At 47.9% G+C, this 288,358-nt stretch overlaps 1 protein-coding gene and 2 pseudogenes across 2 annotated transcripts; 1 reads left to right on the top strand and 2 right to left on the bottom strand.

Moving 5' to 3' along the window:
- Positions 1 to 111,133: 111,133 nt before the first annotated feature.
- LOC100193023 (uncharacterized) lies at positions 111,134 to 158,830 on the bottom strand. Of its 2 annotated transcripts, none has more exons than XM_008673885.3 (9): positions 158,236 to 158,830; positions 154,013 to 154,060; positions 133,726 to 133,902; positions 133,496 to 133,646; positions 133,319 to 133,405; positions 120,774 to 120,898; positions 113,166 to 113,284; positions 111,517 to 111,628; positions 111,134 to 111,438 (listed from the first exon to the last, which is right to left on the bottom strand). In XM_008673885.3, exons 1-9 carry the CDS (start codon positions 158,569 to 158,571, stop codon positions 111,403 to 111,405), a joined length of 1,191 nt encoding a protein of 396 aa, XP_008672107.1. In that variant the 5' UTR covers positions 158,572 to 158,830; the 3' UTR covers positions 111,134 to 111,402. The 2 variants fall into 2 exon arrangements, with proteins under 2 accessions (XP_008672107.1, NP_001131663.1); NM_001138191.1 differs by having other exon boundaries at positions 111,148 to 111,438; positions 111,517 to 111,616; positions 158,236 to 158,687.
- Positions 118,871 to 119,302, top strand: LOC118476673 (MFP1 attachment factor 1-like; annotated as a pseudogene).
- A 1,109-nt stretch (positions 158,831 to 159,939) lies between the features above and the next one.
- On the bottom strand, positions 159,940 to 234,971 carry LOC109945032 (F-box protein PP2-A13-like; annotated as a pseudogene).
- Between the last annotated feature and the right edge of the window lie 53,387 nt (positions 234,972 to 288,358).

The raw sequence follows: 288,358 nt of genomic DNA, 5'->3' as shown, positions 1-288,358 counted from the left end.
AGCTTCAAATCATGGTACATCTTGGTGCTTCCCGGATGCATAGAGAATTTGGAGAGATGAGCCTCATCCAAAATTTTCCTCTTGAGATCCCGGTCCTTAGGAATCACCAATCTGCTTTTGAACCATAACACACCTTTCTCATCCTGGCGGAAACAATTATACTTCTCAACCTTCTGATGGAGATTCTTCTTAATAATCTGCACTCCCTTGTCACTGAGCTGGGCCATGATAATCTGGTCTTGCAAAGCTGGCTCAACAGCCATTTGAGACAAAGAACCAGAAGAAATCACTTCAATTTGCATCTTGCTCAACTCATCACACAAGGTGTTAATGCGAGAATCCATCAGAATACAATTGCATTGCAACTTCCGACTCAAGGCATCTGCTACCACATTAGCTTTCCCTGGGTGATAATGTACCTCCAGGTCATAATCCTTGATCAGCTCTAGCCATCTTCTCTGCCTCATGTTGAGATCAGCCTGAGTAAAAATGTACTTAAGGCTCTTATGATCAGTGAAGATGTTGCAGTGGGTTCCCATTAGATAGTGCCTCCACATCTTCAATGCATGAACCACTGCTGCTAACTCAAGGTCATGAGTGGGATAATTTTGCTCATGAGGCCAGAGTGCTCTTGAGGCATAAGCAATGACTCGGTTCTCTTGCATCAAGACACAACCTAGCCCGGTGCCAGAGGCATCACAATATACATCAAAAGGCTTGCTGATGTCGGGTTGCGCTAATACTGGTGCTGTGGTCAGATGCTGCCTTAATGCATGGAAGGCTTCTTCGCACTTCTGACTCCACACAAATTTGACTTCTTTCTTCAGCAACTCAGTAATAGGCTTCGCAATTCGAGAGAAGTCCGGAATAAATCTTCGGTAATAACCAGCCAATCCCAGAAAACTCCGAATCTGGCGAACAGTCGTTGGTGGCCTCCAGTTCATCACCTCTTGCACTTTGTCAGGATCAACAGCTATTCCAGCCTGAGAGATAGTGTGACCCAAGAATTTGATTTCCTTTAGCCAAAAATCACACTTGGATAGCTTGGCATAAAGGTGGTGCTCTCGCAGACGTTGAAGCACTACATGCAAATGCCCGGCATGTTCTTCTTCGTTCTTTGAGTACACCAGGATATCATCGATGAAAACCACCACGAACTTGTCCAATTCCAGCATAAAAACAGAATTCATCAGATACATGAAATATGCTGGTGCATTTGTCAGCCCGAATGACATCACCAAGAATTCATATAGCCCATATCTGGTTGAGAATGCCGTCTTCGGAATATCACTTGCTCGTATTTTGATCTGATGGTAGCCAGAGCGAAGGTCTATCTTGGAAAACACCTTGGCTCCGACCAACTGGTCAAAGAGAACATCAATACGAGGCAAAGGATACTTGTTCTTGATAGTTACCGCATTAAGAGGGCGGTAGTCTATACACAGCCTCAAGCTTTCATCCTTCTTCTTCACAAACAGTGCTGGACATCCCCAAGGCGAAGTGCTTGGGCGAATGAATCCCTTATCCAGCAACTCTTGCAACTGCTTCTTCAACTCTGCCAACTCAGCGGGTGACATTCGGTAGGGCCTCTTGGAAATTGGGGCCGTTCCCGGTTGCAACTCGATGGCGAATTCAATATCCCGGTCCGGTGGCATTCCCGGCAATTCATCAGGAAAGACATCTGCATACTCACAGACCATTGGGATCTTCTTCAGGGGTAACTCCGTCATAGAGAAAGCACATGACTGAGAAGAACCCTGACTAGGCAGAATCAAAGTGAAATTCCCGCAGAAAGGAGAATTAACTTCCACGGTACGACTGGCTACATCAAGCACAACTTGGTGCAAGGTCATCCAATTTGCTCCTAGAATAATGTCCACATTTTCCAATCCCAATACAAGAAGAGTGGTTTTGATAATGTGGCTTCCCATTTGAATAGGCACACTTTGGTTTAATTGATTAGTTGCAATTTTACCCCCAGGTGTGACTATCACGAATGACCCTTTTGAGTGAGAGAATGGCAGTTTGCAATTAGCACTGAACTTTTGGCTAATGAAACTATGAGATGCACCAGAATCAAACAGAATTAAAGCAGGTTGATTATAAACTGAAAAGGTACCGGTCATGATAGGAGCTCCTTCTGGCACTTCCTCTAGAGCAGTGAAGTTGAGCTTCCCTTGCCTGACTTGCACCTTCTGCTTTCTTCCCTTGTCTTGATTTGGTGCTGGCATCTGCCTCTGCTGGTTCCTGGGACAATTCTTGGCATAGTGGCCCACATTGCCACAAGTGAAACACTTGTTCCCATTGCCCTGGCGGAACTGCTGCTGCTGCGGAGGCTGATTGTTCCTTGGGGCGGGAGCTGGATAGCGGTTGGGTGCCGGCTGCTGCTGCTGCTGAGGTGGCCTGATCACCCATCTGCCTGCCTGCTGCTGAAAACCCCTGCTCTGATTGTGAGAAACAATCCAGAACCTCTGAGCCTGAGCGGATGGTGCTGCCATTGGTGCCTTTCTCTTCTTCTCTGCCCGGTGAGCAACAATGCAATCCTCCTGAGAGATGGCCATGTTGACCAACTCATTGAAGCTATCAGTCCCGACAGTGTTGAGTCGTTCCCGCAGCTTGGTATTGAGACCCCTGCGGAAGCGATCCCTCTTCTTTTCATCAGAATCAGCATGATACCCTGCATACTGGCATAAGTCGTTGAAGGCTTGCGCATACTGCAGTACCGTGCGGGTTCCTTGATTAAGGGCCAGAAATTCATTCAACTTCCGATCAAGAATGCCAGCTGGAATGTGGTGTCCTCTGAAGGCAGTCTTGAATTCCTCCCAAGATACTTCACGATCAGCGGGGAGCATAGCACGGAAGTGGTCCCACCAAGTCCGAGCAGGGCCGCGAAGCTGCTGTGCGGCGAAGCGAGCCTTGGCCTCATCAGGGCAGTCTCCTGTGAGGAGGGGAAACTTGGACTCGACGACGCGAAGCCATACGTCGGCGTCCAACGGATCCTCTGCCTTGGTGAACAAGGGCGGCTGCGTGCTCAGAAACTCCTGGTATGTTGCCATAGCCGGAGGTCGCTGATGCTGGCCTCCACCATGATGCTGAGGGTGGGGCTGGCGCTGCAAGAGCTGTCGCAGAATCTCATTCTGCTGGGCCATCAGCTCCTGCACTGTGGGAGCTGGGGGAGGTGGCGGGGGAGCTTGCTCATTCTGCCCGCGACGCTGCCTAGCTGCCATCTGAAAACAGAGATTGTCGCCATTGTTATCCCAACTCACATTTCCGAACGACAAGATATCATCTCATATGGAAGGAAAATGCCATAATCATAATATTAGGTTCGAAATGAAGATAACACGGTGACAAGGATCCCACAGATATCAAAAGTTTACAGGGTTACATTAATCAGGGGAAGGTACCCACAAGCCTAGTCCAAAATGTGATACTACTAAGCTCGCATAGGTTTCTATCCGCCTAAAAACGTCGAAGCGACTGCTTAACCCTGAGCGGTGGAAGCGACACTGGATACGGGTGAAGGAGGCATCGCGGAGGTAGTCCCATTGGCACCAGGGGCTGGTCCTAGCTCCTCGGGAGCCTCTTCTCCCTCGCTTCCTGCTTCATTGGCCTCCATCTCCAGGTGGTGCATGTCCAAGTGGTCATTGGCTTCCTCGAGTTCCCTCTGCACATCGTGAAGCTGGTTCTCCAAGACATCAATAGTGTTGTCTCGGATCTCCACTTGCTGCTCCAGGGTAGCGATACGCTGGCTCAGCCTTTCCACTTGCAGATCCTTCTCCACCAACTCTGTGGATAGGTCGACCACAAAATCTTCCCGACTGTCGAGAGTGAGCTTGGCAGTCTGAGCGGTGTTAGCAAGAAGTGTCATAGCATCGCTCTGAAGGGCCTGAAGGCTGTACAGCGCACTCATGCACTGAACAGTGACCCTCCCAACCAAGTCAGGATACATTGCCCACACATTCTTCACATGGCTCACGCGGTTACACCACATGGGATCATCCTTCTTCTCAGCAGGGAAGAGTCCCAAGGGGTGCATCACCATCTCCAGGGGATGGTAGCCACAGAAAGTCGTCAGAGTCTTCATGGCTGCTGCCTCAACGGTATCGTCCGTCCTGAGTCCAATCGTCTCAGAGTCAAGAGAACGCCAACCCGGCTGAAGGGGATGAGCCTCCAAAGTTAGCCAGACCCGACAACGAGGTACCCGATGCTCCTCATACAACTGCACTGTGTACAAAGGGGGCGTAGGGTAACAGGCGGAGTTAAGCACTTCCCACAAGATGGAGGGAAAGCCATCGCGAGAAAGGAAGTCAGAAATGAAACGAGAGTCTCCTCCACTGGTGGGGGTGGGTGAATTCATCTGCGGAAGGGAATCAAAGATAAAGATTATGGTGGAAGGAAAAAGAAAAAGAGAGCTCGGATGATTTTAAAGAAAAGGGGTTAGCTCAGATTTTAATTCCTCTTTGTGTTTTATAATGCATGCATGCTGTAAGAAACGTTGCCTCTCAAAAGAAAATAGGGTGCCTTTTTAGGGCATCCTTAAAAATATAAGTATTGGCCCACAGGGCCTACTTAATTAGCCACCTATTTCTCCCTCTATGCCTAAGGCCTTTCGTCCTAGGTCTAGCGATCTAGTCCTGACGATCCGTAGTAGTTTCTAGGCAAGTTTTAGATTTTGAAAATCGGTATTCATGGTTTATTGTCCTTCTCTGTGGTGGAATTTGCTCCGATACCAGATGTGGCAGAACCGCCCGAATTATTCCAGCTTAAGTGCCTAAGTCACGCCTCAGGGGCCGTAACACACTTAAATCGGAATAACCCGTCAGTCCCTCAGATCTAGTCTGATGAAGCCACTTAACCAGGATCAAATCCCACAATCTCACTCGAAGGTGAGTCACAGAAGAAATACAATAAAACAGGAAACCTCAAATTAAGTACGGAGTTATTACATAAATCGGAGTTTTTGAGTAGCAAATAAAGTTCATAAATTAAAGTGCAGCGGATAATCGATGTCGTCGGTACTGAGGAAATGGGCAAGGCCTAGCCCACTACTCCTCATGCTCCTCTCCTGCCGGAGCAACATCCCACTCGACCGTCCAACCCGGTGGCAGGGTGGTAGGCCAAGTCACACCATCAACCAATTCCTGCATGGTACCTGCAAAAATTGTGCCACAAGCAAGGCTGAGTATACTAATACTCAGCTAGACATAACCGGTGTGAGGAGTCTACTCCTCTACCTCTAGACTATGCAGCTGTTTGGCTGAGGGGTTTGGTTTGTCAAAAGCACTAGCTGTTTCTAAAGTCAATTTTAGCTTTTCAAATTCTGCCATCATTAACTTAGCTAGATTTGCTCCTTCTAAGCATACATGGTAACAATCAATTAGTTCAATCAACAAGTTATCTCATATAACCACATTTCACTTCTTACTCGATGCAGTACAAGGAATCAAGCAGTCTCATTAGCTGCGAGAAGCAGACGATTCGAATCGAGTTTTTAAAACCTTGCAAGGTAAACCTAAACACACGGCATGTCAGGGTACTCCGACCCCACACATGACAACCGTCCCCATCGATTCCCCGTTCGCGTCCAGGCCTCACCGCCTTGGCATACAATGCTCCACTGACCCCGGCTGCCGCCGTGCAGTGACTGCACTTGTACCCACCATAGCTAGCATGGGAGACCCAGTCTCAGGTCGCATGAGGGATAAAGTCCGTGCCCGGCTTCACTCAGGTACTAGGTTTACCGGTTACCATTTTTCCCGGCATGTGCTTAGTACGTTCAAAAGCTTGACTCAGGTATCCACACATTAATCCTTAATTCATTTTTCCCGTCTCATGGACAAGGCATCCTCCCTAGATCCAAGTCCATAGACCAACATAAATCCCATTATCAAGATGAATACAATCAATTCCTGACCTCGCGCGAGTGCTAGAAAAATCACTCGACTTCTACCGAGATCCTGATTAGCAAGCAGCTACTCGACCTAGCATACTAGTATTCATCTCAAAAAGGAATCCTAAGTTCATGCAACTAGAGGTTTCAAGCAACTCCTACACTTAAGTGCACACTGCAATCCTACAAGCATTAAGTGTAGTAAAGTAGCATATAATAACATGGTTATGCATAAGACCGGGGCTTGCCTTCAATTGCTGGGGCTGCGGGGAGATCCTCAATAGCAGCCTCTGAAGCCTGCTCCTGGTCCTCCTCTTGGACAGGTCCTTGCTCGGGGATGAGCACGTACTCTCCGTCGGCAAGATTACAATCTAATGAATGCAATGCGTAAGATATATGCATGATATGATATGTGCTTTTAGAAATTACAACTTTAAAGGGGTATGATCTTTTGAGTTTAAACAAGTTAACTTTACTTATGTAAAACCCTTGGGTGGTATACTTGGTAAATTGGGTTAAACTTAGCTAAGGTAAGTGGTAGTTTTATTTTTTTTGGGGTTCCACTGAATTATTTTTAAGTCTTAGGGAGAATTGGTAAGTTCTCAAGTTAGACTCATTGGGATGAGGTTCATTCCTTCCTTTTATTCTTTTAATGTTTTGGAGTAGGTTTGAACTACAAGTTGCTTTTATAAAATTCCAAAAATTCTGCAAAAATTACAGTGGCTTGTTACTGGTGTATGATTCTCTGTCACAAAATTTGGGGGTCAGAAGGTGAATGGTTTTCTCTGGACAAAATTACCAAATTTTAGGGCAGAAGGGGGTGCTTTGAACTACAACTATTATTTAACAGTGGGTAATTCTTTAAAACTCATTTTTGCTGACTTTTAGGTGTCATAACATTACTTGATACAAATTTTTAGCCATTAATACCTTTTAATTATTTTCTTATGGTTTTCTCAAGTTTCTAGCCAAATAGGTGCTTTCTACTACCACTATATTTGAAAAACATCAAACAACAGAGTTCTTATTTTTCTTGGTTATTATTTTGTGCAAGAGCAATCATTCTGAAGTTTGGCTTCTTTTTGCTTAAGGGAAGGGGTGGTTTGCATTATTTGAATTAAGTGGTCTTTCTCTTTAATCACTAGCAAAAGGTATGAGTTTACTACTTCTTCATGGGTTTGCATTTTTCTCTGGTGGATTGTCTCCTCAGGGACTTAGCTAATTTTTGGTTGCCCATTATCACATCAATAGGGGTTGTTCATGATTTATTTGGAAAATGCCTTATTATCACTTTGCATTTAATTTCCTTCTTTAAAGAGTTGGGCTGGGGTGCTCTGTATTTTTGTAGTGGGGCTCTGGTGGTTATAAGTTCACTGGATTTTTATTAATCACTTTGGTTATAGTTTTGCAATTCTAATAATTGATTTTCAGTCTATATAAGGCTAATTAAAGCATCTTAATTAAAAACTGGTCCAAATTAATGGTCTCTGCATTTTTCCTAGGTTCTCTGTTGCATAAGTAAACTAGGAAAAATATTATTAATCACTGTTCATTAATTTCTAAGGCCTTTCTGATTTTCTCTAAGTTTTGGACAAAATAGCTTTAAATGAATAACTACATCATATTTTCCAATGCTGGGGTTCCCACTATTTTTAAACAGTGTCTAAACAAGGTATAAACATCTACAAATTTTCTTAAGCTCAGCACAAAAGAAAAACTAATTTTCCTTAATTAAACAAGGTTTAGGGGGTTTCTGTTTTTAATTTTAAACTCTATAATTTAGAACAGAAAGCATAGGGTTCACTATTTTTAAATGACAGATTACAATATTCCAGAGCTAGCAAAATTGGTTTGACAACTTTTTATTAAGATTTCATCAAGTTATGGATTTTCTAAGTTCTCTGGTCATTTTAAAAAGAATAACAGAATTGATTAATGGAAATCCACTTTGCACTGGGGTCCCTGGCGGTTTTCTAAGTTTTCCTCGCGAATCAGTCCTTAGGTTACTATTCACATGAGTCGCTGACATTACAGAAAACCCCTCGGGTTCTACAGAACCTAACCCGAGGTCCTTCTTCTACCTTAAACAGTAGCCGCGGCGAAGAAAAGGGCGGAGGGGCTTACCGGCGGCGAGACTGTTCTGGTGAAGTGGTCGAGGATGAAGGGGAGGTCGCGGGGATCACAACGGTGTGCGGAACGCCGTCGGAGATGGCCGGAGTCGGTCGGTCCACGCGCGCAGGCGGGGATGCTCGTCGGCGGTGAGGAGACCGGCCTGGTCACGGCGAGGTAGTTCAATTAAATAGGTCAGGGAGGTCCACGGGATGCCAGAGAAGACATGAGCGAAAGGAATTGGGCAGAAACTCACTGGATAGCTCGGTCCACGCGCGGCGGTGTAAGACCGAAGTCCGGTGAGGTTGATCTCGGGCCTCCGGTGAAGTCCGGTCGGGTCCGAGGGCTTGGCAAGCTTCACGGGCTACTGGCGGAGCTAGCCGAAGCACTGGCTTGCCCGGAAGATGGCTGGGGTGGGCTGGCCACGGTGGCCGAAGCTCTGGCGGCAATGGCGGGCGGAATTAAGCTCGCCGGAGCTAAGGGGAAGTGGCTGGCCGGTGAGGGTGAGTGCGGGGCGAAGTGGGGCGCGCTTGGGAAGGCTTTATAGGCGCGGCGCGGTGCACGGGCGGTCGTGGACCGGCGAGTGCGCGCGGGCGTGCACGGGGAAGGCACGGTGCGCGAACGGGCGTGAACCAGGGGTGTCAGCCGCGGTCGAACACGTGTTCCCGTTGCCTCTGCCCCTGTTCAAGCGCCGATTGGGAGCAAATCTTCGCGAATTTGGGCAAGATCACTGCAAGGGATTTGTTCACCAGACCAAGCTTTGTCTTTTGTGTATGGACGACGTGCGGTTTTAGGCTAGGGACAGGGAGTTGTAGCGTCACCAAGGTGCCAGTGTCAGAATGCCTGGTCCCGAGGTTGAGCTGCGCCAAAACCGTGTCAAATGGATTTGGTTTGAGTTCAAACTTTCCCAGAATGTGTTCAAGGTAATTTGGCACGACTTTGATATTTGGATCTTCTGGCTTCGAGTTTGGAAAAGCAGAGAACACAGATGATCTTTGAGAAGAGGTCTGAAATTCAGAAATTCAGAAATCTGAATTTCTCTAAGGGTTCATTGATTAAGGGCTGATTTGGGGATTTATTTGAGTTATTTGGGCTAAGCCTTCTTAATCTTTCTTGTTGCTTAACAAATATACTTTAACTTATATAATTGGCTCAACTCAAAATTTTAAACTTTTCATTCCCTTTTCACATCTTCTTGAATTTTGTTCATGGGGTTTACTTAGGGTTTTGAATTAGGGTTGCACATTCTTATCTTTCAAAAGTCTCAATGGTTTTGATCATGACACTTTTAAGTATATACTTGGTGAATTCTTTCTCACTTAATTTGTTTTGTTGTTCATGCTTACTTTGGTTCACATAAAATGATGGTTCTTGGTTTGGCATTTGAGAAAAACCCTGAGTGACACTGGGGTGTCACAGGCTCAGAGTAGTTCTTAGGCTCCAGATCACTAAGGGGAGCTCGGTGAGCCACCATTTGCTGAACTTGTTCAGATCATTGAAGATCCTCGGCTTCAGGCCCTGCAGGATCATGACGTTGGCATGTTCCACCTGCCCGTTGGACCTCGGATGAGCCACTACCGACCAATCTACATGGATGTAATGGTCACTACAGAGGCTGAAGAACTTTTTCCCTGTGAACTGGATGCCGTTGTCAGTGATGATTGAATTGGGGACCCCGAAGCGATGAATGATATCCGTGAAGAATGCGACCACCTGCTTGGATTTAATATTGGCGAGGGGCCAGACCTCGATTCACTTAGAGAATTTGTCGATGGTGACCATCAGGTGCGTAAATGTGCCTTTTGCAGAGAACCAACGAGGTCTAACCCCCACACCGCGAACGACCACATTATTGGGATCATCTTTAGGGCTTGAGCTGGCATGTGTGTTTGCTTCGCATAGAACTGGCACCTTCAGTAGGACCGCACGATCTTGATAGCGTCTGCTACCGCGGATGGCCAGTAAAACCCTTGCCTGAAGGCATTGCTAACGAGGGTCCGGGGCACCGCGTGGTGCCCGCAAGCCCCTGAGTGAATTTCTCCTAGCAACTCCTACCCTTGGCTAATAGGTATACATAGTTGGAGTATTCCCGAAGGGTTGTGTTGGTACATCTCTTTCTCATCTCCTATCAGCACAAAGGTTTTCGCTCAGCGGGTGAGGCATTGGGCCTCGGCCTTCCCTAGAGGGAGCTCTCCTCGGAGGAGGTACTCTAGGTAAGGCGTCCTCCAGTCCGAGGCTGGGGTGGCCCTGTCACTATCTCCGTCGATCTGCATAGCCTCGGGCCATCGGTCGAGGACGTTTCGTCGTGCGGGGCAAGCTCGGACGCCTCCGTACGCATCACCGAGGGCTTGTAGATGCCCCTGGAAAAAACGTTCAGGGGGGTCATGGTCCACCCCGAGGCGATCTTCACCAGTTCGTCTGCTACCTCATTGTAGCGGCGTGCGACGTGGTTGAGCTCTAGGCCAAAGAATTCATCTTCGAGGCGTCGAACTTCCTCGTAGTAGGCTTCCATCCTTGTGTCATGGCAGCTCGAATTCTTCATCACCTGGTCAATGACGAGCTGGGAGTCCCCTCGGACGTCGAGGCGCCTCACTCCTAGATCGATGGTGATGCACAGACATTGACCAGGACTTCATACTCAGTGACGTTGTTGGACATGGCGAAGTGGTGCCGCACGACATACCGCAGATGTAAGCTGAGGGGCGAGATGAAGAGCTATCCAGTGCCCGACCCGGTTTTCAATAATGACCCATCAAAGTACATGGTCCATAGCTTGGCCTGGATTGGAGTTGTTGGTAACTGGGTAACGGTCCATTCGGCCAGAAAGTCAGCCAGGGCCTGGGATTTAATGGCCTTCTTGGGGGCGAACGAGAGAGTTTCTCCCATGAGCTTGACCGCCCACTTGGCTACCCTGTCCGAGGCTTCCCTACTCTGTACGATTTCCCCCAGAGGGAAGGATGACACCACCGTCACAGGATGAGACTTGAAATAGTGACACAACTTTCTTCGAGCTAGTACCACCGCGTACAACAGCTTCTGGACTTGTGGGTAGCATATTTTTGTCTAGGACACTATCTAGCTGATGAAGTACACAGGCCTCTGAACTAGCAAGGCATGTCGTTCCTCCTTTCTCTCTACTACGATAGCGGCGCTGACCACCTGGGTGGTTGCGGCTATGCAGAGTAAGAGGGGCTCCCTTCGGCATGGGCACCAGGATGGGCACGTTGGAGAGGAGCTTCTTGAGGTTGTCAAGGGCTTCTTCAGCCTCGAGCGTCCAATTGAAGCGCTCAATCTTCCTCAAGAGACGATATAGGGGCAGACCCTTCTCGACGAGGCGTGAGATGAAGCGGCTCAGGGCCGCAAGACATCCCATGACCTGCTGAGCTCCCTTGATATCTTTTATGGGCCCCATGCTTGTGACCACCGGGACCTTCTCGGGGTTGGCCTTGATTCCTCGCTCTGAGACGATGAATCCTAAAAGCATGCCTCAGGGGACTCTAAAGACACTTCTCGGGGTTAAGCCTGACATTTTTAGCTCAGAGACACGCAAAGGCAGTTTCCAGGTCGATGACGAGGTTGTCGGCCTTCCTGGTTTTAACCACTATATCATCAACATAGGCCTCAACCATTGAGCCTATGTGGTCGTCGAACACGTGGTTCATGCAACGTTGATATGTGGCCCCTGCATTGCGCAACCCAAAGGACATGGTTGTGTAGTAGTACATGCTCTACAGGGTGATGAAAGAAGTCGCGAGCTGGTCGCACTCTTTCATCCGGATATGATGGTAGCCTGAATACGCATCAAGGAAGGAAAGGGTTTCACATCCTGCAGTGGATTCTACAATTTGATCTATTCAAGGAAGAGGGTAAGGAACTTTCGGACATGATTTATTTAAACCAATGTAGTCTACACACATCCTCCATTTCCCTCCCTTTTTCCTAACTAGTACAGGGTTAGCTAACCATTAAGAATGGAACACCTCCTTGATGAATTCGGCCACCAAGAGCTTGTGGATCTCCTCCTCGATGACCCTGCGCTTTTCCTCGTCGAATCGGCGTAGGTGCTGCCTCACTGGCCTGGAGTTGGCTCGGATGTCCAAGAAATGCTCGACGACTTCCCTCGGTATGCCTGGCATGTCTGAGGGACTCCACGCAAATACCTCGGTGTTCGCGTGGAGGAAGTTGACGAGCACTGCTTCTTATTTGGGCTCGAGCTGAGAGCCAATCCGCAACACCTTCTCGCTGTAGTCATTAGGGTCGAGGGGGATGGTCTTCGTAGCCTCGGCCGGCTCGAAGTTGCCAGCGTGCTTCTTGGGGTCGGGTACCTCTATAGCGAGGTTCTCCAAATCGGCGATGAGTGCCTCAGAGTTGACGACCGCCTCGGCATATTCCACACACTCGATGTCGCACTCATATGCATGACGGTACGTGGGGCCAATGGTGATGGCGCCCGCTAGCCCTGACATTTTCAGCTTCATGTACATATAGTTTGGAATGACCATGAAGTTGGCGTAACATGGCCGCTTGAGCACAGCGTGGTATGTGCCCCGGAAATCCACCACTTCGAACGTGAGGGTTTCCTTTCAAAAATTGGCGATGGTCCCGAAGCAGACATGAAGGTCGATTTGCCCGAGGGGATGCACACTTTTGTCGGGGGTGATCCCATGGAATGGTGCGACCCTAGACAAGATCTGGGACCGCCTGACTCCTAGAAGATCCAAAGTGTCTGCATAGATGATATTGAGGCTGCTGCCTCCATCCATGAGCACCTTCGTGAGGCACATTTGCCGATGATGGGATCAACAACAAGTGGATATCTCCTTGGGTTTGGGATATGGTCCGGGTGGTCATCTCGGTCGAAGGTGATGGTGCGGTCCGACCAGTCTTGGTAGACTGAGGTCGCTACCTCAACCGAGAAAACCTCCTGATGTTCTTGATTGTGCTGCCTCGAAGAGAGGTTGATGGTGTCCCCCCGAAGATCATGTAACAATTATGCACATCGGGGAAGCCATTGCTCTATCGTCTTCTCCGCTATCAGGAGCCTTCTTATTTTCCCCTCCTGCCGATGGACCGGGCTTGTTGTAGAAGCGACGTAGCATGTCGCACTAGCCGAGGGAGTGTTTGTCTGGGCCCTTGTGGTAAGGGCACGACTCCTTCAGCATCTTGTCGAAGACTGTAACACCCCAGGTGTTACTAGGGTTTCTGCTTGGCACCTTCACTAGCTTTACCCTCACAAGTAGGGTGAGACAACAATAAGTGAAGCCATACTCAGGAACTAGGACCTTAAGTAAATGCTAAGTTTTCATGAGTTGTCACCAAAAATCTTCCTATGATCATCAGCAAGGTAAGGTGAACCAAAAACCCTAAAATGTCATACCTTGAGCAAAAGAAAATCAAATGAGGAAAACTAAATGAGCCCTACTATCATGACATGGACCAGTGACTTGATAAGGCAACACACCAAATTGTTTCCTGCAAGATAGACTATAAATCATCACCAAAAATAATGGTTGAAGTTTCCCTAAACAAACCACAAAAGGGGAGAAACAAAGAACAAGTTCAACACACTATTTTTCTGAAATTTCAGACCCGAGTTAGAGCTTCCCCGTGTTCATCACGAAATCAACCTCAAATCCAATCACTCCAATTGACAATGTTGTGTCAAATTAACTAGCCTAATCCCTGTCAAAAGATGGCATTGGGACTCCACGCCTCGATAAAACAAAACATGAGTTTGCCTCGGTTCGACCTTCTTTGACAAACCCGATTTGGACCAAAGATAACTTAGAGTCCCTGACATGGAACCCTTTGGATTCTGCACCTTTCATCAGAGGGAAGTGATGGGAGAAGATCACACAAAGAGATTTTGCCCAAATTCGGTCGGATTCACGACCTATAGGCGTTTGAAAGTGACAAAACGCCACCAGCCAACCCGTTCGACCCATGGTCTGAGCGGCAGAGCTTGTCATCGGCCGCTCCATGTGCGCCAACCAGAGTCGAGCTACAACCGCGCACTAGGGCCGGGAACCGCAGCATCGTGCGTTGAAGCGTCCCCAATCCTCTGGGACTCAAATGTGATACAATTACTAGTCCTAGGAGGCTAGTAAACACATTTATACATCAGATGATTTCAGATCTGCTTAAACGAGACAAACCTATAAAGGTGGCGATCAACTTTAAGAGTTGGTCCACAACTCGGGACATATCATCAGAGTGGGGCTGAAGCAGCCCGATATACGCAGCGAAGCAAATCAACGGTCCAACAGCCACATGCAAGGTTGGGAACAGTCGTAACTCTTACCCGATCTCCTTTTTCTGAAAAACAACAAATAAGCAAGGGTGAGTACAAACGTACTCAGTAGCCCACCTTCACCCGCGGAATGGGGAAATCAGATATAATGCATGGAATATGTGGAGCTCAGGATATTTTGCAGAAACAACAATATTTTATGCAGAGTTGTTTTGAAAAACATTTTGTATTTTTGCAAAGCGCATCCTCTCCAAAAGGAGCAAGAAGTTTTTCAGTATTATAACAAAATCCCCTGGACTAAACCATCCAGGTATCTCAGCAGTTCCCACTGGTTTTCATTTTCAAAAACAGCTACTGGACTTCCCGTCCACCATAGCTCACGGCTCAACCGCCGAACCTTTTAAAAACCACTTTTCTCAAACCATCTCTTTTTTTGGAAAACAAAACATTAATTGCCATACCATACCAGACTCGTCCATTCCTGTGGACACAGACTATTCGAATAGGTTTGAACTCTGCGCAGAGGGGTACACTTTACCCACTAGTTCGGCTCTGCGATCCCATGGCCAATGAGACCCGAATCCGACTCTCTTTCTTTCCTCGCACGTCCTAACCTTAACGGTTATCCGGAAGGAGTCAGGCCACCACCATGTCCAAACCGGACAAAACTTTCCCCCTCCTTATCCTCCCGGTGCTCCCCAGCCTTCATAACCCTGGGGTTGGACCGTACGAATTCAGATTGAGTGACTGCCCACACAGTCTCGAGTGGTTGTACTATTAAAGAGTACAGGTAGTGAAGATGACAAACCGGTCCTTATATGAGGGGACAATCCTTCTGCTCACGCCTAAACCAGCTGAGCCATCACCTTAAGCCCTCCCCTAAACCAGGGAGTCCCTGATTATCCCACTCACAAGGTGATAAGGGTGAAAACCCTTCATCACACACATTTTGAAAAGCATTTTCTTTTGAAAACTCACACCTGTTCTCAAATCATTTGGAACATATATATCAGGGATTGATTGCGGCAAGCGGCTGGGTGGCCATAATAACTTGTCTCAAAATCATATCATGCATAAAATAACAGGCTGAGGGTTGTGGTTGAAAAATCATAGGTAATTTATGCATCAAAGGGATCCAGTGAGCTTGCCGTGCTTATTCGGCGAAGGGGGAAGGGGAGCTCGCGGAACTGGCTTCTGGCTCCACCGCCTGGTGTAGACTTGCAGATCTGGCCTCCACGAGACGGTCACGAACGCTCCGATAACTATGCAACATGAACAAGCAAACATACAAACCAGCAAGTATACCAACAAATATTTAGTATAGTGGTCAAAATAGCGATACATGGATGGGTAGAGTCTTGAGTAGAATATGTGTCATGTGGTGTTGAGATACTACTAGTGGTGGAGCAGAGGTGCTTACCAGGAGGGTGGACTGGAGGCGAAGCGACACTATGCGTGTAGCCGGCAGAGCAGAGTAACTGAGTGGGTGGGGTGTTTGCCTTGGCTGAGGGTGTTGAGTGTGTGTGGAGAGGGAGAGGGTAGCTAGGTGTATTTATAGCTGAGTGTATGTGGTGTAGCACAGTGAAGTTCACTGCTGGTGAGAATAGTGACGAATGAATCGTCTGACTTAGTATGAACAGGAGAGTTATAGGCAGAATATGGGACAAGAGTATTTTGGGAGTTTTCTGGAATATGGACCAGGAATAAGGGATGACATGGTTGGATAGGGAATAATTCGATAAGAATCTAGAAACAAGAATTATTGGAATCGGAGTTTGGAAGCCTGGTTCAAAGGAATCTCAAACTTAAGCGTGTTCAACTTGGAGAAACCTGGGATGGGTGACCAGATGGGAAGTTCCCACTGGAAGGAAAATCACAGTCACCGGAGTTCGTATGACTGGAATATGGGTCTGGCTGGTCTTAGGTGGACTGGATAGCATGATGTATGAGTAGTTGAAATTTGGGGTGATCGGCTAATCGATGAATAGTAACGATGAATAGTGACGACGAAAAAGTTACTAGATATCATCGATGAGTAGTAACGATGATGAATAGTAACGATGATGAATAGTAACACTGAATAGTAACGATGGTGAATAGTGTCAGTGAATAGTAACGGTGCATATTGATGGTGAATCGTCGTATGAACGAACGATGAACGATGAATAGGAACTATGAACGAACGATGAACGATGAATAGGAACTATGAACGAACGGACGAACGATCGAATGATCGGACGAACGATCGGAATTTCGGCAGCATAACGGCAGGACAAAGATTATCTGGAAGAACGATGAATAGGGACCATGAACGAACGATGAACGATGAATAGGAACTATGAACGAACGATGAACGATCGAATGATCGAACGAACGAACGATCGGAATTTCGGCAGCATAACGGCAGGACAAAGATTATTTGGATGAACGAACGGACGAACGATCAAACGATCGGACGAACGGACGAATGAACCATGAACGATCGGACGAACGATCGAACGATCGGACGAACGAACAAACAAACTAAGAACAGGGGACGAACGATCGAAGAACGATCGAACGATCCTTGTGCTAGTGTGTGTTTGTGTGGAACATGGAGTGGGTGTGTGTGGGGGGGGGGGGAATAGTTTCCATGAAATGGCTTGGGGTGGGATGAGAGGAGGCCCTTGCCCCTCTATTTATAGCCATGGTGGGGGGATTAGGGGGAGGGATGAGAGGATTAGTGGGAGGATGAGATGATTAGTGGGAGATTAGCATGTATTTGTCTTGTATAACTGAGATTAGCTTGTAGAGCTCACCGTATGACACTGGAGGCATACGTATACGTATGAGCATGAGGAAAGTTATGAAGAAAATATTTATAGGGACTTGAAAAATGATTCTGAAGGTATTTCTCAAGAGGAAAATACTTGGAGATATATCGGTGGAATATTTGGACAGTATTTCTGGAAAGAACTTGAAGGGGATCACTAGCGAAATATCTGGGCAGTATTTCTGGAAAGAATTTGAAGGGTATTGCTGGGAAAATATTTGTAGGATATTTTGAGGAGGATTTTAGAGAGAATATAGACCACTATATTTTATTTGCTGATGTCAACTTGCAAACAAACATTTTGAAATGAAATTTGAAATTCATTTTGAATTTAGAGCGAGTTTGAGAAAATTTCAGGATTTGAATTTTTGGGATGCTACAAATCTACCCCACTTAAAAGGAATCTCGTCCTCGAGATTCGGCTTAGAAGGGTTATGGGTATAGCTTTACTTCAGCTACATATCTTCACTTTGCAACTCTTCGAGGAGATGGAACTTCAACAAAATCCGGCCTTTTAGGAGCATCTGGTTGCTGACTGCAAACGCTGATTTTGGCTACTCAAGGATCATCTTCAGGCTTCTAGCTTTTGCTTGGCAGCTAGCTTATTGAAGAAGCATTGATGCCGACACGCAAACCTTTCTCTTGCGAACTCCCACATGGATTCCTTCCTTGATTGGTCTTCTGGTGCTTCATCAACAAAACTTGGGTGACCACTTCTCATCTAGAAACTTATATGCTTTGATGATCTGGTCCTCCACAAGCTTGCTACATGCCTTCTTCTTTTTCTCCACAGCAGGAACCTTACTGGAACACTACCCCACTTAAAAAGAATGAGGGTAGAACTCTTGAATCTTGGGGATTTGAACTCCTTGAAGTACCACATAACAAGGGTGTTACGGGTCCTTCTGCTGCTGTTCCTGCTTGAGCAGGCTGCGGAGGGATGACTGGCACAGGGTTGATTCTGGGAGAACCTTCTTCTTATCTTCTCTTCACTTATCTTCTTTTCTCTTCTCACTTTTCACTGCCTCTATCTTTCTCTTTGCTCTTCCCACTGGAGGATTCTATCGATGAGTATTACCATCATACAGAGGAGGAAACCAAAGGCTATGAACCATGTGCAACAGTCTTCAACCCAAGAATCACCAAGCATTGTGATCTTAGGGGCGAGGGAGTGGAAAATGGAGTTGCTTGCGATTTGGCAGAGGGGATTTATCTGGAGCATGCTTTGAGCGAGTTGGGAGTTGAGGGAGCTGGTGGGGGGATTTATAGGCGAGCGGTATGTGAGGTGGTGCTCGAGTGCGGAGTGGTGGTGATGGAGCAGGTGCCACGTGGCAGCGGATGCGACGGAGGGGAAAGGGGGGCCTGGTGTTGCCGGCGATGATGGTGGCGGTGGGTGCGCTGCAAAGGTGGCGTGGGCGGCGGTAGTGCGCTGCAAAGGGGGGCGTGGGGCGGTGGTAGTGCGCATGGAGGCAGGCACGCGTGCAAGGGGCACGAGTGAGTGGTGGGGTCGATGACCCTGATGTTTGTGGTCTCTGGTTCCAAGAATCTTTTCCTCTCTGTATGGTAATAACTCCTTTTGTCCTCTTTTCCTGTTTACTTTGACTCGGGGTAGTGCTTTGATTCTCACGGTCGGTCCTTTTGACTGAGCGGTTGGACTAGTTCCTTCTGTAGCTTATTCCATGCTTCAAGGGTAAGCTTCCCGGTATCTTCTTGGGTAAGGCACTTTTCTCTTGAGATGGGTTAAGATGAGAATGGAAGCATAAGGTGAGGATTAGATCTAATTTGTGATCTATGTTTTTAGAGAAAACCTTTCTTAAAAAAAATAAAACACACAAGCTCAGCAATGATAAGCACAAACAAATCGAATGTTTTGAATAAGGGAAGAATAGAGTTTTTCCAAAGCACGGACTACTCAGATTCGAGGCTAAACATAACTACTATTGCTTGGCTCCTGAATTGAGAACTATGCTAAATGCAACTTATGAGCACTAACGTTAAAGCATCACATATGCACTCAAAAGAGGAGAAAACATCAAGCGAAATTCATTTTGAAATGCCCTAGGGGGCCACACAATTAGAGTTTTTGAAAACACGAGGCTACACGATTACCTCTCATACATGCAGGGCTCTAGCCAAAGTGAAGAAAAACTTCACTACCCAATGCATGCAGAGGACTGGGCATAACTAACTCAGATCTGGCAGCTTCTCTTCTGGCAAGGCTGACGCACAACTTCAATCTGAGATATCTCCTGGATGGGTCAAGAGGGAGCTGATGTTGATGACTTCTTCTGGCGGCGACTGAGATGGCAAGACGCGGTCGAACTCTTCTTCAAGCTGGACTGGCTCTTGTAGCTCCTCAGAGGCGGTGGTGCTGGCGGGGTGCTTGCAGCTTCTTCCTTGACCTCAAGGGACGGTGCTAGAATCTTCTTCATGGTGAGGGGCTCAAACAACTCTGGCGGGGGATCTTGGGAGGATTCAAGGTGCTCTTGCTTATCCATAGCCTTAGGGGAGACTGGAATTCCTTCCAAGACTATGGCTCCTTCCGGGAGTTCCCAAGCCTTCTTTTCTCCTCTGGTAGAGACCGGCTGACCTTCAAGAATCTGGGGGTCTTCTACTCTCCTGGGTTGAACTGGGTTGGATGAAGCGGGCTCTTGGATCCGCAGGGCTCTACGTTGGTTATGGGTTACCAAGTAGGCCTCCATCAACTTCTAGACGTGCTCATCCTTGGCTTGCTTCAGGGCTTCAACAGCAATGACTTCACGACTCTCCAAGGCAGTTGCACGGGCTTGAGTTGTGGTGAGGTCCACATGCAGCTGACGGTTGCGCTTCTCTGCATCTTCTGCTCGGGCAATCATCTGACGGTGGTGCCGAGCCAAGAAATCATACTGTGTATCAAGGGTGAGCAGGTATGCAGTGAGGTACACGACTGTGGGGTCGTCCTCAAGCAGCTGCTGCTCCTCCGATGCACGCATCCTAGCCATCCAAGCGGGACGGTCTCTCTGAAAGGGCGGAAAGAATCTGAGCGGGGTGTCGGCCACTTCTTCTTCATAGATCTGACACAGGGCCCTCAATGCCTTGCGAGCGACGACTTGGCAGGTGTCTTTGAATCTGTGTCCAGCAGCAGTGACACTCCATTCCACATGGTGCGGACTGGATCCAATGTATACAGTCACGACACACTTCTCTGTGCCATGCTCGACGAATTCACGACCATCATACTCTGGCTGACTCCTGATTCTGAGGCGAACTGTGCATGCTCTCAGCAACTTGGGGAAACCATCTTCCTTCTAGCAAAAGCTGGTTTGGCAGCAAACCTCCATCTGACTTCTGAGAGAAGGAAAGGGGAAAAGCATTTTTGAAATGAAGGGATGAGAGCAAGAATTTTTTTAAGAAAATAGTTTTGACTCAAAAACTTTTGATCAGGCTAAGGGTTACGTCCTGCGGCCAACCTAACAGCTCTGATACCACCTGAAGCGTCCCCAATCCTCTGGGACTCAAATGTGATACAATTACTAGTCCCAGGAGGCTAGTAAACACATTTATACATCAGATGATTTCAGATCTGCTTAAACAAGACAAACCTATAAAGGTGGCGATCAACTTTAAGAGTTGGTCCACAACTCGGGACATATCATCAGAGTGGGGCTGAAGCAGCCCGATATATGCAGCGAAGCAAATCAGCGGTCCAACAGCCACAGGCAAGGTTGGGAACAGTCGTAACTCTTACCCGATCTCCTTTTTCTGAAAAACAACAAATAAGCAAGGGTGAGTACAAACGTACTCAGCAGCCCACCTTCACCCGCGGAATGGGGAAATCAGATATAATGCATGGAATATGTGGAGCTCAGGATAATTTGCAGAAACAGCAATATTTTATGCAGAGTTGTTTTGAAAAACATTTTGTATTTTTGCAAAGCGCATCCTCTCCAAAAGGAGCAGGAAGTTTTTCAGTATTATAACAAAATCCCCTGGACTAAACCATCCAGGTATCTCAGCATTTCCCACTGGTTTTCATTTTCAAAAACAGCTAATGGACTTCCCGTCCACCATAGCTCACGGCTCAACCGCCGAACCTTTTAAAAACCACTTTTCTCAAACCATCTCTTTTTTTGGAAAACAAAACATTAATTGTCATACCATACCAGACTCGTCCATTCCTATGGACACAGACTATTTGAATAGGTTTGAACTCTGCGCAGAGGGGTACACTTTACCCACTAGTTCGGCTCTGCGATCCCATGGCCAATGAGACCCGAATCCGACTCTCTTTCTTTCCCCGCACGTCCTAACCTTAACGGTTATCCGGAAGGAGTCAGGCCACCACCATGTCCAAACCGGACAAAACATTCCCCCTCCTTATCCTCCCGGTGCTCCCCAGCCTTCATAACCCTGGGGTTGGACTGTACGAGTTCAGATTGAGTGACTGCCCACACAGTCTCGAGTGGTTGTACTATTAAAGAGTACAGGTAGTGAAGATGACAAACCGGTCCTTATATGAGGGGACAATCCTTCTGCTCACGCCTAAACCAGCTGAGCCATCACCTTAGGCCCTCCCCTAAACCAGGGAGTCCCTGATTATCCCACTCACAAGGTGATAAGGGTGAAAACCCTTCATCACACACATTTTGAAAAGCATTTTCTTTTGAAAACTCACACCTGTTCTCAAATCATTTGGAACATATATATCAGGGATTGATTGCGGCAAGCGGCTGGGTGGCCATAATAACTTGTCTCAAAATCATATCATGCATAAAATAACAGGCTGAGGGTTGTGGTTGAAAAATCATAGGTAATTTATGCATCAAAGGGATCCAGTGAGCTTGCCGTGCTTATTCGGCGAAGGGGGAAGGGGAGCTCGCGGAACTGGCTTCTGGCTCCACCGCCTGGTGTAGACTTGCAGATCTGGCCTCCACGAGACGGTCACGAACGCTCCGATAACTATGCAACATGAACAAGCAAACATACAAACCAGCAAGTATACCAACAAATATTTAGTATAGTGGTCAAAATAGCGATACATGGATGGGTAGAGTCTTGAGTAGAATATGTGTCATGTGGTGTTGAGATACTACTAGTGGTGGAGCAGAGGTGCTTACCAGGAGGGTGGACTGGAGGCGAAGCGACACTATGCGTGTAGCCGGCAGAGCAGAGTAACTGAGTGGGTGGGGTGTTTGCCTTGGCTGAGGGTGTTGAGTGTGTGTGGAGAGGGAGAGGGTAGCTAGGTGTATTTATAGCTGAGTGTATGTGGTGTAGCACAGTGAAGTTCACTGCTGGTGAGAATAGTGACGAATGAATCGTCTGACTTAGTATGAACAGGAGAGTTATAGGCAGAATATGGGACAAGAGTATTTTGGGAGTTTTCTGGAATATGGACCAGGATTAAGGGATGACATGGTTGGATAGGGAATAATTCGATAAGAATCTAGAAACAAGAATTATTGGAATCAGAGTTTGGAAGCCTGGTTCAAAGGAATCTCAAAGTTAAGCGTGCTCAACTTGGAGAAACCTGGGATGGGTGACCAGATGGGAAGTTCCCACTGGAAGGAAAATCACAGTCACCGGAGTTCGTATGACTGGAATATGGGTCTGGCTGGTCTTAGGTGGACTGGACAGCATGATGTATGAGTAGTTGAAATTTGTGGTGATCGGCTAATCGATGAATAGTAACGATGAATAGTGACGACGAAAAAGTTACTAGATATCATCGATGAGTAGTAACGATAATGAATAGTAACGATGATGAATAGTAACACTGAATAGTAACGATGGTGAATAGTGTCAGTGAATAGTAATGATGAATAGTAACGGTGCATATTGATGGTGAATAGTCGTATGAACGAACGATGACCGATGAATAGGAACTATGAACGAACGATGAACGATGAATAGGAACTATGAACGAACGGACGAACGATCGAATGATCGGACGAACGAACGATCGGAATTTCAGCAGCATAACGGCAGGACAAAGATTATCTGGAAGAACGATGAATAGGTACCATGAACGAACGATGAACGATGAATAGGAACTATGAACGAACGATGAACGATCGAATGATCGAACGAACGAACGATCGGAATTTCGGCAGCATAAAGGCAGGACAAAGATTATTTGGATGAACGAACGGACGAACGATCGAACGATCGGACGAACGGACGAACGAACCATGAACGATCGGACGAACGATCGGACGAACGAACGAACAAACTAAGAAAAGGGGACGAACGATCGAAGAATGATCGAACGATCCTTGTGCTAGTGTGTGCTTGTGTGGAACATGGAGTGGGTGTGTGTGGGGGGGGGGAGAGAGTTGCCATGAAATGGCTTGGGGTGGGATGAGAGGAGGCCCTTGCCCCTCTATTTATAGCCATGGTGGGGGGATTAGGGGGAGGGATGAGAGGATTAGTGGGAGGATGAAATGATTAGTGGGAGATTAGCATGTATTTGTCTTGTATAAGTGAGATTAGCTTGTAGAGCTCACCGTATGACACTGGAGGCATACGTATACGTATGAGCATGAGGAAAGTTATGAAGAAAATATTTATAGGGACTTGAAAAATGATTCTGAAGGTATTTCTCAAGAGGAAAATACTTGGAGATATATCGGTGGAATATTTGGACAGTATTTCTGGAAAGAACTTGAAGGGGATCACTAGGGAAATATCTGGGCAGTATTTCTGAAAAGAATTTGAAGGGGATTACTGGGAAAATATTTGTAGGATATTTTGAGGAGGATTTTAGAGAGAATATAGACCACTATATTTTATTTGCTGATGTCAACTCGCAAACAAACATTTTGAAATGAAATTTGAAATTCATTTTGAATTTAGAGCGAGTTTGAGAAAATTTCAGGATTTGAATTTTTGGGATGCTACACGCGTGCGCTCGCGCCTATAAAGAACGCCCCATTCCCCGCCCTTCCTTCACCTCGTTGCTCGGTTGGTTCCTCACTGGAGACTCACTGAGAGCACGAGCACCGTCGGTGCCATTGCTACCAAGGTTCGGTCACGGTGAACCACCGTACCCAGACACACTTCCCGTCGAGTATTGTTCTGTTGAAGAAAGGATCTCGGGTTTAGATTCCAGAAAGCCAGGGGGTTTTCTGTTAAGCCTAAGACTCAGAGGAATAGAGTCTAGAGGACCTTCCGGTAATTACAAAAAGGAGGAAAACCAGGGACACCAACGCTAAATGGTCATTTCCGAAATCCTTTAGAAAATTTAATTCAAATCTGCAGAGAACTTGTAAAATTCATAGTTGGAGAAATATTTGGGCAAATTCAACCAAACAAATTTTATTGGGTTCTGCCTGAGTTGAACTTTAGAGGAAAAATAGGAAAACCCCTAGTCCAGTACTGTTTCTGGAATTTATTATTTAATTTAGATCTTAAGTATTTAAGTGAAGATAATGGTAAAAATAGTAGGACTTATGCACTAAGGTGAAGAAAATTTTGGTAACTACTTGACCATTGATAAACCACTACAAAAATACTAACTACCTCAGAACACCAAGGTAAGTGGGATAAACAAATGAATCTAGGCTTTTGCAATTATCTTTAGAAAATAAAAAGATATGCTAAAGGTGGGAAACATTGAACAACCTTATTTTTCCCTGAACATCTAAGTTATACACTATGGGAGAAAAATACAAAAATGATATAGTTGCATAGAAAATCATGCCCCACCCCTGCCCCATGAGAAATTATGTAAAATTTTGAGAAATCATACAACCCATACCCTATGAGTAAAAATGACCAAATTTAGGAATGATTGCTCTTGCGCAAAGAAGAAACTAGAAAAATTGGGAAATCTGTTGTTTGACATTTTTCAAAAGGAGTGTCAGTTGTAAGCACCTACTAACCCCCAAATTTAGAAAATCACCATTTAATAACTACTAGGTTTCCTTGAGTAAAATTTGGCACAGAGGCATATTATTACACATAAACATCAGGAAAAATGAGCCTTAGGGCAGAAACCACTTCTACACAAGGGTTGTAGTACAAAGTGCCCTCTCTGCTCTAGACCTTGTCATTTTTGTACAAGATAAACCCCTTCTACTCTACTTCCCAAATTTTTAGAGAAACTTAATCAAGTCAGTAGAAAGCCACTGTAATTTTCTTAGAATTTTTGGGAACTTCTAGAGCAGAGGCATAGTTCAACCTGCCCTTAAAAGCCTTTTAATTTAAGGGAAGAAAGGATTAAGTAGCCCTCGGTTAAGGAAAGGAGATCCATACCCATCTAACACCCTCCAGTTCCATTCCTAACTCAACATAGTTAAGAACCTCCCCAAGCTAACCAAGAAAGGAACTTTACAAACCATCTATCTAAAAAGAAGCTTTAATTCCTAGCATGCACAAAGGTACATATATTGCATACATTCTTATGCATTTGCATTCATTAGATTGCAATCTCGTGGATGGAGAGTACGTGTTGATTCAAGAGCAAGATGCTCAGCAGGAACAAGCCCGATAACCAGCTCCCGAGCCCGTCGCCGAGGAACCTTCCACCGCACTCGCATTTGAAGGCAAGCCCGGTTTTATTCATAACTGTTATATATATGCTATTCTACTACACTTAATGTTTGTAGGTTTGTACCATTAACTTAAGTGTAGGAATTGCTTGAAACCCTAGTTGCATGAACTCAGGATTCCTTTTGAGATGGATACTAGTATGCTAGGTCGAGTAGCTCCTATTTACTAATTCAGGATCTCAGTAGAAGTCGAGTGATTTTTTCAGCACTCGCGGGAGGTCAAGAATTGGTTGTATCCACTTTGATACTATAACTATGATTTATGTGGACACAGATCCATGGGGATGCCCTATCTACGAGACAGAAATTCGAATAAGGATTAACGTGTGGTACCGTGTGTCAAGCGTTTGAACATACTAAACACATGTCGAGAAATATGGTAACCGATAAGCTTAGTACCTGATTGAACCTGCCCGCATACTTTACTCGTCATTGGACCTGAGACAGAGTCTCCCATGCTAGCTATGTTGGGTACAAGTGCGGTCATTGCACAACGACAGCCAGAGTCAGTGAAGCATTGTATGCCAAGGTTGTGAGCCCTGTTCTGTTGCCAGGGAATCAATGGGGACGGTTGACGTGTGTGGGGATGAAGTGCTCCTACATGTCGTGTGTTTAGGTTTCCCTTGCAAGGTTAAAACTCGATTCAAATCGTCTGCTTCTCGCAGCTAATGAGACTGCTTGATCCATGCTGCTGCATCGAGTAAGAAGTGAAATGAAGTTTTGTGAGATATTATGTTGTTTGCACTAAATGATTGTAACCATGTATGCTTAGACAGGAGCAAACCTAGTGTTAAAGAATATTATAGAACTTGAGAAGCTAAAACTTGTTTTAGACTCAGTTAGTCCTTTTGGCAAACCAAACTCGCTCAGCCAAACAACTTCATTGTCTAGAGGTAGAGGAGTAGACTCCTCACACCGGATAAGTCTGGCTGAGTATTAGTATACTCAGCCTTGCTTGTGGCACTATTTTTACAGGTTTACTTCAAGACATGGTTGATGGTGTGACTTGGCCATCCATCCTGCCACCAGGTTGGACGGTCGATTGGGATGCTGCCTCGGCAAGAGAGGAACAGGAGGAATAGTGGGCCAGGCCTTGCCTTATTCCTCATTATCGACGTTATTTATCATCCGCTGCAACGTTAATAACAATGTTATCTTTTATCAAAACTCTGATTTATGTAATAACTCAAGTACTTTAATTTGTGGTTTCATGTTTATTGCATTCTCTCTGAGTCTCACCATCGTGTGAGCTAATGGTACTCGATCCTTGGTAAGTGGCTTATTTGGACTAGATCTGAGGAATTGACAGGTTATTCTGATTTAAGTGTGTTGCTGCCTTCAAGGCTTGACTCGGGCACTTAAGCTGGGATAATCTGGGTGGTTCCGCCATAAAGACCCCCAACCCGCTTTGAGGAGCTGGGGGTTGAGCTTCTCGGCTGCGGCGATGAGCTCAGCAGCGAGGGCCTTGGCAGACTCTGGTACGTCTTGTTCTTCTTGCCCTTCTTCAGATTGTGTTGGGTGGATGCCTCGGGGGCGCCCTCCTTCCGCTTCCCGTCACCCTTGTCCTTGTGGAAGAGGGCCACGACCGCCTCCTGCCCCAAAGCAAACTTTGTGGTGATGTCTGTAACACCCCTGGTGTTACTATCACTAAAACTTGAGCATAACTTCATGAGCAATGGCATATCATGTGTTTGATAGACCTAGAGTGCATTCACTAGGCAAAAATTTCAAACAAGTTGTGATGTTATGATTTGATGTGTGGTTACCCTAGGATAGGGTACTTAACCCTAAGTTAGGGCTCATGAAGGAAAGTGAAGCCTAAATGAGTAAAATCTCAAACGTCATTAGAAATGTTCATAAGATATCAAAGTTAATGGACTTTAGTGGCACAAAATCCATAAAGCACTCAAAACCCTAAAAACAAACCCTAGAAACCCTAATTGAAACCCTAGGGGGGTAGATGTAAATTTGGTGCCCTTTTGGACCAAAGTGCAAATACCAAAGAAATAGAACACCACATATCATGTGTTTTCACATTTGTGAATTTGCAAGCTAAATAGTGGAATTTGGACTTATTTGCAAAAAGCACCCCATGAACTCAATGAGTCTGAATTAAGTTAAATGGGTCAACTTTAGAGCTCTATATCTTAGAATTCTTGAGGATTTTGCTCCTCATCAATATAGCAAACTTGAAGAGCTATGTTAGGAGTACAAGTTTTATTAAGTGACTAAGCATTGGTGTTGTATAGAAATTGGAGTAAAATGGACCAAAAGATTAGCTATCAGTCAAGACAGAAGGCTGAATTGTGACTGACAGTGAACACTGAAAAACTTTGGAGAGGATTTGTGTTTAACCCAGTAAGCAAATGGCCAGGGTTTCTATAGTCGAATTGCAGCTGGATTATAGGATAAGAACTTTGTTACAGAGGGATTAACGAGTTGCCACATAGAAATTAGAGATTAATGCCCTGCAAATTGCTCTGTCAGGCAGACTGAATAAGATACTGATGGTACAGTGAACAAAAAATCTTCAGATGCAAAGGATGTGCCACCGGTGAGCTTCGCGCCGTGATCGTCGTGGACGCCGTGATTCGTGCCCGGCGGAGTGCAGATAACCATCGGGGTACAAAATATCACGTCGGGGATGAGCTCGGGACATTGTTTCGCCCTGGCCACCGTACCCCCTTTGCCTTACGGCCTGTGGCGGAACTGCCCGAATTATTCCAAGTTAAGTGCCTGAGCCCTGCCTTAGAGGCTAGACCACACTTAAATGGGAATAATCCGTCAATCCCTCGGATCTAGTCCGACACGGCCATTGACAGGATCAAGTACCACAATCTCACTCGAAGGTGAGTCACAGAGCAAATACAATAAAGCATAAAACCATACATGTAGGAGTATTAAATTATTACATCATCATCGGAGTTTTGCAAAAGTAGTCATCATTGTTCGAAGTGCAGCGGAATAAAACTAACGATAATTAAACAGAGAGATGGGGAAGCCTGTCCCATCACTCCTCATGCTCCTCCTCAGCCGAGGCAGGGTCCCACTCGACAGTCCAACCCGGTGGCAAGATGGACGGCCAAGTCACTCCAGCAACCATTTCCTCCAGAGAACCTGTAAAAATTATGCCACAAGCAAGGCTGAGTATACTAATACTCAGCTAGACTTACCCGGTGTGAGGAGTCTACTCCTCTACCTCTAGACATGCAGTTATTTAGCTGTGGGGTTTGGTTGCCAAAAGCACTAGCTGAGTTCCTAAATCAAGTTTTTAACTTTGTCAAAATTAAGTGTGACTCTCTTAAGGCTAAAGATGTACTATCTATTCATACATAGTAGCAAACATTTTTAGCAATCAACATCTTGTATCATCTCAACACAATTCCACTTGTTACTCATTGTAGCAGCATGGATCAAGCAGTCTCATTAGCTGCGAGAAGCAGACGATCCGAATCGAGTTTTTAAACCTTGCAAGGTAAACCTAAACACACGACATGTAGGGGCACTCCGTCCCCACACTTATCAACCGTCCCCAACGATTCCCTGGCAACAGAAAGGGGCTCACCGCCTTGGCGTACAATGCCTCACTGACCCCGACTGCCGTCGTGCAGTGACCGCACTTGTACCCACCATAACCGGAATGGGAGACCACGTCTCAGGTCGCGTGAGGAGGGCAATCTGCGGGTAGGTTCACTCAGGTACTAGGCTTACCGATTTACCATATTTCTCGGTATGTGTTTAGTACGTTCAAACGCTTGACACAAGGTACCACACCTTAATCCTTATTCCAATTTTTATCTCGTGGACAACCAATCCCCATGGATTGTTGTCCACAAACCAGCACCATTATGATAGAAAGTGGATACAACCAATTTCGTGACCTCGCGCGAGTGCTAGAAAAATCACTCGACTTCTACCGAGATCCTACTTAAGAAAGCAGCTACTCGACCTAGTATACTAGTATTCATCTCAACAGGATTCCTGAGATCATGCAACTAGGGTTTCAAACAACTCCTACACTTAAGTGCACATTCAATCCTACAATCAATAAGTGCAGTAAAATAGCATAAATAACAGGTTATGCATAAAACCGGGGCTTGCCTTCCAAAGTAGTGGCAGGCAGGTCCTCTGGTGCAGACTCTGGTGCTCGATCCGGGGCTACCTCCTGAGCAGCTCCTTGCTCCGGCACGAGGACGTACTCTCCGTCAGCAAGGTTACAGTCTATCGAATGCAATGAACATGTATGTCATGATTATGCAGGATTTAATAACATCATGCTAAGAAGAAAACTAAGTCAAGGAGTGACTTAGGGTTTCTTAATCATGCGGGGCTTCCAGTGGGTTATGCTTACTACCTTTCAGGCTTAGGTTTTTATTGAGGATAAACATAGTGGATTTGTATTGTCTTTATACATTTCAGTGGGTAATTTACAAGGGTTTTAGGATGACACTAATTACCATTATTCATTTTCCTTTTCTTAATTTCTACTTATGGTTTCTAGTGTAGATTTGAACTATGACAGTGGTTTAATATTTTCCAAAAATTCTGTAAAAATTACAGTGGGTTGCCCTTTGCTATTCTAGCCTGTTTTAAGAATTTGAGGCTCCACAAATAAAGGCTAAGCTTAGGACAAAAAGAATAAAAATTTGGGTAAATGGGCCACTTTGTACTACAACTCTTAATTAGAGGTGGGGTCTGTCCTAAGGGTTATTTTTGTTGGCATCTAACAGTAATAATAGGCTGCTGTGTCAAAAATCACAGAAAGCTAAGGGGTGGTTATTTAGTTATGATTTTCTAAAGTTTAAATGGCAAGAAGGCACTTCCTACTACATTATTATTTGAAAAATGTCAAACAGCAGATTTCATATTTTTCCTAAGTTCTTATTAATAAAACATTAGTTATCCCAAGGGTTGGAGTGTTTTCACCTTGGGGTTATTTTTGTAGAGTTTTTCTAAGTTTCCCTTGTTTTATTAAAATAAATGGTATCCTACTTATTTTATACTAAAACAGGGTGTGATATATTTTTCCAGTGAACTACCTTAAATAAGTATCCTAACAAAAATAGGGGTGCCCTCTGGTTCATTATTTAAATCACATTTTCTATTTTTCTTAACCTTGAGCATATTGTAAAATAAGGGGCAAAAACTAACTTAATGGGGTGGAAAGAGAGGTTTAGCATTTTTAATTGGGTCAGTAGGTAGATATAAACTTCTCCAAATTTTGCTAACCCTAGTCAAACAATATTTCTATTTTTCCTTCTAATATTAAGTTTTGAGCAGTTTTCTTATTTAATTTGAAACTTCAGAAAAGAATACAGAAACTATGGGTTTTACTATTTTTATCTGATAGTTCATAATTCCCAGAGTCTAGCAAAATTGGTTTGAACATTTTTGGATGATTATTCTTCAAGTTATGCATTTATTAAGTTATCTGCCATAACAAAAGAAAATAAATTCGAAAATGGAAAAGAAAACAGGTTTGCGCTGAGGCCCCTGGGTTTTATCTCCTTCTTTTCTCTCAAAACAGTCCTCGGTCTACTATTGGCATGGGTCACTGACATTGCACAAAACCCCCTGGACCTAACCGAAATCTAACCCGCGCTCCCTGACTGACTTAAACAGTACTCGCGGCATAGATTACGGCGGCGAGGCTTACCGGCGGCAGTAGAGCTCCGGCGGGGTGGTCAGTGACGTTCGGGAGGTCACGACAGTCACGTCGATGTGCGGGTCGGCGTCGGAGGTGGTCGGAGCTACCCTGGCCACAAGCACAGGCGGCGGGGGTCGTCGACGGCTCCTGTTCCGGCCAAACCACGGTGGTATAGTTCAATTAAGGTGCACGAGGAGCTCCACAGGGTGATGTAGAGGCCATGCGCGCAACGAATTGGAAAATGGTGCAGAGGCTTACCCGGTCCACGTGCGCCGGCGGGTTCTTGAACTCCGGTGAGCACGATTGAGCTATTCCGGTGACGCGGGTCCCCGGTTCAAGCTTGAGCAAGCCTCACGGCCTCACCAGGAAGCTATCTGAGGGCTTGGATCGAACGGAGGAGGACGGGAAAGGGGCTGGCCACGGTGGTTGCTCTCGGGCGGCACTGGCGGGTCGCGGGGAGGTCGCCGGAGCTAATGGCTGGCTCGGGTAAGTCAGGCGAGGTACGGAGGAGGCAACGGGGAAGGCAGCCGAGCACTGGGGCGTGCTTTATAGCCGTGGCGCGGGCGTGGTCACGGGCGGCCGCGGGCGCGCGGGGGTTCGCGCACGGGCGTGCTCTGAGCGCGCCCCCGGATGTCAGCTCGCGTCGAACACGTGGAAGCTTGCTTCTGCCATGGTTCAACGGCGGATTAGAGCACCATAGCGTGCGTATATTGGCAAAGTCACTGTGTACGGTCGCTTCTCTGCTCCATATCCTACCTTTTTGCTGTGAGTTCCAAGCCAAGATATGGTCGGGGTAGGGAGATAGAGGGGGGAGAAGTTGGCTGTGTCAGCTGGGTCCAAGCCGAGACAAAAATGGTGTCAAGTCGTGTCTAGCGCCCTAGGGTAGGCGTCATCTCTTTCCAGGGTGTTCTAGGGTTAATTTGGCGCCACTTTTTCAATTGGGTCGAAGGGTTTTGAAATTTGGATTAAGGTGAACATGTGGAATCTTTGTTCAAGGGTTAGTTTTTATACTTAGGCAAGAACTGAATTCTCCCTTGTGCTGAACCTTAGGTGAACTTTTTAGGACTTTTCTGAAAACTTTTTGGGGGTACTTCCTTACTATTAATTGTAGGTTATGAAGTATATTACAACTTTTATATTTGGCCCAAACCATGATCATAAGGTTTACATGATCTTTTGATCATAGCTTCAATTAGGGTTCCTATTGCCCATGAGGGGGTTTGCTTTAGGGTTTTGGGAAATTCCCACTTAGATGTGCATGACAAGCTAGGGCATGATATCCAAGATAGCTTGCACTTGATTAGGGCCTTGAATTCCAAGTTTGAGGTACCTTGCCCATATAAATCTTCATGTGATAATGGGTTAAAAGGGGTAGCCCTGGGGTGGACACCCTGAGTAACACCTGGGGTGTTACACGGCCGGTCCAGATAACCTCGCCGGAGTTGGCCGCCTGCCGCTCGGGCACCACGTGCCTAGATGCTCTCTTGCATCGCAGTAACTCGCCTTAGCATGTCCGGTCATCACCGGTGGTTAGGCCACGGTGAAAGCCACGAATCACTTGCGTCAGTGACCTCCCTTCTTTACGGTCGCCGTGCTTCTTCTCAAAATTAGCCACCACCGTCGATGGAACCTATAAATTGCCGCCCCAGTGAGCTCCGCTAAGTAATTGTGCGCCCAGTGAACCAGCCCTTACCTCCAATCGTCCCCCACAGCTCCCTAATTTGGGATTTCCCCCAAATCAGTCAAGAACACCGCCGTGTGTGAGCTCACCGTGGCTAGCTCTCTATAGGTCCATTCACGGCCTCCTCGTTCTCGTTTCAACATCCCTGTGTGCTATAGATGCTTATCAGCACGACCAATTGACCTAGACCACCTTAGATCGTCGGGACACCTCGGTTCATCCACAGTTCACGCCATCACCGTGGACAGAGTGATTACGGGCTAGAACTTCGTAATTGAGTAAGGGATTAGTGTCACCGAGGGTAGAATTAGGCGTTGAGCAACGGAGAGGCATAGTCATTGTGTTTTCCGGCCGGTCTTGGCTCGCCGGAGCTACTGCTCCACCGCCGTGGTCGGGGATCTCGACTTGTGAAGAAATAGAAAAGGGAAGGGCCTCGACGCAAATGTCAGTGACACATAGGAATAGTGCACAAGAGTCTTTACGAGTTATTTAAAAGAGCAGGGTCCTCTGCGCAAAGTGAACACCGCGGGCGCACGCGGACGCGCGTTTCCCTGGACTCGGGCCGACTTGGGTCAGTTTCAGCCCATTACTATTCACCTTTTTCCTTTTTTCTTTTTCTACAAGACTTAGGAAATTCATTGGAAATTATAGAAAAATGCTAAAAATGTAAGACCAAATTTTCTAGGTTCCTAAATTCCTCTAGAGTTTAATAAAAATGGTTTCAAGATTTTTAGCCCAAACCAGGAATTGTTTAGTATTTAAGAAGGCCAAAACCTAGTCTATTGGAATTTTAGAAATTATTTAATAACTCCAAAAATCACCAAACTTTTTGGATAAGCCTAATATGATATTTCGATCACATGAGTGAAGTTTGACTTGCTTTGGACATTGTTTAATTCCTAAACCCAAAACCCTAGCTCCTTAGGGTAAAATTGTCTAACCCTACTAGGGTATTGACCTAGAAGACCATAGTTTCCCTCATGCACCATAAAGGAAAGTTGTATTCAAGATACAACTTGATGTATCTCTTCTATAATTGCATTTTCATAAGCATTACATGGGCATTCATGGTTATATATGGTTATGTATAGAGAACGAGGAAGAAAAAACTGTTGAAGAAGAGGAGGCTGCTCCATCAACAGAAAATCCACCTGTCGGGAACAGTTTTTATTTTGATATTTGTGGAGCAGAGCCCGACTCCCCTACAACACAAGGCAAGCCCCGACAAACTGAATCTTTTCTTGGTTTGTGTTGAACCTCATGCACCTGAGAAAAATGATATCTAGATAAACTAGTTAGTCCACGTGGTTTGTGTTGTACGTCAGCCACCAAAATCGATTATAGGAAATGGTTAACCCTATTTCCCTTTCAATACCCCCTTTTGGTGATTGATGCCAACACAAACCAAAGCATATATGAAGTGTAGAAATGTAACTAGTTTGCAATTGAGATAGATGTGCATAGGTTACTTAGAATTAAACAAATGAAAGACTTTATGTATATGTCTAAGAATTAATGGATTGCTTTTCTTTTATTAACATTTTGGACCACATTTACACCACATGTTTATTTTTGCAAATCTTTTGGAAAAATCTTTTCAAAATCTTTTGCAAATCGTCAAAGGTATAGGAATAAGATTGCAAGAAGCATTTTTAAGATTTGAAATTCCTCCCCCTGTTTCAAATGCTTTTCCTTTGATTAAATGTAAGCTCTCCTTGAATGAATTCTCCCCTTAGCTTTCAAGAGGGTTTTTGAAATGATTTTCCCTTTTGAAATGGATACCAAAAACTAATTGAAATTTTTGCATACTATTGAGAGGTTTTAAAGATACCAATTTGAAAGATAATTTTGGAACTCCAAATGAGATATCAATTGAAAATTAACTCATGGATACCAATTGAAAATTCATTTGAGGCTAACTCAAATACCAATTGAAATAAACATTTTTGAAAATTTTGAAATCGTGGTGCGGTCCTTTTGCTTTGGGCTTAATACTTTCTCCCCCTTTGGCATTAATCGCCAGAAATGAAGAACTTGTGATCCCTTTTGTATCTTATCCCCCTTTGGAGCCTAATATTTTCTCCCAAATGGTTAAGTAAATATGAGTGAAGGGTCATACCATTGAGAGTTACATGAGTAACGACAAAGGATAAATTATACCGTCAGAGTTGGAGTGGAAGCCTTGTCTTTGCCGAATACTCAAATTCCCTTTCAATCTAAGACTAAGGATAGAAATACACTTGAAAGCTCATTAGTCTTAGCCTTGGCACAAGAAGAATAAGAAATATGCATTTGTACCAAATGAAAGAGACATGATCAAAGGTATATGAAATAGCTATGTGTGCAATGTTTCAATCAAAATTCCGAGAATCAAGTATATTTAGCTCATTCCTAAGTTTGCTAAAAGTTTTCTCATCTAGTGGCTTGGTAAAGATATCGGCTAATTGGTTGTGGGTATTGACATAAGCAATTTCGATATCCCCCTTTTGTTGGTGATCTCTTAGAAAGTGATACCGAATATTTATGTGCTTAGTGCGGCTGTGCTCAACGGGATTATCCGCCATGCGGGTTGCACTCTCATTATAACATAGGAGAGGAACTTTGCTCAATTTGTAGCCATAGTCCCTAAGGTTTTGCCTCATCTAAAATAATTGCGCACAACAATGACCTGCGGCAATGTACTCGGCTTCGGCGGTAGAGAGAGCTACAGAGTTTTGTTTCTTTGAAGCCCAAGACACCAGGGATCTCCCTAGAAACTGACAAGTCCCTAATGTGCTCTTTCTATCTATTTTACACCCTGCATAATCGGCATCGGAATATCCAATTAAATCAAATGTAGATCCCTTGGGGTACCAAAGCCCAAACTTAGGAGTGTAAACTAAATATCTCATGATTCTTTTCACGGCCCTAAGGTGAACTTCCTTAGGATTTGCCTGGAACCTTGCACACATGCATACAGAAAGCAAAATGTCTAGTCGAGATGCACATAAGTAGAGTAAAGATCCTATCATCGACCAATATACCTTTTGATCTACAGATTTACCTTATGTGTCGAGGTTGAGATGCCCATTTATTCCCATGGGTGTTTTGATGGGTTTGCCATTCTTCATTACAAACTTCTTAACTATGTCTTGAATGTACATAGTTTGGCTGATGAAGGTGCCCTCTTGGAGATGCTTGATTTGAAATCCAAGAAAATGCTTCAAATCCCCCATCATAGACATCTTGATTTTCTGTATCATAATCCTACTAAACTCTTCACAAGAGGACTTGTTAGTAGACCCAAATATAATATCATCAACATAAATTTGGCATATAAACAAGTCTTTTGCAATTGTTTTAGTGAAGAGAGTAGGATCGGCCTTTCCGACTTTGAATCCATTAGTGATAAGGAAGTCTCTTAGGCATTCATACCATGCTCTTGGAGCTTGCTTGAGCCCATAGAGCGCCTTTGAGAGCTTATAAACATGGTTAGGATACTCACTATCTTCAAAGCTAATAGGTTGCTCAACATAGACCTCTTCCTTGATAGGTCCATTGAGGAAGGCACTTTTCACGTCCATTTGATAAAGCTTAAAGCCATGGTAAGTAGCATAGGCAAGTAGTATCCGAATTGACTCAAGCCTAGCTACGGGTGCATAGGTTTCATCGAAATCCAAACCTTTGACTTGTGAATAACCTTTGGCCACAAGTCGGGCTTTGTTCCTTGTCACCACACCATGCTCATCTTGCTTGTTGTGGAATACCCACTTGGTACCTACAAAATTTTGGTTAGGATGTTGAACTAAATGACATACCTCATTCCTCGTGAAGTTGTTGAGCTCCTCTTGCATTGCCACCACCCAATCCGGATCTCTTAGTGCATCCTCTATCCTGTATGGATCAATAGAAGACACAAAAGAGTAATGTTCACAAAAATGTGCAACTCGAGATCTAGTGGTTACCCCTTGTGAATGTCACCAAGATGGAGTTGACGGGGTGATCGCTTTGAATTGCTTGGTGGACTCTTGGGTGTGGTGGTCTTTGATCCTGAATCTCTTGTTCATCTTCCTTGTTTTCATTATCATCATCTCCCCGTTGATCAACGTCCTCCTCTTGAGGTGGCTCATTGTCTTGATCTTTGTCTTCATCTTCTTGAGCCTGGTCCTCATCTTGGGTGGGTGGAGATGCTTGCATGGAAGATGATGGTTGATCTTGTGCTTGTGGAGGCTCTTCGGATTCCTTAGGACACACATCCCCAATGGACATGTTCCTTAGCGCGATGCACGGAGCCTCTTCATCATCTAGTTCATCAAGATCAACTTTCTCCCCTTGGGAGCCATTAGTCTCATCAAACACAATGTCACAAGAAACTTCAACTAATCCAGTGGACTTGTTGAAGACTCTATATGCCCTTGTGTTTCAGTCATAACCTAGTAAAAAGCCTTCTACTGCTTTTGGAGCAAATTTAGAACTTCTACCTCTTTTAATAAGAATAAAGCATTTGCTCCCAAAAACTCTAAAGTATGAAACATTGGGATTTTTACCAGTGAGGAGTTCATAAGATGTCTTATTGAGGATTCAGTGAAGATATAACCGGTTGTTGGAGTAGCAGGCGGTGTTAATCGCCTCGGTTCAAAACCGGTCTGATGTCTTGTACTCATCAAGCATGGTTCTTGCCTTGTACAATAGAGTTATATTCTTCCTTTCCACTACACCATTTTGTTGAGGTGTGTAGGGAGAAGATAACTCATGCTTGATGCCCTCCTCCTCAAGAAATCCTTCGATTTGTTAGTTCTTGAACTCCGTTCCATTATCGCTTCTAATCTTCTTGATTCTCAATCCGAACTCATTTTGAGCCCGTCTCAAGAATCTCTTTAGGGTCTCTTGGGTTTGAGATTTTTCCTGCAAAAAGAATACCCAAGTGAAGCGAGAATAGTCATCCACAATAACTAGACAGTACTTACTCCCGCTGATGCTTATGTAAGCTATCGGGCCGAATAGATCCATTTGAAGTAGCTCGAGCAACCTGTCAGTCGTCATGATGTTCTTATGTGGATGATGGATTCCAACTTGCTTTTCTGCTTGGCATGCGCTACAAATCCTATCTTTCTCAAAATGAACATTTGTTAGTCCTAAAATGTGTTCTCCCTTTAGAAGCTTATGAAGATTCTTCATCCCAACATGGGCAAGTCGGCGATGCCAGAGCCAATCCATATTAGTCTTAGCATTAAGCAAATGTCTAGTTCAGCTTTGTTATCATTAAAATCAACTAAATATAGTTGACCATCTAACACTCCCTTAAATGCTATTGAATCATCACTTCTTCTAAAGACAGTAACACTTATATCAGTAAAAAGACAGTTGTAGCCCATTTTGCATAATTGAGAGTCAGAAAGCAAATTGTAATCTAAGGAATCTATGAGAAAAACATTAGAAATGGAATGGTTAGGAGATATAACAATTTTACCCAAACCTTTGACCAAACCTTGATTTCCATCCCCGAATGTAATAACTCTTTGGGGATCTTCATTTTTCTCATATGAGGAGAACATCATTTTCTCCCCTGTCATGTGGTTTGTGCACCCGCTATCGATTATCCAACTTGATCCACCGGATGCATAAACCTACAAAACAATTTTAGGCCTTGTTCTTAGGTACCCAAACGGTCTTGGATCCTTTTACATTAGAAACAAGCACCTTGGGTACCCAAACATAAGTCTTTAGACTCTTGTGTTGGCCCCCAACATATTTGGCAACTACTTTGCCTGATTTGTTAGTAAGCACATCAGAAGCATCAAAAGTTTCAAATGAAATGTTATGCTCATTTGATGCATTTGGAATTTTATTCTTAGGCATTTTAACATTAGTGGTATGCCTAGAACTAGAAGCTTCATTTTTATACATAAATGCATGATGAGAGACAGTGTGAGGTTTCCTAGCATGAATTTTCCTAATTTATGCTCAGGATAGTTTGCAGGATATAAAATATAACCCTCTCTATCCTGAACCATGGGAGCCTTACCCTTAACAAAATTAGACAATTTCTTGGGGGCATTAAGCTTGACATTGTTTTGGTTCCCTTGTTGGAACCCAATGCCATCCTTAATGCTAGGGCATCTCCCATTATAGAGCATGCTTCTAGCAAATTTAAAATTTTCATTTTCTAGCTCATGCTCGGCAATTTTAGCATTTAATGTAGCTATGTGATCATTTTGTTGTTTAATCATGGCAAGGTGATCATCAATAGCTTCAACATTAACATCTCTACATCTAGTGCAAATAGTGACATGCTCAATAGTAGATGTAGAGGGCATGCAAACATTCAGTTCATTAATCTTAACATTTAGACTAGCAATCTCATCTCTAAGACATGAAATTCGATCATTGCATATGCTAAGCTCCTTAGACAAATTTTCGCATTTTTCTACTTCTAAAGCATAAGCATTCTTGAACTTAACAAATTTTTTATTTTCTTTAACGGGCAAGTCCTCTTGGCATTCCAAGAGATCATCCTTCTCGTTAATAGTTTCAATTAATTAATTCAATTTTTCTTTAGGTCCATGTTATGGTTGGCAAAGAGAGAAATTAAATCATCTTCATTATCACTAGAGCTACCCTCATCATCGGATGTAGTATATTTAGGGGTGGCTCTAGAGTATACCTTCTTCTTCTTGTCGTCCTTAGCCATGAGACACTTATGGCCGACATTGGGGAAGAGAAGTACCTTATTGACGGCGATGTTGGTGGCGTCCTCGTCGGAGGAGGATTCGGTGGAGCTCTCGTCGGACTCCCATTCCCGCCCCATGTGCGCCTCGCCGCTCTTCTTCTTGTAGTACTTCTTCTCCTTCTTCTTCCCCTTTTTGTCTTCGTCCCTGTCACTTTCACTAGAGTATGGACGTTTAGCAATAAAGTGACTGGACTAACCACATCGGTAGCAAACCCTTTTGGAATGGGGCTTGTAGTCTTTCGCCCTCCTTCGCTTGAGGATCTTGCGAAAGCTCTTGATGTGAGAGCCATCTCCTCGTTGTCGAGCTTGGAGGCATCAATTGGAAGCCTACTTGGTGTAGACTCCTCCTTCTTTTCTTCCGTTGCTTTGAATGCAATGGGTTGCACCTCGGGTGTTGAGGTGGCGCCTTGCTCCAAGTTGACAATGTGTTTGGAGTCTTCGATCGTAAGTTCAAAGCTCACAAACTTGCCAACAACCTCCTCGGGAGACATCTGTTTATATCTAGGGTCTCCACGAATTAGTTGCACTTGAGTGGGATTACAAAAAACAAGTGATCTAAGAATAACCTTGACCATTTCATGGTCATCGCACTTTGTGCTCTCGAGGTTGTGCACTTGATTTACCATTGTTTTAAGCCGGTTGTACATGGCTTGCGGCTCTTCTCCTTTGTTGAGGATGAACCAATTGAGTTCTCCCTCGACTGTTTTGTGTTTGGTGATCTTGGTCATCTCGTCCCCTTCGTGCGCCATTTTGAGGACGTCCCAAATTTCTTTGGCATTCTTCAACCCTTGCACCTTATTATACTCCTCACGACACAAGGAGGCGAGGAGTATAGAAGTTGCTTGGGAGTTGAAGTGCCTAATTTGGGTGGCCTCGTCCAAGTCGTAGTCCTCGTCCCCCACTTGAGGTGCCTGCGCTCCAAACTCAACAATATCTCAAATACTTTCGTGGAGTGAGGTTAGATGGTGCCTCATTTTATCACTCCACATGCAATAATCTTCACCATCAAAATATGGTGGCTTGCCTAAGGGAACGGAAAGTAGAGGAGCACGCTTGGAAATGCGGGGATAGCGTAGGGCATCTTACTATACTTCTTGCGCTCATGGTGCTTAGAAGTAGTGGACGACTCGATGTCGGACGTGGAGGGTGATGAAGAGTCGGTCTCGTAGTAGACCACCTTCTTCATTTTCTTCTTCTTCTTGTCACCCCTCCGATGTGACTTGATGGAGGAAGAGGATTCCTCCTTGTACTTGTTGTCGGACTCTCTTGAGAGAGTCTTCCCCGAGCCCGTGGGCTTTCGCCGGTCATGATCTTCCTCTTGGCGTGATCTACAGACATCACTTTGAGTTGGTTAGACTCTTAATGAAGCACTAGCTCTAATACCAATTGAAAGTCACCTAGAGGGGGGTGAATAGGCAAAACCTGAAATTTATAAACTCAAACAAGCACTAAGGCCGGGGTTAGTGTTAGAATTAAATTCAAGTCCGAAAGATTGTTTCTCTTGCTAAGAGTTGCTCAAAGGATGCAGATGACGTATGGGAGCAAACTGAAATCAATACTAGCAAGGAAACGTTAGAGAGAGGAAAGAGGGCAAACAAATCAAGCAAGAATCAAAGTGAGTAGACACGGTGATTTGTTTTACCGAGGTTCGGTTCCAAAGAACCTAGTCCCCGTTGAGGAGGCCACAAAGGCCGGGTCCATTTCAACATTTCCCTCTCTCTCAAACGATCACTTAGACTGAGTGAGCCTTCTCTTAATCACACGGGTCACTAAGACCCCGCAAGGACCACCACACACTTGGTGTCTCTTGCTTAGCTTTACAAAGCACTTAAGAATTGGAATGAGAAATGAAGAAGGCAATCTAAGCAACAAGAGCGCAAATGAACACAAAAACTCTCTCTCAAGTCACTAAGTGCTGGAGTTGATTTTGGGAGTTGGAGAGGATTTTGATCTATTGAATGTGTCTTGGATTGGAGTCTTTTGCTCTTGTATTGAATATTGAATTCAAAACACTTGGATGACTTTGAATGAGGTGGTTGGGGGTATTTATAGCCCCCAACCACTTCCTAGCCGATGGCAAAATCTGCTGGCGATGGGCGCACCGGAAAGTCACTGTTCACTGTCCGATGCGCGCCACGTCAGTGCATCCGTTAGGGTTTGGAGCTGTTGACCGTTGGAGCCGTTTGTCTTTTTCCTGCACCGGACAGTCTGGTGCCACACCGGACAGTCCAATGACCTCTGACTTCTGCGCTCTGACTTTTGTCGCGGCACTGTTCATCATTGTTCATCTGAGCAGTCGACCATTGGCGCGCAGGGAGCCGTTGCTCCGCTAGCTCACCGGACAGTCCGGTAGCACACCGGACAGTCCGGTGAATTATAGTGGAGCGCGTCTGGAAGAAACCCGAGAGTGGCGAGTTTGCTGCTAACTAGCCTGGTGCACCGGACTGTCCGGTGCACACCGGACACGGTCTGGTGTGCCAAATATCAGCACACTCTAAGTCCTTTGCTCCAAATTTGATTGTGTCCCCAACTGAATTTCTTTCTTGGTTTGCGTTGAACCTCATGCACCTCAGAAATATAATATCTAAACAAACTAGTTAGTCCATGTGTTTGTGTTGTACGTCAACCACCAAAATCGATTATAGGAAATGGTTAACCCTATTTCCTTCGGCTTGCTCGAAGGCGAGGATGCAAGAGAGTAATAGTACAATCTAGCCTGAACAGTATGGTGTTACTGATCATCTATTTATAGGCACAGGACGCAGCCCGAGCAAAAGTACATTTATGTCCTTAATGTTTACACATGATCATAATTCATATTATAAGGGACTAAGTAGTCTTTTCCTCCTTCGGCCATTATCAACATTTCTCTGCTTCGTTGCGAGCTGAAGCTTTTGACTGGTGATAGCTTCAGCGTTTACTCTTATCATCTTTGGATCTATCTTCATCCTGTTTGTCCTTCATCATAAAAAAGAGGCTTATCTCCAAGAGACGAAGCTTCCTGTAATAGCTTATGCTAAAAACAAATGGTTAATTATGTTTTTGAGGACCAACGAAAGGAGAAGGCCCCCAACAGCAGCCCCTCGCAGTGTTAATTTGTTTCTTTGTAACAAATTTAGACTACGACGTGAACGAAGGCCTTTAGCCGAAGGTCTAAAAAACACATTCCCTTCGCTAGAATAGCGAATGACACTGACATGCAGGACCCACCAAACCGTGGGGTGCTAGGCATATAAATAGGAGTCCGCATTGAAAACATTTTTTGTGCCATTCCAGTTGCTTACACTAGCTTGTTATTTTAAACTTTCTTGCTTTGTCGGGTTTAATTGGATTTTAAGCTTCGGCATTTCAACGTCCTTCGGTTTGATGGCTGACGGGAAGAAGATTATCGACCCAGCGTTGTCCTGGTTTTACGAAGCTATGGAGAGAACCAACGCACAGAAGATTGCTCATGAGACGTTAGCTAGGATATCTGAGTGTTCTAGTGATAGTGAAGGTTTTGATGTAGAAAGCGAGAATGAAGATGTCGAAGATCGGCCCTCGAGACCAAGCCATGTTGTCTTCGGGTAGTCAACCATCAAGCAAGGGCAAATTGATGCTATGAGGGGAAGTTACTTCCGCGATATCTCTATTGTGAGGGCTGGAGGGGAAAATAATGTTCCTCTGCTTGAAGCTGACGAGGTGGTAGTTTATAGAAGCTTCATGAAGGCAGGGCATCAGTTCCCTTTAGATAAATTACTAGTCAAAGTTTTAAAGACTTTCGAAATTTACCTTCATCAGCTTACCCCCGAGGCTATTATCAAGATGGGGATCTTTATTTGGGCCATGAGGAGCCAGGGGCTAGAACCAAATGCAAAATGCTTCTGCAACATGCACGAACTGTCCTATGAGACGAAGGCTACCGGAAAGGAGCAATATCACAACAACTTCGGTTGCTATAGCTTCATGCCTCGCTCTGAGGTGATCTACCCAGTTCTGACATTTCGGAAGAGATGGCTTGGGGCCTGGATGCAGGAATGGTTTTATGTGAAGAACGACCTGGCTGAAAGGGAAGATATTAAGGGGATTATTCAATGCCCTATCTGGTCTCGTTTTGGCATTAGGAGACCATCCACTGCCCTTGGGAACGACATACAAGCATACCAAATGGCCTTTAATATAGTATGTACTTACATAGGCACAAGGGGCTTAGTGCAGGAGCATATCGCTTATAGGGTGTGGCCACTTGCAAGTGGATGGGAAATGACGAAGGAAGCTGCTGCTGAATCTAGCCAAGGCGGTCTAGTTTACATGAAGTACACCTTCAGGTACAGGAATCAATTTGATGAACTGAATGATGACTGGCTAGATGCCATCGAAGCAACCAGTGATGAATTGCTTGGTGCCTACTCGAAGGCTAAAGATGATGCTATGACAACGGCCTTCGGGGGTCGAGGCAAAAAGAGATTGAATAGAGTTTTTGATGTCATTGGGTTTGTATACCATTATTGTTATCCATCGTGAAAGCAAGGAAAGAAAAGAAAGACTGCTGCTTCGGTGATTTCTAGCACACCGAAGCCGAAAAATGTTAAGGTTTTAACACAGCGCCCCAAGCGCGTTGAAACAGCCAAGGTGTCGAGGCTATTGAGGGGTCTTCTTCCATATCTGAGCCAAGTCGCTCTCCTCCTGCCGAAGTTGGGACAGAATCGGCCAAAGAGCCAAACCTGAAGATGGCATCAGAGCAACCGAAGGCTTTGAGTCTGTTGCGAGAGACAGAGCTACCAAGGGCATCAAAGATTCCTGCAGCAACTCCAAGGAGGAGGAGAATGGCCAGCGTACTAGACGCTGTCATGGAACCTGTGAAGGCACAAACTCCTGCTTCTGCACCTGACACAGAGGGCGAAGCCTTAAAGAAATCTAACGAAGTTTGTATGGTGCAGGCTACTTCTGAAGCTGGACCCTCAGCTCCCGCCGAAGTACATCTTCGGGGGCCGCTCCTCTAATCGAGGAAAGAGAAAATGCCCCTGAGAAACTTATATCTCCTGCTCCCGAAGCACCTACCGAAGAGCTGGATTTTATCGTGCGACATGCTTCAGGGAAGCAATTGTCGGAAGAACGGATTGCCAAAGCTAGACAATATGCCAGGGATCTGAAGTATCCACAGGGATCCTTGGTATACAACGACACTGATGAAGATGATTTTTTGTATTGCCTTCTGGACAATAAGAAGATATATGTTTGCTGGGAGATGATGAGGAACATGGGATTCCCAAAGCTTGAGCTCGGTCTATCTGCAATGGCAAAGGATGATCTTGCAGATAGTCTTGCTTATAATAGCTTGAAGGTATATATACTTTTGCTGTGAAATAAACTATGTTTGTAGGTTTTCTTGTTATCGTTATGTTCTTACATATATATTTTTTATCTTTAGGGATTAATTCTAAGTAAAGCTTTAAGGGCTCAAAAGGAAGAAGATGACGAGAGCTACCAGATAGCTCTTGGAAATCTTCGATCTGAGGTCATCATGCTAAGGAACGAAGCTCTTGAAAAAGATAAGATAATGTTTTCCTTAGTGGACAAGCTAAAAACTTGTGAAGCCAAGCTTAGTGCTCAAAACGAAGCCCATAAAGCTGAAGTCAAAGATTTGAAGAAAAAACTTGCATAATTGAATGAAAATTTTGAAGTTGCAAAGGCTAAGTAAGAAATAAGTGAAATGTAAAGATCCAGGGTGCAAAGAATGTTGAAGAGCTTCGGGATTCCAAGGAGAGATGCTATGAAACATCCATAGAATGCACGAAGAAACTAAAAGATAGTTTTGCAAAGGTGGCAGCATACTCTTCGAAACAAAAATTTATTCGCGGTGATCCCAAATGGGTTGTCCAGTGGATCAGCGAAGAGACTGAAGCCTTTGATGAAATACTCAGCGATTGTGGTGATTTCTGCGCTTTCGCCGGTGCACGAGGGGTGGCGGCCATTTTGGAGAAAACCGGGTGTGAACATGTTAAGGCTGCAGCCCAGGCAGAAGCTATCTTTTCAGCTGACGACACCAAGGACCCTTCGGCCGAAGCTTCTTTGCTGGGCAGGAAGTTCTACTCTAATGTTTGGATGAAGGGCAGCCGTGAGATGGCCGATGAAGCCATTAAAAAGAATGAAAAAGAATCTCACGACGCCCAAGAAGAGGCAAAACAAGCTGAAGAAGCTGTTGAACATGCTATGATTATATGTTCTTTTATTTAAAGTTTTGCTTCAATGTTTGTTTCTAGGTTCGAAGTTCACCAACATATTATTTATTGCAGCTGGGCTTTCACTACCACTGGAGCCGTACAACTCTGAAGTCGACCTGGTTATGAAAGAAGCCTTGGATATAATGAAGATTGCTAACGAAGTCATTGACGAAGTCGTCGACAAACTATAACATGAAGCTGCTGAAAAAATACTAAAGGACGATTAAATTGTTGTATGCTCGGAAATGAAATGCTTGTGTATGGTTGCCGCTTTGTGTAAGAAACAAACATCAAACATTTGTTTGTACATTAATGTAATATATCTCTTTGTGATGCATGAAATCTTCGTATATACCGTTTTTGAGCATAGCGAAAAAACACCTTCCCTTCTTTTCATGCTTTGCAAAGAAAAGAATTTCTCTTATGTCATTGTTGATGAAGGTTAGCTTCGTGTAATACAATATATCCGCCGAAGGTATGTGTTGTGCTATAGCACGTTCTTTCATGATCCGTCAAGTATTTCCGAAGGAGCAATTTCCCTTCTTCTCCATAGCTTTTCTGCTGATGCAAAATGATGTATGATGCGATGCTATGTGATATGATATGATGATATGATGCAAAATGATGTTTATGCCAAAGGTAAAAATCCACGTGGACGTACACCCAGACTCTGCATCCCCTTAGGAACGACTTTGGAGTCTTTTCACCTTTTACTTAGGTGGTATTATAGCTCTGCATCCCCTTAGGAATGACTTTGGAGCTAAGCTCTGCATCCCCTTAGGAACGACTTTGGAGCTTCTTCACCTTTGACTTAGGTAGGTGGCATCTTAGCTCTGCATTCCCTTAGGAACGACTTTTGAGCTTCAGAACTTACTCTGCGCTCCCTTAGGAACGTCTTTGTAGCTTCGAAGCTTGGTTTTGTCACACTCGATGGTGTAACCAAAAGTTTATTACATCGAGTTGAAGGTTAAACCTTCCTGTATTGTCTTTTGTAACAGAAATATAAAAGTAGAAAATAGTAGAAATGGAACAAATTGGAGCTTTCTTTTGGCCAAAACATTGTGTCATCTTCAGTAGATATGCCTGGACTCGGGCATAGTGCTATTAACTGTGCGAGCTTCAGACTGCTCCCGAAGGTCACGTTGTTGTTGAGGCCGAAGGTCCCTTCTGGATGCTGATCATGATTCAGGGCAGGCACCATTGGTGGGGGCGGTGCTAATTGAGCCCAAGAAGCTTGTGAGTGACTTGCTGAGGCTACAGAAGCCGTAGGTTGTTGATTGCCTACATATTCTGGGATGTATGGAGAGTAGCACGAAGCAGTATGAAGGACCTGCTTCGGCTGATTCTGTCGTGCCTCAGCTTCAGCAATTTCCTTTTGTTTCTGGATCGTGACCTAGCACGTCCTTGTTGTGTGACCCTTGTCCTCACCACAAAAAAGGCAGAACAACTTCCTGGGTTGATTACCGAACCTTCCTCCACTGAAGCTTCTTCCTCCCCTGCCTCTCGGAGCTGGTGGTCTATAAGAAGTCTGTTGCATGCCCGAAGACTGTGAGCTATGATGGTTGTTCTGAGCATTGTTAGCCCTATCATCGTTGGCATTGGAGTTATGGATTGACTTGACATGATTGGGATGAAGTCTTCCTCCGAAGCCCCTGGCCATTTCAGAAAACATGTATGCTTTTTCCCTTCTTTGGCGGAAATCATTATCTGCCTGGATGTACTCATCTATCTTCTGAAGGAGCTTCTCCAGGGTTTGTGGGGGCTTCCTGGCAAAATATTGGGTTGTAGGTCCTGGCCGAAGCCCTTTGATCATGGCCTCAATAACAATTTCATTGGGCACTGTAGGCGCTTGTGCTCTCAAACGCAGGAACCTTCGGACGTACTGAAAGTCGCCTAGAGGGGGTGGATAGGCGGAAACTGAAATTTACAACTTTAAACACACTACAAGCCGGGGTTAGCGTTAAAATAAAATCCGAGTCCGAGAGTGTCAGTGTTTGGGACCCGACCGCGCACCCGGGGTTACCCCTCGAGGTGCTTTTGGGTAGGACGGTGTTGTTGATTGTAGCTTGATGGTTCGTGCAAGTCGCACGAGAGACGATAGACAATTTTCTGTAGGTTTGGGCCGCTTGGAGAGGCGTAATACCCTACTTCCTGGTGTGGATCTTTATGTGGTGGGTTACAGGGGAATTCTCTAGTATGAAGAATGCTAGAGAACTGAGTAGATGGCTCATGAATGACCTGCCTTCGATGAGGTGCCCCCTAGGCCTTATATATCCGACCGTAGGGCACTTACATGCATGTACGATAACTATGTATGCCTAAGTAATAGTAAACCGACCAAACTTATCTTCCTACAATCTTGCCGACTTATTCTCACTTAGTTCCGATGTCCGAGGTGGTCGCGCGGGAGAATCGGATCAAAGCTGTGGATAATGCTCAAAACCCCACGAGCCACCTTGGCCCGCGTTTGCTCATTCCCTATGTCGGCCTATTCTGCCAGTAGTTCTCCCCTAGCCCATGAAGGGACGGCCTTGCGAGACAATAGGCCCAAAGCCGTTCACGAGGCCTTCTAGCCTTCTAGTGGACCCGGGGGATATCTGTCCCCCACAAGCCCCCAATCTTTGAGTTGATTTTGAAATAATCTGCCCAAAGATTCTAGGTCCAGCTTGCAGTTTTGATTTCCATTTTGGTGATGGGTGCTTGGAGGGTGCACCTATTGAACGTTGCTTCTGAACTCTGAGTGACTTCAGTAAAAAAACAATCTTATGTTATCCTCCTTTGGTACATTCAATGATCTTCGTCTTATGCTTCAGAAATCGGCACTCTGTCATCAGCTTATGCTTTAAAGATCAGCATTCTGTCCTTTGGGGTTAAGGATTCATTGGGTGCACCAGAGGTGCACCCAATGGGTGTAGCCCCCGAGCTTTGAGTGGATTATTGAAAATAATCCGCTCAAAGATCTTCATCTCATGCTTTAGAAATCAACATGTTGTCTTCATCTCATGCTTTAGAAACCAGCATTTTATCTTCAGCTTATGCTTTAGAGATCAGCATTTTGTCCTTTGGGGTTAAGAATTCATTGGGTGCATCAGGGTGTAGCCCCGAGCTTTGAGTGGATTATTGAAAATAATCCACTCAAAGATCTTCATCTCATGCTCTAGAAATCAGCATGTTGTCTTCATCTCATGCTTTAGAAACCAGCATTTTATCTTCGTCTCATGCTTTAGAAATTAGCATTTTATCATCAGCTTATGCTTTAGAGATCAGCATATTGTCTTCATCTCCTGCTTTAGAAACCAGCAACATGGTCTGCCCATGTCCTGTTAGGTTTGAAATTTATTTTATCGGCGACATATTTGGCTTTCCTTTGATCTCTATCGATATCTTCCTTTTGTCTTAATACATTCATTGTGTATACTGTATGGATGTGACTGCATCAGAAAATCTATTGAAAATTTCTGGTCGTCCCCCACCCAATGGGTGTTCTCTAATGGGTGTGACCAAGGGACATTTTTGGTATGCAGAGCGTTTAGCACATTGTCCTGGAGTAGTAACTTGACGTGACTACGGGGCGTAATCATATTGCCCAAGCGGTTGACCTTAGTCCAAATGGTGTCGTGTTATGTGAAGCGGCGTCTGCTGCCTGACTTGCCTTCAGGTGATTTGAATTTCTTATTGGATACTTGCGACTGTTCGGTGAGCGTGGTAGGAGATGAACAGTTGCTACCGGCCTCTATAAATAGCCTGCTTGCCCCGTTGTTGTTTTCACACATCCTCTGATCATCTGTTGTTTCTTTCTCAACCCCCTCTTCTCTTCCATCTAGCCATGGGCAAGGACAAGAAGGGTCAGGGCTCGCCGCGTCGCTCCGGCGACAAACGGAAGCGTGAATCAAGTCCTTCGTCGGAGGCTTCGGTGACTCCGAGTACTCGGAGGAGGAGTTCTCCTTCGAGTTTGAGGGGTCTCCGGTCTACGCTTCTCCCCCGGCGTCGTCTGACGACTCGGACGATTCCTAGGAGATAGCCGTCGAGGTGTGGACGTACATTCGGTCCGTCGAGTGCGCCGGGCTCGAGGGTTCGGATTAGTCGGAGGTCTCCTTGGACGAGGAGAACTCTTCCGATTCGTCCAAGGAAGGGAGCAGCGGCGATGGTGACGACGAGGGCGACGGCGGCGATGGCGGTGACGGTGGTGATGACGGCGATGACGACGGCAAGGGTGGCGGAGGCGACGGCAGCGGCAAGGGCGGTGACGACGGCAAGGGCGGCAGCAGTAGCAGCAGCAAGGCCAGTGGTAAAGCGCCACTGGCTTAAATATTAGTATAGATAATTAGTAGTAGCAGTAGTAGTAGTGAAATAATGTAGTAGTGGTTAGTAGTATAGTGTAATGTGAGTAATGTAGTAATGTAATGTAGTAAAAAAGGGAAAAAAGGCTGATTCATAATGGGTCAGTCTTTGAGTTTGCGAAGGACCCTTCCACTATGTAATGAAGAAGTTTCAGTTATTCCGAGCAAACTTTTGTTTTTCGCCGCTTCTCCTTTATAATCATTTGATAGTTCATCTTTGTGCCTCCACTGCCGGTGTTTTTAGAAATAATCACCGAGCGATAACTGATGATACTGGCATTTTAGAGGTAACAGCCTAGTGGTGCTTGACACTATCGGTGTTTAGAGGTAACGACCGAGTTACGCTTGACACTATCGGCATTTTAGAGGTAACGGTCGTGTTATGTCTGAAGTCTCATTTTCTCGAGTGTTGACATGGCACTTTTTAGAAATGGCGCCCAACCCGGGAAAACCCCATTTATACTCATGTCGACGTGTGCTTTTGATTTCTAAGCCCTAACCTCACATTTCCGCCTCGAACCACTCCCCTGTTTTCCTTAGATTTCGCTATTGTTCGTTCCGCCGGCGAAATTGCGATGTCTCCGAAACGGAAGAAACAGAGCTCTGCTGTGGTCATCATCCCTCCAATTGACCCCAACAGTCAGTTGCCATTCGTGGGTAACCATATGTCTGTAATTTCAGAGTTTGATCTTCTGTGCCTTGTGGATGTCGGGGTTTTACCTCCAAAAGAACTCTGTTCTTGGCGGATTTGCCGCGGAGTTACTGTTCCGACGGAAGACACTCATGAGTTCGTCGTCTATGTTCCCTTTCTTATCTGTGGTCTCGCTCTTTCCGTTTCTCCTTTCTTCCGCGGTCTCCTTGACTTTTACAATCTGAACTTGACCCACTTGAACCCTAATTCTATCTTGCAAGTTTCCATTTTTATTCATCTGTGTGAGGCCTATCTCGGGATTCTTCCCCATTTCGGCCTTTGGAAGTATTTGTATCATTGTCGGCCCGGGATGGCTCGGGGACAGTACCAAATTGTTGGCGGCGCCAGTCTGGAACTACGTCGCAGGAGGAAGTCAGAGTACCTTGATATCTCTCTGAAGGATAGCATCAAGGGGTGGTGCCTCGAGTGGTTCATCATGGAGAATCACTGCAAGTCCCTCCCCCCTCAGTCGGGGAGACAGCTAGATGTCCGTACTCCAAACTGGGTAGAATCTCTGACCCCTTCGGAGGTAACAGAGGTGAAAGTGTTGCTTGCTGAGATCTGCTTATTGAAAGCTAGAGGTTTGACTACTGAAGTTGTGGTCGCTGACTCCGTCTTCAAGAATATTCAACCTTTGAAAGACAGGGCATACCCGGCTTATTTGTACAGTGGTATCAATGACTCTACCCGGGTCACCAACAAGAGAATTCCTACTGAGGATCTGGTGAGCCGACTGGACATGATTCTGAGGGGCAGAGAGTCAAATGTTGGTGCTCCTGTTGCTTATTCTGCCTGGAATATGCCACCTCATAGGTCATTTTCTGAATTTGTGTCCAACCCTCCTACTAGTGATGGTGGTCTGGGTCTTAGAGTGCGACCCTCTCTCGAGGACATTGAGGCTCTGATTGCCCCTCTTCGGAGTCTTCCCAATGATGAGAAGCAAATTCATTTTGAGATGCCAGCTAGCCCAGACGATGTAGAGATAGATGTTGTGCTTAGTATGTTGGCTGGGGAATCTTCCGACTCAATCCATGCTGAGCCGATGGCTATCACGGCTGGACAAGAGATTGACAAAATAGTAGAGACTCGGAAGCCTGAGGGTGCTCGCCCAAAGCGTCCTCGCCAAGTTAGCCGCCCGACTGCACCTATTGAGGAAAAGAAGAAGAAGAAGAAGAAGAAGAAGAGGCGGCTTCGGCGACTGTCATGCTTGGACCAGGATGCAGGTCCTTCTACTCCGGTTCATGATGAAGTGCTAGCAAAGGTACTTCCTGAGGTTGATCCCAATGGGTGTGACCGTCCTGAAGTTGATCCCAATGGGTGTGACCGTCCTAAAGTTGATCCCAATGGGTGTGACCTTCCTGAAGTTGATCCCAATGGGTGTGACCGTCCTAAAGTTGATCCCAATGGGTGTGACCGTCCTGAAGTTGATCCCAATGGTTGTGACCGTGCACCGGCTGTTGTCTGTATATTTGATGAAGATGATGAAGAAGAAGAAGTCATGTTGGTTCATAAGAACAGCCGACATTACAGAGGTAGTGAGGGGGGAGTGATATTCATTCTCCAGCTCTGTCAGCTCTTATCAGCCTTTAGGAACTGTCAATATCGGATTTTGATCAGGCCCTTGAGGAGGTCGTCCCTAAGGATATGCTATTAGAGCCAGCTGCTGATGACGTGATGGCTGTTTGTTCAGGAATTCCAGACGTGGGATCGGAGGTATCCCGAGCAGTGTCTCATGCTTCGTCGACTCTGGAAGGCAGTCTTCAAAGCCGAGACGTTGGTCCGAGTTGCCTGACTCCCATGGAGGTGACAGGGGAGCCTTCAGCCTTAGAGGTGGCTGCTGTAGAAAACCCAGCCCCCCAGGGTGGTGTTGCCAGTTACCCAGCCCCCGAGGATGTCACCAGTAGTGATCCGGCTCTGGTAGGTAGCGCAAGCTGCAACCCAGCCCCCGAGGGTGTCGCCGGTAGTGATTCAGCTCTGGTGGGTAGCGCAAGCTGCAACCTAGCCCCCGAGGGTGTCCAGGTGAGCTCTCCTTCCCACACCTACATGGATGTCCATGTTGGGTCATCTCCACCTCGATTCGATGAGGCGACGATGATGCATGCTTCTACGGCTTCAAACAAGCAAGTCGCCTTGGATGTCGGTGAGCTAGTTGCGAGAAGTCTGGTATCCGCTAGTGGGGCTGAGCTCACCCCTGACAACGTTCTTCAAATTGTTCTGATTAATCTTCCTCCGTCAAGCCATGATATAGCTCCCCCTGACTTGGGTTTACCATCATTCCTCTCCAATCTTCAGGTGAGTCAGCTACTTGCCTTTTATCGTTCTTCTTGGTAAATTATCTTTCCCATACTCATTTGTCTTCGACCACAGGCTTTGGTTGACGGAATGTCTGCTCAGCTGAGGTCGCATGGTGCCACTGTCCCGGAAGGAGCTCTGTCTCTAATGCAGTGGAACTCATTGCTGCTTCAGAAACATATTGCTGACTTGTTCTCAAATGCTCTGAATCAAGAACAAGGCAACATAAAATGTTAAATGTTAGTGCCCTTCGTCCAACGAAGCATTATTCCCTTGAGGATTAATGAACTTTGGACGAAGGTTAAAGATAATATGATTACGAAGGTTAAATCTTCGTAATTGAATTCTAATAGATTGAATAAAGTAATATAAAATATGAAACGTCAAAGGTGAATAAATTATAAACGAACAACATTACTTTCATATTATATCTATTTAATATATTTAAGCATTGGATACAGTAATACCTCTGCCTTGGCAAAAGGTTGATTCCCGAATGGTGCGATCACTATTACCGGAATGCGTGAACAGTAAAGGAATATTGTTCACTATTTATAGACACGGGACACAGCCTGTGAGGAATTACAATTATGCCCCTCATAAGGGATTACAATAGCGACTCAAACATTTATGGACTAAAAGGTCATTCTACATTTATGTCGGTTTGTAATTCCGAAGCTTCATGAAGAGGAACCTTCGGTCATCACATGCAGACAGCTTCAGCCGTAGCTGTTTCTTCCTACAAGACCTTCGGCGACGAAGCATAGTCCCAATAGGCGTCGAACACTGGTTAGTGACCTCGTTTCTTCCTTAGTTGTTTCGATTGATCATCCTGGTTTTAATCATGTACCCCCTTTCAGCTGCATTGTCAGATATGGCTGGGCGGTGCTCTGAGCTTGAGGAAAAATACCTTCGAAGTCAGACTGACTTAGCCCGGCGAGACTCTAATCTTGAGGAGAAGTATTCTCAAGGTCAAGCTGACCTAGCCCAATTTTCTGCTTCTCTAGATTATGCGCGCTCTTTGAACTCTTCTCTCAATGCTTAGCTTGACTTAGAAAGGACGGCATATGAGGTAAACTCCCTTAGTTGATTTTGCCATGCTTATTGTTGACTGGGTGCTGAATGTTGATTCTTGTTTGTAGGAGGAAGGACGAGCTCTTGTGGCTTCCCATGATAATCTGGACAGGTTATACCATGATGCTAGCACTTCCTTGACTATTTTGGAAAGGAGCCACCGCTTCACTATGTTGGACCTGGATCATCATCGTCATGAGCTGCAAGTATCTCAGGATGAAGTTCAGCGGCTTGGACAGTAGTTATCGGCCAAGGATTTGACCATTAAAGATCTTCATGCTTCGAAGAAACTCGCCGCACAGGAGCTAGAGACTGCTCGACTGGCTATTGAAGCTTCAGAGGATAACTGCACCGTTCTGAAGGCTCAGCGTGACAAGGCTATGGACAAAGCCATTCGTGTGGAGCGGATCTTGATGAGGAGGCCTGGCGTAGTGGTTCCTGATGACATTGTCGCTGACGTCAAGGCTGCACCTGATGCCTCAAGTCGACTTTCTTCCTCGATTGCTCCTATGAAAAACATTGCCAACAGAGAGATTTCGATGCAGTGACATCCTGCGAAACACTGAATGTACTATGAATTCTATGTGCTTGTGATGGTTGAGAATATTTTGTGGATAGGGCATTAGAAAGTGTCCTTGGTGTTGACGAGTATAACATTCTGTTGTCCTGGAGTACTGATTGTTTTTGTTGTTAGGGTATAACAGTCATCCTGAACAATTATGAAAGTACATGTGGCGTGCTGGTTTTTGGAACTTTTTATAATCTTAGGCCAATTGCTTGGGTGGTAAGGCCTAGTGGTCGCCTTAAGATAGGTAGGTGTGATCGTATCGTGCTGACTTGAGTCGATTGCCCCGCTAGTAGGGTATAGTGGTTCCCCTAAGCTGACTCAGTGTGAACATGTAGCATCGTCTTAGGTCTTCGCCAACTACTCCGTTAGTAGCGTATAGTGATCACCCAAAGCCAAGTAAGGGCGAGCATGTTGCACCGTCTTAAGTCGTCGCCGACTTAAGTCGATTGCTCCGTTAGTAGGGTATAGTGGTCACCCTAAGTCGAGTAAGCACGAGCATGTTGCACCGTCTTAAGTCGTCGCCGACTTAAACCGATTGCTTCATTAGTAGGGTATAGTGGTCACCCTAAGTCAAGTAAGCGCGAGCATGTTGCACCGTCTTAATTCATCGCCGACTTAAGTCGATTGCTCCGTTAGTAGGGTATAGTGGTCATACTAAGTTTAGTAAGCGCGAGCATGTTGCACCGTCTTAAGTCGTTGCTGACTTAAGCCGATTGCTCCGTTAGTAGGGTATAGTGGTCACCCTAAGTCGAGTAAGTGTGTTGATTCCAAGTCCAATCGAATCAAAGTTAGTTGATAGTTAACAGTTTGAATGCCTTTGAAAATGAAAACTTTATTGATGACGTATTCTCCAATTATAGAGTACAATGTTGCTCTGATAGCTTTTGAGGCCTTGCAAAGGGTAAAACTTTCTAAGATGCTCTATGTTGCATGAATTCCCTACTTCCGCACCATCCATTTGAGTAAGCCGGTATGATCCTGGCCGGGTGACCTCTGACACAATGAATAGCCCTTCCCATAGTGGTGACAACTTGTGTCATCCTTCCCCCGTTAGAATTCGGCAAAGGACCAGGTCTCCCACTACAAAGGACTGGTGTCGTATGGCTTTATCATGATAGCGCCTCAAGGTCTGTTGGTATCTGGACGACTGAATTATTGTGTTCAATCGCTCTTCCTCTAGCACATCAATATCCTCTAGCCTGGTAGCTTCAGCTTCAGCTATGCTTTCGAATACCAGCCTTGGTGCCCCAAGCCTGAGGTCGGCAGGTAGCATTGCCTCCGAACCATAGACCATGAAGAACGGGGTATTTCCATGCAGAGCTCGACTAGGTTGAGTTCTCAAGCTCCAAACCACATACGGCAGCTCCCTGATCCACTTTCCTGTAAATTTTTCATTTTTGTCGAACACCTTCTTCCTAAGTGCTTCCAATATCATTCCATTGACCCTTTCCACCTGACCATTAGCTCTTGGATGTGCTACTAATGCGTACTTGATCTGGATACTCCGTTGTTGGGGTCCTTCATCTTTTGAAGGTCCTCAAAAACATGATTAACAATGTTTCCCAAGTGTAATATAAGTACAGGAACCTTCGGACTCGGGATGAAGCTGTACACAATATGGAAAGCCGGGTCGGAACGAAGGTTGAACCAGCGCCAAAGCTGCGCGCAAGGGAGCTTCGGCTCAGTAGCAGAAAAAGGAACCGACTTAAGAATGAAAAGGCTATCTAGTCCTCGATAGATTGTTATTAAGTCAATAGTGAACATGAAGGGCATGAATGTAATTTCACAAAGGCTGCGCCCTGTGCCTATAAATAGATGAACAGTACCCCCGTACTGTTCACGCTGACTTGTACTCGCTCGTGCATCACGCTTGTACTTTTGCCTTCTATTAAGCCGAAGGTACAAATGTAATTCAATATTATTCTTATTCATCCATGATTATATAATAAGGACATATAAATAATGTTATATGATTATTCATGTTATTTCTAATGTTTCATATGCTTCTTCTTTCATCAATGTAAACTGTGATGATGAAGGTATGTCCTTCATGACCTTCGTCCGAAGATCATTATATCCTAAGGGAAATAATGCTTCGAAGGACGAAGGATATTAACCATTAACTTCTTTCTCTGTTGCCTTGTTCTTAATTCATAGCATTTGAGAACAAGTCCCCAACATTGGCACCCACCTCTGGTGTACTCACTTCCACAATCTTCGGCAAAGCATCAACCTTCGTCATGCCGCCAAAGAAGATAATAGCGCCAGGGGCTGCACTGCAGCCACTAGACACAAACCAGGAGACTCTCTCTCTCTCCGAGAGGCTAGAAGCCAAAAGAGAAAGGCCACCAGTCCAACACTTCAGGAGGAAGAGTTGGACCAGGAGATTAGGAACATGGAGATCATCCACCAGCAGGTGCAAAGGAAAAAAGAGAAGATGGCTCGGCTGGCCGACCTTCAGAGGAAGATCGATGAAGCTACTGAGGAAGTGTGTCATCTTACTCAAGATGATCATGACCGAAGGCCTCAACACAGGGAGCTTCGTCAAGAGGGCTCATTCAACAAAGACGAATGGTACAATGATTTTAATAATGGTACCTTTACTTTTGATGATGCGTCTCCTCTGGCAGCAGAATTGTAGGCTATTCCATGGCCACAATCCAACAAGCCACCCCAGCTACACATGTACGATGGGCACTCAGACCCAAAGAAATTCTTGATGAGCTATGAGGCAACAATATCCTCATATGGAGGCAATGCAGCTGTCATGGCAAAGTCCTTCGTCATGGCAGTCCGAAATGTGGCCCAGACATGGTATTCTTCTCTTTGGCCAGGGACAATCACGTCACGGCAGAAGCTCAAAGACATGCTGGTTACCAGTTTTCAGGGCTTTCAGACGAAGTCAGTCATAGCTTAGTCCTTGTTCCAGTGCACACAAGACCATGAGGAATACCTTCAGGCGTATGTCCGAAGGTTCTTGCGACTGAGAGCACAAGTGCCCACAATGCCCAATGAAATTGTTATTGAGGCCATGATCAAGGGTCTTCGGCCAGGACCTACGGCCCAGTACGTTGCTAGGAAACCTCCTCAAACTCTGGAGAAGCTGCTTCAGAAAATGGATGAATACATCCGGGCTGACAGTGACTTCTGACAAAGAAGGAAGGAAGCCTACAGATTTTCTAAGATAACTAGGGGCTTCGGAGGGGGAATCCACCCTAGGCATGTCAGATCAATCCACAGCTCCAGTCAGAATGATGACAAAGGAAGCCAGCTTCAGAGACCACAGCACACCTCACAATCATCGGGACAGCAGCAAAGCTCCTTCAGGCCGCCAGCTCCAAGGGGCAGATGAGGCAGGGGCTTCAGAGGAAGATATGGGGATCAGCCTAGGAAAATTTATTGCTTGTTCTGTGGTGAGGACAAAGTCCACACTACAAGAACCTGCCAGATCACTATTCTGAAGCAAAAGGAGATTGCTGAAGCAGAAGCTCGGCACAATCAGCCGAAGCAAGTCCTACATACTGCTTCGTGCCACTCTCACTACATACCCGAATATGTGGGCAACCAACCTGTAGTTTCTGTTGCTTCGGCAAGCCATTCACAGGCTTCCTGGCCTCAGCTCCCACCGCCACCACCACTGTAGCCTACATATTCCCGAAGCCAGCAGCCAGAAGGGTGCCAGCACTCCCAACAACAACGTGACTTCAGGGAAGAGTCCGAAGCTCGTACAGTCAATAGTACTGTACCAGAATCAAAGCATATATACTGAGCAATATCCTAAATGTTTTTATATTCTAGGTTATTTTGTTTTTTAATAAGGAACAAGAAATGAAAACTTAGTTTTATTTTTCTTGTAATGATTTTGCTTTTATCAGAATGAAATATATCTTCTTCACAGACTAACAAAGCTCAAAAGTTACGAAGCTCAAAAGCCGCTCCTAAGGGAATGCAGAGCTTAAATTCCGAAGCTACAAAAATCGTTCCTAAGGGAGCGCAGCGTAAGTTTTGTGCTCAAAAGATGTTCCTAAGGGAATGCAGAGATAAAATTGCCGAAGCTACAAAAAGTCGTTCCTAAGGGAGCGCAGCGTAAGTTTTCTGCTCAAAAGTCGTTCCAAAGGGAATGCAGAGCCAAATACCGCTGAAATATAAGGCGAAGAAGTTCAAAAGTTGTTCCTAAGGAGATGCAGAACTTATACCGCCGAAATAGAAGGCGAAGAAGTTCAAAATATGTTCCTAAGGGGATGCAGAACTTATATCACCGAAATAAAAGGTGAAGAAGCTCAAAAGACATTCCTAAGGGGATGCAGAGCTTGTGTGTTCCGGTGTGGGCATGTGGGTGTGTGTCTTCGGCATCCTCATCATTTTGCATCATATCATTACATCATTTCGCATAACATTACATCATACATCATATTGCATCAGTGACATAAGAATTGAATACGAAGTTGATCTTCGGCAAATGCTTCGTCAAAATAAAAAGGTGCCAAGGCACAAACTAAGTTTCGGGAAATAAAGTTTTATCAACCTTGGCACAAAGAAGAGATCTCTCTTTATGAAATATGGATATCTTTCTCAACGAAGCATTGATCTTTTTCTTTACGAAGCATGAAAAGAAGGGAAGGTGTTTTTTCGCCGAAGGCTCAAAAACGGTATGTGTGTAAATTTCATACATCGCAAAGAAATAAACTGCAATAATTTACATATTCAATTCAACATTACATACTCCAAATATTACATAGTTTTTGTCACAATATACATCAAGCTTTTTAAGATGTTTATTACAATTCGACTTTAAGGACCTTCTCTGCAACTTCGTTCAGCAATTTGTTCACGACTTCGTCGACAATGGATTCAACCATGTTTATAATGTCCAGCGCTTCCTTCATTTCTGGATCGGCTAGGGGATCGAATGGTTCCAGCAGCGGAGATAATTCAGCTGAAGTAGGAAAAGTTAATCAGTCTGAAGCCACAAAAACAAATGTCGAAGCTAAAAGCCAAAAAAACAATACCTATACGCTTTTCGCGCTCTGCAGCTTCTTTAGCTCGCGTTGCTTCTGCTCGGGCGTCATGGGTATCCTTTTCACTTTTCTTTATAATTTCATGGGCCATCTCTCGGCCACCATTCACCCAAACATCATTGTAAAATTTTCCGCCCATCAAGGTCGCTTCAGCTGAAGGATCCTTCGTATCATCTACGGAGAAGGCAGCTTCAGCCTAGGCCACGGCTTTAATGTGATCACATCCCGCCTTCTCCAAGATGGCTGAAATTCCCCGTGCACCGGAAAACGCGCAAACATCCCCGCAATCACTTAAAATTTCTTCGAAGGTCTCGGCCTCTCCACTTATCCATTCAACAACGCCTTCGGGGTCGCCTCTTATGAAATTTTCTTCAGTAGAACAGGCACCCACTTTGGCAAAGCTTGCATTTATTTTCTTTACGCAATCCAAAGACTTCTCAAAGCACCTTTCCTTGGATGTGCGAAGTTCTTCAACATTTTTCTCTAGATAATTCTTCCAATATTCGCTGATTTCTTGATTAGTTTGAGCGACTGCGCATTTTTCCTTAGCTTCGGCCAGTTGCCTCCGAAGATCTTCAATTTCCGTTTTCTGGGCTTCGGCCTGAGCTTTATAGTTAGCTTCGTCTTCCTTTATTTTATTTACCAATGAGATTAAGATTTTGTCTTTTTCTAGACCTTCGTTTCTCAATTCAATAACTTCAGAATGAAGGTTATTCAGAACCATTGTATAGCTTTCGTCTTCAATATTCTTCTGTGCCCTCAGGGCATTACTAAAAATCAAGCCCTGTAAAAAAAGAAAGAATTAAGTATGACAATGAAATATGCTAGTTTCTAACTTAAAAGTAAACTTTTATACCTTTATACTATTGTATGCTAGGCTGTCAACAAGTTCATCCTTCGATAAAATCGAAAGGCCGTCTTCCAGCTTCGGGAATCCTATGCTCTTACCTATCTCCCGGCAAACGGATATTTCTTTGTTATCCGGGAGACAGTACAGAAAATCTTCTACATTACTACCATTGAACACTAACGCCCCTTTTGGATATTTCAATTTTTGGGCGTAGTGTCGTGCTTCTAGCATTTCCTCTTGGGATAGTTCTTTTCCTGAAGCATGACGAATGATGTAGTCAGTGCTTTTGTTTGAAGCTTCGAGAGCAGGTGCTTCGATCTTTTCAGATGCAATCCGCTCTGTCATTTTTTCCATGGGCTCAGCAGGCTCCATCTCGGTGGGCACTGAAGGCCCAGCTTCGGCTTCAATTTGAGCTTGCGTAGTTTCGGTTTCTGCTTGCCTAGTTTTGGCTTCGGCCTACGTTTTTGTAGATTCAGCAACTTTCTTTGTAGCAGCAGGGCTTAAGACCTTCATAGTTTCCAGCATAGCATCCAGCACGTTGGCCATTCTCCTCCTCTTGGGAGTTGCAGCAGAAGCCTTTTGCACCTTCGATAGTTTTGTCTCTGTCGGAGGGCTCAGAATTTTTGGCACTTTTATTATTTCTTCAATCTTTGACTCTTCAGCCTTACCAACCTTAGCCTCGACTGACTCGGCTATGGGTACCTTCGGCATTACGGTCGCCTCTTCAGTGCTCTGTGCAATCGGAGCAGTTTCTATTGCTTCGGCTGTTGAGGAGGACCTTGCGCCGAATTTAGGCACAACGGCCGATTCAATATAATGCGGTCGGTGGGTCAGAACCTTCACCCTTTTGCTCTTCGACACAGGCTCAGCTGGGATGACCGAAGCAGCAATCTTCCTCTTTTTCTCTTGCCCTCGCAGCGGGTAGCGATAATCGGGGTATATGAAGTCGATCGCATCAAAAACTCTGTTCAGTCTTTTCTTCCCCGACCTCCGAAGGCTGCGGACAAAGCGTTATCTTCGGCCTTGGAGTAAGCTCCAAGCAGCTCATCGCTGGTAGCTTCAATACACTTCAGCCAATCGTCGTTTGGCTCATCAAACTTCTCCCTAAATCTAAAGGTATATTTCAGTCGGACCAGACCACTATCACTAGAATCAGTGGTGGTCTCCTTCGACATTTCCCAGCTTTCCACAAGTGGCCATACCCTGAAGGCTATATGCTCTTGAATCAAATCCCTTGTGCCAATGAAGGCACACACGGTGATAAAAACCCTTTGGCATGCCTCGACATTGCTATCAATTTCCACCTTCGGCCTTTGGAGGCCGAAGCGAGACCAGATAGGGCGCTGGATGATCTCTTTAATGTCTTCCCTTGCCTTTAAATCATTCTTCACATAAAACCATTCTTCCATCCAGGCTCTGGGCCATCTCTTCCGGAATGTTGGCACCGAGTGGTTAGCGTTGGGGCGAGCGATAAATCCGTAGCAACCGAAGTTGTTGTGATACTGTTCTTTGCCAGTGGCTTTCGTCTCATATAAAAGCTCGCGCTTGGCTCCAGCCCCTGGTTTCTTACAGCCCAGACAAAAATCCCCATCCTAATAATAGCTTCAAGGGTAATCTAATGAATGAAGATTTGGTATATCTTCAGCACTTCAACCACAAACTTGCTTAGAGGGAACCGAAGACCAGCCTTAAAGAAGCTTCGGTAGATAACAACTTCGTTTTCCTCAGGAGCAGGAACGTTGTTGTCTCTGCTAGCCCTCACGAAAGACATGTCCCGAAAGTACCTTCCTCTCATGTTATCAAGATGACTCTGTTTAATGGACAATTTTCCGAAGACAGCATGGCTTGGTCGCCAGGACCGATCTTCAGAATCTTCATCCCCACTTTCCACATCATAGCTATTGCTGTCACCAGTATCTTCAGATAAACCTTCCAGTATCTCTTTAGTAATCTTCTCTGTGTTTGTTTTTGCCATGGACTCATTAAATCCAGCAATATAAGGATCTGCAACCTTCTTCTTCTCAAACAGCTTCATCTCTTCAGTCAACTTCACCTTCTCAGTCATTTTTCCCCAGACATGGTGAAAACGCGTCTTTTAACCGAAGCTCAAAAAGCTTCAAAATCTAGCGAGCACTAGTGAGCAAGAGCTAAAAGTTTGAAAAAATAATGCAAATGGCAGAAACAGCGTATCAAATGATGCCGGTGTGAGTTCATATTTATACGCCTAGCACGCTGCAACTTGGAGGGCCCCGACTGTCATTGATTGTTGCTATTCTAGCAAAGGAAAGGTGTTTTTTGGACCTTCGGCTTAAGGCCTTCGTTCACGTCGCAGTCTGAATTCGTTGTTATAACAAATTCATACTATGAGGGGCTACTGTTGGGGGCATTCGCCTTTCGAAGGTCCTCAAAAACATGATTAACAATGTTTCCCAAGTGTAATATAAGTACAGGAACCTTCAGACTCGGGATGAAGTTGTACACAATATGGAAAGCAGGGTCGGAACGAAGGTTGAACTAGCGCCGAAACTGCGCGCAAGGGAGCTTCGGCTCAGTAGCAGAAAAAGGAACCGACTTAAGGAGGAAAAGGCTATCTAGTCCTCGATAGATTGTTATTAAGTAAATAGTGAACATGAAGGGCATGAATGTAATTTCACACAGGCTGCGCCCTATGACTATAAATAGATGAACAGTACCCTCGTACTGTTCACGCTGACTTGTACTCGCTCGTGCATCACGCTTGTACTTTTGCCTTCTGTTAAGCCGAAGGTACAAATGTAATTCAATTATATTCTTATGCATCCATGATTATATAATAAGGACATATAAATAATGTTATATGATTATTCATCTTATTTCTCATGTTTCATATGCTTCTTCTTTCATCAATGTAAACTGTGATGATGAAGGTATGTCCTTCATGACCTTCGTCCGAAGATCATTATATCTGTTGGGGGCCTTCGTTTTCCGAAGGTCCTCAAAAACATGATTTAACAATGTTTTCCATGTGTAACATATGAACAGGTACCTTCGGACTCGGATTAAAACTATATACGATGGGAAAAGCATGGTCGTGACGAAGGCTGATGTTGCTTCGAAGCTACGCGCAAGGCAGCTTCGGCTCAATGGCGGAAAAAGGAACCAACTTAAAGGGGAAAAGGCTATCTAGTCCTTGTTGGATTGTCCATAAGTCAATAGTAAATATGAAGGGCATGAATGTAAATTTACACATGCTGCGCCCTGTGCCTATAAATAGATGAACAGTACCCCCGTACTATTCACGCTGACTTGTACTTGCTCGTGCGTCACGCTTGTACTTTCACCTTCTGTCAGGCCGAAAGTACAAATGTAATCATATGTTGTTCTTATTCATTCATGATTATATAATAAAAGATATATTATGATGTCATATGATTGTCCATGTTATTTCTCATGTTTTATATACTTCGTCTTCCATTGACATATGCTGTGATTATGAAGGTATGTCCTTCATAACCTTCGTCCAAAGATCGTTATATCCTTAGGGAAATAATGCTTCGAAGGACGAAGGGCATTAACCATTAACCTATTCTTGTGTTTCCTTGTTCTTAACTCATAGCATTTGAGAACAAGTCCCCAACATTGGCGCCCACCTCCGGTGAACTCATTCGACCACCTTCGGCAAGCTCTGACCTTCGTCATGCCGCCGAAGAAAGCTTTAGGGCTAGGGGTGCTGCACTACAGCCACTGGACACAAACCAGGAGACTCTCTCTCTCCGAGAGGCTCGAAGCTAGAAGAGAAAGGCCACTAGTCCAACACTCCAGGAGGAGGAGTTGGACCAAGAGATCAGGGACATGGAAATCATCCATCAACAAGTGCAAAGGAAAAAGGAGAAGATGGCTCGGCTGGCCGATCTTCAAAGGAAGATCGACGAAGCTACTGAATAAGTGTGTCATCTTGCTCAAGATGAACAAGACCGAAGGCCCCAACACAGGGAGCTTCGTTAGGAAGGCTTATTCAATGAAGATGGATGGTATGATGATTTTATTCATGATACCTTTACTTTTGATGATGCTTCTCCCTTGGCAGCAGAATTGCAGGCTATCCCATGCCATAATCTTACAAGTCACCCCAGCTACCCATGTATGATGGGCACTCAGACCCAAAACAATTTCTGATGAGCTATGAGGCATCAATATCCTCATACGGAGGCAATGCAGCTGTCATGGCTAAGTCCTTTGTCATGGCAGTCCGGAACGTGGCCCAGACATGGTATTCTTCCCTTCGGCCAGGGATAATCACGTCGTGGTAGAAGCTCAAGGACATGCTGGTGACCAGTTTCCAAGGCTTCCAGACGAAGCCAGTCACGGCTCAGGCCTTGTTCCAGTGCACGCAAGATCATGATGAATACCTTCAGGCGTATGTCCAAAGGTTCTTGCGACTGAGGGCACAAGCCCCCACATTGCCCAATGAAATTGTCATTGAGGCCATGATTAAGGGTCTTCGGCCAGGACCTACGGCTCAGTACTTCGCTGGGAAGCCCCCACAAACTCTAGAGAAGCTGCTTCAGAAGATGGATGAGTACATCCGGGCTGACAACAACTTCCGCCAAAGAAGGGAGGAAGCTTACAGATTCTCAGAAATGACCAGGGGCTTCGAAGGAAGAATCCACCTGAGGCATTTCAGGTCAATCCACAACTCCAGTCAGAATGACGACAAAGGAAGCCAGCTTCAGAGGCCATAGTACACCTCACAATCTTCGGGGCAACAGCAAAGCTCTTTCAGGCCGCCAGCTCCAAGGGGCAGAGGCGCCAGGGGCTTCGGAGGAAGATATGGGGATCAGCCCACGAAGATCTATTGCTTATTTTGTGGTGAGGACAAGGGCCATACTACAAGAATGTGTCAAATCACCATTCTAAAGCAAAAGGAGATCGCAGAAGCCGAAGCTCGGCAGAATCAGTCGAAGCAGGTCTTGCACACTGCTTTGTGCCATTCTCCCTACATACCAGAATATGTGGGCAATCATCCTGCAGCTTCTGTTGCTTCGGCTAGCCATTCACAGGCTTCCTGGCCACAACTCCCACCCCCACCACCACTTCAACCTACCTATTCCCGAAGCCAGCAGCCAGAAGGGCGCCAACACTCCCAACAACAACATGAATTCAGGGAGGAATCCAAAGCTCGCACAGTCAATAGTACTGTGCCAGAATCAAAGCACATCTATTGAGCGATATCCTACCTCTAAAATACTTTTATGTTCTATGTCATTTTGTTTTTCAATAAGGAACAAGCAATGTAAATCTAGTTTTAATTCCTTGTAATAATTCTGCTTCTATCAGAATCAAATATATCTTCTTCACAGACTTACGAAGCTCAAAAATTGCCGAAGCTCAAAAGTCGTTAATGCAGAGCTAAAAATTGTCGAAACTACAAAAAAGTCGTTCCTAAGGGAGCGCAGCGTAAGTTTTGCCGAAGCTACAAAAAAGTCGTTCCTACGGGAGCACAGTGTAAGTTTTCTGCTCAAAAGTCGTTCCAAAGGGAATGCAAAGCCAAATACCGCTGAAATATAAGGCGAAGGAGTTCAAAAGTCGTTCCTAACGGGATGCAGAACTTATACCGCCGAAATAGAAGGCGAAGAAGTTCAAAAGACGTTCCTAAGGGGATGCAGAACTTACACCGAAAAATAAGCGGTGAAGCCGAAAAATAAACGTCAAAGAGATTTCAGTCGTTCCTAAGGGAATGCACATATTGTGTTCCAGTGTGGGAGTGTGAGTGTGTGCCTTCGGCATCAGCATCATTTTGCATCATGACATCACATCATCCCGCATAACATCACATCATACATCATATCGCACCAATGGCACGAATCGAATACGAAGTCGATCTTCGGAGAATGCTTCATAAATATGAAAATGTGCTAAGGCACAAAATAAGCTTTGAGAAATACAGCTTCATCAGCCCTGTTACAAAAGAAGGGATCCCTTGTTTACAAAGCTTGGATATTTTTACGAAGCTAGGATCTTTTTCTTCACGACGCATGAAAAGAAGGGAGGGTGTTTTTTTTGCCGAAGGCTCAAAAACGGTATGTAAGTAAGTTTCATGCATCGTAAAGAAACAAATTATAATAATTTACATATTCGATCCAAAGTTATACACATCAAATGTTACACCTTCGTTACAATAAAAAAGCACAATGTCCACTCTAGTGTCTCTTACATCGACCATTTAAAAATGTTTTTACAATAAGTGCTAGTCTTCTTTCAAGATTTTCTCCGCAAGTTCATTTAGCAATTTATTGACAACTTCATCAACAATAGATTTAGCCATATTAATGATCTCCATTGCTTCCTTCGTTTTTGGATCGGCCAGGGGGTCAAACGGTTCCGGTGGCGGAGATAATTCAGCTGAAGTGGAAAAAATAATCAGTCTGAAGCCACAGAAACAAATGCCGAAGCTGAACATCAACAGATATTACCTATATGTTTTTCGCGCTTCGCGGCTTCTTCAGCTTGCCTTGCTTTTACTTGGGCGTCATGGATGTCTTTTTCACTTTTCTTCATAATTTCATGAGCCATCTCTCGGCCACCATTCACCCAGACATCATTATAGAATTTTCCGCCCATCAAGGTTGCTTCAGCTGAAGGATCCTTCGTGACATCTGCGGAGAAGGCAGCTTCAGTCTGGGCCATGGTCTTGATATGGTCGCATCCCGCCTTCTCCAAGATGGCTGAAATTCCCCGCGCACCGGAAAACGCGCAGACATCCCCGCGGTCACTTAAAATCTCTTCGAAGGCTTCGACCTCTCCACTTATCCATTCAATAACGCCTTCGAGGTCGCCTCGTATGAAGTTTTCTTCAGAAGAGTAGGCGCCCACATTGGTGAAACTAGTTTTTATTTTCTTCACACAGTCCAAGGATTTTTCAAAGCATCTTTCCTTGGATGTGCGAAGTTCTTCAACGTTTTTCTCTAAATGATTTTTCCAATATTCGCTGATTTCTCGGTTAGCCTCTATGAGTGTGCATTTTTCTTTAGCTTCGGCCAGTTGCCTCCGAAGGTCTTCCATTTCAATTTTTTAGGCTTCGGCCTAGGCTTTGAAGCTAGCTTCATCTTCTTTGACCTTGTTAACCAGAGGGAATAAGATTTTATCTATTTCAAGACCTTCATTTCTCAATTCAATTACCTCTGAACGAAGGTTGTTCAGGGCCATTGTATAGCCTTCGTCCTCTATATTTTTCTGTGCCCTAAGGGCATTACTAAGAATCAAGCCCTGCAAGTGGAGGAAAGAATAAGTATGACAAATAAAATACCTCATTTTCAAATTTAGAGTTAGTTTTTATACCTTTATGCTATTATATGACAGGCTGTCAGCAAGTTCATCCTTCGATAAAATCGAAAGAGCATCTTCCAGCTTCGGGAATCCGATGCTTTTACCTATCTCCTGGCAAACGGATATTTCTTTGTTATCCGGGAGACAGTACAAAAAATCTTCTTTGCCACTTCCATTGAACACTAACGCCCCCTTCGGATATTTCAATTTTTGGGCATAGTGTTGCGCTTCTAACATTTCTTCTTGGGACAGTACCTTTCTCGAAGCATGACGAATAATGTAGTCAATACTTTTGTTCGACGCTTCTGGACCAGGAGCTTCGATTTTTTCAGTTGCAATCTTCTCTGTTGATTTCTCCTCAGGGTCAGCATGTTCCATCTCGGTGGGCATTGAAGGCCTAGCTTCGCTCTCAGCCTGAATTGTTGCAGCTTCGACGTCCACCTGCCTAGTATCAGCTTCGAGTTGCGCCTTGGAAGCTTCGGCAACTTTCCTTGTAAGAGCAGGACTCAAGGTTTTTGTTGTTTCTAACACAACATCCAGCACATTTGCCATCCTTCTCCTCTTAGGAGTTTCAGCAGAACCCATTTGTACCTTCGATACTGTTGCCTCTGTTGGAGGGTTCAAAATCTCTGGCATCTTCATTATTTCTTCAATTTTTGGCTCTTCGGCCTTATCAACCTTCGTTTCAACCAGCTTGACTGTAGGCACCTTCGGCATTACAGCCGGCTCTTCAGTGCTCTGCGTAGTCGGGACAGTTTCTTTTATTTCGATAGCAGAAGAGGTCCCTGCGCTAAACTCAGGCACCACGACCGGTTCAATGTAACACGGCCGGTGGGTAAGAACCTTCACCTTTTTGCCCTTCGGCACAGGCTCAACTGGGGTGGCCGGAGCAGCAGTTTTCCTCTTTTTCCCCTGTCCCGCAGCGGGAAGCGGTAATCGGGGTAGACGAAGCCGATGGCGTCAAAAACTCTGTTCAGTCTCTTTTTTCCCCGACCTCCGAAGGCTGCGTACAGTGCATTATCTTCCGCCTTGGAATATGCTCCAAGCAGTTCATCACTTGTAGCTTCGATACATTTCAGCCAGTCGTCGTTCGGCTCATCAAACTTCTCCCTGAATCTGAAGGTATACTTCAGCCGGACCAGACCACCTTCGCTAGAATCGGTGGTGGTCTCCTTTGGCATTTCCCAGCTGTCTATAAGTGGCCATATCCTGAAGGCTATATGTTCTTGAATTAAATCTCTTGTCCCAATAAAAGAGCAAACAGTGTTGAAGGCCCTCTGACACGCTTCAATTGTCTCGTCAATTTCTATCTTCAGCCTTCGAAGGCCGAAGTGGGACCAAATGGGGCGCATGATGACTTCCTTAATGTCTTCCCTCGCTTTCAAATCATTCTTCACATAAAACCATTCTTCCATCCAAGCTCTGGGTCATCTCTTCCGAAATGTTGGCACCGGGTGGCTTGCGTTGGGGCGAGTGATAAATCCATAACAACCGAAGTTGTTGTGGTACTGTTCTTTACCCATGGCCTTCGTCTCATATAGAAGTTCATGCATACTGCAGAAGCACTTCGCGCTTGGCTCTAGCCCTTGACTCCTTACTACCCATACAAAAATCCCCATCCTTATTATAGCTTCGGGGGTAATCTGATGGAGGAAGATCTGGTAGGTTTTCAACACTTCAACTACAAACTTGCTCAAAGGAAACCGAAGCCCAGCCTTGAAGAAGCTTCGGTAAATTACAACTTCGTTTTCCTCAGGGGCAGGGACGTTGTTGTATCCACCAGCCCTCACAATAGACATGTCCCGAAAGTACCTTCCTCTCATGTTCTCAAGATGACTCTATTTGATGGTTGATTTTCCGAAGATTGAATGACTTGGCCGCCAAGGCCGATCCTCAGAATCCTCATCCCCACTTTCCACATCATAGCTATCGTTGTCACCAGTATCTTCAGATAAACCTTCCAGTATCTCTTTAGTAATTTTCTCTGTGTTTGTTTTTGCCATCGACTAACCAAATCCAGCAATATAAGGATCCACAACCTTCTTCTCCTCAAACAGCTTTGCCTCTTCAGTCAGCTTCGTCTCCGCAACAACCTTCTTTTCATGAGACATTTTTTCTCCAGATATGGTGAAAACACGTCTTTTAAACCGAAGCTCAGAGAGCTTGAAAATCCAGCAAGCGCTAGTGTGCAAGAGCTATAAGATTGAGAAAATAATGCAAATGGCAGAAACAACGTATCAAATGCAACTGGTGTGAGTTCCTATTTATACGCCCAGTGCGCTGCAAAATGGAGGGCCCCATCTGTCATTGTTTATTGCTATTCTAGCAAAGGGAAGGTGTTTTTTCGGACCTTCGGCTTAAGGCCTTCGTCCATGTCACAATCTGAATTCGTTATCTTAACAAATTAATAATGCGAGGGGCTACTATTGGGGGCCTTCGTCTTTCGAAGTTCCTCAAAAACATGATTTAACAATGTTTTCCAAGTGTAACATATGAACAGGTACCTTTGGACTCGGATTAAAACCATATACGATGGGAAAAGCATGGTTGTGACGAAGGCTGATGTTGCTCCGAAGCTACGTGCAAGGGAGCTTCGGCTCAATGGCGGAAAAAGGAACCGACTTAAAGGGGAAAAGGCTATCTAGTCCCCGTTGGATTGTCCATAAGTCAATAGTAAATATGAAGGGCATGAATGTAAATTTACACAGGCTACGCCCTGTGCCTATAAATAGATGAACAGTACCCCCGTACTGTTCACGCTGACTTGTACTTGCTCGTGTGTCACGCTTGTACTTTCACCTTCTGTCAGGCCGAAGGTACAAATGTAATCCTATGTTGTTCTTATTCATTCATAATTATATAATAAAAGATATATTATGATGTCATATGATTGTCCATGTTATTTATCATGTTTTATATACTTCGTCTTCCATTGACATATGCTATGATTATGAAGGTATGTCCTTCATAACCTTCGTCCGAAGATCATTATATCCTTAGGGAAATAATGCTTCGAAGGACAAAAGGCATTAACCATTAACCTATTCTTGTGTTGCCTTGTTCTTAACTCATAGCATTTGAGAACAAGTCCCCAACAATATCCTAAGGGAAATAATGCTTCGAAGGACGAAGGATATTAACCATTAACTTCTTTCTGTGTTGCCTTGTTCTTAATTCATAGCATTTGAGAACAAGTCCCCAACATCCGTTGTTCGCAGAAATCAAAAATTTTAGAGCTAGTGAAGTTGGATCCCAGGTTATGATGCTATTCGGTATCCCAAACCTGAATATTATGTCTTGTATGAACTCCACTGTCTTGGTTGAGGTTAAAGAAGCAATAGGCTTGTACTCTATCCATTTGGTGAACTTGTCAATGGCAACCAGCACGTGAGTATAGCCTCCCTGAGCTTTCTTGAAGGGTCCAATCATGTCCAATCCCAAGCATGCAAATGGCCATGTTACAGGTATGGTCTATAGCTGCTGTGCCGGTAATGTTGTTGTTTTGACAAGAATTGGCAAGCTTCACATCTCTGGACTAACTCGGCTGCATCACTCTTTGTTGTTGGCCAATAGAAACTAGACCTAAAAACTTTCCCAACCAGAGTTCTGGATTCTGCATGTATTCCACACTGTCCGGCGTGGATCTCATCTAATAGTTGCTTCCCATTAGTCGAGGAAATGCACTTCATGAGGACTCTTGTCGCACCCCTTCTGTATAGTATGCCCCCTATGAGGGTGTACTGGGCAACTGTCTCGCTATGCGTTCTGCCGCAGTTTTATCATCTAATTCTTCTTCATTCTTTATGTACCTGATGATAGGCTCTCTCTAGTCATTAGGGTCCGATTCTGGTTGGCTCAAGGTGTTGCATTCTTCCGCCTGATCTGAGGGAATACTTGGACGTGATACTTCCTAGAAGAAAACTCCGGATGGGACATGGGCCCGACTGGATCCTAGCTTCAACAACCCGTCTGTTGGGGACTTGTTCTCAAATGCTCTGCCTTGGCAAAAGTTGAATTCCAAGTTATGTGATTGCAATTACTAGAATCCGTGAACAGCAACGGAATACTATTCACTATTTATAGGCACAGGACGCAGCCTGTGAGGAATTACAAGTATGCCCCTTATAAAAACTTACAACATTGACTCAGACCTTTATGGACTAAAAAGTCATTCTATCTTTAAGTCGGTTTATACTGTCGAAGCTTCATGGAGAGGAACCTTCGGCCATCTCAAACAGCTTCAGCCGAAAGCCGCTTTTCCCTTGAAGACCTTCGGCGACGAAGCATAGACCCAACAGTAGCCCCTTTCGCGGTGCTAGATCGTTTTTCGTAACGAGCTTGATCCGTGAAAAAAGTCTCTTAAGCTTCGGGGAGCCGAAGGTCCAAAAAACACCTTCCCTGAGCTCGTTGCCGAGAAACGATTAAATTTCCCAGCACGTAGCGGTCCCACGTTGCAGAGTTTACTGTTTGTCCCTGCGGTCCACCGCGCAGCGAGCGCAAGCGGGTGTCCGCCTGGTGTAAAAATTCTGGCGCTTCGCCTTCTTACCTGCAGCACTATATAAACAGACGAGTAGGTGTGAAGTTACCACAGCATTCATTGCTATTTGCACTGTTTTCCTGCCAAAATTTTCAACCATCGCCGAAGCTTGTCTGTCGGAATCGAACGAAGCTCCAGTTTGAAACCTGCTTCGGAGGAAGAAAATATTAAAGTTTCACAAGTTCATATTTAAATGGCCAGAGTCCGCTCTACCACCAGGGTTGAGCGCGAGGGGGAGGAAACTGAAGCTTCGGAGACTCTCCCTATCTCCGAAGCCATGCAACGATCGGGGCTAGTGATTTCGGAAAAGATCCCTCATGATGATGCAGAACAAGCAGAACAAGCAATCGCTGAAGCAGAGGAAGAAGATATTGAGGAAACTAATTCCGAAGATGATTATCGCATTGCCATGCCAAGCAAGCCGAGCCACTTGGACTTCGGGAAATCTACTGTTTCGAAGGCTGATCTGTCCAAGATGGTAAAATCGGGCTTTTTCACTGAAAATCAGAAGAAGCTTTTGCGCTTCGGGGGAGAAGAAACTACCCCAAAACCGGAGAAAGATGAAATTGTTATTTTCAAGAGCTTTTTAAAGGCTGGATTAAGATTCCCCCTACATGGGATCATTGCAGAGGTGCTGAATAGGTTCGGTATCTATTTTCATCAGCTGACCCCTAACGCTATCGTTAGGCTTATTGTTTATATCTGGGCACTCCGAAGCCAAGCAGTGGAACCATTTGCGGACAGCTTCTGCCGGGTTCACGAGTTGCATTATCAAACAAAGGCTAGAAAAGATGGATTGCACGATAATTTTGGTTGCTATAACTTCGCCTATCGGAAAACTACAAAGTTTCCTGTAATTAGCTACCGAAGCAAGTGGGCAGCAGGCTGGAAATCAGAGTGGTTCTATGTCAAGGTTGATGACGACAAGGAAAAGCTTGTACAAAGCCCGCTGGAATTAATCTTCGGAGAAACCCGACCTCGCTGCAACATGACACCCGAAGGTCCAACACAACAAGCAATGAGTGAATTCAGAATTATTGCAGAGCATATCAGCACAAGGGACCTGGTTCAAGAGTTTTTAGCATTCAAAGTTTTTCCCAGTTTGAAAGAATGGGAAATGCCGAAGCTACAGGGGGAAAAGAAAGAAGGTGAACTCGTACGTTTACCTTACTATTTCAAGTTTAAGAAGTACTTTAAAGCACCTTGCCAAGAGTGGCTAGATACGATTGAAGCAATGTGTAATGAAATACTTGGCAATTATTCCAAAAAAGAAGATCAATTGATGACCGCAGCCTTCGGCACCCGTCCGAAGCGAAGGCTAAATCGAGTGTTGGTCGCCTTGGGCTTTGATTACCCTGATTATGAAAATCTGAACAAGGGTGCTGGGGGCCAAAAAAGAAAAAGGATAACTGAGGCCATGAATGAAGAAAAAGAACCATTAAAAAAGAAAATTCCGAAGAAGAAGAAAGCTTCTTCTCCGAAGCAACAAATGTCCGAAGCAGAAGAAACCCCCGCATCACCTTCTGCTGCTGTCGTTGAGGAAATTCTGAAGGTAATGACCGAATCCTTACCTGCGAAGCTAAGTCCACTGGGCCCTCAACTGACAAAGTTTTTTCAGAAGGACAAGGAGCCCGAAAAATCGAAGAAAACAATCAAGGCGAAGAAACAAAGAATTATTACCGTGACAGAGGTGATCGACAAGACGCCGCCAAGAGCTTCAGCCCAGAAAATACCATCGGCTGCAGAGGGGACAGATATTGAAATTGCACCTTCGGAGGCAGCAGCTGCTGAAGCTGCCTCAGCTGAAGATCTGAACCTGGAGAGCACAATTAAACACATTGACCAAATACTGCTAGACATGGCTGCAGAAGAGGCTACGACCGCCGCCGAAGAGACCGTGACCGCAGCGTCGGGGAAAGGAAAAGAAATCGCTGATGAAGCTTCAGAAAACGAAGCCTTCATATTCCAGAATTTAGTTGGAGAACAACTATCAAAAGCTGAAATAGAAGAGCTTAGAGAGTATGCTAAATCCTGTGGATACAAACCTGGGGCACTCCTCTTCGGAGGCGTTGATGATGAAAATTTGGATTGTATTCGAGATCAAATAGGAGCCAAAGTTATCAGTACTCTGTCCAAGAGTATCGGCTTTCCGAAGCTAGAAACAGACATCAGCCGCTACCGACGACAACATATCGTCGGTAGTTTATTTTACTCCAACTTCAAGGTGAACTACTTTTACCTTAACTCTTATTGTTTCTAATAATGGAAACATGTCTGACGAAGGTTGTTCTTGTACAGAGTATGTTGTTGAGCAAAGCCTTGCAAATGCAGCAAGATTTTGAAGATAAGAAGCACGAAGTTATAATTGAAAATCTGGAAAACAGAATAAAGGAGCAATCGGATGTTATTGAGAAGAAGAACTTTGAGCTCCAGGCAGCCGAAGGTTCGTTGGCGGAAGCTGAAGCAAAAATAACAGAACTGAACACGAAGCTTCTCCGCCAGTCTGAACAGTTCGAGCGAGAAAAGCTAGAGCTTACTGCAAAACTTGAAGCCGAAGCTCAACAAAATTCAGATTTGAGAAAACTACTGACAAGTCTTCAAGAAAAATGCTTGGAATTTAGCAATAAATGCATTCAACGATTAAGAAAGATTTTTTACTCAGTTGGAGCCAGCAGTGAAAAATTCACCCCCTCAGCTGAAGATCTACCGAAAACCTTCGAACATATTGAGGGGGAGATTGACGAGCTCGACGAAGTCATAGCTGGGCATGGTGACTTCTGTGCCTGGGTGGCTTCTCGAGGCACTGCTGCAGCTTTCCTGAAGGCTGGCTGCGATCATGCAAAGATTGTCAATAGGCCAAATTTCACCTTATCACCATCAATCCTGGATGATATTCCTGATCTCGCCCGGAGTATCTCGAATAGATTTGTAAAAATGATATGGACAAAAGGTGGGCGAGAAAAGGCTGGAGACGAAGCTCGTAGCCATCTTGAACCAGTAAGAAACCATACCTTGTGCTTACCTCTTCCTGTAAACTTGATTTTGACTTAGAACGACCTTAATTTTATAGGATGACGAAGCCGAAGCCGAATCTCAAAAATGACGCCGAAGCCGAAGCTCCTTGGAGATTAGATAGTAGACTGTAGACAGTACTTGAGGAACTTTTGAGATAACTTTTGTAACTAAAACTTTTGAGATAACTCCTGTTCATACCTTGTTATATATCCTTATCCTTCCATTGATGTATGAGAAATGCTTTGATGTGGACGAAATTTTCTTTTGAGCCGAAGGCGAAAAAACACCTTCCCTTCTTTTCGTACGCCGCAAAGCATAAAAAACAATTTTTTTCCTTTTTTCCGAAGCTTTCCTTTTTGTACACGAAGCTCTTTCTTCCTCTTCCTTTTCTTCTTTTTGCCGAAACAACCATTTATGCCATGAAGATGATTATCCTACAGATGCCTAGATGAATGTTTATGAATGCAAATGCTATGATGTAATGTGATGTGCAAATGAATGGCCAAACACGTATCCGAAGCCATATTCATAGCCACTATTTTCTTAAAAACAATCACACCTCAGCTCTGCATTCCCTTAGGAACGACTTTGGAGCTTCTTCGCCTTTACTTTTGGCGGAATCAGCGTTGACTTTTCGCTGTAAGCTCTGCATTCCCTTAGGAACGACTTTGGAGCTTCTTCGCCTTTACTTTTGGCGGAATCAGCGTTGACTTTTCGCTGTAAGCTCTGCATTCCCTTAGGAACGACTTTGGAGCTTCTTCGCCTTTACTTTTGGCGGAATCAGCGTTGACTTTTCGCTGTAAGCTCTGCATTCCCTTAGGAACGACTTTGGAGCTTCTTCGCCTTTACTTTTGGCACTCGATGGTGCGTTCTCAGCTTTTACATTTACATTCCTTGGGGGATTTTGCTCTTATAGAACTAAAAAAGGAAATTACATATGCTGGCCCCATTAAAAACCTTTCTCCCCCTTTGGAAAGGAAAAGGGTGCCATGAAAGAAAAAATAAAAAATATGAAAAATTACATCAAGTTATACATAATATCGCCGAAGCTCATCCGCATTCCAAGACCTAGGAATGTTATTGCCGTCCATATCCTTCAATCTGTACGAACCGGGTCTTGACGAAGATGCTACTAAGAAAGGTCCGTCCCATTTCAACTGCAATTTGCCCACTGTTTCTGGATTGGCCACTCTCCGAAGCACCAAGTGCCCTGGCTCAATATTTTTTAGCCGAACCTTTCTGTCCCGCCATTTGACTGTTTCGGCTTGATATTTATTGATATTCTCCACAGCTTGCAGTCTGATCCCTTCTAAAGCATCTTTTTCTATAGAATAAATAGCTTCGGAATCTGATTCTACCGAAGCTAATATCCTTATTGATCCGGCTTTAGCTTCCTCCGGAGTTATTGCTTCGTCACCGAATAACAACTTAAATGGAGTAAAACCTGTAGACCTTGATGTTGTTGTGTTGTGGCCCCACACCACTTTGGTTAACTGATCTGGCCATTTTCCCCTGGGTTGGTTGAAGATTAACTTCATTATTCCTGTCATTATAATGCCGTTGGCTCTTTCAACGAGTCCATTTGACTCCGGGTGCCTAACTGATGCAAAATGGATCTTCGTACCAATTTGGTCACAGAAATCCCTGAAAGCTTCGGAGTCAAACTGTGTCCCATTATCCACAGTTATAGCCTTTGGCACCCCGAAACGACAAACAATATTCTGCCAGAAAAACTTTTGGACGGTGGCCGAAGTTACTGTGGCCAAAGGCTTCGCCTCAATCCATTTAGAAAAATATTCCACAGCTACTATAACATATCTCAGGTTTCCTTGGGCCGGTGGTAACGGACCTAACAAGTCAAGGCCCCACCTTTGCAATGGCCAAGTGGGTTGTATGAGCTGTGTTAAAGACGAAGGTTGTTTTTGATCTTTTGCACATTTCTGACAACCTTCGCACTTTTGAACCAATTCTGCTGCATCCGAAGCTGCCTTCGGCCAATAAAATCCTTGGCGGAAAATTTTTCCAAGTAACGGCCTAGATCCGATGTGAGATCCACACAGGCCTGCATGTATTTCTTTCATTAACTCTATACCTTCGGCTCTGGATAAACATTTGAGTAGCGGAGCACAAACTCCATGCTTGTACAACTCCCCTTCTATTATGACATATGGACGAGCTCTTGCCTCTATCCTCTTGTTATAAGCTTCGTCATCTGAAAGGAATTTACCCTGAAGGTAAGAGATGATCTCAGTTCTCCAATCTTCGCTAAAAGCAGGAGATATATTAAGGACTGCTCTTTCAAGAAGTTCCACCGAAGGTGCTTTTATTGTTTCGAAGAACACATCCGAAGGTAAAGGCAGCCCCTGTGCTGCTGACTTAGCTAGCAAATCAGCATGCTCATTCTGTCCTCGAGGGATATTTTTGACAGAAAACCCTTCGAAGGAGGCTTCAATTCTTCGAACCATATCCAGATATTTTTCAAGCTTCGGATCCTTAGCCTTGCAACTCTTGTCAATATGACCCGAAACAACCTGGGAATCAGTTTTAAGTATGGCCCTTCTGATTCCCATTGCTTTTAACTTCCGAAGGCCTAGAACCAATGCTTCGTACTCAGCAATGTTATTTGTGCAACTAAAATCAAGCTTAGCCGCATAACAAGTTTTGATTTTGGAAGGTGAAACTAACACAGCAGCCGCTCCTGCTCCGAAGGTTCCCCAAGATCCATCACAAAACACTGTCCAGGCTTCGTTGTCTTTATTCGTTTCCTCCTCCTGAGCCCCTGGCGTCCAGTCAGCAATGAAGTCTGCCAACGCCTGGGACTGAATCGAAGATCTATGAACATATTCAATACAAAATTCATTGAGCTCTGCAGCCCATTTTCCAATCCTTCCAGTAGCTTCTCGGTTCCTCATAATATCCTTCAGAGGTTGTGAAGAAGGAACAATTATGTTGTAAGCTTGGAAATAGTGCCGAAGCTTCCTGGAGGCCATCAAGACAGCATACAGTACCTTCTCCAACTCTGTATAATTTTTCTTTGATAAACTAAGAACCTCGGAAACAAAATATATTGGGGCCTGCCTCTTGAGTTGACCATCAATCTTCTCCTGGACAAGCGCCGCACTTACCGCTGAGTGCGAAGCTGCCATATATAATAATAAAGGAGCCCCTGGCATTGGTGGAGTCAATGTTGTTAGATCTATCAAATACTGTTTCAGTTCTTCGAAAGCCTTCTGCTGGATTGGTCCCCATTGAAAGACTTCGGCTGACTTCAGCACTTCGAAGAATGGTAAGTTTCTCTCTGCTGATCTAGATATGAATCTATTGAGAGATGCCAATCTTCCTGTCAATCTTTGAGCCCCCTTCTTTGTAGTTGGTGGCTCCATCCGAAGTATAGCTTCAATTTTACTTGGATTAGCTTCAATTCCCTTTGTTGAAACCAAGCATCCAAGAAATTTCCCCTTCTTCACTCCGAAGACGCATTTTTCTGGATTTAACTTTAAGCCAGCTTGCCTGAAACTGGCGAAGGTCTCCTGCAGATCAGCAATATGATTCTCCTGCTTCGTGCTTTTTACAATGATGTCATCAACATAAGTTAGCACATTTCTACCTATTTGAGATTGGAGAACCTTCGCAGTCATTCGGCTGAAACTTCCTCCAGCGTTTTTGAGCCCTTCAGGCATCCGAAGATAGCAATATGTGCCACTTGGAGTTATGAAGCTAGTCTTTGGCTCATCTTCCTTCTTCATCCAAATTTGGTGGTAGCCTGAATAACAGTCTAACAGACTCATGAGCTCTGAAGAAGCTGCTGCATCAACTAAAGAGTCTATCCTTGGTAATGGGAATTCATCCTTCGGACAAGCCTTGTTAAGATCTGTAAAATCGATGCACATTCGCCACTTGCCATTGGCCTTTTTTACCATAACAGTGTTAGCTAGCCATTCTGGGTACTTCACTTCTCTGATAACTCCTGCACTGAGGAGTCTTTTGACTTCGTTGCGAGCACCTTCGGCCTTATCATCTGACATTTTCCGAAGCCTTTGCTTTCTGGGTCTAAAGGATGGATCGACATTGAGCGAGTGCTCAATAACATCTCTATTAACTCCACAGAGATCATTGGCTGACCATGCAAAAACATCTTTGTTATTGAACAAAAACCTTATCAAGGTTTTCTCCTGCTCTTCGGATAATTGAGAGCCTAACAGCACCTTCTGCTCTGCTATGTCCTCACATAAGAGCATAGGCTTCGGCTGATCTGCTGAAGCTGCTTTCTCCCTTCTGAATTTGTACTGTTCACAAGCTTCAGCTCCATCTATGTTATGGATTGCTTTTGAGTCAGTCCAATTGCCTTCGGCCCTTCTTGCAGCTTCCTGACTTCCATGGATAGCAATGGGTCCCTGATCCGAAGGTATCTTCATGCAAAGATAGGCAGGATGAAGGATTGCTTCGAAGGCATTGAGGGTACCACGACCAATAATTGCATTGTAAGGGTATTCCATGTCAACAATGTCAAACACAACTTGCTCAGTTCTAGTGTTGTTGATGAACCCGAAGGTCACTGACATGGTGATCTTGCCCAATGCTACAATCTGCCTTCCTCCGAAGCCACAGAGAGGATGTGTAGCATCATGAATCTTATCTTCTGGCTCTTGCATTTGTCTGAAGGCCTTAGCAAATATGATGTCAGCTGCACTGCCTGTGTCAACCAAGACATTGTGGACCAGAAATCCTTTGATAACACAAGAGATAACCATGGCATCGTTGTGCGGGTAATCTTTGAGCTGAAGGTCCTCTTGGGAGAAGGTAATAGGAATGTGAGACCATCTTGACTTGATGAAGGGTCCTTGCACCCCAACATGTTGTACCCTTCTCTGTGCTTCCTTCTTTTGTTTCTTGTTAGCTGGCTCTGAGGACGAGCCACCTGTGATCGGGAGCACCAGCTTCGGGTCCGAAGCAGCGCCAGCTTGGTCGTTGAACGAAGCCATCAGCTCAAAAAGTGGAAGTGAGTTCACCGGAGGTGGGCGCCAATGTTGGGGACTTGTTCTCAAATGCTCTGCCTTGGCAAAAGTTGAATTCCAAGTTATGCGATTGCAATTACTAGAATCCGTGAACAGCAACGGAATACTGTTCACTATTTATAGGCACAGGACGCGGCCTGTGAGGAATTACAAGTATGCCCCTTATAAAAACTTACAACATTGACTCAGACCTTTATGGACTAAAAAGTCATTCTATCTTTAAGTCGGTTTATACTGTCGAAGCTTCATGGAGAGGAACCTTCGGCCATCTCAAACAGCTTCAGCCGAAAGCCGCTTTTCCCTTGAAGACCTTCGGCGACGAAGCATAGACCCAACACCGTCTGCTGCTGCGTTGCGGTCTCTTTCCACGTGATGGAATTCCAACCCTTCAAACTTGTCTTCTAATTTCCGGACGACTATACAGTACTTGCCCATAGAATCAGTCGAGCAATCCCAATCTTTATTTATTTGGCTTATGACCACTAGTGAATCTCTGTATACCATCAACCTCTTAACGCCCAGTGATATGGCGATGTTCAACCCATGGATCAGTGCCTCGTATTTGTTGCAATATTTGATGCTGGGAATAATAGCTGAAGAGCGTACTTGAGTTGTTCACCTCCAGGGGCAATGAAGAGGATCCCGGTGTCTGCTCCCTACAGCTTCAGCGAGCCATCGAAATACATTCGTCGTACTTCAGTAGCCTTCGGGTTGTCGGGGACTTGTTGTTCAGTCCACTCGGATACGAAGTCAACTAGTGCTTGGGTCTTTACTGCTGTGCGAGGCCAGAACTCTATGTCATGAGCTCCCAGCTCGTAGGCCCACTTGGCTATTCTTCCGATGGCTTCTTTGTTGTGAAGGATATCCCCTATTGGAAACCTAGTGACTACTATGACTTTGTGGTCATCAAAGTAGTGACGGAGTTTGCGAGCGGTTAGAAGTACCGCATACAGTAGTTTTTGAACTTGAGGATACTTCTTTTTAGAGGGTCCCAGAACTTCGCCGATGAAGTAGATCGGATGTTGTACTGGATATGTGTGTCCTTCTTCTGCCCGCTCGACTACTAACACGGTGCTCACCACGTGAGTCGTGCAGGAGATGTATAACAATAGATCTTCTGCCGACTGATTTGGTGTGGCTCGGCGTGGTGGCTTCAGTACTAGTGGCGTGGTCAAGAACTTTTTCAATGCTTCAAGAGCTTCCTGTGCTTCTGCGGTCCACTGAAACTTGTCCACCTTCTTGAGCAATTTGTAAAATTGTAGGCCCTTTTCGCCTAGCCTCGATATAAACCTGCTCAAGGCTACCATGCATCCAGTAAGTCTTTGCACTTTCTTCTGTCATCGCGGCGCTTCCATTCTCATGATGGCCTCGACTTTTTTTGGGTTTGCTTCGATTCCTTGGTGGCTGACAATGAATCCGAGTAACTTCCCTATTGATACTCCGAAAACACAGTTTTCTGGGTTGAGCTTCCACTGGTAATGCCTCAGGCTGTTGAAGACCAGCTGCAAATCTTCGATGAAGTTTTCTGAGTTTTCTGTTTTGATCACCACATCATCAACATAAGCTTCTACCCGCTTGCCCCAGTGATCGACTAAGCATGTTTGAATAGCTCTCTGATAAGTCGCTCTTGCGTTCTAGAGGCCGAACGGCATGGAGGTATAGCAGAAAGCTCTAAACGGGGTAATGAATGCAGTCTTTTCCTCATCTTCTTTTGCTAAGCTGATCTGATGGTATCCAGAATAGCAGTCCAGGAAGGACAACATAGAACATCCAGCGGTCGAACCAACCACCTGATCTATCCTAGGGAGTCCGAAGGGATCCTTCGGACAGTGTTTGTTGAGATCTATATAGTCGACGCACATGCGCCAATCCACTTTATTCTTTTTTAGTACAAGAACAGGATTTGTTAGCCACTCAGGGTGAAGTACTTCTCTAATGAACCCTGCCGTGACTAAGCGAGCTAACTCGGCGCGAATAGCCTCTCTTTTGTCAGGCGTGAAACGATGCAGCTTTTGTCGGATTGGCCTTGCTTGGGGATAAACCTTCAGTTTGTGCTCGGCCAGTTCTCTTGGGACTCCCGACATATCTGCAGGCTGCCATGCGAATATGTCTCGGTTATCTTGCAGGAACTGGACGAGCGTGCTTTCCTATTTGTCGTCCAGGTTAGTGGTTCAGTAGTGAGGGCTGCCTGGATGGCTACTCGGAAACATTCCGCTGCGCGTTGGAAGTTAGCGCACAAGGTGATGATTCCTTGTGGCCCTGGTATCTTCAATATCATGTACGAATAGTGCGTAATGGCCACGAATTTTGCCAATCCCGGCCTGCCGATGATGGCATTGTATCCGTAGTCAAAGCTTGCCACCTCGAACCTCAGGAACTCGGTTCTGTAGTTTTCTGGAGTTCCAAAGGTAACGGGCATGTAGATGTGTCCGAGCGGGTATTCTCCTTCGGTCGGCACAATGCCGAAGAAAGGAGTGTCCGACTTGTGGAGCTCTTTGAGTGCAACCCCCAAGCCTATGAGCGTTCGGGGGAAGGTGACGTTGATGCTGCTTCCCCTGTCCACTAATACTTTCTTTACCCTACTCTCTTGGATCACCGGATCGACGAGGAGCGGGTACTTGCCCGGATGATCGAAGTTGAGCCATTGATCCGCTCGGGTAAAGGTGATCGGGCATTCTGACCACCGATACGGGGCGGGTGCACTGGTGGTTGCCACTAGTATCTGCCGGTCGTTGAGCTTCAGTTGCCTTTTGTCCTCCTGTGACCCGTGTCCTCTGATGATGATGTTGACCTCCCCGTCGACGCGTGGGAATGCTCCACCTCCTCCCCCTTCCTGTTGTTGAGGTCGCCGTGGCTCGCCGGGTCCCCCTCGCGGTGGGGGAGGTGGTAGAGGTTGGAACGGTCAGCCATTCCCGATGGAATGCTTGAAGTCTCTATAGTTCCACAATGTGTGGCGCATATCCTTGTGATACGGGCACTAGGCATCAAGGATGTCATCCAGTGTCCGCTCGCCCCCGTGGGGTGCCCCTCGAGCACGAGAGACAGGTGGTCCAGCAGCATGAACCTCTTCACGAGGCCTCTTCTCCCAACGCTTGTCGTGTTGCTGGTTCACGTCACGCCGCAGTGCAGACGGAGCAGGCTTCACTCCCCCGATGAGGTACTGAGCCCGTTCACCGGCGGTGATGTAGAGGTCCACTTCCCGGAACAGCTGCTCGGAGGTGGTCAGCGCTTTTTGCAGTATGGCTCGGACGAAGGCCGAGTCATTAGACCCTCGGTAGAAGTCCTCAATCACTGCTGCTTCGGCGACCCCAAGGATGCGATTTCTCATGGTCTGAAACCTCTTGAGGTACGACCAAAGCGTTTCATCCTCCCGGCGCCTGATGGATTTGAGGTCCCACAGCTGCGCTGGCTTGTTGGAGAGGGATTGGAAGTTGGCGATAAAGCACCGACTGAAGTCGCTCGAATCATCGATGCAGTGTCGCGGTAGGTGTCGTAGCCATAGCAATGCATCTTGCCCGAGGACGATGGGCAAGTACGCAGTCATTACGTCTTCAGTTGCACCAGTGGCCCGGGCAGCGGTTGTATAGACGGCCAACCAGCCTCTAGGGTCCTGCTTGGGTTCGTATTTGTCGACGTTGGAGACTTTGAAGTTTGGGGCCACTAGATGGCCCTAAGACATGGAGTAAGCGCAGATACTCCGCACGTGTCCTCCTGTCGACGATTGTGATGTCGATCCCGAGGAGGGGAGTCGCTGATGTGCTGTCTCGACCGTCCTCGGGTTGTGCCACCAGTTGAAGCTGTTGCCGACTCAACTCTTGTGGCATGACTTCGTGCCGGGACGCTGTGGTCTTGATCATACTCCTCTCGGCGCCGTATCTCATTCTCATGTCGTCGTTCGCGCGAAGCGTTGATGGAACTCTGTGCATCTCGGTGACTGTTGATGGCGTGCCACAGATCGCTCGGGGGATGAGCGAGGGGTAGAAGATGATTAGCCGCCCGAGTGAGCAGTCGTCGATAGCCTTCAGCGTCTGGAGTCCAGGGGAGGCCATCAGGTATCCGAGCCAATACTCCCCCGACCTCACTCGGTGTGTTCATTGCACGGGCGAAGTCAGGGTTCAGGTTTCACGCAAAAAGAGGGTTCTCTCGGCGTAACCTCGCATCCTGCTCAGCTTGCTCTTGAGCTTGCCGATGATCACATCGGCGAGAGTTCCTCCTTTCTCTGAAGAATCGCTCGTCAGGAGTTTCTCCTACCTCTGAGACTTCATCTCGGGACACAGGTTGCGTCGGGTCCCATTCCCCAGCTTCATGATGTCGCCGTATATTTCGGTGACGGTTTCTCCGTCGGCGAGCTTCTTGCTGAGGAGGTTCTTCCCCAGGCATGGTTGGCTCGTCGTCGGAGATGGGAGACGATTCCACTCTCCCCCCCCCGATGAAGAGGACGTCGGGTAGAAAGGAGTTGTTGTGGTGACGATCTTCTTTATGTCCTTCTTTGAGGGCGAAGGTGTCGGAAGAGCAGCTTGACGGGCCTCTATCCCGCTTGCTTTGTTTTTCCTTGTAATCCGTGTCCACTCTTCTGTGGACGAGGTGGACAACGGGTTCCTTTAGGTAAATGAATTCCTGGCTCCTGACTTGCAGGAGGCAGTCTTAGCTCGGGGCGCTGGAGGTTGCGCTATCTACTGCCTTGTTCCGGCTTTCTCAGAGATTTTTGGGGAAGGCTTCTTCTCCGGTGGATCCGCTATGCGATGTAGAATTCCATCTTCATCTGCCACAGACAAGATAGTCCCGAAGCAGAACACGGATCCAGGGCGGGGAGCGATCATGTACTAGAAAATGATGGCCATTGAGCTAGCTTGGATCAACGACACACCCCCTACCTGGCGCGCCAGCTATCGGTGTTTGAGACCCGACCATGCACCCAGGGTTACCCCTCGAGGTGCTTTTGGGTAGGTCGGTGTTGTTGATAGTAGCTCGATGGTTCGTGCAAGTCACACGAGAGACGATAGACAATTTTCTGCAAGTTCGGCCCGCTTGGAGAGGCGTAATACCCTACAAGGGAATTCTCTATGTGGTGGGTTAGAGGGGAATTCTCTAGTATGAAGAATGCTAGAGAACCGAGTAGATGGTTGATGAATGACCTGCCTTTGATGGGGTGCCCCCTAGGCCTTATATATCCGACCGTGGGGCACTTACATGCGTGTACGATAACTATGTATGCCTATGTAATAGTGAACCGACCGAACTTATCTTCCTACAATCTTGCCGACTTATTCTCACTTAGTTCCGATGTCCGAGGTGGTCGCGCGGGAGAATCGGATCAGAGCTGTGGATAATGCTCACAACCCCACGAGCCGCTTTGGCTTGCGTTTGCTCATTCCCTACGTCGGCCCATTCTGCCAGCAGTTCTACCCTGGCCCACGAAGGGACGGCCTTGCGAGACAATAGGCCCAAAGCCGTACGCGAGGACTTATAGCCTTCTAGTGGACCCGGGGGATATCTGTCCCCCACAGGGAGAGAGGGGAAAACAAATCAACCAAGAATATAAAGAGGATGACACTGTGATTTGTTTTACCGAGGTTCGGTTCCAAAGAACCTAGTCCCCGTTGAGGTGGTCACAAAGACTGAGTCTCTTTCAACCCTTTCCCTCTCTCAAACGGTCACTTAGACCGAGTGAGCTTTCTTCCTTGATTTCCCGGGTCACATAGACACCGCAAGGACCACCACACAATTGGTGTCTCTTGCTTCGCTTACAAGGCTTTGAGTGTAAGAATGAGAGAAAGAAGAAAGCCAACCAAGCAACAAGGAAACAAAAAACGATCTTCTCACAAGTCCTAAAATACTAGAGTTGAATTGTGGACTTTAATTGGATCGGAGGCTTTGATTTGTGTTTTGGAGTGTTGTGTATTGCTCTTGTATTGAATGCACTATTGTGAATGCTTGGATGGTTGGAGTGGAGGTGGTTGTGGGGTATTTATAGCCCCCAACCACCAATTCAACCATTGGGGGTGGCTACTGTCGATGGGTTCACCGGACAGTCCGGTGCGCCAGCCACGTCACCCAACCGTTAGGGTTCTGACGGTTTCGACCGTTGGAGCTTTGTCTCCATGTGGCACCGGACAGTCCGGTGCCGCACCGGACAGGTACTGTTCACTGTCCGGTGCGCCTTCTGCGGTTGCTCTTACTCTGCGCGAACTGTCCATGCACTGTAGCATTTTTGCAGGTGTCTGTTGTAGTCGATCATTGCACTGGAGTTGTTGCTCTGCTGGTGCATTGGACAGTCCCGTGGCACACCGGACAGTCCGGTGAATTATAGTGGAGCGGCGCTTCTGAAACCCAAAGGTGGCAAGTTTGAAGTCGTACGGCCTTGGCACACCGGACACTGTCCGGTGGCACGCCGGACTGTCCGGTGTGCCAGACCAGCGTTCCCTTCGGTTTCTTTTGCTCCTTTCTTTTGAACCCTAACTTGATCTTTATATTGGTTTGTGTTGAACCTTTAGCACCTATAGAATATATAATCTAGAGCAAACTAGTTAGTCCAATTATTTGGGTTGGACATTTCAACCACCAAAATCATTTATAGGAAAAGGTTAATCCCTATTTCCCTTTCAATCTACCCCTTTTTGGTGATTGATGCCAACACAAACCCAAGCAAATATATAAGTGCAGAATTGAACTAGTTTGCATAAGGTAAGTGTAAAGGTTGCTTGGAATTAAACCAATTGTTACTCTTAATAGATATGCATGGTTGCTTTCTTTTATTTAACATTTTGGACCACGCTTGCACCACTTGTTTTGTTTTTGCAAATTCTTTTGGAAAATCTTTTCAAAGTCTTTTTGCAAATAGTCAAAGGTATATGAATAAGATTGAGAAGCATTTTCAAGATTTGAAATTTTCTTCCCCTGTTTCAAATGCTTTTCCTTTGACTTAAACAAAACTCCCCCTAAATGTAATGCTCCTCTTAGTGTTCAAGAGGGTTTTACCAATTTTTTGTAAATACCAAATAAGATCAAATGCATTTAGATACCAACTTGAAAAATTCTTGAAAATTTTGAAATTAAATTGGTGGTGGTGAGGTGCTTTTGCTTTGGGCTTAATATTTCTCCCCCTATTTCAAATGATTTTCCTTTGACTTAAACAAAACTCCCCCTGAATGAAATGCTCCTCTTAGTGTTCAAGAGGGTTTTACCAATTTTTTTGTAAATACCAAATAAGATTAAATGCATTTAGATACCAATTTGAAAAATTCTTGAAAATTTTGAAATTAAATTGGTGGTGGTGCGGTCCTTTTGCTTTGGGCTTAATATTTCTCCCCTTTGGCATTAATCGCCAAAAACAGAGACTTTTGAGAGCCCTTTTTCTCTCCCATTGGTACAAGTAAATATGAGTGAAGATTATACCAATTTGAGAGTGATGTGGAGTGATGGCGAAGGGTAAATGACACCGAGAGAATGGAGTGGAAGCCTTGTCTTCGCCAAAGACTCCATTTCCCTTTCAATCTACGACTTAGCATAGAAATACACTTGAAAACACATTAGTCGTAGACATAAAAGAGATATGATCAAAGGTATATAAATGAGCTATGTGTGCAAAGTGTCAATCAAAGTTCCGAGAATCAAGAATGTTTAGCTCATTCCTAAGTTTGGTAAAGGTTTTCTAATCTAATGGCTTGGTAAAGATATCAGCTAATTGTTCTTTGGTGCTAACATAAGCTATCTCGATATCCCCCCTTTGTTGGTGATCCCTTAGAAAGTGATATCGAATGTCTATGTGCTTAGTGCGGCTGTGTTCAACGGGATTATCCGCCATGCGGATTGCACTCTCATTATCACATAGGAGAGGGACTTTGCTCAATTTGTAGCCATAGTCCCTGAGGGTTTGCCTTATCCAAAGTAATTGCACACAACAATGGCATGCGGCAATATACTCGGCTTCGGTAGTCGAAAGAGCTACTGAGTTTTGTTTCTTTGAAGCCCAAGACACCAGGGATCTTCCTAGAAACTAACAAGTCCCTGATGTGCTCTTCCTATCAATTTTACACCCTACCCAATCAGCATCTGAGTAACCTATTAAATCAAAGGTGGATCCCTTAGGGTACCAAAGTCCAAACTTAGGAGTATAAACTAAATATCTCATGATTCTTTTGACGGCCCTAAGGTGAACTTCCTTAGGATGGGCTTGGAACCTTGCACACATGCATACAGAAAGCATAATATCCAGTCGAGATGCACATAAATAGAGTAGAGATCCTATCATCGACCGGTATCCGTTTGATCTACGGATTTATCTCCTGTGTCGAGGTCGAGATGCCCATTTGTTCCGATGGGTGTCTTGATGGGCTTGGAATCCTTCATTCCAAACTTGTTAAGTATGTCTTGAATGTACTTTGTTTGGCTGATGAAGGTGCCCTCTTGGAGTTGCTTGACTTGAAATCCAAGGAAATACTTCAACTCCCCCATCATAGACATCTCGAATTTTTGAATCATGATCCTACTAAACTCTTCACAAGGTGATTTGTTAGTAGACCCAAATTTGATATCATCAACATAAATTTGGCATAAAACAAATCTTTTGCAATAGTTTTAGTAAAGAGAGTAGGATCGACTTTACCGACTTTGAAACCATTAGTGATTAGAAAGTCACGCAGGCATTCATACCATGCTCTTGTGGCTTGCTTGAGCTCATAAAGTGCCTTTGAGAGTTTATAAACACGGTTAGGGTACTCACTATCTTCAAAGCCGGGAGGTTGCTCAACATAGACCTCTTCCTTGATTGGTCCATTGAGGAAGGAACTTTTCACGTCCATTTGGTAAAGCTTAAAGCCATGGTAAGTAGCATAGGCAAGTAATATAAGAATTGACTCAAGCCTAGCTACGGGTGCATAGGTTTCACCGAAATCCAAACCTTCGACTTGTGAATAACCCTTGGCCACAAGTTGGGCTTTGTTCCTTGTCACCACACCATGCTCATCTTGCTTGTTGCAGAACACCCACTTGGTTCCTACAACATTTTGGTTAGGACGTGGAACTAAATGCCATACCTCATTCCTCGTGAAGTTGTTGAGTTCCTCTTGCATTGCCAACACCCAATCCGAATCTCTTAGTGCATCCTCCACCCTATATGGCTCAATAGAGGACACAAAAGAGTAATGTTCACAAAAATGAGCAACTCGAGATCTAGTGGTTACCCCCTTATGAATGTCGCCGAGAATGGAGTTCACGGGGTGATCTCGTTGTATTGCTTGGTGGACTCTTGGGTGTGGCGGTCTTTGACCCTGATCATCTTCCTTGTCTTGATCAACTTCATCTCCCCCTTGATCATTGTCTTCCTCTTGAGGTGGCTCATCTTCTTGATCTTCACCTTCATTGTCTTGAGCCTGATCCTCATCTTGGGTTGGTGGAGATGCTTGCACGGAAGATGACGGTTGATCTTGTTCTTGTATAGGCTCTTCGGGTTCCTTAGGACACACATCCCCAATGGACATGTTCCTTAGCGCGATGCACGGAGCCTCTTCATCATCTAGCTCATCAAGATCAACTTGCTCCACTTGGGAGCCATTAGTCTCATCAAACACAATGTCACAAGAAACATCAACTAATCTAGTGGATTTGTTGAAGACTCTATATGCCCTTGTATTTGAGTCATAACCTAGTAAAAAGCCTTCTACAGCCTTAGGTGCAAATTTAGATTTTCTAGCTCTTTTAACAAGAATAAAGCATTTGCTACCAAAGACTCTAAAATATGAAACATTAGGCTTTTTACCAGTGAGGAGTTCATACGATGTTTTCTTGAGGATTCGGTGAAGGTAGAGCCGGTTGATGGAGTAGTAGGCGGTGTTAATCGCCTCAGCCCAAAACCGGTCCGGAGTCTTGTACCATCAATCATGGTCCTCGCCATGTCTAGTAGAGTTCTATTCTTCCTTTCCACTACACCATTTTGTTGAGGTGTGTAGGGAGAAGAGAACTCATGCTTGATGCCCTCCTCCTCAAGAAAGCCTTCAATTTGAGAGTTCTTGAACTCCGTCCCATTATCGCTTCTTATCTTTTTTATCATTAATCTGAACTCATTTTGAGCCCGTCTCAAGAATCCCTTTAAAGTATCTTGGGTTTGAGATTTTTCCTGTAAAAAGAATAACCAAGTGAAGCGAGAATAATCATCCACAATTACTAGACAGTACTTACTCTCGCCGATGCTTATGTAAGCTATCGGGCTGAATAGATCCATGTGGAGTAGTTCCAGTGGCCTGTCCGTTGTCATGATGTTCTTATGTGGATGGTGGGTACCAACTTGCTTCCCTGCTTGACATGCGCTACAAACCCTGTCTTTCTCAAAATGAACATTTGTTAGTCCCAAAATGTGTTCTCCCTTTAGAAGTTTGTGAAGATTATTCATTCCAACATGGGCTAGTCGGCGATGCCAGAGCCAACCCATATTAGTCTTAGCAATTAAGCAAGTATCGAGTTCAGCTCTATTGAAATCAACTAAGTATAGCTGACCCTCTAATACTCCCTTAAATGCTACTGAATCATCACTTCTTCTAAAGACGGTAACACCTATATCCGTAAAAAGACAGTTGTAACCCATTTTGCATAATTGAGAAACTAAAAGCAAGTTATAATCTAAAGAATCTACAAGAAAAACATTGGAAATGGAATGGTTAGGTGATATAGCAATTTTACCAAGTCCTTTGACCAAACCTTGATTTCCAGCCCCGAATGTGATACCTCTTTGGGGATCTTTGTTTTTCTCATAGGAGGAGAACATCATTTTCTCCCCTGTCATGTGGTTTGTGCATCCGCTATCAATAATCCAACTTGAGCCCCCGGATGCATAAACCTACAAAACAAGTTTAGGCCTTGTTCTTAGGTACCCAAACGTTCTTGGGCCCTTTCGCATTAGAAACAAGCACCTTGGGTACCCAAACACAAGTCTTGGAGCCCTTGTGTTTACCCCCAACATATTTGGCAACTACTTTGCCTGATTTGTTAGTTAAAACATAAGATGCATCAAAGGTTTTGAATGAAACATTATGATCATTTGATGCAGTAGGAGTTTTCTTTTTAGGCATTTTAACTTGGGTAGAATGCCTAGAGCTAGATGCCTCATTCTTGTACATAAAAGCATGATGGGAAACAGAATGAGACTTCCTAGCATGAATTCTCCTAATCTTGTGCTCAGGATAACCAGTAGTTTATAAAATGTAACCCTTGTTATTCTGAGCCATGGGAGCCTTGCCCTAAACAAAATTAGACAATCTTTTGGGGGAATTAAGTTTGACATTGCTTCCCTGTTGGAAACCAATGCCATCCTTGATGCCAGGGCCTCTCCCACTATAGAGCATGCTTCTAGCAAATTTAAATTATTTATTCTCTATCTCATGCTCATTAATTTTAGCAGTAAGTTGAGCTATATGATCATTTTGTTGTTTAATTAGAGCAAGGTGATCATTAATAGCATCAACATTAATGTCTCTACATCTAGTACAAATAGCAACATGTTCAATAGTAGATGTAGAGGGTTTGCAAGCATTTAATTCATCAATCTTAGCATGTAAAATAGCATTCTCATTTCTAAGATTGGAAATAGAAACATTGCAAACATTCAAATCTTTAGCCTTAGAAATTAACTAGCATTATCATTTTTAAGATTGACAATTGAATTATGACAAACATTTGATTTTTCAACCTTAGCAATCAAATTAACATTCTCGGTTCTAAGGTTGGAAATGGTGTCATGGCAAATGCTAAGCTCCTTAGTCAAATTTTCATTTTTCTCCATTTCCTGAGCATAAGCATTCTTCACCTTAACATGCTTTTTGTTTTCCTTAATAAGGAATTCCTATTGGCTATCCAAGAGTTCATCCTTCTCATGAATAGCACCTATTAATTCATTTATTTTTTTCCTTTTGTTGCATGTTAAGGTTGGCAAAAAGACTAAGCAAGTCATATTCATTATCACTAGATCTACTCTTATCACTAGATGTAGTATACTTAGGAGTGGTTCTAGCTTGTACCTTCTTTTTCTTGCTGTCCTTTGCCATGAAGCATTTGTGGCCGACGTTGGGGAAGAGAAGTCCCTTGTTGACGACGATGTTGGCGGCATCCTCGTTGGAGGAGGAGTCGGTGGAGCTCATGTTGGAGTCCCATTCCCGACACACGTGGGCATCGCCGCCCTTCTTCTTGTAGTATTTCTTCTTTTCCTTCTTCCTCCCCTTCTTGTCATTGTCCCTGTCACTATCACTAGACATAGGGAATTTAGCGATAAAATGATCAGCCTTACCATACTTGTAGCACACTGTCGGTACCCTGAATCAGGGGTACCCCCTACTACAGTATGAAGACGCGGTGCCCGTACGGCGTCTCTAGCCGCACGATAAACAGCACCCGTCCCCCACCACGTGGACGGCTCAAGGGGCACCACGTGACGAGAAAAGATGATACATCCCAGGATGTATCAGTTGGACCGGACCACCGCAAGAAAGCACCGGACCCCTGTACGCACAACCCGGACCCCCGATTACAGTCCGAGACTCCCAAGTAAGCATGTTGGGTCCCTTGGATGGGGTCCAGATCCCTCCGAGTAAGGTCCGGGCCACAACGAGGTCCCGGGACAGGGGATACCCTGGCATAAGCAAGGGTCCGGTACTGACACGTGACAGGCCTTATCATGTGCGCTTGCGCTCCCCGCTCAGGCAGAGACCCGCTGCTGCCGCGTGGCTTGTAGCCTGTGACATAAGCCAGCGGGCGGAGCATGACGTAAGGCCTCTAAGCCGCGCAGTCTCTGCATTTATTGCGGAGAGGACGTGCCGCCTGCCCTCCCAGCTGACAGGCGATGTGCACCCTCAGCATTTAATGTGTCCTATCCACTCCGCTGGCAGGCGGCGCTAGGGCCATCCTGCAGACGGCGCACCTGTCCAGTCCATTGTCAAACAGTGCGCATGTGTCGCGCGGCACACTATGTCCATCATCCCTTATACGAGAAGCTTCCCCTGCACGCCGATGCTACGCAGATCTCGGATGTCAGGGCACAAGAACATTGCTCCAGCAGCAAACATTAGTAGTTCCAAGTACTACATTCGTGATGTTCCTAGGCCCACATGTCGGGGCTCAGTTCCCTTGTACATGCCCCCCTTAGCTATAAAAGGGGAGGCATGCAACGTTACGGGGGGAGAAAAACTCAGACAGAGACTCTCAACTCTCAAGCTTCCACAACAATCCATCATATAGTGGAGTAGGGTATTACGCTCCAGCGGCCCAAACCACTCTAAATCCTCGCGTGTTCATGTGCTCGGTGATCGCTTAGCAAGACAGGCAAAACGCTTAAGCCCCTTCCTCATCTTAGGATTTAGGGCAGGTGCATTCCGCCACCCGGCCAGAGAATTCCCTCTCCGACATTTGGCGCGCCAGGTAGGGGCAGGGCATTAGGTTTTTGCTTGTTTCCTCGCTCAGCATGATGGTGCAAATCGTTGAGCATCGCGCCAAGACTTCGACGGATTTCCTGGTGGAGGAAGAAGTTGTTTCTTCCACGCCACAAGTTCCCAACCGCCCAGTGCCGGGCACTGCTGCTGTGCATGCTGCACGGCAGCATACATCCCAGACTCCGTCAAGTGCGGCTCCGGGAGCATTATCAGTAGCCAGGGAGTTGCTGCATCACCCTCCAAGCTCCATGGCCTCACCGGGGGCCATGAAGCAGTGGTGGGACAACGTCGACCGACTGCTCGGCATGGCACATTCTACCTCGACTAGGTCGAGGCCACGATCATCCCGGCGCCAACATGAGGCGTCGGCATCTGTGCGCTCACCCTCAGTGAGGGGTGCACAGACCAACGACCTCCAGGCAGAACTCAACCGTAGGCGTGCGGGAGAGGATGCTCGGGTCTCTTTGGAAAGGGCACGCGAGCACCGCCAAAACATCGAGGGTCGCAACCTCGATCAAGACTTCGCTGCGGTAGCACCGCAGGCCCCAATGGGCACCTGGTCCCAAGCGGGTGTCCCCTTGGCCGGCGTAGGCTGCGCCGCTCTTGCGGATCATCTCCGCGCGGCGTCATGGCCATCCAAGTTTCGGCCACACCTGCCGGAAAAGTACGACGGTACGTCAAACCCGTCGGAGTTCCTACAGGTGTATGTCACTGCTATCATAGCAGCAGGTGGAAACACCGCTGTAATGGCGACATATTTTCATGTCGCCTTGTCTGGACCTACCCGGACTTGGCTCATGAACCTCGCCCCAGGTTCAATCTACTCCTGGGAAGAGCTCTGTGCGTAGTTTGTTGTGAACTTCGCCAGCGCTTACCAGCAGCACGGTGTGGAGGCCCACCTCCACGCGGTAAGGCAAGAGCCCGGGGAGACTCTCCGGACGTTCATCTCCCGCTTCACCAAGTTGCGAGGTACTATACCTCGCATTTCCGATGCTTCCATCATCAAGTTTAGGGTTTAGGGAGTACGTGATGAGAAAATGTTGGAGAAGTTGGCCACGCATGACGTGGAGGTTGTCCCCACACTCTTCGCTCTGGCCGACAAATGCGCCAGAGCCACCGAGGGCCGTGCATGGCACTCGGCCCCACAAACCGAGGCTGCCCAGTCGGGTGGCTCAGGTGCGTCCCCCAGGATGGTAAGAAGTCGCGGTCCACCGCTCTAGTCGTTGCAGCCGCGACCGGGGGCCGGGGCAACCGCAACAAACGCCCACGGTCGTAGAGGGGTAACAGCGGCTCATGCCCTGTGCACCACAACGATCGCCACAACGCCGCGGAGTGTCACGAGATCATTGACCTTGCGAAACGCGTCAACGAGCAGCGCGAGCAGTCTTCCAAGGACGGCTCCCCACCTCATCACTGTCCTTGCAAAGAAAAGGTCGACGACGGCGAGGTGGCCACGGCTGAACGGGACCTCAGGTATCAGTCACCCGAGGGGGACCTGAAGGATGGCTTCACCGGAGGCTCCTACTTCGGTGGTGATGTAGCTGAGGTGCCTGATCTTTCGGCGAGTAGAGATAATTCCGATTTGGCGGAAGATGACCCTTGCGATCCGACTACGACGAGCAAGCCCGAGGCGCCAATGCAATCGCTGAACCAACTCCCTGTGGTTACCGACCTTGCTGATGCGAGATCGGCCTGATCACGAAGATTGTTTCCTGTGCGCAATCAAAGAACGAACAAGAAAAAGATGCGAGCAATCTAATCTATTACTCGAGGGTGGAGTTCTGAATACACGAAGACAGCGCAGATTTGCGCGTGTTCGAGAGTAGCTAAGGCTAACGTAAAACAAAACTCGAAAATAAAGGAGGCGCAGCTCCTGGATAAATAGAGGGGGCGCAGCCCCTAGGGGCGGCCAACCCTAGGTCGTCCACTATGGGCCGCAGTTGGGCTGGTCGTCTATTCTTCTGGGCCCTCATTCTTCAGTAGCATGACGAAGGTAAGATCTCTAGCACGGGCCCGAGTGATTGGCCCAGCTAATGAAGGAAGTGGCGCTTAATGTGGAGGTGTTGCTGGTGTAGTCGTACTCATAGTGATGTCCTCATCATCCTCCCCTTCTTGAAGTGAAGTCGTCCTCGACGACAACTCCTCATCCTCGGCCATATATGGTTTCAAATCTGCAACATTAAAACTAGTGGAAACACCAAATTCCGTAGGCAGGTCAAGGATATAAGCATTATCATTAATCTTTGTTAGCACCTTAAAAGGACCAGCAGCACGAGGCATTAATTTAGAACGGCGCAAAGTAGGAAACCGATCCTTTCTCAAGTGCAACCAAACCATATCACCTGGCTCAAAAGTAACATGTTTTCTTCCTTTACTACCAGCAACCTGATTTTTTGCATTAGTAGCAGCAATGTTTTGTTTCGTTTGTTCATGTATGGTAATCATTTGTTCAACATGTGCAGCAGCATCTACATGTGGGGCGTTCGCAGCATTAAGTGAAATCAAATCAATAGGTGCCCTAGGGATGTAACCATAAACAATCTGGAAAGGGCACATCTTTGTAGAAGAATGCGTGGCATGATTGTAAGCAAATTCAACATGAGGCAAGCAATCCTCCCAACATCTCAAATTCTTGTCTAAAACAGCCCTAAGCATGGTAGATAAAGTTCTATTTACTACCTCAGTTTGTCCATCAGTCTGAGGGTGACAAGTAGTGCTAAACAACAATTTAGTTCCCAATTTATTCCAAAGAGATCTCCAAAAATGGCTTAGAAACTTAGCATCGCGATCAGAGACTATTGTTTTTGGAATACCATGTAAACGAATAATTTCTCTAAAGAACAATTCAGCAACAATGCTAGCATCATCAGTTTTATGACAAGGTATAAAGTGAGCCATTTTAGAGAATCTATCAACAACCACAAAAATATTATTCCTCCCCTTCTTAGTTCTAGGCAAGCCCAAAACAAAGTCCATAGAGATATCAAGCCAAGGAGAAGAAGGGACAGGCAAAGGCATATACAAACCATGGTTGTTCAACCGTGACTTAGCTTTCTGACAAGTAGTGCAGCGTGCAACAAGGCGCTCAACATCAGCGCGCATCCGAGGCCAAAAGAAGTGGGCAGCCAACACCTCATGCGTTTTGTAGACGCCAAAATGCCCCATGAGACCGCCTCCATGCGCCTCCTGTAACAACAAAAGACGAACCGAACTAGCTGGAACACACAGCTTGTTAGCGCGAAACAGGAACCCATCCTGTATGTGAAATTTGCCCCATGGTATCTCATTAATACAATGGCCGAAAGCATCTTTAAAATCAGCATCGTCAACATATTGATCCTTCACAGTGTCCAAACCAAAGATTTTAAAATCTAATTGTGACAGCATGGTATAGCGACGAGACAAAGCATCAGCAATAACATTGTCCTTCCCGTTCTTGTGTTTAATAATGTAAGGAAAGGACTCAATGAATTCGACCCATTTAGCATGACGACGGTTCAGATTTGTTTGGGTACGAATATGTTTTAAAGCCTCATGATTAGAATGAATTATGAACTCACGATGCCAAAGATAGTGCTGCCATGTATGCAAAGTGCGCACTAAAGCGTAAAGCTCCTTATCATAAGTAGAATATTTCAGACTAGCACCGCTTAATTTTTCACTAAAATAAGCAACTGGTTTTCCTTCTTGTAACAAAACAGCATCTAGCCCAATACCGCTAGCATCGCATTCAAGCTCAAAAACTTTATTAAAATCAGGCAATTGCAAGAGGGGAGCTTGGGTTAACTTATCTTTCAAAGTGCTGAATGCTACCTCCTGCGAATCACTCCAAGCAAACGGCACATCTTTCTTTGTAAGCTCATGTAGAGGCGCTGCAATGGAGCTAAAATCACGAACAAATTTGCGGTAGAAACCGGCAAGTCCAAGAAAGCTCTGAATTTGTGTGACCGTCGTTGGTGTAGGCCACTCCCGAATGGCAGCAATCTTGCTGCTATCCACCTCAATGCCCTGCGGAGTAACCACATAACCAAGAAACGAGACACGTTGTGTGCAAAATGTGCACTTTTCCATGTTACCAAACAAGCGAGCAGCACGCAAAGCATCAAAAACAGCACGCAAATGTTCTAAATGCTCCTCTATAGACTTGCTGTAAATAAGGATATCATCGAAATAAACAACAACAAACAAACCTATGAAGGCCTGTAGAACTTCGTTCATTAAACGCATAAAGGTGCTAGGAGCATTAGTCAATCCAAATGGCATAACCAACCATTCATATAAACCAAATTTCATTTTAAAAGCCGTTTTCCATTCATCACCGAGTTTCATTCTAATCTGATGGTAACCGCTACGCAAATCAACCTTAGAGAAAATAACAGCACCACTAAGCTCATCTAACATATCATCAAGGCGTGGAATAGGATATCGATAACGAACTGTGATGTTATTAATAGCACGACAATCTACGCACATACGCCATGACCCATCTTTCTTTGGAACGAGTAAAACAGGAACCGAGCAAGGGCTAAGAGACTCACGAATGTAACCCTTATCAAGCAGCGTCTGCACCTGGCGCTGGATCTCCTTCGTCTCCTCTGGATTTGTACGGTACGGGGCGCGGTTCGGAAGAGAAGCGCCGGGGATGAGATCGATCTAATGCTCAATGCCACGGAGGGGAGGAAGACCCGGTGGTAAGTCCGTAGGATAAACATCAGCATACTCCTGCAAAAGGTTAACAACAGCAGGGGGTATATCCAAAGACGGTGCATCATCAAGCGGAACAAGCATGCACGAGCATACAAGTGCATAACAGGGCATATGAGCTTCATGGAGATCATCAAAATCAGCACGTGTAGCAAGTAAAACAGGAGAGTGCAACTTGATTTCAGATTTAATAGGTGTGGCTGATGTCGATTTGACTTGTTGTGCAGTTTTAGCAGCCCTAGTAAGATCATCTTTCAAAATTTGGTCAGGGGTCATTGGATGTATAATTATTTTCTGGCCTTTAAACATGAAAGAATAATGATTTGAACGACCATGATGTAAACTATCAGTATCATATTGCCAAGGTCGACCCAATAACAAAGAGCATGCTTCCATAGGAATAACATCGCAATCAGCATAATCAGAATAAGAACCCAGCGAAAAGGGGACACGTACCGAACGTGTTACCTTTATTTTACCACCATCATTAAGCCATTGAATGTGATACGGATGTGGATGTGTGCGAGTGGGCAAGGATAATTTCTCTACCAACGTTGTACTTGCCAAATTGTTACAGCTGCCACTGTCGATGATGATGTGAATCGACCGTTCGTGCACGACGCCCTTGGTATGGAATAGAGTGTGTCGCTGATTTTTTTTGGCCTGGGCAACCTGTGTGCTGAGAACACGCTGCACAACAAGACTCTCATACCTATCGGCGTCGATGGGATCAACGTGGACTTCCTCATTTTCTGCATGGTTAGTGGCAATCATAGCATGACTAGTTTCCTCAGAATCACTGGCTGAAGAGTACTCACTATTGTCACGTATAAGCAAGGTACGCTTGTTTGGGCAGTCCCGAATCATGTGCCCAAACCCTCTGCAACGATGGCACTGAATATCCCGTGTACGTCCTGTGGAAGAAGCGGCGCCTTTGGCAGGGGGCGCCACTGGCTTGGTCGTCCCTGTGCGCGATGTAGTGCTAGGCGTAGAAGGTGCAGGGCTGGAAGGAGTTGAGCTGTGTGTTGGACCCCGGCCTGCAAAAGAGTTAGTATATGTCTTTGATCGTCGTCCCTGCACTTCACGTTCAGCTTTGCAAGCATATTCAAACAATGTGGTTATATCAAAATAATCCTTATAATCAAGTATATCCTGAATTTCCATGTTCAAACCACCACGAAAACGCGCCATAGCAGCGTCATCCGACTCAACCAAACCACAACGAAGCATACCCTTTTGTAACTCCGGGTAATATTCCTCAACAGATAGTGAACCTTGTTGAAAACGCTGCATTTTGTTAAGCAAATCACGAGCATAATAGGAAGGAACAAATTTGTGGCGCATGGCAGTTTTTAATTGGGTCCAAGTAATGACACTGTTAATGGGAAGTTTTTGTTTATACTCACGCCACCAAATTAAAGCAAAATCAGTAAATTCACTAATGGCAGCCTTCACTTGGCTATTAGCAGGAATATCATGGCATGAAAATTTCTGTTCTACCTCCAATTCCCAATCAAGATATGCAGCAGGATCATATTTACCATTAAAAGATGGAATTTTAAATTTAATCTTAGAAAATAAGTCATTAGGGGGATGACGAACCACACGACGTGCACGACCACGGCGATCTCCATTGTCCTGCTCAGTGTCACCGCCGTATTCCTGCTCCATCTTTGTGGTCAATGCATCAAGGCGTGCCAGGATGGTGTCGAGTGTGGTGCGAGTCGCCGTTTGAGCAAGGTCAAGTTGGTTGAAACGCTCAGTCGTCGAAGTGATCGTTGAATCAAGCCGTTCATGCATCGTCCTAATGTCAGCAGCAAGTCCATCAACTTGTCCCCGTACTTCCTGCAACTGGGCATCCACCATGTCGTGTGCTCCTGCCATAGTTAGCGCAAACACCAAAAGGAGAAAAACCAACGAAAAAAACAGGGGTGTACTGCTCACAAGGCGCTCACACTAGTGCTGTTATCAAGTTCTTATCCGTTCTTACCAAGCCACAGTGGTGAACTGCAACCAACAGGTGGAACCGGTGAAAGATTGGATGAGCGATTGCCTGGAGAAACAGAAACCTTCTCGTCGTAGAAATATATGGAGTTTTGGGTAGGCTGCACTCAAGTCAAGGATTAGCACGATCAAACAATAATGCAAAGTTGAATTATAGTGCAAAACACGAAACTATATTGCTGGCCACAAGTGCAAAGGACGGATGGAACTAGCAGAATGGCAGTACCGTAAATATTGTACTAGCGAGGCCACTAGTAGGAATCACAATTGATTTTGTTTTTCTTTTTTGTATGATTTTTTTGATATTTTTCTCAGCACAAGAAGCAACAAAATAGGAGCTACACGAAGTTTCACCTAAAACAGAAATCAGATGTGGTCTATAGAAAATCAGGAAGTTCTCTGAAAAGCGTGCGAGAACTTTGACGAATTTTTTCTTTATTTTTCTGAATTTTTTTGACAATTTTGTCGAACCCCAAACAGACCGTAGGTGTGTTTGGCCGGCCTCAGAATGGTGTCAACAAGCTCCTGTAAAAATTTCAGATTTTTTGGACAACCGAGCGAAAAGTTATGCCCGTTTTACGGAAGGTACCTCAAGTTATGTTTGAAAAACGACCGGGATGAAACAACCGTATCCTTTCTCCTTCGTTTTCTTTTTTTTGTTTCTGTTTTTTTTTAGTAACCGAAGGAGAAAAACAAAGAAGCGGTCGTTGACTCGGTTTGTTTTTTTTCTGTTTTTTTTCGTAACCGAAGGAGAAAAACAAGGAAACGGCCGTTGACTCGGTTTGTTTTTTCTGTTTTTTTTTTGACGTAACCGAAGGAGAAAAACAAGGAGACGATGTTGACTCGGTTTGTGGCGTGATTAAACGGGAGATAGTGGCGGCGCTAGGGTTTGAATGGTGGAAGAACACAATGCAACCAGCAACAAGGAAACGCGAAAGCACACAAATTCAACAATGCAGATTATTGAAAGAAAGTGCGAGGCTCAAAAGGGTGCTGGGATAAGATCTAACCTGAATTTTTATGTGGTTTTGTGGACTGTAGGAAAAAAAACGCTCGATAAACTCACCGATCAACCTCGAAATCTGATACCAATTGATGTAGCTGAGGTGCCCGATCTTTCGGCGAGTAGAGATAATTCCGATTTGGCGGAAGATGACCCTTGCGATCCGACTACGACGAGCAAGCCCGAGGCGCCAATGCAATCGCTGAACCAACTCCCTGTGGTTACCGACCTTGCTGATGCGAGATCGGCCTGATCACGAAGATCGTTTCCTGTGCGCAATCGAAGAACGAACAAGAAAAAGATGCGAGCAATCTAATCTATTACTCGAGGGTGGAGTTCTAAATACACGAAGACAGCGCAGATTTGCGCGTGTTTGAGAGTAGCTAAGGCTAACGTAAAACAAAACTCGAAAATAAAGGAGGCGCAGCTCCTGGATAAATAGAGGGGGCGCAGCCCCTAGGGGCGACCAACCCTAGGTCGTCCACTATGGGCCGCAGTTGGGCTGGTCGTCTATTCTTCTGGGCCCTCATTCTTCAGTAGCATGACGAAGGTAAGATCTCTAGCACGGGCCCGAGTGATTGGCCCAGCTAATGAAGGAAGTGGCGCTTGATGTGGAGGTGCTGCTGGTGTAGTCGTACTCATAGTGATGTCCTCATTAGGTGGGGACAACTAGATGGACCCCTAGAGGGACCCCGTGCTCCCCGGTCTACGGGGCCGAAGCCTGCCTTATCCCGGAAACCCTTCTATACTCCCCACGGGTCCTGGCTTCTATCAAGTCCATGCATAAATGGCTACAGCACAAGGACGAGGACTCCCTCATCAAACACAGACGGGAACCCAGGGTCGGGACCTAGTCCTACGGCAAGTACCAAGCCAAGAAGGGCTCTGCAACTCTCCCCCAGCTGGGAAGGACCCTTCAAGGTGACGGGAATACGCCGACCCGGGGGTGACTATCTTGCTATGACTGAAGGAGTACCTCTTCCTGTCCACCGGAGCATCTCTGTAAATTCTATCCATAGGAGCAAATCTGAGGGGTCGAATTCTTCTCCCTTTTCGTAACTAGGTAACGCATACGTGAACGCCAACCCGGTGAGGTCCGCCCTCATAAGCCCGGCCTGTTGGTCTGCACCCATGCATGACAGGTTATAAAGAAAAGATTTACCCCCTCAGATGTGCCTCTATGATAGTTTTATCCTACTGCTCCATGGTCTTACCTTGCAGTTTTCCGGATGTTATTTTATCTAACCCACCCGAACAGTTCCCTTTCCATCAGACATAATGACATCCGAATTGAACAGCCAGGCTTGAAGTTTAGGACCTCTCTGTGAAAGCAAGAGGGCTCGACAGCCTGGGGGCCGGTTCTAAAGAACGGAAGCCCATTCCATGGAGTGGTCTGGAGCCTGTGTGGTCGCTTAGCCTGGTCCCGTACCCGAAAGCCTACACACTCCACCGCTCCGTGATGGGTACCCTAGTATTTGGGGCTATAAGTCCTGTGGGTCCGGCAACCTGGGGTCCGGAACTAGAGAATGGGCACTTGTCTCTTGTGGTGGTCCAGAGCCCGTGTAGCCGCTCAGCCTGGTTCCGTACCGTGGGCCTGCACGCTCCACCACTCTGTGATAAGTGTCCTAGTACCTAGAACCACCATCCAGGGGGTCCGGATGCACAACTTGGCCTCCCAGACTAGACCCTGCAGGTCCCGAGCATGTATCAAAGGATGGCGAGTGTCAGATGGCGAGTCCTGTGGGTGTACTACTAATGCTCCCTAGCCGAAGCTGTGTGCAGGCCCAGGTCCCAGTTGAGGCTACCTCCTGGGGGCCATCGCCAACTCTTTCTTAGGTATGCTGGTCTGCAGCCTCAACAAATCGAGCCTACATCCCAAGGGGGCCAGGTACCAAGGAAGAATCAGTTACACCACACACAACAGGGACAAGTAGTACACAGATAAGTGCTAATACTGCTTGATAAATAGTACTAAAAAAGTACCTTACAAAAAGCAAAAGTATTACATCCGCCTTCTAGTGGAGTCCTAGCTCCATATTTACTCTACAGGTATGAACTACCTCCACACCAGTAGGGCCGCGTGGGTAGCTAGCTCCGAGCGGCTCGCCAGCGGAGGCGACCACCTCTGCATCGACGGCTCGCCAGCGGCGACGACTACCTCAGCTCCGAGCGGCTCGCCAGCAGAGGCAACCACCTCTGCAATGGGCAGCCTCACCAGCGGTGGCGACCACCTCTGCGCCGGGCAGCCTCCCCAGCGGTGGTGACCACCTCAGCGTGCGCGCCATGGCGAAGAGGTCCTCGCCTCCGTCCCCCTACGGGGGTGAGGACAAGACCATCCAAGCCATGGAGCTGGGAGCATGGTGGAAGGTGGTGCTTGCGGTTTGGCCGGGACCGCGTAGCCGAAGTTCGCCTCCTTCACAAGGCTGGTGATCATCCTTTTCCTCCGAATGCTGGAGGAAGAGGCGGGCACCAGCCCATGTGGGAGGCGAAGCCGCGGCTCAGCTCGCTCCCCACCACCGTGAGGCTAATGAACATCCTTGAAGCCCAGCACCGGTGGAAGAGCGCCGCTCCCACAAGGTCGCGCACCTCCAGCAAAGGGAAGACAAGACCGGTAGCACCGGCCCGCTAGGGAGGACAAAAGGCACGAACTCTCTAGCGGCAAGCTCATCGGAGTGGATGACGCCGGCGCAAATCCTTCCACCGAGCGTCGGCGCATTCCATCTAAGCAGGCGGTATACCATTTCGAGCACTCACTCAGTCCGGGCGTGCTCGGGATGAAGTCACAAGGCCATGGCAAACTACGGCAACGTGAAGCAGAGACCTTGAAGGCAAAAGGGCACAGAGAGCTCGGAGGCGAAAGGATGCCGCGAGTAGGAGAGAAGCAAGACATGGCTGCTACTCGAGGGGTGAACCCCTTTTTAAAGGCAGATTTCCCCGCTCGCGCCCCGAAGCGTCACGGGCAAGGTCTCCCCCGATGCGCACCAGGGTTCCCATCCTATGACACGGGGGCCAGGCCTCACATGTCATACAAGCTGGCCCGAAGCGCGAAGAAGGCGAATCGTCGCACAAGGAGCATGACACCGCCCCGCGGTAGTACGCCCCTTCATCTTCGCCGCAACCAGCAGTCAAGAAGGCGAACCGCCGCACAAGGAGCGCGCAACCGCCCCGCGGTTGTGCGCCCCCTCGGCTTCGCTGCAGCCAACGGTCCAACCTCTGGCATGGGGGCCCAGGCCCTAATGTCATGCACCCGGCACACCGGTTTCTGGGTGCAAAGAAGTCGCACCGTCGCTCGCGCCAATACCATGTCTCCTCGGGGCCATCGCAGAAGACTGAGAAGATAAATTTTCAAAACCAATGCAGCGACTCGAGGCACCCCGCGCATGGCCCAACAAAGACATTAAGTGCGGACGTCACGGGTCAGTCAGCCGCGGGGACAGGCGTGGCAGGGCTGGCCAGCAGTAATTGCATCAACGGGCACGCAGGGGCAGCGAGCCAATCGCTAATCAGACTTTGGCCCCACCTGCAGGCTCGTATCCTCCCCTGAGGCGGGCCCGGGGGCCACTGTCGGTACCCTGAATCAGGGGTACCCCCTACTACACTATGAAGACGCGGTGCCCGTACGGCGTCTATAGCCGCACGGTAAACAGCACCCGTCCCCACCACGTGGACGGCTCAAGGGGCACCACGTGACGAGAAAAGATGATACATCCCAGGATGTATCAGTTGGACCGGACCTCCACAAGAAAGCACCGGACCCCTGTATGCACAACCCGGACCCCCGATTACGGTCCGGGACTCCCAAGTAAGCATGTCGGGTCCCTTGGATGGGGTCCAGATCCCTCCGAGTAAGGTCCAGGCCACAACGAGGTCCCGGGACAGGGGATACCCTGGCATAAGCAAGGGTCCGGTACTGACACGTGTCAAGCCTTATCCTGTGCGCTTGCGCTCCCCGCTCAGGCGGAGACCCGCTGCTACCGCGTGTCTTGTAGCCCGTGACATAAGCCAGCGGGTGGAGCCTGACGTAAGGCCTCTAAGCCGCGTGGTCTCTGCATTTATTGCGGAGAGGACGTGTCGCCTGCCCACCCTGCTGATAGGCGATGTGCCCCCTCAGCATTTAATGCGTCCTGTCCACTCCGCTGGCAGGCGGCGCCAAGGCCATCCTGTAGACGGCGCACCTGTCCAGTCCATTGTCAAACAGTGCGCCAGTGCCGCGCGACGCACTGTGTACATCATCCCTTATACGAGAAGCTTCCCCTGCACGCCGATGCTACGCAGATCTCAGATGTCAGGGCACAAGAAGATTGCTCCTGCAGCAAACATTAGTAGCTCCAAGTACTACATCTGTGATGTTCCTGGGCCCACATGTCGGGGCTCAGTTCCCTTGTACATGCCCCCCTTAGCTATAAAAGGGGAGGCATGCAACGTTACGGGGGAGAAAAACTCAGACAGAGACTCTCAACTCTCAAGCTTCCATAACAATCCATCATACACTGGAGTAGGGTATTACGCTCCGGCGGCCCGAACCACTCTAAATCCTCGCGTGTTCATGTGCTCGATGATCTCTTAGCAAGATAGGCAAAACGCTTAAGCCCCTTCCTCATCTTAGGATTTAGGGCGGGTGCATTCTGCCACCCGGCCGGAGAATTCCCTCTCCGACACGCACCCTTTTGGAGCAGGGTTTGTATTCCTTCCCCCTCCTTTGCATGAGGATTTGTCGAAAGCTCTTGATAATAAGCGCCATTTCCTTGTTGTCGAGCTTGGAGGCGTCAATGGGGAGCCTACTTGATGTAGACTCTTCTTTCTTCTCCTCCGTTGCTTTGAATGCTATGGGTTGCACCTCGGGTGTGGAGGTGCCGCCTTGCTCGACGATTTGTTTGGAGCCTTTGATCATCAACTCAAAGCTCACAAATTTTCCTATCACTTCCTCGGGAGACATTAGCTTATATCTAGGATCACCACGTATTAATTGAACTTGAGTAGGATTACAAAATACGAGTGATCTAAGAATAACCTTGACCATTTCATGGTCATCCCATTTTGTGCTCCTGAGGTTGCGCACTTGATTCACCAATGTCTTGAGCCGGTTGTACATAGCTTGTGGCTCCTCTCCTTGGTTAAGGACGAATCGACCGACCTCCCCCTCGATTGTCTCCCGCTTGGTGATCTTGGTCACCTCATCTCCCTCGTGTGCGGTCTTGAGCACGTCCCAAATCTCCTTGGCACTCTTCAACCCTTGCACCTTATTATACTCCTCTTGACATAGAGAGGCGAGAAGTATAGTAGTGGCTTGGGAGTTGAAGTGCTGGATTTGGGCGACCTCGTCCGAGTCGTAGCCCTCATCCCCTACGAATGATACCTACGCTCCAAACTCAACAATGTCCCATATGCTAGCGTGGAGTGAGGTTAGGTGATGCCTCATTTCATCACTCCACATACAATAATCTTCACCATAAAAAACCGGTGGTTTGCCTAATGGAATGAAAAGTAAAGGAGTGTGTTTAGAAATGCGGGGATAGTGTAAGGGGATCTTACTAAACTTCTTGCGCTCATGGCGCTTAGAAGTGACGGACGGAGCATCGGAGCCAGAGGTGGATGGCGACGAAGAGTCGGTCTCGTAGTAGATCACTTTCTTCATATTTTTCTTCTTATCACCACTCCGATGCGACTTGAAGCGGGGAGGTGATTCCTCCCTTCCTTTGGTGTCGGACTCCTTTGATGGAGCCTTCCCATGGCTTCGAGTGGTTAGACTCTAATGAAGTACCAGGCTCTAATACCAATTGAAAGTCGCCTAGAGGGGGTGGATAGGCAAAAACTGAAATTTACAACTTTAAACACACTACAAGTCGGGGTTAGCGTTAGAATAAAATCTGAGTCCGAGAGAGAGGGGAAAACAAATCAACCAAGAATATAAAGCGGATGACACGGTGATTTGTTTTACCGAGGTTCGGTTCCAAAGAACCTAATCCCCGTTGAGGTGTCACAAAGTCCGGGTCTCTTTCAAGCCTTTCCCTCTCTCAAACGGTCACTTAGACCGAGTGAGCTTTCTTCCTTGATTTCCCGGGTCACTTAGACACCACAAGGACCACCACACAATTGGTGTCTCTTGCTTCGCTTACAAGGCTTTGAGAGTAAGAATGAGAGAAAGAAGAAAGCCAACCAAGCAACAAGAGCAACAAGGAAACACAAAACGATCTTCTCACAAGTCCTAAAATACTACAGTTGAATTGTGGACTTTGATTGGATCGAAGGCTTTGATTTGTGTCTTGGAGTGTTGTGTATTGCTCTTGTATTGAATGCACTGTTGTGAATGCTTGGATGGTTGGAGTGGAGGTGGTTGTGGGATATTTATAGCCTCCAACCACCAATTCAACAGTTGGGGGTGGCTGCTGTCGATGGCGCACCGGACAGTCCGGTGCGCCACCGTACAGTGTCCGGTGCGCTAGCCACGTCACCCAACCGTTAGGGTTCTGACGGTTTCGACCGTTGGAGCTTTGTCTCCATGTTGCACCGGACAGTCCGGTGCCACACTGGACAGGTACTGTTCATTGTCCGGTGCGCCTTCTGCGGCTGCTCTAACTCTGCGCGAACTCTCCGCGCACTGTACCACTTTTGCAGGTGTCCGTTGTAGTCGACCATTGCGCTGGAGCCGTTGCTCCGCTGGTGCACCGGACAGTTCGGTGGCACACCGAATAGTCCGGTGAATTATAGCGGAGCGGCGCTTCTGAAACCCGAAGGTGGCAAGTTTGAAGTCGTATGGCCCTGGGGCACCGGACAGTCCGGTGCGCCAGACCAGGGTTACCTTCGGTTTATTTTGCTCCTTTCTTTTGAACCCTAACTTGATCTTTATATTGGTTTGTGTTGAACCTTTAGCACCTGTAGAATATATAATCTAGAGCAAACTAGTTAGTCCAATTGTTTTTGTTGGGCAATTCAACCACCAAAATCATTTATAGGAAAAGGTTAATCCCTATTTCCCTTTCACGTACGCGTGAAGGTACTCCTTATGGTGTTGTGTGCATTGAAATAAGGCCTGAGCAGTGACTGGCTTCGTCTAGAAGCCCTGGAAGCTGGTCACTATCATGTCCTTGAACTTCTGCCATGATGTGATTGTCCCTGGCCGAAGGGAGGAATACCATATCTAGGCCACGCTTCTGACTGCCATAACGAAGGACTTTGCCATGACAGCAGCGTTGCCCCCCACACGAGGATATTGTTGCCTCGTAGCTCATCAGAAATTGCTTCGGATCCGAGTGCCCATCATACATGGGTAACTGAGGTGGCTTGTAGGATTATGGTCATGGGGTAGCCTGCAATTCTGCTGCTAGAGGAGAAGCATCATCAAAAGTAAAGTTACCATGATGGAAGTTGTCGTACCATTTGTCTTCGTTGAATGAGCTTTCCTAACGAAGCTCCTTGTGCTGAGGCCTTCGGTCCTGGTCATCTTGAGTAAGATGACGCATTTCCTCAGCGGCTTCATCAATCTTCTTCTGAAGATCAGCCAGATGGAGCATTTTCTCCTTTTTTTCCTTTGTACTTGTTGGTGGATTGCTTCTAAATCCCTGATTTCCTAGTCAAGTTGTTCCTCCTGAAGAGTTGGGCTTGTGGCCTTTCTCTTTTGGCTCCTAGCCTCTCGTAGGGAGAGTGCGTCCTGATTTGTGTCCAGCGGCTGCAGGGCAGCCCCTGGCACCATTGCCTTCTTCGACGGCATGTCGAATGTGAGTGCTTGCCGAAGGTTGTGGAAGTGAGTTCACCGGAGGTGGGCGCCAATGTTGGTCACTCGTTCTCAAATGTTGTGGATCAAGAACAAGGCAACACAATTGTTAATTGTAAGAGACTTTCGTCCTCCAAAGCATTATCTCCCCATGGGTATAATACTCATCAGACGAAGGTCTAGAAGGACATACCTTCATCATTCAATAAGTAAACATGAAATACAAAGGAATAAATATGATGATAGTATCTTGATAATTCATTTATTATTGTATTTCATGAAACATATAAGAATATCATAAAATTACATTGATACCTTCGGCTTGCTCGAAGGCGAGGATGCGAGAGTAACAGTACAATCCAGCCTAAACAATACAATTTTACTGTTTATCTATTTATAGGCACGGGACGCAGCCCGATCGAAAGTACATTTATGTCCTTAATATTTACACATGATCGTAATTCAAATTATAAGGGACTAAGTAGTCTTTTCCTCCTTCGGCCATTATCAACATTCCTCTGCTTTGTTGCGAGCCGAAGCTTTTCCGTCTGGTGATAACTTCGGCGTTTACTCTTATCTTCTTTATATCTATCTTCAGCATGTGTGTCCTTCGTCATAAGAAAGAGGCTTATCTCCTGGAGACGAAGCTTCCTGTAATAGCTTATGCTAAAAACAAATGGTTAATTATATTTTTGAGGACCTTTGAAAGGAGAAGGCCCCCAACAGAGCGGGTGCTGGGCAGCTAGAAAAAGGCCAGGGTGGGGACAAGCGCGACCTCGACATGCGTCGTGGGTGCGGAGTCCATGGCGACGCGCAGGTTGTGCGCTAGCGATTCGGAGGGGAAGGGTCCGACAGACGGGACTCACCGGTCAGCGAGGATGAACGAGTGAACGGGCAGCCAGGCTGGCAAGCGGGACCCCGCGGGACAGTGAGAGAAGTTGCGCAGATGAGGTTGGCACCAACAGGTCGGCCTCACTAGGCACCAGGCGAGAGAGGAGAGCGCGCGGGCGCGAGCTGGCGCCGACAGGCAGGGTCCGCCTATCAGGGGCGGCGGGTGCGCGGGCGCACGCGGGGCTGGGCCTGATGGGCTGGTTTGGGCCGAAATGGATTTTCCTTTTTCTAGGGATTTTCCAATGCCTTTTCTATTTTATTTTCTCTAGGGTTTTCAATTCAAATTCAAACTAATTCAAACATGTGCAACAATTCAAAGAATATTTAAGCTCAGCGTGATGCAACATTTCATGACTCATTGTTTTGACAAAAATAACTAATAAATCCCTCACTAATTAAGTTAAATCTACTTAAAAGAAAAAGAGAGAGAGAGGGACTGGTCATCGACTCCTGTGCAGTACAATTTTTGCGAGCCAGGAAACTTTCTACAGTGGATTAAACCACGTGTATTGGGTCACATCCCTGCTGATAACAGCCTAACCGAACATAGGATAATCTAGTATTGACCACAATTTACATGTGTTGAGGTAGATTGGGATATAATTTAAACTAGTTTACACTCCAATACACCTCAACGCAAGTAGATTGAAGTCAATACTAGAGTACCCAAACTAGACCTCAATTCCTTACTAGACCTCAATTCCTTGGTTCTAATCAAGAAAACCTACGCTGTAGTTAATCGGAGAACTCTGCATACTTCCATCGTTAGAAAGGGAAAATGAACTGTCGCATTAGAGAAGTCACATCACGGACGACGAAGATGCATAGTTTCCTGAGTCGTGTGCGAGCGAACGGCGAACAGGAATTCCTGTGAGACTAATCAATAATCACGCCAAGCTATTGGCGTTCCAATTTATCAATTTTGGCAACAAAAGTATCCAAATTCATAGCAGTTTATGACCCGCTATTACATTTCTTTCGGCTGCATTTGGTCAATGTTTACATTTACATACAACTGGGATCGCACCAATAAACGCACTAGCACAAAGCTGGCCATCGATACAATGCCCCTGTCAAGTCCTAAACGATGAAGTTCAGTATGACGCAAAACAGTATATAACATAAATGACCTACGACAAATTAAATCGCTGCACCTCCAGAACCCCTGAGAAAGGCCTACAAAAAATAAAGAGTGTCTAGGAAATGGCAACAAAGGCAAAGGCGGTTGGCTTGTGTGTGTGTGTTGGGACTTACCATCTTCGTTGCTTTAACACACTGACTCTGCCTTTCCCTCTTTTCGCGCTGGCATTCACCACACCAGCTCGGAAAATCCTTCTGGTATTTCTTCATCTCTCTGAACACAGAGCTTGACATAGGAAGAACTCATTCAGTTGCCACATTTCACAATACATTTCAAGGCGCATAACACTTCAATAAACTTCTGAGGATGCACAAGATTGGCAAGCCTTTTCACTATGATCGAAGGTAACACCACAGAAATAACATGGTAATGCAACATGTAGTAGCACACTAGCAGCAAAGTGCAAGCACAGAAAAGATAAGCCAGCCATCCAGCCATGTGATACTATACTTTAAGCATAACGAACAGAACATTTTGGGCATGATTGATAAACTGCATTCTATCCAATCAGGCTCCCTAGATGCAAACTGCCCTTGATTGCCAGACTGAAGCGGCACCTGTGCCTGGACCACCTGGTGCAAAAGCGCTGCCCCAGACCGGCAAAAAATATGCGCTTCTGCGGGAACTGGCTGGCATGGCGCATGGTGCAGCATGAGGATGCAGGCTGTGCAGCGTGAGTGAGCAAGCATGCGGGCTGTGCAGCTTGAGTGAGCAAGCATGCGCGTGCAAACGGATTGACATGGCTGCGTGCATATGGCAGCCTATCAGACTCCTGTGGGTGCACCAATCCTGGTCAGCAAAGATGTGGCGTAAACTAGGCTAGGCTGGCAAGGAACCATTTTGAGTGTCTGCAGGTTTGGCATGGCATCAGGTGGGACCATGTATGTTCTTATATATCTCATAAAAGCTGACGACAATCTGTACAAAATCGAGGGCTCTTTGCAGATTTAAATGCTAAGACTCAACTAACTTGGCCAATTTGAAGCATAACTTTGTTCAAATGGGCCTGTATCCTTATACCATACGTTTTGGATTCCATTGGTCTGCTGCATGGAGGCAGAACCAGCCCCGTGTCGTGCACATTTGGATGCCTGCATAAGTGTCAGCATGTTCCCACTGGTGCAAAAAGCAAACCCACAGCTTACATACGTGGCAGGCCCGTGGCATGGGCATAGGGCACCAACTAATGACCAGATTAGCTTATGGTTGGTGTATATTAAATGATATGAACATATTTCGAAGGATATTAATATTTAATAAGATAAAGTAAGAACAAGTATATTTTTCCAGAAATAAATGTCAATAACAAATGTTTGTCCACTTTCATCTTATGCGCTATATCTTTGTGCGAGCAACCAAACACTCTTCTGAGACAAGCTAAATATATACACCAATCAAACGTAATAAGTGCTCAGCCTGTCCTGTGGGAGCCTAGCACCACGATACATGCCAGGCCAGGTCGCACAGGCCCATTGTGAGTCACATGAGTATGAGCCCCAAAGAATGCACTCAAGAGAAAAGGCAAGAACAGAAAGACACAACAACAAATGCACTAACAGAAGCAGGGGATTACCACCTAAACTGCATCAACACTTCCAATAAAATGATAATAACATCAGAAGTATTAAAACAAATCTGCACATCAATATATCAAATGATCTCAAAACTCAGGCATCAGTGCATTGAAATCTGCAAATACATATTGATAGCAAAGCAATGCACTCATGAAGATAAAGAAAACTGCAGGAAAATGCATGTATACCTCCGGCACCACAAAAGCAGATTTATTCTGAGACCAGATGAAGTAGCTCGAGCACCATGCCTGTGTCGACCATGGTGGAGTACAGCCCAACCAGGAATATGTGTGTAGTCATACATTTCCTGCGCAGATGATTAGACAAAGAAGAATATATGAAGACGACACTTGAAGGTAACTACAAACTGCATGTCACCAAGAAAGAAGTCACATGGCTAAAAGTTATATTAGTTGAGACAAAAAATATTTCTAATAAAAACTTTGAATAAATGTGTTGATGTTATTATTGGAAACTCTAACCCTAGAGTAGGGAGGGGATATGTATTAATAGAGTCGGTGTTGGGACTGGCCCATTACAGTACACAGGGGAGACCCCAAACCCTAATACAAGTCTAACACCTCCCCGCATTCGCAACTCTATCATGTACAGATGTTGAAACTAGACCGAAAGTCAAGGAATACGCTCGTTGGTAACCCCTTGGTGAAGATGTCGGCGAACTGCAGCGTGGTGGGAACGTTGAGAACCCGAACGTCACCTGCAGCGACACGCTCGCGGACGAAGTGCAGGTCGATCTCCACATGCTTCGTGCGCTGATGCTGCACGGGATTGGTCGAGAGGTAGACAGCGCTGACGTTGTCGCAGTAGACGAGGGTGGCGCGCTAGAGGGGGCTGTGGAGCTCGTGGAGGAGTTGGCGCATCCAGGAGGCCTCCGCCACGCCGTTGGCCACAGCGCGGTACTCAACCTCTACTCTATAGCGGGAGACGACGGGCTGCCGCTTGGCGGCCCAGGAGACGAGGTTGGCACCCAGGAATACAGCATAGCCAGAAGTGGATCGGTGTGTGTCGGGGCAGCCGGCCCAGACTGCGTCGGTGTAGACCACGAGCTCCGACGTCGGGGATGGTCGGAGGAGCAAACCGAAGTCGTGGGAGCCGCGGAGGTAGCGCAGGATCCACTTGAGAGCGGTGAGATGGGGCTCCCGTGGGGTGTGCATGTGGAGGCACACCTGCTGGACGGCGTAGGCGATGTCGGGTCGGGTGAAGGTGAGATACTGAAGCGCGCCGGCCAGGATCCAATAAGACGTCGCGTCGGCGACAGGGGCCCCTCGTCCTCAGAGAGCTTCGCCTAAGTGTCGACAGGTATGGAGCAGGGCAGTCGGACATGCCAGTCCGCTCGAGAATGTCGATGGCGTACTGGCGCTGGTGCAGGAAGAGACCCTGGGGCCGATGTTCGGCGGTGATGCAAAGGAAGTGATGGAGAAGTCCCAAGTCCTTCATTGCAAACTCCCTCTGGAGGGCGATGATCGTGCGTTGTAGTAGATCGGCGGTGGATGTCGTGAGCACGATGTCGTCGACGTAGAGGAGGTAGACGATGTCATCGCCACGTCAGTAGATGAAGAGGGACGTGTCCGACTTGGCCTCAACAAAGCCGAGAGAGGCCAAGTGGGTGGCGAAGCGGCTGTACCAGGCCCATGACGCCTGCTTGAGGCCGTAGAGGGAGCAGTTCAGCCGGCAGACATGATCCGGGTGAGTGGCGTCGATGAAACCAGTGGGCTGGCTGCAGTAGGCAGTCTCCGTCAGAGTGCCATGAAGGAAGGCGTTCTTGACGTCGAGCTTATGGATTGCCCAGTTCCGGGAGAGGGTGAGGACAACGCGAACAGTGGCGAACTTGACGATGGGGCTAAAAGTCTCGTCGTAGTCCACTCCGGGGCGCTGGGTGAAGCCCCGAAGGACCCAGCGGTCGAGGGAGCCGTCCGAAGTCAACTTGTGGCGAAAGAGACACTTGCCGTTGACCACATTGGTGCCAGGAGGACGCGGCACAAGGTCCCAGGTGTGGTTGGCCAGCAAAGCCGCGTACTCCATGGCCCGACGCCAATGAGGGTCAGCGAGGGCGGTGCGAACGAAGGAGGGGACCAGGGAGGAGTTCGGTGGAGTGGTGGTAGTGTCAGCGACCAGGATCAGCCTGTCGACTAGCCGAAGGACGCCTGCGGCACGGCGAGTAAGAGCCACTTGTCAGTGACCACATTGGTGCCAGGAGGACGCGGCACAAGGTCCCAGTGTGGTTGGCCAGCAGGGCTGCGTACTCCTCCATGGCCCGACGCCAGTGAGGGTCAGCGAGGGCGGTGCGAACGAAGGAGGGAACCAAGGAGGCGTCCGGTGGAGTAGTGGTCGTGTCAGTGGCCAGGATCAACCTGTCTACTAGCCGGTCACCATCGGATGGATGTGCCTGGGATCGCGATGAATGGTGACCGGGTGGTACACCGACGACTCAGAGCGAGGCGCCGGGACGACAGGGGCCGCTATCGAGGCCGGCTCGCGGTGATGATAGACAACCGAGGGGTCAGTGAAACGGACCACGCTCGCAGAGGGGCCCGGGTCCATGGGCACCTAGGGAGGAGCATTCCCGCGGCGGCGGTAGATGAGGGTGGGGTCAGCGAAGCGAGTCCCGCTCGTGGACGGAGCCGGGACGTGGCGCAGGCGAGGTCGACGGAGCCGCGCGTGGCGCCGGGGCCGCTCGTGGAGCGGGTAGAAGTGCGAGCGGGGTCGTCGGAGCCGCGTGTGGCAGGAGCTGTGTCGACGGTGCCGCACGCGAGGATGGGGAAGCCGTGAGGGGTGCGGGCATTGATGCGAAGCGAGGTGACGGGGGGAATGGATAGTCGGATCAGACTCAAGGAGAGAGTCGAGATCGGTGGGTGGGGAGGAGCCAGCAAGGGGGAACACAGCTTCGTCGAAAACGACGTGACTAGAGATGATGATTTAGTGGAATGTGAGGTCAAGACAGCGATACCCCTTATGGTTAGGAGAGTAGCCAAGGAAGAGGCAATGAGTGGAGCGTGGAGAGAGCTTATGAGGGGCAGTAGCGAAAATGTTGGGATAGCAGGCACAGCCAAACCCGCGGAGGTGGTTGTAGGAGGGGGCTGTGCCGTACAGGGCGAAGTAGGGGTGGGGTGGCTCACCGCCTTCGATGGGAGGCGGTTGAGGAGGTGGGTGGCGGTGTGCAGGGCCTCTACCCAGTAGCTGGCAGGGAGAGACGCCTGGAAGAGAAGGCAACGTATCATGTTGGTGGTGGTGCGAATCATGCGCTAGGCCCGACCGTTCCGGGCAGAGGTGTAGGGGCACGAGAGACGTAGCTGAACGCCACTAGTGAGGAGGAATGATCGAGCGGCGTGGTTATCGAACTCGCGGCTGTTGTCACACTGCAGTGCATGGACCGGACGATGGAACTGGGTGGAGACCCAGGCGAAGAAGTGAGTGAGGGTGGTAAAAGTGTTAGACTTCAACCGAAGAGGAAAAGTCCATAGAAAATGGGAAAAATCATCCAAAATTACTAAATAATATTTGTATCCAGAGAGACTGAGTACAGGGGAGATCCAGAGACCACAATGGTGGCCTGCTTAGCCCTAGAGGAAGATGTAGGAAAAGGGAGACGAGTATGGCGGCCAAGCTGACAAGCATGACAGAGGCCCTCAAAATGACCCCTAATACAAGGATCTAAAGTGCTGGAAAGCTTTGTCATGACGTCATGTCCTGGGTGGCCGAGACGGCGATGCCAAGTGGTGGAGGTGGTGGTGGAGACCAGGACGGGAGGCGGAGACGCGCCGGTGGAAGAAAGCCGGAGCGTATCGAGGGGCCCGACGTTGTCACATCGGGTGAGTGGGGTCCTAGAGGCCAGATCCTTCACAGAAAACCAGAAGGGTCAAACTCAATGGAATAAGAATTGTCGGTAGTGAACCGACGGACGGAAAGAAGATTGTGAGTAACGTGAGGGGCTACGAGAACGTCGTTGAGATAGAACGGTCCAGGGAGTACCGAGGCACCTACTGAGGTGACCGGAAGAGTGGAATCGTTTCCAACGACTTTTGAGGTAGGGTGTGTGGAAGGGGATGAGTGTGAGCGAGATAGCATGCCTGTGGTGGGGGTGGTGTGGTAGGCTGCACAGGAGTCGATGACCAGTCAAAGGGTGGTGGAGCCAACGCCGTAGTGTTGTAGGCGACGGCGAGAGAGGTTAGGTCCCAGCCTCTAGCGAACGGGGACCCGAGGGTGTCGGTGTGGGGGTCCCCATAGGCGGGAGCTGAGGCGGGGTCGTCGGGGGTGCACCGCACGGAGGCATGCCGTAGGCAGGTGCCGGAGGCGTTAGGAGAGCTGGCGCCGGCGCCGAAGGACAAAAGGCATGGGGGGCCTGACCTGGACACATGGAGATAGTGTCGGTCCAGGGGTTGTAGAACGACGGCCAGCCCTGGCCGCCACCCTGGCCGGTGGAACCTCCACGGTTGGAGCTGCCGCCCCCACGTCCAACCTTGCGGGGGCGATGGCCGTCGTCGGCGGTGGAAGCCGGACGAGGGGCCACAGGTGTCGCGGCAGGGGGCCGAGCGAGGGCCCCGGTCGACGGAGTGAGGGGGGCTTGTCCCCCGGAAGGCACCTGAGCACCAGAGGAGGTGTTGTAGAGTGCTGGGGCCGGAGTGGGAGCCTTTATCGTCATGGTGAGCTCCTCGAGGACAAGCTCATTCCGCACAGCATGGAAGGTGGGAAAAGGCACGGTCCGCTTGATGAGAGCCTTCATGTGGCCGTAGCGGGGGTTGAGGCCACGCAGAAGGTTTAACACCAGGGTACGGTCCGCCACCGGCTCGCCGAGGTCCCGGAGGGAGTCCACCAGGCCCTTAATCTGGAGGTAGTACTCCCCCACGGAAAGGTTCCCCTAGGAGAACTGGTGGAACTAGGCGTCGAGGTGGAGGGCCCGAGCGTCCCGGTTCCCGAGAAAATGTTTCTCGAGAGCGGGCCACACCTGGCGGCCCGTGTGCGCCTGGTCACGGATGATGTTCTGGAGCTCGACCATGATGGTGCCGTGGAGCCACAAGAGCACCATGGTGTTCATTAGGGACCAAGCCGGGGACAGCGAGGTGATGATGTCGTCGAGAACGTGGTCGACGAGAGCATAGCGTCGCAGGGTGAGGAGGACCTGCCCTCGCCAGCGAGGGTAGTGGGAGGACGTCGGGTCCAGCACAATGGATACCAGGGACCGGATGTTGTGGAGACCGGTGGCCTGGGTATGGAGAGCGGCGATGTGGTCGGCGTCGAGTCCAGAGGCGTGGGGAGCCTCTGGGGTGGGCGGCGGTGTCTCATGAGCGACCGAAGGGGGGCCGATGAGGAGACGCTGTGCAGTGGCCATCTGGGCAGTCAGAGCGGCTCCCAAAGTACGCTCCTGCTCCAATGCACGGGACGCAGCGCGCTCGCGCTCCTGTGAGACCGCCAAGGCAGACTGAATGGTGGCGATGGCAGATGCCAGCGCAGAGTCGGTAGGAGTTGCGGAAGCCCAGGTGGTGTCGGTAGCGAGCGGACAAGTGGTGGACAACCCAGGGGACGGCTGCCTGGGGAGGCGGGTTGGCGATAGGAGACCGATAAGGGCGTTTGTGCACGCCGAGTAGCCCGGTAGGCCAAGCCCGAAGGGGACGAGACCGGCGGCGCGAGCACTGTCTTAAGTAGTATAGATATAGAAGTAAGATAAAAAAATGTATGATTTTTTTAGAATTTTTATAAACTTTGTTAGTTTAAACATACTTACATGTACTAAAATCTCATATGCACAAGATATATACCATTTTCCAAAGCCCTCGCTCAGCACACCGCTACGTTGATAACGGCCACACACACCACAGACCACACCGCTCTTCTCCCGGACTCCATGCCACAGATCTCGCCGCTTTTCACTCTTTTGTCTCTCCGTACTCCCCCCCCCCCCCCCGCAGGTCGCATCTATGGCGGAGGACGCACACAACGCAGCCGCCGAGGGTAGCCAGCCCGCTCCTCCTGAGGGATCCGCTGATGCCGCCCCGTCGGCTACTACGGGCGCCAAGGCCGCGGAGGTGCTGCTCCTGTCGCTCAGCATCTGGCCGCCGTCGCAGCGCACGCGCGACGTCGTGGTGCGCCGCCTCGTGTAGACGCTCGCGACGCCCAGCGTCCTCTCCCAGCGCTACGGCGCCGTCCCGGAGCCCGAGGCCGAGGGCTTCGCGGCCGCCTCCAAGTCCTCCGCCGCTGAGTCCCCGGCCTCTATCGAGGAGGGATTGAGGTGCTCCAGGTGCATCGGATAGATCAAGGCATTCAGTGAGCTTGCAGCATTCAGTGAGCTTGCGTGGCCCATGGTGCAAGGCAGAAGAGAGGAGTGCGAGCAAGGATGGAAGGGGCGCGCATGTATCGTTGGAGCACAGAAAAGGATGGAAAGGATGCAGGGAGGAGTATGGAAGGGGCGGGCTAGGATCGAAGGGAGGCGGAGGCGGGGGAGGAGGATGATGGTCGGGTTTACCGGCGGGGATCACGGTCAGGGGGGCGAGGGAAGGGGGTCACAGAGGCAGGGGCGGGCGTGGAGGGGCAGAACCGTGCACCGTGTGGACGCGTACACTACTGTCTTAAGAAGTCGTATAGATAGGTAGAGGGATAATAGTACAAGTTCAACATAAACCAACATAATACACTTAAAATCTAACATAACTAATAGATGGTAGTAGAAGATTAGGAAAAAATGATTACTTAACTAATGGATTTACTGGTTTAATAGAGAAGTAAAAAGAAAAGCAAAAATAAAAGAGATTAAAGACATGGGCCACGAGCTTGCTGTTTCCCGGCCCAGCCTACTTCTTAACCTAATCTTCCCCGTTCCCAGCTGACCCTACCGCATCCTCCCTCCCCTCAGCCACCACCCTGCAGCATCCTCCCTCAGCCGCCACCTTGCAGCTGCCAGAAAGGAGAGAGAGGAGGAGAGTCGCCGCCAAAGGGAGGGGAGGTCGCGAACCGCCCACATGAGAGAGGGAGGATGCGCGCGACGCCGCAACCCGCAACGCCGCTGCGACCCACGCTGTCGACCCCTCTTCCCTGCGTCGTCGACGCCTCTTCCCCGCGTCGTCGACGCCTCCTACCCCCACCTTACTCTTGCGGCAAGGCGACAGCCATGGTTTTTAAAGTGGTAAGGCGGTCCAAGGCGTTGGAGCACCGCCTGGGCGCCTAGGCGATGTAGGGAGGCAAGGCGCCTAGGCGTTAGACCACCGCTCGGACGCCTAGGCGTCGCCTAGGTGACGCCTTAAGAACAGAGGCGACAGCATGCCTTGCCCCCTCCTGGTCGCCTTACCGCTTAGGCGTCGCTACTCCTTAATAACTATGGTGACTAGGCTCAATTATAAGATTTGAAAACATTGTTGTAGCATAGCATCAATTAGCCAACAACTCTAGAATCTAACAGTCTTTTGGTTCATGCCAAACATTGCCACATCACATGTTACTCATGCCACGGTTTCTATTTTTTCGAAAACATAGGAAAGCATGCCACACATTCTTAGGCAGTTGTTTGCACAACTATGGCACGTCAAACTTTCTAAGCACCTTGTCCCACATGTCAGACTTGCTTTCTTACCAAACTTCGCCACAAGTGAGTTGAATTTTGTTTGCCATACTTTCTATGGCACAAACATTTTTTTCCAAGATAAGGTGTGGCAAACTTAGGCACAAACCAACAGGATCTAAATAAAGAATTAGCAGGGTACGAGGAGCATAATCAAAATCAATCAATGGTGCATGGCTTACCATGCATGGGTAGATAAGAAAGTTGTTGAAGTAAAATGAGAAGTCACCTCATGTTGTGTCTCTGAATTCACATGATTCTCACACCGAATACCTCGAAAGTATAATTCACCACCAAAGAATTGTTTTCCAAGGCAAACATTTAATGTAACTTCTGAATCATCAACATGAAAACCTACAAAAGAAAATACTAACAGTTTAGAAACAATCCCACTTGTTCAAATATATGTTCATCTCGATATTACAAAGAAAAGCAACGGAACTATTGAATAATGTAAAAACCCTAACCCTTGAGTGGGTTGGGTATTCCATATATATGTCAGGTTACATGGGTTGGGCTCTAGGCCCATTACATTTTGACAAGAAAGACAATCTAACAGCCCCCTTCTGTAGGCGAAACTCTAGCCACAACATATGTTGAGACTAGACCAAAACTCTGAGAATGAGAGAAGACCCTTAATAAAAATGTCAGAAAATTGTGAGCTCGTCCAGACTTGATGAACGTGGACATCCCTTACAGCAACGCACTCACGAACAAAGTGACCTTGATCTCAACATGATTCGTGTGCTGATGCTAGACAGGGTTGATGGAGAGGTAGACGTAGAGATGGCAACGGGTATGTACCCGTAGGATAGTATCATCCCATACCTATACCCGTAAAAAAAATCTTACCCGTCGGGTTACCCGTATAAGGTCACGGGTATAAAATCTTACTCATACCCATACTCGCGCGAATAATTTTACCCGTACCCGCTAGAAAAGTCTAAAATACTAATGTGCCAATCACTCAAAATGTCAAACAAACACATAAAATGATGAAGGGGGTTGTGGAGCTCTGGTGCATCACTCCATCCACCCCATTAGCGACAACCTAGTACTCCGCCTCAGCAACGGAGGGCACCTGTCCCAGTTATCATAGACAACCAGCTTAGGTGTGCAGGAGCGCCAAAGATGAACCTCATATTCGATAGTACCCTAGAGGTACCGAAGGATCCACTTGACCGCACTCAGGTGTGGCTCCCGGGGATCATGCATGTAAAGACAGAGCTAGCGGACAACATACGCGATGTTGAGCCGGGTGAAGGTGAGACACTGAAGATTGCTGGCAAGACTACAGTAGGCAGTGGGATCGCAGACACGAGAACCGTCGCTAGAGACTTTGGCCTGTGTGTCCACCAGTGTCGCGCATGGCTTGCAATCCAACATACCAGCATGCTCCAGGACATCCAGGGTGGCCATTTGGATGACGCTCAATAGCAATCCTTAGAAAATGATGAAGAGGATCCAAGTCCTTCGTTGCGAACTCGTGCTGAAGGGGGGGGGGGGTAATGATCCAATGCAGCAAGCCCAATAAAGAGGCAGTGAGAACAATGTCATCAACATACATAAGAAGGTACACAATGTCATTGTAGCACCAATAGATGAAATAGGTAAGTTTAAGACAGCCTCAGTAAAGCTCAGGGAGCGCATATATGTGGCAAACCTGTTGTACCAAGCACGGGGGGCTGCTTCAGACCATAAAGGGACTTGTTGAGCATGCAAACCATGTCTGAATGAGTTGAGTCAACAAATTGGCAGACTGAGACTATCTCCAACAGCTTACTCATCCTCTTCCCCTATTTTAAACTTCACTCTATGAACAGTGGAGCCTACAGCGCAAAACAGTGTTTTGCACGGCCATATGTACGCTCCGTTGGGCATAGCCTAACTACAATAGACGATCTTCGTGAGAGTCCCATGGAAAAAGGTATTCTCGATGTCCAACTGATGAATGGGCCAAGAACGAGAGAGAGCCAGTGAGAGAACAGTTTGGACAGTGGCAGGCTTCGCTACTAGACTGAACGACTCATCGTAGTCAACCTCAGGACGTTGAACGAATCCCCGAAGAACCCAGCAAGCCTTGTACCAACCTAGAGAGCCATCAACCTTCTGCTTGTGTGTCTAGACCCACTTGCCAGTCACCACATTGTTGCCTAGTGAACGGAGCACCAAATCCTAGGTGTGATTGTCAAGGTGGGTCTAGTACTCTTCCTCCATAGTGTGATGCAAGTGAGGTTCGACGAGGGCGCTATGAATAGAAGACGACATGCGGGAGACCAGCGTGGAGGTCCCGGAGAGAACAAGACTATCAACAAGCCGAAGAACCCCAGCAGCCTAGCAAGTCACCATTGGTGGACGTGGCGAAGGTCACGCTGAAGAAGAGGGGTGATACAACGTCGGCTCGGTCCGGAAGCGAGGCGGTGCATGCACTCGCACGACCACGCACGTCACTGATAGACATGCACATGGTTGGCATAGCGAGGAGGGGCCGCTACCGAGGAGGGCACCAGGGAGGACCCCAATGGTCTGGACAAGGTAAGCGAAGTCATGGGAAAAAGGGGTCAACAGAGCTGCCAACGATCCGGCGAAGATCGAGTAGGAGACATACAGACTGACTGGGGCTATAGGGCAGCCTAGAGGGAGTCTAGAGGCACGCGAGCCAAAAGAGGCATCGGTGCCATAGGCAGGAACGGTGTGGGGTAAACCTACAGGAGGGAAAAAGACGATGACTAACCAGATGGAGACACGGGTTCAGGATCAAGAAGAAAGTCCAACTCGGGAAGGGAGTCAGTGGTGAACTGGGAGGGATGCGAGAAGGGGAAATCTGTCTCGGCAAAGATAACGAGACGGGAGATGTGTAGTGAGATCAAGAGACTGATACCCTTTGTGATCAGAGGAGTAACCGAGGAAGACATGACGGGTGGAGCGAGGGACAAGCAGCAAGCTTATGGAGAGTAGTGGCAGAAAGGTTGGGGTAGCATGCGGACCCAAAAACATGAAGATGGTCGTAGAAGGAAATGGTATCGAAAAGAACAAAGTGGGTGTGGGGGCACGAATCGTCGTAGTAGAAAGACACATGAGGTAGGTGGCGGTATCGAGGCTCTCAGCCTAGAGCGAGTAGAAACGGATGCCTGAAAGAGCAAGGAGCGCATGATGTTGTTAGTAGTGTGAATAATGCGCTCAACCTTGCCATTCTGAGAAGTGTAGGGGCAGGACATCTAGAGTTGAACACCATGGGAGGAGAACGACCGAGATAAGTTATCAAACTCACGATCATTGTCACACTGGACGGTCTTAATTGCACGACCAAAGTGAGTGGAAACCCATGCAAAGGACAGAAGAGCCACAAAAGTATCAAACTTTGAATGCAAGGAGAGGTCCACAAATCCCAATATATAAAAAAAACTCGACCTGTGGGGGTAAGATCGCCCCCACAGCATTATATTAAGAAGACCTCACGCAGATCGAGAAAACCACCGAACCCCTGCCCCACCCATACACAGCGGCACTGTAGCCCATGTGAGAACGACCGCGACTAGGACCGGGCCTTAGACCTGTGCTTTGGCGTGGGATAGACGAGGAGATTTTTTAACCACAGCCTACAAATTCGCTCCCACGGAGGAGTCGAACCCAAGACCTGAGGAGTGCTACTCAGACCACCTAACCAACTCGGCTAGAGACCCTTTCACCAAATCCCAATATATGATATCACAATTGAGCATAACCTAAGAGGTGATAGTGAAAGGGAGTCGAACCTAACGACCTATCTACAAGGTGTGGCATAGATGGTCATAGGTGCCCCTAGTACAAGAAATAACTGAACTACTACACAACTTACACAACACATCAGGGCTAGGATGACCGAGTCGATGATGCCAAGTGCTAGATGTAGTGGAAGCAGTCAGGGCGTGTGGCTGCAGCGAGGACGAAGGCGATGATGTAGGAGAAGCAGGATAAGGAGAGTCGGACATAGGCAGTCGCAGGCTATACAGGGGCTAGAGCTATCACAACAGGCGAGAAAGCTCTAGATATTCACGGACAAGCCAAAAGTATCAAGCTCAATGGAGCAAGAATTATTGATGGTAAACTAACAAACCGATAAAAGATTTTGAATGATATGTGGGACAACAAGAACATTACGAAGATGAAAGGGCCCGAGAAGAACCAAATCACCTACAGAGGAACCGATCGTTTTCTAGAAAATTAAAAACCGAGAATTTCAGTTTCGGGCTTTTGCTTTGGTTTTTCGGTAAAACCGAACACCAAACTTATACTCAAGATAACACATACAACAAGTTTACATGATAGATTACAGAGCTTGAAAAAGTAAAAATTATATAGGTACAAATATTTAGAGATACAACATACATCACATAAAATTAGGTCAATAACAATTTAATTGCATCAAACATTTAGTTCGCATAATCAAATAGTCAAATTTTAGAAATGATAAAGTTTTGTATTCGATTTTTTTGGTATTTCGTTTCGGTATATGGTAAACCGATTACGATACCGAACACCGAATTTTTTAGATACAAAAACTGAAACCAAAACCAAACTACCGAAAAACCAAAATTTCAGTTCGGTTTGGTTTACGGTAAAAAAGTGTCCACCTCTAGATGGAGCGGGCGAGAGAGATGGGTGGGAGGAAGAAAGTATACTAACGTCTGGAGTTGTGATAGGAGGCACCGGAATTAGCAAAACAGACACACACAGTGTGTCACTTAATGGTTCTTAGCCCATGTAGTTGGATATATATTAATATATCCCCTACCCAATTGGGGTTAGGGTTTTCAGCTTCTAATATGGTACCAAGCCTTTCTCATCTTCCCTCCCTCCCGCCCTGTTTATCCTAGAAAGTGCAGCCGACGGACACCCTGAAAGGGAAATAGGCTTACACCTTTTCCTAATTGATTTTGGTGGTTGAATTGCCCAACACAAATAATTGGACTAACTAGTTTGCTCTAGGTTATAAGTTTTACAGGTGTCAAAGGTTCACATCAAACCAATAAAAAGACCAAGAAAGGGTTTAAACAAAGAGAGCAAAAGACAACCCAAAGGCAGCCCTGGTCTGGCGCACCGGACTGTCCGGTGCGCCACCGGACAGTGTCCGGTGCGCCAGGGAACCCAACTCCAAACTTGCCACCTTCGGGAATTCTGGGAGCCGCTACGCTATAATTCACCGAACAATCCGGTGTAGCACCGGACTGTCCGGTGTGCCAGCGGAGTAACGGCTACACAGCGCCAACGGTCGTCTGCAACGGAACAGTAAAAGTGAACAGTGCGCGCCTGCGCGCGAAGAAGTCAGAGCAGCGCCAGAAGGCGCACCGGACAGTGAATAGTGACTGTCCGGTGCACCACCGGACTGTCCGGTGGCCCAGTTGTCAGAAGCTCCAACGGTCGGAACCCAACGGCCTGGTGACGTGGCTGGCGCACCGGACAGTGTTCGTTGGCGCACCGGACTGTCTGGTGCGCCATACGACAGAAGCCCTCACCAACGGTTCTTTTGGTGGTTGGGGCTATAAATACCCCCCCCCCAACCACCACACTTCAATGCATCCAAGTTTTCAGCCTTCAAACCTCATACAAGAGCTCTAGACTTCATTCAAAGACACAAACAAGAGATCAAATCCTCTCCCAAGTCCAAAGATCATTCCAATCAAATAGTGACTAGTGAGAGAGACAATTGTGTTCATTTGAGTTCTTGCGCTTGGATTGCTTTTCTTCTTCCTTCTTTCTTGTTTCCAACTCAATTGTAACCAAGACAAGAGACACCAATTGTGTGGTGGTCCTTGTGGGGACTTAGTGTCCCGTTTGATTGAGAAGAGAAGCTCACTCGGTCTAAGTGACCGTTTGAGAGACGGAAAGGGTTGAAAGAGACCCGGTCTTTGTGACCACCTCAACGGGGAGTAGGTTTACAAGAACCGAACCTCGGTAAAACAAATCAATGTGTCATCCGCTCTTATTCACTTGTGATTTGTTTTCACCCTCTCTTTCGGACTCGAATTTAATTCTAACGCTAACTCCGGCTTGTAGTTGTGCTTAAACTTTATAAATTTCAGATTTGCTTATTCACCCCCCCCTCTCTATGCGACTTTCACACCCCTCCCTCATTGTTGACTGTACCTCTCCCTCATGGTTGACCGTACCTAGGCAGCCATTGCCACCAGCACACAGCCCGTGACTGCGCAGCCCCTCCCCAACGCTGACGCATCCATCCCTGCACGGCCACGATCGCGCCGCCACCCAGCTTCCCCAGTTCCTCGCACTCGCACCGCCACCCAGCGCGGGCAACCTCATTTACGCCTCCTTCCTCGGGACCACGCTGCGGCCTAGCTTCCCCAGCACGGCTCGTACCATTTGCACCCCCTTCCTCGATGGCGCCCCCTCCACGCCGATGCGACTGCCCACCGCGACGGCGTTGCCCTCCCCTGCAACCATGGCGCTGTCGCCCATCCCTGCTCCATCTTTGCGTCGACACCCCCTCCTTTGCCCTAGCAGCGCGTTGGTGCTCCTCCCTACGTAGGCTTGTTCCTCCCTGCTCCCGGCGCCGCCAATAGTTCCCCAGTGCGGCTCCACTCGATGTCGTCAGCCTCCTCCCGCATCCTCGTGCCGACAACCTTCCCCGACACGCACACTTCCCCAGCAGTGGTCTGTCCGCTCCCGTGCCGAACGTCCCCACCGTAGCCGCCATAGCGCTTCTCCCTCCTGCATAGATTGCCCCGCATGGGTGCTTGCGGCGACATCCGGCGTCAATGTTCTCGCGTCATTCTCCACCGTCAGCACCCTCACTCTCAAACCGAATATTGGCGAGCCGCTCCTCCCACCGTTCGTGCCACTGACTCCACCTGGGTGGTTGCCCACGCCACCACCAAGGTCGTCGTGGCCACTGCATGCGATCGTGAACGAGTTGTGTCCCTCGTCTGGGAGCATGAGTCTATCGTAACAAATGCTCTCGCCTCTCACCAGGCTGAGGCCGAGCGTCTCCTCCACGGCTATGTGATGTCGAACCCTCTCCGGTGGACCCAGTGCTACCCCCTCCCACGAAGTACGAGATCGCGGTCATTGCGAACTTCCATGCTTAGGCAGTCGGTGGCAAGAACATCCGGTCACACGTCTCCATTATCCTTGACCTTGTGTCCACCCACTACGCTCGTTGGCGCGACCAGGTGTTCGTAACCGTTCAGTGTTATGTCGTCGTCGATGTCGCCTCTGAACTACTCTTGTTCTGGCACTAGATGACAGTTTGGTCCTCTTGTGGCTCCTCGGCGAGCTAAGCACCGAGCTTCCGGACGTCGTCCGCAAGCGAGAGGCACTGCTCGCCAGGCCTGGGTTGCCCTCGAGGCCCAATTCCTTAACAAGAAGGATGCCCACGCCCTCCACCTCTTGTTCTTCTTCCAGGGAGGCCTAAGTACTACCGGCGAATGAAGGGCATGGCAGACTCCCTACGCAACCTCGACGAGCACGTCTCCAACCGCACGCTTGTCCTCAACCTTCTGTGTGGTCTCAATAGGCGTTATGACCACCTGAAGTCCTTCATCAAGCGGTCTATATCGTTCCCCTCATTCCACTACGTCTGCAACGAGCTACTTCCCGAGAAGCTCAACCTAGACACTAAGTGCCCCACGTCCACCACAGCACTCTATGACGCATCCTCCGCCGGTCAGCCCCCTCGCCCTCCGACGCCGGTGGGGCTCCTGCATGCCCTCCTGCCGCCCCCACTGCTCCTCATTAGGCTCCCAACCCCGGCAACAGTCGCTGACCCCGCAAGGGCAATCATGGGGGTGATGGCCCTTCCCATGGTGGCCTCACTAGTCGCAATAACGGCCCTGTCTGGTCGTCCTTCTACAACCCCTAGATGGAAACCATCTCCATGTAGTCAGGCCCGACCATGGGTGCTTCCTCGTTGCATCCACCACAGCTGGCACTGCTAACCATGCCCTACTACGATGCACCTCTGCCTTCGGCGCCCCCTCTTCCACACTCGACGCCGACTCCACGTCTCCTCCCACTCCTAGGGACCCCCCGCCTCGGCCACTTGGTCTACATGGGGTGGAGGTGAGGACTAGGCGGCCCTAGCTGGCTCGTGCAGCACCATGACGCCGTCACCGCCTACCACACCACCTCCTACCACAGGAAAGATAGTCTAACAAGAAGACATATTTTGCTTCCATACGATGGTAGTAAGAGAGAATTTAAATGCTTACTCGAAATTAAAGTTTTCCTAGAAAGAATGCATAAGTACGTTCATATCGATATCACAAAGGAAGAAAAATAAGTATGATAATGAACCTTAAAGAAATTAGCAAGATGATACATACAAGCAGCTATAAGAAATCAACTAATCTTAACATCTTGAAAGTATATGGTAAGCTAAATTTGCCTAGAAAGCATGAAGGCAGGGTACACTTTTCTACTAACTTAATATGTCACATCACTTCCACTAAAAAGCATAATGGATTTCGTGCCTTTTGAAGATGTTCGGTGTATAAGGGCTAGCAGATGCAGTTGGAAAATGAATCTAGTTGTCATTTGTCATGTGGGGCCGGACGTTTGCATGACGTCGGCTAGACCAACGCAAAATAGGGGCGTGATCAAGATGTAATCGGCCAGATCAAGATGTGATCGGCCAAGTACAGTTTGTTGAGAGTTTTTAGCAAATAGATAAGGATAGAATTGTTAGCAAATAAGATAAGCAGAGTTTTTAGGAGAGATTTTAGGAAAGTTTGTTAGATCAAGGAGAGTTTTTAGGGAAGTTTGTTAGATCAAGGACTATATAAGTCGCACAGCGCAAGTAATGGAATCAAGCAGTAATTCATCTATCTCATATTCCTCTTCTCTACCAGCAACATAGGGAGCCGAGGGGAAAAACCTCGCCTCGCCTCTACCAGCGGCTACGCCCTACGCAGCTTGGGCGCGCCACCACGCTACCAGCCTTACACCCAGCCACGCCATAACACCTTGGTATTCCTCGCAAACATAGTTGTCGCCCCGCATCCTTGTTGCCGCATACGACACCCCAGCCATGGGGGATTCCAACACAGTCGAAATCGGCCCCCTCATCAAATCGCTCTCCGCCACCGTCGAGTTCCTGAAGGTCTTCGTCGCCGAGCATCAACATGACCGCCGCACTGAATCTTCAGCCTCAGCAGGGAAGATGCAGCACACCGGCAAGCACTTCCAAGATCGCCCCCCTCACTTTCAGAAGATGGATTTCCCAAGATTCGACGGCATGCCCGATCCACTGGTGTTCATTAACCGGTGTGAATCCTACTTCCATCAGCAACGCATCATAGAGGAAGAGCACGTGTGGATGGCCTCCTACAACCTGGAAGACATCGGGCAGTTGTGGTTCATCCAAATTCAACAAGACGAGGGCACTCCACAATGGTGTTGCTTCACCGAACTCCTGCACCAGCGATTCAGACCACCCCTGCGGTCCAACCCATTGGGCAAACCGGCAGCATGTCATCGCATGAGCTTAGTGGTGGAATATCAGGACCGCTTCCAAGCCCTGCTACCACGTGTCGGCCACCTCACGGAAACCCAGAGTGTACATCTCTTCACGGCGGGACTCCAACCACCCCTTAGCCTCGACATCGAGATCCACAATCCACAGTCCATGTCCATCGCCATGAGTCTCGCCAGGAAGCTAGAGCTTCGGGAGCAGATCGCAGCAAGCACATGCCACACCTCAGCGTGTGGGCGGCCGAGGTCTCCTGCCCACACCTCCCGCCACCTCAAGGGCACCTTCCGGATCCTACAACTCTACCATCACCATTGAAGGTCGTCCAGTCAAGAAGTTGTCTCAGGCAGAGATGGAAAAACGACGTCGGCTAGGCCTCTGCTACAACTGCAACGACAAGTTCAGTCACGGGCACAATAAAGTCTGCCCCGACAGTTCTTACTGGACCTAGATGACGCCGAAGATGAGGACAACTGCACGGGGCCCGATCCACAAGAAGCACCGCTCATCTCCCTCCATGCCATAGCCGGCGTTCGCTCCTCGGCCACCATGAAGGTCCACATCACCATGGGCAGTGTTGTCCTCTACCCCTTGCTCGACTCTGGGTCCACGCACAACTTCATCGCCGAAGACAGCGCGCCAGCAACAGGACTTCTACCCCAACAACGTGACAAGCTGAACATCACGGTCGCCAATGGCGAATGCGTGCCCTGCGTCTGCATGTATCGCACGCCGCGTTCAACATCGACCAGCAACCATTCGGCGCCGACTTCTTTGTCCTGCCACTCGCAGGATACGATGTCGTGCTGGGCACCCAATGGCTGGCAACGTTGGGACCGCTGTTGTGGGACTTCGGTCAACTCACCTTGCAGTTCTGGCAGGGCTCCCAAGCCGTCTGCTGGCACGGGATCGCGGAACCGGCCCGGGCTCCCAAGTCATCTGCTGGCACGGGATCGCAAGACTAGCCAGTCCGCAACTCCATGCGACAACGGACGGCGACCTCCTCAACGCCATCCTGACGGAGTTCCAACAAATCTCCGCCAAGCCGACCGGTCTACCGCCGCCGCGTACGCACGACCACCATATCACACTGTTGCCTGGTGTCGCCCGGTGGTTGTGCAACCATACAGGTACCCATTGAGCCACAAGGATGAGTTAGAACGTCAATGTCAAGCCTTGCTCCAACAGGGACTCATCCGCCCAAGCCAGGCATTCTCCTCGCCGGTCCTCCTCGTCAAGAAAGCCAACGGCTCAGGGCGTTTCTGCATCGACTACCGCGCATTGAACAGCATCACCGTCAAGGACGCATTCCCTATTCCAGTGGTCGATGAACTGCTGGATGAACTACACGGCACACTAATTCACCATGCTCGACCTCTGGTCCAGCTATCACCAGGAGCGCATGTTCCTAGGCGACGTACACAAGACGGCGTTCTGAACCAATGACAGACTATACGAGTTCCTTGTAATGTCGTTCGGCATCTCCAACGCCCTGGCCACCTTCCAAGCCCTGATGAACGAGATCCTCTAGCCCTTCCTGCGTCGCTTCGTTCTAGTCTTCTTCGACGACATCCTCATCTACAGCACCACATGGATGGATCACCTCCACCACGTCCACACGGTACTCGAGGTGCTCCAACAACATCGCCTCTTCGTCAAGCGTACCAAGTGTGCCTTCGGCGAGCGCTCCATCACGTACCTAGGACACGGCATCTCAGCCAAAGGTGTGGCCATGGATGCAGGGAAGATCCAGGTCGTCCTGGATTGGCTGGTACCGGCATCCGTCCGGGCACTCCGCGGCTTCCTCGGCTTGGCGGGATACTACCGCAAATTTGTGCAGGACTTCTATCTCATAGCCGCACCCTTGACGGAACTGCTATGCAAGTCCAAGTTCGGGTGGACGGACACAGCCGCAACCACCTTCCAGGTGCTCAAGACGGCACTCACCACCTCCTCCTACGAGTTTGGAGCCGTGTTGCTGCAAGACAAGAGACCCCTGCATTCTACAGTAGGCCGGTGGCACCTCGACATGCTTCCCTTGCGGCATACGAGAGGGAACTCATTGGCCGCGTACAGGTTGTTGCCATTGGAGGCCATACATGTGGGGCAGGTATTTCCGCGTCCACACCGACCACTACAGCCTCAAGTTCCTCCTCGACCAATGCATAGCAACCATCCCTCAACATCATTGGGTGGGCAAGCTGCTGGGATTCGACTTCGAGGTCGAGTACAAATCGGGCAACACCAACATCGTCGCCAACGCCCTCTCCCGTCGTGACATGAAGGCATCTTCGGCATTCACCATGGCGACACCTCGGTTCTCCTTCATCGACAACCTGCACCAAACACACAGAAACGATCCAGAACTGGTCGCTCTCAGCGACGACATCAGTAGAGGGCACCGTGCGACGCCATGGGCCATACATTCTGCCGTCCTCCGCCCTTCTCCAAGAGATAGTGGGCGACATCCACAATGACGGCCACGAGGGCATCCAGCGAACTCTTCATCGCCTCCGCCGCGACTTCTACGCCCCTAACCTTCGTGCTGTAGTGCAGGAATTCGTCAAGGGGCACCACACATGCCAACGCTAAAAAACCGACCACATGCTGCCAAGCGGTCTCCTACTTCCCCTTCCTGTTCCAAAACTGTTTTGAATATAAAATTTCCTTTCATAATCATCCACGTATAGTATATCAAAGTGTCACCCAAAATGTTAAAAGGTAGAAGTTCAAATAACATCAGATATCTAGTATTTTCAATCATTGTTCTTTTGATTTATTACTATATTGTAAGGATTCTGCTAATAGGAAAAAGAACATATTTATCTGACAAGTACCTTTGTATGCTATATATAAATGATGAAAGAAAATTCACATCCCATTTGTACTTAATTTCTTCTCAAACAAATCTCATAGAGGAGACAAACAGTGAGGATTATAGGTGATGCATGTGACTGCAGAATCATATTTACACATCATGTCCTCAGATATTTAAATTTCTTATTATTTATGATGAGCCATCAGCTTTACTTCCATGTTGTTTTGAGTTAGAAAAGTGTAAAACGGTAGGTTCAAAGGTTGGTAACTAGCAACAACTGGATATCCTATTTGATATACTGGTTATGGAACTTGTGAATAGACTCTGATTTTTTTGCAGGTGAATCCTCCAACAGCAAGTACATCGAACTTACATGTTAACCAAAAATATTAAAAGCAAAAGAAAACTTATGATAATGAATTCCTTGGACACTTCAAGGTGTTTCTAACTACAAGTTATCTGCATTCTTGAATATAGTGCAGGAACTTACCTAGTTCAACATCCCTGTCTTTCCCATATTCAACAATAAAAGCGTGATGGGAGTCCAATGTTCCTCCACCAACCTCAGGATAAAGAACTAAAGATCAACCCAGAGCATAAGATTAATGAGAAACAACTGAAATAAAGTGATCGATATATGTGACAACATAGAAGTCATTCAGACAACCTTTAGAAATTGGAGCTATGAACTGTTCCATGAACTGGTTCAGCATAGCTTCCAGGCCAAAATCATCAAGGACAGCACCATACTTGTTCATTGTATTAGGCCTCATTATCTTAAATTTCATAGCATGGACCCATTTTTCAAAGTTCTCTACCTACAAAGGTGCACAAAATTAGAAAATGATGAACAAATTTTGGAATGAAATCTTACTTTTTGTCCTTAATATACCATACCTCCTCCAATAACATCTCACAGAAAGTAGGCTGCAACATAGCAAACGAATAAACACCAGGAATTGGCTCAGTCATAATACTTCTAAAGCATTCTTCTGTATTGCTCCTAACTGCTTCAAGGAATGTTGGTAAGAAGAACACTGAAGGATGCATATTGTATAATTCTTCATGAAGAGGCTGCCAGAAAGAAAAAAGATAAAAGAGGTGAGTTTCTTCTAGAAGAAAAGGAGGAATAAATAATGTTAAGAATGTTACAAATAAAAGAGACTGAAATTGGTGACAGTATTGAGGCTCGATGGCAACTACTCCTATGTAGAGCACATGAGAGACAATAAGGGAAACCCTAGACTAGGAGATTACACTAATACCCTTTTGCAGTGCTTATCTCGCTCCGAGTATCAAGACGTGAAGGATAAGTTCCCAATTCTGAGTACCATGTTCTGGTCCATTTTGGACCCTTTCTTTCCTTCTTCATATAATGATGCACACCTATCCTGCGTTGCGCATTCGAGAAAAAAAAGTTCCCATATCTGGTCAACCACGAGCTGCTGGACAAGCTCAAGGGGGCGCACTTCTTCACCAAGCTGGACCTCCACAACGGCTATCACCAGGTGTTGATGCGCCCGGAGGCCATCGCCATGACAGCGTTCTGGACGCACCATGGCAACTTCGAGTTTTTGATCATGGCGTTCAGGCTCACGAATACCCCCTCCACCTTCCAGACGCTGATGAACAACGTGTTGCACGTCTACCTCCGACGTTTCGTGTGCTGGTGCTCTTTGACGACATCCTCATCTACAGCAGCACATGGGTCGAACACCTACAACATGTTCGACTAGTCCTCCTGAGGCAGCACAAGCTGGTTGTCAAGCAAAGCAAGTGCTCCTTTGGCGCACCATCAATCTCCTACCTCGGGCACATCTTCGATGGCGGCGTGTCCATGGACCCGAACAAGGTGGAGGCCATCTAAGTCTGGTCATGCCCTACGAAGGTCAAGGGTTTACGTGGCTTCATTGGACTCGTGGGTTACTACCGCAAATTCATTCAAAATTTTGATCTAGTTGTCCACCCACTCAAACAGCTGCTGAAGGAGTCCTACCTTTGGGATGTCGCCACCGATCAGGCCTTCAACGCCCTCAAGCAGGCCTTGGTCGCCAACCGCACCCTGCAACTAGCAGACTTCGGCGCAACATTCATCGTCAACTATGACCCATCTGGTACAGGCTTCAGCGTTGTGCTACATCAAGATGACGGCCCCATTGCGTTCTATGGCCAACCTATCGCACCACAACACGCCAAGTTGGTCGTCTATGAGAGGGAGCATATTGGGATGGTTAAAGCAGTACAACACTAGCGTCCAAACCTCTGGACAAGCCCCTTTGTGGTGCGGACAGACCACTACGCACTGAAGTGCCTACTCGATTAGCGTCTCTCCACCATCCCACGGCACGCCTAGGAGCAAATTGTTTGGCTATGATTTTTTCATGGAATATCTGTCTGGCAAATCCAACACGACCGCTGACGCGCCGTCTCGACGGGATGAAGAATCTACCATGGTGTTGGCAATATCCAACCCCACTTTCTTGATCTACGACGACCTCCGCCGCGAGATGACCAAGCAAGAAGACGAACCGTGGATGGCATCGTTCATGTCGGGCGCATCTTCACACCATTCTCGTCCGCCCTATGGCCCACTATCATTGCAATGGCTCGCAAGACGGTACATGAGGGCGTCCAGAAGACTCTGCATTGTCTATGCGCCTCGTTCTATAATGTCCACACCGCCAAGTTCGTCAAAGACTATGTAAGAGTTGTATTGTTTGTCAGCGCAACAAGTCTGGGCTGTAAGTAGCAAACTCTTACTCTCATTGATAGGATGACCCCAAGAGTTGGGGCAATTTTTCTGGTTTTATTTCTCATGCAGTGACATGCCAACCTGAGGGGTTTAGGGTTACATATTTATAGCTGGCCAAGGCAGCCAAGCATATGTTGAGATGCTAGTCTAAGATTCTGTTCTAAAAGATGTTGTCCTCTAAGATGCTAGTCTAAGATGTTGTCCTTCCACATGTAGAAGACCACAAAAAGAGCCACAAAGACTTATTCCATCATTATCCCCCTCAGTCTTGTGCAGCGTCTTGTGGGAAAGTTGGACCAACCCAGACCTAGACCAAAGCTCAAGGTGATGGAATAAGTCATGTGGTCTTCGTGTGGACGACAGCATCTCTGTTTTGTGGTGTGGAGGACAGTCCGCACAGCATCTCTGTTGTAGGACAGCAGCAGCAGCAGCAGTCTTTTGACTGTTGTAGGACAGCAGCAGCAGCAGTCTTTTGACTGCTGTAGGACATCAGCAGCAGTCTTTTTGAGTGTTGTAGGACAGTAGCAGCAGCAGTCTTTTTTACTGCACTTTAGCATCTAGAGGACAGCACTTGTGTGCTGTAGTAGCATCTAGAGGACACCACCTGTGTGCTGCAGTAGCATCTAGAGGACAGCACCTTTGTGCTGCCGTGTGTAGTGTAGTATGTAGTGCAGCCCCTAGGGCTATAAATATGTCTCCAACCCTTCTAAGGGTATGCCATTTTGAGTAGTGTGTGAGAAATAAATCGAAAATTGCTCCAACTCGTAGTGTCATCCTCTCGATGAGAGTAAGAGTCACATTGCTTACAATAGGTATCGGAGCCAGACTATCCTGCAGCCTAAACATTTCTTGCTCATCTCCTTCCCGCGCCTGTACCCATACTCAGTCAGCAGCAAGATCTCCAGTTGTTGCTTCCTCGACTGCTTGGACGAGCAGCCTTTCGTCTAAGACAGCCTCTTCCACACCCCTCACTAGCACACCATGTCTCTACGCTTGGTGAGTTCGAGTGCACGGCGCTAGCAGGAGGCCGAGGTCGCCGAGGCACAAGAACGCGAGCGAGCAGCAGCGGCGGCTGCAGCGACAGCGGCGAGGGCAGCACGACTGGCGGCCGCGGAACTGGCAGCAGCGAAAGAGGAAGTAGAAGCAGCGGAGGCGGCGGATGCTGCACGTGCGGCGGCGGCAGAGCTTGAGGCTTTGCGCGGCAGTAGCGCTGGCAGCTCTGTTTCCAGCGACGGCAGCACCAACGACGAGCTCAGGCTGGCAAGGGAGGCAGTGCAAGAGCAGGCGGCACAATGGGCAGCCGCGCACCCTCATGGGGGGCGCGCGGCGGTAGCCCAGATAGGCTCAGATGCGCCGACGGCGCTCCGAGCAAGAACGCACGTGGCGGCAGCCCAGATGGGAACGGACACGCTGACGGTGCTCCCGGTGGTGGCGGCCGGGTCGACGGAGATCGCGGCCTCTACAGGCGGCGCGTCTCTCCCTCCCCGGATCGATACCATGGTCATCGCGGGGTCCAGGCCATTGTCAGGGACATCGGTCCCGGCAGTGGGTGGCCTACCCACACCAAGACCAACTACGTCGAGTGGGCCGCGGTGATGAGGGTACGGCTCTAGGTTCGCCACATGTGGGAAGCAGTTCGGTACGGCAACGTCGACTACTACGAGGATCGACGGGCGCTAGATGCCCTCGTTGCTGCAATCCCGTCCAAGATGCAGTTTTCGCTTTCCCGAAAGCGGACTACCAATGAGGCCTGAGACGCCATCGCTGCGATCCGCATTGGCAGCGACCGTGCCCGCAAGACCACAACCACACTGCAGGCACTTCGCAAGGAGTGAGAGAACCTGGCCTTCAAGCCAGGTGAGGATGTTGATGACTTTACTCTCCGCCTCAACACTCTGTTGCAGAAGATGGTGTGGTTCGGCGACGACACCTACGATGAGAAGAGAGCTGTCGAGAAGCTCTTCTGTTGCATCCCCGAGAAGTATAAGCGGATCGCTCGCTCAATCGAGTCTCTGCTAGACCTCTCCACGATGACGATCAAAGAAGCAATAGGTCGTCTCAAGATCGTCGACGACGACGAACCACAGGCCCTTTCTGGGGAGAGGCGGTGGTGACAGCGGTCTACATCCTCAATCGCTCGCCCACCAAGGCACTCAACGGGATGACACCGTATGAGGCTTGGCATGGGCGCAAGCCGACGATCTCACCTACGGGTCTTCGGCTGCCTCGCGTTCACCAAGGAACTTGGCCACATCAGCAAACTCGACGACAGAAGCACCCCGAGGGTGTACATTGGCTGCTTGGAGGGCTCGAAGGCCTACCGCATCCTTGACCCAGGAATGTTGTGTGTGCGCACGGCGCCCGACATAGTGTTCGACGAAGGGCGAGGATGGACCTGGGACAAGGCGGTGTACGACGGCACGACACCGACGTACGACGACTTCACCATCAAGTACGTCCACATTAAGGGAGGCGGGGGAGTAGGCAACTCTTCTCCGAGCAGGTCTACCCCAGCCCCAAGTATCCACCGACTCCAGCACCACGCTCTCTAGCTTCGGCTACAACGAGCTCTTTGCCACCACACAATCCAGCCACAACTCCGGCTACAATGAGCTCTTCGTCACCACGTAGTCCAGCACCGAAGATACCCTCTCCGGGAACGTCATCTTCGACGCCAGCCCATGTCGAGCACGACCCGGTGGAGCTCGTGACCTCGCTTTCCCACGACGAGGAGCGTGTCGATGCGTGCTACGACGGCGAGCCGTTGCGGTATCATACGGTGGAGGGTCTTCTCATCGACCCGTCGGTGCGGGGCCTGGCATCTCGCAATCTGGCGAGAGAGTTGCATCTTGCATGCGACGATGGCGAGCCTCGGTCTTTCGCGGAGGCAGAGAAACATGCGGCTTGGCGTGCCGCGATGCAGTCGGAGATGGACGCGGTTGAGACGAACCGCACCTAGGAACTCAGTGATCTCCCTCATGGTCATCGCGCGATCACCCTTAAGTGGGTGTTCAAACTGAAGAGGGATGAAGCCGGCGCCATCGTCAAGCACAAGGCTCGCTTGGTGGCACGCGATTTCTTACAGCAGAAGGGGATCGACTTCGACGATGCTTTCGCCCCCCGTGGCATGGATGGAATCCGTGCGACTCCTCCTTACGCTGGCAGCCCAGAAAGTCTAGCACGTTCATCACATGGACGTCAAGTCGGTGTTTCTTAACGACGACTTAAAGGAGGAGGTCTACGTACACCAGCCGTCAGGTTTTCCGATCCCTAGCAAGGAGGGCAAGGTGTTGCGTCTACGCAAGGCCCTCTACGACTTGCGACAGGCACCGAGGGCATGGAATGCCAAGCCGGATTCCACGCTCAAGAGGATGGGCTTCATGCCAAGCCCGCATGAGGCGGCCATCTATCGGCGGGGCAATGGGGGAAATGCCATGCTTGTGGGTGTCTACGTCGAGGACTTCGTGATCACCGGCGCCAAGGATGCAGAGGTGGCGGGGTTTAAGGAAGAGATGAAGGCCACCTTCCAGATGAGTGACCTGTGATGGAATAAGTCATGTGGTCTTCGTGTGGAGGACAACATCTCTGCTACAGCATGTGGACGACAACATTGCGGAGGACAGCATCTCTGCAGCACAGCAGCATCAGGCAGCACAGTAGCAGCAGTGCAGTTTTTTTGACTACACTGTGGCAGCAGCAGCAGGAGCAGTGCAGTCTTTTGACTGCACTTTAGCATCTAGATGACAACACCTGTGTGCTGCAGTGTGTAGTGTAGTGTGTAGTGTATTCTAGTGCAGTCCCTAGGGCTATAAATATGTCCCCAACCCTTCTAAGGGTATAGCATTGTGTAGTGTTTGAGAAAATAAACAGAAAATCGCACCAACTCATAGTGTCATCATTTCGATGAGAGTAAGAGTCATGTTGCTTACAATTGGTATCGGAGCCAGGTTGTCTTGTAGCCTAAACATCTCTTGCTCATCTCCTTCCCGCGCCTCTCCCTATATTCAGTCAACAGCAAGAGCTCCAACTGTTCCTTCCTCTCCTGCTCGGACGAGCAGCCTTTCATCTGAGAGAGCCTCTTCCACACGCAGCGACCCCTCGCTAGCACACCATGTCTCAACGCTCGATCACTTCGAGTGCGCGGCGCCAGCAGGAGGCCGAGGTCGCCACGGCACATGAACGCGAGCGAGCAGCAACGGCTACTACAGCGGCGAGGGCAGCACGACTAGCGGCTGCGGAACTAGCAGCAGCGAGAGCGAAAGTAGAAGCAGCGGAGGCGGCGGATGCTGCCCGTGCGGCGGCGGCAAAGCTCGAGGCTCTGCGCGACAGTAGCGTCAGCAGCTCTGTTTCCGACGACGGCAGCACCAACGACGAGCTCAGGCTGCCAAGGGAGGCAGTGCAAGAGCAGGCGGCTCAATGGGTAGCCGCGCACCCCCATGGGGGCACGCGCGGCGGCAGCCTAGATAGACGCAGACGCGCTGACGGCGCTCCGGGCGAGAATGCACGCGGCGGCAGCCTAGATGGGCGCGGACGCGCCGATGGTGCACCCGGTGGCAGCGACCGGGTCGACGGAGATCGCGGCCTCTACAGGCGGTGCGGCTCTCCCTACCCGGATCGGTACCATGGTCACCATGGGTCCAGGCCGTTGTCAGGGACATCGGTCCCGGCGGTGGGTGGCCTAACCTCACCAAGACCAACAACGTCGAGTGGGCCGCGGTGATGAGGGTACGGCTCCAGGTTCGCCACATGTGGGAAGCAGTTCGGTACGGCGACGTCGACTACTACGAGAATCGACAGGCGCTAGATGCCCTCATTGCTGCAGTCCTGTCCAAGATGCAGTTTTCGGTTTCCTAGAAGCGGACTGCCAAGGAAGCCTGGGACGCCATCGCTGTGACCCGCATCGGCAGCGACCGTGCCCGCAAGACCACACTGCAGGCACTTCGCAAGGAGTGGGAGAACCTGGCCTTCAAGCCAGGTGAGGATGTTGATGACTTTGCTCTTCGCCTCAACACTCTGTTGCAGAAAATGGTGTTGTTCGGCGACGACACCTACAATGAGGAGAGAGTCGTCGAGAAGCTCTTCCGTTGCATCCTCGAGAAGTACAAGCAGATCGCTCGCTCAATCGAGTCTCTACTAGACCTCTCCACGATGACGAACGAAGAAGCGATTGGTCGTCTCAAGGTCGTCGACGGCAACGAACCACAGGCCCTCTCTGGGCCTATCACCATCAGCGGGAAGCTACATCTCACTCGGGAGCAGTGGGAGGCCTGCCAGGGTGTGACAAGAAGAAGGGAGAGTCCTCGACACGGGGCCGCAAACGCGGCAAGCCGCGCAAGACGCGCGGAGGCGCCCAGGCCAGAGCGCGAGGACAAGCTGAGGGTGGTGCCCGCGGAGGCGCCAAAGGCGACGCCGTCGGCAACAAGAAGCCGGCACGAGAAGACGGTTGTCACAACAGTGGCAAGCTTGGCCACAGGGCCAGGAAATGTCGACACCCACGACGCGGACAGGCCAACGTCGCACAGGCGGAGGCGAAGGAGGAAGCTCTGCTCCTAGCACACGCAAGCATCGAGCTACCTCCAGCGGCACCGGCCGCAGCGGCACTCCACCTTGATGAGTCGAAAGCACGTGCTTTCCTCGGCGACAGCTCCAGCAACGACATGATCGAAGGATGGTGCCTCGACACCGGCGCCACTCATCACATGACCGGCCAACGAGAGTTCTTCACCGAGCTCGACTCTAGTGTCCGAGGCTCCGTCAAGTTTTGGGACACCTCCGGCGTAGAGATCAAGGGTGCCGGCTCAGTTGTCTTCACCGCCGCGTCTGGTGAGCACAAGTTGCTCACTGGAGTCTACTACATCCCTGCGTTGAGGAACTCTATCACCAGCTTGGGACAGCTGGATGAGAACGGTTCGGGCGTGGAGGTCGAGCAAGGAGTCATGAGGATCTGGGACCCCTCTCGTCGCCTTCTTGCCAAAGTACGCAGGAGTCCAAATCGGCTTTACATCCTCAACGTAAAGGTGGCACAACCTTGCTACCTTGCTGCTCGTCGGGACGACGGTGCATGGTAGTGGCACGAGCGTTTCAGGCATCTTAACTTCGAGGCCCTGAAGCGGCTCAGTGCCAAGGAGATGGTACGAGGCCTGCCGTGCCTTAACCATGTGGAGCAATTCTGCGATGTCCGCGTGTTGACAAAGCAGAGACGACTCCCCTTTCCCCAGCAGTCGAGCTTTCGAGCCAAGGAGAGGCTCGATCTCGTGCATGGGGACTTGTGTGGTCCGGTGACACCTGCCACACCAGGAGGACGACGCTACTTTTGCTGCTCGTCGACGACCTCTCTCGCTACATGTGGGCGATGGTCCTTGGCAGCAAGGGAGAGGTTGCGAACGCCATCAAGCGTGTGCAGGTCGCTGCGGAGATGGAGTGCTGCCGCAAGCTGCGCGTGCTGCGCACCGACAACGGTGGTGAATTCACGACGGCTGAGTTCGCGTCGTACTGCGCGGATGAGGGCGTTCAGTGCCACTACTCCGCGTCGTACAGCCCGCAGCAGAACGACGTCGCCGAGCGACGCAACCAGACGGTTGTGGGGATGGCTCGGGCTCTCCTCAAGCAAAGGGGAATGTCGGTTGTCTTCCGGGGAGAGGAGGTGGTGACAGCGGTCTACATCCTCAACCGCTCGCCCACCAAGGCACTCAACGGGATGACACTGTATGAGGCTTGGCATGGGCGCAAGCCGGCGGTCTCTCACCTACAGGTCTTCGGCTGCCTCGTGTTCACCAAGGAGCTTGGCCACATCGGCAAGCTCAACGACAGGAGCACCCAGGGGTATTCATTGTCTATGCAGAGGGCTCGAAGGCCTACAACATCCTTGACCCAAGAACAATGTGTGTGCACACGGCGCGCGACGTAGTGTTCGACGAAGGGCGAGGATGGGCCTGGGACAAGGCAGTGGACGACGGCACGACTCCGACGTACGACGACTTCACCATCGAGTACGTCCAATTTGAGGGAGCTCGGGGAGTAGGCGACCCTTCTCCGAGTACGCCTACCCCAGCCCCCAAGTCTCCACCGACTCCAGCGCCACGCTTTCCAGCTCCGGCTACAACGAGCTCTTCGCCACCACGCAATCCAGCCACGACTCTGTCTACAGCGAGCTCTTCGTCACCACGTACTCCAGCAGTGACGGTTCCCTCTCTGGGAACGTCCTCTCCAACGCCAGCTCGTGTCGAGCACGACCCACGTGACTCCGCTCTCCCACGACGAGGAGCGCGTCGACGCGTGCTACGACGGCGAGCCATTGCGGTATCGAAAGGTGGAGGGCCTTCTCATCGACCCGTCAATGCCGGGCCCAGCGTCTCGCATTCTAGAGGGAGAGTTGCATCTTGCATGCGACGATGGTGAGCCTCGGTCTTTCGTGGAGGCCGAGGAACACGTTGCTTGGCGTGCCACGATGCAGTTGGAGATGGACGCGGTTGAGACGAACCGCACCTAGGAGCTCGCTGATCTCCCTCATGGTCATCGCGCGATCACCCTTAAGTGGGTGTTCAAACTGAAGAGGGATTAAGCCGGCTCCATCGTCAAGCATAAGGCTTGCTTGGTGGACGCGGTTTCTTATAGCAGGAGGGGATCGACTTCGACGATGCTTTCGCCCACGTGGCAAGGATGGAATCCGTGCGACTCCTCCTTGCGCTATCAGCCCAGAAGGGCTGGCACGTTCATCACATGGACGTCAAGTCGACGTTTCTTAACGGCGACTTAAAGGAGGAGGTCTACGTACACCAGCCGCCAGGATTTGTGACCCCTGGCAAGGAGGGCAAGGTGTTGCGCACTTGCGCCTGCACAAGGCCCTCTACGGCTTGCGACAGGCACCGAGGACGTGGAATGCCAAGCTAGATTCCACACTCAAGAGGATGGGCTTCATGCCAAGCCCGCATGAGGCGGCCATCTATCGGTGGGGCAATGGAGAACATGCCCTGCTGGTGGGTGTCTACGTCGACGATTTGGTGGTCACCGACGCCAAGGATGCAGAGGTGGCGGCGTTTAAGGAAGAGATGAAGACCACCTTCCAGATGAGTGAGTTGGGGCATCTCTCCTTCTACCTGGGGATTGAGGTGCACCAGAGTGACTCTGGGATCACACTTCGCCAGACCGCCTACGCCAAGCGCATTGTTGAGCTGGCTGGGCTCACTAATTGCAACCCAGCTCTCACCCCGATGGAGGAGAGCCTGAAGCTGAGCCGTGACCGCATGACGGAGAAGGTGGACGCTACTCAGTATTGGCGCCTTGTGGGGAGCCTTCGCTACCTCGTCCACACACGACCGGATCTGGCATACTCCGTCGGCTACGTTCGTCGATTCCTGCAGCGACCGACGACGGAGCACGAGCAGGCTGTGAAGAGGATCGTCCACTATGTTGCGGGGACTCTTGACCACGATCTCTACTACCCGAGGTGCCCTGGGGAGGCACACCTTGTCGGGTACAGCGACAGCGACCACGCCGGCGACATCGACACCAGCAAAAGCATAAGCGGGATCCTCTTCTTCCTCGACAAGTGCCACATCAGCTGGCAGTCGATCAAGCAGCAGGTGGTGGCCATGTCCAGCTGCGAGGCTGAGTACATAGCGGCCTCCACCGCTTCAACTCAATTGCTCTGGCTGGCTACACTGCTCGGTGATCTCCTCGGGAGAGACACGGCAGCAATGGAACTCAGTGTGGTGGACAGCCAGTCTGCATTGGCGTTGGCCAAGAACCCCGTGTTCCATGAACGGAGCAAGCACATCCAGGTGAGGTACCACTTCATCCGTGACTGTTTGGCAGAAGGGAGCATTAAGGCGCGCTACATCAACACCAAGGATCAGCTTGCGAACCTGCTCACCAAGCACCTTGGGAGGATCAAATTCCTTGAGCTTTGTTCTATGTCCGGGATGGCTAAACTTTCCCACAAGACGACGCACAAGGCTTAGGGGGAGAATGATGGAATAAGTCATGTTGTCTTCGTGTGAAGGACAACATCTCTGCTACAGCATGTGGAGGACAACATTGTGGAGGACAGCATCTCTGCAGCACAGCTAGCAGTCTTTTGACTGTTGTAGTGTGGCAGCAGCAGCAGTGCAGTTTTTTTACTGCACTTTAGCATCTAGAGGACAGCACCTATGTGATGCAGTGTGTAGTGTATTCTAGTGCAGCCCCTAGGGCTATAAATATGTGTCTCCAACCCTTCTAAGGGTATGGCATTGTGTAGTGTTTGAGAAAATAAACAGAAAATCGCCCCAACTCAGTGTCATCCTCTAGATGAGAGTAAGAGTCTTGTTGCTTACAACCTGGGGCATCTCTCCTATCTAGGGATTGAGGTGCACCAGGGTGACTCTGGGATCACACTTCGCCAGACGGCCTATGCCAAGCGCATTGTGGAGCTGACTGGCTCGGCTCACCAATTGCAACCCAGCTCTCACTCCGATGGAGGAGAGGCTGAAGTTGAGTCACGACAGCACGACAGAGGAGGTGGACGTTACACAGTATCGGCGTCTTGTGGGGAGCCTTCGCTACCTCGTCCACACACGGCCGGACTTGGCATACTCCGTCGGCTACGTTAGTCGGTTCCTGCAGCGACCGACGACGAAGCACGAGCAGGCTGTGAAGAGGATCGACTGCCATGTTGCGGGAACTGTCGAGCACGGTCTCTACTACCTAAGACACCCTGGGGAGGCACACCTTGTCGGGTACAGCGACCACGTCGGCGACATCGACACCAGCAAGAGCACAAGCGGGATCCTCTTCTTACTCGGCTAGTGCTCCATCAGTTGGCAATCGATCAAGCAACAGGTGGTGGCCATGTCCAGCTGCGAGGCCGAATACATAGCGGCCTCCACCACTTCAACTCAGGCAATCTGGCTTGCTCGCCTGCTCGGTGATCTTCTCGGGAGAGTTGCTGGAGCGGTGGAACTCCGGGTGGACAGCCAGTCCACTCTAACGTTGGCCAAGAACCCCATGTTTAATGAACGAAGCAAGCACATCCGGGTGATACCACTTCATCCGTGATTGTTTGGAAGAAAGGAACATCAAGGCGCGTTACATCAACACCAAGGATCAGCTTGCGGACCTGCTCACCAAGCCCCTTGGGAGGATCAAGTTCCTTGAGCTTTGTTCCAGGTCCGGGATGGCTCAACTTTCCCACAAGACAACGCACAAGACTTAGGGGAGAATGATAGAATAAGTCATGTGGCCTTCGTGTGGAGGACAGCATCTTTGTTTTGTGGTGTGGAGGACAGTCCGCACGGCATCTCTACTGTAGGACAGCAGCAACAGCAGTCTTTTGACTGTTGTAGGAGCAGCAGCAGCAGTCTTTTGACTGTTGTAGGACGGCAACAGCAGCGATCTTTTGACTGCTATAGGACAGCAGCAGCAGCAGTCTTTTTTACTGCATTTTAGCATCTAGAGGACAGCACCTTTATGCTGCAGTGTGTAGTGTAGTATGTAGTGCAGCACCTAGGGCTATAAATATATGTCCCCAACCCTTCTAAGAGTATAGCATTTTGAGTAGTGTGTGAGAAATAAATCGAAAATTGCCTCAACTCGTAGTGTCATCCTCTCAATGAGAGCAAGAGTCTCATTACTTACACAAGGAACTTGATCCTCCCAAGGGGCTTGGTTAGCAGGTCCGCAAGCTAGTCCTTGGCGCTGATGTAGCGGGACTTGATGCTTCCTTCCACCAAACTGTCTCGAATGAAATGATACCTCACCCGAATGTGCTTACTCCGTTCATGGAAAACGGGGTTCTTTGCTAGAGCCAATGCGGATTGGTTGTCCACCCTGCGTTCCACCACTCCAGTGTCTCTACCGAGGAGATCAGCAAGCAGTCGAGCAAGCCAAAGCGTCTAAGTCGAAGCGATGGAGGCCGCTTTGTACTCGGCCTCGCAGTTGGACATGGCCACCACATGCTACTTGACCGACTGCAAGTTAACGAGACACTTGTCGAGAAAGAGAACCTCACACGTGCTCTTGCTGGTATCGATGTCGTCGACATGATCAATGTCGCTATACCCAACAAGGTGTGCCTCCCTAGGGCCCCTAGGGTAGTAGAGACCGTGGTCGAGAGTCCCCGCGACATAGTAGATGATCCTCTTCACAGCCTGTTGGTGTTGTGTCGTCAGTCGCTGCAGGAACCGACTGATGTAGCCGACGGAGAATGACAAGTTCGGTCGTGTGTGGACGAGGTAGCGAAGGCTCCCCACAAGACGTCGGTACTGTGTAGCGTCCACTTCCTCCATCGTGTTATCGCTAGAGATGGCAATGGGTACCCGAAACCCGATGGATTTATACCCCATTAGGGTACGGGTTTGGGTCAATTTTCATACCCATGGGTTTGTTAATGGGCATAAATCTATACTCGACAGGTTCATAGGTACGGGTTTGTTCCTACAGTACCCAAACCCGTGAACCCGTGGGTTTTTTAACCACGACCAAACCTAGTGCATATTGTCATTTTATTTTATAAACGAACAACAAACTTGTTATCTCCCTATTAACTTCCTATTTTTTATCAAATGGTGAATGCATAAGTAGTTGGTGAGAGTGTTGCTTGCTTGCTATTATAGTTTTTACTACCGTTATATATGCGGTGGATGGATAACTTAGTGCAAGGTCACTTGATTATACAACTTATTATTTGTATTTCATTCTCTCTACTAATTAATTTTTATACCAAATCATGAACTCGGAATTTTGGACCATGATCTCATTAATCATTACGATACTTTATTGATTATGAGAAGAACAAGCATATTGGAGATAAAACCCGCGGGTAACCTGTAGGCACTTGCTAACCCGATGGGTACGGGTTTGGGCAAAATTTCAAACCCGTCATGGGTACGGGTTTTTTTAATGGGTATAGATATTTTTCACGGGCACGGGTTTGGGATAGCAAAACACGGCGGGTTTGTACCTGTTGCCATCTCTAGCTGTCGCGGCTCAATTTCGGCCTCTCCTCCATTGGAGTGAGAGCTAGGTTGCAGTCGGTGAGCCTAGCCAGCTCAACAACGTGCTTGACGTAGGCGGTGTGTCGAAGCGCGATCCCAAAGTTGCCCTGGTGCACCTCGATCCCTAGGTAGGAGAGACGCCTCAGGTCACTCATCTGGAAGGTGACCTTCATCTCTTCCTTGAATGATGTCACCTCCTCATCCTTAGTGCCGGTGATCACCAAGTCGTCGACGTAGACACCCACCAGCAGGACGTTTCCTTCATTGCCCCACTAGTAGATCGCCACCTCGTGTGGGCTTGGCCTGAAACCCATCCCCACGAGGGCAGAGTCCAACATGGCATTCCACACGCCTGTCGTAAGCCATAGAGGGCCTTCCGCGAGCGCGACACCCTGCCCTTCCTTGTCGGGGATCGCAAATCCTAGCGATTGATGCACATAGACCTCCTCAAGTCGTCGTTAAGGAGCACTGACTTGACGTCCATGTGGTGAACACGCAATCATTCCTGAGCTGCCAGCGCAAGGAGTGGCACAGTTTCCATCCATGCCACGGGGGCAAAGGCATCGTCGAAGTGGACGTGCTCGGAGGGGTGACCGTCGGTGCTGAAGTGTGTGGTGTCGAAGAGCCCTATGCAGCTGAAGTTGTGGCTGGAGAGCGAGGCGCTGGGTTTTAAAGTCGGCTAGTCGACTCTAGTCGCCTGAGCACCGATAAGGTGACTAATCACGATTAGTCGTCGATTTGCTCGATTAGTCGTTTCCTAGTCGTCCTATAGTCGTCTATTTGCTCGATTAGTCGAGCCTAGTCGACTCCTAGTCGTCTTATAGTCGTCTAACTATAACAAGACCATATGTATAAATATATATATATATATATATATCAATATATGTAGCTATAGCAGTACTGCAATACAGCAGTAGATTATAGCTAAAGCGGGACAACAATATATTATAGTTGTGGCAGAACAACAGACTCTGAAAGTCTAAACTCTAAAAGTTTGAACTGTGAACTCAAAAGCCTGAACTATGTTCTCTAAACTCCAAAGTCTGAACTATGAATTTCTGATTTCCGAAATTCAGAACAGACTCTAAACTAGTTCACTCTGAAGAAGTCTGATGGAGGAGGCGGAGTCGATCAGTGGAGGACGGACGTGCGCAGGAGGGTGGACTCTGGTGGAGGCCTGGAGCAGAGGCGTGTGCCACAACTGGAGGGGATCGGCTTGAGTAGAGGCCTCTGCTGCAGCCACGCGCTGGAGCAGAAGGGGCGTAGCCGGAGCCGAGGGGCACAGTCACACGCTGGAGAAGAGCTACAGAGGGTGCGCAGCTGCGCGCTAGAGAAGGAACGACGGCTACTATGGTATAGGTAGGGCAGCACAGGTTTTCTACTTTCTGCAGAGATGGTAGGCCGCTCGTCGGCCCATAGAACAAAGGACGAATTAGTGGCCCAAGAAAGGCACTAGCTAGTCAGACATAACCCCTAATCAGGCGACTAATCGCAATTAGTCATTGACTAGGACGACTAATCGCTTCCTAGTCGCCCTAGTCGAGTCAAAGCCCCTAATCGTGCTTACTCCGACGATAAGGCCGACTAATCGCGATTAGGCGGACGACTTTAAAACCCCGCGCTGGAGTGGGTGGAGGCTCGGGGACTAGGGTAGACATACTCGGTGAAGAGTCGCCTACTCCCCCAGCTCCTACTGTGTCGCCTGCTCTTGTTGCTTCCCTCGCCAGCCTTAGCTTGTCATTAGTGCCATTGTCGGCAAAAACAGAGTTGTTGGTGCTACTGTCGTATAGAGCCTCGAGCTCTGCTGCTGCCGCACGTGCTACATGACCTACATCTGCCACGCTGCTGCTTCTACTTCCGCCATTGTTGCTACTAGTTCCACCACCGCTAGCCTTGCCACCCTTGTTGCCGTCGCTACAATCAGTGTCGTTGCTTGCTCGCATTCCTCTGTCGCGGCGACCTCGGCCTCCTGTCGGTGCCGCGCACTCGAGGCAACCGAGAGCTGAGACTGTCCTTCGTACATGGCATGCTAGTGAGTATTTATAATCTCTCATCTTATCTTATTTAACTTTCATCTGGATATCTATCCCTTATCTAATGACAGTAACCAACTCCTATCTAATAACTATCTTCTTATCTAATGATAACTTGGGCCTTAAGACTCCCGATCACAGCGCCTCTAATAGTGCAAGTCGGTCATAACAGCAGTTGTTGGCCAACTGAGAGGTTGATTTATTGATGTCATTGTAAGAATGGTGGATGGTCAAGAAACTAAAGACAAGATTGATGCTCAATCCTTAGACTGTGAAGCTCTTAGAGGAGAGGCCTTCTCAAACAAAATGGCCAAGAACAACCTTGAGACAATGCCCACCTAAGTGATGTTTTTCTTGTAATTGCAGCAGGTTTTATACATTAGCAACTAAATTCCAGCAAGTCTAGTTCCTAATATATGTTGTATTTCACATTTGGCAATCAAGTTGAATGGTGGCGTTCGTATGGAGGGCGTGCTATTGAGATTCAAAGGTGTGCTAGGCGTATTGTTGATCTTTGCGCTTCATCATCCGATTGTGAGAGAAACTGGAGTAGATTTGAGTTTGTGAGTATTGTTGTCTTTGTCTAATTGTTTAATTCTCACCTTGTGTACAGAATTTCAGCCAACAAATTATTTTTTGTTTGTTGTTTTTTATTATTCTTTTGTAGATCCATACAAAGAAACGAAATAGGTTGCCTGCATAAGAGATTGAATGATATTGTCTATGTTTCCTACAACCGAAGGATGAAGACTAGGTTTCACATAAGGCGTGAGAAGGGAAAGGTTTTGACCCTTTGGTCATTGAAGAGTTCGATTGGGATAAAAAAAATTCGAACAACGCAGGAGAGCTGCGTGTCGTTTCATTAAGAAAAGAGAAACAAATACACAGAGATGAAAGAGACCTCCCTGAACACACAACACACTAACACAACTCCTCTAGAGAACTAAAACAACAACACGACCACGACCACACACTAGTTAGCACCCAGCTGAGGGGTCTGTGCATTCCTTAAGAGGAGGTCTTGCAGACCAGCGGCCCTGGCTAGGCACCACAAATGGCCCTCGGCAGCCACTTGAGAGAGGACAGATTGCACATGAGGTTGGGCGCCATCAAACACGCAGGCATTCCTATGCTTCCACAACATCCATGTGACCAGGACCACTAAGGAGTTGAAAGTTGAAAACCTTCCTCAAATTCTTGGCAAGGGAAGCCACTGCTCTACTCCACTAGGAACAGAAGCGGCTTGAGGAGTTGGGGCGGTGGGGCCACATCCAGTCCGAGTTCTCTCAAGAACCAAGTACAAACCTCCCTAGAAAGTACACAAGCTGCGAGAATGTGGTTGATGGTCTCCTCTGCCTGGTCACAGAAGGGACAGGCAATCGATTGGGATAATGAGTGGGCCGATTCCTCCTATGTGCAGTCTCAAGGTGCTCGTGGGTTTGACTGTGGTGAGAATGAGAATGGCCTTACATAGGAACTTGTTGATCAAGCTATGGGTGCATCAAGCTCGCTGCGAGGACGAAATCTTCCAAGGAATGCCAACAAGCGTGCAAGAGTTTCACACTCAAGGTTTGAAAAAGATTCTGGTTCAGCCAATGAAGGAAGAGGAGGACAAAGATCCACATGATGATGTTGATGTGACTGATTCTGAAGATACACATGCACCCAATGGCTCAAATGTTGGTGGAGAAAACAATGAGGCTGCTCCAGATGAGTTCGAAGATGGATATTGACTCATTGAAAGTTGGCTGATTTCAGATTTGCAGCTAACATACTTTTGTGCCGTGCTTCACTGCTTGTGCACTTAAGCTTTTGATTGTTCTATGTCGCTAAGTCATTATGGGGCTGGACTGCTACTAAGTATGCCACTAAGACTAGCATATGTTGTAATGTGGACGTGCACCTGCTGTGTGCCTGACTGCTTGTGCTTGCTTGCTGCTGCTATTTTATTCCCACCAATGTATTGTGGGTTTAATTTGATATACCTTACTTGCTGGCTGCTGCTGCTATTTTATGCCTTACTTGCTGTTTTGCTATGTAAATATTCGTATGTGAATGTAGCTTGCAGCTTGAAAGAAAAGAAGAGAGGTTGGGTCTTTGGTAAGATAACCATATTTACATAGCAAAACAAATTTATCATTTCATTACACATTGATGACAAGCTACATCTTATTTACAAATTGCAAAAGAGATGGATCATGGATGCTACAAGAACAACAAATAGGAAAAGAGAAGTGGAGAGAACATACCAAGGATGGACAGCAAAAAGGCTTGTATTCTAACCCTACCAATTTTTGTGCTATTGCAAGTGTTAGATTGTTAGGTTTTTTGCATATCCTCGCCTAGGCGATGCTCATATGGTGTCGCCTCTCCGCACGCCTAATTCGCCTAGGTGTTCTGAAGGGGGTGGGTCGCCATGTCTCGCCTTAACGCCTTAATAACCTTGCAGAGTACATGAGATACAAGAGGGAAACCCTAGACTAGAATGTTGGAATGTGTGAAAACCCTAACTCTAATCCTAGGTTGGGAGTATATTAGAAGAGTTAGGTGGGCCAAAGCCCATTACAATAGGGGTAATCAAGGAAATACAGGGAAACCCTAACCTAACCCTAATCAGTAGTCTAACATAGAAGATTACACTAATAACCTTGACTATTAAATCTTAACAAAGAAAAATTAGCATGGCTACATCATATCAAGTTTTCGAGGATGTTTTGATAACATCGAAGACAAGTAGTAAAAGTGAGTTCTTGCAAGGCTACCATCATCATCGTCTAGTTTTAGACCCAGAACTCACTATGAGCAATTGACCCACCAGTTTCAAAAGGATGTTACCTGAAATCAAGCAAAGTGTATGCTAATTTTCTTAGCCTACATTCTCCAGGTAGATAATGTTCAAAAGACCTATAGGCTCCATGCAGGTAGACTCTCCTTTAGCCTGCTAATGTGCCACCTAGATAGAAAACTAGAACTAGGAGGGGGAGAAGAAAGGAAGGTGGCGAAGGAATTGGAGAGTGTGGGATGACTGGATGAGGAGGAAAATAGGAAGGAAACCAAAAAATAACAATAGTTGTGTGTGCAATGACAGGAATGACAGTATCTACTACGAGGAAAGCCAGATATCAACAGAAATGAGGTGCCATTCAGGGAAATATGCGCATTCGTTTTCCTTATAACAGCAATTGCTAACTTTTATTATTTTTAGTATTTCAGATCAAACTCTTTGTACCCTTGTCACACCGACGGCCCTAGTGACCAACCTGACATAGAACAAATATATTGTCGAAGTTGCACCCAAATCCTCAGCCCTATTACAAGAAGCATGTAGTCTTGTTATAGAACTCAAAGATTATGGCAAACTAGCTTGACCCACCATCCATGCAACCAGCATAGCATGATGCATGTGAACTCTTTATACTAGTTAGGTGCCTGTAGTTGCTATGGTTTCCATACATCATATAGGTAGGCCTTGTTTAAATGGAATAGTTGTTCAAACACGATCCAAACCTTTACAATGGTTTATGCTCTATTTGAACTAGTTGTTGACTTGTTGTGCCTGATCTCAACGTGTCTAACATATAACCAGCACAAATGCATTTCATATGCCGAGTGATAAAACATAAAAACAAGTGTGTTATGTTGGCTAGGTTAATCTCTGTTCTTAAGGCGTCGCCTAGGCGTTCGGGCGGTGGTCTAACGCCTAGGCGCCTTGCCCGCCTACCTCGCCTAGGCGTCGCCTAGGCGCCGCCTAGGCGTCCAGGCGGTGGTCCAACGCCTTGGACCGCCTTACCGCTTTAAAAACCATGAGGTTAATACAAATGAATTTTCGAACCAACAAACATGGTTAGAGTATCTATATTATGCTTGAGTATAGACTATAGAGTATAAAACACAAAGATATGTGTGTTATGTTGGCTGGGTGAGTGTGAATATGGGTTTGGAGCAAACAACCATGGTTCAAATCCCCATGTGTGCATAATTTTAGTTTTTTTACCATTTAATCGTTGGGGCAGCGCGAGGTGAACGGATGGGAAGGAGTGACGCACGAAGGAAGAAACTCGTGCTTTATATTAGTAGAGATAGAGAATTTTAATTTGCAGAAATCTTGTGTGCTGCACAAACCTAAACCTAATTCAGCTCAGTGTGCTGCCTGGCAACGAACTTCAGATACAGAATAACTTATAGACTGTAGGTATCACATATAACAGATTGGATATGAACAATACAACTGGGTAATATACATCATGTAGCAGTTTGCTCAATGTTATCCCAACATAACTAAAACACAGAAAATTAAAACCCAAGGCTTCCAAAAACATGACAATTGGCACCTCCGTCAAAAAAGAAACATGACAATTGGCCATAATGGAAATTTCACAGGCAATCTAGCTGTAGACTGCACAAATGAAAAAGAGTGAACTGCAAACCTTGTAAAGGTGGAGTATCCTCTGCCTATATTCTCTGTGCCTTTGCACCTGTATGAAGATAATTAACATGAGAGCCTTAGTAGCAAGCTGATTTATGATAAGTAAGGTAGTAAAGTGAATTGATCTGCATGAAAATTCCGTGATGTTCAAATTCTTGCAAACAAAACTAAACTTAAAAGAAAGCCCTAAACAGCACAATGATGTAATGTACATCTCATGTCCTCCCCCCATTTCACTATGTCCATCGCATAACATAGGCACTAACCAAAGAACTGAAGTATAGATTCCAGAAAGAAATTAATGTGAAATGGCCATACAAACTGCTATTAAGATGATATAACAACCTCTCTTCTTCAAATCCAAGGCATTTAATCAGGGGTATGGGGCAGAAATATTGTAATGAATCGTATTCACCTGAGGCCATGGCGAAACATAGTGAAAGGCAGTGTTTAAATTATGTTATTTTCAAGTCTCAAAAACTCAAAATACACCTCTGTCAACACTAGCAGCATGACCTCAGTCACCACAAGTCCACCAAATCAAAGTTGTCAGATTCAGGGTTGACCTCACTTTTCCACAACCCTGGGATGCTGTTCTGAATCAAGTGTTGAACATCACCATTCCAACAGGTTTAAGGCATCAACATGGGGTAAGAGAAAGGTCAGGGTTAACCTAACCATGCTTTGTAAATGGAAAGGACAATGGCAAAAAATTTGGCAAAGCACAGATGGCAAACATCACCAGCAGAGCACGAAAGGCACACTTCTCTGGCAGAGTGAGAATGGCAGAGGACCTCATCTATGGAGTGCAAAGAAAAGAGAAAACCATGTGCAAGCAATTTTGCTGCCCACTCTTAATTTGTTGGTTGTTGCCAGTGGCACTAATTTGTATGGAAGCATATAAACAAACAAGGGAGGAAGGAAATGGGGCATCTGTTAGCATCTGCTCAATACTTTCATGAACTTGTGAAGAGCACCTCTACCAGATCACTTATATTGCATCTCCTATAAATTACTTTAAGAGAGTACCCTAAAATCAATCTAGAATATAGGAGAGTGCAGCTGCAGCGGATTGCCCAAAACTTGTCTCCTATATTTCTTTAGGATAGGGAAGAGGGGTTGTCTCCTTTATTTAGGAGAGAGTGCTACTTTTACGAGATTTCTTAAAATTATAGGTATAGGAGATGAGATAAGAGAGCTGCTGCAGCACCTTCATTTCCTAAAATACTACTTTTTAGGTATATGAAATTGGATAGGATATGTTTTTTTTTACTTTTAGGCATATGAGATTGGATAGGATATGTTTTCTTTTCCCCTGTTTTTTTGCTTTTATTACTTTATATCTCAATGACCCATACCATCCGCCTAGGCCATTGACTCGGGATAATCAGCATCACTTGTTCAAAGCAAACTCCTTCGAGCTTAAATCAACATTCCTAGACAGCCATGATCATATGCTCCCAATTACACTAGGCATCAAAGCTGCCCATCCCCCAACTAAAGGTCTCTAGTTGCTTGCCATTTGCCACACCCACAGCCCCTGCCAACCTACCAAAAATGTCCTTGAAGGCCAAACCAATCCGAACCCTACCCTTGATCCAAAATTGCAAACTACCTTCCAAAAAATTGCGCTAGTGTGACAGACTCTAACCAGGGGTGTAGCTAGGGGGTATGCCCTGGAATACCCCGTGTGCCCAGCGCCCCAGCGTATACATGATACATATACATGCATCATATACACCAATGTTTTAAAGTCGAGCGACTAGTCGAGAAGTCGGTGCAGAGGTGATAGTCGACCAGAGAGACTCGACTTCCTAGTCGCTCGACTCGTCGACTAGTCACGACTAGTCGTAGCATTTGAGTCGGGCGACTATTGGACCTAGGTATAAAAATGTGAGGCCACCCAACCATCTCAACCCTAGTAGGTAGGATGCTAATGGACAAGTTTCCTACCTTATTTTGGACACCTTGTGCTACCCACTACTTGGATCTCATGTTGAAGGTTATTGGGAAGATAAATGAGTTTAGTGGTTCATTGCTAAAGCAAAGAAGATGACCAGATTTATCTATGGACATGGAAGGATTTAAGACTTGATGAGGACCAAGACAAATGGTAGAGATCTTGTTAGGCTGAAATGGTAGAGACCAGCAATGGCTGAAGTGCGGCCTGCCATGGACCATGCAAAAAAGAGCATCAAGGAAGCTTTGGAACACATAGCGATTAATGGATGGAGTAATTTATACTGCTGATAAGAGGCGGGACAATCAGATGAATACCAATTTGTATGGGCATGCACTGTTTTTTAATACAAACAAGTTCTTTGAAATCAGAGAGAACAATAGGAGACTTGCTACAAGACTGTGCAATTTTTAATGATGTATTGTAGTGCACACGAGATGGATTGACCACCTATGGGGGGCAAATCCTCGTGTAGGGGCTAGGAGGGCTCAAAGCGCGAGTAAAGATCTGGATATAGGGGCGGACCCTCATGTTGCACGGGGGACCAGCTTTCGTGACCTTTCTCGGTTGGGGCTCCGATTGAGCTTCTTAATATAATATCGTGGGGTCAGTCTTTCCCTTACCGACCGAGTATATTTAATGATGTATTGTAGAAGATGGAGACTGATGAAGATATACTAAACAAGGTGTTTTTTAGTGTTTCAGCGTGTTTTTAGTATTAGCATATATAGAAAATTATAAAAATATAATCACCGACTTATATTTGACTAGTCACGACTAGTCTGTCCTAGTCACGACTAGTCTACTAGTCAGTACCTGCACGACTTGACTTCTTGACTCGAAAACATTGATACACACACGCGCGCACGCACACATATATATAGAGAGAGAGAAAGAATAAAATATATCTAAAAATGTTCCCTTGTAGCTTGTGCTTCCTTTGTGTTCAGGTCTGTGGCCTCAAGACCTATATGACGAAGTCTTGGGATGACTTGTTGGACGGACAATAAAATCGACAGCACAACGCACGACCACTCAGATTCTTTGGCGAATGCGACTCGCGAGATGCTGCTGGAGGCTAGACTGCTGAGTATAGGCTTACAAAAACGACATAACACCAAAACAACTTTATGGTGGGTCTTGAGCTTTCGAGAGTTGAGAGACAGGGGAGGACCCTAGGCACAAGCGTGGTGCCTTGCCAACCAAACAGTGAGACTCGAAGTTGATTAATCAGATCACCACAGCATTCAATCTCTCTTTTTTCCTTTATATAATAAAAATCGTATCTACTTGAATTGCTAGAATCAACAAGGTATTTTCTATTTCTTTGTCCAGCGAGATCAGGGATTTATCCAACATCAAAACGATCAAGATTGCTCAACAACTCGGTATATATCATGTGACTGCTCGTGATCACATGTGAGAGCTTAGGATTTAATCTGTGCAACTATAATTTATTTAATTGTTTGGTATTGTGTTTTTTAAGTGTACAAAGATAATATAATCAAGACATTGATTATGTCACTTAGAAGGTCTAAGCTAAAAAGTCAGGTGAATCTCTCTTTCATGTGTACATTTTATAAACTATCAGCATGGTTTTTCATCTATTTATATTATAAGTTATGAATATTTTAAAAAATCAAATTTAAGACTTACTCCCTCCGTCCCAAATTATAATTCGTTTGACTTTTTTCTCTCACGTTTGACCGGCTCGTCCTATTCAATTTTTTGCAAATAAAAAATAAAAAAATCAAAGCCACATTTAAAGTATATCATATGCTAAACAATATCACAGCAAAAAATAACAACAATTATGAAATTTTTTGAATAAGATGAGTCAGTCAAACTTAGGGTAAAAAAGTAAAACGAATTATAAATTGTAACGGAGGGAGTATTATTTATGTTTTTGACTTAATCTTCAGATTTAAGATTTACTGTTTAATTTATTGTATGTATACCAAATTATGTTCAAAATTTAAAAATGTTACAGAATTGTCAAATGGTTTGACCGAATGTATATGAAAATTTTAGATAGTAAAATTCTGGATCGACCACGGGCTCTAACATTGAAGCAAAATCCAAATGTATTGAAACTTAAAGTGATTTGAAAAAAAAATAGTTACTCGAGTGCCACTCCGGACCATAACAAAACCAAATTTCTTATACCAATAAAAATAACACAAAAACATCTGAGCGATGTCTAGCAATGTAGTAGAACGTACATCAGTAGGTTGTAGGTGACTAAGAGGAATCGAAAGCCAGACCTTGTTACGCTCGCCCTGCGGCCAGTAGCGCGCGAGAATGTCCCGCATGAAGTGTAGCTTGACATCGCGGTCGGCATCGATGAGGCTGGGTGGGAGATGCCGCTCGAGTGCGCTGTACACGGCCGGCGCGTACTCGCCGCGCACGTCGCTGTAGTCTTCCGGCTTGTGATCCGCATTTGGGTTCAGCCGCAGCCGCCTGTCCGCGTATGGCGCTGCCGCCGCAGCAGCCGTTGGCCGACCGGCTGGCCGCGACGGTTGAGACGGCGCCACGCCGTTTCCGTTCCCCATCGCGATCTGTACCTCGTCCCGTCGCTCCACCGGGGCGTCCAGAGCCATGGACACTGTTGGTGGTCTCACAGCATGGAGCCGTTTAGGTCTAGGGTTTGGGATAACAATTTGGGGCAGCCTTAGGGTTTCGAGACGTGTGGTTATCGTCGTTTCGACGAGTACGCAGAACAGGGTGGCAATTTGGGAATACAGAACAGCACTGCTGTTGTGGGGAAATATTGCAATTTTACCGATTTATAACAACTGTCTAAGTTGTGTTTGGTTGAGTAGTAGAAGATAATAGAGTGATTTCATTTCTACTTTTTTATGTTTGATTTTCAATAAAATAGAAGCGTAGCGACTCAATATAAAAATATATCATAAACTAGGTAAGTGTCCGTGCGTTGCAACGGGACCATATAATAATACGATAACTTATATATAAAATATGTGTTATATTGTGCGCGTCCCTCGTTCTCTCTCAACGACAGTACACTTTCGAGATTCTGGAGCGCGCTGGCATGACTGCGTGCAAGCCTTGCAGTACCCCGGTGAACACTCAGGCCAAGCTCTCCTCCGATGGCTCACCGGTTCCAGAGTCGACGTTGAACCGCAACTTGGTCGGTGTCTTGCAATATCTCACATTCACCCGTCCGAACATCACTTATGCAGTACAAGTCTGCCTCTACATGCATGATCCTCGGGAGCCGCATCTCACCGCCGTCAAGCGCATCCTTCGCTATCTGCACGGCACCGTCGACCTCGAGCTGTTCGTAGCTCGTGCTTCCTCTCCACACTCGCTGACTATCTACACAGATGTCGACTGGGTCGAGAGCCCGGACACTCATCGCTCCACGTCAGGGTACGTCGTGTTCCTCGGTGACTGTCTCATCTCCTGGTCCAGCAAGCGACAGCTGACGGTCTCTCGGTCTAGTGCAGAGGCTGAGTACCGTGGCGTCGCCAACGGCGTCGCTAAGGCGACTTGGCTGCATTAGCTTCTACTCGAGCTTCACCAGCCTCTCCAGCATGCCATGGCTGTTTACTGCGACAATGAGTGTTGTCTACCTCTCGACCAACCTGGTGCAACATCAACGCACCAAACATGTCGAGATTGACCTTCACTTTGTTCGTGAACGCGTAGCCGCAGTGTTGTGCGCGTCCTCCACGTGCCAACCACCTCGCAGTTCACCGACATCTTCACCAAAGGCCTGCCTTCGAGCGTCTTCCTAGAGTTTCAGTCCGGCATAAACGTCCATTCCACCGACGTTCCTACTAGGGGGGTTAGATAGTATATTGCCAAGATATCCTCTACTGTAATTGTTGGTGTAATCTTGACTAATCGATGGCTGCCCTCCCGATCTCTCTCTCTCTCAGGAAGTAAGAAGAGTTCAACTGTTTTTAGTATGAACTTTTTGGGCAGCTAAATAAAAAAATTACTCAATAACTCTTGACACTGATGATGCAAAACCTGAAATAAAATTGAAACTTTGAAGTAGTTGCAGCAATAAGAAATATAAAGGAAATGGGATACACACATCAAGGAGAAGCTATACAAAATAACAGCCTTAAAGAAAAGAAGTACCTTGATTCTTCTCTGGTGAGGTGGCTCCAGTACCTCCGATCATATATCCCGGTAATAGTCATTGCCTTTGATGATATACTCATGCAAAGGGCTCCCTTGTTCTTCAGAATCCAAAATTCCTAAAATAGACAGCATGGATGGCTATTAAGCAAAATAGACAATTTCAAGCAAACACGAGGCTAATAACAGAACCGCATCCACAGTAGATCGGCCCTAACAAACAAGCATAATACCTCCATGGAGGAATGACCAAATGAGTTTACCTTTCTGCTGGCATCAAAGAGGGTGGATCGGCACAGATGAGTGTAAATCTACTTCTTGGTCAAGCGCTTGCCGCTGGCATCTCCGTCACCACAACCCTCGTTATCGGCGGCCACGGCTAGAGTCGCAAGGTAGCGGTAGTTGGCGGGGAGCTTGTGTCACACCTGGTTTTAGAAGGCAAACCGAATGCGAACCATGTACGTGTCAGGATCAGCAATTCACGTACACAGTAGTTACATAACTGGACATCATCACACATTGCTCAAATAATGACATAAAAGAAGGTATAATCGTCGATTACATCATGATGTCTGAGACATCCACATAGTCTTTAACAATAATCAAAGTGCGGAAAACAAACGTAGATACACACGGCCTACACAGGCAGCCGACTGGGGGTTTGCCGCTAACCCATGCCTAGGACTCATCGTACTCTTGGAACTCCTGGAAGTCTTCCTCCACGACTTCATCTTCACGTGAGCAGTGGTTGCAACGCGGACAACTTGGGGGGGTGGTGTGTAAAGCAAGGGTGAGTACACATCAACATACTCAGCAAAATATCCCGTTTGGCTGTAGTGGACTAGTTTTATGTGGAGTTAAGTCAAGCAGTTGCTTTTAGTTGGTCAGGTTATTATTTACTAGTAGAAAGTCATGTTTTAGCATTAACCCAAGTTATTAACCCAAAGTACCCTTTCCAAACGGAAAGAATACCACTTACCATTACCATAAGCATAATCATAACCATCCTCCTCATCACCACCTATAAACCATACATCTCTGATCAAGTATCTCTAATCAATGGAGCTCCCTTGGCCGCTCATAACCGCGAGCACGGCTGATATATCAATTTCATAACACTCTGCAGAGGTTGCGCACTTTACCCACAAGTCGTGATTCCCTCTTGCCTCGGGCCGATCAAACCCTTAAACATTACCAAGGTGAATAGGCAAGGTCTCACTACGTAGCCTTTACAAAGATTTCCTGGAGATGTAGTCGCCCGTTAGGTTTCCTAAATGCACCGCACTCCTCCCCAAGGGGCGAACCAACCTTGGCAGAGCGAGCCGCATACACCGAGCCCCATTAACGGCACGACGACGAAGCGAACTACACCCCAGTTCCTCTAATTACTCAGCTAAGGGCGTCCCACTCCACCCTCATGGTTGCATTGTTTTCCTGGGCGGTCATCCAACGAACAGGTCCTTACGGAGAGGCACTCGAGAAACAGCTTGAGCCCCCTTAAGGGCCACAAGTACCATATAATAGAATGCAATAAATAAACAGACGTTCAACGCAGGGCTCACACTTACGACTAAGCGAGAAAGAGAAAGTAATGGTCGAGGCAACGGTCGAAGAGCGATCACGTCACACGATTATAAATTAAAATACTCGTCTAACAGAATGGTGTTAATTTAGCCATCGCGTTTAGCATAGGGTAAAGTCATGTTCCATGTTTAATTATTATAAGCAGATAAAGGTAAATTAAAAGGATTGTTCGCGCGGCGAGATGCGCGACACAACACTTAAATTGAATTAAGAAATAAATGACTCGTCGCGCGACGGAGCGCGCAACGAGACACTTGCGTTAATTATAAAGAGACGTTAGGCGTCGCGCGACAAAACGCACGACGGCATACGTCAACTGAACTGAATTTAAAACGAAACGTCGCGCGACGAAGCGCGCGACACAGCTCATTAATAAAGATGAATTTAAAATGAATCGTCGCGCGACGAAGCGCGCGACGCAACACATCGACTAAACTAAAATTAAAAATGGATTAAACTAAAAGTCGAACACTGCGCAACTACAGTCGCGCGCGGGGGGGGGCACGCGAGGCCACGCTGAGGCACGAGGGCACGGGTCGCGGGGCGCCGAGGCCGCGCCGCGGGGGGGGAGGCAGGGGCCACGCAGGGGGAAGGGGCCGAGGCCGCGCCGCAGGAGGGGCAGGGGGCCGCGCCGCCGGGAGGGCAGGGGGCCATGCGACCGGGGAGCAGGGGGGCACCGCGGGGGAGGGCAGGGGCCGCGCCGCTGGGGAGCAGGGGGCCGCGCCACCGTGGAGCAGGGGCCACGCCGCCGGGGACCGAGGCCGCGCAGGGGCCGCGCCGCCGGGGACCGAGGCCGCACAGGGGTGCGCGCGCAGGGGAAACAGGGGGCGCGCGTGGGGAGGAGAAAGGGGATGGGAGGGGAAGAGAGAAAGGGAGAGGGAGAGGGGAGGGGAGCTCACCTCGGGGTCCAAATCCAGCGATCACCATCTCCAAAACCTAGGGCACCATGGGGAGAGAGAGAAGTGGGAGAGAGAGGAGGTTGCTGCGCGGGAGAATTGAATGAGGGGAAGAGACCAGGGGAGGGGGGCGCGCATGGGGAGGGCACGGGCGCCAGGGGCGCGCGGACCAAGCTGGGCTGGGTCAGGCTAGGCTGGGCCGCACCGTGGGTCAAAACCCACGACACGCACAACCACAGATCGGAATTCAATTCACGAAGCAAAATCCAAAATGAAACTAAGCAACACACACGACTAAACACGACATCAGACAAAAGAAAATATGATTCGGCATGATGCAACACCCATGTCAACTTAGGTTTGAAATTGGGGAGAAGGAGCGAAACAGGAAGAGAAAAGAGAGTAACGCCTGAATTTGGTGAGTAAAAAGAAGAAAAAATTCTACCCCCAAATTCAGGGCGTTACAAACCTATCCCCCTTAAAAGAATCTCGCCCTCGAGATTCAAGGTTGGGCAGTGTTGGGGACTTGTTCTCAAATGCTATGAGTTAAGAACAAGGCAACATAGAAAATGTTAATCGTTAAAGTCCTTCGTCCTTCGAAACATTATCTCCTTTGGGGTATAATGCTCTTCGGACGAAGGTTATGAAGAGTATACCTTCATAAATTCATTTCATAACGACGAAGGATGAAATGCAAGGAATATAAATGGCATCATGAACAGTTATGTATTATCATTAAACATAAACAGAAATATCATTGAATTACAAGTGTACCTTCAATTGGAAGGAGATGATAATACAAGCGTGACGCAAAAAGCGAATGCCAAGTCAGCGTGAACAGTACGGGGCTACTATTCACCTATTTATAGGCACGGGACGCAGCCCGTGCAAAATTACATTAATGCCCTTTACACTCGATAATAATTCTATAGTAATCTGTCGAGGTCTAAATAGCCTTTTCATCTTTAAGTCGGTTTCATCTGCTGCTGTCACGCCGAAGCTTTCCTGCTTAGACCTTCGGTGGTTCACCAACCTTCGTCTTATTCTGGTCTACTGTAATACCTGACTTGAGTCCGAAGATACCTGTTCACACATTATACTCCAGAAACACTATTAAATCCTATTTTTGAGGACCTTCGGATGCCGAAGGTCCCCAACAGTAGCCCCTCGCAATATTAATTTGTTCAAAATAATAAATTTAGATTGCGACCTGGACGAAGGCTTTACGCCGAAGGTCCGAAAAAAACACCTTCCCTTTGCTAGAATAGCAATATTCACTGACAAGCGGGGTCTTTCAATTTTCAACGCACTCGGCGTATAAATACGGCCATACCGCAAACGCATTTGACACGCTCTCTGGCCAACTGCTCCTGCTCACTCAATTTTTAGCTCTTGTGCACTACGATTTGTTAAGCTTTTAGTTTTGAAGCTTCGGCTTCGAAAACAGTTTTTTAGTGTCTCCGAAGATGTCCGAAGATAAGAAGACTGCTGCTGAGACGAAGCTGAGCCTCGACGAAGAGAAAAATTTGGGGTTTCTTATAGCGATGTCAAAGACCAACACAGAAAAAATCACCAAGGAGATTCTGGAAGGTTTGTCTGAGGATACTGGTGATAGTGACAGCTATGATGTGGACAGTGGTGGTGAAGACTCCGAAGATCGTCCATGGCGACCAAGCCATTCAGTTTATGGTAAATCAACTATCAAAGAGAATCATCTTATCAACATGAGAGGAAGGTATTTTCGGGATCTGTCCATTGTGAGGGCCGACGAAGGGGAGAAAACTTGCCCCCACCCTGAAGAGAATGAAGTCGTAGTGTACCGAAGCTTTTTGAAAGCTGGACTGCGATTTCCTTTGAGCAGCTTCGTTGTGGAGGTGCTGAAAATATTCGAAATCTATCTCCATCAACTTACCCCCGAGGCAATTATAAAGCTAAACATCTTCGTGTGGGCCGTGAGAAGCCAAGGTCTGAAGCCTGACGCAAAAAGCTTCTGCAATATACATGAATTATCATATGAAACAAAACCTTGGGGTAAGGAACAGTATCACAACAATTTTGGCTGCTACAGTTTTGTTTCTCGGTCCGGGTCAAGCTGCCCCGTGCCAACCTTTCGGAAAAGATGGCCCGGAGACTGGATGACAGAATGGTTCTATGTGAAGAGTGATCTGACAATACGAGAAGATATCAAAGGTATAATTATGCGCCCTATTTGGCAAAGCTTCGGCCTTCGAAGGCCGAAGGTTGAAATGAATGAAGTTGCCGAAGAATGCCAGAGGGCCTTCGGCGCAGTCTGTTCTTTCATTGGGACAAGAGACTTAGTACAAGAGCATATTGCCTTCAGGGTATGGCCGCTCGCGGAGAATTGGGAAATGCCACAAGAAACCGTAAAAGAGGCCGACGAAGGTGGACTTATCAGGTTGAAGTACACTTTTAAATTTGGAGATAAATTCGTTGAGCCAGATGATGACTGGTTAAAAAGTATTGAAAATTTAAGCGATGAACTGCTTGGGGCTTATTCGAAGGCCGAAGACACTGCAATGTCAGCAGCCTTCGGAGGCCGAAAAAAGAAAAGGCTGAATCGGGTATTTGATGCAATCGGGTTTGTCTACCCTGACTATTGCTATCCCATTCGAAGGCAGAAGAGAAAAAACACAACCTCTGCAAAGGAAGAAGCTGCAATTGCTCCTAGCGAGCCAGAACCGAAAAGAAAGAAGATAAAGGTCCTCACACATCGGCCGCGCTATATTGAACCAGCTTCGGTGCCTGAGTTTACCGAAGGAACTCCTTCGGCCGCCGAAGCTGAAAAACCAGCCGAGCCAACCTTGCTGCCAGAAGTCGCAGAAACGGTCGAAGTGCCAACAAAGATAGAATTGGAACAATCGAAGATTTTGTTATCAGAAATGAAAGAGAAGGCCGAAGCGCCGTCCACAGAAAAAATGGAAGAGGTAAAAGAAGCAACTGAGGGATCCAAAACATCAGAAGTTTTGAGTCCCGCGGCAAGCATTGATATAATAAAAAATCAAAAAGTGCCAGCAGTGACTCCAAAAAGAAAGAGAATGGCTAATGTGCTAGATGTACTGGAAACGATCAAATCTTCAAGCACACCTCCGAAGAGGGCTGCTGTCATTCCTGAAACAACAACTGAAATTTCTGGTTTTAGAGCTCCAGGGCAAGAGACTGAAGCCGAAGCTGGGCCCTCAGAGCCTGCAAAGATAAAATCCTTGGAAAGTGAGGCAGAAAAAATAACAAAGCCAACTTTTGTTGAAGAAACCGGTGTCATTGCCCCCGAAGCATCCCCGAAAGTTCGTGATTATATTCTTCGTCATGCTTCGGGGAAAAAATTATCAGAAAAAGAAGAGCAAGAGGCCCAGCACTACGCCCAAAAACTGAAATATCCGAAGGGGGCGTTAATATTCAATGGTAGTGGAGAAGAAGACTTCTTGTATTGTCTCCCCGACAGCAAGGAAATTTCTGTCTGTCGGGAGATGAGCAGGAGCTTCGGATTCCCAACTTTAGAAGACGGACTTTCGGTGCTGTCAAAGAACGATCTGGCCGACAGCCTAGCTTACAATAGCTTAAAGGTGCGACAAATGAAATCCTTGTATTTTTTGTTGAGTTCAAAATTTTTCGTTTGTTTAAACCTATTGACGCAGACATATTTCTCTTTGCAGGGCCTGATACTCAGCAATGCCCTCAGGGCACAGAAAGATGTTGAAGACGAAGGGTGTTCTATAGCCCTGAGCAACCTTCGTTCCGAAGTTATTGAACTGAGGAACGAAGGTCTCGAAAAAGATAAAATGTTGTACTCATTGATACATAAAATAAAGGAGGACGAAGCTGCTTTTAAAGGCCAAGCTGAAGCTCAGAAGCGGGAAATTGAAGACCTTCGGAAACAACTGGCCAGAGCCAAGGAAGAACGCATACTTGAAGAAACAAAGCGAGAACTCAGCGACCAATGGGCCGATCACCTAGAAATAACTGTTGAAGAGCTTCGTTCGTCCAAAAAGAGATGCTATAACAAATCTATAGAGTGTGTTAAAAAGTTAAAAGCTAGCTTCGCCAGGGTTGGCGCCTTCTCAAGCGAAGAAAACTTTACGAGAGGCAATCCCGAAGGTCCCATCGAATGGATCGACCACGAAGCTGAGGCCTTCGAAGAAATTTTAAATAGCCGAGGAGATATATGTGCCTTCTCTGGTGCCAGAGGGATTGCCACCATCTTAGAGAAGAAAGGCTGCGAACATGTAAAAATTTTAGCACAGTCCGAAGCTGCTTTGTCCTTTGAAGATGCAAGAGATCCTTCGGCCGAAGCTAGTATAATTGGTGGAAAATTTTTTACCGATATCTGGGATAATGGTGGCCGAGAAATGGCCGGAGAAATTATTCGAAGAAGTGAAAAGGGCATTCACGATGCTAGAGAAGTAGCTGAGGCTGCTGAAAAGAGCGCAGAGGCCGAAGGTCAATTAGGTATTAACTAATAGTTTTTATTGTGTTGTAATCTTTAGGCTTTAAGATTTGTTTGCGATTTGTAATAGCATTGTAGCCGTATCCTATCTTACTTCAGATCCTGCTAAAACGTCTTCGGGCCCTCAGCCGAAAGGAGACGACGAAATAAAAAAGATGGCTGAAGATATTATGGACGAAGTCGTCAATCGGCTCCTGAACGAGGCTGCAGAAGTCGTTTTGAGAGAGGATTAAGTATTTTTGTAAAAAAAACTTCTGAAATGTAATATACTGAAACATTTTGTAACCCCAAATGTAATATACCTATTTTTGTTAGTCAATTCTTTACGATGCATGAAACTTTACACGTACCGCTTTTGAGTCTTTGACGAAAAAACACCTTCCCTTCTTTTCATGCTTCGTGAAGAAGAATTTTTCTTTGTCACAACAATATCCAATATTCTGATGAATAACATCCAGGCTTCGTGAAATTTTTTTCCGAAGCTATACTTCCGAAGATCAATGATGTATCTTTTGGTGACTATGATTTCTCCCTTTTTTCAAAGCGTTCTTCTGTAGATTGATAATGTGTCCACCTCTTGTGCCATGTGCAGAATGATGTATGATGCTTATGCTATGCGAAATGATGCGATGATGTTATGTCATGTGAGATGATGTTTATTCCGAAGATACATACGCATCCCTGCAATAAAACACAATCTTTTATAAGCCTCCCTTAGGAGCTTCTTCGCCTTTTACTTCAGCGGAATCAGCGTCACCACAACCCTCGTTATCGGCGGCCACGGCTAGAGTCGCAAGGTAGCGGTAGTTGGCGGGGAGCTTGTGTCACACCTGGTTTTAGAAGGCAAACCGAATGCGAACCATGTACGTGTCAGGATCAGCAATTCACGTACACAGTAGTTACATAACTGGACATCATCACACATTGCTCAAATAATGACATAAAAGAGGGTATAATCGTCGATTACATCATGATGTCTGAGACATCCACATAGTCTTTAACAATAATCAAAGTGCGGAAAACAAACGTAGATACACACGGCCTACACAGGCAGCCGACTGGGGGTTTGCCGCTAACCCATGCCTAGGACTCATCGTACTCTTGGAACTCCTGGAAGTCTTCCTCCACGACTTCATCTTCACGTGAGCAGTGGTTGCAACGCGGACAACTTGGGGGGTGGTGTGTAAAGCAAGGGTGAGTACACATCAACATACTCAGCAAAATATCCCGTTTGGCTGTAGTGGACTAGTTTTATGTGGAGTTAAGTCAAGCAGTTGCTTTTAGTTGGTCAGGTTATTATTTACTAGTAGAAAGTCATGTTTTAGCATTAACTCAAGTTATTAACCCAAAGTACCCTTTCCAAACGGAAAGAATACCACTTACCATTACCATAAGCATAATCATAACCATCCTCCTCATCACCACCTATAAACCATACATCTCTGATCAAGTATCTCTAATCAATGGAGCTCCCTTGGCCGCTCATAACCGCGAGCACGGCTGATATATCAATTTCATAACACTCTGCAGAGGTTGCGCACTTTACCCACAAGTCGTGATTCCCTCTTGCCTCGGGCCGATCAAACCCTTAAACATTACCAAGGTGAATAGGCAAGGTCTCACTACGTAGCCTTTACAAAGATTTCCTGGGGATGTAGCCGCCCGTTAGGTTTCCTAAATGCACCGCACTCCTCCCCAAGGGGCGAACCAACCTTGGCAGAGCGAGCCGCATACACCGAGCCCCATTAACGGCACGACGACGAAGCGAACTACACCCCCAGTTCCTCTAATTACTCAGCTAAGGGCGTCCCACTCCACCCTCATGGTTGCACTGTTTTCCTGGGCGGTCATCCAACGAACAGGTCCTTACGGAGAGGCACTCGAGAAACAGCTTGAGCCCCCTTAAGGGCCACAAGTACCATATAATAGAATGCAATAAATAAACAGACGTTCAACGCAGGGCTCACACTTACGACTAAGCGAGAAAGAGAAAGTAATGGTCGAGGCAACGGTCGAAGAGCGATCACGTCACACGATTATAAATTAAAATACTCGTCTAACAGAATGGTGTTAATTTAGCCATCGCGTTTAGCATAGGGTAAAGTCATGTTCCATGTTTAATTATTATAAGCAGATAAAGGTAAATTAAAAGGATTGTTCGCGCGGCGAGACGCGCGACACAACACTTAAATTGAATTAAGAAATAAATGACTCGTCGCGCGACGGAGCGCGCAACGAGACACTTGCGTTAATTATAAAGAGACGTTAGGCGTCGCGCGACAAAACGCACGACGGCATACGTCAACTGAACTGAATTTAAAACGAAACGTCGCGCGACGAAGCGCGCGACACAGCTCATTAATAAAGATGAATTTAAAATGAATCGTCGCGCGACGAAGCGCGCGACGCAACACATCGACTAAACTAAAATTAAAAATGGATTAAACTAAAAGTCGAACACTGCGCAACTACAGTCGCGCGCGGGGGGGGGGGCACGCGAGGCCACGCTGAGGCATGAGGGCACGGGTCGCGGGGCGCCGAGGCCGCGCCGCGGGGGGGAGGCAGGGGCCACGCAGGGGGAAGGGGCCGAGGCCGCGCCGCAGGAGGGGCAGGGGGCCGCGCCGCCGGGAGGGCAGGGGGCCATGCGACCGGGGAGCAGGGGGCACCGCGGGGGAGGGCAGGGGCCGCGCCGCTGGGGAGCAGGGGGCCGCGCCACCGTGGAGCAGGGGCCACGCCGCCGGGGACCGAGGCCGCGCAGGGGCCGCGCCGCCGGGGACCGAGGCCGCACAGGGGTGCGCGCGCAGGGGAAACAGGGGGCGCGCGTGGGGAGGAGAAAGGGGATGGGAGGGGAAGAGAGAAAGGGAGAGGGAGAGGGGAGGGGAGCTCACCTCGGGGTCCAAATCCAGCGATCACCATCTCCAAAACCTAGGGCACCATGGGGAGAGAGAGAAGTGGGAGAGAGAGGAGGTTGCTGCGCGGGAGAATTGAATGAGGGGAAGAGACCAGGGGAGGGGGGCGCGCATGGGGAGGGCACGGGCGCCAGGGGCACGCGGACCAAGCTGGGCTGGGTCAGGCTAGGCTGGGCCGCACCGTGGGTCAAAACCCACGACACGCACAACCACAGATCGGAATTCAATTCACGAAGCAAAATCCAAAATGAAACTAAGCAACACACACGACTAAACACGACATCAGACAAAAGAAAATATGATTCGGCATGATGCAACACCCATGTCAACTTAGGTTTGAAATTAGGGAGAAGGAGCGAAACAGGAAGAGAAAAGAGAGTAACGCCTGAATTTGGTGAGTAAAAAGAAGAAAAAATTCTACCCCCAAATTCAGGGCGTTACAAACCTATCCCCCTTAAAAGAATCTCGCCCTCGAGATTCAAGGTTGGCCAGTGTTGGGGACTTGTTCTCAAATGCTATGAGTTAAGAACAAGGCAACATAGAAAATGTTAATCGTTAAAGTCCTTCGTCCTTCGAAACATTATCTCCTTTGGGGTATAATGCTCTTCGGACGAAGGTTATGAAGAGTATACCTTCATAAATTCATTTCATAACGACGAAGGATGAAATGTAAGGAATATAAATGGCATCATGAACAGTTATGTATTATCATTAAACATAAACAGAAATATCATTGAATTACAAGTGTACCTTCAATTGGAAGGAGATGATAATACAAGCGTGACACAAAAAGCGAATGCCAAGTCAGCGTGAACAGTACGGGGCTACTATTCACCTATTTATAGGCACGGGACGCAGCCCGTGCAAAATTACATTAATGCCCTTTACACTCGATAATAATTCTATAGTAATCTGTCGAGGTCTAAATAGCCTTTTCATCTTTAAGTCGGTTTCATCTGCTGCTGTCACGCCGAAGCTTTCCTGCTTAGACCTTCGGTGGTTCACCAACCTTCGTCTTATTCTGGTCTACTGTAATACCTGACTTGAGTCCGAAGATACCTGTTCACACATTATACTCCAGAAACACTATTAAATCCTATTTTTGAGGACCTTCGGATGCCGAAGGTCCCCAACAGTAGCCCCTCGCAATATTAATTTGTTCAAAATAATAAATTTAGATTGCGACCTGGACGAAGGCTTTACGCCGAAGGTCCGAAAAAACACCTTCCCTTTGCTAGAATAACAATATTCACTGACAAGCGGGGTCTTTCAATTTTCAACGCACTCGGCGTATAAATACGGCCATACCGCAAACGCATTTGACACGCTCTCTGGCCAACTGCTCCTGCTCACTCAATTTTTAGCTCTTGTGCACTACGATTTGTTAAGCTTTTAGTTTTGAAGCTTCGGCTTCGAAAACAGTTTTTTAGTGTCTCCGAAGATGTCCGAAGATAAGAAGACTGCTGCTGAGACGAAGCTGAGCCTCGACGAAGAGAAAAATTTGGGGTTTCTTATAGCGATGTCAAAGACCAACACAGAAAAAATCACCAAGGAGATTCTGGAAGGTTTGTCTGAGGATACTGGTGATAGTGACAGCTATGATGTGGACAGTGGTGGTGAAGACTCCGAAGATCGTCCATGGCGACCAAGCCATTCAGTTTATGGTAAATCAACTATCAAAGAGAATCATCTTATCAACATGAGAGGAAGGTATTTTCGGGATCTGTCCATTGTGAGGGCCGACGAAGGGGAGAAAACTTGCCCCCACCCTGAAGAGAATGAAGTCGTAGTGTACCGAAGCTTTTTGAAAGCTGGACTGCGATTTCCTTTGAGCAGCTTCGTTGTGGAGGTGCTGAAAATATTCGAAATATATCTCCATCAACTTACCCCCGAGGCAATTATAAAGCTGAACATCTTCGTGTGGGCCGTGAGAAGCCAAGGTCTGAAGCCTGACGCAAAAAGCTTCTGCAATATACATGAATTATCATATGAAACAAAACCTTGGGGTAAGGAACAGTATCACAACAATTTTGGCTGCTACAGTTTTGTTTCTCGGTCCGGGTCAAGCTGCCCCGTGCCAACCTTTCGGAAAAGATGGCCCGGAGACTGGATGACAGAATGGTTCTATGTGAAGAGTGATCTGACAATACGAGAAGATATCAAAGGTATAATTATGCGCCCTATTTGGCAAAGCTTCGGCCTTCGAAGGCCGAAGGTTGAAATGAATGAAGTTGCCGAAGAATGCCAGAGGGCCTTCGGCGCAGTCTGTTCTTTCATTGGGACAAGAGACTTAGTACAAGAGCATATTGCCTTCAGGGTATGGCCGCTCGCGGAGAATTGGGAAATGCCACAAGAAACCGTAAAAGAGGCCGACGAAGGTGGACTTATCAGGTTGAAGTACACTTTTAAATTTGGAGATAAATTCGTTGAGCCAGATGATGACTGGTTAAAAAGTATTGAAAATTTAAGCGATGAACTGCTTGGGGCTTATTCGAAGGCCGAAGACACTGCAATGTCAGCAGCCTTCGGAGGCCGAAAAAAGAAAAGGCTGAATCGGGTATTTGATGCAATCGGGTTTGTCTACCCTGACTATTGCTATCCCATTCGAAGGCAGAAGAGAAAAAACACAACCTCTGCAAAGGAAGAAGCTGCAATTGCTCCTAGCGAGCCAGAACCGAAAAGAAAGAAGATAAAGGTCCTCACACATCGGCCGCGCTATATTGAACCAGCTTCGGTGCCTGAGTTTACCGAAGGAACTCCTTCGGCCGCCGAAGCTGAAAAACCAGCCGAGCCAACCTTGCTGCCAGAAGTCGCAGAAACGGTCGAAGTGCCAACAAAGATAGAATTGGAACAATCGAAGATTTTGTTATCAGAAATGAAAGAGAAGGCCGAAGCGCCGTCCACAGAAAAAATGGAAGAGGTAAAAGAAGCAACTGAGGGATCCAAAACATCAGAAGTTTTGAGTCCCGCAGCAAGCATTGATATAATAAAAAATCAAAAAGTGCCAGCAGTGACTCCAAAAAGAAAGAGAATGGCTAATGTGCTAGATGTACTGGAAACGATCAAATCTTCAAGCACACCTCCGAAGAGGGCTGCTGTCATTCCTGAAACAACAACTGAAATTTCTGGTTTTAGAGCTCTAGGGCAAGAGACTGAAGCCGAAGCTGGGCCCTCAGAGCCTGCAAAGATAAAATCCTTGGAAAGTGAGGCAGAAAAAATAACAAAGCCAACTTTTGTTGAAGAAACCGGTGTCATTGCCCCCGAAGCATCCCCGAAAGTTCGTGATTATATTCTTCGTCATGCTTCGGGGAAAAAATTATCAGAAAAAGAAGAGCAAGAGGCCCAGCACTACGCCCAAAAACTGAAATATCCGAAGGGGGCGTTAATATTCAATGGTAGTGGAGAAGAAGACTTCTTGTATTGTCTCCCCGACAGCAAGGAAATTTCTGTCTGTCGGGAGATGAGCAGGAGCTTCGGATTCCCAACTTTAGAAGACGGACTTTCGGTGCTGTCAAAGAACGATCTGGCCGACAGCCTAGCTTACAATAGCTTAAAGGTGCGACAAATGAAATCCTTGTATTTTTTGTTGAGTTCAAAATTTTTCGTTTGTTTAAACCTATTGACGCAGACATATTTCTCTTTGCAGGGCCTGATACTCAGCAATGCCCTCAGGGCACAGAAAGATGTTGAAGACGAAGGGTGTTCTATAGCCCTGAGCAACCTTCGTTCCGAAGTTATTGAACTGAGGAACGAAGGTCTCGAAAAAGATAAAATGTTGTACTCATTGATACATAAAATAAAGGAGGACGAAGCTGCTTTTAAAGGCCAAGCTGAAGCTCAGAAGCGGGAAATTGAAGACCTTCGGAAACAACTGGCCAGAGCCAAGGAAGAACGCATACTTGAAGAAACAAAGCGAGAACTCAGCGACCAATGGGCCGATCACCTAGAAATAACTGTTGAAGAGCTTCGTTCGTCCAAAAAGAGATGCTATAACAAATCTATAGAGTGTGTTAAAAAGTTAAAAGCTAGCTTCGCCAGGGTTGGCGCCTTCTCAAGCGAAGAAAACTTTACGAGAGGCAATCCCGAAGGTCCCATCGAATGGATCGACCACGAAGCTGAGGCCTTCGAAGAAATTTTAAATAGCCGAGGAGATATATGTGCCTTCTCTGGTGCCAGAGGGATTGCCACCATCTTAGAGAAGAAAGGCTGCGAACATGTAAAAATTTTAGCACAGTCCGAAGCTGCTTTGTCCTTTGAAGATGCAAGAGATCCTTCGGCCGAAGCTAGTATAATTGGTGGAAAATTTTTTACCGATATCTGGGATAATGGTGGCCGAGAAATGGCCGGAGAAATTATTCGAAGAAGTGAAAAGGGCATTCACGATGCTAGAGAAGTAGCTGAGGCTGCTGAAAAGAGCGCAGAGGCCGAAGGTCAATTAGGTATTAACTAATAGTTTTTATTGTGTTGTAATCTTTAGGCTTTAAGATTTGTTTGCGATTTGTAATAGCATTGTAGCCGTATCCTATCTTACTTCAGATCCTGCTAAAACGTCTTCGGGCCCTCAGCCGAAAGGAGACGACGAAATAAAAAAGATGGCTGAAGATATTATGGACGAAGTCGTCAATCGGCTCCTGAACGAGGCTGCAGAAGTCGTTTTGAGAGAGGATTAAGTATTTTTGTAAAAAAAACTTCTGAAATGTAATATACTGAAACATTTTGTAACCCCAAATGTAATATACCTATTTTTGTTAGTCAATTCTTTACGATGCATGAAACTTTACACGTACCGCTTTTGAGTCTTTGACGAAAAAACACCTTCCCTTCTTTTCATGCTTCGTGAAGAAGAATTTTTCTTTGTCACAACAATATCCAATATTCTGATGAATAACATCCAGGCTTCGTGAAATTTTTTTCCGAAGCTATACTTCCGAAGATCAATGATGTATCTTTTGGTGACTATGATTTCTCCCTTTTTTCAAAGCGTTCTTCTGTAGATTGATAATGTGTCCACCTCTTGTGCCATGTGCAGAATGATGTATGATGCTTATGCTATGCGAAATGATGCGATGATGTTATGTCATGTGAGATGATGTTTATTCCGAAGATACATACGCATCCCTGCAATAAAACACAATCTTTTATAAGCCTCCCTTAGGAGCTTCTTCGCCTTTTACTTCAGCGGAATCAGCGTCACCACAACCCTCGTTATCGGCGGCCACGGCTAGAGTCGCAAGGTAGCGGTAGTTGGCGGGGAGCTTGTGTCACACCTGGTTTTAGAAGGCAAACCGAATGCGAACCATGTACGTGTCAGGATCAGCAATTCACGTACACAGTAGTTACATAACTGGACATCATCACACATTGCTCAAATAATGACATAAAAGAGGGTATAATCGTCGATTACATCATGATGTCTGAGACATCCACATAGTCTTTAACAATAATCAAAGTGCGGAAAACAAACGTAGATACACACGGCCTACACAGGCAGCCGACTGGGGGTTTGCCGCTAACCCATGCCTAGGACTCATCGTACTCTTGGAACTCCTGGAAGTCTTCCTCCACGACTTCATCTTCACGTGAGCAGTGGTTGCAACGCGGACAACTTGGGGGGTGGTGTGTAAAGCAAGGGTGAGTACACATCAACATACTCAGCAAAATATCCCGTTTGGCTGTAGTGGACTAGTTTTATGTGGAGTTAAGTCAAGCAGTTGCTTTTAGTTGGTCAGGTTATTATTTACTAGTAGAAAGTCATGTTTTAGCATTAACCCAAGTTATTAACCCAAAGTACCCTTTCCAAACGGAAAGAATACCACTTACCATTACCATAAGCATAATCATAACCATCCTCCTCATCACCACCTATAAACCATACATCTCTGATCAAGTATCTCTAATCAATGGAGCTCCCTTGGCCACTCATAACCGCGAGCACGGCTGATATATCAATTTCATAACACTCTGCAGAGGTTGCGCACTTTACCCACAAGTCGTGATTCCCTCTTGCCTCGGGCCGATCAAACCCTTAAACATTACCAAGGTGAATAGGCAAGGTCTCACTACGTAGCCTTTACAAAGATTTCCTGGGGATGTAGCCGCCCGTTAGGTTTCCTAAATGCACCGCACTCCTCCCCAAGGGGCGAACCAACCTTGGCAGAGCGAGCCGCATACACCGAGCCCCATTAACGGCACGACGACGAAGCGAACTACACCCCCAGTTCCTCTAATTACTCAGCTAAGGGCGTCCCACTCCACCCTCATGGTTGCACTGTTTTCCTGGGCGGTCATCCAACGAACAGGTCCTTACGGAGAGGCACTCGAGAAACAGCTTGAGCCCCCTTAAGGGCCACAAGTACCATATAATAGAATGCAATAAATAAACAGACGTTCAACGCAGGGCTCACACTTACGACTAAGCGAGAAAGAGAAAGTAATGGTCGAGGCAACGGTCGAAGAGCGATCACGTCACACGATTATAAATTAAAATACTCGTCTAACAGAATGGTGTTAATTTAGCCATCGCGTTTAGCATAGGGTAAAGTCATGTTCCATGTTTAATTATTATAAGCAGATAAAGGTAAATTAAAAGGATTGTTCGCGCGGCGAGACGCGCGACACAACACTTAAATTGAATTAAGAAATAAATGACTCGTCGCGCGACGGAGCGCGCAACGAGACACTTCAACGCAAGAATCTTCGGACATACGCCTGAAGGTATTCTTCGTGATCCTGGGTGCACTGGAACAGAGCCTGAGCAGTGACCGGCTTCGTCTGAAATCCTTGAAAGCTGGTTAACAACAAATCCTTCAGCTTCTGCCATGAAGTGATCGTCCCTGGTCGAAGGGAGGAATACCAGGTTTGAGCAACACTTCTGACAGCCATAACGAAAGATTTGGCCATGACTGAAGCATTGCCGCCATACGAAGATACTGTTGCTTCGTAGCTCATCAAAAACTGCTTCGGGTCTGAGTGGCCATCAAATACGGGAAGCTGAGGCGGCTTGTAGGACGGAGGCCATGGTGTAGCCTGTAGCTCAGCGGACAGAGGAGAAGCATCATCAAAAACAAAATTCCCATGATGGAAATTGTCATACCAGTCATCTTCGTTGGGAAAACCCTCCTGATGAAGGTCTTGGTGCTGAGGCCTTCGGTGTTGCTCATCCTGAGCAAGATGATGAACTTCTTCAGAGGCTTCGTCTATCTGCCTCTGCAGTTCAGCTAGCCTGGCCATCTTTTCTTTCTTCCTCTGTACTTGTTGATGAAGCATCTCCATATCTCTGATTTCTTGATCTATCTCGTCCTCTGGTGGTGTCGGGCTGACAGCCTTCCTTTTCTGGCTTCGGGCCTCCCGCAGGGAGACTGTCTCCTGATTGTGGTCCAGTGGTTGCAGAGCTGCAGCCCCAGTCGCTGAAGCCTTCTTCGGCGCCATAACGAAGGTTTACGATCGCCGAAGGTGTTCAAAAAAAACTCAGTGGAAGTGAGTTCACCGGAGGTGGGCGCCAATGTTGGGGACTTGTTCTCAAATGCTATGAGTTAAGAACAAGGCAACATAGAAAATGTTAATCGTTAAAGTCCTTCGTCCTTCGAAACATTATCTCCTTTGGGGTATAATGCTCTTCGGACGAAGGTTATGAAGAGTATACCTTCATAAATTCATTTCATAACGACGAAGGATGAAATGTAAGGAATATAAATGGCATCATGAACAGTTATGTATTATCATTAAACATAAACAGAAATATCATTGAATTACAAGTGTACCTTCAATTGGAAGGAGATGATAATACAAGCGTGACGCAAAAAGCGAATGCCAAGTCAGCGTGAACAGTACGGGGCTACTATTCACCTATTTATAGGCACGGGACGCAGCCCGTGCAAAATTACATTAATGCCCTTTACACTCGATAATAATTCTATAGTAATCTGTCGAGGTCTAAATAGCCTTTTCATCTTTAAGTCGGTTTCATCTGCTGCTGTCACGCCGAAGCTTTCCTGCTTAGACCTTCGGTGGTTCACCAACCTTCGTCTTATTCTGGTCTACTGTAATACCTGACTTGAGTCCGAAGATACCTGTTCACACATTATACTCCAGAAACACTATTAAATCCTGTTTTTGAGGACCTTCGGATGCCGAAGGTCCCCAACAGCCAGCAAAGAGTTCAAGGTATTTAGCCATCAGATCATCTTCACGCTCCCAGGTTGCTTCTTCCTCAGAGTGGTGACTCCATCTGACTTTGCACAATTTGATAGTTTTCCTCTGGGTGACTCTGTCTATAGTCTCAAGAATATGCACTGGCTTCTCTATATAGGTCAAGTCCTCCTGGACCTCCAGACCTTCCACTGGCAACTGCTCTTCTAGCACACGCAGACACTTCTTCAGCTGAGACACGTGGCAGACATCATGCACAGCGGACAAGCCTTCTGGCAGACTGAGCTGATAGGCCACTTCTCCACGCCTTGCGAGAATCTGATACGAACCAACATAGCGGGGTGCTAGCTTGCCTTTGACTCCGAATCTTCTGACTCCTCTGATCGGTGATACTTTCAGGTAGACAAAATCTCCGACTTCGAAACTCAGCTCTCTCCTTCTTGTGTCTGCATAACTTCGCTGCCTTGATTGCGCTATCTTTAGATTCTCCCGAACCATCTTGATGTTCTCTTCAGCTTCAAGCAGAATGTCTGGCCCGAACACTTGCTTTTCTCCAGGCTGATCCCATTGCAATGGAGTTCTACAACTCCTCCCATAAAGCGCCTGAAATGGTGACATCTTCAAGCTGGCTTGGTAACTATTGTTATAGGAGAACTCTGCGTAAGGTAACCTCTTGTCCCATCCAGACTGATCTTGAAACGTACAAGCTCTCAACATGTCTTCGAGTATTTGATTAGTTCTTTAAGTCTGACCGTCTGTCTACGGATGATAAGTGAACTGAAATTCAGATGTGTACCCAAGGCTTCATGCAACTGCTGCTAGAAATGAGAGGTGAACTGCGTTCCTCTGTCTGACACTATCTTCTTTGGCACACCATGAAGACAAACGATCCAGGACATGTACAACTCTGCCAATACTGCACTGCTGTAGTTGGTCTTGACGGGTATGAAGTGGGCTAACTTGGTTAAGTGGTCCACCACTACCCAAATGGAATCGTAGCCGGCTCGAGTGCGAGGCAATCCGACTATGAAGTCCATTCCGATTTTATCCCATTTCCACTGAGGAATTCACAACGGTTGCAACAATCCAGCTGGCCTTTGATGCTCTGCCTTGATCCTTTGACAACTGTCACATATAGCCACATGCTCTGCGATCTCCCTTTTCATTTCGTACCACTAGAATTTCTTCTTCAGATCCTAATACATCTTCTCACTTCCAGGGTGTATAGAATAAGCTGACTCATGAGCTTCCTTGAGGATCAACTCCCGAATGGACTGGACATTGGGAACACACAAGCGGTCTTTGAACCATACCACACCTTCTGCATCTTCTCGAAAATCTTTACCTCTTCCTTCCAGAATCAGCTGCCGAATTTCACTGTTCTTCTCATCATTATTTTGTGCTTCTTTGATTTCCCGCTCTAGGGTAGGCTCTAACTCAACTGTCACTCCTCGCATATTGTTCAGAAATCCGAGGCTCAACCTGTCAAACTCTTTGGCCAACTCATAAGGCATCAGATAAGCGACCATCATGTTGACTTGACTCTTCCTGCTCAAAGCATCTGCCACTACATTCGCTTTGCCTGGATGGTAATGAATCTCCAATTCATAGTCCTCGATCAACTCTAACCATCTGCGTTGCCTCATGTTCAGCTCTGACTGAGTGAATATGTACTTCATACTCTTGTGGTCTGTGTAAACATCACATTTCTGCCCATACAGATAGTGCCTCCATGTCTTTAGTGCATGAACCACTGCTGCCAACTCTAGGTCATGGATTGGATAATTCTTCTCATGAACCTTTAGCTGTCGGGACGAGTAAGCCACAACTCTTCCCTCTTGCATCAACACGCATCCCAAACCAGTGTAATAAGCATCGCAATACACTGAGAAGGGCTTGTGCACATCAGGTAAGACTAAGACAGGCGCTGTAGTCAACTTCTCTTTCAACGCTTCAAAAGCTTCTTGGCATTCCTGGGTCCACTTGAACTCCACTTTGTTGCCTAGCAAAGCTGTCATCGGTTTTGCAATCTTTGAAAACCCTTCAATGAATCACCGATAATATCCGGCCATTCCAATGAAGCTCTTGATTCCTCGAGCGTCTGTTGGCGCTTTCCAGTTCATAATGTCTGCCACTTTCTTCGGATCCTCAGCCAATCCTTCTTTGTTAATTATGTGACCCAAGAACGGGACTTCATCAATCCAGAACTCGCACTTGCTCAACTTCGCATACAACTGGTGCTCTCGCAATATCTGCAATACCATCTTTAAATGATTCACATGCTCTTCTTCACTTTGAGAATATATAAGAATATCATAAATAAATACCACCACAGACTTGTCAAGATAATCCATAAATACACTGTTCATCAGATTCATGAAGAAGGCTGGTGCATTCGTTAGGCCAAAAGACATCACAGTGAGCTCATACAACCCATACTTGGTAATGAATGTCATCTTCGGAATGTCTGAGGGTCGAATCCTGAGCTGATGATAACCTGACCTCAGATCTATCTTTGAGAACACGTTGGCTCCTCTCAACTGGTTGAACAAATCTTCTATTCTGGGCAAGGGGTACTTGTTCTTAATCGTGACCTCATTCAGAGCTCGATAATCGATACACATCTTTCTGGTGCCATCTTTCTTCTCCACGAATAGGACAGGGGCAGCCCAAGGCGAGGTGCTTGGCCTTATATAACCTTTCTCTGACAGCTCATCGATCTACTTCTTGAGTTCAACCAACTCTAGTCCGGATACTCTGTAGGCTCTTTTAGAAATGGGGGCGGGGCCAGGAAGAAGCTCTATAGCAAACTCAACTTTCTGCTCTGGTGGCATACCTGGTAAATCTTTCGGAAACACATCTGGAAATTCTGACACAACCTTGATAATCTCGAGTGGATCTGCTTCACTGCTATCAACAACCATCTGATAACAACTTCCTTTCTTTGGCTCAGGCGGGACTAACTCGGTCACCACTTCCTCTCCTAGTGGAGACATCAACTTGATTGTCCTCTTATCACAACTGATAACTGCCTGATACTTATCTAGCCAATTCATCCCTAGGATGACATCTATTCCCTGAGTACCCATTACTATGAGATTAGCGGGAAACACTATCCCCCTTATTTCCACACTTACATTCAAGCAAATGCTATCGGCTCGAATTCTACCACCGGCTGAGTCAATTTGGATGGGGGTTGACATGGTAGTGATTGGAAGATTATGTGCTTCTACCCATGATGCAGTAAAAAATGAATGTGTTGCTCCAGTATCAAATAACACTTCTGCAATATGAGAGTCGACTGGAAACATACCTACTGTCATGCCAGTGGTTTCCTGAACCGCTTCAGCCTCCAAGTGATTCAGTCTCCCATGGTTATAGCGTGGCTGAGAGCGGTTGCCTGCTCCAGGCTGAGACACATTCTGCTTTGCTGGGGCACTGGGGCCTGACTGCTGCTGGGCTGACTACTTCGGACATTGCATCACCCAATGGCTTTGCTCTCCACAGTAGAAACATGCTCTGTTTCCACCCTGAACCGATGCTGCCTGACTGCTCTGGTTGGTTGCTGGGGCGGGAAGCGAGGTGCCTGCTGATTCTGCCTCTGGAACTGACCTCCTCCTGACTGATTGTTCTGGCGATTCTGCTGCTGGTGCTAAGGGTACTGCCTTTGGAACTGCTGCTGCTAAGGTGGGCGCTGGTTCTGCCTGAACTGCTGAGGTGAGTTGCCTGAGAAACGAGGACGATTGCAGCTTCCAGGCTGGGGTCCACCAATCTTGCGCTCGCGATCCTCCATCTCCTTGCGCTTCTTCTCGGTCATGATTGCTCTGTCGATCAGGTGCTAAAATATGGGGAATGTATGATTCATCAGATGATAACGACACGACGGTGAAGCGAACTACACCCCCAGTTCCTCTAATTACTCAGCTAAGGGTGTCTCACTCCACCCTCATGGTTGCACTATTTTCCCGGGCGGTCATCCAACGAATAGGTCCTTACGGAGAGGCACTCGAGAAACAGCTCGAGTCCCCTTAAGGGCCACAAGTACCATCTCATAATCAAAAGGGAAAACAATGTATCATAGATAATCTCATCATGTTCATTGATTAATGTGAAGCACTAGCATGAAGCTAAACCATAATTACCCAACCAGAATAGGTAAACAAGGACAAGATAAACAAAAGCTAGTCAATCCTTAGGTATAAACTGTGTAAATGCGGGGAATGAATTATAAGAATGAGTAGGACATAGATGGGTCAAGGGACACTTGCCTTCACCAACCGACTGCTGCTCAGGGTCTTCACCTGCAATTCCTTCGGACTCCACCAACTGATCGTTATCTATACTAGTTCAAACATACATTCCACACATTTAATACAAAAGAATAGTACACCATACAATAGAATGCAATAAATAAACATACGTTCGACGCAGGGCTCACACTTACGACTAAGCGAGAAAGAGAAAGTAACGGTCAAGGCTACGGTCGAAGAGCGATCACGTCACACAATTATAAATTAAAATACTCGTCTAACAGAATGGTGTTAATTTAGCCATCGCGTTTAGCATAGGGTAATGTCATGTTCCATGTTTAATTATTATAAGCAGATAAAGGTAAATTAAAAGGATTGTTCGTCCCAATTCTCCGCGAGCGGCCATACCCTGAAGGCAATATGCTCTTGTACTAAGTCTCTTGTCCCAATGAAAGAACAGACTGCGCCGAAGGCCCTCTGGCATTCTTCGGCAACTTCATTCATTTCAACCTTCGGCCTTCGAAGGCCGAAGCTTTGCCAAATAGGGCGCATAATTATACCTTTGATATCTTCTCGTATTGTCAGATCACTCTTCACATAGAACCATTCTGTCATCCAGTCTCCGGGCCATCTTTTCCGAAAGGTTGGCACGGGGCAGCTTGACCCGGACCGAGAAACAAAACTGTAGCAGCCAAAATTGTTGTGATACTGTTCCTTACCCCAAGGTTTTGTTTCATATGATAATTCATGTATATTGCAGAAGCTTTTTGCGTTAGGCTTCAGACCTTGGCTTCTCACGGCCCACACGAAGATGTTCAGCTTTATAATTGCCTCGGGGGTAAGTTGATGGAGATAGATTTCGAATATTTTCAGCACCTCCACAACGAAGCTGCTCAAAGGAAATCGCAGTCCAGCTTTCAAAAAGCTTCGGTACACTACGACTTCATTCTCTTCAGGGTGGGGGCAAGTTTTCTCCCCTTCGTCGACCCTCACAATGGACAGATCCCGAAAATACCTTCCTCTCATGTTGATAAGATGATTCTCTTTGATAGTTGATTTACCATAAACTGAATGGCTTGGTCGCCATGGACGATCTTCGGAGTCTTCACCACCACTGTCCACATCATAGTTGTCACTATCACCAGTATCCTCAGACAAACCTTCTAGAATCTCCTTGGTGATTTTTTCTGTGTTGGTCTTTGACATCGCTATAAGAAACCCCAAATTTTTCTCTTCGTCGAGGCTCAGCTTCGTCTCAGCAGCAGTCTTCTTATCTTCGGACATCTTCGGAGACACTAAAAAACTGTTTTCAAAGCCGAAGCTTCAAAACTAAAAGCTTAACAAATCGTAGTGCACAAGAGCTAAAAATTGAGTGAGCAGGAGCAGTTGGCCACAGAGCGTGTCAAATGCGTTTGCGGTATGGCCGTATTTATACGCCGAGTGCGTTGAAAATTGAAAGACCCCGCTTGTCAGTGAATATTGCTATTCTAGCAAAGGGAAGGTGTTTTTTCGGACCTTCGGCGTAAAGCCTTCGTCCAGGTCGCAATCTAAATTTATTATTTTGAACAAATTAATATTGCGAGGGGCTACTGTTGGGGACCTTCGGCATCCGAAGGTCCTCAAAAACAGGATTTAATAGTGTTTCTGGAGTATAATGTGTGAACAGGTATCTTCGGACTCAAGTCAGGTATTACAGTAGACCAGAATAAGACGAAGGTTGGTGAACCACCGAAGGTCTAAGCAGGAAAGCTTCGGCGTGACAGCAGCAGATGAAACCGACTTAAAGATGAAAAGGCTATTTAGACCTCGACAGATTACTATAGAATTATTATCGAGTGTAAAGGGCATTAATGTAATTTTGCACGGGCTGCGTCCCGTGCCTATAAATAGGTGAATAGTAGCCCCGTACTGTTCACACTGACTTGGCATTCGCTTTTTGCGTCACGCTTGTATTATCATCTCCTTCCAATTGAAGCATTTGAGAACAAGTCCCCAACAAGAAATAAACGACTCGTCGCGTGACGGAGCGCGCAACGAGACACTTGCGTTAATTATAAAGAGACGTTAGGCGTCGCGTGATGAAACGCACGACGACATACGTCAACTGAACTAAATTTAAAACGAAACGTCGCGCGACGAAGCGCATTAATAAAGATGAATTTAAAATGAATTGTCGCTTGACGAAACGCGCGACGCAACACATCGAATAAACTAAAATTAAAAATGGATTAAACTGAAAGTCAAACACTGCGCAACTACAGTCGCGCGCGCGGGGGGCACGCGAGGCCACGCCGGGGCACGAGGTCGTGGGGGCGCTGAGGCCGCGTCATGGGGGAGCAGGGGTGCACCGCAGGGGGGGGGGGGCAGGGGCCGTGCAGGGGGAGGGGGCCGAGGCCGCGCCGCGGGAGGGGTAGGGGGCCTTGTCGCCGGGAGGGTAGGGCGTCGCGCCACCGGGGAGCAGGGGGCCGCCGCGGGGGAGGGCAGGGGCCGTGCCACCGGGGAGCAGGGGGCCACGCCATCGGGGAGCAGGGGCCGTGCCGCCGGGGGTTGAGGCCGCGCAGGGGTGCGCACGCAGGGGAAATAGGGGGCGCGCGTGGGGAGGAGAAAGGGGAGGGGGAGGGGAAGAGAGAAAGGGAGAGGGAGAGGGAGAGGGGAGGGGAGCTCACCTCGGGGTCCAAATCCGGCGATCACCGTCTCCAAAACCTAGGGCACCACGGGGGAGAGAGAGAGAGAGGTGGGAGAGAGAGGAGGTTGCTGCGCGGGAGAATTGAATGAGGGGAAGAGACCAGGGGAGGGGGCGCACATGGGGAGGGCACGAGCGCGCTGGTCGAGCTGGGCCGGGCCGGGTTGGGTTGGGCTGGGCTAGGCCGCATCGTGGGTCAAAACCCACGACACGCACAACCACAGAACGGAATTCAATTCGCGAAGCAAAATCCGAAACAAAACTAAGCAACACACGCGACTAAACACGACATCAGATAAAAGAAAATATGATTTGGCATGATGCAACACCCATGTCAACTTAGGTTTTGTTTACACTCGATTTGGACACCAGTCGCTATACTGCTTTGAAATTGGGGAGAAGGAGCGAAACGGGAAGAGAAAAGAGAGTAACACCTGAATTTGGTGAGTAAAAAGAATAAAAAATTCTACCCCCAAATTCAGGGCGTTACAGCTTGGCGACCCAGACACAGTCCACCGAGGCAGCGTCGTGGAAGGCGCCGTTGAGGCGGGCCACCTGGTAGATCTCCGGTGGGTCGAGGTAGAGGAGTACCTGAAAGTTGCCTAGAGGGGGGGTGTGAATAGGCAATTCTGAATTGTATGAACTTTAAGCACAATCTACAAGCCGGGTTAGCGTTAGAAATAAAAGCGAGTCCGAAAGAGAGGGTGAAAACAAATCAACCAAGGAAATAGAGCGGATGACACGATGATTTGTTTTACCGAGGTTCGGTTCTTGCAAACCTACTCCCCGTTGAGGTGGTCACAAAGACCGGGTCTCTTTCAACCCTTTCCCTCTCTCAAACGGTCACCTAGACCGAGTGAGCTTTTCTCCTCAATCAATTGGGACACTTAGTCCCCACAAGGACCACCACACAATTGGTGTCTCTTGCTTGATTACAAGTTGCTTGAGAACAAGAATGGAGGAAGAAGAAAAGCGATCCAAGAACAAGAGCTCAAAGAACACTAGCAAAACTCTCTCTCTAGTCACTATTTGCTTGGAGTGGAAATGGGACTTGGAGAGGCTTTGATTCTATTGAATTTGTGTCTTGTATTGATTGCACTAGCTCTTGTATTGAATGTGAAGTCTGAAAACTTGGATGCCTTGAAGTGTGGTGGTTGGGGGGTATTTATAGCCCCAACCACCAAAGTGGCCGTTGGGGAGGCTGTCTGTCGATGGGTGCACCGGACAGTCCGGTGCGCCACCGGACACTGTTCGGTGCGCCAGCCACGTCACCCAACCGTTAGGGTTCGACCGTTGGAGCTCTAACAGGTGGGACCACTGGACAGTCCGGTGGTGCACCGGACAGTCACTGTTCACTGTCCGGTGCACCTTCTGTCGCCTGCTTCGACTCTGCGCGAACTGTCCGCGCACTGTAGCTGTGTCAGCCGACCGTTGAACTCGACCGTTGCGTTGGCGACCGTTGCTCCGCTTGGCACACTAGACAGTCCGGTGCTACACCAGACAGTCTGGTGCTACACCAGACAGTCCGGTGAATTATAGTTGTCGGCGTTTCGAGACCGGGGGGTCCCTAAGCCGACGAGTGAATGTGCCGCGTGCCCCAGCCCAGATGGGTCGAGCGCGTGGGCGAGCGCGAAGGGGGGAAGCGAGGTGGCCGGAGACGGGCGTGAGAGAGGTGGAAATCCCGCGACCTTCGTGTTCGTCCCGCGCCCAGGTCGGGTGCGCTTGCAGTAGGGGGTTACAAGCGTCCACGCGGTAGGGGGTTACAAGCCCCGTTCGTTGGGGGTCGGCTAGGGGCCCAGAGGCACGCCCAAAAGTACCTGCGGGTGATCTGCCGGACCCGGTCCCCTGGCGACGGGGTCCGAGGGCTCGATGCCTCCCTCCGATGGGATTCCGTTACAAGATCGCTCCCGCTGGTCTCGGAAATGTCCTAGGGTACCTCGGGAGCGCAGCCCGAGCCTTGGTTATGTATCGAACGTACCCCTGGTCATCCCTCGCTCGGCGTCTGAGGCGACTGTGAACCCTTCGGGGGCCAGCCTTCGAACCCCTGATCAGTAATGGGCGCGGAGCCCGAGTAGCCTGAGGCGGCCGTGGAGCCCTTCGGGGGGCCGGCCTTCGAACCTCTGACCAGTAGTGGGTGTAGGGCCCACGCGATCTGAGGCGACTGTTGAACCCCTCGGAGGGCCAGCCTTCGAACCTCTAATCAGTAGGGGGGGCTCGGAGCTCGGTTCCTTCATGGGGAAGGATCCTTTTCGGGGTATCCCCCTTTCCCGGTCCCTGTTGCAAGAGATAGAGAAAGAGGAAAAAAGGAAAAGGATACGAAATCGAACGACGTGGCGTACCTTTTTTGGCGCGGTTATTACGGCGAAGGCGAAGCGTCGCCCGCTTCTCCTGCCAGAAACGCCGCCTGTCCCGCCGCAGAGTTAATGCGACGGGGTGAGTTGTTGGCAGGGCGGCCGTTGCGCGTGCGCGAGCCGTTCGAGGAACGGATCACGGGCGCCCTGTCTTCACGCCGTGAGAGGGGGTTCTCTTGCTGCCCCCGGACGAGACGTGAGTCTGGCCGACGACGCGACCGCTGCTCCCGCCCGCCTGCCACCGTCATTACTGCCGGCCCACTTTCGGCTGCATTGACCGTCGCGCCAGGCTGGCGCTGCTGGGTCGTGCGCTGGGCCGCCTCGAGTCGCGGTATTGGTTACGCAACCGAAGAGGCGCGGTGGTGGCGCAAGTGGCGGTGCAGTTGCTTGCATGCAGCATCTGGCGCGCCGGTTGCGTGACGCGTGGGCCTGGGCCTCCATGCTGGCGTGTTGGGAGTCGGAGAAGCGCATCCACCTGGCGCGATTGCATGCCGCCTGCATGGCTGCCCGCCCCTTTCGCCCGTTGGTCTGGGCAAAAGTGGGGGGGTCGCTTGTTACTACTGGGCGGTTGTGTGCACCACGCGCGGTGGTTTGGCTTCTTCTGCTCCGAGCCGGCTTGCGTGACATGCGGGACCCAGCCCCCGCGCCGCAGGGGAGGGCCTTGGAGCGTGTTGGAGAAGACTCAGCCCGTGACGTTTGGGGGCGCACGTAGGGAGAGTTGCCTTTAAAAGGAGGGCGACCCCTTTCAGAAGGCGACCATGTCTTCTCGCTCCCTTATGCGTCGCGTCTTTCCACTTTCCAAGCCCCCGGATGGGGGGTACCCGCCGTCTTTTCGCCTCATCGTTGGAGGAACGCAACTCCGCGGGAGTTGGTACCTTTCAGCCATCGTTCGGCTTCAAGGATTTTCATCATGCAGCCCGGCTGCACCCCTCCACCGGCGGTCACCCAAGATGGTGACCTCCAGCTTGATGGTGGGGGAAAGCGAGCCGGGCTGCGGCCTCTCCCCCTCCCTCAGCCTCAAGGATTTTCATCACCAAGGCTGGGGAGGGGAGTGTGCCGAGTTGGGGTCGGCCCCTGCGTGGGCGGTGGCCCGCTCCTTCACTCAGTGATGGGAGGAAGGAGCGGTTGTCGTCCGTGGCGCTGGCAGCTGCAGCGTGCCTGGCTTTCGGACGCGAGTGGCTTCGGAGCCGCTCGCGGCGCCGGCGTCTGCCACGGCAGCTGGAAGAGGTTCTTTCGCCGGCGTGATAGCCAAGGCTGGCCACGGACTGACCTCCGACTCTACGGCCTTCTGCCCGTCCTTGCCTTACGAGTTTTGGCATGGGCGGGGGCCTCCTGGCAGCAGCATCCGCCCTGAGGTCAGTGCTGCCGCTGTTCGGCCCCCCGGAGCAGAAGTCGTCGTCGTCGCCGCTGCTGGAGCAGGTGGCGGCGCGCCGTTCGTCGGTCTTCCGTTGCTCCGCAGGCCTTCCCCCATGGAGTGGGGTTGTTCGTACCTGCGGAGGGGGAACCGGAGTTCCGTTTGTAATGGCACTTTGAATGCCAGTGTCTTTGTTCATTGTGGCTGTCGAGGCCTGAACATGTATGTAATTTTGGCACGGAGCCGTGTTTTTTCCTCATTTTCGAGCACTAAGACTCGCCTGTTGATTATCTGAACCGCTTCACCAAGCATGAGTCGCCCCGTGTCAAGGTGACGAGTGAGGTATCCGTATCCCGGAGGCGTAGGAATCCCTCGGCTCGATCGGCCTTGTTGTCTGAGGCTCCTCTAGCTTAGTTATCGACGAGCCGAGGCCAGGGGTAGCGATATCAGCACGAACAGAGGCGGAGTTGGCTCGAAAATGAAAACCTGGTTGGCCGGAGCCTAGCCGGGTTGTCCGTCAGCGGGACCGATGCCGGAGTTGATCAGCTGAGGCCTCGGGCGGGCTGGCGCCCTTGGAAGATGGTTGGCCGAGGCCCCTGGGGTAACCGGCCGAGCCGCCTGCTCGGGCCGGATTCCCGGAGAAGTCCCTGGACCGCGTCGCCGTCCGAGGCTGGGTCGGACCTCGCTGAAGGTGTCGTCGATGCCGAGGGTGCTACAGCCCCCTTCCAGCGTGAAGACCCGAGCCTGCAGGATCAGATTGTCTTGTAGCGTGTGCCTTCTGCGGCCGCTGAGGCCAGAACACACACCCTCGCTGCGTTGTAAAGATGTGTCTCTTTTCCTCTTATTTCGAGTATCTGGACTTTTTTGTCGGTAACAGGGATGTTTGTGCGAGCGAGAGTTGCTTCTCGCGGAAGGTGATGAGTGAGGTATCCGTATCCCGAAGGCGTGGGAGTCCCTCGGCTCGGTCGGCCTTGCCGCTTACGCGTACTTTCACCCGTCCATGAGGCCCTGTCACCGATTCAGTCGAGAAGGCTCAAAGGACCGCTTTGGCAGAAGAGCTTCCGAACGTAAAGACTTGTTCGGTCCGCGGAATCACTTTATCCGAACGCGAGTTACTTATCGCAGAAGGTGATGAGTGAGGTATCCGTATCCCGGAGGCGTAGGAATCCCTCGGCTCGGTCAGCCTTGGCTGCTTACGTGTACTCCGTCGTTTTCAGGATCCGCTTTTCGAAGTAGTCAAAAAGCACGAAAGATATTCTGCTAAAAGGGATCTTTTTTTCGAGGAAAATTTCGACGCAGAGGGGGTCCTCCCCCTTTTAGCCCCCGAGGGAGGGTCGGGCTTTGCCGAGGCGAGGCCGACCCTTCCTTGATGACTAAACTTTGCGTGGGTGCGAGGTATATGAACAACTTGAAAACATCTTAAGGGTAGAAGCGACGTAGCTGTTGGATGTTCCAAGCGTTGCCGTAGACCTCGCCTTGATTGTTGGCCAGCTTGTACGTTCCGGGCTTCAGAACTTTGGCGATGACGAATGGCCCCTCCCAGGGGGGCATGAGCTTGTGCCTCCCTCGGGCGTCTTGCCGCAGCCGAAGCACCAGGTCGCCCACCTGGAGGTCTCGGGGCCAGACCCCTCGGGCGTGGTAGCGTCGTAGGGACTGCTGGTACCGCGCCGAGTGTAGTAAGGCCTTGTCCCGAGCCTCTTCCAGCTGGTCCAGCGATTCTTCTCGGCTAGCTTGGTTGCTTTGATCGTTGTAGGCCCTCGCCCTCGGGGAGCCGTATTCCAGGTCAGTGGGCAAGATGGCCTCGGCCCTGTAGACCAGGAAGAACGGCGTGAAACCCATGGCTCGGCTCGGCGTTGTCCTCAGGCTCCAGACCACCGAGGGGAGTTCCTTCATCAATCGCTTGCCGAACTTGTTGAGGTCGTTGTAAATCCGGGGCTTGAGCCCTTGTAGAATCATGCCGTTGGCACGCTCTACTTGCCCATTCGACATGGGATGAGCCACGGCGGCCCAGTCCACCCGGATGTGGTGATCCTCGCAAAAATCCAAGAATTTTCTGCCGGTGAACTGGGTACCGTTGTCGGTGATGATGGAGTTTGGGACCCCGAAGCGATGGATGATGTTGGTGAAGAACGCCACCGCCTGCTCGGACCTGATGCTGTTCAGGGGTCGGACCTCGATCCACTTGGAGAATTTGTCGATGGCGAGCAGCAGGTGCGTGTAGCCCCCGGGCGCCTTCTGCAAGGGACCGACGAGGTCCAGACCCCATACAGCAAAGGGCCAGGTGATGGGTATCGTCTGCAGAGCCTGAGCGGGCAGGTGGGTCTGCTTCGCATAGAATTGGCACCCTTCGCAGGTGCGGACAATCCTAGTGGCGTCAGCCACCGCCGTTGGCCAGTAGAAGCCTTGCCGGAAAGCATTCCCGACAAGGGCTCAAGGCGCTGCATGATGGCCGCAAGCCCCCGAGTGTATTTCTTGCAGGAGTTCCTGACCTTCGGCGATGGAGATGCATCGCTGGAGGATGCCCGAGGGGCTGCGGTGGTAGAGCTCCTCCTCATCGCCCAGCAAGACGAACGACTTGGCGCGTCGCGCTACCCGCCGAGCCTCGGCTTGGTCGAGGGGTAGCTCTCCTTGGCGGAGATATTGCAGGTACGGGGTCTGCCAATTTCGATCAGGCGTGGCCCCGTTCTGCTCCTCCTCGACGTGCAGTGCCTCGCCCTCGGGGGCCGAGGGTACCTCGGGCTGAACCGAGGACGCCTCGGGCTGAGCCGAGGGTACCTCGGGCTGGACCGAGGGTGCCTCGGGCTCGGGCGTGTCGTTGATCTTGACGGAGGGTTGATGCAGATCCTGGGAGAAGACGTCCGGGGGAACCGTCGTTCGCCCCGAGGCTATTTTTGCCAGCTCGTCCGCAGTCTCGTTGTAACGCCGAGCGATGTGGTTAAGCTCGAGCCCGTAGAACTTGTCTTCCAGGCGCCGAACCTCATCGCAGTAGGCCTCCATCTTCGGGTCGCGGCAGTGGGAGTTCTTCATGACTTGGTCGATGACGAGCTGCGAGTCACCGCGGGCGTCGAGGCGTCTGGCCCCTAGCTCGATGGCGATCCGCAACCCGTTGACCAGAGCCTCGTACTCAGCCACATTGTTGGACGCCGGGAAATGGAGGCGTAGCACGTAGCGTAGGTGTTTCCCGAGGGGCGAGATGAAGAGCAGGCCCGCGCCGGCTCCCGTCTTCATCAGCGACCCGTCGAAAAACATGGTCCAGAGCTCCGGTTGGATCGGAGCCGTCGGTAGCTGGGTGTCGACCCATTCGGCTACAAAGTCCGCCAATACCTGGGACTTGATGGCCTTCCGAGGGGCGAACGAGATTGTCTCGCCCATGATTTCCACCGCCCACTTTGCGATCCTGCCCGAGGCCTCTCGGCACTAGATGATCTCCCCCAGGGGGAAGGATGACACCACAGTTACCGGATGGGACTCGAAGTAATGTCGCAACTTTCGCCTCGTCAGGATCACTGCATACAGCAGCTTCTGAACTTGTGGGTAGCGGATCTTGGTTTCAGACAGTACCTCGCTGACGAAGTAAACTGGCCTCTGAACGGGCAATGCATGCCCCTCTTCTTGCCTCTCGACCACAATCGCGGCGCTAACCACCTGAGTGGTCGCGGCGACGTAGACCAAGAGGGCTTCTCCATCAGCTGGGGGCACCAAGATAGGCGCCTTTGTAAGGAGCGCCTTCAGGTTCCCGAGAGCTTCCTCAGCCTCAGGGGTCCAAGCGAAACACTCGGCCTTCCTTAAGAGGCGGTACAGAGGCAGACCTCTTTCGCCGAGGCGTGAGATGAAGCGGCTCAGGGCCGCGAGACATCCCATGACCCTCTGTACGCCTTTTAAGTCCTTGATGGGCCCCATGCTGGTGATAGCTGCGATCTTCTCCGGGTTGGCTTCGATGCCTCGCTCGGAGACGATGAACCCCAAGAGCATGCCCCGGGGCACCCCGAAGACACACTTCTCGGGATTGAGCTTGACGCCTTTCGCTTTGAGACATCGGAATGTCACTTCAAGGTCGGAGAGGAGGTCGGAAGCCTTTCTTGTCTTGACTACGATGTCATCGACGTAGGCCTCGACTGTGCGACCGATGTGTTCGCCGAACACATGGTTCATGCACCGCTGGTACGTCGCGCCCGCATTCCTCAAACCGAACGGCATGGTGACATAGCAGTACATGCCGAAGGGCGTGATGAAAGAAGTCGCGAGCTGGTCGAACTCTTTCATCCGGATTTGGTGATACCCTGAGTAGGCATCGAGGAAGGACAGGGTTTCGCACCCAGCAGTGGAATCCACGATTTGATCGATGCGAGGCAGAGGGTAGGGAACCTTCGGACATGCTTTGTTGAGACCAGTGTAGTCTACACACATCCGCCATCTCCCCCCTTTCTTTCTCACAAGCACAGGGTTGGCAAGCCATTCGGGATGGAATACCTCTTTGATGAACCCTGCTGCCATTAGCTTGTGGATCTCCTCGCCTATCACTCTGCGCTTCTCCTCGTCGAATCGGCGCAGAGGCTGCCTGACGGGTCGGGCTCCGACCCGAATATCCAGCGAGTGCTCGGCGACATCCCTCGGTATGCCGGGCATGTCCGAGGGACTCCACGCAAAGACGTCGGCGTTTGCGCGGAGAAAGTCGACGAGCACTGCTTCCTATTTGGGGTCGAGCCCGGAACCGATCCGGATCTGCTTGGAGGTGTCGCCACTGGGATCAAGAGGGACGGCCTTAACCGTCTCCGCAGGTTCGAAGTTGCCGGCATGACGCTTCACGTCTGGCACCTCTTTGGAGAGGTTCTCCAGGTCGACGATGAGGGCCTCGAACTCGGCGAGGGCCTCGGCGTACTCCACGCACTCCACGTCGCATTCGAACGCGTGTTTGTACGTGGGGCCGATGGTGATGACCCCGTTGGGGCCCGGCATCTTGAGCTTCAGGTAGGTGTAGTTGGGGACGGCCATGAACTTCGTGTAGCATGGCCTCCCCAGTACCGCGTGGTAGGTTCCTCGGAACCCGACCACCTCGAACGTCAAAGTCTCCCTTCGGAAGTTGGAGGGCGTTCCGAAGCAGACGGGAAGGTCGAGTCGTTCGAGGGGCTGGACGCGCTTCCCAGGAATGATCCCGTGGAAGGGCGCAGCGCCTGCTCGGACGGAGGACAGATCGACGCGCAGGAGCCTGAGGGTCTCGGCATAGATGATGTTGAGGCGGCTGCCCCCGTCCATCAGGACCTTGGTGAGCCTGACGTCGCCGACGATGGGGTCGACGACGAGCGGGTATTTCCCCGGGCTCGGCACGTGGTCGGGGTGGTCAGCTTGGTCGAAGGTGATGGGCTTGTCGGACCAGTCTAGGTAGACTGGCGCCGCCACCTTCACCGAGCAGACCTCCCGGCGCTCTTGCTTGCGATGCCGAGCCGAGGCATTCGCCGCATGCCCGCCGTAGATCATGAAGCAGTCGCGGACCTCGGGGAACTCTCCTGCTTGGTGATCTTCCTTCTTGTCGTCGTCGCGGGCCCTGCCACCCTCTGCGGGTGGCCCAGCCCTGTGGAAGTGGCGCCGAAGCATGACGCACTCCTCGAGGGTGTGCTTGACGGGCCCCTGATGATAGGGGCACGGCTCCTTGAGCATCTTGTCGAAGAGGTTAGCACCTCCGGGGGGTTTCCGAGGGTTCTTGTACTCGGCGGCGGTGACAAGGTCCGCGTCGGCGGCGTCGCGTTTCGCTTGCGACTTCTTCTTGCCTTTCTTCTTGGCGCCGCGCGGAGTAGACGCCTCGGGAGCCTCTTCCGATGGGCGGCCCTGGGGCTGCTTGTCCTTTCGGAAGATAGCCTCGACCGCCTCCTGGCCAGAGGCGAACTTGGTGGCGATGTCCATCAGCTCGCTCGCCCTGGTGGGGGTCTTGCGACCCAACTTACTCACCAGGTCGCGGCAGGTGGTGCCGGCAAGGAACGCGCCGATGACATCCGAGTCGGTGATGTTGGGCAGCTCGGTGCGCTGCTTCGAGAATCGCCGGATGTAGTCCCGGAGAGACTCTCCCGGCTGTTGCCGGCAGCTTCGGAGGTCCCAGGAATTCCCGGGGCGCACGTACGTGCCCTGGAAATTGCCGGCGAAGGCTTGGACCAAGTCGTCCCAGTTGGAGATCTGCCCCGGAGGCAGGTGCTCCAACCAGGCGCGAGCGGTGTCGGAGAGGAACAGGGGGAGGTTGCGGATGATGAGGTTGTCATCGTCCGTTCCACCCAGTTGGCAGGCCAGGCGGTAGTCCGCGAGCCACAGTTCCGGTCTCGTTTCCCCCGAGTACTTTGTGATAGTAGTCGGGGGTCGGAACCGGGTCGGGAACGGCGCCCGTCGGATGGCCCGACTGAAGGCCTGCGGACCGGGTGGTTCGGGCGAGGGACTCCGATCCTCCTCGCTGTCGTAGCGTCCCCCACGCCTGCGGTGGTAGCCTCGGCGCACCCTTTTGTCGAGGTGGGCCCGACGGTCGCGACGATGGTGCTCGTTGCCGAGGTGGCCCGGGGCCGCAGGCGCGGTGTTGCGCGTGCGCCCGGTGTAGACCGAGGCTTCCCGCATGAATCGGGAAGTCGCGACATGAGGTTCCAAGGGGTATCCCTGCCTTCGGGAGGCAGAGCTCTCGGCCCGTCGGACCGCAGCGCCTTCCAGGAGATTCTTGAGCTCTCCCTGGATTCGCCGACCCTCGGTGGTTGATGGCTCCGGCATCGCGCGGAGGAGCATCGCTGCGGCTGCCAGGTTCTGACCGACCCCACTGGATGCGGGTGGCGGTCTGACCCTGACGTCGTTGGCGACGCGGTGCTGGAAACCCTGGGGCAGGTGACGTATTTCTCCGGCCGGGGGTTGGCCCGCCCATACCTGTCCGACGTCCCGGCGGATCGACTCAAGCGCTCCTGCTCCCTCGTCGAGCCTGGCCTGCGCCCCGTGGACTTGCTCGAGCTGTGGGTCGTGACCCCCCGCCGGAACGGGGACCACAGCTAGCTCCCGCGGGATGTCAGCGCGAGGCACCGGCCTAGGGAGATCACCGTCCTCCGGCATGCCGAGATGGTTGCCTTCGGAGGGATCCCCTAGCTCGACGTGGAAACATTCGCGGCTTGGGCCGCAGTCCTCGTCGTCAAGGCTGCGGCTACCCTCGGAACAGTCGGAGAGGCAGTAGTCACATGCGGTCATAAAGTCCCGCATGGCACTGGGGTTGCCAAATCCAGAGAAATCCCAACAGATGCTGGGATCGTCATCTTCCTCGGACCCAGAGGGCCCGTAGGTCGAGACGTCCGTCAATCGGTCCCAAGGCGACCGCGTACGAAACCCCAGAGGGGTTGCACTCGCCTCAACGAGAGCGCCCGCCAAAGCGAGGTCGCTAGGCGGGTTGAGGCCGAGTCGAAATGACGTAGGATGGGAATCAGTCAGTACCTTTTGGTCGACGAGGAGCGACATAGTCACGTCGGGGACTGATTGCACCGTCGTCCCAGGTACGAGGGCGACGTCCTGCAAGCTCTCCACGAGCGCGCTGGCGTCGTCCACTTGCTCGGGATTGGCGCGCCGCGGGGGGACGGCGCCCGCCTTCGTCTCAAACGCGAGGTCGACGCCCGACGCGCCCCCCGTTGGGGCACTGGGGATGTCGATTCGCTCAACAGCCGACGAAGCGCGGCCTCCCGCTTGGCCTTGGTTGCTCCGCCTCCTCCTCCTCCGTTGGCGGGGGAGAGGACGGGGCGAGCTCGAATGTTGTTCTTCCACCACGCGGGGAAGATGTCGTCGATTCCGCCGCCGGCGGGCGGGTTGTCGGCCGCCATTGTCGTTGCCGCACGGCGGTGGAAGGAGTATCATGTCGTAGCTGCCGTCGAAGGACATGAACTCAAGACTCCCGAAACGGAGCACCGTCCCGGGCCGGAGAGGTTGCTGGAGGCTGCCCATCTGGAGCTTGACGGGAAGCTGTTCGTCAACACGCAGTAGGCCCCTACCTGGCGCGCCAACTGTCGGCGTTTCGAGACCGGGGGGTCCCTAAGCCGACGAGTGAATGTGCCGCGTGCCCCAGCCCAGATGGGTCGAGCGCGAAGGGGGGAAGCGAGGTGGCCGGAGACGGGCGTGAGAGAGGTGGAAATCCCGCGGCCTTCGTGTTCGTCCCGCGCCCAGGTCGGGTGCGCTTGCAGTAGGGGGTTACAAGCGTCCACGCGGGTGAGGGAAGCGAGCGGCCCCAAGAGAGCGTCTATCTCGTCCTCGTCCCCGCGCGGCCAACCTTCTCTAAGAAGGCCCTGGTCCTTCCTTTTATAGGCGTAAGGAGAGGATCCAGGTGTACAATGGGGGTGTAGCAGAGTGCTACGTGTCTAGCGAGGGGAGAGCTAGCGCCCTAAGTACATGCCAATGTGGCAGCCGGAGAGATCTTGGCACCCTGCTGGCGTGATGTCGTGGCTGTTGGAGGAGCAACGGAGCCTGGCGGAGGGACAGCTGTCGGAGCGGTTGGGTCCTTGCTGACGTCCTCCTGCTTCCGTAAGAGAGCTGAGAGCCGCCGTCGTCACAGGGCTTGCGGGGCGCCATCATTGCCTATCTGGCGGAGCTAGCCAGATGGGACACCGGTCTTGTTCTCTGCGGCCCGAGTCAGCTCGGGGTAGGGTGATGATGGCGCTTCCTGCTGACGTGGCGGGCCTGTGCCCTAGGTCGAGCGACGTGGAGGCTCCTCCGAAGCCGAGGTCGAGTATGTCTTCCATGGCCGAGGCCGAGCCCGAGCTCCTGGGTCGGGCGAGGCGGAGGTCGTTCGGCAGAGGCCGGGGCGGAGTCCGAGCCCTGGGGTCGGGCGAAGCGGAGTTCGTCGTCTTCTGGGGCTGAGCCCGAGTCCGAGCCCTGGGTCGGGCGGAGCGGAGTTCGCCGTCTTCCGGGGCTTAGCCCGAGTCCGAGCCCTGGGTCGGGCGGAGCGGAGTTCGTCGTCTTCCGGGGCTTAGCCCGAGTCCGAGCCCTGGGTCGGGTGGAGCGGAGTTCGCCGTCTTCCGGGGCTTAGCCCGAGTCCGAGCCCTGGGTCGGGCGGAGCGGAGTTCGTCGTCTTCTGGGGCTGAGCCCGAGTCCGAGCCCTAGGTCGGGCGGAGCGGAGTTCGCCGTCTTCCGGGGCTTAGCCCGAGTCCGAGCCCTGGGTCGGGCGGAGCGGAGTTTCCTATGGCGCCTTTGGCAGGGCCTGACTGCCTGTCAGTCTCACTCTGTCAAGTGGCACTGCAGTCGGAGTGGCGCAGGCGGCGCTGTCCTTCTGTCAGACCGGTCAGTGGAGCGGCGAAGTGACGGCGGTCACTTCGGCTCTGCCGGGGGGCGCGCGTCAGGATAAAGGTGTCAGGCCACCTTTGCGTTAAATGCTCCTGCGACTCGGTCGGTCGGCGCGGCGATTTAGTCAGGGTTGCTTCTTAGCGAAGGCAAGGCCTCGGGCGAGCCGGAGATGTGTCCGCCGTTAAAGGGGGGCCTCGGGCGAGACGGAAATCCCTCGGGGTCGGTTGCCCTTGCCCGAGGCTAGGCTCGGGCGAGGCGTGATCGAGTCGCTCGTATGGACTGATCCCTGACTTAATCGCACCCATCAGGCCTCTGCAGCTTTATGCTGATGGGGTTACCAGCTGAGAATTAGGCGTATTGAGGGTACCCCTAATTATGGTCCCCGACAATAGCGGAGTGGCTCTCCAAAAACCCAAAGCTGAGCAGTTCAGAGTTGATCTCCCCGGTGCATCGGACACTGTCCGATGGTGCACCGGACACTGTCCAGTGGCACACCGGACAGTCCGGTGCGCCAGACCAGGGCAGCCTTCGGTTGGTTTTGCTCCTTTCTTTTTGAACCCTATTTTGGACTTTTTATTGGTTTGTGTTGAACCTTGGGCACCTGTAGAACTTATAATTTAGAGCAAACTAGTTAGTCCAATTATTTGTGTTAGGCAATTCAACCACCAAAATCATTTAGGAAAAGGTTTGACCCTATTTCCCTTTCAATCTCCCCCTTTTTGGTGATTGATGCCAACACAAACCAGAGCAAATATATAAGTGCATAATTGAACTAGTTTGCATAAGGTAAGTGCAAAGGTTGCTTGAAATTAAACCAATTTATACTTTCATAAGATATGCATGGATTGCTTTCTTTCTTTTAACATTTTGGACCACGCTTGCACCACTTGTTTTGTTTTTGCAAATTCTTTTGGAAATTCTTTTTAAAGTCTTTTTGCAAATAGTCAAAGGTATATGAATAAGATTTCGAGAAGCATTTTCAAGATTTGAAATTTTCTCCCCCTATTTCAAATGCCTTTCCTTTGACTAAACAAAACTCCCCCTTAATGAAATTCTCCTTTTAGTGTTCAAGAGGGTTTTTCAAATTGAAAGAAGATCAAATATTTTAGATACCAATGTTGAAATACTCCTCCTTAACATATAGATACCAAATGAGATAGAATTTCTTAGAGGAATACTAATTTCAAAGATACCAATTGAAGAACATTTAAAAACTTAAACTTGTTTCGAAATTTTTTGAAATTGGCATGGTGGTGCGGTCCTTTTGCTTTGGGCTAATACTCTCTCCCCCTTTGGCATTAATCGTCAAAAACGGAGTCTTTAGAGCCCTTTTTAAATTCTCCCCAATGGTACAAATGAATATGAGTGAAGATTATACCAAAGTTGGAGAGCAATGCGGAGTGACGGCGAAGGATAAATAATACGATGGAGTGGAGTGGAAGCCTTGTCTTCGCCGAAGACTCTATTTCCCTTTCAATCTATGACTTAGCATAAGATGCACTTGAACAACACATTAGTCATAGCAAATGAAGAGATATGATCAAAGGTATATAATTGAGCTATGTGTGCAAAGTATCAATCAAAATTCCTAGAATCAAGAATGTTTAGCTCATTCCTAAGTTTGGTAAAGGTTTTCTCATCTAGTGGTTTAGTAAATATATCGGCTAATTGCTCTTTGGTGCTAACATAAGCAATCTCGATATCCCCCCTTTGTTGGTGATCCCCAAAAAGTGATACCGAATGGCTATGTGCTTAGTGCGGCTGTGCTCAACGGGATTATCCGCCATGCGGATTGCACTCTCATTATCACATAGGAGAGGGACTTTGGTTAATTTGTAACCATAATCCCTAAGGGTTCGCCTCATCCAAAGCAATTGCGCGCAACAATGGCCTGCGGCAATGTACTCGACTTCGGTGGTAGAAAGAGCTACTGAATTTTGTTTCTTTGAAGCCCAAGACACCAGGGATCTTCCCAAGAACTGACAAGTCCCTGATGTGCTCTTCCTATCAATTTTACACCCTGCCCAATCAGCATCTGAATAACCTATTAAATCAAAAGTGTATCCCTTGGGGTACCAAAGACCAAACTTAGGTGTATGAACTAAATATCTCAAGATTCTTTTAACGACCCTAAGGTGAACTTCCTTAGGAACGGCTTGAAATCTTGCACACATGCATATGGAAAGCATAATGTCCGGTCGAGATGCACATAAATAGAGTAAAGATCCTATCTTCGACTGGTATACCTTTTAATCTACGGATTTACCTCCCGTGTCGAGGTTGAGATGCCCATTGGTTCCCATGGGTGTCTTGACGGGCTTGGCATTCTTCATTCCAAACTTGGTGAGTATGTCTTGAATGTACTTAGTTTGGCTGATGAAGGTGCCCTCTTCACGTCCATTTGATAAAGCTTGAAGCCATGGTAAGTAGCATAGACAAGTAATATGCGAATTGATTCAAGCATAGCTAAGGGTGCATAGGTTTCACCGAAATCCAAACCTTCAACTTGTGAATATCCCTTGGCCACAAGTCGGGCTTTGTTCCTTATCACCACATGTCACACCCGGTTTTAGAAGGCAAACCGAATGCGAACCATGTACGTGCCAGGATCAGCAATTCACGTATATAGCAGTTACATAACATGGATATCATCACACAGTGCTCGAATAATATTAAAAAGGGGAAAACATAGTCGATTACATCATATGTCTGAGACATTCGCATAGTCTTTACAATAATCAAAGTGCGAAAACGAAACGTAGATAAACGCGGCCTTCACAGGCAGCCGACTGGGGGTTGCCGCTAACCCACGCCTACAACTCGTCGTAGTCTTGGAACTCCTGGAAATCTCCTTCCATGGCTTCATCTTCTCCTGAGCAGTGGTTGCAATGCTGACAACCTGGGGATGGGGGGGGGTTTGGTGTGTAGAGCAAGGGTGAGTACACATCAACATACTCAGCAAGTGTCCTGTTTGGCTGTAGTGGACTAGCTTTATGTAGGGGGGTAAGTCAAGCAGTTGCTTTTAGTTAGTCAGATTATTATTACTAGTAGAGAAAGCCAAGTTTTAGAATTAACCCACGTTATTAACCCAAACGTACTCCTTTCCAAACGGAAAGAGTACCACTTACCATTACCAGAGTCAAAACCAAGAACCATCAATCTCATTGCCACCTGCAAACCGAACATCTCTGATCAAGTACCACTAATCACTGGAGCTCCCTTGGCCGCTCATAACCGCGAGCACGGCTGATATATCAGTTTTCTAACACTCTGCAGAGGTTGTACACTTTACCCACGAGCCGTGATTCCCTTTTTGCCTCGGGTTGTACGGACCCTTGAACACTCCTAAGATGAGTAGGCAGAGTCTCACTACGTAGCCTTTACAAAGATTCCCCGGGGCTGTAGCCGCCCGTTAGGTTTCCTAAATGCACTGCACTCCTCCCCAAGGGGGAGAACCCAAGCTTGGCAGAGCGAGCCGCATACATCGAGCCCCATTAACGGCACGACGGCTAAGCGAACTACACCCCAGATCCTCTAATTATTCAGCTAAGGGCACCCCATTCCACCCTCATGGTTGCACTGTTTTCCCGGGCGGTCATCCAACGAACAGGTCCTTACAGAGAGGCACTCGAGAAACCGCTCGAGCCCCCTTGAAGGCCACAAGTATAACATCATAATAAGAGAAACTGAAAACAGCATATCATTGATAATTCTCATCATGTTCATTGATTAGAGTTGAGCAATAGCATAAGACTAAGCAATAATAATCCAACCAAGATAGGTAACAAGGACATGGATAACAAAAGCTAGTCAATCCTTAGGTATAAATGTGTAATGCGGGAGGTGAATTAAAGTATGTGTAGGACAGAGATAGGTCAAGGGACACTTGCCTCCACCAACCGACTGCTGCTCAGGGGCTTCTTCTGTGAGTTCTTCGGGCTCCTCAACCGGATCGTTCTCTATGCGAGCGCAAGCATACATACATCCATCCATTCGAATTAGGAAACAAACAGTACATCATACAAGAGAACAAATAGATTAAATATGCATAGAGTATAACATACGATATTGCATATGCCATGGCTAGAAAGAGAAGAAAGGTCTCGCAGTGGTTAAAGCTATACTTAAAGCGTATTATGGGTAGATGCATAACTAGCCATTACGTGCTCTAGTTCCACTTAGTTCCAATAACAAGGATTAGTCACATGCAACATTTTCAGTTGATCAACATTAGATAAGGTAGATGATTAACTACATGAATTAACTAACGTAACCGATTTCTAAATTGAGTTTCCATTTATCGAATTAAATAATGCGATCACTACGCATGGATTACACGGGGGGGGGGGTAGACGGGCATGTCTAGGGGGTAGACGAGCGCGTCGCGAACGTGGCAGGGCGCTACGCGTCGCGCCGAGGGCACGACGAGCCACGCCAAAGCACCGTGCACCATGCGAGCACGCACGGGCAAGGCCGCGCTGACGCGTCGCGAACGGGTCACGCACACGCCGGGGCCGAGCCGCGCTACGCAGGGGCACCACGGCCGCGCGAGCCGAAGCCGCGCTGGGCCAGGGCCGCGCTGCGCAGGGGCGGGCGAGCCAAGGACGCTGGGCCGAGTGCCACGGTCGCGAGCCGCGGGTGCGGCGAGCTCGCCGGAGGCACCGGGCGTGCACGGGCCGCGCCGGGGCTCCGCGCGCACCGCCGAGGCCGCGCTGGGGACGGGCGGGCACCGAGGGCGGGAACGCCGGGCGGGGGCGCCGCGCCGGGGCAGGGCACGCGAGCTGGGGTTGGGCGGGCGCGGCCGAGCCGTGGGGAAGGGGGAGCCGGAGCCGGGGCCGGGCGCGGGCGCCGGGCTACCATGGCCGCGGGCGAGACAGCGAGGCGCGCGCTGCCGCGCGCCAGGACGGGGCCGCACGCCGAGCGCGAGCGGAACTCCAGGACCGCGGCCGCACGAGGGGGCGGGGGCGGAGGAGCCGCGCTGGGCGGGGCGGGCGCGCGCAGGGCCAGCCGCCATGGCCGGTGGGCACGAAGATGAGGGAAGGGCACGGCCGAGCCGAGCAAGAAGAGGAGGGGGGCGGGGAAGGGAGAGGGAGGGAGAGGGAGAGGGAAGGAAAGCCGGGGGCTCACCGTAGGCGGACGGCGGCGTCGGGCGAGCCGGGGTCGGGAAGGGGAGCGACGTGAGGGAGAGGAGGGATCGTGCAGGGGAGAAGAGAGAGAGAGAGGGGTTTGTGGAGGGGGGGCTGACGGGTGGGGCCCACAGGGGGAAGGCGGCGGCGGCGTAACCGCCGCGCGGGGCGCGCGCGAGGGGAGCGGGGGAGGGGCGGCTGGGCCGCCACGGGCCCAAAGCGGGGGGGGGAGGGAAGGGGGGCGAGCTGGGCCGCCGAGGCCGGCTGGGCCGCCGCCCAGGCTGGGCTGAAAGGGGAGGAGGGGAGGGGAGAGAGGAAAAGAAAAGATTTTTCCTTTTTAAAATCTATTTTCTAGATGAATGCTTTCATAGTTTCACTCAATCAAAACAAATGCATGGTTCGGCATGATGCAACAAACAAAAGAAAGTATTTTCTAGGGTTTTGCTTTACACGAGATCTCAAGCCGAATCTCGCTACAACTTTGGAAAAGGTCAAGGCTTAGCGAGGGGAAAGGAAAAAGGAAAGGGTAACGCCCGAATTTGGCGAGTGAAGAAAAGAAAAAAATTCAACTCCAAAATTCGGGGCGTTACAAATCTATCCCCCTTAAAAGAATCTCGCCCTCGAGATTCAGGGTTGGATAGCAAAGAGCTCAGAGTATTTAGCCATCAAATCATCTTTGCGCTCCCAGGTTGCTTCTTCCTCAGAGTGGTGATTCCATCTGACTTTGCACATTCTGATGGTCTTCCGTCGGGTGACTCTGTCTGCAGTCTCAAGGATTTGTGTTGGCTTCTCAATGTAGGTTAAGTCCTCCTGGACTTCAAGACCTTCAACTGGCAACTGCTCTTCTGGCACACACAGACACTTCTTCAACTGAGACACGTGAAAGACATCATGCACTGCGGACAAGCCTTTGGCAAACTGAGCTGATAGGCCACTTCTCCACGTCTTGCGAGAATCTGATACAGACCAATGTAGCGGGGTGCTAGCTTGCCTTTGACTCTGAACCTTCTGACTCCTCTGATCGGTGACACTTTCAGATAGACAAAGTATCCAACCTCAAAACTCAGATCTCTTCTTCTGGTGTCTGCATAGCTTCGCTGTCTTGATTGCGCTATCTTCAGGTTCTCTCCAACCATCTTGATGTTCTTTTCGGCTTCAAGCAGAATGTCTGGCCCAAACACTTGCTTTTCTCTAGGTTGATCCCATTGCAATGGAGTTCTACAACTCCTTCCATAAAGCGCCTGAAATGGTGACATCTTCAAGCTGGCCTGATAACTGTTGTTATAGGAGAACTCTGCATAAGGCAATCTCTTGTCCCATCCGGACTGATCCTGCAACGCACAGGCTCTCAACATGTCTTCAAGGATTTGATTAGTCCTTTCGGTTTGACCATCTGTCTGCGGATGATAGGCGGAACTGAAATTCAGATGTGTGCCCAAGGCTTCATGCAACTGCTGCCAGAAATGAGAGGTGAACTGCGTTCCTCTGTCTGACACTATCTTCTTTGTCACACCATGAAGACAAACGATCCGAGACATGTACAACTCTGCCAATACTGCACTGCTGTAGTTGGTCTTGACAGGTATGAAGTGGGCTGATTTGGGTTAAGCGGTCCACTACTACCCAAATGGAATCGTAGCCGGCTCGAGTGCGAGGCAATCCGACTATGAAGTCCATACCGATTTCATCCCATTTCCATTGAGGAATTTGCAATGGTTGCAACAATCCAGTGGGTCTCTGGTGCTCTGCCTTGATCCGCCGACAACTATCACACATAGCCACATGCTCTGCGATTTCCCTCTTCATTCCGTACCACCAGAATTTCTTCTTCAGGTCCTGATACATCTTCTCACTGCCAGGGTGAATCGAATAAGCTATCTCATGAGCTTCCTTGAGGATCAATTCTCGAATAGACTGGACATTGGGAACACACAAGCAGTCTTTGAACCATATCACACCTTCTGCATCTTTCCGAAAATCTTTGCCTCTGCCATCTAGAATCAGTCACCGGATCTCACTGATCTTCTCATCATTCTTCTGTGCTTCTTTGATTTCCCGCTCCAAGGTAGGTTCCAACTCAATTGTGACTCCTCGCGTGTTATTAAGAAATCCGAGACTCATCCTATCAAACTCTTTGGCCAACTCATAAGGCATCGGACGAGCGACCATCAGATTGACTTGACTCTTCCTACTCAAAGCATCTGCCACTACGTTCGCTTTGCCTGGATGGTAATGAATCTCCAATTCATAGTCCTTGATCAACTCTAACCATCTTCGTTGCCTCATATTCAGCTCTGACTGAGTGAATATGTACTTCAGACTCTTGTGGTCTGTGTAAACATCACATTTCTGCTTGTACAGATAGTGCCTCCATGTCTTCAGTGCGTGAACCACTGCTGCCAAATCTAGGTCATGGATTGGGTAATTCTTCTCATGAACCTTCAGCTGTCGGGACGAGTAAGCCACAAATCTTCCCTCTTGCATCAACACGCATCCCAAACCAGTGTAACAAGCATCGCAATATACCGAGAAGGGCTTGTGCACATCAGGCAAGACTAAAACAAGCGCTGTAGTCAACTTCTCTTTCAGCGCTTCGAAGGCCTCTTGATATTTTTGGGTCCACTTGAACTCAACCTTGTTGCCTAGCAACGCTGTTATTGGTTTCGCAATCTTCGAAAACCCTTCAATGAATCGCCGATAATATCCGGTCATTCCAATGAAGCTCTTGATTCCTCGAGCATTCATTGGCGCTTTCCAGTTCAGAATGTCTGTCACCTTCTTCGGATCCACAACCAATCCTTCTTTGTTGATTATATGACCCAGGAACAAGACTTCACTGATCCAGAACTCGCACTTGCTCAATTTTGCATACAACTGGTGCTCTCGCAATCTTTGCAATACCATCCTCAAATGATCTGCATGCTCCTCTTCGCTTTGAGAATAAATCAGAATGTCATCAATAGATACCACCACAAACTTGTCAAGACAATCCATGAATACACTATTCATCAAGTTCATAAAGAAGGCCGGTGCATTGGTTAGACCGAAAGACATCACATTGAACTCATACAACCCATACTTGGTAATGAATGCCGTCTTCGGAATGTCTGAAGGTCGAATCCTGAGCTGATGATAACCCGACCTCAGATCTATCTTGGAGAACACACTGGCTCCTCTCAACTGGTCGAACAGATCCTCTATTCTGGGCAAGGGGTACTTGTTCTTGATGGTGACCTCATTCAGAGCTCGATAATCGATACACATCCTTTTGGTGCCATCTTTCTTCTCCACAAACAAAACAGGGGCGACTTAAGGCGAGGTGCTTAGCTGGGTCTAACTAGGGGTGGGCGTTCGGGTTACCCGAAAATTTCGGGTCGAGTATTTCGGGTTTTTAAAATTTCGGGTTTTGAGAATCGATACCCGAAATTACAACGGGTTTTGCAATACCCGAAAATTCGGGTACCCGGAATTTCGGGTTCGGGTTCGGGTATTCCCGAACTACCCGAACTATTGTGTCGGCTTCATAAAAATACATACACCCTATTAAATTAGTATAAAAATATAGTTTGAATAATGATATACATGGACATATAAAACACAAGCAATCTACAATCACAAGTTATGCACACTTACACATAATTATAGATGCACAAATTAATAATTAAGCATGACATGAGTACATGACACATAAAAGTTCGGGTAATTTGGGTATTTCGGGTACCCGATTGTGATACCCGAATTACCCGAAATAAATTCGGGTTTTGCAAGTTGCTACCCGAAATTCCCGAACAAAATTCGGGTTTCGGGTATTTCGGGTTCGGGTTCGGGTATTCCGGGTTCGGGTTTCGGGTTTTTTGCCCAGTCCTAGGTCTAACCTTTCTCTGACAGCTCATCAATCTGCCTTTTGAGTTCAACCAACTCTGGTCTGGATATTCTGTAAGCTCTCTTAAAGATGGGGGCGGTGCCAGGAAGAAGCTCTATAGCAAACTCAACTTTCCGCTCTGGTGGCATACCTGATAAGTCCTTTGGAAACACATCTGGGAACTCGGACACAACCTTGACACTCTCAATCGGGTCTGCTTCACTGCTTTCGACAACCATCTGATAACAACTTCCTTTCTTCGGCTCAGGCGGGACTAACTCGGTCACCACTTCCTCTCCTAGTGGGGACACCAACTTGATTGTCCTCTTATCACAACTGATAACTGCATGATACTTATCTAGCCAATTCATCCCTAGGATGACATCTATTCCCTGAGTACCCATTACTATGAGGTTAGCGGGAAACGCTATCCCCCTTATTTCCACACTTACATTCAAACAAATGCCATCAGTTCGAAATCTACCACCGGCTGAGTCAATTTGAATGGGGGTTGACATGGTAGTTATTGGAAGATTATGTGCTTTTACCCATGATGCAGTAATGAATGAATGTGTTCTCCAGTATCAAATAACACTTCTGCAATATGGGAGTCGACTGAGAACATACCTACTATCATGCCGGGGATCTCCTGAACTGCTTCAGCCTCCAAGTGGTTCGGTCTCCCATGGTTATAACATGGCTGAGAGCGGTTGCCTGCTCCAGGCTGAGACACATTCTGCTTTGCTAGGGCATTGGGGCCTGACTGCTGCTGGGCTGCCTTCTTCAGACATTGCATCACCAAGTGGCCTTGCTCTCCACAGTGGAAACATGCTCTGTTTCCAACCTGAGCTGGTGCCGCTTGATTGTTCTGCTGATTTGCTACGGCAGGAAGACGAGGTGCCTGCTGATTCTGCCTCTGAAACTGACCTCCTCCTGACTGATTGTTCTGGCGATTCTGATATTGGTGCTGAGGATACTGCCTTTGGAACTGCTGTTGCTGAGGTGGACGCTGGTTCTACCTGAACTGCTGAGGTTGATTGCCTGAGTAACGAGGACGATTGCTGCTTCCAGGTTGGGGTCCACTGATCTTGCGCTTGCGATCCTCCATCTCCTTACGCTTCCTCTTGTCATGATTGCTCTATCAATCAGGTGCTGAAATGTCAAGAAGGTATGATTCATCAGTTGATACTACAGAGGGTCAACCAAGCCTCTCAGGAAACGATAGTCGCTTGGCGTCGGTGTTGACATCTTTAGGAGCATAGCGAGACAACTGCAGAAATCTGTCCCGGTACTCACTGACAGACGATGACCCTTGCTTGAGGGCCAGGAACTCCTCCTTCTTCACTGTCATCAGACCTGCAGGAACATGGTACTAACGAAAGCTACCTCTGAACTCTTCCCAGGTTATGGTGTCGGGGTTGGCATGGGTGGCGAGATAAGACTCCCACCATGACTGAGCTGCTCCTCTCAACAGACGAGGACCATACAGGACTTTCTCCCTGTCATCACACTGAGCGGTATGCAACTCTCGCTCCACAGTACGCAGCCAGTCTTCAGCATCCATGGGGTCAGAAGAATGAGCAAACGTTGGGGGATGACCTCTCATGAATTCAGCACGCTTGTCCCTGGGCATCTGAGGCATCTGAGGCTGAGGTGGTGCCTGCTGCTGCTGCTGAATGGCGGCCAGGGTCTGACTGATAGCTTGGACTGCCTGAGTCTGCATCAGAAACATCTGCTCGATGGACATCGGGGGCGGGGGTGGCAGCTGCTGTTGCTGGGGTACCTCTTTCTGCTGAGCTGCCTGCTCCTGCTGAGCACGCCTTCCTCCTCTACGCCTGTTTTCTGACATCTGTAGAATGCAACCACACATCAGAACTGATCTTGCAAATCTTGCAGCATAAGAAAAGAGTATAGAATTCTCCACAACACTGAACAGATGAACATCTTCACTGATCTCCAACACAGACCAACACAACTTCTCAGATAGAGAGGAAAGTGGAGTGAAAGGCTTCCCAACTAGATAACTAACTTCATTAATAGATAACAGGTAAACCAAAATGCAGGGGATACCCACACTCTGGTGACAGTCATTACAAAGATCCAAATCAAACATAGTTCATCATGACAAACATAAATGCACAGGATATAGAAAACTACCCTGTCTAACTAAGACTAACTAAGAGCGAGACTAACGCTAGGACTAAGACAAAAACTTATATGTTAAGCATTTATTACAAGACTCAACACTGACGATCTATGGTTCTAAGTCTATCTTGGTCTTGTAGTCGGGATTGCCATAAGACTGGTGTCCACGTCGAGGTGAGCGGTACGGGTGCTGAGTCCCGACGGGAGTGGGGGAACCATCATCCAGGTGACGACGTTCCGCACACTCAGCCCGCAGCAGGGCGATCTCAGCACGAGCCCTACTCATCTCGTCTAACGCATGGTCCAGCTCCGTGTTCAGCACGGCGGCTAGGTTGACTATGCTGCTCAACCTAGGATTGTCCTCACCAACAGGTGAGACAATCACGCATCCTGTGCTGCCAGATGGATGGCGGGGGTAATACTTCAGGTTGAGACCTTCGGCTACCCCGCCGAAAACTGAACAGTAGTGCGAAAGCGCACGCCGTGCGGCATCTTGCATGGCCGCCTCAGCTGAGTCCCGCTCAGAGATGGAATAATGCTCTGAGCAGACCTCTGCACCCCGGAGACTATTCTCCGGACGACGCACCAAGCAGGTCGCCTCCCAGCGGTCCGGGTAGACCCCGCGACTGTGCTGGAAGACCACACACCGATACTCGACAGACCAAGTACACCGGTCAAGTGCCCGACGTAGCAGGGTGTCGAGCGCATCATGGAAGTGACACCCGCGAGCAGCGTCGCGAGTCATGGGTCGAGCAACCCATCCTTCCGGCTCCTGGTCAGCAGAAAAGTCGGTGTCGTGGCTCGAGCTGCTGTCGCCACCTCCGTTGTCCGGGTCTCCTCTAGTAGCCACTCCAGGGGTTGGGGCACCCAGTGGTGGTGCAGGGGGCACCTCCAGGGGAAGCACGGGGGAGCAGCTCCTCACAGACTCTATCTCCTGCTGGAGCGAGAAAGAAGAGCCCTGCTGCTCCTGTCGTCGACGCTCCTGCTCCTCATGCAGGCGGTGGTGCAGCCTCTCCAAGTGGCTGGACTGACCAGCCACGGGACGGCGAAGCGGACGCTCAGCGAGACGAGAGGGTAAGAAGGGGATGACAGACTTCCGTGCGGTGTGTCTAAGATGAGCCATCTACAAAAGACACTGCAAGCATAAGAGTGAGAACATAACTAGTATGACCAGCAAGTAATGAACCCTAAATTAATGAAGGATTAGAATAAAACACAATTTTCAGCAAGGTATAATATATAGTAGAACATAGGTTTGGTCGATATGACCAACTTTTGAAGGGATACCAAAGTCAAGGCAGGGACAGAGGTCTATAATCCTTAGAACGACCATTCTACTCTAGGTTAGCGGTCCTACAGTCAGCATGGCTTTGATACCACCTATGTCACACCCGGTTTTAGAAGGCAAACCGAATGCGAACCATGTACGTGCCAGGATCAGCAATTCACGTACACAACAGTTACATAACATGGATATCATCACACAGTGCTCGAATAATATTAAAAAGGGGGAAAACATAGTCGATTACATCATATGTCTGAGACATCCGCATAGTCTTTTACAATAATCAAAGTGCGAAAACGAAACGTAGATAAACGCGACCTTCACAGGCACCCGACTGGGGGTTGCCGCTAACCCACGCCTAGAACTCGTCGTAGTATTGGAACTCCTGGAAGTCTCCTTCTATGGCTCCATCTTCTCCTGAGCAGTGGTTGCAATGCTGACAACCTGGGAATGGGGGGGTTTGGTGTGTAGAGCAAGGGTGAGTACACATCAACATACTCAGCAAGTGTCCTGTTTGGCTGTAGTGGACTAGCTTTATGTAGGGGGGTAAGTCAAGCAGTTGCTTTTAGTTGGTCAGATTATTATTACTAGTAGAGAAAGCCAAGTTTTAGAATTAACCCACATTATTAACCCAAACGTACTCCTTTCCAAACGGAAAGAGTACCACTTACCATTACCAGAGTCAAAACCAAGAACCATCAATCTCATTGCCACCTGCAAACCGAACATCTCTGATCAAGTACCACTAATCACTGGAGCTCCCTTGGCCGCTCATAACCGCGAGCATGGCTGATATATCAGTTTTCTAACACTCTGCAGAGGTTGTACACTTTACCCATGAGCCGTGATTCCCTTTTTGCCTCGGGTTGTACGGACCCTTGAACACTCCCAAGGTGAGTAGGCAGTAGCCTTTACAAAGATTCCCTGGGGCTGTAGCCGCCCGTTAGGTTTCCTAAATGCACCGCACTCCTCCCCAAGGGGGCGAACCCAAGCTTGGCAGAGCGAGCCGCATACACCGAGCCCCATTAACGGCACGACGGCTAAGCGAACTACACCCCAGATCCTCTAATTATTCAGCTAAGGGCACCCCATTCCACCCTCATGGTTGCACTGTTTTCCTGGGCGGTCATCCAACGAACAGGTCCTTACGGAGAGGCACTCGAGAAACCGCTCGAGCCCCCTTGAAGGCCACAAGTATAACATCATAATAAGAGAAGTGAAAACAGCGTATCATTGATAATTCTCATTATGTTCATTGATTAGAGTTGAGCAATAACATAAGACTAAGCAATAATAATCCAACCCAGATAGGTAACAAGGACATGGATAACAAAAGCTAGTCAATCCTTAGGTATAAATGTATAATGCGGGAGGTGAATTAAAGTATGTGTAGGACAGAGATAGGTTAAGGGACACTTGCCTCCACCAACCGACTGCTGCTCAGGGGCTTCTTCTGCGAGTTCTTGGGCTCCTCAACCGGATCGTTCTCTGTGCGAGCGCAAGCATACATACATCCATCCATTCGAATTAGGAAACAAACAGTACATCATACAAGAGAACAAATAGATTAAATATGCATAGAGTATAACATACGATATTGCATATGCCATGGCTAGAAAGAGAAGAAAGGTCTCGCAGTGGTTAAAGCTATACTTAAGGCGTATTACGGGTAGACGCATAACTAGCCATTAAGTGCTCTAGTTCCACTTAGTTCCAATAACAAGGATTAGTCACATGCACTAATAGAATCATAACCATTTTCAGTTGATCAACATTAGATAAGGTAGATGATTAACTACATGAATTAACTAACGTAACCGATTTCTAAATTGAGTTTCCATTTATTGAATTAAATAATGCGATCACTATGCATGGATTACACGGGGGGGGGGGGGGGGGGGGGGTAGACGGGCACGTCTAGGGGGGTAGATGAGCGCGTCGCGCCGAGGGCACGACGAGCCACGGCAAAGCACCGTGCACCATGCGAGCACGCACGCGCAAGGTCGCGCTGACGCGTCGCGAACGGGTCGCGCACACGCCGTGGCCGAGCCGCGCACGCACCGCGCTACGCAGGGGCACCACGGCCGCGCGAGCCGAAGCCGCGCCGGGCCGAGGCTGCGCTGCGCAGGGGCGGGCGAGCCGAGGACGTCGGGCCGAGCGCCACGGCCGCAAGCCGCGGGTGCGGCGAGCTCGCCGGGGGCACGGGCCGCGCACGGGCCGTGTAAGGGCTCCGCGCGAGCGCCGCCGAGGCCACGCCGGGGACGGGCGGGCGCCGAGGGCGGGAACGCCGGGCGGGGGCGCCGCGCCGGGGCAGGGCGGGCGAGCTGGGGACGGGCGGGCGCGCCCGAGCCGCGGGGAAGGGGGAGCCGGAGCCGGGCGCTGGGCCGCCATGGCCGCGGGCGAGGCCGCGAGGCGAGCGCCGCCTCGCGACAGGACGGGGTCGCGCGCCGAGCGCGGGCGGAACTCCGGGACCGCGGCGGTAACACCCCAGGTGTTTATATTCCGCTCGACAACGAGTACGGATTTAAGCACGCAATATCAGTAGATAAAACAGATTTTAAATTTTAATCATCCTCGCTTATCGCGATTTTAATATCGCATCTGTTCCGTTTGTCGCGAGTGCGACATCATTTTTACTTCTACTTATTCGGGCTCTTCCAAAATTTTCGTGTTGTTCGGAACGTATTTGTTCTGAAAATCGGTGTGTCCGGTGAGTAATTAAAATTTATCGCTCGCTCGGATACGAATTCGGAAGTCCAACCCATTCTGATGATTTCATCTCAAACAAATTTATTTTGAACTCGACGATTAAAATGTTCGAGGCGAAATAATCTGTATCACGCGTTGTCCGAGAAAAATCGTGCGGGAGGAGGTGATCCAATTTGTTCTTCAGCACGCTGTTTTGGCGAGCGCAAGAGTAATAATTGGGCCTCTTTTTCCAGTATGTTGTCTTCGGCAGAGAAATCAGATGCTTGATTAGTGAATGAGATTATCAGGTTAGACGAGTTAAGCGCCGACTAAATACCGAAGCCGAAATTCGTCTAATTCGGTTTAGTCCGAAGTAAACCAAACCACCGTAATTAGTACTGACAACAAGTATTTAGTAGATGATTTAGTTCGCTAAATCATTAGAATGAAATGTGTAGCTATATAGCATGTCAACTAAGTGTATATCTCTAAAAATCGTGATCGAAATATCTATGATTTTCGGTTAAAAAAAAGAGAAGAAAGAAATAAAAAAAACTAACTACCAGCCGATCCTATCCTAGCGTGAGGATTTTTTTTCTCCTCTTCCTCCCATTGCTATCCTCTCCCTGGATCTTTCTTCACCAGAGCTTATCTCATCCCTGGAGCTCCCTGCCCCTTTCTTCTCTACGATCATCATCTCTTCTGATATTTTGCCTCATCAATCTTATCCCTACACGTGTGATTCTTATCTCCGTAGTACCTTCGCTCAGGCTCATCTCGAAGTCGACATCTACTCCAGCTGCTTCCACCACCGAGCTCCCGCACCGGTGGAGCAGCAACGCTCGGCTTCCCTAGCCTCCAACCCTTCCGCCGTCTTTCTCCTCTCTCTAATCTCCTCGCCAGTGCAAGTCGCGGCATTTTTCGCGCAAAATTGGCGCGCTACGCGGTTGTTAGTATTCGAACCGTCGACCTCACCCTCGCGCGTACCCTCCCCTACCACTCCGTCTATGACATGTCTTGTGTTTAGGTTACAGTTGTTTTCTCCACATATTACAATCATTTGAGTGTAAATTGCTTATTTGAGACCCTAAACGAATTCAAATAAAAAAGTTGTCAACTACAAAGATAAATAACTTTTGAAGTTCTACAACTTTTTTTTTGACACTTTTTTCATCCGAGGTAGTTTGCAAAATTTGAATTTTAAATTTGACATACTTAGATTCAATTTTTGAGAACCGAAATGAGTTCAAATAAAAAAGTTGTCAACTACAAAGTTTCATAACTTTTAGAGATCTACAACTTTTTTTTGGTGGTTTTGTCATACGAGGCCGTTTGAAAAACTCGAAAAATTAAGGATAAAAATGATTTCTAGTGGCGGTTCCTTAAGAAAACCGCCACTACAAATCATGGATTTCTACTGGCGGTTTTCTTAAGGAACCGCCAGTAGAAATACGATTTCTAGTGGCGGTTTTCTTAAAGAACCGCCACTAGAAATAACACAGTCGGTGGATAACCGAAACCGCCTGTAAAAATATATCGTCCCCGCAGGCTTTGAGCCTTTTTCTACTAGTGCTGCTCGCCCCAGCGGCTCCCTGCTCACTCATGGCGCTCGGCCACATCTCCATCTCCCAGCAAGCGCTCTGCTCCCAGCGTCTCTCTGTGGCCGCGCCCAGCTCCTGTCCTCCATGGCGCGTGGCTCAGCTGCCTCTCCCTCCCATGGCCAGCGGTGCTCTAGCCCCTGCGTCGCGCATCTGAGTCGCCCTCCAGCGCCGCGCCCGGCTCCAGCCAGCCCTGCTCCTCTTTCTCCCAGCTCGGATTTGGTCAAGCTCGCGCGCGATTCCTAGCTCGGTCTCTAGCTGCATGTGCGCACATCGAGTTATGGCCGTGGTGATATTGTGGTGTGGCGACGTCGTGCGTGTCGCGACAGCTGTCGTGGCCGTGAGGCAGTCTACACCATAGAGTTCTCCCGACCGCGATCTCGCTTTATTCCTCGCGTCGTCGCTTGCCGAGTCCTTCCACAGTCCGTGCCATAAAATTCGCTCGGTCACGGTCCCGTCAAATTGCGAATCTCCCTGCCGTACGCTTGCCAGCTCGGATTTCGCCAGCCGCCGTTCTCTAACCCATGTGCCGGTCGGTGTCGTGGAGTTTTTATTTGATCAGCTCGTCGTCGCGTCGTTTGCCGTCGAGTCGTCAAACATGTCATCCTCTGCTCAAACCCCACCTCACCAGCTCGCTCCCGACTTCAGCTGAAAGTCGTCATCGTTCCGCGCGTCAACAAGAAATCCCAAGAATCGGGTGAAGACGAAGCTAGCAGCGCGATATTCCCTAAGCGCTCGACAAATTGCCTGGATCGGAAAATCGCTACCGATCTCGTGGATTCGTGGCAGCTGTTGAAACGGTAAGCTGATGAATTGTTTAGAATAGTTTGAACGTTAAATAAATTAATGTGTTAGTGCAATGCTCATTAGGTGCTCGATAAATTGCGTGAGTCACGAAACTCTCGTCGACTTCGCAGTTCTTGCGATTATCGAGCTAGATTCAGTTATAGCGAGTTATTTCGCTATTCCGGCCAATTAGCGGAATTAGTATACCGAATAGAATATTAATAGGCCCGTGTGATGAGGAAATAGTTTAATCACTTATACAGATGTGTATATATTTACGATAAAGAAATATTTGAGTAATTGTTGACATGAAAAACATGTGAGAAGTAAAATAAAATTAAAATAGTTCTTTGTGAGCGATGTAGTGTAATTCATAAAACGAGGGATAAGTTTAGAATTCAATTAATTAACTGATAAGTTGTGGTTAGGCTAATTGTATTAAAGGTGTATAATTTGTTGTTTTGTGATGTTCACGTTAGGTTCGGTTAATCTAGAGAAGCGTAATTATTGCGCGTAGTCGTATATTAATAACTATTGTTTCCATACAAAATTGTACAATGCCTCGCCGCTAGGTGTTTAAATCGCCATCGCGTAGCACTATTTAGGTGTGTGATATTCTTGTCGATATACATTCATGTGCATAATGCATTTCATTTAGGTACGTTAATTAATCGCGCGATGTGGAAGACAAGCCAAGTCGACCCCAAGCGCGGACTACTCCGCAGGATGAAGCTGATGGACGAACCGGAAGATGGATAATCTGAATGAGTGCCAAGCCAAAGGATACTCGCCAAGTGGTCGCCTAACAAACACTAACCTAGTGTTACTCAGGCAAGCCCCGGTGCATTTGCCACCTTCCTTGATGTTTTTAAAATCTTTCTCACTTGCTTGCTGCATTAGGTGATAGGAGTTGAATGCTTAAACAATTCTTGCATTACCTTCCTTGAACTTGATTACCTTCCTTGAAACCCTGTTTTTACAAAGAGGTTTTACTATGCTTAGTATTGCTCTAGAAAAACAAAAGGATTTGTTTTACAAAAAATGTTTGGCAAAGTGGGAGGGTTGTTTTCAAAAATAAAACTTGATGGTGGATCCATCATGGCCATGATGGGTTCAACATCGGAAAAGATGTACCTCTGCCAGGTACCAAGATTTGGGTTTAAATGATTAAGCTGAGACCGGGCGGGTGACTTGCACGAGAAGAGAGTCTCGGTGTAGTGTCTCCGTCTGAGTCGATTAAGGACCGTCTCGATGTAGGCTTGATGACCGAGGACCCTTTAGCTGGTCACATGCCTCGTCATGGGTAAGCCTTGCCTCGGGCAGACTAAGGCCAGAATAAGATAACACGAAATGGGCGTGGAGCGGTGGCGGGAGTAGCGTGTACCCTCCGTGGCAAGAGGCTGGACGGTGGTGTATCTGTGCTCTCGGTTTGCGTGAACCTGATCTGGTCTTAAGAACCCCGGTGGCGGGTTGACATATGCAAGGGTTAAGTGCTACATATGTCGTATGATTGGAGATCCTCAGCTGAGTATAATCGATTCGGAGCGCCGTACCTTCGCGGTTATGAAGACTTGGTCACTGCCCTATACGTAGCAATCCACTAAAGATGATGGGTTTGTTAAGAAATTGGCTAGTGTAGGTCAAGTGATTGAACTAGGGTAGAAAGAACTCTAGTTGCAGGTAATTTTACTTAACTTGACAAATAAAACTGGATTTTTAAGGATCCACTTTAGTAAGCATTTCTGCAAAACAGAGTCTTTGATTATTGAGAAGCCTTACCTTGACTCCCTTAAACCACCATACCCTTGAGAGTCTTTTCTTTAGTCGGGTAAGTCTTGTTGAGTAATTCCATACTCAGGGTTTTATTCCCTGTTGTTTTTCAGGTTCTAACTTTGTGCTATTGTTGATGGTGTTAAGTGCCGGTGGGCTTGGCCTTCTTATAAGTCTAAGTAACCCTTCTATACTTCTTATTGAGGATGATCCCTTGAGCTAGCATATATTTCAAACTTATACTTTTGTAATCACTCCGATAAAATAATGTAAAATTTTTGTAACTTGTAAAATTTGGTAATAAGATTTCCGCTGCAAAAATATTGTTGTATGTGATTTGTGTTACTTAATCTTGCGGTCCTGGTTGTAAGTGGTTTATCCGATGTCCTTGGGGCAATCGGACAGATCCTTTTAAGTTATCTGGTGCACATGCATAGCCGTCTGAGGTCTTTGGGACAAGGACAGGTGCATGTGGGCCAAATAACTTGGAGGTTCTGCCACAGGCTGGTATCAGAGCTGGATTAAGTATATACGGTCACATACGTATTTTCAAAACAAAAGTTTTGGTTTTGAAAAACCTATTTTCAACTAAACACATTGTTTGGCTTTGAAAAACAGTTTTGAAAAACTATAATGCTAGCGACATCCTCTATTAAGCCCTAAATTAAGGACTATTAGGTGGCTTATTTAAAAACCAATAACCCACAACCGGGGGTATTGCATACATGTGTATTGTTATTTTTGGGGCCATTCAGTTTTGAATGGATCGACGCTCAAGGTAAGGTGAGATGTGAGAGCATGACCGAACAACCGTCGGTCTAGGGAAGTGTTTAATTGTTGCGCTTGATTATATACATGTTCCACATATGTATATATGAAGGATGCGATATGGAGTATTTAATTTTCTAGGATTCAGTACCCCATGGATGTGTATGAGTATACCGACATGGGAATACTGTGAAGTGTATTGTACTTGTAACGACGCACCTACGCTCAGGTAAGAAGGTGAGTTACCATAATGAGTTGCCCTATGGTTAAAGTGTGGCAACAACGCCTATGCGTGGCTCGACGCTTAATGATGAGCTGGCCTCCATATAGAAATATATGGAGTATAAACTGTGATAAACTGTCATATGTGAACTGCATCATTGGAAAATGGGCTGTAATGGAATTTTCTGCAGGTACACTAACCTCGAAAACGTAGGTGTAGCTGATGACTAGCAAAATACCGAGAGAGTCGTTAGTATGCCACCGATATAGAACGTTATTGCCATATTATGTTGGCAAAATTCGTGAGGACAAATAGGACGAGCATGCATCCTGATTGTTGCATCATGTTTGTCACCTATACACCCAAAATGCTTCTCTCATCCTTATTCCAGTAACCATTGATTGTAGTTAATGTGGTGTAATGTTGTGTTATGAACTTCGATGAAATAGCTATCCTCCGTTCTTAGGTAATCTATTTAGGTATTATATGTATTTACCCTGGTACTTGATGTGCCGATAGAAGGTTGGTAGTTTGTCTGCTTAAACCGAAAAACTAGGTCATATTCTTAGTTAGTGAACTATGACCCAAATTTGAATTCTCCCTTATCGCATTGTCGACCCATCGACCTAACCCAGAAAAGACCTGCCCGAGTATTTTCTTGAAATTGATGCCTTTGGTTTCCCCTATCTATCGGAGGCATATCAACTTAATCTTTGGCCTTGTAATCTCTACGATGTGCATAGAAATATGCTTGTGGCTGAATTAACAGTCTCCCATCGTACTCCCTTCATTAACAAGTTTAGGTTATGGCCATACCTTGTTCGTTTCATCGGGCCATGATCTATTTGGTCTCTACTTGTAACCATTTTTACAGGTGGAGTATTTCTTTGTATATTGTCACCTTTGTTCAATCCATTGGTGTCACGCGAGATTTCTTATTGGTTACGTCTGGCAATGGTGTTATGACTAAAACCGATGGCACCGCGATGTAACCGAGGGCCTCTTGTGGATGCACACACATGGTTGCGCAACTTGGCATCCACTGGTATCACCGTTAGTAGTCATAATCCATTATTAGACTATATCGATATGTTATCTTTACGCAGATTATTCTTACCACGCGAGATTCATTATTGGTGCCAGTTCGATAATGGCGTCTCAATTAATGACTTATGGTACTACGGCGAAACTGAGAGCCTCCTGTGAATGTGCACACAGGATTCTGCTGCTTGGCGCATGCTGGTATCGAAATCTCTAGTTATGATCCATTGTGGAACTACACCGATGTGTGATCTTCCGCGGACTCCTTCCTTGAAACGATTTCTATGTTGTTTGTCAAGTGATCAAGCAACATCTGTCATCTCCGTTGGATCAAAAGGGCATACCACTCTCATGTGTGGTCTTATTACTTTTGATCTTGGTAGTGACTACTCATACCTGTTCCCTTTACGTCCTTTGTGTAAAGGTGAAGCCTTGGAGCTTTTTAGTGTCAAGAGACAGCTAATTAGCTCTCAGAATGGAGATTGGATTTCCCCAGCTGTTGAGATGCAGGAGTTTGTTCATTCGCTCTCTTATTTAACCCATATATTTCCAGAACAAGTCAGTTCCTCCCGCATGGAAGAAACGGATGAACAACCTGACCAAATGGATTTCTACCCAAGTGCATGATCTCCTGTTAGCCAAAGTAAACTCTCGACCGTTGGCTTACCGATGGCACTGAGAGGATCTGCTCAATGTCAAAAGTAGTTCAACAAGTTGGTTTTACTAACTTGTAACTGCCCAATGAACAAAGGTTGAGTTTAGAGATCGATTTATCGAGTTATCTAAACTCACTTTGGCACAAACCATCCTGAGAAAGTACTTACAAAATCCAAGTTAATTCGACTAGTAACCACCTAATCATCGCTCTAGTCGTGCCTCGATCGTCTCGCGTGTGCTTTTCCAGCATGAGTGATCAGGTCGAGCCGTGACTAGTGCTTGATAAAATGGATTGGTTGCAAAGCCAACATCAACGGATCTCTTCGTTGATATTTTATGAGTCTTTATCATTTCTCTTGGACTTGGATTTTCTGGCTAGCCACGGGTCAACTGTGGTGTTGTTCGACATCCGCACTCATCACTTGTGCTATGAGCTTACCGTAACCACTTGTTGGTAAACCTCTTTATGTGTGGTTTACCCAAGATGATGCATCTGATTCTTTTTGGGTAAAATCACGTATTTGCTGCTCGCTCAACAGACTCAGATAATACAGTGTCATCAGAGAAAGCAAACTGCACACATGGAACCTTATGTGTTCCTCTGGCAGACATCGTCCCTTGCGGTGGACATTTCTAAATTAGCCTAAGGCGATACATGTTATGTCCACTAGAGAAACAACATCCTGAGACACTTGCCTTCGCTCAGAACTGCCTTATGATTACCGCTGATATGGACGTGGGTTACATGCTTCTCTACTCTTGAAAGTCTTTCGCTCCGAATCTCGGGACGAGATTCTTTTAAGGGGGGAGGGCTGTAACACCCCAGGTGTTTATATTCCGCTCGACAACGAGTACGGATTTAAGCACGCAATATCAGTAGATAAAACAGATTTTAAATTTTAATCATCCTCGCTTATCGCGATTTTAATATCGCATCTGTTCCGTTTGTCGCGAGTGCGACATCATTTTTACTTCTACTTATTCGGGCTCTTCCAAAATTTTCGTGTTGTTCGGAACGTATTTGTTTTGAAAATCGGTGTGTCCGGTGAGTAATTAAAATTTATCGTTCGCTCGGATACGAATTCGGAAGCCCAACCCATTCTGATGATTTCATCTCAAACAAATTTATTTTGAACTCGACGATTAAAATGTTCGAGGCGAAATAATCTGTATCACGCGTTGTCCGAGAAAAATCGTGCGGGAGGAGGTGATCCAATTTGTTCTTCAGCACGCTGTTTTGGCGAGCGCAAGAGTAATAATTGGGCCTCTTTTTCCAGTATGTTGTCTTCGGCAGAGAAATCAGGTGCTTAATTAGTGAATGAGACTACCAGGTTAGACGAGTTAAGCGCCGACTAAATACCGAAGCCGAAATTCGTCTAATTCGGTTTATTTGCATCCTGTCCGAAGTAAACGAAACCACCGTAATTAGTACTGACAGCAAGTATTTAGTAGATGATTTAGTTCGCTAAATCATTAGAATGAAATGTGTAGCTATATAGCATGTCAACCCCGTGTATATCCTTAAAAATCGTGATCGAAATATCTATGATTTCCGGTTAAAAAAAAGAGAAGAAAGAAATAAAAAAAACTAACTACCAGCCGATCCTATCCTAGCGTGAGGATTTTTTTCTCCTCTTCCTCCCATCGCTATCCTCTCCCTGGATCTTTCTTCACCAGAGCTTATCTCCTCCCTGGAGCTCCCTGCCCCTTCTCTACGATCATCATCTCTTCTGATATTTTGCTTCATCAATCTTATCCCTACACGTCTGATTCTTATCTCCGTGGTACCTTCGCTCAGGCTCATCTCGAAGTCGACATCTACTCCAGCTGCTTCCACCACCGAGCTCCCGCACCGGTGGAGCAGCAACGCTCGGCTTCCCTAGCCTCCAACCCTTCCGCCGTCTTTCTCCTCTCTCTAATCTCCTGCGCATGCCTGCTCTGCTCGCCGCGCGCCATGGCGTCTGCGCTCGGCCAGAGCTCCTGCGCGCCGTGATGCTCCAGCTCGCCGTGGAGCTTCGTTTCCCCAGCAGCCACGCCCTCGCTGCTCCCTGCTCACCCATGGCGCTCGGCCACATCTCCATCTCCCAGCAAGCGCTCTGCTCCCAGCGTCTCTCTGTGGCCGCGCCCAGCTCCTGTCCTCCATGGCGCGTGGCTCAGCTGCCTCTCCCTCCCATGGCCAGCGGTGCTCTAGCCCCTGCGTCGCGCATCTCAGTCGCCCTCCAGCGCCGTGCCCGACTCTAGCCAGCCCTGCTCCTCTTTCTCCCTGCTCGGATTTGGTCAAGCTCACGCGCGATTCCTAGCTCGGTCTCTAGCTGCCTGTGCGCACATCGAGTTATGGCCGTGGTGATATTGTGGTGTGGCGATGCCGTGCATGTCGCGACAGCTGTCTTGGCCGTGAGGCAGTCTGCACCATAGAGTTCGCCCGACCGCGATCTCGCTTTACTTCTCGCGTCGTCGCTTGCCGAGTCCTTCCACAGTCCGTGCCATAAAATTCGCTCGGTCACGGTCCCGTCAAATTGCGAAGCTCCCTGCCGTACGCTTGCCCGCTCGGATTTCACCAGCCGCCGTTCTCTAACCCATGTGCCGGTCGGCGTCGTGGAGTTTTTATTTGATCAGCTCGTCGTCGCGTCGTTTGCCGTCGAGTCGTCAAACATGTCATCCTCTGCTCAAACCCCACCTCACCAGCTCGCTCCCGACTTCAGCTGAAACTTGAAAGTCATCATCGTTCCGCGCGTCAGCAAGAAAACCCAAGAATCAGGTGAAGACGAAGCTAGCAGCGCGATATTCCCTAAGCGCTCGACAAATTGCCTGGATCGGAAAATCGCTACCGATCTCGTGGATTCGTGGCAGCTGTTGAAACGGTAAGCTGATGAATTGTTTAGAATAGTTCGAACGTTAAATAAATTAATGTGTTAGTGCGATGCTCATTAGGTGCTCGATAAATTGCGTGAGTCACAAAACTCTCGTCGACTTCACAGTTCTTGCGATTATCGAGCCAGATTCAGTTATAGCGAGTTATTTCGCTATTCCGGCCAATTAGCGGAATTAGTATACCGAATAGAATATTAATAGGCCTGTGTGATGAGGAAATAGTTTAATCACTTATACATATGTGTATATATTTACGATAAAGAAATATTTGAGTAATTGTTGACATGAAAAACATGTGAGAAGTAAAATAAAATTAAAATAGTTCTTTGTGAGCGATGTAGTATAATTCATAAAACGAGGGATAAGTTTAGAATTCAATTAATTAACTGATAAGTTGTGGTTAGGCTAATTGTATTAAAGGTGTATAATTTGTTGTTTTGTGATGTTCACGTTAGGTTCGGTTAATCTAGAGAAGCGTAATTATTGCGCGTAGTCGTATATTAATAACTAGTGTTTCCGTACAAAATTGTACAATGCCTCGCCGCTAGGTGTTTAAATTCGCCATCGCGTAGCACTATTTAGGTGTGTGATATTCTTGTCGATATACATTCATGTGCATAATGCATTTCATTTAGGTACGTTAATTAATCGCGCGATGCGGAAGACAAGCCAAGTGGACCCCAAGCGCGAACTACTCCGCAGGATGAAGCTGATGGACCAACCGGAAGATGGATAATCTGAATGAGTGCCAAGCCAAAGGATACTCGCCAAGTGGTCGCCTAACAAACACTAACCTAGTGTTACTCAGGCAAGCCCCGGTGCATTTGCCACCTTCCTTGATGTTTTTAAAATCTTTCTCACTTGCTTGCTGCATTAGGTGATAGGAGTTGAATGCTTAAACAATTCCTGCATTACCTTCCTTGAACTTGATTACCTTCCTTGAAACCTTGTTTTTACAAAGAGGTTTTACTATGCTTAGTATTGCTCTAGAAAAACAAAAGGATTTGTTTTACAAAAAATGTTTGGCAAAGTGGGAGGGTTGTTTTCAAAAATAAAACTTGATGGTGGATCCATCATGGCCATGATGGGTTCAACATCGAAAAAGATATACCTCTGCCAGGTACCAAGATTTGGGTTTAAATGATTAAGCTGAGACCGGGCGGGTGACTTGCACGAGAAGAGAGTCTCGGTGTAGTGTCTCCGTCTGAGTCGATTAAGGACCGTCTCGATGTAGGCTTGATGACCGAGGACCCTATAGCTGGTCACATGCCTCGTCATGGGTAAGCCTTGCCTCGGGCAGACTAAGGCCAGAATAAGATAACACGAAATGGGCGTGGAGCAGTGGCGGGAGTAGCGTGTACCCTCCGTGGCAAGAGGCTAGACGGTGGTGTATCTGTGCTCTCGGTTTGCGTGAACCTGATCTGGTCTTAAGAACCCCGGTGGCGGGTTGACATATGCAAGGGTTAAGTGCTACATATGTCGTGTGATTGGAGATCCTCAGCTGAGTATAATCGATTCGGATCGCCGTACCTTCGCGGTTATGAAGACTTGGTCACTGCCCTATACGTAGCAATCCACTAAAGATGATGGGTTTGTTAAGAAATTGGCTAGTGTAGGTCAAGTGATTGAACTAGGGTAGAAAGAACTCTAGTTGCAGGTAATTTTACTTAACTTGACAAATAAAACTGGATTATTAAGGATCCACTTTAGTAAGCATTTCTGCAAAACAGAGTCTTCGATTATTGAGAAGCCTTACCTTGACTCCCTTAAACCAGCATACCCTTGAGAGTCTTTTCTTTAGTCGGGTAAGTCTTGCTGAGTAATTCCATACTCAGGGTTTTATTCCCTGTTGTTTTTCAGGTTCTAACTTTGTGCTGTTGTTAATGGTGTTAAGTGCCGGTGGGCTCGGCCTTCTTATAAGTCTAAGTAACCCTTCTATACTTTTTATTGAGGATGATCCCTTGAGCTAGCATATATTTCAAACTTATACTTTTGTAATCACTCCGATAAAATAATGTAAAATTTTTGTAACTTGTAAAATTTGGTAATAAGATTTCCGCTGCAAAAATATTGTTGTATGTGATTTGTGTTACTTAATCTTGCGGTCCTGGTTGTAAGTGGTTTATCCGATGTCCTTGGGGCAATCGGACAGATCCTTTTAAGTTATCTGGTGCACATGCATAGCCGTCTGAGGTCTTTGGGACAAGGACAGGTGCATGTGGGCCCAATAACTTGGAGGTTCTGCCACAGCGGCCGCACGAGGAGGCGGGGGCGGAGGAGCCGCGCCGGGCAGGGCGGGCGCGCAGGGCCAACCGCCATGGCTGGTGGGCGCGGAGATGAGGGAAGGGTGCGACCAAGCCGAGCAAGAAGAGGAGGGGGGTGGGGAAGGGAGAGGGAGGGAGAGGGAAGGAAGGCCGGGGGCTCACCGTAGGCGGACGGCAGACAGCGGCGTCGGGCGAGCCGGGGTCGGGCAGGGGAGCGGCGTGAGGGAGAGGAGGGATCGTGCAGGGTTGAAGAGAGAGAGGGGTTTGGGGAGGGGCTGACGGGTGGGGCCCGCAGGGGGGGGAAGGCGGCGGCGGCGTAACCGCCGTGCGGGGCGCGCACGAGGGGAGCGGCGGCTGGGCCGCCACGGGCCCAAAGCGGGGGGGGGGGGGGGGGCGAGCTGGGCCGCCGAGGCCGGCTGGGCCGCGCGCGAGGGGCGAGCTAGGCCGCCGCCCAGGCTGGGCTGAAAGGGGAGGAGGGGAGGGGAGAGAGGAAAAGAAAAGATTTTTCCTTTTTAAAATCTATTTTCTAGATGAATGCTTTCACAGTTTCACTCAATCAAAACAAATCCATGGTTCGGCATGATGCAACAAACAAAAGATAGTATTTTCTATTGATTTGCTTTACATGAGAACTCAAGCCGAATCTCGCTACAACTTTGGAAAAGGTCAAGGCTTAGCGAGGGGAAAGGAAAAAGGAAAGGGTAACGCCCGAATTTGGCGAGTGAAGAAAAGAAAACAATTCAACTCCAAAATTCGGGGCGTTACACCACACCATGCTCATCTTGCTTGTTGCAGAATACCCATTTGGTTCTTACAACATTTTGGTTAGGACGTGCAACTAAATGCCATACCTCATTCCTCGTGAATTTGTTGAGTTCCTCTTGCATTGCCAACACCCAATCCGAATCTCTTAATGCATCTTCCACCCTGTATGGCTCAATAGAAGACACAAAAGAGTAATGTTCACAAAAATGAGCGACACGAGATCGAGTTGTTACCCCCTTATGTATATCGTCGACGATGGAGTTCACCGGGTGATCTCGTTGTATCGCTTGGTGGACTCTTGGGTGTGGCGGTCTTGGACCTTGATCATCTTCCTTGTCTTGATCATTGGCATCTCCCCCTTGATCATTGTACTCCTCTTGAGGTGGCTCATCCTCTTGATCTTCATTTTCATCATCTTGAGCTTGATCCTCATCTTGGGTTGGTGGAGATGCTTGCATGGAAGATGATGGTTGATCTTGTGCTTCTGGAGGCTCTTCGGATTCCTTAGGATACAAATCCCCAATGGACATGTTCCTTAGCACAATGCACGGGGCCTCTTCATCATCTAATTCATCAAGATCAAATTGCTCTACTTGAGAGCCATTAGTCTCATGAAACACAATGTCACAAGAAACTTCAACTAGTCCAGTGGACTTGTTAAAGACTCTATATGCCCTTGTGTTTGAATAATAACCAAGTAAAAAACCTTCTACATCCTTAGGAGCAAATTTAGATTTTCTACCTCTTTTAACAAGAATAAAACATCTGCTACCAAAGACTCTAAAATATGAAACATTGGGCTTTTTACCGGTGAGGAGTTCATAGGATGTCTTCTTGAGGATTCGGTGAAGGTAGAGTCGGTTGATGGCGTAGCAAGCGGTGTTGATTGCTTCTGCCCAAAACCGGTCCGAAGTCTTGTACTCATCAAGCATGGTCCTCGCCATGTCAAGTAGAGTTCTATTCTTCCTCTCCACTACACCATTTTGTTGTGGTGCGTAGGGAGAAGAGAACTCATGCTTGATGCCCTCATCCTCAAGAAAGCCTTCAATTTGAGAGTTCTTGAACTTCGTCCCATTGTCGCTTCTAATCTTTTTGATCCTTAAACCGAACTCATTTTTAGCCCGTCTCAAGAATCCCTTTAAGGTCTCTTGGGTTTGAGATTTATCCTGTAAAAAGAACACCCAAGTGAAGCGAGAATAGTCATCCACAATTACAAGACAATACTTACTCCCGCCGATGCTTATGTAAGCTATCGGGCCGAATAGATCCATGTGGAGTAGCTCAAGTGGCCTGTTAGTAGTCATGATGTTCTTGTGTGGATGATGAACACCAACTTGCTTTCCTGCTTGGCATGCGCTACAAACCCTGTCTTTCTCAAAATGAACATTTGTTAGTCCTAAAATGTGCTCTCCCTTTAGAAGCTTGTGAAGATTCTTCATCCCAACATGGGCTAGTCGGCGATGCCAGAGCCAACCCATATTAGTCTTAGAAATTAAGCAAGTGTCGAGTTCTGCTCTATTGAAATCAACTATGTATAGCTGACCCTCTAACACTCCCTTAAATGCTATTGAATCATCACTTCTTCTAAAGACAGTAACACCTACATCAGTAAATAGACAGTTGTAGCCCATTTTGCATAATTGTGAAACTGAAAGCAAGTTGTAATCTAAAGAATCTACAAGAAAAACATTGGAAATAGAATGGTCAAGAGATATAGCAATTTTACCAACTCCTTTGACCAAACCTTGATTTCCATCCCCGAATGTGATAGCTCTTTGGGGATCATGTTTTTTCTCATAGGAGGAGAACATCCTTTTCTCCCCAGTCATGTGGTTTGTGCACCCGCTATGAATTATCCAACTTGAGCCCCCGGATGCATAAACCTACAAAACAAGTTTAGGCCTTGTTCTTAGGTACCCAAACGGTCTTGGGTCCTTTTACATTAGAAACAAGCACCTTGGGTACCCAAACACAAGTCTTTGAACCCTTGTGATTGCCCCCAACATATTTGGCAACTACTTTGCCTGATTTGTTAGTAAGCACATAAGAAGCATCAAAAGTCTTAAATGAAATATTAGGTTCATTTGATGCAATAGGAGATTTATTTTTGGGCAATTTAACATGGGTTGATTGCCTAGAGCTAGAAGCCTCATTTTTATACATACAAGCATGATGTGAAACATTATGAGGTTTCCTAGCACGAATTCTCCTAATTTTGTGCTCAGGATAACTAGCAGGATATAAAATGTAACCCTCATTATCCTGAGCCATGGGAGCTTTGCCCTTAACAAAGTTAGACAATTTCTTAGGGGCATTAAGTTTGGCATTGTCTCCCTGTTGGAAGCCAATTCCATCCTTAATGCCAGTGCGTCTCGCACTATAGAGCATGCTTCTAGCAAATTTAAAATTTCCATTTTCTATCTCATGCTCATTAATTTTAGCACTAAGTTGAGCTATGTGATCATTTTGTTGTTTAATTAAAGCTAGGTGATCATGGATAGCATCAACATTAATGTCTCTACATCTAGTGCAAATAGTAACATGCTCAACGGTAGATGTAGAGGGTTTGCAAACATTTAATTCATCAATCTTAGCATGTAAAATAGCATTCTCATTTCTAAGATTGGAAATAAAAACATTGCAACCATTTAAATCTTTAGCCTTAGATATTAATTTATCATTCTCAATCCTAAGGCTAGTAAGTGATTCATTCAACTTGTCAATTTTAGCAATCAAACCAGCATTATCATTTTTAAGTTTGACAAGAGAATCATCACAAACATTTAATTTCTCAACCTTAGCAATTAAATTGGCATTTTCAATTCTAAGGTTAGAGATGGTGGCATGACAAGTGCTAAGCTCACTAGTTAATTTTTCACATTTTTCTAACTCCTGAGCATAGGCATTTTTAACCTTAACATGCTTCTTGTTTTCCTTAATAAGGAAGTCCTCTTGGCTATCCAAGAGTTCATCCTTCTCATGAATAGCACCTATCAATTTATTTAATTTTTCCTTTTGTTGCATGTTTAGGTTGGCAAAAAGGGCAAGTAAATTATCTTCATCATCACTAGAGTTATCCTCATCACTAGATGTTGCATATTTAGTGGAGGCTCTAGATTTTACCTTCTTTTTGCCGTCCTTTGCCATGAGACATCATTTGTGGCCGACGTTGGGGAAGAGGAGACCCTTGTTGACGGTGATGTTTGCGGCGTCCTCGTCGGAGGAGGAGTCGGTGGAGCTCTCATCGGAGTCCCACTCCCGGCATACATGGGCATCGTCGCCCTTCTTCTTGTAGTATCTCTTCTTTTCCCTCCTCTTTCCCTTCTTGTCGTCGCCCCTGTCACTATCACTATATAATGGACATTTAGCAATAAAATGACTGGGCTTACCACACTTGTAGAAAACCTTCTTGGAACGAGGTTTGTAGTCTCTCCCCTTCCTTTGCTTGAGGATTTGGCAAAAGCTTTTGATGATTAGTGCCATCTTCTCATTGTTGAGCTTGGAGGCGTCGATGGGGAGCCTACTTGATGTAGACTCTTCTTTCTCCTCCATCGCTTTGAATGCGACGGGTTGCACCTCGGGTGTGGAGGTGGCGCCTCGCTCGATGATTTGTTTGGAGCCTTTGATCATCAATTCAAAGCTCACAAACTTTCCTATAACCTCCTCGGGAGACATTAGCTTATATCTAGGATCATCACGAATTAATTGTACTTGTGTAGGATTAAGAAAAAACAAGTGATCTTAGAATAACCTTGACCATTTCATGGTCATCCCATTTTGTGCTCCCGAGGTTGCGCACTTGGTTGACCAAGATCTTGAGCCGGTTGTACATAGCTTGTGGCTCCTCTCCTTGGTTGAGCATGAACCGACCGAGCTCCCCCTTGATCGTTTCCCTCTTGGTGATCTTGGTCACCTCGTCTCCTTCGTGCGTGGTCTTTAGTACGTCTCAAATCTCTTTGGCACTCTTCAACCCTTGCACCTTATTATACTCCTCTCGACTTAGAGAGGTGAGGAGTATAGTAGTTGCTTGGGATTTGAAGTGCCGAATTTGGGCGACTTCATCCGCATCATAATCTTCATCCCCTACGAATGGTACATGTGCTCCAAATTCAACAATGTCCCATATGCTTGTGTGGAGTGAGGTTAGGTGATACCTCATCATATCACTCCACCTACTATAATCTTCACCATCAAAACCGGTGGTTTGCCTAATGGGACAAAAAGTAAAGGAGTATGTTTAGAAATGCGAGAGTAGCGTAGGGGGGTCTTACTAAACTTCTTGCGCTCATGGCGCTTAGAAGTGACGAACGGTGTGTCGGAGCCGGAGGTGGATGGCGACGAAGAGTCGGTCTTGTAGTAGACCACTTTCTTCATCTTCTTTTTCTTCTTGCCGCTCCGATGCGACTTGTTGTGTGAAGGGGATCCCTTCACCTTGTTACCAGACTCTCCCGATGGAGCTTTCCCGTGGCTTGTGGCGGGCTTCTCGCCGGTCACCATCTCCTTCTTGGCGTGATCTCCCGACATCACTTCGAGCGGTTAGGCTCTAATGAAGTACCAAGCTCCGATACCAATTGAAAGTCACCTAGAGGGGGGAGGGTGAATAGGCAAATCTGAATTTTATAAACTTTAAGCACAATCTACAAGCCAGGTTAGCGTTAGAAATAAAAGTGAGTCCGAAAGAGAGGGCGAAAAACAAATCAACCAAGGAAATAGAGCGAATGACATAGTGATTTGTTTTACCGAGGTTCGGTTCTTGCAAACCTACTCCCCGTTGAGGTGGTCACAAAGACCGGGTCTCTTTCAACCCTTTCCCTCTCTCAAACGGTCACCTAGACCGAGTGAGCTTTTCTCCTCAATCAATTGGGACACTTAGTCCCCACAAGGACCACCACACAATTGGTGTCTCTTGCTTGATTACAAGTTGCTTGAGAACAAGAATGGAGGAAGAAGAAAAGTGATCCAAGAACAAGAGCTCAAAGAACACTAGCAAAACTCTCTCTCTAGTCACTATTTGCTTGGAGTGGAAATGGTACTTGGAGAAGCTTTGATTCTATTGAATTTGTGTCTTGTATTGATTGCACTAGCTCTTGTATCGAATGTGAAGTCTGAAAACTTGGATGCCTTGAAGTGTGGTGGTTGGGGGGTATTTATAGCCCCAACCACCAAAGTGGACGTTGGGGAGGCTGTCTGTCGATGGGCGCACCAGACACTGTTCGGTGCGCCAGCCACGTCACTCAACCGTTAGGGTTCGACCGTTGGAGCTCTGACAGGTGGGACTACCGGACAGTCTGGTGGTGCACCGGACAGTCACTGTTCACTGTCCGGTGCGCCTTCTGGCGCCTGCTCTGACTCTGCGCGAACTATCCGTGCACTGTAGCTATGTCAGCCGTCCGTTGAACTCGACTGTTGCGCTTGCGACCGTTGCTCCGCTTGGCACACCGGACAGTCCAGTGCTACACCGGACAGTCCGGTGAATTATAGCGGAGTGGCTCTCTAAAAACCCGAAGCTGAGCAGTTCAGAGTTGATCTCCCTGGTGCACTAGACACTGTTCGGTGGCACACCAGATAGTCCGGTGCGCCAGACGAGGGCAGCCTTCGGTTGGTTATGCTCCTTTCTTTTTGAACCCTATTTTGGACTTTTTATTGGTTTGTGTTGAACCTTGGGCACCTGTAGAACTTATAATTTGGAGCAAACTAGTTAGTCCAATTATTTGTGTTGGGCAATTCAACCACCAAAATCATTTAGGAAAAGGTTTGACCCTATTTCCCTTTCAGTACCGCCGCCACGCAGCTCTCTAGCATGTCACCGAGGGACGTCTCCCCCACTCTTCATCTACGCCCAGGATGCTTGACCCTGTCTACCTCTCGACAAACCACATTAAGAGGGTGGTAATCTATACACAACCTTAGACTATCATCCTTCTTTTTCAGAAATAAGGCTGGACATCCCTAAGGCGAAGTACTTGGACGAATGAATCCCTTGTCCAGCAATTCTTACAACTATTTCTTCAATTCGACTAATTCCTCTGGTGGCATCCGGTATGGCCTTTTTGATATGGGTGCTGTTCCTAGCTGCAATTCTATGCCAAATTCTATATCTTGGTCGGGAGGCATTTCAGTAATTCATCAGGAAATACGTCGAGATACTCACTAGCCACGAGAATCCTTTCCAAGGGTGATTCAATCATGGAAATGGCACAAGAACGTGTGTCACCTTGGCTGGGAAGGTATAAGACAAGCTCTCCGCAGGTGGGGGAGTGTATTTCAAGGGCTCGGGCTGCGACATCTAGCAAAACCTGGTGCTGTGTCATCCAAGTAGTTCCCAAGATGATGTACACATTTTCTAGCCCAAGAATAAATAGATCAGTTTTGAATATTTTGGTTCCCATCTTTATAGGTGCGTGTTGAACAATTTGGTTAGATGCAATTTTGCCCCCTGGCGTTGCGATCATGATTGCCCCTTTTGTGTGGAAAAATGGTAGTTGTCACTTGACACTAAACCTTGGACTGATGAAGTAATGTGATGTGCCAGAATCAAATAAAACAAGAGCAGGATGATTAAAAATGGTAAAGGTACCAATCATGACTGGTGCTCCTTCGGGAAGTTCAGCTAATGTGGTGAAGTTCAATCTACCCTACCTCACTTGCACTTTCTGTTTCCTCCCCTGGTTCTGATTTGCATTTTGAGCTGGCTTTGGCTGGTTCCGAGGACAATCCTTGGCGTAGTGGCCTGTGTTGCCACAAGTGAAACATCTGTTGCCATTGCCCTGGCGGTACTACTACTGCTGTTGTGGGGGCTGGTTGTTGGAATTCCTCTGAGCTGGAGCTTGAGGATGATTGGGTGCTTGCTGCTGTGGTGGCCCAAGTACCCATCATCCTTGTTGCTATTGTGGTCCCCTACTCTGGATGTTGGACAATATCCTGAAACACTGAGGCTGTGTAGAGGGTCCTGCGACAGGTGTTTTCCTCTTCTTCTCTGCTCTGTGGGCCATAATACCTTCATCATTTTAGTGAGAGAAAATATGAATAAGGACATACTAAACATAAAAAGAATATAAACAATCATTCCAAATTATTATACTATTCACCTCTTTAATTCATAAACATGAATAAACATAAATAGTAATTATATTACATTTGTACCTTCGGCTTGACAGAAGGTAAAAGAGCGGAAGTGACACAAGAGTGATTACAAGTCAGCGTGAACAGTATGGTGTTACTGTTCATCTATTTATAGGCATAGGACGCAACCTGGATGAAATTACATTCATGTCCTTGACATTCATTGTTAACCATAAGGCAAACTGTCGAGAACTAGACAATCTTTCCCCCTTAAGTCGGTTTCTCCTTTCACCATCGTTAATGTGCTGAGCCGAAGCTCCTTCAGCCACATCTTCGGAGCTAGCTTGTCCTTTGTTCAGGCCGCACCTTCATACCATGCACACCTTCATCTTAAAGCCGAAGCTTCCTGAAACAGTTTATTATACTGGAAAACGTGTTAGTTATGTTTTTGAGGACCTTCGGAAGAGGAAGGCCCCCAACAGTAGCCCCTCGCAGTATTAATTTGTTTTTGCATTTAACAAATTCAGACTACGACATGAACGAAGGCCTTTAGCCGAAGGTCCGAAAAAACACCTTCCCTTCGCTAGAATAGCGAAAGTCAATGACATGTAGGGCCCGCCCAGTTGTAATACATTGGGCATATAAATAGGAACCCGCAGTGATAACATTTGTTGCGCCTTTCAATTGCTTGTGCTATTGTTTCAAGATTGAAATTTCTTGCTGTAAGATTTCACTTGATTTGTGGGCTTCGTTATTTACACAAGTGCTCGTTAGATGCCTAAAGAGAAGATGTCTGAGGAGAAGAAGGTTGTGGACCCTGCTCTAGCTGGGTTTTACGAAGCTATGGAAAAGACACACAGAAAAGATTACGAATGAAATATTAGTTGGGCTGTCTGAGGATTCTGATGATAGTGAGAACTTTGATGTGGAAAGTGGGAACGAAGATGCCGAAGATCGGCCCTGGCGGCCAAGTCATACTATCTTCGGAAAGTCGTCCATTAAACAGAGTCAGATTGATGCCATGAAAGGAAGATATTTCCGAGATATGTCCATTGTGAGAGCTGGAGGGGATAGTGCCGCCCCTGCACCCGAGGAAGATGAAGTTGTTGTTTACAGGAGCTTCATGAAGGCAGGTCTTTGGTTTCCATTGAGAAAATTTTTGGTTGAAGTGCTGAAGACCTTTGAAATTTTCCTTCATCAGATTACCCCTGAAGCCATTATTAGGATGGGGGTTTTTGTTTGGGCGGTGAGGAGCAAGGGCTAGATCCAAGCGCAAAGTGCTTCTGTAACTTGCATGAGCTACTGTACGAGACGAAGGCCACTGGCAAGGAGCAATATCACAACAATTTTGGTTGCTATGGCTTCGTTCCTTGTTCTGATGTAAGTTATCCAGTTCCAACATTTCGAAAAAGGTGGCCCGAGGCCTGGATGGAGGAATGGTTCTATGTAAAGAATAATCTAATTGAAAGGGAAGACATAAAGGGGATTATCTAGCGCCCTACCTGGTCTTGCTTCGGCATCAGAAGGCCGACTACTGTACTTGGGAACGACATCGAAGCCTGCCAGAAGGCTTTCAACAATGTTTGCGCCTTTATTGGCATAAGAGACCTAGTTCAGGAGCACATAGCCTACAGAGTGTGGCCTCTTGTGAATGACTGGGAGATGCCAAAGGAGACTGCTGCCGTGTCTAGTCAAGGTGGTTTGGTTTACTTGAAATACACCTTCAGATATAGAGACCAATTTGACGAGCCGAATGATGACTGGCTGACATATGTTGTGGCGACTGGCGATGAGTTGCTTGGGGCGTACACGAGAGCCGAAGATGATGCCATGACCTTAGCCTTCGGAGGACGAGGCAAGAAAAGGATGAACAGAGTTTTCGACGTTATCGACTTCGTGTACCCGGACTACACTTATCCCTCGCAAAAGCAGTGATAGAAAAGAAAAACTACCGCTTCGGCTATCTCTGTTGTGCCGAAAGGCAAAAAGATTAAGGTTTTAAAGCATTGACCTAGGTATATTGAAACGGCCACGGTGCCGAAGCTTGGTGAAGGGACATCTTCCATCGCGGAGCCAGGACAGTCTGCTACTGTCGACCGAAGCGCCAAAGAATCGGCTGAAGTGCCAAAGGTTCCTGCATCCGAATCGGCAGAAGCGCCGAAACATACTGCCGAAGCCAAAGGAAAGGCAGCCGAAGAGCCAGACCGAGAGGAAATGACAGGACCACCAAAAATCTTAAGTCCGCCACCGGAGCTAGAATTGCCGAAGGTGTCAAAAGCTCCTGCAATAACTCCAAAGAGGAGGAGGATGGCAAGTGTGCTGGATGCTGTCATGGAGTCAACAAGGACATTGACTCCTGCCTCTGCAAAGAAGGTTGCCGAAGCTGCTACGGCTCGCGTTGAAGCTAAAGCTGGGCCCTCAGTGCCCACTGAGGCAGTGCCTGCTGGAACTGAGCAGAGAACTGAACAAGAATCTTCAGATGCTGGCTTGGCTCTGGAGAAGAAAGACGCGCCCGAAAAAGTTAAATCTTCTACTCCCGAAGCACCCTCCTAAGATCTTGACTTTATTATACAACATGCTTCGGGTAAAAGGTTGTCTGAAGAAGAAATCGCGGAAGCCAAACACTACGCTCGGGAATTGAAGTACCCGAAGGGGGCCTAGTGTACAATGGCACCAACGAAGATGATTTTCTATACTGTCTCCCGAACAACAAGGAAATATCTGTCTGCCGGGAGATGGCAAAAAACATGGGATTTCCGAAGCTTGAAGTTGGCCTCTCTGCCATGTCAAAGGATGACCTCGCAGACAGCCTTGCGTACAACAGTCTGAAGGTACAAAAGTTATGGACTTATAAATAGATTATCTTTTGTCTTTTATTCTCGTGCTGATCCTTTATCTCCCTTCTTTTTGCAGGGCTCAATTCTTAGCAATGTTTTGAGGGCGCAGAAAAATGCTGAGGATGAAAGTTGTCAGATAGTGCTTAGCAACCTTCGGTCGGAGGTTATCAGACTGAGGAACAAAGCTGCAGAAAAAGACAAAATTCTGCTTTCCTTAGTGGACAGAGTGAAGAAAGATGATGCAAAATTCAATGCTCGATCTGAAGTCCATAAAGTCGAAGTTGAGAACCTTCAAAACAAACTTGCCGAAGCTAATGAAAATTTTGAACTTGCAAAAGTAAAGCAAGAAATAAGTGAATGGTCGAATGCTATGCTGGAAAAGAATGTTGAGGAGCTTCGTGAATCCAAGGAGAGATGCTTTGAGAAATCCTTGGATTGCGTAAGAAAACTAAAAACCAGCTTTGCCAAGGTGGGTGCGTATTCTTCCAAAGAAAAGTTCATTCGAGGTGACCCCGAGGGAATCATTGATTGGATAGGTGAAGAAGCCGAAGCTTTTGAAGATATCCTTAGTGATCATGGTGATATTTGTGCCTTCGCCGGTGCTTGGGGGGTTGCAGCAATTCTGGAGAAGGCTGGTTGTGACCATGTTAAAGCTGTGGCTCAGACCGAAACCGCCTTCTCCACAGACGACACGAAGGACCCCTCGGCCGAAGCCACTTTGGTGGGCGGGAAGTTTTATTCCGATGTCTGGGTGAACGGTGGCCGAGAAATGACCAACAAGATTATAAAGAAAAACGAAAAAGAAACTCATGATGCTCAAGAAGAAGCTAAGCGAGCCGAAGAAGCTGCCGAGCGCGCAAGGCGTATAGGTATTATTTTTGAATTTTAGCTTCGGTGTTTGTTTTCTAGCTTCGGACTAACGATTTGTTTACTACAGCTGAACTCTCACTGCTACCCGAGCCATACGACCCCCAGGCCGATCCCGTTATGAAAGAGGCGCTGGATGTGATGAGTGTTACCAATACCATCGTCGACGAAGTCATCGATAGACTGCTGAATGAGGCCACTGAGAAAATTCTCAAAGAAGACTAGGCTTTTGATGTAATGATACAATGTAACATTTGTGTATGAAACAATTATCAAACATGTATATTGATGTAATATATTTCTTTGCGATGCATGAAATTTACGCACATACCAATTTTGAGCCTTCGGCGAAAAAACACCTTCCCTTCTTTTCATGCTTCGCAAATAAAAAAGCCCTTTTATAGCAAAGCTATTGTGTGACATTGTTGTCAATAGGCTTTCTAGGTAAGATTGTATTTGCCAAAGGTTTGCTTTATGCCTCAATACACTTTCATTCATCAAGTTATTGCTGAAGATTTGCTTCGTGCTCACTCTTTGCTATCGATGTTGTATGATGTATGGTGTAATGCTATGCGGAATGATGCAATGATATGATGCAACATGATGTTTATGCCGAATACACATGCCCACACTGAAACACTCAAGACTCTGCATCCCCTTGGGGACGTCTTTGGAGTCTTTAAGCTCTGCATCCCCTTAGAAACGACTTTGGAGTTTCTTCACCTTAAATTTCGGTGGTATTTAAGCTCTGCATCCCCTTAGGAACGACTTTGGAGCTTCTTCACCTTATATTTCGGTGGTATTTTGGCTCTGCATTCCCTTAGGAATGACTTTTGAGCTTTGGAACTTACTCTGCGCTCCCTTAGGAATGGCTTTTGTAGCTTCGAAACTTACTCTGCGCTCCTTTAGGAACGGCTTTTGTAGCTTCGAAACTTACTTTGCGCTCCCTTAGGAATGGCTTTTATAGCTTCAGAAGTTTGTTAAGAGGAAGCATTTTACTCAATGATACGAGCACTATTATTACATGAAATCAGAATTCAGTCCTTCGTGACTTGTTTTTCATACAAGAAAAATAAAACAACAGAAAAGATAAAGATACACCAACGGTAGGATATTCTTTAGTAGATGTGCTTGGATTCAGGCACAATACTGTTGACTGTGCGAGCTTCGGACTCCTCCCGAAAATCTCGCTGCTATTGAGCGTGCTGGTGCCCTTCGGGCTACTGGCCTCGGGCCAGAGTAGGTGGTAGCGGTGGTGGTGGTGGGAGCTGGGCCCAGGAAGCTTGAGAGTGGCTTGCCGAAGCGACAGAGGCCGTAGGCTGTTGATTACCTATGTATTCTGGGACATAGGGAGAATAGCATGAAGCAGTATGTAGGACCTACTTCGGCTGATTCTGCCGTGCTTCAGCTTCGGCAATCTCTTTTTGCTTCTGAATTGTGACTTGGCATGTTCTAGTGGTGTGGCCTTTGTCTTCACCACAGAACAAGCAAAACAGTCTTCTGGGCTGATCTCCGTATCTTCCTCCGAAGCTTCTGCCGCCTCTGCCTCATGGGGCTGGTGGCCTGAAGGAGCTTTGTTGTGGCCCTAAAGACTGGGAGCTGTGTTGCTGCCTTTGAGGTTGACTTCCTCTGTCATCACTTGGGTTGGAATTATGGATCGACCTGACGTGCCTAGGGTGAATTCTTCCTTTGAAGTCCCTAGCCATCTCAGAAAACTTGTATGCTTCTTCCCTTCTTTGGCGAAAATCTTTGTCAGCCTGGATATACTCATTCATCTTTTGAAGAAGCTTCTCCAAGGTTTGTGGGGGCTTCCTAGCAAAATATTGAGCCATAGGTCCTGGCCGAAGCCCCTTGATCATGGCCTCAATAACAATTTCATTGGGCACTGTAGGCGCTTGTGCTCTTAGACGCAGGAACCTTCAGACATACGCCTGAAGGTACTCCTCATGGTCTTGTGTGCACTGAAACAAAGCCTGAGCAGCGACCGGCTTCGTTTGAAAGCCTTGGAAGCTAGTGATTAGCATATCCTTGAGCTTCTGCCATGATGTAATTGTCCTTGGCCGGAGAGAAGAGTACCAAGTTTGTGCTACGCTTTTGACTGCCGTGACAAAGGATTTCTCCATGTCTGCAGTATTGCCCCCATATGAAGATATGGTTACCTCGTAGCTCATCAGAAACTGCTTGGGGTCTGAATGCCCGTCATACATAGGAAGCTGAGGTGGTTTGTATGATGGGGGTCATGGGGTAGCCTGCAATTCTACTGCCAAAGGAGAAGCATCATCGAAAGCAAAATTGCCATGATGAAAATCACCATACCATTCATCATCGTTGTATGAATTCTCTTGACGAAGCTCTTTGTACTAGGGCCTTCGGTCTTGGTCATCCTGGGTGAGGTGCCACATTTCCTCGGCGGCCTCATCAATCTTCCTCTGGAGATCGGTGAGACGAAGCATTTTTTCTCTTCTTTTGAACCTGTTGATGGATAGCTTTGAGGTCCCTGATTTCTTGATCCAACTCCTCCTCCTGAGGTGTTGGGCTGGTAACCTTCCTCTTCTGGCTCCTAGCTTCACTTAGCGTCTCCTGATTAACGTCCAGTGGCTGCAGTGCAGCCCCTGGCCCTGCTGTCTTCTTCGGTGGCATGACGAAGGTCAAAGCTTGCCGAAGGTGGTCGAATGAGTTCACCGGAGGTGGGCGCCAATGTTGCTCCTTATTCTCAAATGCTATACACCAAGAACAAAGCAACATAATTGTTATTGATTAGGGACCTTCGTCCTTCGAAGCATTATCTCCCTTAGGATATAATGATCTCCAGACGAAGGTCATGAAGGACATACCTTCATCATTTTAGTGAGAGAAAATATGAATAAGGACATACTAAACATAAAAAGAATATAAACAATCATTCCAAATTATTATACTATTCACCTCTTTAATTCATAAACATGAACAAACATCAATAGTAATTATATTACATTTGTACCTTCGGCTTGACAGAAGGTAAAATAGTGGAAGTGATGCAGGAGTGATTACAAGTCAGCGTGAACAGTATAATGTTACTGTTCATCTATTTATAGGCACTGGACGCAACTTGGATGAAATTACATTCATGTCCTTGACATTCATTGTTAACCATAAGGCAAACTGTCGAGAACTAGACAACCTTTTCCCCCTTAAGTCGGTTTCTCCTTTCACCATCGTTAATGTGCTGAGCCGAAGCTCCTTCAGCCACATCTTCGGAGCTAGCTTGTCCTTTGTTCAGACCGCGCCTTCATACCATGCACACCTTCATCTTAAAGCCAAAGCTTCCTGAAACAATTTATTATACCGAAAAACGTGTTAGTTATGTTTTTGAGGACCTTCGGAAGAGGAAGGCCCCCAACAATATCCTCCTCGAAGGTACCTGTAAAAATTATGCCGCAAACAAGGCTGAGTATACTAATACTCAGCTAGACTTACCCGGTGTGAGGAGTCTACTCCTCTACCTCTAGACCATGAAGCTGTTTGACTGAGGGGTTTGGTTTGCCAAAAGCACTAGCTGAGTCTAAAATAAAGTTTTAACTTTTCAAGTTCTAGAGTAATAAAGTTAGACTATTTGAGCACTAGATATTCATACATGGTATCAAACATAATGTCAATCAACATCTTTTGCCAGTAACCTCATTTCCACTTATTACTCAATGCAGTACAATGGATCAAACAGTCTCATTAGCTGCGAGAAGCAAACGATTCGAATCAAGTTTTTAACCTTGCAAGGGAAACCTAAACACACGACATGTAGGAGCACTCCGTCCCCACACACATCAACCGTCCCCATCGATTCCCCGTCAGCAGAACATGGCCCACTATCATTGGCCTACAATGCTCCACTGACCCTGGTCACCGCCGTGCAGTGACCGCACTTGTACCCACCATAACCGGAATGGGAGACCCTGTCTCATGAACACATGGGGAGGTATGTCCGCTGGCAGGTTCACTCAGGTACTAGGCTTACCGATTTACCATATTTCTCGACATGTGCTTAGTACTTTCAAACGCTTGACACAAGTATCCACACGTTAATCCTTATTCCAATTCCATCTGAAAGACCACGCATCCCCATGGATTTGTGTCCCCAGACCATCATAATTCCAATATTAAAGGGGAATACAATCAATTCCTGACCTCGCGCGAGTGCTAGAAAAATCACTCGACTTCTATCGAGATCCTGAATTAGCATAGCAGCTACTTGACCTAGCATACTAGTATCCATCTCAAAAGGAAACATGAGTTCATGCAGCTAGGGTTTCAAACAACTCCTACACTTAAGTGCACAGTACAAACCTACAAACATTAAGTGTAGTAAAATAGCATATATAAATGGTTATGCATAAAACCGGGGCTTGCCTTTAATTGCTGGGGTAGTAGGTAGATCCACAGTAGCAGCCATTGTAGCTAGCTCCTGAGCTTCCTCTTGGTCAGCTTCTTGCTCAGGGATGAGCACGTACTCTTCATCAGCGAGGTTGCAATCTATTTAATATGATGTATAAGATGCATGTACATTTATAAAATGCAGATGATAAATGTGATGCATGGTCGAGTACATTAGGTCATTTAGGGTTCCTCCTTTATTCTAATTTTCCTCTAGGCTAATAGTGATTTGAACTATGAAGGTTAATTAGAATTCTCTAACAATTCTGAAAAAGTTACAGCAGCCTAACTCTGGTGAAACTAATCTGTCCTAGGAATTTGAGGTCAAAACTAATTATAACTGGTTTGAAACAAAAATAACAAAAACTAGGGTAGAGGGGTCACTTTACACTAGACCTTCCATTTAGAAATGACCTATGCTCCAAAGGTTATTTTTACTGGCATCTTGGTGCAATATCATGGGCTGGTGTAAAAATATACTTAATGATACTTAGTGGATAATTGTTTATGATTTCTAAAGTTGTGGGGCTAAAAGGTGCTTATAACTAACTTTTCATTTGAAAAATGTGAAACAACAAATTAGGCATTTTTCTTAATCTTTTCTTTGCGCAAGAGCAATCATTCCTAAGTTTGGTCATTTTTCTTAATATGGGATGGGTCGTATGATTTTCTAAGGTTTCTTATAATTTCTCATGGGACAGGGGGAAACATATTCCTTAGTCATACTTAGGTCATTTCTATATGTTTTCTTGAAACCTTGCTGCTAAATTAGTCTAGGAAAAATAAGTTGGTCTTATGGTTCACATGTCTAGGTCCTATTTTATTTTTCAAGAAAATGGGCAGAAACCTAATTTATTTTATAATCTCTACTTAAATTAGAAGAGTATGATGTACAATAATTTTGTGGGACTCTACTGTTGATTGGTTATCTCCTAAAACTTTCTCAGCTTTAGTACTATAGTTCTACTAATTTTACTTCTATTTTTGCACATAACTTAATATATTAATAAAATACTAAACATCTAGAAACAATACTGGACTCGTGGGGTTTCTATTTTATTTTAAAGTTCATCTTGTCCAGAACCTAGTAAAATTTGTTTGACTAAATTTGGCCATATTTTATCCAAGTTATGAATTTTTAAAGCTTCCTGCTTGTTGGGGACTTGTTCTCAAATACTATGAATTAAGAACAAGGCAACACAAAAAGAAGTTAATGGTTAATGCCCTTCGTCCTTCGAAGCATTATTTCCCTTGGGATATAACGATCTTTAGACGAAGGTCATGAAGGACGTACCTTCATGATCGCAGTATATAATAATGGGAGACGAAGGATATGAAACATGTGAAATAACATGAATAATCATATGACATTATCAATATATCTTTGTTATATCATCATGGATGAATAAGAACAATATTGAATTACATCTGCTGTACCTTCGGCTTGACAGAAGGCAAAAAGTCCGAGCGTGACGCGCAAGCGAATACAAATCAGCGTGAACAGTACGGGGGTACTGTTCACCTATTTATAGGCACGGGACACAGCCCGGTCAAAATTACATTTATATCCTCTACAACTAGTTACAATCATGACACAAATTACCATGGGTCGATTGGTCTTTTCCTCTTTAAGTCAGTGCAGCCCTTCGTCCAAGGCATGTCGCTATGCCGAAGCTCCCCGGACGGTAGCTTCGGCGTGTACCTTCGCGCTATGTTTTCTTCTGTGCTGATCTTCCGAAGGTGTTTCTTCTTAAAGGACCTTCGGCGATGAAGCAGACCCCCAACAGTAGCCCCTTCGCGGTGCTAGATCGTTTTTCATAACGAGCTTGATCCGTGAAAAATCTTCAAGGCTTCGAAATGCCGAAGGTCCGAAAAACACCTTCCCTGAGCTCGTTGCCGAGGAACGATTAAAATATTCCGAGCGCGAGGTGGCCCACCATGCGACGTGTACGCACGGTCTGACGATTCTCCTCCCAAGCGCCGAGTGGTCCACCGTTCAGCGGGTGCGGGTAACTGTTCAGCGGATGCAAACAACTTGGCGATTCACCTTCCCACCTGTAGCACTATATAAACAGACAGGTAGGTGTAAAGTTACCACATCATTCATTACCATTGCACTGTTGTGCTGTTGAAAAATTTAACGATAGCCAAAGCTTTTTCACTGCATTCTCGAGAAAAGCATCATCTTGATTTAGCTTCGGCAAAAGAAAGAGCTTCAGCAAAATTGTAAAAAATCATCAGTTTCGTAAAAACTTGTAAGAAATTCAACATCAGATGGCCAAAGTATGCTCAACTGCAAGGGTGACTCGTGAAGGAGAAGAGGCCGAAGCCACCGAGACAGCCCCGATCTCCGAAGTCATGAGGCAATCGGGATTGGTTGTGACGGAGGGAGGTATTGATGAAGGTGCACCTACTGCCGAGGCTGAACAGGCTGACATCGAAGAAGAAAATGTTGATGAGGAAGATGAAGACTACAACACTCTGATCCCATCAAAACCCAGCCACTTGGACTTTGAAAAATCTATTGTGTCTGAGGCTGATGTACCCATGATGATGAAGCTGGGCTACTTCGGAGAAGCTAAGAAGAAACTTATTCATTTTGCCGGAGAAGAAACCACTCCAGAGCCCAAAAATGATGAAGTAGTGGTTTTCAAGAGCTTTTTTAGAGCGGGATTGCGGTTTCCCTTGAACAAGATGATTGGGGAAGTTTTGGATAATTATGAAATCTATCTTCATCAGCTGACCCCTAACGCTATCGTTAGGCTCAGCGTCTTCATCTGGGCCCTTCGAAGCCAAGGAATGGACCCGAATGCTGAAGCTTTCTACCGAGTGCATGAGCTACATTACCAAACGAAGGCCAGAGAAGACGAGCTACATGAGAATTTTGGCTGTTACAACTTCGCGTATCGCAAGGATACGAAGGCCCCGGTGCTCAGCTATCGCACCAAGTGGCCAACCGGCTGGAAAAGTGAATGGTTCTATATCAAGGCCGATGAGAAGAAGAGGGAGAAGTTAAAGACGATGGTCCTGAGCCCACTGAGTTTAAGCTTTAGACTGACTAGGCCCTTGTGCCGCATGACATCGGGGTCACCCTGCCAACAAGCTATAGCAGAATTCAGGGTTGTGGCTGAACAGATCAGCACTAGAGATCTAGTGCAAGAATACCTAGCCAACGGGGTATTTCTGACGTTGAGTGAATGGAGTATGCTGAAGCTGAAGGGAACAAAGAAAAATAATGAACTTGTTCGGCTGCCCTATCGCTTCAAGTTTGAGAAACAATTCAAAGAGCCTTGCCAAGAGTGGCTGGAAATGATTGAGGCTATGTGCAGCCTTGCCAAGAGTGGCTGGAAATTTTGGGCAATTATACTAAAAAAGAAGATCAACTGATGAGTGCAGCCTTCTATCGGCGTCTTGGACCCGCGAGGACCCTCAACCGACTAGTGAATTTGACGCTGCATGTCCCTGCCCAGATGGGTTGATGCAAGATGAAACACAAGAGGGGGGATGAGGCTTATATTATCTTGCACCGGGGTGCTCGTAGTAGGGGTTACAAGCGTCGCGAGAGAGAGAGGGTTCGGCCTTGGAGTGAGCCATCTGAGTTAGGCCTCCTTCGCCTCCGCCCTCGCCCCTCCCCTGGGAAGGCCCTGGACATCCCCTTTTATAGATACAAGGAGATGATCCAGCTGTACATATGTGGGTGTAGCTATGTGCTAACGTGGCAGGCGGAGAAGTGCTTGAGCCCTGTAGAAGCATAGCTGACGGTGCGGCCTGGGGTCCTGCTGACGTTTCTTTGCCTTCGTAGGGAGTTGAGAACAATCGACGTTATGGACGCATGCAGGGAACCATCATTACCTGTTACCGGAGTAATCTAGATGGGACACTGGTCTTGTTCCTTCGTAGCCTAAGGCAGCTAGCTAGGGGTAGGGTAATGATGTATCCCTGTGGCGTAGTCGGTCCGAGGCCGAGGTCTGGCGAGGCGGAGACTTCTTTTAAGGCCGAGACTGAGGTCGGGCGAGGCGGAGACCTCCTCCCGAGGCCGAGGCCTGAGGTCGGGCGAGGCGGAGCTCCCTGTTGCACCCGAGGCTGAACTCGGGGGAGGTCGTGACTTACTATTGTTAGTTTTACCCTGGTGGTTGGCACAGTAGTCGGAACAGGGTGAATAGTGTTGTTTTCCTGTCAGAACGATCAGTAAAGGGGGCGAAGTGACTGCGGTCATTTTGACCTTGCCAACTGAGGCACGCGTGTCAGGATAAGATGTCAGGTGATCCCCACATTAAATGCGCATGCGATACGGTCGGTGGTAAGGCGATATGGCCGAGGTTACTGTACGACAAAGTTGGCCCGAGCTTGGCCTCAGGCGAGCCGGGGGTACGCCCACTGCCTGAGGGGGCCCTCGGGCGAGGCGTGAATCCGTCCGGGACTACTGTTCTTGCCCGAGGCCGGGCTCGGGCGAGACGAGATCGCGTCCCTTAGTAGACGAGGCCCTGACTTGAACCGTGCTTATCAGTCTTTATTGTTTGTTTTGAGGATGTTTTCCAGCCATGCTTAGGAGTATTGGGGGTACCCCTAATTACGGTACCCGACAGTAGCCCCCGAGCCTCGAAGGGAGTGTAAGCACTCGCTTGGAGGCTCTGCCGGATTTTTTGCAAGGGGACCAGCCTTTCTCGGTTATATTTTGTTCCGATGGGTGTGCGCGAGCGCACCTGTCGGGTGTAGCCCCCGAGGCCTCGGAGGAATGGTTTGGCTCCTCTGAGGTCTTAATTATTTTTGTGATTCCTCGGTTGGCCTTGTTGTTCCCTCATGCGGCCTGGCCGTAGCCTAGGTGCATGGTCAGGCTCCGAGTTTTTAAGCTGGTCTGTCGACGTGGTCAACAATTTGGCCGTAGCCTGGTGCGAGAGCAGCCTCCGAGCCTCTGCACGGAGCGAGAGGACGATCGAGGACCGTCTTGGCTTTTTATTGTACGTCCCTTCGTCGCCTTTCCGCAAGGAGGGGGGGGGGAACGCGCCATGTTACCCTCGGTGGGCGCCGAACATGGTGTTTCCAGTGAGTTGCTATTGGGTAATCCGAGTGGATGCCTGAGCCCCGTTCGATAAGGGTCGGCTAGTGGCTCAGAGGCGCGTTCCAAAAGTACCTGCAGGTGATTCGCTGGACCCGGACCCATTTGATAGGGTCCGAGGGCTCGATGCCTCCCTCCGGTGGGATTCCATTACAAATCGTTCCCGCTGGTCTCGGAAATGTCCTAGGGTACCTCGGGAGCGTAGCCCGAGCCTCGGCCATGTAACAGACGTACCCAGGGTCATCCCTGACTCTGCATGCTCTAGGGCGGCTGTCGAACCCTTCCGAGGGGCCAGCCTTCGATCCCCTGATCAGTAAAGGGCTCGGAGCCCGAGTGCTCTGGGGCGGTTGCCGAACCCCGCAGGGCGCATCCTTCGAACCCCTGATGAGTAGGAGGGCTCGGGGCCCATTTCTTTCGCTGAGAAGGATCCTTTCGAAATATTCCCTTTCCTGATCCCTGTGGCAAGAGAGAGAGGGGGAAAAGGAAAACAGGATATAAATTTAAACAATGTGGCGCACCTTTTTTGAGGCGATCATCATGACGGAGGCGAAACGGTGCCCGCTTCGCCTGCCAGAGGTGTCGCTTGCCCTGCCAGGGAGTTAATGCGACGGGACGGGCGATTCGCGGGGCATCTGTTGCGCGTGCGTGAGTCGTTCGAGGGATGGAAAAACTGCTTTGCCTTTGAGTTTGAAATTCACGAAGGGTTCGGGCGAAGTTTTGGGTGGACCTTGCCCGAGCATTTATATACCCGGAAGAGGGGCCAGCGGTGGTTCTTTACCCTATCATTTGCACTTGCCTTCTGCTTTTGTTTTCGCAACCAAAGAGAGTAGACAGAGAAGTGAAAACCGCGCACCTCATCCCTTCCGCCTCCACCGCTTCTGCTTGGCGATGGCTGATAAGGCGACTGTCATTCCGCCGCGCGACCCGTGGCCTTTCTCCACCGTCACTGCAGAGGATTTGCAGGCCCTCGTTACCGAGGGTTTGCTCCGTCCTCTCTCCGGCGGGCCGCAACCTGAGTGGATGGCCCCTGGGAGCGAGGCCGACCCGACTCCGCCGCCGGGGTACGTGGTCAGTTTCACCCCCTTCCATGAGCGGGGGTTTGGGATGCCGGCGTGCCGCTTCATGCAGGCGCTCCCGCACTACTACGGGGTGGAGCTGCATAACTTCAACCCCAACTCCATCGCGCAGGCGGCTATTTTCGTGGCGGTTTGCGAGGGGTTTCTGGGGATTGACCCCCACTGGGACCTGTGGACCCATCTCTTCTCCGCGGAGTTCTTCGCCGCGTCGACGGATGTGAAGAAGGTTCGTATGGAGGTGCGAGCTGGCGGCTGCACCCTCCAGCTGAGGTCGGGGCGGGCATCGCAGTACATCTCTGCCTCCCTTGTGTCTTCGAACAAGGGGTGGCAGAATCGGTGGTTTTATCTCCGGAACGACGACGGGATGATCCCACCGTTTTCTCAACGAGTGGTGACCGCCGCTGGCGACAACTGGCGTTGGGGGGCCACACGCGAAAACCAGGAGAAGCTCCAGCCCATTTTCCGTGCCCTATAGAAGTTACAAACCGAGGGCCTTACTGCCGCGGGGGTTGTCGCCGCTGTCCACCGCCAGAGGGTGCTCCCATTAGCAGAGCGGCGGTTGCGGCTTTCGGAGATGAAGCCGGGGGTTGATTTGGAGGATTCACGGATGTCCTCGACCTCCGTCTCCGCCGACGACCTCCTCAGACGAGTAGCGGGCACGGTAGGGAGGCTGGACGCTGGCGTCCTTAGCCAACCCTCGATGCGTCCCGACCATGGGTATGTGTCCCTGGTAAGTGTCTGGCCCTCCTTCTGTTTTGTGCCGTGTTTATTGCGTCTTTAGTTCTTACTATTGGGACTTTCGTTCGTCCCCAGGGTTTAAGGGGTTTTAAACTCTCCCGGCCACCGATCCTGGAGGACGCGGCGGGCCGAACCGCGCGTAGGCTCGCCGCGGAGAAGGATAAGGAGAAGAAGGACGCGGAAAAGGCCCGAGCTCGCGAGAGGATGCGAGCTCGGGAAGCTTTGGAGAAGCTCCGTCGGAGGCAAGCAAGGGATGGGCTCCCGTTGGAGCCGTCGCCGGACACGCCTGACGACGATGATGATGACGATGATGATGATGACGAAGATGATGACATGGTGGCCCGGCTTGGCCTCAGTCCGGACCCGAGGCTGGGCCAGAGGTCGTCAAGCTAGCACCCAGGTGGGCTGGCGCCACCAACGTTTGGGGCCGGGACGCCGGGGTCCCAGTCCGAGGAGCGGAGGCAGGCCGAGGGGGTACTTGACCCCTTGGCCGAGATAATTAGGGTGACTCCGGGAGGTCAGACCGAACCGTGTGTCCCCCAAGAGCAGGTGCCCGTGCCGGCCGTACGGGAAGTTGGTCCCCCGGCTGTCGCGATGTCGCTTGGGCAGGCCGCTCCCTCGGCGCCTCGGGCGTCCGAGGTGGAAGCGGCGTCGAAGCTGGCCGCGGGACAACCCTCGGCAGCGCCGGCGGAGACCGGGACCCGAGGGGTCTCCCCGTAGGCACGATTGGCTTTGCCCTAGAGCGGGTAAGTATCTGAGGGTACCCCTGTTTCAGTTAATTTTGCTATGTGTCTTGAATTTACCCCTTCTCCTTTTCAGCAAGCGGAGGTAGGGCTCGGCTGGCCTGGCCCCCTTGAAGGCCCTTAAGACGGGGCCGGCCTCTGTAGCCAGGGTTGCGGCGCGCCACGCTGGTTGGTTGGCCTCCGCACAAGGCGCCCTCCGGCGGGGGCCCAGGTGGCACAGGTTGCCATGGGGCAAGCCTCCCAAATCGAGCCCCCTGTTGGAGTGGCCGTCATACCAGGGGAGGCCGTTGACGTAGCCACGGCCCTGAGTCCGCCTGGCTTGTCGCCGGCGCCGACATCGATTCCCGCCGGGCCCGTCGCTGATTCACCCGCGGAGCCGCCTGTCACTGCCGATGTTGAGACGGCTGAGGCGCCTCCGCCCTTGGTCATCCCTGATCTCCCCCTTTTCGATCATGAGGAGGGGGCGACCGTTGTTGTCAAGGTCGGTGAGCGGAGGCCTGTCACCTTGGCCGAGGAGAGGCCTAAGATGTCGACTGCGGTGGTACCCGATGCACCGACTGCAGGGGATCCGACGCCTCGGCCGTGGGGCGCACAGAACCGTGGCCCCGTCTTGGGGAGCAGCGGCCTTATCTCCACGTAGCTCAATCCCAATGAGTGGTGTGGGCAGCCGCTCCTGTTCTGGAGCCGCGACACCTCAGAGCCCGTCCTCTCCCTCAATGATGAGTTGGAGGAGCAGTATCGGAATAATTTCCGTGAATATACCGAGGCAACGATGAGGTCGCTTCGGTCGACCATGGAAATCCTTTCTAGGGACGTTCCTAGGGTCTTCCAGGTAAGGTTTTAGATGTACACCTCACGTGATCAGGGCATTCTTTGTGATATCCTGTTTTCCTTTCTCAGGAGCTTGTAACACCCCAGGTGTTACTTAGAGTTTTTCACTCAAGACTACACAAGTAAGCCATCATCACATGTGACTTAAGTTGGGAAAAGTACACCAAATTTAGAGCTCAAGATCCTAAGTAAGTGCAACCTCTCTTAGATGTCATGCCTTGGCTTACCATGTACATTGAAGGGGAAGAAATTGCCCAAAACCCTAATGCACCCCCTGTGGACAATTGGAGTACTATAGGTAAGTATGACCAAAAAGTTATGAAAACCACTTGATCATGTCTTGGGCCAATTATAAAAGATGTAGTGCACTTAATGCCCTACAAATAATAGTAATAAAGTGACCCCAAAAAGATTTCAGAAAAACCCCAAAAGGTTCACCAAAGGGTTGAGCACAAAAGAAAAATCAAAATTTTTCTAAGTCCAAAACCAACCCTTAGCCAATGATCAAACATGTTCACCCTTATTCAAACTTCAAAACCCTTTGACCCAATTGACAAAGTGGTACCAAAATACCTCTAGAATACCCTGAAGAAAGTTGAACCCCACCCCAAGTCGTTTGACACGACTAGGCATAGCTTTTGTCCCGGTTTGGACAGCTAGGACAGAGGCAACTTCTCACCTCTATATCTCCCTACCCCAACCGTATCTTGGCTTGGGACTCACATAAAAAAGGTAGGAAATGGTGCAGGGAAGAGACCGTACACAGTGGTTTTGCCAAGATCTACACGCTATGGTGCTCCAATCGGCCGTTGAACCATGGCAGAAGCAAACACACACGTGTTCGACGCGGGCTGACACTCGGGGGCGCGCTCAGAGCACGCCCGTGCGCGAACCCCCACGCGTCCGCGGCCGCCCGTGACCACGCCCGCACCACGGCTATAAAGCCCGCCCCAGTGCCCGGCCATCTTCCCCGTTGCATCCCCTGTCCCGCGCCAAACTCCTAGGAGCTCGCCCATAGCTCCGGCGACCTCTCCGCGACCCGCTAGAGCCGCCCGAGGACAACCACCATGTCCGAACCGTTTCCCGCCCTCCTCCGCTCGATCTAAGCCCCTAGGTAGCTTCCCTAGGAGGCCTTGAAGCTTGCCAAAGCTTGAACCAGGGACCCCCGCCACCGGAAAGGCGCAATCGCGCTCGCCGGAGTTCGGAACCCCGCCGGTGCACGTAGACCGGGTAAGTCTCTGCGCTATTTTCCGATTCACTGCACACAAAGCCTCTACGTCATCCCGTGGAGCTCATCGTGCCGTTTAATTGAACTAGATCGCCGTGGTTAGGCTGGAGCACTCGCCGCCGACGTGTTCACCCGCCTGCGCGCGTGGATCGGTCGATTCCGGCCACCCCTGTCGTCGAGCCGTACCTCGCTATGACCGCCAAGACCTCCCGAAGCCAACCCCGCCCCTCGCCAGACCTCTCTCGCCGCCGGTAAGCCGCGCCACCCTTTCCTTTCCGTGGTTACTATTTACATACAGGGAGGGACCTCGGGGGAGAAGGAGAAAAGGGCAGGGGGTTTTGTGCGCTATCAGTGACTCAGGGGAATAGTAGCGCAGGGGTATAACTGAAGGAATTAGTTTAGAAAGAACCCAGGGTCTTTGGTGCAAATTGGATTTCCAGGAAACCTTTTTAAATATTCTGATTAAATCCAAACAGAACTTGAAAAATTCATAACTTCAGTTTGGTTTACCCAAATCGAGTCAAACCAATTTTGCCAGATCTTAAATAATGTAAACTACTTAGGAAAATATAAAACCCCTAAGTGTTACAGAGAACTTTAAAGTTTTGATTTAAATGATTAACTAGTCAAAAGCTAAAAGAAATTAGGAAAAATAGCTACACTATTAGACTGGGGTTAAGAAAATTTAGAGAAGTACTTAATCACTTCCTAACCTGTTTAAAAATAATAAACCCCTCTGTACACCAAGTTAAGGTAGAGTTTACCATTTAAATCATTTTAGCCTAAAGTTAGAGAAAATATTAAAGGTAGTTTAAAATAAGAACCAGGGAGCACCCACATTTTTGTTAGCTCCCTTATTCAGTGTAGTTCACTAGAAAAAATTATTATACCCTTGTTTAGTGCAAAAGAAAGGAGATACCTTTTAATTTAGAAAAACAAGGAAACCTTAGAAAAACCCTAGAAAAATAACCCTGAGGAGAAAACACCCCAAACCTTGGGATAACCAATGTTTTGTTATTATGAAATCTGTTGTTTGACAGTTTTCAAATAACAAGTTAGTAGTAAGTGCCTTTTTAACATTAAACTTCAGAAAATCACAACTAAATAACCACCAAATAACCTTCTGTAATTTTTGACACAGAAGCATGTTATTACCTTTAGATACCAGCAAAAATGACCCTTAGGACAGAACCCACCCCTAGTTAAGAGTTGTAGTGCAAAGGACCCCCTTTGCCCCAACTTTTGTTATTTTTGCCCAGGGCATATTCTATTTATTCTGGACCTCAAATTTATAGGACAGACTACAGTGACAAATAGTAACCCACTGTAATTTTTATAGAATTTTTGGAAAAAGTTAAATCACTGTTGTAAGTCAAACCCACACTAGAATTCATAAATAGAAAATGAAAAGGAGGATTAATAGTAGAGACTGATGTTACCCTAACTCAACCAGCAAAACCCCTTAAATGCCTACTAAAACATCTAAGGGAAATCCAAGTTTCAATCCACTATGCTTATCCCTAGGCAAAACCCAAACCTAAAGTTGATAAGCATAAACCACTAAGAGCCACGTATGACGAGGAAACCCTAAGTTACTAACTAACTTAGTTTTTCTTCACTTAGCATAATGATTATTAAATCCTACATAATCATAGCATACATATTCTTATTCATTGCATTCGATAGATTGCAACCTCGCTAACGGAGAGTATGTCCTCGTGCCGGAGCAAGGAGTTGCTCAGGAGGTAGCCCCAGATCCAGTACCAGAGCCTGCCATCGAGGATCTGCCTGCCCCAGCTTTGGAAGGCAAGCCCCGGTTTTATGCATAACCTGTTCTATATGCTATTTTACTACACTTAATGTTTGTAGGCTTGTATTGTGCACTTAAGTGTAGGAGTTGATTGAAACCCTAGTTGCATGAACTCAGGAACCCTTGTTGAGATGGATACTAGTATGCTAGGTCGAGTAGCTGCTTTGCTAATTAGGGATCTCGGTAGAAGTCGAGTGATTTTTCTAGCACTCGCGCGAGGTAAGGACATTGATTGTACCCACTTTCATATCATACTGATGTTGGTCTGTGGACGCGGATCCATGGGGATGCGTGGTCTACGAGATGAAATCGGAACAAGGATTAACGTGCGGATACCTGTGTCAAGCGATTGAACGTACTAAGCACATGCCGACAAATATGGTAAATCGGTAAGCCTAGTACCTGATTGAACCTAGCAGCAGATTGCCCTCCTCACGCGACCTGAGACGTGGTCTCCCATTCCGGTTATGGTGGGTACAAGTGCGGTCACTGCACGACGGCAGTCAGGGTCAGTGAGGCATTGTACGCCAAGGCGGTGAGCCCCTCTCTGCTGACAGGGAATCGATGGGGACGGTTGATGTGTGTGGGGACGAAGTGCCTCGCCACGTCGTGTGTTTAGGTTTACCTTGCAAGGATAAAAACTCGATTCGAATCGTCTGCTTCTCGCAGAAAATGAGACTGCTTGATCCATTGTACTGCATTGAGTAATAAGTGGAAATGTGATGATGTGGCAAAAGATGTTGATTGCTAAATTGCTTGATACCATGAATGAGTAGATAGTACACATTTAGTCTTAAGAGAGTCACACTAAAACTAGACAAAGCTAAAACTTGATTTTTAGACTCAGCTAGTGCTTTTGGCAACCAAACCCCTCAGCCAAACGGCTGCATGTCTAGAGGTAGAGGAGTAGACTCCTCACACCGGGTAAGTCTAGCTGAGTATTAGTATACTCAGCCTTGCTTGTGGCATAATTTTACAGGTTCTCTGGAGGACATGGTTGCTAGAGTGACTTGGCCGTCCATCTTGCCACCGTGATGGACAGTCGAGTGGGACCCTACCTTGGCTGAGGAGGAGCACGAGGAGTGATGGGACAGGCTTCCCCATCTCTCTGTTTATTTATCGTTAGTTTTATTCCGCTGCATTTCGAACAATGATGACTACTTTTGCTAAAACTCCGATGATGATGTAATAAGTTTAATACTCTTTAATGTATGGTTTTATGCTTTATTGTATTTGCTCTGTGCCTCACCATTGAGTGAGAACGTGGTACTTGATCCTGTCAGTGGCCTCGTTGGACTAGATCCGAGGGATTGATGGGTTATTCCCATTTAAGTGTGGTCTAGCCTTTAAGGCGGGACTTAGGCACTTAAGTTGGAATAATTCGGGCAGTTCCACCACAGCTGGTCTCGGAGCTCGTACCACCACAGAGGAATCAATAAACTATAAATACCATCCTTTTTCAAAATAAAACTTGGTAGAAACAAATGTTGGATAGATCGTAGGACGATCAGGATAGACCTAGGACGTGAAGCCTTATGATGATAGAGGGTATCTAGGTGGCTAATTGAGTAAGCCTTATAGGCTACTACAAGGGATGGGAGTTTCTTCCTATTCCCTCTAAGTTAATGTGAGGTCGTTTAGGACGAGCATGCATGCATCCTTAATTAAACTATTTAATAATTGGGTAAGAACTTTAATACACAATAATGAGAAATTAAGTACCCCAGTACCATTGTCGTAGTTATAGAGAGGCTGAGTTGCGATCCCTTTTCATTTTATAATTCTTTTCTTTTACTTACGCTTAACCGTACACAGATGACTTCTCACGGATCCTCGGACGAAGGGAATGCATAGTCCCACACGGACGGGCTTGTACGAGAGGGTTTCCCCCGTATTTTGTGGGAGGTACTTTAGGGAGCTGGTTACACGACGCCTGCCCAGTACGCGGTGCAGCTGTTCAAGAAGCACCGAGTGCCCCGCTGTAGGGTGAGGATGACCCTGAAGCCTCATCCCCTCCAGCCAGGCTGGCGTTCGCTGGACTCTGAGTCTTTTGGATACCGGGCTGAGGATACCATGGAGGCAATTGCTCTTCACGAACTGTCCACCTTCTGCGGATTCCACCAGTTGGAGCTGTCCACTCACCCCATTGGTTTGTTCCCCGCGGAGTAGGAGGACGACCCAATGTGGAAGGACCGAGTGGAGCATGCCAAGGATATCTGGGCTATCTACCCAGGTCAGACTGCTCACTTGACGGTGCAGTGCATGAATGCCCTGTATCGTCTGCAAGTGATGCGTGGAGAGGCAATGTCTCATCTAATGGCATTGTTGGAGGCGACCAAGATCACCTTGGATAACAGGGAGGAACTTGTGGTAGACTTGTCCACTGAGATGGTGGAAAAAGACCTACAAGTGGAACAATTGTCAAATGAGATCCAAGAGCTTGAAGAGCTAGTGGGAACCAGGAAGAACACCATTGAGGTTCTCGAGGATCAGCTTATCAACACTCAACAGCAACTCGTGGAGGCTAACCAGCATCTGGATATGCACCACCAGGACATCCAGGACATGGAGGCCAACGAGGATGTCGACATCGAGGGAGGAGAGGAGCCTGCCTCCAGTTTGGACACTGCTGGCTCAGGGAGACCACCTTCCCCCGAGTCAAGCGTTGCCTCGTTTGCTCACTAGGTCGCAGGGATAGAGTTAGAGGTCTGCGACGGTAGAACTCCTCGAGGCTAGCTTAGCTTTTGCACCCCTAGGGTACTAGGCTAAATAGAGTTGAGTCTTTTGAGTTACTGATGTAATCATGATAAACTCTTTTGGAGGTATGGATGATGAATGATGCCAGTTTTTATTTAAGAAGAAAAGTTTATGCCATGTGGAATCTTTTATAATTATGCAAGAATATATTGGTTTTACCCTTTTGACTCTTTCGCCACGATTGAACCCTGAACCTCGGAAATGTTATATTGAGAATATACATGATTTTTCAGACGATGGGAAGAGCGCGTCGTGGTCAGAATGAGCGTGTTCCTCCACCACCGCCACCGCCACCGCCTCCTACTCTGCAAGAGTTGATGGCTCAGCAGAATGAGATTCTGCGACAGTTGGCGCAGCGTCAGCTGCCACCTCAGCATTATGGGGGTGGTGATCATCAGCGTCACCCCGCAGCAGCCACTTATCAGGAGTTCCTCAGTACCTAGCCACCGTTGTTCACCAGGGCAGAGGACCCACTTGATGCTGATGTGTGGCTGAGAGTAGTGGAATCCAAATTCCCGCTACTACATGGAGTTTGTTCAGAGGTGACTAAGGTCAGGTTCGCCACCCAGCAACTTCGCGGACCCGCGCGGACATGGTGGGACCACTATCTTGCTATGCAGCCAGCTGACCATGAGGTGGAATGGAGAGAGTTCAAGGCAGCTTTCAGGGGGCACCATATACCAGTATGCATTATGGACCGCAAGCTCAACGAGTTTCTGGCACTCACTCAGGGGAACCGGACAGTATTACAGTATGCTCAGGCCTTCAATGACCTGTGCCAGTACATCGGATATCATGCAGACACTGATGAGAAGAAGAGGTACAGGTTCAGGAGGGGGCTCAGCACTAAGCTCCGTGACCGTCTCAACACAGTCAGGGCCAACAGCTATAATGAGTTAGTCAACATGGCCATTTCTCAGGAGGATTGTATCACAACTCGGCAGACAGAGAAGAAGAGGAAGACCACTGTGGCAGGACCTTCAGCTCAGCCACAGCGCTTCAGGATCGTATCTGACACTCAGAACAGGGGACCTCAGCAGCAGCAAGGACGTTGGGTGATCCGACCACAGCCGCAGCAGCAGGCACCCAACCGCACCCAATTTCTAGTGCAGAGGAACAATCAGCCACAGCAGCAGCAGTACCGTCAGGCCAATGACAACAAGTGTTTCACTTGTGGTAACACCAGACATTATGCTAAGAATTGCCCCAGAAACCAGCAGAGGCAGGGGCAGAACGTCAACTAGAACCAAGGTAAGAGGCAAAAGGTGCAAGTGAGACAAGGCAGACTGAACTTCACCACCATGGCTGACATTCCAGAGGGAGCACCCGTCATGACTGGTATCTTTTCAGTTTTGAATTATTCTGCTATTACTCTTTTTGATTCTGGTGCATCACATAGTTTTATCAGTGCCAAATTTAGTGCCAAGTGCCAATTACCTTTTCACCACACCAATGGGGGTATTACAATTTCAACACCAGGAGGCAGGGTTGCCACCTACCAAATCAACAGGCAAGTGCCTATAAAGTTTGGTAGTCTTGTGATTAGAACCACCCTTCTCATCTTAGGATTGGATAGCGTGGACATTATATTGGGAACTGATTGGTTATCCAGGCATCAGGTAGTATTGGATATTGCAGCAAGGGCCATTGAGATTCACTCCCCTACTTATGGCGAGACTACTTTATATTTGCCTGATCAGGGTTGTACCCGTTCTTGTGCCTTCGCCATGATAGAGTCACTAGTTGAAAGAATCCCTGTGGTCTGTGACTACCCAGATGTCTTTCCTGACGAATTGCCAGGAATGCCACCCGATAGAGACATCGAGTTCACGATTGAATTGCAACCCGAGACTGCTCCTATATCCAAGAGACCCTATAGGATGCCTCCCGCGGAATTAGCGGAGTTGAAAAAGCAGCTACAAGAGTTGTTGGACAAGGGGTTCATTCGCCCAAGTACTTCACCTTGGGGATGCCCAGCCTTGTTTGTAAACAAGAAGGATGAAAGTCTGAGAATGTGTGTCGACTACCGCCCTCTCAATGCGGTGACCATCAAGAACAAATACCCACTGCCCCGCATTGATGTCTTGTTTGATCAGTTGGTGGGAGCCAAAGTGTTCTCCAAGATAGACCTTCGCTCGAGCTACCATCAAATCAAGATCCGTGCCAGCGATATCCCCAAGACGGCTTTCTCTACCAGATATGGGCTCTATGAATTCTTGGTGATGTCTTTTGGGCTGACCAATGCCCCGGCTTATTTCATGTACCTGATGAACTCAGTATTCATGCTAGAGCTGGACAAATTTGTGGTGGTTTTCATTGATGATATTCTGGTCTATTCCAAGAATGAAGACGAGCATACTTAGCATCTACACATCGTGCTTCAGCGACTGCGCGATCTTCGTCTTTATGCTAAGTTGTCTAAGTGTGATTTCTGGCTAAGGGAAATTAAATTCTTGGGTCACACAATTTCTCAGGATGGGATATCAGTTGATCCTGAGAAGGTACAAGAAGTAATGGATTGGAAACCTCCTACCACAGTGCGGCAGATTTGGAGTTTTCTGGGATTGGCAGGGTATTATCGACGATTTATTCCGGATTTCTCCAGAATTGCCAAGCCAATGACTGAACTGTTGAAGAAGGGAGTCAAGTATGATTGGAGCCAGAAGTGTGAGGATGCCTTTCATACATTAAGGCAACATTTGACAACAGCACCAATGCTAGCTCAGCCTGACAACACCCAGTCCTTTGAAGTTTATTGTGATGCTTCCGGTACTGGATTGGGATGTGTCTTAATGCAGGACAACAGAGTCATTGCTTATGCCTCCCGAGCACTCAGACCCCATGAGCAGAACTACCCCACACATGATCTGGAGTTAGCAGCTGTTGTTCATGCTCTCAAGATATGGAGACATTACTTGATGGGAGCTCACTGTAACATTTACACTGATCATAAGAGTCTAAAATATATGTTCACCCAGGTTGATCTTAATATGAGGCAGAGAAGATGGTTAGAGCTAATCAAGGACTATGATTTGGAGGTGCATTACCATCCTGGCAAAGCCAATGTTGTGGCAGATGCCTTAAGCAGGAAGGCCTAGTGCAATTGTATGAATATGGATGCAAAAATCACCACCCTATGTGATGAGTTGTGCAAGTTTAAAATAGAAGTAGTTTCCTCCGGTGCCTTGAGTTATATCTCAGTGGAGCCCACTTTACAAGAACAAATAATTATGGCACAGATTGGTGACAAGGGTGTGCAGGTTATCAAGGAAATGATCGAACAGAAAGCAGAAAAATACAAATGCTTCCGTCTGGACAGCAAAGGAATTCTATGGTTTGGAGACCGACTAGTTGTCCCCAAGAACACTGAACTCAGAAAGAAGATATTGGATGAAGCTCACCTTTCAAAATTTTCCATGCACCCCGGCAGTAACAAGATGTATCATGATCTCAGATCTTTATACTGGTCGATCAGAATGAAAAGGGAAATTGCTAGGTATATATCTAAAATGCGACACCTGCCAGAGAGTCAAGGCTAGCCATCTGAAGGTAGCAGGCACTTTGCAACCCCTTCCCATACCATCTTGGAAATGGGAGGATATTTGCATGGATTTTATCGTGGGATTGCCCAATACCTCCCGGCACCATGATTCTATTTGGGTCATTGTGGATAGGTTGACCAAGACCGCTCATTTCTTGCTAGTGCATACCACCCACAAGACAGAGAAATATGCAGAAATCTATGTTGATCAATAGTGCGTTTGCATGGCATTCCGAAGACCATTATATCTGATAGAGGAGCACTGTTTGTGGCACGATTTTGGGAGCAGCTACAAGAATCACTTGGGACCCATGCAATAAGAAGCTCAGCATACCATCCGCAGACCGATGGCCAGACAGAAAGAGTGAATCAAATCCTCGAAGACATGTTGCGAGCCTATGCGCTACACTATGGTAAAAACTGGGACAAGTGTCTTTCTTTGGCAGAGTTCTCCTATAATAACAGCTACCATGTAATACTCAAAATTGTATACCAAGAATAATGGAGAGATCTCCTCAATTTTATGTGCCTCATTTGCATCATAAAAAGAGCATACATAAAATTTAGAGATAAATTAAAACAAATGATAAAAAATTGCAGCATGCTGGTGTTTATTGTTTGTGCGTTTGTTTACTAAGGTAATAATAGTAGAAATACATAAATGGTGAAACAGACATTAAAAAAAAATTGAAAATTAAAAGTGATGAGAACAGTAAGGAAGTAATACTATGGAGCACAAAATAAATCCATAACTAAACAAATTCATTCCACTAATGTGTTCAAACTGAATATTTCATTTGAGTACAAATTCTTCTGAAAAGTTTGAATTCAAATTTTGGATTTGAAAATGAAAAGGAAAAAAAATAATAAAGAGAAAGGCTTAGCTGGGCCACTTATAACCATTTCGGTCCATTTTTCCTTTTAATCTGCGCGACCCAAACCACGCACCGGCCGCAGCCTCCCTCTGCCCGTTCCCCAAAGCTGTGCGCGCCGGCAATCACTTCCACCATCAGAGCAGCTCGTCGTGGGCGGACAGAACCGGGCGACCCCGCGCCAACCAAATCCACCGCACCACCTTCGCCATTGCCGCATTGCTCACTCCTGGCATTTCCTTGGGCCATCAGGGAGATATTCGCGGCCGGGGTCGGGGGAATTGTGCACAGGTTGCGGCGAATTTCTAAACCGTGCGGCACTGTCGCCAGGCTCACCCTACACCGCGCTCGGTAGTGGCTGCAGGGATCTCTGGTGAGAGGTTTTCCCTACTTTTTTTTCTGTATTGATTCACTGCGTTACTGGGTGTCGGCCGGGTGATTGGTTACTGGCGTTCTGGGTTGCCGTCGTTGGTGTGCCCGCCGCCGTGGCGAGGAGTCCGCCGCCGTGTTTCTGCGTGGTGGAGAAGAGATGGCGCGACCGTCGACTTCTTGATAGATGGCTGCGATTAGGTAGGATTGTAGCCGTAGGATCGTAAATGCACGACTGGGATTAGAAACCAGATGCCGATGCGCTTGAGTCAAGGCTGACTGTCGATTGTTGATCGTAGGGGTCGGGTGCGGTTCAGGTTTCATTAAATCCGCGCCGTTGAATTTTAATCGGAGGGCGATCTGTGCACGACTCAGTTAATTGGGCGGGATCTGTTCTCGGCCCTTGGATCTGATCCAATGGTCGAGATCCAACCATACCCCTTCGGGAGGATCATTTGTTAAAGAGCCCTCCGGAGTTCACGAAATTAACCCGCAGTACATGCGCCAGCGGTCTGAGTCACAGTTTCGTTTACGCCTAAGCCCCTGATTTTTCCAGGAATTGACGCCCAGTCCAGTGTGGATTAAAAATAGAGAAATGATATTAGAAATTCGTTTTTAATACAAAAACAATTCTTGAAACTTGTAAAATGCATAGAAAATTCATTTTAGCTTCAAATTACCCCATTCCAGTTCCTAAAATTTTGTAATTTTATTCTCCATCACCTAGTGTCTCTGTTTTGACATAAAAACAGTTATAAAATCAATTTATCATTTAATCCTATCTCAAACACATTAAACCTTAGGAAATTCATAACTTGGAATCTATAACTCCAAATTTAATAATTCTAGTTCCAATGATCTCATTTTAATGTGTAGATTTTTACTGTATATTTTATTTACATGTTTGATGTGATGTTAATTTATGCCATACTATGTATGTATTGTGTTGATGCGAGTAGACGAGCAAGCCACTGTGGATTCTGAAGTACAACAAGTAGAAGTAGCTGAGCAGGAGCTCATTGAAGGCAAGTTGTGCCCTTGATCACTTACTTTTTCCCAGCCATGTTCTTATTAATTATAATGATCTGCATAGGATAATTTTGATGGGACCCAATAGGTTACCCTAGTTTTGGCTATCTTTATACCTTGTTTACCACTGAAATATTTCTTTGGGTAGTACCTTCTATTGCTTTATGTGGATTTGGGTATGAAGATACTTTATTCATAATTACTCTTTTATTCTCTTTTATTATTACTGTTCATGTTAAGATCATTATGTTAATGGGAACATGGAGCGACCACCCGGGAAAACAGTGCTACCACAAGGGTATAATGGGACGCCCTTGGCTGATTAACTAGGAAAGCTAGTGGATGACTTCCTTACCTGAAAGGGGCAAGGGCAGTAGGGGAGTGGTCAGTGTAGGGAGGTCCTTGGGTTGATTTTGCTGCGATGGCGGTCAGGCGAGGGATTCCTGCACTGGAGCTTCCTATAAACTGTAGCGGGATTTCTGAAGCTAGTGGAACTTTGTAAAGGCCTCGTAGTGTTACCCTGCCTCGCCTCCTCGGTAGAGGTGTATGGGATTGGCCATCTCTTGGCAGATGGGTAACATGACTTGTGGGTAAAGATGCGCAACCTCTGCAGAGTGTAAAACTGGTATACTAGCCGTGCTCACGGTCATGAGCGGCTCGGACCCTCACATGATTAATTTATGGAACTTAAATTTAATTGGACATTTGCATCGCATTTGGGATTATTTTACTATTACTTTTCTTTATTATTATTAAGGTTTGGTATTTACTTACACTTAGTAATTGCTAATAAAATTTTGACCAACTTATAAAAGCAATGCTCAGCCTCAGCCTCTATTTCATTGATCAGCCTTACACTACATGAACTCCCACCTTTGGTGAGTTCATGCCACATTATTCCCCACGACTTGTTGAGCTATGAACGTATGTGAGCTCACTCTTGCTGTCTCACACCCCCCACAGGAGAAGAGCAGGTGGTTCAGGAGGAGCCACAAGGCGAGGAGTTTGATCTGATCTAGGTGGCGTTTCTCAGTTGACATTGGCGCCAACGATCCTTAGTTCGTTTTATATTTATTCTTTTATTTTGTAATAAGTCTTCCGCAATGTAATAAATACTCTGATGAATCGTGACATTTATCTCTATACACTCTGTTATTATATATGTTGTCTTCTTGGCGCATGTATGAGATGCACCTGGCTTTGTCCCTTAAAGCCGGGTGTTACAAAAGTGGTATCAGAGGAAATGTTGACTGTAGGACGAAAATTAGATAGAACTGGATAAACCCTTACCTACTTACCTTACTCTGAGTCATTCCATACTTACCTTATCTTGATCTTGTCTCACCTTTTGCTATTCTACTCTGATTATTCTTACCTTTACTACTCTAAGACAAGATGGATTTCACACCTTGGAATCCTACATTTATGAACTTTTTAAGAGATAAGAGACCTAAGACGAAATTAAAATTATTTTCTCTATTAAAAATGTTGGATGATTGTTCTGATGATAAATGCTTGATTTGCTTCTTTGATTGATTGAAGTAATATATATGGACATCTTAGCATGTACCACTATAAGGTAATGAATTAACTTTAGTAGGTGACACACTAATCTACTTAGCTAATAAATCCCCCACAGTAACATTTCTCGTAATTACTCGCCTTGTATACAATTCTTCCTTCCTTACCCTGTATTTCTAACCTAGATGGGCTACCCCTATAGTGTTAGAAGAGAGCACTATAGACGTGATCCTTGGTATGTCATGGTTAAGAAAGGCAAAGACAGTATAAACACTATGCTAAGAGAACCGTAGAACTCACCAGTTCCAAAAGACAAAGATTTGAAGTGCAGTAACTACCACCATCAGATTAGCGGCATTCTTAGTAGATGAGAAGTTTGTGGGTGGCAACATCCGTGCAGTTAGGGATTTCCCGGATGTCTTTCAGAGGAGTTACTAGGAATGCCACCAGATATGGAAGTTGAGTTTGTCATTGATCTTTTACATGGAACTGCCCCAATTTCTAAACGACCATATAGGATGTCTGTAGAAGAGTTAAAGGAACTTAAGAAGCAGCTAACAGAGTTACAAGAGGCAGGGTACATTCGTCCGAGTTCCTCACCTTGGGGAGCACCGGTACTATTTGTACAGAAGAAGGATGGATCGCAACGGATGTGTGTGAACTATAGACCACTTAATGATGTTACTGTGAAGAACAAGTATCCATTACCCCGTATTGAGGATTTGTTTGATCAGATGAGAGGAGCCAGGGTATTTTCGAAGATTGATCTCCGATCGGGATACCATCAGATAAAGATTAGACCATCAGATATTCCTAAGACGACTTTCTCAACCCGATATGGATTATACGAGTTTACTGTCATGTCATTTGGATTAACCAATGCACCAGCTTATTTCATGAATTTGATGAATAAGGTGTTTATGGAGTATTTGGATAGATTCGTCGTGGTGTTCATCGACGATATTCTTGTCTATTCTAAGAGTGAAAGTGATCATGAACAACATCTAAGGTTGGTGCTACAGGAGCTACGAGATAATCAACTCTATGCCAAGTTCAGCAAGTGCGAGTTTTGGATTGACAAGGTGCCATTCCTTGGACATATTATTTCTAATGGAGGAATAGCAGTGGATCCTGCTAAAGTGAAGGAGATAATGGAGTGGAGAGTGCCCACTATAGTTACTGAGATTCAGAGTTTCTTGGGACTCGCATGATATTATCGGAGATTTATTGAAGGATTTTCTAAGATTGCTAAGCCCATGACCTCACTTATGGAGAAGGGCAGAGAATTTAAGTGGGACGAGAAGTGCCAATATAGTTTTGATCAATTGAAGAAGAGGTTGATGTCACCACCAGTGTTGTTTATGCCAGATCTACAAAAGGGATTTGATATTTATTGTGATGCATGTGGCCAAGGCTTAGGATGTGTGCTTATGCAAGAGGGACATGTGATTGCCTATGCGTCTCGTCAGTTACAGAAACATGAATTGAACTACCCCACACATGACTTAGAACTGGCAGCCGTTGTGCATGTGCTTAAGATTTGGAGACATTGTATTATGGGAACCAAGTGTCAAGTGTACACGGATCATTAGAGTTTGAAGAACATATTCACACAGCAGGATCTCAACCTTAGGCAATGTCGTTGGTTGGAGCTTATTAAGGATTATGATTTGGAGATTCACTATCACTCGGGTAAGGCAAATTTGGTTGCAGATGCCTTGAGTCGAAAGAAGCACGTTCATTCAGCTATTGTTGCCCAGCTACCCGATGAGATTGTTGAGGATTTCAGGAGACATAATCTAGGGATAGTTGCTCACACTGAAGGAGTTATTATTGATGTGGAACCTACTTTGGAGCAAGAAATTCGTAAAGGTCAGATTGGTGATGCTAAGATTTCAGGAGATCAAGGATCTGCTAACAGAGGGTAGAGGCCCGGATTTCACAGAGGATGAGCAAGGCACAATATGGTTCAAGAATCGGATCTGTGTTCCCGATATCAATAGTCTTCGGGAAACCATATTGAAGGAGGCACATGACTCAGTTTATTCTATTCACCCTGGGAGTACTAAGATGTATCAGTATTTGAAGAAAAATATTGGTGGTATGGATTGAAGAGAGATGTGGCTGCACATGTGGCTATGTGCGATGTGTGTCAAAGAGTTAAGGCTGAACACCAGAGGCCAGCCGGACTACTGCATCCACTGAAGATACCTGAGTGGAAATGGGAAGAGATTGCCATGGACTTCATTGTTGGATTACCCCGCACGTCTGCTGGGTATGATTCGATATGGGTGATTGTGGACAGGCTAACTAAAGTAGCCTACTTTATTCCAGTGAAGACCACGTATTCAGGAGCCAAGTTGGCAGAATTGTACATGGCATGGATTGTCTGTCTGCATGGTGTGCCAAAGAAGATTGTGTCAGACCGGGGATCACAGTTTACCTCTCGGTATTGGAAGAAGTTGCACGAATCCTTGGATACAAGATTGAATTTTAGTTCGGCTTACCATCCCCAGACTGATGGGTAGACTGAGAGGACCAACCAAGTGGTTGAGGATATGTTAAGAGCTTGTGCTCTTAAACATGGTGGAAGTTGGGATAAGAGTTTTCCATATGCAGAGTTCTCTTACAATAATAGCTATCAGGCCAGTTTGAATATGTCACCGTTTGAAGCTTTATATGGCAGAAAGTGCAGGACTCCATTGTATTGGGATCAAACTGGTGAAAGGCAGTTGTTTGGGCCTGAGATTATACAAGAAGCAGAGGAGCAAGTCCAGCAAATAAGGGAGAATTTGAGAACTGCACAGTCCAGGCAGAAAAGCTATGCTGATACCCGGAGAAGACTGCTTGAGTTTAAGGAGGGAGATTATGTCTATTTGAAGGTGTCACCACTCCGGGGTATGAGAAGATTCAAAGTCAAAGGAAAGTTGTCCCCTCGCTTTATTGGACCCTTCTTGATCCTAAAGCGAGTGGAAGAGGTGGCATATCAATTGGAGTTACCGTATCATCTCGCGGATGTTCATGATGTCTTTCATGTATCTCAGCTGAAGAAATGTCTCAGGGTACCTGAAGAGCAGTTACCAATGGGGGACCTTAGTGTTCAAGATGATCTGACTTATGCTGAGTACCCATCAAGATTCTGGATACACATACTCGTGTCACGAGGAATAAGGTTATAAAGATGTGCAAAGTGCAATGGAGCCACCACGGTGAAGATGAAGCTACTTGGGAAAGAGAAGAGCAGCTTCGCATAGATTTTCCCCACCTTTTCCCTAGATCTTCTTAATCTCGAGGACGAGATTATTTTTAAGGGGGGGGGTAGGATTTGTAATACTCAAAATTGTATACCAAGAATAATAGAGAGATCTCCTCAATTTTATGTGCCTCATTTGCATCATAAAAAGAGCATACATAAAATTTAGAGATAAATTAAAACAAATGATAAAAAAAATTGCATCATGCTGGTGTTTATTGTTTGTGCGTTTGTTTACTAAGGTAATAATAGTAGAAATACATAAATGGTGAAACAGACATTCAAAAAAAAATTGAAAATTAAAAGTGATGAGAACAGTAAGGAAGTAATACTATGGAGCACAAAATAAATCCATAACTAAACAAATTCATTCCACTAATGTGTTCAAACTGAATATTTCATTTGAGTACAAATTCTTCTGAAAAGTTTGAATTCAAATTTTGGATTTGAAAATGAAAAGGAAAAAAAATAATAAAGAGAAAGGCTTAGCTGGGCCACTTATAACCATTTTGGTCCATTTTTCCTTTTAATCTGCGCGACCTAAACCACGCACAGGCCGCAGCCTCCCTCTGCCCGTTCCCCAAAGCTGTGCGCGCCGGCAATCACTTCCACCATCAGAGCAGCTCATCGTGGGCAGACAGAACCGGGTGACCCCGCGCCAACCAAATCCACCGCACCACCTTCGCCATTGCCGCATTGCTCGCTCCTGGCATTTCCTTGGGCCATCAGGGAGATATTCGCGGCCGGGGTCGGGGGAATTGTGCACAGGTTGCGGCGAATTTCTAAACCGTGCGGCACTGTCGCCAGGCTCGCCCTACACCGCGCTCGGTAGTGGCTACAGGGATCTCTGGTGAGAGGTTTTCCCTACTTTTTTTCTGTATTGATTCACTGCGTTACTGGGTGTCGGTCGGGTGATTGGTTACTAGCGTTCTGGGTTGCCGTCGTTGGTGTGCCCGCCGCCGTGGCGAGGAGTCCGCCGCCGTGTTTCTGCGTGGTGGAGAAGAGATGGCGCGACCGTCGACTTCTTGATAGATGGCTGCGATTAGGTAGGATTGTAGCCGTAGGATCGTAAATGCACGACTGGGATTAGAAACCAGATGCCGATGCGCTTGAGTCAAGGCTGACTGTCGATTGTTGATCGTAGGGGTCGGGTGCGGTTCAGGTTTCATTAAATCCGCGCCGTTGAATTTTAATCGGAGGGCGATCTGTGCACGACTCAGTTAATTGGGCGGGATCTGTTCTCGGCCCTTGGATCTGATCCAATGGTCGAGATCCAACCATACCCCTTCGGGAGGATCATTTGTTAAAGAGCCCTCCGGAGTTCACGAAATTAACCCGCAGTACATGCGCCAGCGGTCTGAGTCACAGTTTCGTTTACGCCTAAGCCCCTGATTTTTCCAGGAATTGACGCCCAGTCCAGTGTGGATTAAAAATAGAGAAATGATATTAGAAATTCGTTTTTAATACAAAAACAATTCTTGAAACTTGTAAAATGCATAGAAAATTCATTTTAGCTTCAAATTACCCCATTCCAGTTCCTAAAATTTTGTAATTTTATTCTCCATCACCTAGTGTCTCTGTTTTGACATAAAAACAGTTATAAAATCAATTTATCATTTAATCCTATCTCAAACACATTAAACCTTAGGAAATTCATAACTTGGAATCTATAACTCCAAATTTAATAATTCCAGTTCCAATGATCTCATTTTAATGTGTAGATTTTTACTGTATATTTTATTTACATGTTTGATGTGATGTTAATTTATGCCATACTATGTATGTATTGTGTTGATGCGAGTAGACGAGCAAGCCACTGTGGATTCTGAAGTACAACAAGTAGAAGTAGCTGAGCAGGAGCTCATTGAAGGCAAGTTGTGCCCTTGATCACTTACTTTTTCCCAGCCATGTTCTTATTAATTATAATGATCTGCATAGGATAATTTTGATGGGACCCAATAGGTTACCCTAGTTTTGGCTATCTTTATACCTTGTTTACCACTGAAATATTTCTTTGGGTAGTACCTTCTATTGCTTTATGTGGATTTGGGTATGAAGATACTTTATTCATAATTACTCTTTTATTCTCTTTTATTATTACTGTTCATGTTAAGATCATTATGTTAATGGGAACATGGAGCGACCACCCGGGAAAACAGTGCTACCACAAGGGTATAATGGGACGCCCTTGGCTGATTAACTAGGAAAGCTAGTGGATGACTTCCTTACCTGAAAGGGGCAAGGGCAGTAGGGGAGTGGTCAGTGTAGGGAGGTCCTTGGGTTGATTTTGCTGCGATGGCGGTCAGGCGAGGGATTCCTGCACTGGAGCTTCCTATAAACTGTAGCGGGATTTCTGAAGCTAGTGGAACTTTGTAAAGGCCTCGTAGTGTTACCCTGCCTCGCCTCCTCGGTAGAGGTGTATGGGATTGGCCATCTCTTGGCAGATGGGTAACATGACTTGTGGGTAAAGATGCGCAACCTCTGCAGAGTGTAAAACTGGTATACTAGCCGTGCTCACGGTCATGAGCGGCTCGGACCCTCACATGATTAATTTATGGAACTTAAATTTAATTGGACATTTGCATCGCATTTGGGATTATTTTACTATTACTTTTCTTTATTATTATTAAGGTTTGGTATTTACTTACACTTAGTAATTGCAAATAAAATTTTGATCAACTTATAAAAGCAATGCTCAGCCTCAGCCTCTATTTCATTGATCAGCCTTACTCTACATGAACTCCCACCTTTGGTGAGTTCATGCCACATTATTCCCCACGACTTGTTGAGCTATGAACATATGTGAGCTCACTCTTGCTATCTCACACCCCCCACAGGAGAAGAGCAGGTGGTTCAGGAGGAGCCACAAGGCGAGGAGTTTGATCTGATCTAGGTGGCGTTTCTCAGTTGACATTGGCGCCAACGATCCTTAGTTCATTTTATATTTATTCTTTTATTTTGTAATAAGTCTTCCGCTATGTAATAAATACTTTGATGAATCGTGACATTTATCTCTATACACTCTGTTATTATATATGTTGTCTTCTTGGCGCATGTATGAGATGCACCTGGCTTTGTCCCTTAAAGCCGGGTGTTACATACCAGTCCAGTCTAAAGATGGCACCTTTTGAGGCCTTATATGGGAGAAGGTGGAGGACCCAGCTGAATTGGTCACAAGCTGGAGAGAGGGAAATATTTGGACCAGACCTGGTACTTGAAGCAGAGGAAAAGGTCAGAGTCATTAAGAAGAACCTAGAAGCTGCTCAGGCCCGGCAGAAAAGCTATCATGATAAGAGGAGGAAGCCTCTACAGTTTGAAGTGGGAGATCATGTTTATCTTAAGGTGTCACCCACCAAAGGTGTTCAGAGATTTGGAATCAAGGGCAAGTTAGCTCCTCACTACATTGGACCCTATGAGATCAAAGCAAATTGTGGACCCGTAGCCTATCAATTGGAGTTGCCACCCCACATGTCAGCAGTTCATAATGTGTTCCATGTATCTCAGCTACGGAAGTGTGTCCGCTTACCCACTGAAGTATTACCTGAACCAGAAATTGAGATAGAACCAGACTTGTCTTATCAAGAACACCCCGTCAAAGTGCTGGATCAAAAGGAGAGATCAACGCGGGCCAAGTCGATCAGAATGTATAAGGTTCAGTGGAGTCACCATTCAGTAGAAGAAGCTACGTGGGAGACTGAGGATTTTCTACGTTCTCGCTTCCCCGACTTTCTGCCCTAGGGAGTCGGTATGTAATCCAGAAACCCCACCCCCACCTGCCCTTTGAATTCAAATATAAGAAAAACTTAGATGATAAAGGTATTATAAGCTTTATAAATGACTCAAAAAGGACTTCCTTCTGAAGTCGCAAAGAGAATGGCATTCGAAGAGCAGTTAACTAGAGAAACTTGGAGAAAGGAAGGAGCAACACACCAACACACCTTCATGGCACCCCTCCAAAGGACTCTACCTAAATCTCGGGACGAGATTCCTTTAAGGGGGGAGGGCTGTAACACCCTAGGTGTTACTTAGAGTTTTTCACTCAAGACTACACAAGTAAGCCATCATCACATGTGACTTAAGTTGGGAAAAGTACACCAAATTTGGAGCTCAAGATCCTAAGTAAGTGCAACCTCTCTTAGATGTCATGCCTTGGCTTACCATGTACATTGAAGGGGAAGAAATTGCCCAAAACCCTAATGCACCCCCTGTGGACAATTGGAGTACTATAGGTAAGTATGACCAAAAAGTTATGAAAACCACTTGATCATTGTAACATCCCAAAATTCTAACCCAGGTTTGAAACCCTAATCTGCCCCCTCTCTTCTTATTATCTATCCCAAAACTCCCTTAGATTTTTCCCATCATATGCATACACTTCGTTTGATCATAAGCACCTCACTTAAATTTTATTTTCCAACACCTAGATTATCTACTAAATGATTTGTTCAAAAAGAAAAGGAACAAAAATGGAAATTAGTTGTTGAAAAAAAGAAAAAGAAAAAGCCCTTCTCCCCCCCCTGCTGGGCCAAATCTAGCCCATGCCGCGGCCGCCTCCCCCCTCCCTCGCGCCTGCGCGTCCTCCTTTCGGCCCAATAGCCGGCCCACTCCCGCGCGCGAAGCCGCCCGCACGCTCCCCTCCTTCTCTCTCTCTAGCAAGCCAGCCCCACCTGCCAGCCCCTCTCTCTCGCGCGCTCCCTCTCACTGGCAGACCGGCCCCACCGGTCAGCCACGTCGTCTTCCTCGCGTACGATGCACCACCGTCCCCTCCATCGCCGTCCCCTCGCCATCCCCTCGCCGCACAGGAAGAGTTCGGCACCGACCCGTCCTTGCCGCTTGACCACGTCCTTGCCCAGTACCACCCCGCTGTGGAGTCTCATCGTCGCCGTTGTGCGACATTAATGCCGGCGCTGTGCACCTCACCGGCGCCCGCCGAGCTCCGCCGCTCCCCTCCCCTCGGGTTCCTATAAAAAGGTCGCCCCGGGCACCTCCTTCCCCGCACCGGCCTCGGCCACCACCCTCCACCCCTCGCCCGAGCCCAATTCGCGAAGCGCCGCTGTCTTCTCCCTCTCCGGTGAGTTCTTCCCCATCTTCTCTCTCCCTCTCCGTTGGTCCAGCGAGCGATTAAGTTAACCTAGCAGCTTCCTCACATTGCCGCGAACTCAAAACACCACTTCCCCTCCCCAATCCCTCGCCCAAAGACCACCGGCGGTGATCCCCGCCGCGGAGCTCCGCCACCTCCCCGCGGACAGCCCCCTCTCGCCCCCCTCTAGCCAAATCAAGCCTACCCCTAGGATCGCCAGCCCCTGCCCGTGCTAAGCCACCTCCCAGTGGACCAAGAACCGGGCCACCGGCGGCCGGGTTTTCTTCCCCGCGGACGGCCGGTTCGCCCGCGCCGTCGACCCGCGGCACCGTTTCCTCCTCCGCTCTCGCTGACGTGTGGGCCCCACGGTGACGCCGTCGCTCCCGCGCGCCCGCGCCGTCTCCCCGCCCATGGGCCGCAGCTGGGCCGGCGCCCTCGCGCGCGCGTGCCCTGCGCCTGGCTGGGCCGAAACCCCCCCCGGCCCACCTGAGAAGGAATTCCTTTTCTTTTTCTTTTCTTCAACCTTTTCTCATTTAAATAGTATTTCCTCAATATTTTATGCACCAAAAATTATCATATGACAAGTAATAATGTTAGCATATGACACACTGCAATTGGAAAATTTATGTTGATGTATTGTTTTATTAAATGTTTTATTAGAGGAAGCGGGGACCACTGATCCGGAACCCGTAACCCCGGAAGAAGGGCCAGAGCCCGATCTCCCGGAAGTAGATCTTTTGTGCCAGGAAAGCTTCGACGAAGGCAAGTCCATCCTTCCCTTGATGCATAAATTACCTATTCTTTCTACCACTGCCTAGGCCGGGAATTAATGGGTGGGATAATTGCATTATGAGTGAGAGATGGCCCGCATTAACATATATATTCTGGATACGAAATATGGGTTGGGAAAAAGGGCAATATGTTTCTTCAAATAAGGTCTCTTTTTAAAAGGTTATGCGATGAAGGGTATTCACCCTCATCACCTTGGGAGTGGGATGATCAAGGACTCCCTGGTTTAGGGGAGGGTCTAAGGTGTTGGCTCAGTTGGTTTAGGCGTGAGCAGAAGGATTGTCCCCTCATATAAGGACCGGCTTGTCATTTTCACTACCTGTACTTCTTAATAGTACAACCACTCGAGACTGTGTGGGCAGTCACTCAATCCAAACTCGTGCGGTCCAACCCCAGGGTTATGAAGGCTGGGGAGCACCGGGAGGATAAGGAGGGGGAAAGTTTTGTCCGGTTTGGACATGGTGGTGGCCTAACTCCTTCCGGATAACCGTTAAGGTTAGGACATACGAGGAAGGAAAGAGATCCGGCATTCGGGTCTCGCGACGGTGAGATCGCAGAAACCGGGCTAGTGGGTAAAGTGTACCCCTCTGCGCAGAGTTGAAACCTATTCGAATAGTCCGTGTCCACTGGTATGGACGAGTTTGGTATGGTATGACAATTAGAGAATTTCTATAACCTCCGTGAACAGGGAAACATGTGTAAGTGCGTTTTGAAAAGAGAAAACAAGGCCACGAGAGCGGGAAGCTCAATGGCGGTTGAGTACTTTGTTACTTTTAAGACTTTGGGAAAAACCTTACAGCAACTGCCTTTCTCTAAGAAAATGAAGAGTGACTTCAACTCCACCATATAAAGCATGTATGATATAGGTCTCCTTCTCTTTACGGGAGCGGGGTGGGCTTGCGGAATACCTAGTGTATTCACCCAGATTTATTTATGTTTTTCAGCAGCCGAAGACTTCTTTTCTGCTATGCTTGATTGAGAGGGCTGTGTCTGCACCCAGTTCTGCCTGTGGCTTGGGCTAGTATTTTTTCCTACTGCGCTTCTTATTTTGGCTCTCTCGAGCTTGTACCCTGGTATTGTAATAACCTTTATCTAAACTCTATACTATTTGAAGTAAGAAATGTGTTTACTAGCCTCCTGGGACTAGTAATTGTATCACATTTGAGTCCCAAAGGATCGGGACGCTTCAGGTGGTATTAGAGCCATAGGACTGGCCGTAGGTCGCAGCCCTGACCCTAAAACTCGCCCTAAAAGAAAATACCTCTTACCCCAAGAAAAGTCTTCTCTCCTCTTCCCCGATGTTAACAAGACCTTTCTTTTCCTATTCCAGATGGAAGACTCTCTGGCCATTAGGACATCCTACTGCTCAGAGGTGGAAGGATTCCCACATCTGTTGCGAAGTTGTGCGCTTCGCATGGGAATCCGCAAGAAGCCAGAATACATCTGGAAGGAGTATCTCGAGAACGGAATGGGAAAATGCTCTATGGCAGTCTACCTGGGAGAAAGCCGAAACTATCCGAACCACCCTTCTTTCCAAGTCACTTTTACCGGATACCGCTTCCCAGATACTTGCCAGAATGTTGCCCGAACATCCCTCCGACAACTATGCCAGAACTACAACAAGGTGATCTTTGAAACTCCCCTTCGCTACTTTCCACCCAGCAACAAGAATACCCCACCTGGAGGAAAAGACTTCAGGCCCTGTCAGGAGGAGATCCTATTGAGGATGACCCCACCATCGTCTACATGGCTGGATACCTTCACACCCTTGATAACCAATATGATGACCTCACCCTCCACTGCACCCACCTAACCTCCCGGGTGGAAAGCCTGGAGCAAAAAGTCAGGGAACTTACAAGGGAAAAGGCATCCCTTCAAGAGAGCCTCGAAATAGCAGAAGGCGAGGAAACCAATACCCGTGAGGCCTACAGCACCCTAAAGATGGATTACGACAAGAAACTGAAGAAGCTCACCCCCACAAGAAAAATCCACAAGAAGACCAAAAGCCAAGGATGTCAGACTGAGCAGGAGGAAGCCCCTCCAGCCCTACCCCCTGCCGGGATAAGAAACTCGTCCGACACCGAGGAGATGTCCCTAGCCAGCCTTGATGACCTTCTCAAGGAATTTGGGGACACTTTAGAGAAGGAGTTCGGGAGTACCCTAGATAGCACTCGCGTGTAATGAGCTTATGGTAGCTGTGTGCTGTGTTATGTAATGGCCTGATGTAATGAATAAAGTAACTAGTTAAAAAAATGGCATGTGCATGATAGTGACTCTCTTCCCATGGCAGATGGCTTCGGATAAAACCACGCCTACCGCATCTGGGATTGGAGCAGGTTTCCCCCTAAGAGCTGAAGGAGAGGCTGGCAGAGAAGGGAGTGAGACCCACCTTCCCCCACCTCCGGAACTACAACTAGACCTAGCCCAAGTTCTAGCCAATCAAACCCGACTCATTGAAGTCCTCACTAGAAGTCTGGAAAACCAGCGCCCAGGTGGTGGAAGGCCACAGGACAGGATGGGAGAATTTTTGAGACTCAAGCCTCCCACGTTCGTAGGGTCCAGCAATCCCCTCGATGCAGATGATTGGCTTCGCACGATCAAGAGGAAACTGGAAGCCATCGGATGCCCTGAAAACCAGCGTGTCCAACTGGCTGCTCATCAGCTTTCGGGAATGGCATTAGCATGGTGGAACACCTTCAGCGAGGCCGTCAGAGATGCTACCTGGGCAGAATTTGAAACAGCCTTCCGTGAGCACCATGTACCCCAGGGGATAGTTCAGCTCAAGGAGGATGAATTCCAGGAGCTAACTCAAGGTGGGAGAACAGTCAGTGAGTATGTGCACAAGTTCACAGAGTTGGCCCGTTACGCGCCTGACGATGTCAGCACCGAGTCCAGAAATATGGCCCGTTTTCTGAAAGGACTAAGACCCAAGCTTAAGACCATCCTTGCCAGCCAAGACTTCCTCAACTTTTCTCACCTCTCCAACAAAGCCATCCAAGTGGAAAGGGCAAAAGAGGAAGAAAAAGGGCACCTCAAGAGGAAATTCCAAGTTCTCCGAGCTCAACAGCAAGAACGCCACCAGAGAGCTCGACCCTTTGGGCTTCCACCCAGCGGACCAAGCTTCAATAAACCATCTGGACCCACTCCGTCCAGCTACAGTCAATAGAGTCAGAGTTCCCTTCAGGCCCCCTCTGTTGCAAGCAACCAACCGCCGGCAAATGCCTGTTGGCACTGCGGAGACCCCAGTCACTTCAAGAATAACTGCCCCCAGTTGAAGGCACCCAGACCTACCTACTCCAACTCGGTGAATGGCCCCAAGATTCCCTTGGCACCTACCTCCAAGGCACGTCCTTCCAACAGTCAGCAGAGCAGGACTCAGTACCAGGGCAGAGCACGAGTCAACCACGTCGACGCTCAAGAAGCCCAGCAAGCTCCGGGAGTAGTGCTTGGTGAGTTCCTTGTTGAATTTACTCTCGCTACTGTGCTTTTTGATTCAGGAGCATCCCATTCATTTATAGCCACTAAGTTTGTGGAAAGGCATGACATCCCCTCTACACCCCTAGCTATCCCTTTAGTCACCCGAACCCTGGGGTCAGACCTCCTATGCCAACTCAGGTGCTCCCAAGTCAGAATTCTCTTAAGTGGGGTAGTGTTCCTGGCGGATTTGACTGTCTTGCCATCCCAAGGGATTGATGTGATCCTAGGAATGGATTGGCTATCTAAGCACAAAGGTATCATAAGCTGCGCAAGTAAGACCGTCCTTCTCACCGACCACCAAGGAAAAGCAGTTTCCTGCCAGGCCCAACCGCCCGCCAACGATCCAATGATGTTTAATCTGGCAGCAGAAAACATGTCCGTAATAGAAGAGTTCGTGGATGTATTTCCGGAAGAGTTGCCTGGAATGCCACCAGAAAGAGGAGTGGAGTTCTATATAGATCTCATTCCTGGCACTGCGCCCATCGCAAAGAGACCATACCGCATGGCCCCCCACAGAGTTAGCAGAATTAAAACTCCAGATTGCAGAGCTGCAACAAAAAGGGTACATCCGTCCCAGTTCATCTCCCTGGGGAGCACCCGTCCTTTTCGTTACCAAAAAGGATGGAAGTATGAGAATGTGTATTGATTACCGGTCCTTGAATGAAGTTACAATCAAGAATAAGTACCCTCTCCCTCGGATCGACGACCTCTTCGACCAGCTGCAGGGAGCCAAATATTTCTCCAAGATAGACCTCAGGTCAGGATATCACCAACTGAGGATCAAGGAAGCAGATATTCAGAAGACTGCATTCGTCACCAGATACGGACAATATGAATTCACAGTGATGCCGTTTGGGCTAACAAACGCACCCGCCTTTTTTATGAACCTCATGAATAAGGTATTTATGGAAGAATTGGATAAGTTTGTCGTGGTCTTCATCGACGACATCCTCATCTATTCCAAGAATCGCAAGGACCATGAGCGTCACCTTCGAATCGTCCTCGGAAGACTCAGGGCACATCAACTTTATGCTAAGCTCAGCAAGTGTGAGTTCTAGTTAGAAAAGATAGCCTTCCTGGGGCATATCTTGACCGCAGAAGGGATAGAAGTGGACCCATCCAAGGTGGAAGCCATTTCAAAATGGAAACAGCCATCCAACGTCAGTGAAGTACGAAGCTTTCTGGGAATGGCAGGGTATTACCGCCGCTTTATCAAAGGATTCTCCAGCATAGCGAAACCTATGACCGAACTTCTCAAAAAGGACAATAAGTTTGTGTGGACTCCAAAATGTGAGGAAAGTTTCCAGATCATCAAGGAAAAGCTTACAACCACGCCCGTTTTGACACTACCGGACATACACCAGGATTTCGTCATTTTCTGTGACGCTTCAAGACAAGGCTTAGGGTGTGTCTTGATGCAAAATGAGAGAGTTATTGCCTACGCATCCCGCTTACTCAAGCCACACGAGCAGAACTACCCTACCCACGACTTGGAGTTGGCAGCCATAGTGCATGCCCTGAAAATATGGAGGCACTACCTGATTGGGAACAAATGTCACGTCTTCATCGATCACAAGAGTCTGAGGTACATCTTCACTCAGCCGGACCTCAACCTCCGTCAAAGAAGGTGGCTTGAATTGATCAAGGATTATGACCTTGAAATCCATTACCACCCCGGGAAGGCCAACGTGGTAGCAGACGCCCTCAGCCGAAAACCTTTCGGGATTAAGGGGACCAACTTTTTAGAAGATTGGAAGAAAGAATCAGCTCAGCTAAATGCATGTATGGGAGACAACGGTAGCCTGGAAGTCAAGCCAATGCTAGAAGATCACATATGCAAGGCTCAACGCCTGGACGCTGAGACAGCCAGACTTATGGAAAGAACTCACAAGGAGCAACTTCCGGATCTTAGGACAGATGCACAAGGAGTCCTTTGGTTCAAGAACCGTCTGTGTGTACCAATGGGAGAGGCACGAGAAGTCCTGCTCAATGAAGCCCACAACTCCGCTTACTCCATCCACCCAGGAACCACCAATATGTACCTGGACCTCAAAGCCAGATATTGGTGGAAAGGGACGAAGAAGAAAATAGCACAGTATGTGGCCCGGTGTGACACCTGTCAGCGAACAAAAGCCGAGCACCAGAAGCCTGCAGGCCTGCTGCAAGCCTGCAACCCCTCCTAGTGCCTGAATGGAAGTGGGAAGAAATAGGCATGGATTTCATAACCGGACTGCCCCGAACGCAAAAAGGGAATGATTCTATCTGGGTAATAATCGATCGTCTCACCAAGGTGGCCCACTTCGTTCCAGTAAAAACCACTTTTGGAGGAGCTGCCCTTGCCCGAATATACCTTAAGGAGATAGTCAGGCTCCATGGCATTCCGTGGAAGATAGTGTCAGACAGAGGAACGCAGTTCACCTCAAAATTTTGGAAAGGCCTCCAGCAAGCAATGGGCACCAAGTTAGATTTCAACACCGCTTATCACCCCCAGTCAGATGGTCAAACGGAAAGAGTCAACAAAATCCTCGAAGATTTACTAAGAGCCTGTGTGTTAACGTTCGACAGGGATTGGGAGTCCAGTTTGCCGTACACCGAATTCTCATACAACAACAGCCATCAGGCCAGCATCAAAATGTCATCGTTCGAAGCATTGTATGGAAGAAAATGCCAGACTCCCCTAATGTGGTCCAATGTAGGGGAAAGGACACTAGAAGGACCCGTCTTTGTTAAAGAAGCCGAAGAGAAAGTTGCCCTAATCCGCAAGAGGTTACTTGAAGCTCAGAGTCGACAGAAAAGTTATGCAGACAACAGATGATGAGAACTCAAATTTGAGGAAGGAGATTTTGTTTATCTCAAGGTCTCCCCATGCTTGGTGTCAAAAGGTTCCAAATGAAAGGAAAACTAGCACCACATTTCGTCGGCCCCTACTCTGTCATTAGCCGAGTGGGACCCGCAGCATATCGCCTGGAGCTACCAGAATCCATGTCAGACATTCACAATGTGTTTCATGTGTCCCAGCTCCGCAAATGCCTGCAAGTGCCAGAAAACCACATCGAGGCAGAGGCAATTCAGATTCAAAAGGATCTCCAGTACCGAGAAAAGCCAGTGAAGATTCTCGACTCAGCAGTCCGAAGGACCCGCAACTCAGAAGTGAGACTCTGTAAGGTTTAGTGGAGTAGAGATGGAGAAGAGGAAGCTACCTAGGAAAGTGAGGACTCTCTGAGGAGGGAATACCCTCACCTTTTCTCGAGCCCCGTCTGAATCTCGAGGGCGAGATCCCTTTAAGTGGGGTAGGTTTGTAACATCCCAAAATTCTAACCCAGGTTTGAAACCCTAATCTACCCCCCTCTCTTCTTATTATCTATCCCAAAACTCCCTTAGATTTTTCCCATCATATGCATACACTTTGTTTGATCATAAGCACTTCACTTAGATTTTATTTTCCAACACCTAGATTATCTACTAAATGATTTGTTCAAAAAGAAAAGGAACAAAAATGGAAATGAGTTGTTGAAAAAAAAAGAAAAAGAAAAAGAAAAAGCTCTTCTCCCCCCTGCTGGGCTAAATCTGGCCCATGCCGCGGCTGCCTCCCCCCCCTCCCTCGCGCCCGCGCGTCCTCCTTTCGGCCCAATAGCCGGCCCACTCCCGCGCGCAAAGCCGCCCACGCACTCCCCTCCTCTCTCTCTGGCAAACCAGCCCCACCTGCCAGCCCCTCTCTCTAGCGCGCTCCCTCTTACTGGCAGACCAGCCCCATCGGTCAGCCGCGTCGTCTTCCTCGCGTACGATGCACCGCCGTCCCCTCCATCGCCGTCCCCTCGCCATCCCCTCGCCGCACAGAAAGAGTTCGGCACCGCCCCGTCCTCGCCGCTTGACCATGTCCTTGCCCAGTACCGCCCCGCCGTGGAGTCTCATCGTCGCCGCTGTGCGACATTAATGCCGGCGCTGTGCACCTCACCGGTGCCCGCCAAGCTCCACCGCTCCCCTCCCCTCGGGCGCCTATAAAAAGGTCACCCCGGGCACCTCCTCCCCGCACCGGCCTCGACCACCACCCTCCACCCCTCGCCCGAGCCCAATTCGTGAAGCGCCGCCGTCTTCTCCCTCTCCGGTGAGTTCTTCCCCCTCTTCTCTCTCCCTCTCCATTGGTCCAGCGAGCGATTAAGTTAACCTAGCAGCTTCCTCACATTGCCGCGAACTCAAAACACCACTTCCCCGCCCCAATCCCTCGCCCAAAGACCACCGGCGGCGATCCCCGCCGTGGAGCTCCGCCACCTCCCCGCGGACAGCCCCCTCCCGGCCCCCTCTAGCCAAATCAAGCCTAACCCTAGGATCGCTAGCCCCTGCTCGTGCTAAGCCACCTCCCCGTGGAACAAGAACCGGGCCACCGGGGGCGAATCGCCGTTGAGCCCACCGGTAGCCGGGTTTTCTTCCCCGCGGACGGCCGGTTCGCCCGCGCCGTCGACCCGCGACACCGTTTCCCCCTCCGCTCTCGCTGACGTGTGGGCCCCGCGGTGACGCCGTCGCTCCCGCGCGCCCGCGCCGTCTCCCCGCCCGTGGGCCGCAGCTGGGCCGGCGCCCTCGCACGCGCGTGCCTCGCGCCTGGCTGGGCCGAACCCCCCCTCCGGCCACCTGAGAAGGAATTCCTTTTCTTTTTCTTTTCTTCAACCTTTTCTCATTTAAATAGTATTTCCTCAATATTTTATGCACCAAAAATTATCCAAATGATTTCTAAAAGTCACAAGTAATAATAATGTTAGCATATGACACACTGCAATTGGAAAACCTATGTTGATGTATTGTTTTATTAAATGTTTTATTAGAGGAAGCGGGGACCACTGATCCGGAACCCGTAACCCCAAAAGAAGGGCCGGAGCCCGATCTCCTGGAAGTAGATCTTTTGTGCCAGGAAAGCTTCGACGAAGGCAAGTCCATCCTTCCCTTGATGCATAAATTACCTATTCTTTCTACCACTGCCTAGGCCGGGAATGTGGCGGAACTGCCCAAATTATTCCGACTTAAGTGCCTAAGTCCCGCCTTAGAGGCAAGACCACACTTAAATGGGAATAACCCGTCAATCCCTCGGATCTAGTCCGACGAGGCCACTGACAGGATCAAGTACCACAATCTCACTCGATGGTGAGTCACAGAGCAAATACAATAAAGCATAAAACCATACATTAAGGAGTATTAAATTATTACATCACCATCGGAGGGTTTGCAAAAGTAGTCATAATTGTTCGAAGTGCAGCGGAATAAAACTAACGATAGATAAATGGAGGGATGGGGAAGCCTGTCCCATCACTCCTCATGCTCCTCCTCAGCCGAGGCGGGGTCCCACTCGACAGTCCAACCCGGTGGCAAGATGGACGGCCAAGTGACTCCAGCAACCATGTCCTCCAAAGAACCTGTAAAATTATGCCACAAGCAAGGCTGAGTATACTAATACTCAGCTAGACTTACCCGGTGTGAGGAGTCTACTCCTCTACCTCTAGACATGCAGCTGTTTGGCTGTGGGGTTTGGTTGCCAAAAGCACTAGCTGAGTTTCTAAAACAAGTTTTAGCTTTGTCAAGTTTAAGTGTGACTCTCTTAAGGCTAAATATGTACTATCTACTCATACATAGTAGCAAACATTATTAGCAATCAACATCTTGTATCAATTCATCATATTTCCACTTGTTACTCAATGCAGTACAATGGATCAAGCAGTCTCATTAGCTGCGAGAAGCAGACGATTCGAATCGAGATTTTATCCTTGCAAGGTAAACCTAAACACATGACATGTAGGGGCACTCCGACCCCACACACATCAACCGTCCCCATCGATTCCCCGTCAGCAGATCAGGGCTCACCGCCTTGGCGTACAATGCCTCACTGACCCCGACTGCGATCGTGCAGTGACCGCACTTGTACCCACCATAACCGGAATGGGAGACCACGTCTCAGGTCGCGTGAGGGGCAAAGTCTACTGCCAGGTTCAATCAGGTACTAGGCTTACCGATTTACCATATTTCTCGGCATGTGCTTAGTACGTTCAAACGCTTGACATAGGTATCCGCACGTTAATCCTTATTCCAATTTCCCATCTCGTAGACAACCAATCCCCATGGATTGTTGTCCACAGACTAGTATCATGATGATATGAAAGTGGGTACAACCAATTCCTGATCTCACGCGAGTGCTAGAAAAATCACTCGTCTTCTACTGAGATCCTAATTAATTAAAGTAGTTACTCGACCTAGCATACTAGTATCCATCCCAATAGGATTCCTGAGATCATGCAACTAGGGTTTCAAACAACTCCTACACCTAAGTGCACATTCAATCCTACAATCATTAAGTATAGTAAAATAGCATAAATAACAGGTTATGCATAAACCGAGGCTTGCCTTCCAAAGCAGTGGCAATCAGATCCTCTAGTGCAGGCTCTGGTGCTGGATCCGGGGCTACCTCCTGCGCAGCTCCTTGCTCCGGCACGAGGACGTAGTCTCCGTCAGCGAGGTTATAGTCTATCGAAATGCAATGAATATGTATGTCATGATTATGCAAGATTTAATAACATTATGCTAAAGGAAGAAAAACTAAGTTAGTTGGCAACTTTCGGGTTTCTTGGTCATACATGGCTTTTAGTGGTTTATGCTTATCACTCTAGGTTTAGGTTTTGTTAAGGATAAGCATAGTGGATTGGTATTTCCTTTATATATTTCAGTGGACAATTTACAAAGGGTTTTAGGATGACACTAATTTCCATTATTCATTTTCCCTTTCTTTATTTTCTATTTATGAATTCTAGTGTAGGTTTGAACTACAACAGTGAATTAATTTTTTTTCCAAAAATTCTGTAAAAAATACAGTGGCTTGTCATTGGTCAATATAGCCTGTTCTAGGAATTTGAGGTTCAAAATAAAAAGGCTATGCTTTAGACAAAAATAACAAAAGTTGTGTAAATGGGCCACTTTGCACTACAACTCTTAACTAGGGGTGGGTTCTGTCTAAGGGTTATTTTTGTTGGCATCTAATAATAATAACAAGCTTCTGTGCCAAAAATCACAGAAAGCTAAGAGATGGTTATTTAGTTGTGATTTTCCAAAGTTTAATGCCACAAAGGCACTTTCCACTACCTTGTTACTTGAAAAATGTCAAACAGCAGATTTCATATTTTTCCTATGTTCTTCATAACAAAACATTAACTATCCCAAGGGTTGGGGTGTTTTCACCTTAGGGTTATTTTTGTAGGGTTTTTCTAAGTTTTCCTTGTTTTCCTAAAATAAAAGGTATCTTATTTATTTTATACTAAACGAGAGTATAATAAATTTTTCTAGTGAACTATACTAAATAAGTAAACTAACAAAAATATGGGGCTCCCTGATTCTTTATTTAATTTACCTTTCCTATTTTCTTTAACCTTAAACACAATGTAAAATACATGGCAAACTCTACCTTAATGGGGTGGACAGAGAGATTTATCATTTTTAAATAGGTCAGTAGGTGGTAATGTACCTCTAAAAATTTTCTTAACCTCAGTTAAGTAGCGCAACTATTTTTCTCCCCATTATTTAGCTTTTGGCCAAATTAGTATTTAAATCAGAACCCTAAAGTTTTCTGTAGCACATAGGGGTTTTATATTTTTTTAAGTAGTTTATATTATTTAAGATCTCACAAAATTGGTTTGACTCAATTTGGATGAATAAAACAGAAGATATGAAGTATTCAATTTTAAATCAGATTTAATAAAAGGTTTCCTGGAAAACCACTTTGCACCGAGGTCCTTGGGTTATTTCCAAACTAACTCTCTCAGTTATACCCCCGCGCTACTATTTATCTGAGTCACTAACAATGCACAAAACCCCCTAGCTTTCTCTTCTTCTCCACCGCGGTCCTTCCCTAGGTCTAAACAGTACCCGCAAGAAAGAAAAGGGCGGCGTGGCTTACCGGCGGTGAGAGAGGTCCGGCGAGGGGCGGGGTTGGCTCCGGGAGGTCCTGGCGGTCACAACGGTGTACGGCTCAACGGCGGGGGTGGCCGGAATCGCCCGGTCCACGTGCGCAGGCGGGTGCTCTCGTCGGCGGCGGGTGTGCCGGCCAAACCACGACGACCTAGTTCAATCCAATGGCACAGTGAGCTCTCCAGGGTGACGTAGAGGCTGTGTGCACAAGGAATCGAAGAATGGAGCAGAGGATTACCCGGTCTACGCTCACCGGTGGTCGGGTGGAGTCCGGTGACCATGGACTGGCCTCTCCAGCGAAGCAAACTCCGATTCCTTGCTCGGGGAGCTTCACCGAGGTGTGCTCAGCCTTCTCCGAGGGTTGGACGGGGTTGGGAAGGGTTCTGTTGGCCGGTCTATGGTGGTAGGGGGATCGGGCGGCCACGGATACGCCGTGCACGGGCAAACGCTGGTGGGTTTGGGCTTCGGTGAGGTCAAGCGCGTGCAGAGGGGTACGGTCGAAGTCCCTGGGGGCTTTATAGGCGCGGGTGCGGGCCATGGCGCCGACTTGGCTTTGGCGCGACGCAGGGCACGCGGGGGCGCGCGCGGGCGTGCTCTGGCGAGCTCAGAGCGCGTCGAACACGTGGCTCTTTGCTTCTGCACGTGTTCTTCCCTCTCCTGAGCGGCCAAAACGTATGAATCTTGCCCTAGAGCCTGTGAGAGATCTCTTCCCTGCACCTAGAGCTACCTAGTTCATGTGAGTTCCAAGGGTAGATGTGGTCGGGTTAGAGAGATATGGGGGTGGGAAGTCGGCTATGTCAGAGATGTCCAAACCGAGACAAAATTGGTGCCAAGTCGTGTCAAACGTCTTAGGGTAGTTGTCAACTTTCTCCAGGGTATTCTAGGGTTAATTTGGCGCCACTTTGTCAATTGGGTCGAAGTGTTTTGAAGTTTGAATGAGGGTGAACATGTGTGATCTTTGGCCAAAGGTTAGTTTTGGACTTAGGCAATTTTTGATTTTTCTTTTGTGCTCAAACCTTTGGTGAACCTTTTGGGGCTTTTCTGAAATCTTTTTGGGGTTACTTTCTTACTATTATTTGTAGGTTATTAAGTGTACTACAACTTTTATATTTGGTCCAAGCCATGATCATAAGGTTTTCATGACCTTTTGGTCATACTTACATCTAGGGTTCCCATTGTCCAAAGGGGTTTGCTTTAGGGTTTTGGGCAATTCTCCCCTTTAGATGTGCATGATAAGTTAGGGTATGATATCCAAGATGGGTTGTACTTGCTTAGGACCTTGAATTCTAAGTTTGATGTACTTTGCTCAAACTAACCCACATGTGATAGTAGGTTTAAATGGTGTAGCCCTGGGTGGACACCCTGAGTAACACCTGGGGTGTTACAGCCCTCCCCCCTTAAAGGAATCTCGTCCCGAGATTTAGGTAGAGTCCCTTGGAGGGGTGCGTGAAGGTGTGTTGGTGTGCTACCCTTTCTTTTACCCAAGTTTCTCTTGTTAACTGCTCTTCGAATGTCATTCTCTTTGCAACTTCAGAAGGAAGTACTTTTTAAGTTAAATCCACAACTTAGACTACCCTTGTTATCTAAGTTTTTCTTATAATTGTATTCAAAGGGCAGGTGGGGGAGGGGTTTTGGGGTTACGTACCGACTCTTTTGGGCAGAAAGTCGGGGAAGCGAGAGCGTAGAAAATCCTCAGTCTCCCATGTAGCTTCTTCTACTGAATGGTGAATCCACTGAACCTTATACATTCTGATCGACTTTGCCCGCATTGACCTCTCTTTCTGATCCAATACCTTGACGGGGTACTCTTGATAGGACAGGTCTGGTTCTATCTCAATGTCTGTTTCAGGTAGCACTTCATTGGGTAGGCGGACACATTTCCGCAGCTGAGATACATGAAACACATTGTGAACTGCTGACATGCGAGGTGGCAATTCCAATTGATAGGCTACGGGTCCACAACTTGCTTTGATCTCATAGGGTCCAATGTAGCGAGGAGCTAACTTGCCCTTGATCCCAAATCTCTGGACACCCTTGGTGGGTGACACCTTAAGGTAAACATGATCTCCCACTTCAAACTGCAGAGGCTTCCGCCTCTTGTCATGATAGCTCTTTTGCCTGGCCTGAGCAGCTTCTAAGTTCTTCTTAATGACTCTGACCTTTTCCTCTGCTTCAAGCACCAAATCTGGCCCAAATATTTCTCTCTCTCCAGCTTGCGACCAATTCAGCGGGGTCCTACATCTCCTCCCATATAAGGCTTCAAAAGGTGCCATCTTCAAACTGGACTGGTAGCTGTTATTATAAGAAAATTCTGCCAAAGGAAGACACCTGTCCCAATCCTTTCCATAGTGTAGCACACATGCCCTCAACATGTCTTCCAAAATCTGATTTACCCTTTCCGTCTGGCCATCTGTTTGAGGATGGTATGCTGAGCTTCGTATTACCTGGGTCCCAAGTGATTCTTGCAGCTGTTCCCAAAAGCGTGCCACAAACAGTGCTCCTCTGTCAGATACAATGGTCCTTGGAATACCATGCAACCGCACTATTTGATCAACATAAATTTCTGCATACCTCTCGGTCTTGTGGGTGGTATGCACTGGTAAGAAATGAGTGGTCTTGGTCAATCTGTCCACAATAACCCAAATTGAATCATGGTGCCTGGAGGTATTGGGCAATCCCACGATAAAGTCCATGCAAATGTCCTCCCATTTCCAAGATGGTATGGGAAGGGGTTGCAAAGGGCCTGCTGCCTTCAAATGACTGGCTTTGATCCTCTGGCAGGTGTCACACTCGGATATGTACTTGGCAATTTTCCTCTTCATTCTGGTCCACCAGTATAAGGATCTGAGATCATGGTCATCTTGTTGCTGCCAGGGTGCATGGAGAATTTTGAAAGGTGAGCTTCATCCAGTATCTTCTTTCGGAGCTCAGGGTCCTTGGGAACAACCAATCGATCTCCAAACCATAGAATTCCCTTGTTGTCCTGACGGAAGCACTTGTATTTCTCTGCCTTCTGCTTGATCATTTCCTTGATAACCTGAACACCCTTGTCTTCAATCTGGGCCCTGACTATTTGCTCTTGTAATGTGGGCTCCACCGAGATATAAGTTAAATCACCTGAAGAAACAACTTCCAGGTTCAGCTTGCACAATTCATCACACAGGGTGGTAACTCTCGCATCCATGCTCATACAATTGCACTAGGCCTTTCTGCTCAAGGCATCTGCCACAACATTGGCCTTGCCGGGATGGTAATGCACCTCCAAATCATAGTCCTTTATTAATTCTAACCATCTCCTCTGCCTCATGTTAAGATCTGTCTGAGTGAAAATGTATTTGAGACTCTTGTGATCAGTGTAAATGTTACAGTGAGCTCCCATCAAGTAGTGTCTCCATATCTTGAGAGCATGAACCACATCTGCTAACTCTAGATCATGTGTAGGGTAGTTCTGCTCATGGGGTCTGAGTGCTCGGGAGGCATAAGCAATTACTCTGTTATCTTGCATTAATACACATCCGAATCCCGTACCAGAAGCATCACAATAAACTTAAAAGGGCTTGGTGTTATCAGGTTGAGCTAGCACTGGGGCCGTTGTCAAGTGCTGCCTTAATGTATGGAAGGCATCCTCACACTTCTGGCTCTAATTATACTTGACTCCCTTCTTCAATAGTTCAGTCATTGGCTTGGCAATTCTGGAGAAATCTGGAATAAATCGTCGATAATACCCTGCCAATCCCAGAAAACTCCGAATCTGTCTTACTGTAGTCGGGGGTTTCCAATCCATTACCTCTTGTACCTTCTTAGGATCAACTGATATCCCATCCTGAGAAATTGTGTGACCCAAGAATTTAATTTCCTTTAGCCAGAACTCAAATTTAGACAACTTAGCATAAAGATGATGATCGCGTAGCCGCTGAAGCACGATGTGCAGATGCTCAGTATGTTCGTCTTCATTCTTGGAATAGACCAAAATATCATCAATGAAAACGACCACGAACTTGTCCAGCTCTGGCATGAATACTGAGTTCATCAGGTACATAAAATAAGCCGGGGCATTGGTCAGCCCAAAAGATATCACCAAAAAACTCATAAAGCCCATATCTGGTTGAGAAAGCCGTCTTGGGAATATCGCTGGCACGGATCTTGATCTGATGGTAACCCGAGCGAAGATCTATCTTGGAGAATACTTTGGCTCCCACCAACTGATCGAACAAAACATCAATGCGGGGCAGTGGGTATTTGTTCTTGATAGTCACCGCATCGAGAGGGCGGTAATCAACACACATTCTCAAACTCTCGTCCTTTTTCTTCACAAATAAAGCAGGACATCCCCAAGGTGAAGTACTTGGGCGAATGAACCCCTTGTCCAACAACTCCTGCAGTTGCTTTTTCAGTTCTGCTAATTCTGCGGGAGGCATCCTATAGGGTCTCTTGGAGATAGGAGCAGTCCCGGGTTGCAATTCAATGGCGAACTTAATGTCTCGGTCAGGTGGCATCCCTGGCAATTCATCCGGAAAAACATCTGGGTAATCACGGACCACTGAGATCCCTTCCACTGGTGACTCTATCATAGTGAATGCACAAGAACGGGTACAACCCTGGTCGGGTAGATACAAGGTGATCTCGCCATCCAAAGGGGAGTGGATTTCTATGGCTCTGGCTGCGACATCGATCACCGCGTGGTGTCGCGATAACCAATCAGTCCCTAGGATGATATCCACACTATCCAATCCCATTATCAAGAGAGTGGTTTTAAAAATGAAACTACCCAGCTTAATTGGTATGTGTCTATTGATCTGATAGGTGGCAATCCTGCCTCCTCGTGTCGAAATTGTAATACCCCCATTGGTGTGGAGGAAGGGTAACTGACACTTGGCACTAAATTTGGTACTGATAAAACTGTGTGATGCACCAGAATCAAAAAGAACAATAGCAGGGTAATTCAAAACTGTAAAGATACCAGTCAAGACGGGTGCTCCCTCTGGAATATCAGCCATGGTGGTGAAGTTCAGCCTGCCTTGCCTCACTTGCACCTTCTACCTCTTGCCTTGGTTTTGATTAACATTCTGCCCCTGCCTCTGCTGGTTTCTGGGACAATTCTTGGCATAATGTCCGGTGTTGCCGCATGTGAAACACCTGTTGTCATTTGCCTGGCGATACTGCTGCTGCTGTTGATTGTTCCTCTGAGCTGGAAACTGGGTACGGTTGGGTGCCTGCTGCTGCTGCTGTGGTCG

The sequence above is a fragment of the Zea mays genome, chromosome 3, assembly GCF_902167145.1.
Source record: "Zea mays cultivar B73 chromosome 3, Zm-B73-REFERENCE-NAM-5.0, whole genome shotgun sequence".
NCBI lineage: Eukaryota > Viridiplantae > Streptophyta > Magnoliopsida > Poales > Poaceae > Zea > Zea mays.
The sequence above is the reverse complement of the archived record's forward strand: the minus strand, read 5'-3'. Positions and strand labels throughout refer to the sequence as shown.

Excerpts from the sequence above, each read along its gene's own strand:
- LOC100193023 (XM_008673885.3), bottom strand. The coding sequence starts at position 158,571 with ATGGCTCTGGACGCCCCGGTGGAGCGACGGGACGAGGTACAGATCGCG. Across the intron at positions 133,903-154,012 it reads GGATACTCCACCTTTACAAG|CCTCTTCATGAAGAATTATA; the intron begins GTTTGCAGTTCA and ends TCTTTCTGGCAG. Across the intron at positions 120,899-133,318 it reads AGACAGGGATGTTGAACTAG|GTTTTCATGTTGATGATTCA; the intron begins GTAAGTTCCTGC and ends TTTCTTTTGTAG.